The sequence below is a fragment of the Oenanthe melanoleuca genome, chromosome 21 (genome assembly GCF_029582105.1).
Source record: "Oenanthe melanoleuca isolate GR-GAL-2019-014 chromosome 21, OMel1.0, whole genome shotgun sequence".
NCBI classification, from domain to species: domain Eukaryota; kingdom Metazoa; phylum Chordata; class Aves; order Passeriformes; family Muscicapidae; genus Oenanthe; species Oenanthe melanoleuca.
The window spans coordinates 216895-496337 of record NC_079354.1 but is presented as its reverse complement, the minus strand read 5'-3'; the positions used below and the strand labels follow the sequence as shown (position 1 = coordinate 496337).

The window sequence follows — 279443 nt, the reverse complement described above, 5'->3', positions numbered from 1 at the left end:
GCAGGCTCCTGCACTTCCCAGAGTTTTGCTCTGAACAAGAACGAAGAGACAGGATTAGAAAATTCCAAAATTTTCACTGCTGGACCAAGATATGAGCTGGCAGGGATCAGGCAGGCCAAGGTGTGTTGACAGACCTGGAGCTGAAGAGTCCTCTTTGATCACAACAGCAATTAAAATAAACATCATGTTGATTTTTTAGCATTTCCAAACATGGTCTTCCAAGGATTTTCTGAATGCAAATAAATGTCAAACCAATTCTGTGTGGAAAGTTGTATTCCTTATATATACACACAGAAACTGAGGCAGAAGAATTGCAGAGAATTGTGATAGAGCTCAGAGCAGGCTGAACATCCACTGATTTCCAGATAGATATAAGATTATCCTTAATTTTTAGAGGACAAAAAGGCAAGAAATCAAAGGCAGGGTCATCCACAGAAGAAAAAAGCCAAGAGATATTTGCATATCCATCCTACATCCAGAGGCAGTATCCAGCCATCCCTTTCTTAACAGCACCAGGAATTCACTCATGTTGGTCTTCATAAAACAAGCTTTCATGGATGAATCTGTGTCAGGACACATTGCAGAGCACAGGAAAATTCGTATTCCATAAGGCAGAGGAAACCCAACAACTGGAGAAACAACAGCAAGTCCAGACAGCCTTTCCCCCAAAACGTGGAAAAACACAAATGAAACTCCCGTGTCCTCCTCAAATGGAGCAGGGGCTCTTTTTCAAGGTTGGCTGGAGCTCACGTGTGGGCCAAACCAAAACTTCCAGCATGTCCTTACAACCCACTCCTTTGGCCTTCCCACAGATTCCAGCATCCTGGTCCTGTCTGTGCCAGCCCACGGATGTTTCCAGCACCACTGTGGGCGTTAAGGAACCATCCGAGGAGAAACAAGGGGCAAGGAGAAGGTGAGGGGACACGTGTCCAGAGCCCTGTTTTGGGGGCACAGGAATGAACCACACACCCCCTGTGTACGTGGGGACAATGTCCCAAGTCCTGCCCCTCTATCTGGTACCCCCCACAGGACATGCCTAGCTGGAAGCAGAACCTCTACAAAGATGGTTTTAGGCTGGACTCCAAATCCCTCCTGAATAGAACCCCAGGAAAAAGGACAAGGCTGTCCTTTGAAAAGGGGAACCCCGGGCAGGAGAATCCCAGCTAAGACAGGTCCTGGGAGTGACCCTGCAGTGTCCCTTTGGCAGAGTGAATCCCCACCCCAGATGTGCCATCCCCACTACCAGAAGGACTCTGTCCAACCTCACACCCTCAGCACAGGGGGTCTCCAAAGACACCCCCAGAAGTGTCTACTTCTAGCAAAGGGGATGCTGGGTGCCCTTGACCCCACACTCCTGTCTCAGAGCTCACCAGTATCCCTGGGATGTTTCTTGGGTGTGGGGGTCTGCAGGATTGTCTCCCAGCCCTACGCCTCAGGCAGCACGTCCAACCCTACAGTCATGGCAGTGGTGACTGTCTGGGGATCCCCAGGAACGTCTCCCAGCCCTGTATTTCTGTAGACACAGCCCCCACTGGGCACAGGGGAGTCCCCAGGGCTGTCCCAGAGCTGTCCCCAGGCCCACAGCCCCCTCAACCACAGGACAGCAAGGGGTCCCAGAGCTGTCCCAGGCCCACAGCCCCCTCAGCCACAGGACAGCAAGGGGTCCCAGAGCTGTCCCAGGCCCAGCACAGGGGGGTCCCCAGGGCTGCCCACAACACCGCCAGCACAGCACAGCACCGGCTACACCCCGGAGCCCAGAGCTGTCCCACGGCTGTCCTCAGCCCCGCAGCCCGGCCCAGGGGTTCCCCAGGCCTAGTCCTTCCAGCACCGAGGGTCGGTGTCCGCAGCCCCCGCCGAGCTCCCGCTCCCACCTTCTTGACGGAGAGGGAGATGTTCTCCAGGATGCGGTCCTTCACCTCCGCCGGCTCCATGGCGCCTCCGCCCGCCGCCGCCCGCCGCGCCCGCCCGGCGCAGGCCGAGCGCCGTCCCGCCCGCCGGGCCCGCTCCGTCCTGCCGGCTCCGTCCTGCCGGCTGCCCCGGCCGCCCCCGGGCTGGGGCCCCGCGGCGCTCAGCGCGCCATGGCCGGGCGCGGGGGCGAGCGGGCCCCGCAGGAGCACAGCGGAGCCGAGCCGCGGTGGGGCCGCGCTCCGCCGGGAACTGAGGTCACGGGAAAGGAGGGAGGGACGGAGGGAGGGAGCGGGCGGCGTTGCCCGCCCCGGGCCGGCAGCGGGACCGCCCCGCCCGGGGATGCGGGAGCGGCCCAGCCCTGCCGAGCGCGCCGAGCCGGGCCGAACGCGGCCGAGCCGAGCCGAGCAGGGCCGAACGGAGCCGAGCAGAGCCGAACCCGGCCCGCCGAGCCCAGCCCGACCGAACAGAGCCGAGTGGAGCCGAACGCAGCCGAGCCCCGCCGGGTCGAACCCTGCTGCCCAAATGGCGCCCGCGGCGGTGGCACCGCGTGACCCTGCCAAGGGACCGTGAGGGAGGCGGCGGTGCGTCCCTCATGAGCCCCTGAGGGCAGATGGCGTTGGAGACAGCCGAGGGGATGTGAGGGGACTCGAGGGGATGTGCCGCTGCGGACAGTGAGGGAAGGTGGCACTGGGTCCCTCACAGCCCAGGGCTCAGTGAGGGGATACGAGGGGATTTTGATGTTGAGGACAGTGAGGGCCTATAGGGACATGGCCCTGGCTCACTCACAGCCCTGGGGTTGGTGAGGGGATGTGGGGGCAGATGGCACTGGGGACACTGAGGGACATGAGGGGAGGAAAAAAAAATTCAGGAAAACCATGGAAGAAATTGCTGGGTTATAAGGATAAGTTAACAGTGAGCCCTGTGAGCACATCTTCATTTCCACTGGCACAAGTAGTTTGGTTTTAAACCCCTTCCTATTTCTATTTGTTAACAAAGAGACTGGGAAGCAGACATTCCTTTGGCAGTGGCTGTTGGGAGGGATTTCAGTCACCAACCACTCACATCCCTGTGTTTGACTCAGTGCTTTACTGACGGCACCCTGTAGTTAGCACGATGGTTGCTGGAGGTAATTATGTCACAGTGCAGGTTACATTCCGGGGGTCAGCAGTCTCAGTGTGCCCCCAGGGAATGAGGCAGGGCAGATGATCAGTGTAAGGCCACAGTGAATCAAAAGCCAGGTGGCCCGGCAGGATTTCCCAAATCCCATTCTGCCCAACAAGTTACCTTGGCAAAGCCACACCAGGTGTGTGGGACTGCAGAAGGTCCGGGCAGGGGCTGGTGGGAGGCACTGCGGAATTCCTGAGCAATGGCTCAGCCATGTTCCTTCTGCTGACCATTCCTTGAACTATTGTGAGGCAGGAAATTGCATGAAGGAACACTCACCTCTCTGCATCCCACTCTTGCTCTTGATGCAGCAGCTGCATCCATGTGACTGCTCAAAAAACCTTCAGCTGTTAAACTCCACACCTCTGCTCCTAAAGGCCCACAAAAGATAACCAAGGGAAACACCAGCTCGGGGTCTACATTTATTGCACAGGGCTTGACCCTCTCCTGGCTGTATGAAGGCTGCAGATTTCAGGGTACCAACGCCCCAGTCCATGGAATCCCAGAATGGTTTGGGTTTGAAGGACCTTAAAGCTCATCCCATTGCACCTCCTGCCATGGCAGAGACACCTTCCACTGTCCCAGGCTGCTCCCAGCCCCATCCACCCTGGTCTTGGACACTTCCAGGGATCCAGGGGCAGCCACAGCCTACCCTTGTTAAGCTTCAGGACATCAGGCCAATTCAGACTGGAACAATCCCAAAAATGAACACAAATGTGTCATTAATAATATTTTTTATACATTACCAAAATAAAACCATCAAGCAGAACAGACAAGGCCCAAATGCTCAAAATAGTTTTGAACCAGAGCATTCAATCCTTAAATCATCTCCCAATAGAAGAAATTACAGAAACCCTTTGGTCAATGAGGCTGTAGCAGCCCACACATCCAACCTTCCCTTTTCCCACCCTGAGTGGGATGAGTTTTGCATGATAATTAATGACCTCACTTAGCTCCAACAGTGACACCAGCATCACGTGCAGAGCTCTGAACATGTGAGGAGGAAACCACTGCCCGTTTGTCACAGTCACTGAATCATGACCCATTGTGTTTGTGCCTCCCTCACCTGGCACCAGCACCCACAGCTCTGCTTAGCAGGGATTTCAAATGCCTCAACACTGAGTGCTGTCTCAAGGAAACATGGAAGTTTTTCTGGATCTGAAAAAGGAGCTGCTCCTCCACTAAATGAAAGGACCTTAGGGTTAGTGACTGCCCCAAGTTTCAGAGGAGGAATATCCTCTATGCCTCCCTTCTAAAACCTGTTCTACTAAATGACACTAAGAGAATGGGACTTCATAAATGCTATTTCTATCTAAAAACTCTCATGAGCTTTTCAGGGCTTTGAATGCCAATTTTTTAAGTGTCCCAAGAAATTAGCTTCCAGCTCCAGAAAAATAAAACCATCTGCTAACTGGGCTGGAAATTCGGTATTTGGGTAGGAGACAAGCAGTGTCCCATTCACCTTCCCAGCAGACAGTGCCATGGCCAAGTGCCGTTTTATGTTTACTCTGACACTCTTCCAAGTCCTCCATGAAGGACCAAACAGCCCATCCCCAAAGAAATGGAATAGAGGAATTTCTCAAGTCTGTTCTCAGGCCCTCCCAACTGGAATAATTTACCCACAGATTTCTACTCATTGTATTCAAAATTTATGTTATGGTAAATCCACCGGTTTTGGGAAAAAAGGGTGAAGGATTTGAGTGCAGAGCTGCCAACCTCAGAAATACAGACAGACTAACCAAGCAACATTATGATAAAGTGTTTATTCATTTTTTTAAATATCAAATTTTTTTACACATAATTTGTTGATAAACAGTCCCCAAATATTAAAAAAATCAAAAAAATAATCAAGTGTGTTTTACTTCGGGCAGAACCACATCCCATTGATGACACACCCACTCCTCTCTTCAGCCGCATGTGTTCAGCCCACAAGAGTCAATGACACAAAATGCAACCAGCTTTAGGATTCCTGAGTATTGATTCCCTCAAGTTCCCTAAGTGAGTCTGTAAAACTCTGAAGCATCAGTCAAAATGTGACCCAAACTGCTGCGCTTTGGGTCAAGGACTAAGCCTCATCTACACAGTGCAGGAAGAAATCCCTTGAGCGCTTCAGAGGGGAATGATATACATGAAACCAACCTCCTTTCCCAAGCTGACTTCCGAGAGAGGCAGGCAGAAACACCTCTGGATTTCTCCTCTTTGAATTTCTCTTAGAGTTCTGGGGAGCCATTTGGCAGAAAGTCCAAGTCTGGTGAAGAAATCTCTAGGACCTGCTCCTCCTTTTGTTCATCAATGGCATAGTTTTACAGAAAATGGATCTGAAGTTGAGCATTCAGCAAGTACACTTAAATATTGCTACTTTTGAGAAGAGGAGACGGCAAGAGGGAGAGACAGAAGAGGGGAACATGGAGGACGTACAAGGTTAACAGTCCTGGAGACCCAGTGTCTACATAGAAGGTTAAACATACACAGCAAGGAGGCAGAGATTGTCACAGTAACAGCGTAGCTCAGCTCTGTCCTGCAGCAGGTAAACATGCCAGGGATGGTCACCAGGAATATTCCTTCCTCTTTCAGAATTACCCATGCCCAGAAACTTCCAGATGTTGGGATTCCACTAAACATCACCTCTGTGTTCACCTGCAGCCTTGTGTACACAAACACGCAGTCACCAAGAGGCCAAGTGAATTCCTTCAGTATTTTCAAGGAAAAAAGCAAATCTCAGAAACCAGGAGTGGCTCCAGGGCACGCACAGAAAGAAGCTCTACAGACCCACATGGGAGCCCACAGGTGCTGGCAGCTTTACAAAGCAGCTTCCCAGCACTGCTTTACTCTCTAGAACTGGACTTCCATGGTGGAACCCCTTTGTTAAGTGATGTGACATTAAGACACTGCAGCAGTGGTTAATGAGGAGGGGGAAGAGAAAAGAACCAAGTGCCTGATTTTAGGCTGGAATACCTGGCTCCTTGGAAAAATGAACAGCTGCTGGTGGTACCTGCATCCCATGCTGTAGCCAAGAGGCCACAGCACTCTGCCATCCCTCCTTTCCTACAAATACTCCCACTCTGTGGGCCAGGTCAGCACAGGGACCAGTGAAGGGACTGCCAGAGGCTGAACAGAGCAGGTGTGTGTGCATGCAGCAGAAAGGACACATGTTGAAACAAAGACAACTTTTAGACAGCGTTTGCTAAACACACATTCTATTGCATTTTATTTTAACCTTAAATACTCACCACTGCCCCAGTTTTATACTAAATCTTGCTCCTAAAAAATTATTCACTAATTTAACAGCACATAGCCATTTACTCAAAGCAAGGCTTGGAAATGAAGAGATTTAAATCACCAGGCTTGGACCTACTTGATAAAAGTTTTAGTAATATTTATCAGTTGGGGGTCAAGGTTTGTTTCTAGCAGTTTGGAGAGAGTTACCCACGGAATTCTAGCACTATTGATAAATGCTTCCATACAGCTTTGGCAGAAGGGTGGGATTCAAAACTTACATTTGACAAGGAATAAAAGTGAGCATTGAAGCAGATTGGCTGATGCTCTAAAGCTTTTATAGCATAAATTCTGTATCTGCAGCCAAATCAGCATGGCTGTGAGAGCAGAGCCTGTCACCAGCTTGGTGCAGAACAGCACCACTTGGGCCAGCTGAGCAACAGCTTCTGAAACAGAGAGAGTGATACAAGGGGCCAACACTGAGTGGCCAACACTGAGTGGCAAACATCTGCTGCTCCAAGCAGCTGGCAGTAGATCCACCTGCAGGCAAAGGGTGCAGGTTCAGCTCTCCTGCATCCAAGAGAGCCAACCTGCCCCTGGCTCCTGTGTTACTTTGCTCCCAGGGCCACCTCACCAAGCCCTGCAGTGCCAATCAGGAGCAGATTCAGCACTCTGAAGTGCTCTGGATCTGGGAGCCTCATTGCTGCTGCTTCTGATGGTGAACCAGATGCAGACAGGAATGGGTCTGACAGATCCTATTTCCTAAGGCTTCTAAAGAGACCTGCTGATACTGTACTCCTATACAGCTCAAGTGCTGCCCTTCACAGAGGGGCTTCCACTGGTTTGAGGTGCTCATTGCAAGGAGAATATTAAACCACACCTTCAGTAGGGGTGACTGCCCAGTGAAGATGAGAAAGCTGCAGTCTGGCCTCAGTAACTCATTTTGAGCAGAGCCTCAAGTTAGTCACTGGATGCTGTTCCAGACAGCCAAGCAATGCTTCCCACATGGAGCAGTGCCTGCTGCTGGCACCACAAGCAGAGGGATTTAAGCCAAACCTGTCTGGGACCTCCAGGTCTGGATGGTACCATCCCAGCTCATGGAGAAGCTCCATTTGACAGAGAAATGCCTAAAGCCCTTTGTTACTCCAAAGGCTCTCCTGGCTGCCCAAGTGTCTGAGGCAAATCTGACACCAGCACTCAATGACAGCACAAACTCCTGTGAGGTGACAGATGAAACCAAATCTGTGTTGTTTTTAAATGCCACCTGCATAAAAACAGCCCAGCACACACAGGAGACCTGCTAAAGCAACAGGGAACACAAACACCAGGACACAGGCCTGAGACAACCACAACACCACATGGAAGCCATGAACAAAAATGTGTCTGGTGCTGCTGAGCCATTGCTTCAGGTTTAGCTCAACGTGTCAAGTTCAAGACAAACACTTAACACAAAGCCACTTCTGAGATTTGCAAGTGGGACTAAATCAAAGCTCCTACGTAAAATTTGGTTTCAGCCATGCTTTCCTTTCCCTTCCCCAGCCCTGACAGAGTTTTGGGGCTTTGCAGAGCATCACAAAGGAGTTCTTCCCCCTCAAAAAAGCATCTGGAAAGGGCTTCCTACAGCACAGCCTGGGTGAGGCCTCACCACTCAGGTGACTCACCAGAGATATCCCAGACAATGGCTGTTCCATGAATCCTGCTGGGGAGCCCTGCTCTTAAGGAGGTGTGAGATCAGCCCCCCCAGCCATGGCATTCCACAGCCAAGAGGCCAATAAACCCCAGACATCCCAAACCACAGCAAAGCTAATTCTTCCTTCTTCCAGTCGCAGCCCTGCTTGGAGCCACTGAGATGAAGTTCATTCCTCCCCAGGCACAGGGAGATTTAGAGCTGTAACACACTGTTGTTTTGTTAAACAAATTCATCATTAAAGTTTAGCCTTAAACTGGTAGAACTTGTTCTTTTTGCATGAGGAAAAACATGATGTGGGCAAGGCTAGAAAAAAAAAAGTCAATACTCCTTTTCCCTCCCCCCCCATCCCTACAGTTAATACCATCATATCTCCAAATAAGTTAAAACGTATCTTGTAAGTTTTGGTAGCACCAAATTCTATCCATTCCCTTCTTCTATCCCCATGTTGTAAACTGGAACACACTGGCCCAAGAGCATCACAGAATATTCTGAGTTGGAAGAGACACACAAGAATTATTGAATCCAACTCTAAATCAAAGCATGAAAGGGTTTGGCAAAAATAAGCATCAGCCTTCCCTGTGCATACACGAAAACCCCTTGCTCCTCTGGCACAGCTTTACACATCCATGAGCATCTACACACCTTTAGTAGCTCCCAGAATAATTTCAACAGCTGGATTATGGTTCCAAGGAGCTGCAACAAATCCAGAGTCCACACTGGACTCAGTGTTCACCTCCCCTCCTGTGCACGTATGGCCAATCTCCATCACAACCTGCTTTGTTCCAGACAGGGCAGTCTGCTGCTTTTTATTTGTAGCATTGGAGATTATTCTAAAATTGTACATTTAAATAAAACCAGTAGTTTTAATCCAGTATGCATGATTAAAAGCTATCCTGTCCACACAATGCAAGGATGTTTTCTTTCTTTTCAAAGCCCAAATCTAGTAAGTGAAACAGAAGAGATGTGTTACTTTGGCTGCAAATAATTTAAAAAATCTGGCTCAACATTCTGCTTGTCCATTGTGGTGTGTAATTGAGTTACTCCTGTAGAAGAAAAGATTGCCCAGTCAGCTCCCTCTTCCACAGTTATGTGGGAACAACGATGCTCTTGGCTAGCAAAATTAGAAGAGCAAGATCTGCATTTCCACCTGCTTGTTCCAAGGCCTGGAGAGCTTCCTGTGGAGTAAAACCAGCCCCAAGGATCCGGTCAACATCAGCCACAGGGAAAGCAGGGGATGGAGAAGCCCCTGTGGTCAGTCTGGTGGAGGCAGGTGGGGGGCTCAGTGGAGGCTCCTCACTCCCAGGAGCAGCACTGCCACTTCTCCCAGGTGCTCCTGTGCACAGGCTCTGGGTATCCTGTGGTGCTCCTTCACCTGAAGCAGCTGTGGAGGAAACAGGTGTGCTTTGCTCCGAAGTTGGACTAGGTGGACTCTGAGAACCTCCTGCCAAAACCTCCCTCTGCTCTGGGCTGTGCTGCTGGCCAGGGGTGGCTGCAGAACTCACCACAAACACACTGCTCTTACCTGAACTCTTCTGCCTCTCTAAAGCATCTCCCCCGAGCACAGGCTGCCCAGGACGGATGGGCCCGGTGCTGATGTGCTCTCTGCCAGAATCACAGGGTTGGCTCCCCTCTGCTCCTGCACCCTCAGACCTTGCCTCAGTGAAGGAACAGCTCTGTTCCTGGCTGGCTGGATCTGAGCCTTTCTGCTCAGCTTCAGGAAGTCCCTCCTGCTGCACTGCTGGCTCTCTGTGAGCCATTTCCAGCTGTGAGACTCCATCCGAGGCGAGGATCTTACATTCTCCTTTCCGACTGATAACCAAAAGTTTGTGAAGCTCTTTCAAGGCTGATGCTAGAGGGAAACACAGCTCTTCTGAAGGTCTTCCTGGATCTGTTTCCAGCTGTTGGGTGCTGGAGGGGGAAGAGCTGTCTGCTGCCAAATTAGCCAACTCATGATACTCTGCAGGAATTTCACTAGTGCTTTTAGACTGGAGGACATCACTGGTGGAAAGTGGATGACTCAAGGAGGATGGAGACTTCAGCAACTCCACCTCCATGGAGAAGGCCTCTGAGTTCAGGTTGGATATATGTCTGTTCTCAGTCTGCTGCTTCTGCTGCCTTGCTGAGCTCTGTGCTTCAGCTGCAGCCTGCTCCACTGCATCTATTTCCATGGAGGCTTCCACGTGCACATGACTACAGGAGGCTGACAGTTGGATACTCCCCTTCACACAGGAAAGACCTGCTCTCTCCAGTCCATCTCTCATTTCCATGGGAGGATTTTCTGGCTGTTTGGCTTTTGCCACAGCAGGTTTCTCAACCCCACCAACACAGCAAGGAGGTTCTGGATCAGTTGTCTCAGTTTGCTGCTCAAGATGTTCCTTTTCTGGCTCTTTGCACATCCAATGATCTGTGGGAAGCTCATGTTTTTGCTCCTGCTCTGAAGACAGACAGATATCTTTATCCTGCCTGTGCTTGGCAGCAGTGTCATCCAAATTGACTTTTGTCACTTCCAGAGGATGCTCCTGATCTTGTCCTTTAGCATTACAATCCTTTAAAATGTCAGCACTAAATGTTTCTTTGAGTGTCTTCTGTGAAAGGCAAGCTGGATTGGAGCAGGTTCCATCTCCGGTGTGTGGGGAAGGGTCATTATTTGCCAAGGAAGAGCTATTGGAATGATGCTGTGATACCACAGGTTGTTCTTTTTCTGGGGTTTTCTGGTGTTCAGGTGAAGACCTGACAGTTCTAGGATCAATGGGCTCTGCAAGGCTGGATTCGGATGAGCAAATTGAAGCAGGGGCAGAGACAGAACAATCAAGTAACTGATTTGTGGGATTACAGATCTTGGAATTTAGTCCTGAAGACTGGGCTGGATTTTGAAACCCATCAGAAGCTGGTAATGAGGGCATTTCCAGTGAGGTAGTTTCTTTGTCACTATTCTCTATGGAAGACAGAAGGAAAGGAGCAGTGAGGACACAGCAGAAGCACTGTGGCAGCACAAACTGGAACAGGTGGCTCTAAATACCTGGTCTGTGGCCCACTCCAGCTGTAGTAAACACACACTACATGCATCAAGGCTTCCGACGCTCTGTTTGGATTAGGAAACAAACACACCAAACTGTGTTAGCATTCAGAGCACACACCATGCTGCACAGCCCCTCCTGCAGGAGCTCCTGCCTCCCAGAGAGATCCTGCCTGGCAAATGTGGCACATCAAGGCAAGAATAACTCTGCCAGAGCAATTTAAAGGTTGTTCTGTACTGTCTATGCCACAGAGCAGTCTGTGGGTATACCAGATGCTTGGTACACTCTACACAGTAGACCACACGTTTCCAGTGCCATACTCATCTCTTCTCCCTTTTGGCTGGAGGTACTCAGGAAACACATTTCAGGGATATGGGAACTGAGATGGCAACACAGTTCTTGGCTTGTGCTCCCAGCAGTGCCATCAGACCCAAGAGAAGGTGTCCAAACACCAGCTGGCTGAAAAAGGGAAGTGTACAGATTGTAGGGGGAAAGAAATCTCCAAAAGAACTGCTGCCCAAGAGTGGGAAGAGCAAAGCCAAGGAGAAGCAGCCATAAGTCAAGCCCAGCTTGCTGCTTCCTTGTCCTCACAGAGAGCAGATGAATTGCAGATCTCTATCAGAAGCACCAAACACTGGCTGTGGTTATCAGGGGAGATTAAGTGACCTTATCTTGCTGACAGTCTGATCTTGCTGATGTATCATGGCTCCTGTTAAATCACTCACTTTGCAGGACCACCTGTCCTGACACCACAGCTCTGTCTGCCCAGGATCACACACCCAGGTTCTGTGCTCTGTGATTTGCTGCCCTTTCCCTTCTCAAACACACACCACTGGTTCTGCTGGAGTCTCTTTTTACAGGAGTACTGGGGCACAGCTTGCCATGCCTACACCTCTAGCCATGATTCCCTTTAAATTCACCAATATGACAGAAATCTGCCTTTCTGTCCTCAGCCTTGTTCCTTTTATTCTCTGTTAACTAAAACCAGTGCAGTACCTGCTGTGACACCACCCCACTGCTCATCTTTCCTAAAGGTGGCAAAGAGCTTTCTGACAGAGGATATGGATGAAAACCAGAGGGGATCCTTTCTGTTTCTATGTGGAATAATTACATTCATGCTCTCTGCTCCCAAACCAACCCTTAGGGAAGAAGCAGAACCATCTTTTGGCCTGCTAGATCGTTAATAAGGGTCTGATCAGACACATCAGGGATTTGCATTTAGGTAGCAGCAGGAGCTAGTTTTCTGCCAAGCACTCCTCAGTGTCCTCCTTCTCCTGGGGTAGCCTAAGGAGCTGAGTCCCAGCCCCAGCAGGGATATGGATCCAGCTAAAACCAAGAACAAACTCTTCCTCACTAAATGCACCATCAGGGATAAATTCCTCTCTGTACCAGGAGCAGCCTGAGTTGTTTGTGGTGGCAGTGACTTGGACTGAGGCTGCCTGGATAAAAAGGTGTGTGTGGGATGAACTGCCTGGCTACAGCTCCTCCTCAGCAAAACAGCTCCTGTTTTGCTGCCAGGTTTGTAAATCCTCCATGAGCACAGAGTTCCCCAGTGGTGGGAAAATTGGCATAAAAGAGCATCAAGACCTCAGAGTTAAACAAGGACGTGGAGGTTCTGGATCTCAGTGAACCCACCAGGACTGCACCAGCTCCTCAGCTGCCTCCCATGGGTGCTGAACCCCCAGCAAGGCAGCTGACAAACCATGAGGCTCCCTAAAGTGGGCTTCAGGGTATTAAATAAAGCTCAAGGATAATCTAGGTGCATCCAAAACAAGCACTTTAATAGCCTCCAGGGGCAGGCAGCCATTTGTGTTGTACCATCTCCTGGAAGGCAGCAAAAATTCCCTTTATAAGAGAATACACATGTTGTGGGGAGCTGAACTTCTTCGAAGCTGCTTCACATTATCTTTCAGTTCTTCTTCCGTTTTCTGGTTTTTCTTTTCTTGGTTTTCTTGGTACCACCTAGCAGCAACTCAAGTTTTGAAAGAGAGAAAGAGGGAATGTGCTGACATTTCAGGATACATCCAACAAAAGCCTATGGGCCAGAGGCAGGTACTGTGTCTAGAACTGTCAGGACTGTCACAGCCAATTTGAATAAGAGCCACTTTAGTTCTGTGCCTCGGTGTTCCATGAGCATTAAGTGAACACACAAAATGGATTTTCTATTCCCATAAATCTTTTACATTCCTCTAGGGCTCAGCATCAATGGGAAGTGTTCCAGTGCTGACTAGCATGAACAAAGCCTCATGGTCCTTAGAACCATATGTGATACATAAGTAGCTTGGATTTAAGTCATTTCAGGCACTTTTCTATTTAAAAAACTTGTCTAAAATGCTTTTATTGTAAAGACTCACAATTTGGGCTGAGGTTTGTTTGTTATTTAGTTCTCTTTCAACTATACTATAATATCTGCAAAGCCTCATCCAAAGTGGAAATATATTCCAAAAGATAACCCAGGCCCCACCAGGCTCCAGGTTTTAACAGGAAAAGAACTAATATTTACATCTGCCAGGCTGTGGGAACAGACAAGAGCCCAAGTTCCTGAGCCTGACCTTCAGCAACATCAAAACCCAATCACGAGGTCAGACCCATGTTTGTGTTTCTCTCTACTGGCTGCAATTCCAGTTAATAAACATTCAAATTTGGCTAGAAAAGTCACACATTTAAACAATTTCTTACTGATTCATTAAAGCCAGACCTTCCTTCTGAGGTTTTTTATATTTCTGGAAAACCTATACTCTTAGGATGGAAGAAAATTGGCCAAATAAAGCAGTAAGTGCAGTCCTGTGCTTCAGCTTCTTTATTTGTAACTAACTGCTTACTCTTTGGGTGTTGAACACTAACTAAGAAGTGTTAAAGAAAAATTTCAGTGCATTTCAACTAGTTAGATATACACAGATAAATAGGCAGTTATAGATAAATTTTAGTATCTAATGAATATATAAAATAGATGGTTAAATCTTATTTTCTCATTACAATTTTAAATATGGACATGTTAGAGTCTTAAAAAATTAGCAAGAAAAATGTTGAAATCAACTTGATCAGCTTAAACCTGACCCAGCAAAGAGTTCTACATGTGTGTAGGAAGCAGAATTTACTGCATTCTTTCAGAGGAAAAATGAGCAGTAAAACTCGAAGGTCTCTAGAGAACTCTTGGATATAAAATGTTATCTTTAGAAGTTTCAGAAAAGGCTTAAGGAATACAATCTGAGGTATTCACAGCATCTCTGGAACAGCAGGGAAAAAATAATGAGTTTCCTCTTCAGCTAAAGGCTGAATTAAAGAAGGAGTTGAACAGAAAATTTCAGTTTCAGACTGGTTTCGGCTCATAGCTCAGCTTTCAGCTATTTTGGTTGAAAATAAAATCACTTCACTAAATTCTGCAGCCACCAAAAGTCTGTGTAGCCATCATATTTGTGCAGTGTTCAGATTCCAGGGATACTGGGAACAAAACTCCAGGAGAGAGAAAGTTCTCTTTGCAGGTCACATTTAAGGCTGAGGACATGAATTCACCTTTTGAATCTCAGAGCAACTGCAAGGAGGCAAGTTTCCCTCCAAGGGCATGAGCACCTTTCCAGGGAAAAATGCTGAAATAGTGGGAATTCTAAAAATTGTCATGAACTTCTGTCACCACTACAACTGCTCTATTTTTATGTGGTGCAGCCAATATGAGCAGGGTTTTGGGAGCCTCCCCAAAGCTGTGCTCACATGAAGCTGCAGCTGAGCCATGTCCCTGCTGGCCATAGACAACCATTAACCTGCATGCCTTGAAAGCCAGAAAAGCAGAGCGGGTGGGAAGCTGCAGGGAGAGCACAAATTAGACAGCAACCAGCCCCCAGTGCCTCTGTGCAGGTTTTGCAGCCCAGAAAGGAAGAGAAGTGCACTCAGAAGCCACAAGCAAGAATAAAGCCCCTTCTCTCCACCCTTTACTGGCTGATCCTGCTCCCAGGAGTCGGAAGGGGAACTGCTCACAGACATCCTAACACACAGCAAAAAAACCCAAAACCAGGGATTCCTGTTTCAGCTGGGCTCCTGCTGGTACCTGCTTCCTCTACAGATTTCTGTATTGCCTCTGCGAGCTCCTGGTCGGCGATGTCCTCGGGCCGCAGCTCGTCGCGCCCCGCGCCGTACGCCAGCCGCGCGCACTCGGGCAGCTCGCCCTCGGGCAGGAACGCGGTCTGCGAGCCCGTGGTGCCGATCACCAGCACGTTCTTCTTGAGATCGATGGAGCACTGCAAGACAGACAGACACGCCTCAGGGGCCTGCAGAGCCCAGCAGCTCCTGGAGGGGAGGGGAGACACGAGTCGGGCAATCCGCCCCCAATGCGACGGCTCGCAGCAGGTCGGGGGGGCCAGGGGTACCAGCTTTAACCAAAGGGCCCTGTCTGACTCAACTGGTAATAAATCATTCACTTGATTGTAATAAATCATTCACTGAGCATCTCTGCTCAGAGCAAAAAGCTGCAGGCAGCAGCCAGACACCCTAGAGCTGTCCATGATGGAAGCAGTGTACGTGCTTCCAGGCTGGAAGATAATCCACCACCAACTGTCCCCAGGAAAATCGTATGAATTCACAGGGGAGGCACTTATGTTGCACTTCTCACTAAACCTGCAAGAGCTAGGTAACTGTTTCAGAAGAAGTTTTGATACCTGATGCCTCTTAAGCATATCCAGTCCTAGGAGCATGTCCATGGGCTGCTCTTCAAGGATTGAGAAGGAGCATGCCAGGAAATCCCCTTCGATCTGCACCTGAGCTGAAACACAAGGGAGAGAAGGTCCCACTACAGCACGACAAATCTGCTTTCTGCTCTTCCACCTCCAGGGAAAGGTCTGGGCAAATCTGAAATCCATCAGCACTCTGATGCACTGTTTTGGTCACATAAAGTCTGGCCCTGTGCAAGCCCCAGGACTGCCAGGCCTGCCATGGTCCTAGAATAATTATTTTAAAAGCTGATGTGCCTAAGAACCTCGAGTCCTGCTCCTCTGACCCTCCAAGCTTGAGCGGCTGCAAACAGTTTAATTAGAGCACAAGTCTAAGCAGCAGCAACAGCAAACAGAATTGATTTTTCAGTAATAAGGACAACATCCTCCATCCAGAAAAGCTGCACAAGAGCACAGAGAGGCTTCTCTTTCCAAAGAAGCAGCAAACACTGCACTGTGCTGGAACCCTTCCTGGGCAGCTCACCCTGCCCAGCTGTCCCACTCAAAACAGGGAAGGTTGTGGTGTTCCACATTCACCTCGGGTTTTGCCCCCAGAGAACATGTCCTCTACGTGTGCAAGAGCTGGGACTACCTCACCTCAAAGTGTAACAGTAATTCTATTAAAATACAGCATTAAATAAGACAGAAAACAGAGCTCTGTGCTCAAGACAAACATATTGCAGATGCACTTTGATTTTACTCTGCAGGAGGCTCCTAACAATTACAGCACCAATCCTCAGTGCCAAGATTGCAGGAAATGCAGTCAAATCCCTGCTAAAGCTGCCCCAAAAATGCCAGTACTTACCTAAGTGCACTCTACCAATGATTTTCTGTGTCCCAACACCCTTGGCAATGCCAGCCCATCGCCGATCCACCAGCCTCATGATGTTGCACCTTTCAGCACAGGCTTGGCTCATGATGGTCATCTGAGCACCTACCAGCAACAGAACTCGTGTTAAATCCTGGTGGCTCAGCACAAACTTATATGTTCTCCTGGAAGAGTTTAAGATCTGGCACTCAGTAGCTGGAAAACCAATCCACTTGCCCCAGGGCATAAAGGCTTCCTGTGACTCCCACTGTGCTGAGCTGGCTACCCACAAACAGGTTAGCACTGACCATTACTGCAGGGATGGAACAACCCCAAGAACTTCCCCTTGCAGGATGTGGATGGGAACCACCACATTAAAGGTGTGTGAAATCCCATCTGCAAAATGGGATAAGACACACGCACATGGCAGGGACCTTCCAGTAAAGGAAGTCCCAGAAACTATCCCAGGAGCCCCAACCCAGAGTGTTCCCAAACTGCTTCTCCCAACAACCTGCTCTGCTCGCCCAGGGTTCAGTAAAGTGCTCCAAAATCTTGTCATGCAGTGCTTTATTATAGGATTTTTTTGGGAAAACTATTAGAATGTTTACTGTTGCCCTCAAAGGGAGAGTGTGGAGAAAGCACCTGAGTCCACAAAGGCTTTCACAGGGTGTCCATTGACTTTGCAGTTGATGTAGAGCATCACCACCTGCCCAAAGCTCTCGGGTGCCTCTTCCATTGCTATTGTCATGTTCTCTTCAATGTTTTGTTGCCTGAATTTTGAGGAGAAGAGAGAGAAAAATCAATATTTCTGTCAACCAGACCTTGTAACATCTCTCTGACACACAGACAGAGCTGGAAATTCCACCTGCTGCTGCTCACCTTACAAACACACATTTAAACCACAGCAAAGGCTGCTTCCTTAGTGAAACACAGACCTGGGAGCTGAAGATTGCTAGGAATGATCTCAGCTTAGTCCAGAGACACTGACACACTCCCTGGCAGCCACTGCCCCTTCCAACCCCTGCCTAGCTCACACCTCACCTCCTGACAGCCCTGTGTTGCCAACAGGAACCCACCATCCATGTTAACCTGGAGAACTCAGAGCAAAAAACCAGTGGATTCATTAGTCATGCCAAGGGTACACAGAGATGTTGCCAATAGCTACATCACTGGAATCCCACACAGCAGCTGAACATTAAAATCTTCAGGTTTCCCTGGTATCTTTCCTTTTTCAGGCATCAGAAGGGAGGGAGGTGAGCAAAAGGGCAGAAAGAACACCATCATGAGCACCAGCCCTTGGTGCAAATTCAAGCCAACAGAAAAAATGCTCTTCAAGAAATCCCTCACAGCCCCAGATAATCTTGGAAGTGATGGGCATCCATAGTGACTGCATCCAAAACAGCTTTATCTCCCCAAAGAAGGGGAAAGGCTTACATTCTGATGTCATTTCATTTTTCACTGAGTAGGGTGTGAAATCTGGGGATGGCTCAGCCCAAACAGCTGCAGAACCTTGGGCACATCCCCTTTATGTGTCCCTCATCTAAGGAAGAAGGGAAGTGAGCAATGTTTCACTACCTACAAATGTCTATTTTCTGCATTGCTGAGTGTTTATCTGGCACCAACACCCTGTCAGTCACAATGTGAGAGCACTGCTACCACCAGTGAACTCTGGTTCTGACCAACAATGGGTCTGCACCAGACAGACACTGTTATCAGGGAAAAGCCACCAGCCATGAACCAACTCCAGCATTTACCACTCAGCTGAAGAAATCAAGCCTCAGCCCAACACAAGTACATCTGGAAGGCAGCAAGAGGGAGTGAGCTGATGAGCAGGATGCATTTCTGGAGAACCTCTCCTCAGTGAATTAGCCAGACACAGAACAATTAGCAGGATGCAAAACCAAATCTCGAGGGTATCTGGGAGAAACAACACCATGTTGCTGTGCAGAGCTCAGCTGGCAGACAGCACCAGCCCAGCTCCTGGGTTCAAAATGTCTCAGGCATCAGACTCACACCTCTTAAGAGGAGATGTGCTCTCCACACATCTCCTGGACAAGTGCTCCAGTCTCAGGAGTGAACCAGTGCAGGCAGCTCCAAGACATCACATGCACAGACAACAGTGCTGTAACCTCATATCACACAATCCCAGAATGGTTTGGGTTGGAGAAACCTTAAAGCCCATCCAGTGCCATGGTCAGGGACACCTTCCACTATCCCAGGCTGCTCCAAGCCCTGTCCAACCCTGAATACTTCCAGGATGGGGCTGCCACAACTTCTCTGGGCAACCTGTGCCAGGGCCTCCCCACCCTCACCAGGAGCAACACTCAGTGGTCTCAGCTGGACATCTCAAGGTCGGGGTGCACCTCCACACTCCTGAATCCCAACCCTCCCACGTGCAAAGATGGCCCAGAGCATCACCCTGCCAACAAATGCCTTGATACGGGCATGTGTTTAGATTCTGCCTTCTCTGAGGAAAAAACACCATGGATGGAAGCACACAGCAGTTTTTTTCTCTCCAGAGAGGAGACCAAAGCCTACAAAACCACTTTGGTTTGTTACCTGATGTCTTCTTCTATCTTGGCCTGTGCCTCGAGATCGAAGGGGTCAGCGGAATAGAGCCGGATCCTCTCCTGCTCGCGCCGCGCTCGGTCCTGCTGCTGCTCCAGCAGCACCCTGGTGAACTTCTCTGCAGCAACAAGGAAATAAAGAAATGCTTTTTACTGGAAATTACTCTTGCAAATCAAATTCTGGCACAGAAAACACTACTTTTGATGCCAGCTAGGGAATAGACTCAGCAGCACACAGAAAAAAGCTTCCTCTGAGGGCAGCATGGTTGGACCTCAGAGGATCAGTGACAACCTTGGCAACCTGCCGAGACAAAAAGCAACTGGACAGAGCTTGCTCTCCTCATGTCCCTACCCAAACACTGCACAATCAAACTCAATTTCCTGGCACATACATTTTTATAGGGAAAGAAACCAAACAACCTAAAGGCTAACAACAAAACTTCCTTCAAAGTTTCAAGGAACATGGCAAAAACAGATTACAATCCCCAAAGCTGATTGCCTACCACTGGTACCAGGAGATAGCCATGTCTAAATGCCCATTTTAACACCACAGCTTTTAGATTCTCACTTTCCAGATGGCCTCTGGCCATTTTTTACACTTGAATAGGATCACATACATCCCCAAAGGACCTGGCAGTCCGTGCAGGACTCTGCACAGGGGAGGTTTGGTTTGCTCACAAAGAGGCCGTTCCCAGGAAGCAGCTCTGGCTCAAAGGCCGTTATGTGCTCAGGGAGGCTTTGGGTATATTTGACTGTTGGATTTTTGAAATCAGGCTTCTGTACAGCAGGTGCCTTCATCCAGCACAGCCACAGGGCACGGATCTATGCAGATATTTGGGAATCCAAGCTGGAGCTGAGCTGTAGAGCTGGATCAGTGCCCAAACACTGCCAGTAGCAGCAGTGCAGCACGACAAGGGCAAAAACAGCCCAAACCACTTCCTCCTGACAGTCCAATGCAGCAATTTGGAAATGCACATGTGGGTCAAAGCTTGATGTGCACAGACCAGGCAGAACATCAGAGAAGCCAGTTCTGGCTGTCTTGGGCTTAACCTCTGGTTTCCTGTGCTAAAAGCAGCACCCTTGCTTAAGGTGATGGGAAAAACTCCTAGCAAGATGTATGAAAAAGCCTGAGAGTGCAAAGAATGTAGCTTCAGCTCTGGATATGAACTAAAGACAGAGTTAAAACAGGTTGGCAATATCCATGGAAGTTCTTCTCTGGTTTCCTCAAACAGAGAGAAATCACTCAGATGTAACCCTGAGAGTGGATAAAATCTCCTGCTAGAAGCAACTTCTCTTCATTTATTTCTCTGCACTCGACAGGATCTGTTTCCCAACTAAACATCCTGCAGAGGTTCAGAAGCTCATCTGGTGCTACCCTAAACTCCTCTTTTTTCACACCTAAAGGACACCAGAGTTCAAACCTTGCACCATAGGAAGAATAAGGGACCAACATCAGCTGCAGAGGAAGTGAAGGACGAGGTTTCAACTGTGCCCAAAACACAGACGTTTCAAACATTAACAGAAACTTACACATTTATGACTATTTCTATTGAGAAAGTTCCTAAAAGCCGTGTCCTTGTTCTTTTCCTCTCTCCCTTTCTGCAGTTCACTTCCACAGCACATGATCACTATGGACAGAGATGGGTTTGGAGTGTGTTGCTCTCTGCTGAGTCTCAGTAGGATCTGGGATGCAGCAAACACACCACCTTTATTGGAAAATGTGCAGTAAGGAGTGCCTTAGTGTAAAAACCAGGAGCTGAGTCACTCGTGTTCACAGACATCCAAATTGTCTGTGCATCTGATATTTCTGACTAGAAGATATTACAGAGGATATTAAAGATGCCAGGCAGGAGAAATGTACCCAGAAACTGAGGAACTCTTCCTTGAGTGCTCCCAACTGGCCCCTTTTATCTGCACCGTCAAGGAGCCGGCAGCCCACCCCGGGAGGAGCTGACCCCGCCCAGCCTCCAGCCCAGCTCACCGAGGTCCCCGCTCAGCAAGGCCTCGGCCAGGGGCGGGTTGCGCTCCTTGAGCAGCGACAGCTCGTGGGGGTTGGCGAGCAGCATCTCCCGCAGCAGCGCCGGGTTGTCCAGGCCCTGGGGGAAGGAGGGCGCGTCCGGGGGCGAGGGGCGCGGCCGCGGCGCCGGGGGCTGCTGCTGCTGCGCGGACGTCCCGGGAACGGCGATGCTGCTGAAATCTATCCTGGGCAGACCTGAAAGCAAGAGCACAGGGGTGGGTGCTTCAGGGCTGCAGTTCTGCTGGAAAAGCCACGGGAAGGATGAGCTGCCCTCGATGCTGCCCGACAGCAGATTCCTCGTGTCGGAAGTGCAGCCGCGTCCCCGGGTTACTGGGTTAGCAACGCTGGTGCATTTATGTAACTGGTCTCGTCTGTCTGCCCCATTTTTAATCCCCTGAAATGCACTTGCTGACTAGCTATTCCCAGTTTCATAAATGTGAATGCCTCATGGAGGGACTGCAGGGCTAAAACCAGTGGCTCTGAGGCACCTCAGAGTCTCTTGGGTTAAAAAAAAGCAGGGGGAAAAAAACATAATAACGTTCCTGCAGACCTGCATTGCAGGTACCCATCCTCCAGCTGAGGCAGGATGAGGACCTCAGCAATGCTTCCACACCCTGCTCAACCTGTGGCACCCTTTCTAGGGATATTTTATGACAGGAATTTGCTAGAAGTGGCTGTGGAAGGCAGGACAGAGGTGCAGGGCTCTGCTCAGGTATTCCCAGAGGAGCCTTTGGCACATACATACGATTAAACCACTGGGTTTGGCAAGATGTGGCTTCTCAGGGAATGTGCCACAGGACAGATGTGGGACACACATCCATAGAGGCTGTTCCTTGGTCTGAGCCACTCACACTTGTGCCACTGCATCCAGTGGGAAGGGAACCAGTGACTGTAGGAAAACTCACACACCTTTACCAAGCCTGTTCTGAACCAGTCACCTGCTCACTGCCTCCACCCTCCCCCAACGGAACAGTAAAATGGTACTGGCTTCCTCAGAATAAAACACCGAATAGGAAGCTCTCTGGGTCATTTACATGACCCCCCCGACTCACCCCAGCCACCCCCCTCCCTCAGCACTTTGCTCAGCCCTGGGCAGGTGTTGGTGACCCCCTGCAGGCTCAGTGCTGGCACCCAGCCCTGCTCACCTGGGAAGCGCAGGGAAGGCCGTGGCTCCACGCTCTCCTTCTGGCGCAGGATCACCACGTCCCCGTCCTTCAAGCCATAGGAGGCCAAGGACCTGTTGTTGTCGGTCAGCGGCCGCTCTGCATAAACAATCTGTGCCACCAGAGCCAGCAGCATCAAGCATAGAAAAAGTTTGGAAAAAAAAAAACAAAGCAAGATGTTATTTTGTTATAGAGGAAAGAAAAAAAAAAAAGTTCCAGTAGATTCTCTGGATTAATCTCAAGCTTTGGAAAGGAAGGTGTGATGTCCTCACAGGCCCGGCCTCAGGCACTGCAGGGCCTCAACACGTCCAGGCTGGACAACACAGGGTTGGTCTTGCTGAAATCCAGCTGTGGTTTGACAACTGGTACCACAGAAAAGGGCTGTTGCTCTCCCCTGATCAGAGGCCAAGATCATTAGAGGGAAGCAAGTCTTGACCCGGACTGTCTGTCCACATTCCCAAACTCCAAACTCCATGATGACACAAGCCACAGACGTTTTGTGCAGCATTCCCTGCCCCAAGTCATCACCCACTGACCCTGGACCAACTGCAGACATGCCAGCAGCACCAATCCAGGTAGATCCAGCGATGATCCAACCCAACATCCATCACTCTGCCTCTTCCCACAACACAGCTACCCAGAATAACCAGTTTTACAGGGACCTCAATCATTAGCTCAGTGCTTTCCAGTTCACTCCAGTGATGCAACTCTCCAGACTCAGGGAACCCAAAGGCCCTGCTCCTGAGACTGCCATCAGCCCATGCAGGGAATTAACTTCTTGTGACTACAAAATACATATATCACATCCATTTCTGCTTTGATAGCCTGGTTTAACAAGGGGTCCATGAACATTGGACCTGTAATACATATAGAGGCCCTAAGTTGTGGGAAAGCCCAAAATGTAACATAAAGCTGGAACAGAAGCTCCCAGAAATGGTGTCTGGCACCAGGAAGGTTTCTGTGCTGTCACTGGAGCACAGCGACACCAGGCAGATCAGCCCAGCCACCTCCTGCCCTGGCAGCAGCCCAGAGTATGGAGAACTTGGCCTAAACCCCTCAGGCACATGATCAAATTTCACAAATACCACCTTGTTTAGCCAAACCATGTCTCTTTGGGGCTGGAAAAGGCCAGTTCAGCAACAACACATTTTCCACAGGTCGGGACTGGCTCAGCCACGTGGGAGAAGCTTTCACAGTCCTGACGTGGATGGGCTGTGGCTCTACCTGATGCTATCACAGGGAGCAGATACAATAAGATCCCAAAAAACCAAATCACTTCTTGTCTTAAGGTCCAGTTGACACTACAGACTTTCACTGCTTCACTCCAGCAACTCCAATATCTTACAGACTCTCCCTGCAGCACTCGGCAGTGGAGACCCATCGTCAGCAGCAGTGCCAAGGCAAGACAAGGCAGGAGGAACACAAATGACCAGAACCTTGTGGGGCAGCAATCAGAGAATTGGGGAAACATACACAATGGAACCAGGCACGAGCTTCCTGCCTCCTCCTCACCACCACAGTGTGCAGCCTCAGCGTTGCCTCACACACCAGGTGCCTCCCAGGGCCCATGTGCAGATCTGAAAGTGAGTGGCCTCTACCCCACATGACACCAGCAGCACCATCAAGGTCAGCTGGTGCTGGCAGAACCCAGCACAGCCTCTCAGGTTACTGGCCTGAGTCGGTGCCGCAGCAGCAACAGCCAGTGTGTTATAAATCCCAGCCACACACCCAAATCTGAAATGGCAGATTCCTTGTGCAGGCACTCTGGAAGAGACGAGTTAATCAGTTTAAGTGAGGCTTTACCTCTGTCATCTTGCTGGGATTGGATTTATGAGCGTTCGGCCTTATATCCCCGACAATGAATTAAGCGCCTGGCGCTCGTGCCACATCCATTAGCAGCACAGATTAATCCACTCCTGACCCATTCTGCTCCACTCTTAAAACAAACTGATTGGATTTTGCTGCCTTTTGATTGTCTGGTTCATGGCAGTTCTGCCGGCTGGCAGGCACCAGACATCGGCTCTTCTGGAGGTGACTCAGACAGGGATGCAGGCACTGATGGATTCACTGTGCATGATGCCAGAGGGTAGAACCTTCCCATGGAGCAGGGAACCCCAGCCAGGATTGCCAGATACCACCTGCAGCCATCAATCAAGCCAAATCCTGGACCCATCAAATATTCCTGAGCATGGCACAGATGGAGGGCACAGAGAGAAAATAAAAGAAGGGAAGGAATGAAGTGTGGCTCTGCTGAGAGCCTCCCGTCTCCTCTCCCAGAAAGCCATGGCCTTGGTGTGTGGAGGAGACTGGAAAGTCAGATTATTTTCCCTCGCCTTGTCCAGCTCCTCTTATCACCACAGCCACCAGCAGCCGCCTCTGTTATCTCACCGACCTGTGCCCACAGCTCCTGCCCCACCCCAAACCGCAGCACCCCGCATTCACTGCCCAAACCAGCAGAGAACAAGGCTGGGATTAACCCTCCTCCACACACTGAGTGGTTTACTCCACCCTGCATCACCCTTACAACGAAATTCATCCTCTCTAGTGCCAGCACAGCACCTTCAATGCAACATTCACCTTGGCTGAGGAAAAAGGGCAGGAAACAGCCAAGTCTGGTAAATGTAAAACGGCCAATTTGTGGTTTAACAATGTAAAATCCTTTCACTCAAGAAGCTGCTTCACTGATAACTTGTATCTTTATAACTTTCTCACGTAATCGTTGAGGCTGGCAAAGCCTCCAAGATCATCAGGTGCAATCCCTACCCTGTCCCCAGCCCAGCGCTCTGAGTGTGGAAGTTCTGCAGCTCAAAGTCAGCCTTGCACACCTCCAGGGATGGGGACTCCAAACCTCCCTGGGCAGCCCCTGCCAACGCCTGGTCACCACTTCCATGGGGAAATTCCTCCTGGTGTCCAACCTGTTCTCCCCATTGAAGGCCCTCAAAACACCTCACAAACACCAGGCAGAAAGAGGAGAGAGAGGAGCAGGAAATAACTGCCTGGAAAACACAACACAGCGAGGCACAGGATGATGCACGAGTGGCAGATGGATAAGCAGAAGGAAGGCAGAGGTGGCTACAAAAGCACAGCGCTGCTCCCCTCGCCTGGGGCTGGCAGCACCCAAACCCCACACAGGTCAGCTGTGCTGGAAAAACTCAAACAAGGGAACTCCTGACAAAAAACACATGCAGAGGTGAGCCCTCATTATCCTAAACCAGGCCCGAAGCTGCAGGTCACCATGACACAAGGGACAAAGGTGACAGTGAGGAGTTTATGCTCCAGTTCATGCCTGGAGAGGTCAAAGCCACCGCAGAGTTCCCCTCACAGGGGTTGTCCCCAGACCTGGGAGCTCACTGGTGGCTGTCATACAGCCATGGGAGGGTTGCTGGAGCACAGAGCCTTTGTGTGAGATGGGTTCTCCCTTTCCACCTGCCCAAAATCAAGAGTTTTTTTCCTAAAACAGAACCCACGCTCTACCTGGATTTTCTACCCCTGCTCTGACACTGTTCCTCTCTCATCACCAACCTGCTATTCCCAAATACAAGGCTCTCCCAAGGCAGAGGGAAAGCCAAACGTCGGGAACCTGCTGGGTGAGGGACACCACAGCTCCAGGGCTGCCCCTGCAGCAGCTCTTCCAGCGCTGACTAATCCTGGCTTGGCTGGAAAAACACTTTGCTAATTTAGACTGGGAAAAGGCTCGGGAAGCAAAAGCCACCACCGCAAAACTCCACAAACTCTGCCAGGCGTGGCCGGTGCCGAGAAAAGGAGCCGACACAGCCCTGCCCAGGACAAACGAGGAGGAACGGCCAAAAACGCGGGATTGAACCCAAAACATGAGCCAAGCCCAGACAGATGGCCCAGAGCCGCCCCCACACACAGCCTCCCCCATGTTTTGGCACACGACTGAGCCCTGAATCCGGGCTGGAGGGGAATATTTGCTGGGAAAACCACACGGATGTGCCTCTTCGGTCACTACACCTGTGTAGAAAAAAGGGAGGAAAAGACTGAATGTGCCCTTTCCGCCCCAGACCGGGCAGCGGCTTGGTGGGATAAATAAACCCTTTCCCGAACATTTCTTGGGGTTTGAGGAGCCCACGGGCCACCACCTTCCCCACGCTCCGACTCCTGTTCCCCCCGCTCCAATTCCTGCCCCGTTTAAGCATCAGATTCCTCTGAAACCTCCACATAAAACAAACCAAAACAAACCCACATTATTTTCTCCCTTTCAGCTGCGCGGCGGGGGGAACCGAGCGTTTCCCGGAGGGACCACAGGTCACCAGGGACTCGGAGCCCTCTCCCGAGTGGAGTTTTAGGGACAAGCGAGGTGTTTCTCCTCAAACCCGAAAGGTCCGCGAGCGGAGGGACCGGGAGGGACCCACCACCCCAAACAACCCCAAACTCCGGATGGCCGGGGCGGATCCCGGGATCCCACCCCGCGAGGCGGGGGGGATACGGCCGCTCCCAGCCCAGGAGAGCCCGATCCTGCGGGAGAAGGCGGCACGGCCGCTCCCAGCCCGGGCGACCCGGCCCGGGGACACCGGCCGGGCCCTCCCCGGCGCTCGGGGCGGGGGCAGGCCCTGACCTGGCTCTCGGCCGCCGGGATGCCAGACTCCAGCTCGCAAAGGGCGCGGAAGTTCTGCAGCTCGAAGTCGGCGTCCACCTGCAGGTTGAAGGTGATCTCGGAGCGGTCGCGGCGCAGGCAGAACACGGTGAGCAGCATGGCCGCCCCCGCCCGGACCCAGACCCGGACCCGCCGCCGCCGCCGTCAAGCGCCGCCGTCGCAAAGCGCCCGCCCCGCCGGTCAGGCGCCCACGTCAATCGGGGCGGCCCGGCCAATCAGGGAGCGCCGGACGGGAGGCCCCGCCCCTCCCGCACCGGTACGTGGGCGGGGCCGGAGGCGCCCGGGTGTCACCGCCGGTGCCGTGTCCCCAGCGCGCCTCCCGGGTTCGCGTGTGCCACGGTGTCCCCAGTGCGCCTCTGGGGTCCCTGTGTGCCACGGTGTCCCCAGCGCGCCTCCCGGGTTCGCGTGTGCCACGGTGTCCCCAGTGCGCCTCTGGGGTCCCTGTGTGCCACGGTGTCCCCAGCGCGCCTCCCGGGTAATGCGTGTGCCACGGTGTCCCCAGTGCGCCTCTGGGGTCCCTGTGTGCCACGGTGTCCCCAGTGCGCCTCTGGGGTCCGCGTGTGCCACGGTGTCCCCAGTGCGCCTCCGGGGTCCCTGTGTGCCACGGTGTCCGCAGGGTTTCTCTTGGGTCCCTGTGCCCCTTGGAGCTGTGCATCCCTTTGCCCCAAGAGGGGGTCCCAGTGTACCAGGGTCCCTGTGCCCTCAGGGGTTCCTGTCCCCTCAAGGATCAGTTTGTCCCGAGGGTGCATCTGCTGTGTGCCTGGCGGTCCCTGCTGCCCCTAGGTGGCCCCCGTTGGTCCTGTGCCCCACCCTGGGTATCCCTATGCCCCTGGTGGTCCCTGCACCCCACTTGCTGCCCCCAAAGCCCCATCATCTTCTTCCTTTTATTCACTGGCACCTCTGACCCGTCACTCCCAATGTAATTTCTCCACCTGCCATCCCAAAACAGCCCAGGTGCACACCCCAAAAGCCACTCACTCCATCTCACACTTCTACCCCACGCTTCAGCTCCTCCACCCTGGTTTTCTTGGGATCACATCTTCCAGCTGGTTTTTTTCCCCTAGATCCCTCACTGTGCATTAGGGGGGTGATCCCTGGCCCTTGCCGAGCCTTTGGTGTGTCCCTCAACTCACCTCTTTGCATTATGGAGCACAGCGGGGGTTTGTCATGCCCTGTCCTCCTCCATGTGCCTTTGGTGCTTTCTGGGATGTCCCAAGTCCCCAGACTGCCCCTTTTGCCTTCCAGCACTCTCCAGCCTCAGCACAATCCAACTGTTCCCTGCCAGCCCACCCTGGGGAACGCTCACAGCAGGGAGAGATGGGGACACAGCCCTCAGCTCCAGGAATGCATCTGAATGCCCCAGGCCACGAATTCACCTCACTCCCACCCAGGGTGAGAGGAACGAGACTTTATTTTGAACTGGGAGTTAATCTGCAATCCAAATCATTCCAACCCAACTCCAGCCCAAATCATTCCAACCCAAATCATTCCAACACAACTCCAACCCAAATCATTCCAACATTGGAGCGAAGCAAACATCAAGACTCATCTGCAAACACCAGAAGCATTCTGGTCCCAGGTTTGCAGACACTTTGGCAACAGATTCTCCCCCCAAAATTTAATTTTCATTCTCAATAACCCCCCCATGTGTAAAAATAAAAAAGACCAAACACAGCCCCACAGCACATCCAGCACCCACCAGTTCTCACACGGATACACAGGAGGCTCTGAGCACTGCCCAGCCCTCCTGGCACCGGGAAAAGGCTCCCACAGGGAGCTCAGTCAGATTTCTCCTTCTCCTTCATATGCAGAAAGACAATGCTGAACATGAAGAGGCCGACCATCATGGAGAAGGCACCGGCGTAGTAGGGATATGCCGAGGGGATGAACCGCTCGTACTGCGTGTGCTGGAGGGGACGCACAGACACCTGGAAGGGGACAGAACAGCCCTTGCAGTCCAGCAGCCTGGGGCTCCTCCTCCTAGGAGAGGGTGGGATTCACTCCCTCATGCTTACCTGTGTGGAGGAGTAGAGGTGGGTGTATCCCAGCCGGTTGTAATCCACTTTGAACTGGAACACGCCATAGACGTCCGGCAGCTTAAACTGCACGCTGTATTTGCCACCTGAGGGAGAGACAGGGGTGACACTGAGGGGACACGAGAAGCTGTGGAAGGTGAAAACACTCCCAGTGTGGGGCCAGGGTAGTGACGGGGATCCTCTGTTCCTCTTGAGGAGAACCTCCCACTCCTCTTGATGGAGACCTACCGTTCCTCTTGAGGAAGGTGCGCACGAAGGGGTCGATGCGAACGAACTCCAGCTGGATGTCGTCCCCATCGAAGGGCACCCACTTGTTGTCAGTGAGCTTCTCAATCACAATGCTGTACTCCTGGGACAAATTAACCAGCAATGCCTGAAAATGAGCCTTGGCCCACTCCAAGCCCCAGTGCTCCCCAAATCCTGTCCCCGCCCCAGGCTGGCAGCCTCACCACGAGGTCAGTGACGGTGTAGGCGTTGGGCGGTGCCAGCTCCCCGACGCGGTGGTGGGACACGGCGCCCACGCGCAGAACCCCTTCCTCCTTGAACACCCAGCGGGACAGGGCCACGGCCAGCTCGTAGTTACCTGTCTGGGAGTACCTGTGCAACAAGGGACACTGAGACAGCCAGGAAAATACCCCGTGGGCCAAACCCAAACCAAACAGATGTGAAAGCAACACAAACTGAGCTGAGCTTGAAGGAAGGAGTTACCTTCCAAAGCGCTTTGTTCTGCAATGGTAAAGGATGCATCACCCCAATTCAATTCAAGCTTTCTGCTCCTTCCCAAAACACAAACATTTGTTGCCTCTGTTCTCAAAGCACTCCCCAGACATTGGCAGGGGAGCCAACACACCTCTTGGAGTTGGGAGTGGCTTTCTGCACGGCAGAATTGAAGAAGGCATCACTGAAGAAGTCAAGGGAACCGCTGAAGACGACGCGGGCGTTGTTGCGCGCCTGCAGCCCCGCGATCAGCAGCGTGTTCTTCCCCACCGCGTGCGGGTACTGCGGAGCAACCAGGGGGAACAGGGCTCAGCCCACTTGGGGATGCATAAAGAAGAGTTTGCTGTGGGGTGGGACAGTCTGGCTGTAGTAGCACCGGCTGCAATTAAGGAGTAACCACAAAGCTCAGAAAAAGCAGGAATAAGATTCTGATACCACTCCAGCTGGGATGGATGCTTTGAAGAAGAGATGCTTTTATCTAGGCTGGCCTCTCCTCCAGAGCATGGAGGACATGTGTCCCTTACACTGAACACCTCCTCACCAGCAGAAAGCAGAGAGGAAGGCAGAATTGGGAAGCAGCCAACAGCCCAACCCTTTCAGAATCAATCAGCAGATCAAACACTCCAGGATTTTCCCAAGCAGGTCAAGTTAGAGGGACTAAATTGCAGAAGAACATCTCAAAATGAGAGAGAAAGGAAGGGAGCATACCTGAGTGATGGGCTTATCTGGGAAGAAGGAGTAAGAGGTAGAAGAGCCAGTCAGGATGTCCAGCACAAGTGGGTTGTCGGGATCAGCCACCATCCTTGCAGGAAAAGGCACAGTGAGCAGCATGAACACCCCCAGTGTCCCCACACCCAGAGGAATGTGTGGCCACCTGCTCAACCCCACGGACCTTCTCACCCTTCTACCTGCTAAGAAACTAAGTATTTCCTCCATTATTTTGTAGGAACCATTCCTAAGTCAACAACTAAATTACTTTGGAGGATTTCCTTCTATTTTTGTTTGAAATCAAGAGAGATTTGTTAAGCTCACATTAAGAGCCCCATGGGCTCACCTCGCAGCAACACCTCAGGTTCAGCTGCTCTTTCCCCACCTCACCCCCCCTGCTCACCCAACTCCTCGGAACAGGATGGGGTTCAGTGCTGCTTTCCCCACAATGGTGGGGGCCTTCAGCAGGTTCTCGGTGTCGGCCACGATGAGAGTGTGCTAGGGAAACAAGAGAGATCTACGTGAGGTGCAGCGGGGTCTAATGACAAACAACAGGTAAAAGTTTGTTTTACAGACAATTACAACTGTTGGGTGAACGTTGCAGCTCAAAAAAGCAAAACGGCATTTCTGTGTTTCTCATCAAAGGAGGTTAATACTGATCTTCAAGGAAATATAAACCATCACTTGATAAAGACAGCAACACCTACAGTGTTTTATTTCCCTGTATTTAGCAACCTTCATCCTCAAATCAGGATAACATGCACATATGTACTGCTTCCACAGTTTACCTCAAACAAAAATTATCAGAGTACATCCAGCTCAGACCTTAATATATGTCTTAATTTTAAAGTGCTGCATTATACCAGGCAGGCAAAACTGTAGAAACATTTGTGTTTCTACACTGATCTGAAAATCCAGAACTGAAAATCTCCCTTCCCACACCTGAAGTGTTGCACTCAGTGTCTTACAAACTTCACATTCAGGTGAAATTCCCCCTCAGGCTTCAGAACCAGCATTAATCACAGTCCCACTGCCTGCACACAGTGACCATCTGAAACCAGAGCCTGAAGGATCCTGACAGCAGCAGAACTGAATGTTGCAACATGGATTATTTCCCACTTTCCTGGGAGGAGGGTGGGAGAGAAGGGATAGAGGAAAAATGGGAGCACAAGGACAGAGGATTCATCCCTAAAGCTGTGCACCCACGTGCTCATTAAAGCAGCCAGAAGGAGCAGGCAAAGGCAGTACCTGGCCAGGGTCGGAGATGTCGTAGTTGTGGTGGTCAATGACCGCTGTCCTCTCCTCATCGAACTCGATCCCACACTCGCTGCCCAGCTCTCGCAGGGGGTCACCTGCAGGGACACAATGGGCTCTCTGTCACAACACACACAAACTCAACAGTCAGTTCAGCTGAGAGTCGTGTGTTCAACACTCTATGAGCCAAACTCCAAGGAGCAACGTGACCGCCCCAGCTAAATTCTCACTGAACATGTTACTAAAGGCATGAATCACCCATTTCCTCCCTGAGCAAGCCTTGAGGGGCACAAGGAGCAGCTGTTTTTGCTGCAGTGAATGAATTCTCTGGAGGAACACCCGCACTCACCGATGTCTGAGCTGGCAGCAACAAGGACGCTGCCGCCGCCATCGATGAACGCGGTGATGGTCTCCACATTGATGTTTCCACCAAAGTCTGAAAGCAAACACCAAGAATTCATGGCTACACCTCAGAAATAATCCCCCAGCAGAATGAAACCATAGCAAACCACCAAGTCAATGGAAGAACCACCAATTAAGGCTGGGACAGAGCTGCAGTTTGCTAGTGAGTACATCCAAAGCATAGGACTCAACTAAAATTCGCAAAACATTCAAAAATGCCATCAAGCTCCAGTTTTCACCCTTCACATTTACCTTCTATGGATGGGGAGAAGATGATGAGGTTGTCGTACAGGAATTCCCCGTATTTTATCAGGGACAGGCCGGCATCATCTGCTGTCCGGAAGGTGAGGTCGAAGCCCCTGTCTGCAGCCAGGAAACAAAAGTGACAACTTCTGCAAGCCATGAAACCACACAGGGAGCAGCAAAACAGCAGCAGGATCCAGAGGTTTATTTCCCCAGTGAAGGAAAGTTTTGGAAAAACAGGCTTAGGGACTTTTTAAGAGCAGCACCTGAGAGTTCCCACATAAACCCAAGGAGTGGATCCCTGATGTCAAAGGATGCCCTGCTGTCACCCATAAAACATGGACTCATGCTGCAGGGGAGCTAAACACAGACACAGCTGGGAAAACAACCCCCATCTCCTGCCTCACTCTGACCAGAAGACCCCAAACAGCTTCCCTCCCCACTCCAGGGAACCCCAATCTCCTCCCTCAGACTGGCATGATCTGCCACCTCAGCCCGACAGGGGACCCCAATATCCTCCTCCATTCTGACATGGGAACCCCAAACACTCCCCTTTTCTGCCTGGAAACTCCAATTTCCTCCCTTTGCCTGGTGCAGGATCCCAAATCTTGTCCCTCACCCTGAACAGGGAATCCCAACCACCGCTCTCTCCCCTAGGGGACCCTCATCTCTCCCCCATCCTGATGAGAGGAGTCCAAAGGCACCCCCTTCCAGCAAGGCACCCCTGGCTCCGCCCTCAGCCCAGCCACAGGACTGCAATCTCCTCCCTTGGACTGACCCAAAGACCTCAGACATCCTCTTTTTCCTCGGGTAACCCCAACCTCCCTCATCGTGACCCTGGGTCCCCAACCCCGCTCCCCCTGCCGCATCCAACCCCTCCCGGGATCCCGCCGCGGCCCGCTCTGTACCGGCGAGGCTGCGGAAGAACATTGAGTGCGTGTCGCGCAGGTTCCCGTTCTCCAGCAGCACCAGCGTGCGGGCCCCCCCCTCAGCGCCCGCCGCCAGCGCCGCCAGCACCGCCAGGAGCCCACACACAGCCACAGCGCCCGCCGCCATCTTCGTCCCGGCCGCCGAACTACCTCAGAGGCGGGCAGCCTCCAGCCAATCAGCGCCGGAACCGGGGAGCCGTCAGCCAATCAGCGCCAGCGCCGAGCCGCCTCCAGCCAATCAGCGACAGACAGCTCCGCGACGCCGGGACGCAGCGCAAGCGCCGTCGTGCCGCATCGCGGCCGCTGTCGCGACGGCCGTCGCCGCGGAGCGGGGAGAGCCCCGCCGCCGGCCCGCCCGCACCCGCGCTGGGCCAGAAGCCGCGGGCGCTGCAGCTGCCGTTGTCCTTCCTGCGCTTGGTGTCGGCGCGGGGAGCCGAGGCAGGGACTGCAGGCGAAAGGGGCAGGGCTGGGGGATGCTGCAGGCACTGCCCGCGGCCCCTTCGGAGCCTGCGGGAGCTGCGAGACGAGAGGAAGGGGTTGTGGTGGGTGCGTCCTGCGAGAAGCCCCTGAGAGGTCAAGGGGTTGAGGCAGAATTGGTCTGGGGTGGGTCACCATTTGATTTCTCAAGGGAAAGGAGGAGAATGAAGACTGCCGCTGATACCTGGTCCGGTTGAAGGATCTGACGGCTCGCCGGGATCGGAAGTAGTTGCTGGCGATGCTCTCGCTGTCGCTCCTACGCAGCACCAGCCTGCAGTGGTCTTCCTCGGGCTGCAGATGGCAAACGCTGTCAGCAGCGCCAGCAATAAGGCAAAATTGGTAAAATGGGATTAAAATGGAGGAGGAATGGGCCATACCGCTGGCTCCCTGCTCTCACCCGAGGCGCTTGTCCAGCCTTTGGGGCTGGGGCTGTGGCGGGGCCGGAACCGCTGTGGGGAGGTGGCGGTAAGGGTCATTGTACAACAGTCACCGCTGCGCTGACTGCTCTGCCTGATCCCGACACTGCTCAGAGGTTCCCGAGGGATCGCACCACGTGCCACCTTTGGGCAAACTTCATGTGGAAGATGCGAGTTCCTGCAGCCCAAGCATGCCCTGCCGAGCTCCGCACAGCTGCATGCCCGCATCACCTTCCTGTCCCCACTGACGCTCCTCTCCCCGGGGCGCTGTCCCCTTCCCTGCGGGCACTTGGGTTTTTGAATGACAGGCTCTGGAATTCTCCAGCAACCGCTTCTCCTCGTGCCAGACGGATTCACGCCTGATCCTCTCCAGGTTGCTGTCCTGTGAGGGACTGCACCTGACCCAGCAGCTGCTGGCAGAGCATCAGGTCTCACTCCTGGCGCCGCTGGTGCTCAGGTAACCCATCTTTTCCAGTCCAAATTCCCAACTGCAGGTCTTTGATCTCAGTCTCAGCAGCACGGAGCTGGACACAAAACAGCAGGATTATAAGGCAGAGACACCGATGGATACTAGGAGTACAGGAATTTGCCAGGCAAAGAAAGACACATAGGAAATATTCAATGTTTGGAAAGACTTCTAATTTAAGTACAAATTAGTATGAAATTTGTGTGGAGAGATTATTCCATGTATGTTTTAAAGAAAGTTTTCTCATGTTTCTTCACAGGTATGATTTTGAATGAACCTGAAGCTAATCTTAATGGTTGGTCTTTGTTCCTAACTTCGGTTAAAGAGGTGCAATATATCTTTGATAACCTAAATACCCAAATGAAGCAAGTCCTTAATGTGCAGGTCTAGCACTGTACACACAAATGTCCATTTTTTTGCAGACCCTCTGATTCTGCCACAAAATACCAGAGCAAACCTGATTTTCATGTGTTTTGAAAATGAAGATCTTAAATGTGAAATTTAAAAGCGTTACTTTTATTTCTTGCCCCAGGAAGTGTGCTCAGTACTGGCAGCAGCTGCAGCAGGTCTGTAGTTCAGCAGAGGGAGTCACATCCTCTCCCATCCCAACACATCCTCCTCCTGCCAAGTGTCACACACCAAGTCTTTAAAACTGGTGGGCTTTGGGCTTCAAAAGCTTAATTCCCCACCTGAGGGCTGTTGCATCTGGGATTTCATAAAAGCTCACACAAACAACGTGGTGTATGAAATACTTACACAGCCAGAATCATTTGCAGCCCTAAACCCTGTAAGGTAAAAAATGAGGATGTGGAGCTCTTGGCTCGAAGCTCCTCCTGGATGGAGTTGTAGGCATTGAGGAGAGCCTGCTCACTGCTGTCCTCGCTGGCTCCTGCAGCGCAGCCACCGCTGCAGCCTCTGTTTGTGCTTTCCCTTCAGGTCCTGCTTCTGAGCCTGCTCCCCCCGACCACCTGCTGCTCCAGCACCTGCAGCCTGGAGAAGGGAACACGAGCTCAGGGTGCTAAGAACCAGCTTCACAAGCGTGGAGGATGCACATCCACGGGTGACATTTGGGAAGACAGAAAATTGGGAATTATGATAAGATTTTCTGCCCTGAGTAATGGCAGATTCTACTTATAATTAACAGTTTCTGTCATAAAAGAACCCCAGAATCCCAGAGTGGTTTGGGTTGGGAAGGACCTTAAAGGCCATCTCATCCCACCCCCTGCCATGGGCAGGGACACTTTCACTATCCCAGGCTGCTCCAACCCCATCCAACCTGGCCTTGGACACTGCCAGGCATCCAGGGGCAGCCACAGCTGCTCTGAGCAAAATACTCCACACAGGCAAAGCATGTGTTACTCAAAGCACCTTGGTCAACAAGGATGTCCAGAAATCCATACTTACACTCACAAAAAGGGTTTCTCTTTAAAACCCTGATTTTCTGTAATTCATATTTAAATCCTTACTTAAACAAACATTTAATATATTATTATATTTAATTTTTTTCTCCAAAGATGCACAAAATGTGCCAAAATTACCCAGAGAATTATTTTAAATGGTGGATGTGGGAGTGTTAGTGCTGAAAGCTGCAGCGTGACTTCCCATTTTGGGGCAGTGTCAGCCAGAGTTGATGTTGTGTGACCTCAGCGTTGTTAACAGAGCACTGGCACAGGCCTGTGTTTGAAATCATGCTCTGACATGGAAATAAAGGCATTTCTGAAGGAGGAATAAAACCACAGAAAAAGAGGGAACCACCTTCACAGATCAAAGAATTCAAGTGAAAAGTTGCTGATTGATTCAGTCATTCCCCAGGCCATGAGGAACTCAATTTCTATCCATCCTCCACCATCTCTATTATTAAAGCTGCATATTTTAAACAAGAATCAAAATACATCTCACCTATTATGGCAAAGGCTCTAAGATCTCCTCAGTCATAGGAAGATTTTTTTAATATCAAAGAACAGATACAGTATTCCCAGATATTGTTCCCGGTGCTTTGCTGAACTCTCTGCTCTGAGTGGGTGGCTTGAGCTCACTGACAACATTCCCAAAGTACCACCTGCCACACACAGGTGAACTGCCACCATCTTTCTCCAGATTAATTAATTTTAAAATGAACAAAAATCCTATTTGGGATCCTAGGTTGGGACAGAGCATTAAATACCCAACAGCATCTTCTCAGTAATTATCAACCACACAGATGAAAAATTTCATACAGAATATTAATAAGGAATGGAAAGATCCAAAATTTTGAGTTATCCATCAAACCTACATAAAACATACAAAATAATCCAGAGATCCCTGCACTCCTACACCAGCCCCCTCCACACTGGGAATTTTAAATGAGCTGAATTCATTTTCCACAGCTCTGTTACACCCCACATCTGCTAAGTTCATCACCAAAACTATCTTTATCGTGCCAGCTGGGATATCGAGATATGGTTGTCATGATGGAGCAACAGAGACCACATTTGGCACTGTGACTTCCAAAGAGGAGGCTCAGATACTTCAGTGATGTTCACAAGAAATGATGTAAAACACTGTTTGCTGTTAAAAAAATCCCACGGAACAGAGCAAAAGTGGCTGAAAACTTAACCGGGTGGGATTTACCCTTGTTCCAAAGCCACAATGCACAGGATGAGTGCAGGTACAGCCGCAGGCAGTGCTCATACACTGTGACTGGTCCGTGCTAGGAGAACCCACGACTGGCCTGGCTCTGTCTGGGGTGTTGCAGAGTCCCTGAGGAACACCTGAGCATGGCTGTAGGCACTGAGTGAAAGGCAAAGGAATGAACAAACAAAAATGGGGTTCTGGTGGGTACTGGGGGACTCGGAGGAATGCAGTGGGGCAGCCCGTGGTTTGTTTCCGCAGGACACGCTCCCTTAAGCACTCAGAGGAGGCAGCAACAGGCAGCGTGACAGAGTTACCCTGGAAACTGCTGTGCCCAGCTCTGCCCTCCAGCGCCAACCGCGTCGCCATGGAAACCCGTGTCACCGCCGCTGAGGAACAAAGGATGGGAAACTGCAGCGAGAAGTCCCCTTCTCCCACTCTCCCTCTGCAGGAGACAGGCAAAGCACACTTGGAACATGGAGCAGAGACGGGCTTGCCTGCCTTAAGGCCAGAAACCTGTAAGAAATACCTGCCTGTAAAGCAGTTTGGTCTGCTGCCATCCCAGAGCATCTCAAGGTGCTACTGCCTTGGTTTTATACACCAGGACAGTCCAGCAAGGAAGTAAATTGGGATAGGAGATTTCTAGCTCCCTCCAGGAATACATATAAAAGGACCTGCAAAGCCACCAAGAGGTAAATTTTATAAAGATCACCCCCTGATTAGGATTTTGGGAGAGTTTGGCCTCCTGTCCTGTAAATGTCGCATGTGTTCCCATGGGGAGTAATATCTGCTGTGTGCCCTCAAAACAGATCAGCCTTTTTGGTTTAGGCAGATAAAGAGATCATCCATGGCTCCACTAGATCAGATTAAACATTTATAAGGCTCTTATAATCCTCTTGCTTTAGAGACAAGCATGAGATGAAGAGGATGAGGAAGAAATTGCCCCATGAGCACTTTATTCCATCTTTGTCCAGTAAAGGATTTTCACAGAGCTGCTACTGAGCTACCAGCCACTATCGTGTGGAATACACTGGACATGTCTCTGACTGTATCCCGTTCCTAAACTTTCACTAAAGTCCCTCAAAAGTCCCTCTTAGCTTCCCCATTCCTCATGTAACTTCATATTCTGGCACTCAAACTTCTGACAGAGGCCATTGTTGCTCTTCTGTAAGCCATGGTAACACCCATCTGAGCTAATTAAAGCACTTAATGAGCCTGTCTCACCTCCAGCTTCTGCTTGGTGTCAGCTCCTAGAAGGTCTCATTTGTCCTCATTGTAGATCTCCAGGTAGGAGGATCTCAGCAGGAATTTGGCACATTCAGCACACTGCACAGCACAGGAAGGATTTGGGGTGAGGCTGCACAGCACAGGCAGCCCAGGGAGCCCCTTGCACAGCTGGCAGCCCACCACCCTTCAGCACCTCATCCAACCTGGCAATTCATTCCTGGTGGAACCACTCAACACACTCACTGCAAGGGACTTCTGGTCCTTCCACACCATAATCTGGGATGAGGCTGCAGTTCACCTGACTATGGACAGGCATCAGCTTAAGGATGAGAAGCAGTGCACCCCAAACCTGTCCCCATGCACACTTCATGCCATCAGCACTCACTTCTTGGGACAGGACACCAAAGCCTTTCTAACAGAACCTTATCAATGGATCTCTTTCACACCCACCTGAGTGCTCTCAAAGATTGCTCAAATGCCTTGGGAATGATCCCTTTCTGCGAGGAGGGATCTGCAACTCCCTCATGGTGAATGACCCGCTGCCAGTCTGGCCACAGGCCATTGCAGCCTCCATGACACCCTGGAGATGGGGGAAAACCAAAGAAAACAGCCATCATCTTTGCCTAACTGGAAATACATTGTCCAGACTCATTCCCACCCCCTGAAAGGTATTTTAAAGGAAGAGCTGGAAGTAAACATCAAATGGCTGTCTAATCTTCACATGAAATGAGAGAATAGCAATTACAAAATTAGCATATAAATAAATGTTTTTCTCTCTAAACAGGGAATCTTGAAGCAATGCAGGTGTTGAAAAGCAGATGACAACACCAACACTTAGAAAACCATAATATTTTTGCCATAGGGCACAAAAATCTTATGAGATTCAAAGAGACAACTAGAACAATAGTTGGTCGTAGGGTGGCCAAGGGGATGGTCTCCAGCTTTGAATAATTTTTGCTTGGCAAGCTGCTCACTGTCACTTGTCCCTGTTACAGAGAAGCGTGATAGGAAGAAAAAATAATTGGATTTCTTAAAGTTTAAATAAGCAAAAAAGAACCTATAATTTTAATATCTACTGTTTCTAGCCCTGCTTGCTCTCAAGATCAGGAACTTACATCTTAAAACCATCACAAGCCATTTAATTAATGTTACTTCTTCTAACAAAACTTTTTTTGGGGAGGAGGTTGGTCTGGTTTTTTTTTGCTGACAAGTTCATTTCTCACCTCGGCTGTTTTCTGTGCTGATCTGTTAACAAGGAAACAAAGGGATCCCCTATTATTTTGCCAATCTAAGCCAGGCTGAGGTTCTCCATCTTCTCTAAGGTTTTTCACCACAGTAAAAATGTCCCTAAAATCATGGGTTTGGCAGCTTTGGCTGCCCCCGGATTCCTGGAAGTGTCCATCCAGAGCAGCCCCACAGGCGCTCACCCGGCGGAACTGGGGGGCGCCGGGCCGAGCCTAACCTGGGGATCTGCACCCACTGCGGGGGAAGGACCCCGAGCCAGGGAGGAGCGGGGAGAAGGGGAAAGCATGGAGAAAAGAGCTGGGAGGGATGCAGGAAAAGGGGGAAGCTGGGAACAAGTCTGAGGGGAATTAGGCAGGTCAGGCGGGAGGAAATCGGAGAGGGCGTTCGTGAGGGAAAGCCGGAGGGGAAGCTGAAGGGCGGGAAACGAAAGGGTAAGAAACCTTAGGGTAACTTTCGGGAGCCGAGACACGCCCGAAGGGGCCGGAGCAAGGGAAAACCTGAGGTAACCTTGCGGTGCCGCCCCGAGGGCGCGCACTGACCCCGACGGAAGGCGGCGGCGGCCCCGCGCATGCGCGACTGACCGCACGCGGTCGCCACAGCGACGGGGACGGCGCCGGGAGACAGGCCCCGCCCACTGCATCACGTGACTGCTGCGCGCGCGCGGGCGCGAGGAGGGGTGCGCGAGGACAGGTGTGCGCGAGGACAGGTGCGCAAGGAGGGATGCGCGAGGACAGGTGTGCAAGGAGGGGTGCGCGAGGACAGGTGTGCGAGGAGGGGTGCGCGAGGACAGGTGTGCTGGAGGACAGGTGTGCGTGTGCGAGGAGGGGTGCGCGAGGACAGGGGTGCGCGAGGACAGGTGTGCGAGGACAGGTGCGCGAGGAGGGGTGCGCGAGGACAGGTGTGCAGGCCGTGGTGCACAAGAGCACGCACGTGTGCCTGTGCACAGCGGCACTGGTGTGTGTGGTGACACCGGTACGCAGCTGTGCCCGTGCACGGCTGTGACCCCTGCGTGTGCAAGGGAGAGGGAGTGAACAGGTGGGTGTGCATCCTCCTGTGAGCAGCACCGCAGCACCGGTGAGGTGCAGGAGGGGAGCCCAGCGCGTGGTGCCGTGGGGCAGGTACGTGAGTGCAGAGCCTGCGGTGCACCGTGCGAGAGGGCAAGAGTGGAATCCGTGGGGTGCCTGGGCCGGAGTGAGCACACGCGTGTGAGCACACAGGGGTGCGGTGTGTCCCGCCGGGCGCGGGTGAGCAGCCAGAGAGCCCCACCCCGGATGCACGAGAGCTTTATTGCGGGGGCGCCCGACAGCCCGGGCAGGGGGATAAGGCAGGCGGCAGCGAGTTAAAGCTGGGGGTGTCGGGGGACAGCCGTGCTCGGCGAGCGGCCGGGCTACCCCCGCTCGTGCTGCACCCCGATGGGGGCGGCGGGGGCCCAGGCGGCCTCCCCCGCCCCGGCGCTGCTGCCGGCCCCGCCGCCGGGGTCCCGCTCCTCGTAGCCGGGGTTGCATCGGCCGCGGCCCAGGCGGCAGAAGCAGCCGCCCGGTGGCCCGGAGTAGTGGGCCAGGAGGGCGGCCACGCTGGCGAACTCGGCATTGGAGTGCTGCCATCGGGAGAGAGGGGAGGGAGAGATGAGCCCCTTCGCAGGCTGTGCCCACACACCCCTGCACCCCTGAACTGAGTGTGCCCACGCAGCAAATCCCCGCGTGCCGTGTGCCAGCACACCCACGCACCTCCCGCACCCCTGGGCTCTGCAGCAGGTGCCCACGGAGCCGAGGCACCCCCGCGCCAGGGCACTGGTAAAGGCGGGAGTTCAGCACAGCCGCGTACACACCGCGCCCCTGCGTGGGGTCTTGGGACAGCGTGTGCCAGATACACCCAGACACACCCACAGAGCAGAGGCACCCTGACCTGGCTGGTGGATCAAATCCACACCCGTGTACTTGTGAATCGCATACCTGTGCTTTAGTGCCCCAAACTCAGGTGTTACACACCGAAGGGTGGATGCACAGGTGCACCCACGCCCAGGGGTACCTGTGTGCCGTGCCCAGATACACCTGTGTCCCAAGGCACCCGTGGATCGATCGGCCCACACAGCCACACCCCTGGTGCACCCACACCTGCACCTGTACCCACCTTGCTGCCTCCAAGGCACCAGTGCAGCCATGCATGGGTGGTCCAAACACACACAGAGTATGTGCACACATCCACGCACGGGCACACCAAATGCACTCACGCGGCGCACCCACGCACCGAGGCACAGCACGGCAGCGCAGGGTCGCACAGACGGACCGCCTGCACTCACAGCCCGCTGCACCCCGCACACACACATCGGATGCGCTCACCCCGCTGCAGCCCCGGGGCCTCACGCACCGAGCGCCCTCAGCCACCGCCCCGCGCAGCCCCGCACTCACCTCCACGCAGAACCTGCCCTGGTGTGTCCTGACCAGGCCGTAGGACACGACCCCGCAGGGCGCCCGCACCCACAGGCACCAGCGCCTGGGCAGCCCGGGCTCGGGGCGCAGCAGGAAAGCGCCGGGCACGTCCCGCCGCAGCAGAGCCACCCCGGCGGCCCTGGGGACGAGGGGGGAATGGGGCAGGAGCGGGGATGGGGCAGGGCCGGGGATGGGGCAGGGCCGGGGATGGGGCAGGGCCGGGGATGGGGCAGGAGCGGGGATGGGGCAGGAGCGGGGATGGGGCAGGAGCGGGGATGGGGCAGGCCCGGGAATGGGGCAGGAGCGGGGATGGGGCAGGAGCGGGGATGGGGCAGGAGCCCTGGGATGGGGCAGGAGCCCTGGGATGGGGCAGGGCTGGGAATGGGGCAGTGCCGGGGATGGGGCAGGAGCCCTGGGATGGGGCAGGAGCGGGGATGGGGCAGGGCCGGGGATGGGGCAGGAGCGGGGATGGGGCAGGAGCGGGGATGGGGCAGGAGCCCTGGGATGGGGCAGGAGCCCTGGGATGGGGCAGGAGCGGGGATGGGGCAGGAGCCCTGGGATGGGGCAGGAGCGGGGATGGAACAGGCCCGGGAATGGGGCAGGAGCGGGGATGGGGCAGGAGCCCTGGGATGGGGCAGGAGCGGGGATGGAGCAGGGCCGGGGATGGGGCAGGAGCCCTGGGATGGGGCAGGAGCGGGGATGGGGCAGGGCCGGGGATGGGGCAGGGCAGTGAATGCAGCAGGAGCGGGGATGGGGCAGGAGCCCTGGGATGGGGCAGGAGCGGGGATGGGGCAGGAGCCCTGGGATGGGGCAGGAGCGGGGATGGAACAGGCCCGGGAATGGGGCAGGAGCGGGGATGGGGCAGGAGCCCTGGGATGGGGCAGGAGCGGGGATGGAGCAGGAGCCCTGGAATGGGGCAGGAGCCCTGGGATGGGGCAGGGCCGGGGATGGAACAGGCCCGGGAATGGGGCAGGAGCGGGAATGGGGCAGGAGCCCTGGGATGGGCAGGGCTGTGGGCGCCGAGGATCAGGCGCTCGCACACGCTCTCACCTGGCGATGCCGGCGAAGGCCCACACGCTCTCGGCGAGGACGCTCTCGTTTTCGGGCAGGAAGGCCAAGCTCCTCGCCCCTTTGCTTTCCCCTCCTGCTGCCGCCGCGGGAGCCCGTCAATCCCCTCTTCGCCCCGAACGCCCGTGGCACGGTGTGTGCCCGTGCCTCAGTTTCCCCCCGCACTCACCGGCGTCGCGGGGCTGCTGGTGGAGCTGCCCCTCGCCCCCGCAGTCCCGGTAGGCTCCCGAGCGCAGCACCTTGCTCCGAATGGCTTTCTTGCGCACCAGCACGGGGGAGCAGTAGGGATTGCCCGGGCGCCAGGCTCTGCCCTCCGCCCCCGGCCGCCGGTCCTGGGGATGGACAGGCTGTGAGGGAGCCCGGGGGGCTCTGGCCGGGGGGAATGTCAGGCAAAACACCGCGCAGGAAAACGCTGTCTAAAGGATGCGACACCAAAGAAGCTGTGCAAAACGCCACGGAAAAAAACCCCAAAAAACAACAAACAAACAAAATGTGCGAAACACCGTGGGGAAAATGCAGTACAAAAAATGCTGTGTAAAACATAATGTGCAGAAGAAATGCCATGCAGAACACAGGAAAAAATCACCATGCTTGCAAAAACAGTGCAAAAAGAGCTGCAAGAAGTACCACGCCAAAACAGCCATGCAAACCACCGTGCAAATAATTGTACAAAAACGTATCATGGAAAGAAAGTACTGTGCAAAAACACCAAGAAAAAGATGCACTGTAAAATCGCTGTGCAAATACTAGCTGTGCAAACTGGCCAGTTCCAAACACCGGGCTGTGCAAGATGGACCCTGCAAAGTGTGACCCTCAAAATACCGTCCGAGGAAAGGTTGTGCAAAACACTGTGCACGCGCCACTGTGCAGAGAAAGGCTGCAAGGGAGGAAACGCAAGGAAACACCTTGCAAGACACCAGGTAATAATGTATGGTGTGGCAAGGTGCTGCTCAAAAGGCGAGAAAAGGCTGCACAAGAGCTGCCTGTGCAAAATCACCCCCTGCTACGAGCACCATAGCCAGACTGCTGTGAGAGAAACGGGGCTGGGCTGTGCAGAGCCACGAGCGGGACTTTGATGACCCCTGTGGGTCCTTTCCAGCTCAGAATATTCTGTGAAACGCCGTGTGAAGGAAGGGCCACAGAGGGACAGCCGCAAACGGACTGTGCCAAAGCCCAAAGTTCAAAGCGAGGAAACAGCGAGTGCGAATCCCGGGTGTGAGACGAGCAAAGGAGCAGCGGCAGGGCAGGGACAGGGACAGGGCATGGCAGGGACAGGGCAGGGCAAGGCAGGGACAGGGCAGGGACAGGGCAAGGCAGGGACAGGGCAGGGCAGGGACAGGGCAAGGCAGGGCAGGGACAGGGCAAGGCAGGGCAGGGACAGGGCAAGGCAGGGACAGGCAGGGTAAGGCAGGGTAAGGCAGGGACAGGGCCGGGCCAGGGCAGGGACAGGGCAAGGCAGGGACAGGGCAGGGACAGGGCAAGGCAGGGCAGGGACAGGGCAAGGCAGGGCAGGGACAGGGCAAGGCAGGGCCAGGGCAGGGCAAGGCAGGTCAGGGCAGGGCAGGGTAAGGCAGGGACAGGGCCGGGCAGGGCAGGGACAGGGCAGGGCAAGGCAGGGACAGGGCAAGGCAGGGCAGGGACAGGGCAGGGCAGGGCAGGGCACCTACCCCGGGGCCCAGGGGGCCGAGGCCGCCGGGCGCGGGCAGGCGCCGGAAGGACACGAGAGCGTTGACATTTCGTGACACCTCCTCGGGGTTGAGGGGCTCCCGCAGCACCCCCGGCCCCGGGAGCTCCCCCTCGCCCGCCTGCTCCTCGGGGTGCGCCAGGAGGTAGCCGAGCTGGAAGGAGCGGCAGAGCAGGAGGTGCAGGGTCTGGACCTGGAGGAGGTGAAAGACGCTGCGTGCAAATATTAAAAATAATAATAATGATGGTGTTTTGGGGGCGTGGGGGGGTTGGGCCGCCACCTCTCCCGGGAGCCCCACGAAGAGGTGGCAGAAGAGGGTGCTGGGGGGGCTGTGGGGGTTGCGGGCCACGAAGGCGAACTGGCGGTCGGGGAGCCTCCAGGTGCTGTACAGGATGCGGCGCAGTGCGTGTGCCATCAGCAGCGTCTGCGGGACGGGAGCGGGTCAGGGACACCAGCACCCCCCGAGCCACCCCCGGGCGCACACACGGAACAGCTTCTCGAGAGAAAAGCAATGCTCAGAGAGGTACAGCACCCCACCCCCCGAAGCACCTTCCCAGCAGAACACGGACACCTCCCCCGCATCCCTGACACCCTCAGCACCTCCGACCCCTCCTCCCAGCATTCCTGACCTCCCTCCCAGCACGCCTGACCCTCCCAACACCCCTGCGCCCCGTACTCAGCCCCCCTGAGCCCCAGCACCCCTTCTCATCCCTCTTGACCCCCCCAGCCCCCTACCTCCCCATCAGCACTGTAGACCTTCAGCCCCTGCAAGCTGAACCTCAGCACCACCGACCTCCTCCTGGGACAGTCCTGTCGGGGGGAGATGTGCCACTGGGGGTCTGGGCTGTGCCCCCTGTGGGTGCCCCATTATTTGGGGTCCCCTGTGTTTCCCAGCGAGAGGAGCAGTGGTAGATTCCGACCTTCAGCGCCCGCAGCTGCTCCTCCAGTGGCCCCGCTCGCTGCTGCGGGTCCAGCTCCTCCACCATGAAGGATCCCACGTACTGGGGGGGGGCAAAAACCCCACTCGTGTCAGCAACCACCGCCCGCGATGCCCCCCCAGGGCAAGAGGTCCAGGCTGAGATGGCGAGGGTGCAACAGCACCCAAATCTCATCTCAGGGTGTCACCCCGCCCCCGCGGTGGGCAAGTCACCTCCGCTGGTTTGGTGACAGAGCGGGCTCGCTGCTGGGGGGCCGCAGGGTCCGGCCCCCGCCCATTGCCCGGCTTCTTCTTCATGGCAGCGGGGCTTGGGCGTGAAGGCTGAATCAGGACGGGGTTAAGCAACTCTGATGTCACATCTGAGTTATCCAGAGCCCTTCAGGGTGATGGTGCTGGAGAAAGCACGGAGAACCTGGGTCCGGCCCTCGGTCACTGTCCCTGCGAGGAGGGAGGGGACAGACACAACCTGCCCCCCCGTCCCCTGTTTCCAGCCCGCTGAGCCCTGGGGAGGTGCTGCGGTCCCTGCGCGGAGCTCTCCACGTCCTGGCGCCAATGCAGATGTCCCCAGGTCCCGGCCCCAATAAAATGGTGCAAACCCCAGCACAAGGGTTCCAGCATCCTGACCGCACATCCTCTGTTCCTGAGCTCCAGGCGAGGGTCCGTGTCCCCACTCCCAGCAGCATGCAGGCAGCCCCCCCACGTCCTGATCCCAAAGGTGAGGGTCCCCAAATCCCCACCCCAAACCTGATGGATGCAGTGCCCACATTCCATCCCCAAACAAAACCCAAGCAATCCCTGCATGTCGAACATACCCCCCAAGTGAGGTGCCTGCAGTCCCACACCCCGAACTCCAGCAAGGTTTTGGGGTTCCCCCACATCCTCCCCCTCCCATCCTCCATCCCACTTCCCGCTGGCCATGCAGCACCGAGACCCCTGGGGTTCTCCAGGGGTGATCCCAAAACACCTGCGATGAGGGCAGCGGATTTGGGGGTGCTTTTTGGTCCAGAGCAGCCACGGAGAAGTGCGCCTGGCCCTTCTCCAGCCACCCAAAGGGGGCTTGTGCTCCAGAGCCCGGGGCCGGGCTGAGACCGGCGCAACTCGTATCAGAGACCCCGCCGCAGCCGCCTGGTGCAAACGCGTGGAAAGGGGGAGGGGGTCCGGCCGCCCGGCGCATCCTAACGGTGGCGGGGTCCCTGCGGTGCCGTCTGCCCATCACAAGAACAGGTTGGCCCCTCTCCCTCCTCGCACAATTTGGGGGTCTCTCCCCCCCCCCCAGCCAATCCGCGGACAGGCAGCCCCCAAGCCCCGCCCCCCTTTCCCCACGCTTCATTTCTCAATGGAGCCCCCAGCCCACCGGCCACCCTGGGGGTCCCCAAGGGAGGGATGCTAACCCCCCAAATTTCGGTGATGTGCGACACCAGGCACCAAGCATCCCCTGGGACCCCCATCCCGCTGGACCCCCCCGGCTCACGGGCAGTTCTAGCTCGGATGGCTCCGGAGAAACGCAGGTGAAAAATTCCCGTTGCTCCGGCTCTCGGCCTCCGCCGCTTGTTTTTCCTTCGCCGGTGGCTCCTCCGGCAGCTCCGGCCGCGGCGCAGGGATGCTCGACCCGTGGGTGTCAGGCCCAGGCCCCGGCGAGCCGGAGCCCACGGAGCCCACGCCGGGCACGGGGCAGGCAGCAAACTCCCATTTCCTGCCTCCGATCTGCCCGCGATGAATCACCGCAATTTTCCTCCTCGGTTCTCTCCGTTTCTTGGAAGCGACGGCGAGCAGGAACGCTCGCTCGGGGTTTTGGAAAACGCGGCGGCAACTGATTTTCTCTGCGTCTTTTGCCGTCCCCTCCGGCGTGCCCGGCGGAGCAGCGATTTCTAACCCTGACACGTACACACGTGGCTGCTCGCTCGCCACCCCCTGCCCTGACGCTCAGACCCTCTCACCTCAGTTTCTACATCCCCTGTGGAGTTTTTCCCACTGCTGTCTGCTTTTGCCGGGAAAAAAAATGAAGAGGGGTGGCTCTGGGCTCCCTGCAGAGCAACCGCGTAACCCAGAGCCTCCCTCACACCCTCCGGGCCAGCCGAAGGAAGCTGCCCCCAATCCCAGGGACAAGCTTGGCTCCTGGAATGGGAAAGCAGAAGTTTGGGGAGGAGATGGGGTCTAACCCTCGGGGCTCCATCCAAAAATCCCTGTCTCGTGCCCCAGCAATCCCGAGGGGGTGAGGAAAAGGGTCTGACTGGCAGCATTCAACCCTTGGCTCACCACCAGCACCAGCTGCTTCAAGACACCGTGAGCTGTGATGGCAGAGCCACCCGATCATCGACAGTGGAGAAACCGTGGAAGAAAACAAAAAAAACAGGACAGATGGGGCTGAAGAAACAGCATAACGGAGCCCAGTCTGGTCAGGAAGCAGAGACTGGGGAAGGGCGAGCGGCAGAACCGGCACAAACCCCCCAGAAGGCGTTTGCTCTGCTGGCAATGAAGACTTTCCCACTCAATTCCAGTCACTGCACCTGGGAAGAAAGGATCACTCCTTTGGACTAAATACAACCAACCCTGTGACTTTTTTATGGCTCGGTGTGCAGAAATCACTTAATTCAAACCACAGCCAGAGTCTGGTGATGACCAAGGTTTTGGCACAACTCTTAATTCAAGGTGCTCCTGCTTGGATGTGAGAAATCTGTGTCATCCAGAGCAGTGTTTTAATAAATACCCATGAGATTTTTGGTGTGGGAATACCATTTGGAAGAGGGTTGAAAAGGTTGAAAACTGCCCAGCATTTGGGTGAAGACTCCTTGTCTCCATAAACGTGCTAGCACTGAGAAGTTTCTTGATTCATCTCACCACAACACCAACAAACCCCACGGCTTCAGTACAAGCAGCCCAGGAACAAGCCATTCACTGACGTTTCTAATTGCTTTACATCCCTGTGGATCATTCTTGGAACAGAGCTTTCACTCTGTTTCCCATCAGCTGTGATTTTTAACCTGCTGTTTGTACCCTTCTTACAGGGTTTGGAACAATTTAGGCCATTTCTATAGGAATTTTTAAACTCTCAGTTAGAGGTAGCACACTGAGACAGCAGGTGAAAAGAATAAATTCAATGAAGCTGTTTTCTCCCTCTCTGTGTAATTCCCCTCCTCACAGCTCTTTGCAGCAGCACGGTGGAGACAGTCAGGCCCCAGCGGCATCACTGCCGTGGGCACAGCAGAGCAGGGACATGGCCAGACGTGCTCTGAAGGCAGGTGCTGCTCTGGTGAGCAGAGCAAGGAGAGGTTTCAGCTGGGTTTTTTTGTCCTCACTGATCACTGACAAGGGGAGAAGAGGACCAGCAAGAGGTTCCAACTGAGCTTTTTTCCTCACTCACCTTTGTCTCCAGAGAAACCAAGGAAGAAAAGGGTCAGGAGTTGGTCCAACTACCGAGCTTGGCAGCAGCTCAGATTAAATCACGCTGTCTTTGAACAAAGATCTGCCTCTGCAGCAAGCTGTGGTGACTGTATTCCCTTCTCTCTACCTTTCCAGGGGGAGAGGCTGGGGCGAGGAGAGAATGGACACAGAAGGCAGGCCTGGAATCTAGTTTCATTTTATTTTAGCAAACCGCATGTTCTTCACTTATCAACATTTCTACATTAGCAATTTTATAGCTCTCCAACTTCTCTTTAAAAAAGGGTAAACAAGAGGTGACAAACTCAGGCTTTTCATCTCTTAAAAAATTTGGAAAGCTGGATTCAAGAAGACTTTGATATATTTTGGTTTTAAAGGTAACAGATGTGGTGTGGAAACACTAATTCAAATCACCCACCTAACCAAGAGCTGCCCCTTTTGGAACCCCTCTGGCACCAGACCCTCAGGAGATGCTGAGAATCCAACTCAGCAGCCACCCCCAGGCCCGTGGCTGAGGAAAGCAGCATCCTGGGACTCAGTGCAAGTGCTGTATGCACACAGCTCACCTTGGCATGCAGGGATCTAGGGAGGACTCCTCTGCCACGGCACCTTCTCCTAAAGAATCACATTCCCCCTTCATCCTGTTCCTGCTTCTAAAGATACAATGATCTTCTTTGAAGAATTGTTTTAAAAGCCAACCCTCCCCCCGAAACCCACGTGGAACACCATAAATGTACAGATTAGAGATGTCCTAGAAAAGTCCTAAAATTATTGCAGAAAGTAAAGATGACTCGTTCCAAGGGAGGGGCGGGCACGAGGCACAGCATTGAGATCTAACAAATCCTCGGGTTGGTTTGATTTAGTTTTCAGCTTTTCCCCATCATTCAAGAAAAAAAATTTAAAAAAAAAATTAAAGAAGTGTTTAAGCATCAGAACTAAAATACAAATGCACGTTGACTTATAAAACAAGATTGTGGATTTGACCATGGGATTCCCTGACACTGGAAACATTTTACTTTTTTGCCCGGAGAGATTTCCTCATGGTGGATTTGCCCTTGGCAGAGGGTTTCACTTCCTTCCTCCCACTAGTTGCTGGTTTCTTGGAAGAGCTGCCACCAGAGGCTTTCTTGATGGCTGGGGCTGCTGGTTTGGCTTTCTTAGCAGGGGTTTTGACCTTGGGAGGGGGCTTTGCCTTGCCCCGGCGGGCGGTGGGGGTTTTCCTTGGCTTGGGTTTGGACTCTCTTCGCTTCATCGGAGGGGCCCTGCTCCGGGCCTTGGGGGGGGGTCTCTTCTGCATCCTGTCAGGAAGAGACAGCACAGGAGCTCAGTGGAGGCACAAACGGTACCCAGAGCAGAGCTGCTGTCAGCAATTTGCATAAATGAAACACATCTTGGCATCTTGGAATTTGCCAGCACATTCCATGAGCTAAATCTCAAAGAGCAAGAGCTCCTCTGGTAGCTCTATACTGAGCACCTCCCATCACCACAGAGCTGCCATTGAGGCTTCCAACCCCCCTTTGTTAGGCAAATAGACATATAAATAATGACAGTGAATCAGTCAGCTGTCAGAACCATTAAGAGCCCTAAGCACTATCTCTCTTCTCTGAATGGGATTTTATTACTTAACAAACAACACTCATACTAAGTCCAAATTCTGAGTGAGGCAGGTCTCATATCTGGCTACAGAGCTCCAAATAATTACTGTAGGGAAGAATTTTTTTAAGGAAACAATAAATACAAAAAAATCCATGTGAAACATCACACTTTCTAAAGCAGGTGACTAAAGACAACAAAAAGAATAAACACAGGAGAAAAAGAGGAGAAAAGATGAATTATAGAATGGGGAGGTCAGTATCTCTGGAATAAGGAATAATTAGAAACTTCTGCCAACACCTGTGAGCAACAGCCCTATGGATAGGTGACCACACCAAGACGCACACCTGAGCTCCCTACAAGCTGTGATAAGACACTTATTTCATCCAAAGGAGCCCACTCATCTCTCATGCTACCATACCTCTTCTTTGGTGGTGGCTCTTCCTCCTCAGACTCTTCCTCTTCAGATTCTTCCTCCTCAGATTCCTCCTCTTCTTCCTCATCAGATTCCTCAGAATCCTCATCCTGCTGCTTCTCTGGATAGAGCACATCTGGGCTACAAGAGGGGTCTGGTCAGAGTGTGATTTCCTTCTCAGGATACAACTCCAGAGCGGGCAAGGCCTGGGAAACCCTGGCTCTCCTCTGGCACTGCAGCTTCCCCCCAAGGTTACAGCTTTAGCCTAACCCAGAAATGCCCCCAGGAATTCTGTGATTGCTGTTGTCCCAAACCAAGGCTATTCAGTCTCTGCAATGGCAAAACCATGACAGCCTAGGAATGCACCAGCCCTAAGCTGTCCCTTCTCCATTTCTATCCCTCGTTGCTCCTTCCCTGCAAACTCAGGGAGAGAAACATCAAAGGGGCAGAATCAGCCTCCAGCAGCTAAGTGTGGCTGAAGCTGTGGGTGCTCCTGTGTGCAATAAAGGCAGCTGGGGAGCAGGCACTTCAATGACTGTGCTGCCACTTGGCTCCTCCAGGGACACCAAGGCCTCATCCCTGGGCTCCACATGGCCCAGCACAATATCAGCTTGCAGCAGCAGAAGAAAGGCTGGTTTAGACTCAGAGCAGCTAATCTAGGTCATCCTCCCTCCTCCCACCTCTCTTCCCTCAAGGAAGGAACAGCTGGGTCCTGCTCCTTCCGAGCATCCTGGCATGGAGAACCCACCCCACTCTCTGCTCAGGTGAATTGGTTTTAGCACAGAACACTTGAACAGCCCAGCCTGCAACAAAAGCAGCATAACAGACTACCTGAGAATATGAACCCAGTATGTCTACTGCCCTTAAAAACTTCCCTTGCTATTGTAGTCAGCTTTCTGTTCACCCAAGTAATGCCACTATCCAGAGCATAATGGGGTGACAATGTGGCAGTTCACCAGTGATTAAACCCCCCACAACATCTCTGTAAATAGGAGGTTGGCTTATGAATTTCAGCTCTGCTACCTGAGCTGTACAAAACTTCTCAACATCATTTTACAGACAAGCTCTTTACCTGGGATAATAAGGGAAGCAAAGTTGAAAGGTTCCACTGAAGCCCTTCCCAGAAATTTGCTCCATCCAGCCATTCTTCTCACATTTCTGCAGAGTTCTCTTCAGCAGATGCACTGTGAAAAAGAAATCAGAGAAAGGTTGTGTTACTATCTTAATCCTCTTGTCTGATCTCACTGCTCTCTGCTGTGCCCTCTGAAATGGCTCCTTCACAAATCATTTGACATCACCATGTAACTACCTCTGGCCAAATTTAACCCAAGTCTCAGACTGCCCTCTAAAATGTATTTTAAAACAAGCCTTCTACCTTGTTTTTGATTTCCTCATGTTCTGTATGTTGTATGTGCTGCGTCCTTCCCCATACTGTGGTTTGCTTTTTGTTTTGTTTTTTAAAGGGTAAAAATATTTGGTCTAGAAATACAACAAATGAACTTTTTATTCCAGTCTTTTATTCCAGACTTTCCATTGTGTACTGTATAAGTATTGCAACTCAAACTGTGCAAGTAAGGGGATCTTTATCTCTCACAAAGGGCTTGGGTTGTTCAGTCTGTTCAGAACCATTTTCAGCTGGCTAGGGGGACTATTTACATATTGAGCTCTCAGGCAAAAACAAGGTTCATTTTTAAGCATGTTCCAAAGTTTTTATAACCACAAGGCTGGTTTTACTCTGGGTGTCAAAGGTGAATAACAGCAGGTAAAGAATTTGACTCCAGTCAAGTCCAGTTCTGAGATGAGGCAAAAACTGGGGAGGAGAGCAGAGCTCTGCAGTGTGTACCTGCCTGCTTTCACATCTCACCAGATCTTCCTCCAGCTGCTCTCAGAACATAGCAGAGATCATCAAAATTCTTTTTAGGTAACGGAAGGAGAAAGAAAACAACAGATTGCTAGCTGAGATTTCCTTATTGGCCTTGCAGGAGTGACAAGCACTGGAGGCTGGCTCAACACAGGCCCTGAGGACCAGGGACATTTCCAATGGGCCTCAAAATAAACCATGCAAGGCCTTAGGAAGCCTGGAAGCTCTTTTCCCTGCCCTGAGATTAACAAGTCACACTCAACATCAATTTCTAATTGGCAGAAGGCCTCAGGGCACCTTCTTCAGCCCTGGAACCTGTGCTGTGTGTCAGTAACCCTGCACCAAACAGCTGTGCTGATGCTGTGCTCCAGCTCCAGACAAAGACTGTGGGATCAGCAATCTCCTCTCTGCTCCTGAGGAATGGCACCAGCTCAGTGACACCACAGTAACAAACTGATCTATGTTCAGGTTAGAGCAGAGACCGCTGTGAGCTCAGCCTGTCTCAGCTGACCTCCCTCATCAACCAACTGCATCAGGGCTCAGGCCAAATAACCCAAATAAGCCATCAGAAGATCTGCTTGAAAGCCTCTGCTCAGGCTAAAGTCAAACCAGACATTGGTGTCGCTCCTGGGAACAAAGACATGCCACATCTCCCTTCCAAATAAAATACAACTGGCTTCTCTCTGTATTTGCTTGACCTTTTAAAAATCAGATGCAAAGTAGGGCCTCAAACAAATCAGTAAGAGGGGTGCTCATAAATTTTTTTTAAAAAGTTAAACTACACAAGTTTTCTAAATAAAAAGCAATAAGGAACTGCACTGATGCCAAGCTGTCCTTTTCAAAGCAGAGAGATATGAAATCAACTTGGTGATTTAAGAACAATAAAGTACTTAAATACCATTCCCCCTTCCTGGCTATAGAAAAGAGAATTGTGCATTCTGTCTCAGGAACTGGCCTTTGTCTGGCTTGAAAGGGACTGATGGGAATTAAAACCACAGAGCATCTCTGCAGCACAAAGAGCTGAGCAGCTGCAGCTCCCTGCAAGCTCAACAGAGCTAAAGGTGGTGCACAGGCACATCTGCAGCTGCAGGACTCTCTCAGTATGCAGAACAGAAGTGGTGCAGGGATCAGTACTTTACCCTGGAAGTTGGAGTTGGTCCCTGGGTAATTTTCCAGGATATACTTCTTCAGCGCTGTGGTGGAGCAGGTCTTCGGTTCGTTCATGGCCGCAATAGCAGACAGGATGGCATCTTCCATCAGAGTCCCACCCAGCAGGGGCTTCTCCCCTGATTTCTTCAGCTATTTTCCAAGGAGGAAGAGAAAAGCATCAAGACAAAATTCTCCCAAACCAGGTCAGGACAAGCTCCTCTGCACCAGGTGGGTCGGCGCTCCTGCATTAGCACAGATACGTTTAATATTAAAACACTGCACAGGAAACGCTGCTCTCCCAGCTGTAGGTGGGAGGACAGGCCTAGTCAGTCAGCTGGCCTGTGGGGCTTTATCAGCAATGCCTCACCCCAGCCCTCAAATATACTGCAAGGATGTGGCAGTCTAAGGGACTATTGCTCAGGGGAGGAAAGAAAGCAAAATAAATCACAACTTCCTCCATCCCACGGACCAAATGTACTCTGCGGCACACCCGTGAGTAAAAGATGTCACAGGCATCTGGGGTACCTGCTGCACTTCCAGTGAGGGATGGAAAGGAAAGCTTACCCCACCAGTTCCCCTACTGTGCTGGTGAGTCAGAGCTGAACAGTGCATGCAGCACGCTCAGCAAGGGAACAGGGGTCTGCTCCTGAAATGGAGACCAAGAAGAGAACCAGAGTCCTGCTGCTTCATAGCTGGACAAGCTCTGAGCATGCCAGGCTGCTGAAGAAAGGGCTACCCAGTGAAACAGGGGATAGGGCGTAGTAACTGACATCCAAGGCTTGTGGTGAACAGAGATGAACCCAGTCTCTGACCTGGAATGTCCCAGATGCTCCCTTCCCTGTGATCTGCTCTAACTGGCCCTTCTCTACAGCTCTCTGCAGGGCATTCTTCAGCAGCTGGGGTCTGAAACAAAGGAGGAGAAAGCTTTACTGACACACACTGACAGCTCCAAAAACAAACAGAGGAACAGTGCTTTGCAGCCTGTGAGCAGACAAGCACTTAGAGTGTCTCCTATATGCAGCCACTTGAAATGGAGACCTGTCAGGGAGGCTTGGTGCCCGGGCTGAACACGGCACCACGGGCTTGGTGTCACGGCAGCGCCGGCAGCTCCGGGCACACGGCCCTGGCACGGATCCACTCACCTTGGGGAGCACATGTGGACGTGGTGGGCACTCAGTCAGTTCACAGGCAAACAAGGGGCTGACAAAACCCCATTAGAGATGACACACAGGATTTTCCTAGTTTTGCTTTCCAAGCCTCAACTCATTCCGTACAGGTCAGCTTAAAGGTTACTGTACGTATGTGCTGACTAAAGCATCCAGATCCAAGGGGGATGAGACCCCAAGGAGAGCCCTTCACATCCAGGCAGTAAAGGGATGTGAGTGTGGTTAAGATGTGCAGAGCAGCGCTGCTGGTGCTGTCAGGAACAAAGATGAGATGTGGAGGGATGCAGGAAAAGGCACAGTTGTTCCTCAAGCTTTCCCACAGACCCTGCAACTTGGAGCAGCATGCGGCTTAAATACCAGATTGAATCATTGTGAAACAAGATAGAATGAGAGGAAGGCCAAGTTTCCCCAAATCCTCTGCTTGCTAAAGCAACTTCAGCACTTACCTTACATCTACTTTGAGTTTGGGGTAATACTGAGACACGTATTTCTTGATCAGGCTGTAAGAAGCTTCCTTGGGCTCACACAGGCGGGTGAAGGCCAGTGGCAGGACATCCTCCAGCTTCACCTGCTGCTCTGCACTCAGAGCCGAAGTACTTTTCTGAAATACACAGACTTTTATCAGCAGGGCCTAAAACTCTGGGTTTCTGAATCAACAATACACATGTGGGGATAAGTGCTCCTGACACTGGCTGCTGAGCTGGAAAGTCAGATGCTGTAAGGCAGTTTTTTAACAACTTAAAATGTTTTGCTTAAGAGATACACAGCAAATCTGGCTGAATTTTCATAGGAGTTTTAGGAAAACTTTACAAATACAAATTGCTGAGTATCTAACATCTCTATTTTAAATTATTTTCCTCCTCTTGCTATAGATGTTTTTCTCTGCCACCCTTCAGTGAGACAGTAGAAAAATCATAAAATCACAGAATTATTCAGTCTGGAAAAGCTTTCCAAGATCATCGAGTTCAAACATTAACCCAGCACTGACATAGTTACCACCAGACCATGTCTCCAAGTGCCACATCTGCAGGTTTTTTTAAGATTTGGTGACTCCCTGGATCCTCTGTGCCAATGCTTTACAACTCTTTCTGTGAAGATGATGATACATGCTGACACGAAACGTAAAACTCATCAAACAGGACCTGTTTACACAAATCAAGTCTTCCCCAAAATGAACAGCTAAACAGGAGTCCTTTTTTTTTTTTGAAATAACACAGTAAAATCTTCATTGAAGCCAACATTCCACTCTGAGTTTTCCTCCACCCCTTTTGTTACTGTGACAGGGGACAAGCAGGGAAAAATGGTCTGTTCTTTATAGAGAAAATGTGCTGAAGTTCAGTGATTTGATACTGAACAGCCGCTCTGCAAACAGTGCACTGGGTGAGGGAGCTGCTCCCCTGCCAGCTGAACTCATCCAAAACATTTGTTTTGCTGCAACCCCGAGAAAGTAACTGGGAACAAAGACACCCATATGCTGCAGAGAGTCAGCAGGTATCAGCTGCCTTGCTCACACTTCTCTTGGAGCCAGTGAGCTCTGCTTAAAAAGTTCCACTGCAGTTAGTTTCCTCCAGGGCACTATACCAGGTGTGTGAACATTTCCTTCCGTTTTAGGGCTTTTGGTCTCCCCAGGAGGCAAGAGATGACCACCAAGATGTTATGTGTCTAACTTCAGCTGTCTAATCCTAAGGGATTGGCTACTCCTGCTAAACATTTTGTAACTGCAGTGTTAGGAACGTGTTTCACACACTCAGCACAGCACGGAGCAGAGATCAGCAGTGCTGGAACCACAACTAATTGTGAAGCTCAAAAAACCATCCCCTTCACATTAGTATCCAACATCACCCAGCATCAGTGGCTTTCTTTCAGAAGCCTTATAATATCTTCTTCTTCTTCCCTGTCCTCAGAGCTGATGGGAAAACACTCCCCTCAGTCCTAAAGACTGGAGTCTTCCCTTTATCCACATAACAGATAAAACACACACAACAGTAGCATAAAAGTCTCTTCCAACACTGGAGAGGCACCTCTCTCTGCCTGGTAAAGACAGAGAAAGAGCTTAATGGATATTCAGTGTTCTGCCTCTGAACCAAAGCCTAGGGGGTTAATGTAAACATTTTAAAACTGAGATTTTGATCATTTGACTTGGGTTTCATTCCTCATAGTAGCTTTCTGATTCTGATACCAGTGGGATGGGAGTTTTAACCACTGTACTTGGGGAGAAAAACAGCAAGGAGGAGAACACTGGGTTGAGAACATTGGGTAGGCTACATGTGCTTCAGTGCAACACATTTCAGAGTGTTGTTTAAAATTATCCATCTTACCTTTCTGTCTCTGGCTTTTGGAACAGTTTTTCCTGCATTAGACACCACCACAAAGCTCCCAGAAGCTCCCTTTCCTTTCACCTGGTTCAAGAGAAAGTCCATTTCAGTCCCTAACAGAGTAACTCAGAATACTAATAACCTGAGAGGGACTTGCTGACATTATGATGCAGATTTTGAATGCACTGTCACCCTGCAGTGGGTTTTTATGGCAGAAGCCTGATTTGAACCCACTGAAACTTGAGTAAGATCAGAAGCTGCAGCCAGACATTGGGATATATTCTGCTATCCTGACCAGGAGATCCTGACAGATAACACAGGCATAAATTACAGTGTTAAAACCCACACTTCTGCAGAAGTGACCCTGCTGGACTCACATGCTGCTGCAATGCTGTGTGGCACAACACCCATAAACGACCAGGAATTGCACACAAACCAATGTACCAAGTATGTGACTGACACAACAGTGCTGAAGTCCTGCCAGTGTCCAACAAAGCAGAGACACAGGTTGATGAACCTCCACGAGGGAAAACATGCTCATTCCACACACCTTCTAATGTAGTTGAGAAATTCCTATGCAGTTCCCAGAATCATGGAATGGTTTTGGCTGGAAGGGATCTTAAAGATTACCCAGTTCTAGCCCTGCCATGGGCAGGGAGGGACATCTTCCAGTATCCCAGGTTTCTCCAAGCCCCATCCAACCTGGCTTTGAACACTGCCAGGGATAAGGCAGCCACAGCTTCTTTGGACACCCTGTGCCAGGGCCTTCCCACCCTCACAGGGATCATTTTCTAGTCCTATTCTCTGAAGCCATTCCCCCTTGTCCTGTCATTCCAGGCCTTTGGAAATAGTCCCTCTTCACCAATACCATCTCCAGTGCTGCTCCACAAAGCAGCTCTTACCTGCCTAATGATTCCCCTCTCCAGCTCCCTTTTCAGTGCCTGCTTCAGGAGGTATCCCCTCCTCTCCAGCTCCAGGGAAGGGTATTTATGGATGATGTATTTCCGTATTGCAACGACCGAGGCGCCGCTCTTCTGAAAGCAGGCCTGAAACAGAAACAAAACATCAGAAACTACCTACACTGGAGTTATCCTGAGTAGGGTGGAAGAACAGAGATTGGACTGATGCACACAGGCCACCACAGATGCCAGGGCTGGCCTCTTCTCCACTATGAATCAAGTGTGGGACACTAACAAAATACTTAAATTTCCCCTTCAGAGTAGCTGGCGAACAACACAAACAGCACAAAAGCAGCACAACAAGCACATATCTACTACTCTGCTCTGAAACACTCACATGGAATGGCTTAAAATACAAAACAGTCACATTTTGGTAATGCTGCACAACTGAATTACTAACATTTTATTAATGCCAGACAGAGTAAACATTAAGCCAGAACAACCTGCCAATTATTTTTTTTTAAGAAGATGGAGGATTGACATAAGTAAAATAGCAAAATGTAAAGTGAAGTTCATTTTTTTGAAGATGGATGGAAAGGCCATCTTGCAATTAAGGCTGGTGGAGTCCACCCTCCTCTGAAGTGAGCAACCAAGTCTTGAGGGGAGAGTTGCAGCACAGCTACAACAGCAGAGATCTCCTCTTACAATAAGGAGGGATAAAGTAAACCAAGACCACTTTGGAATGCAGGTTTACAGTATCTCTGTTTTCCCTGAGTTAGTTATTGCCAAAAGAAAGCACATGTATCAAATAAATGGTTGAATCCAAGTAAATGGAGTTAAATGTGGCTAGGATGCACAGCAAACAAAATTATGACAGCAATCAAACAGGTCATGCCATCCTAGCTGTTCCTCACAATGCAGTTAGGGAGGGAAACAAATCCTAAACAAAGAAATCAGCTCTAGGGCCCCTCATCATCCTCATGGACTCACACGTCAGCTCCAGGCTTCCAGGCACAAGCATACCCACCTTCCACACTCAGCTTCCTGCTAACACACAGCACTGTGACCCACACCTCAGCAAGCTGCAGTTGTGTGGTTTAGGATGCAAACTGAATAAAAGGCACATTTGTGTCCTGCTTACCTTGATGGCCTCGGTTAAAATCGCATCCATTTTGGGCCGGGAGGTGGCTGCCATCTGGGTCTGCTTCTGTGCCCGAGCCAGCTGGCTGGCAGAGAGCGTGGCCCACGCAGGGATGGTCTTCTTCACCTTCTTCTCCTTCTCCTTAGACTGATCCTTCTCACTTGGGGAAAATACAGGGCCACGGTAAGAACGAAGCACTAAAACAAGCCAATTAACAGGACAAAGCCCAGAACATCTGACATTATTTAAATTAAGGTAACTTAGGGACTATTTTGAAGTTTCTATTAGTAAAAAAGAGACCTTCTATTGCTATTCAGCCTCACATGTTTGAGAACAGCAGCTCCACGTGATCAGTAGCTTCTTCCTTAGAAGTATCTTAAGAGGCACCTTAAGGCACTCATCTTCCTTTTCTCTCCCACTATCGTTTTCTCTGTAGAGCCTGACTTCCCTCAGCACCCTATGCAAATCCCTGAGTTCAGCACCAAGTATGCCTTACTCCTTTTTGGTTTCTTCTGAGGACTTTGTTTCCTCCTTCCCTTCATTCTCAGGTTCCTTTGGCTGTTCTGCTTCACTGGATGCAGCAGGTAGGGTTTCAGTCTCTTGCTCCTCTCCAACAGAGGCAGATTCCTCAGAGGTGACTTCTGCATCTAGAAAATGTGAAAAAGCATCAAGCTGGTCCAAAACCAGCTTTTATTCTTTAAGAAGGTAGAGGGGAAAAAAGCCAAACCTAAGAACACATCACCCCATTACTTATTTCCCACCAATTTATTTTCACTAACTTAAATGCATTATTTAAAAGAAATTTTAAAAGTGAAGAAAAGTAATGAAAAGAGCTTCAATAAAGGTGCAATCAGACCTGAAATGCCAGAATAACTGCAAACAACATAATGCAACATTTTATCAATAACCAGTTCCAACAGTGTTCTCCTCTTAACTCCACAAGCTGCTGTTGCAGACAGGCCTAAGCCTGTCTAAGAAGTAGCTTTGCTTATGACCCAGTTGTTTTCAAACACAAAAGCACCTGAAGAATAATTGCAATTTCCATCACATTTTCCCAGACTTGGCAAAGCTTTAGGTGGCATGTGCATTGGCAGGAGCACTTGTATATCAGAAGGATCAAATCCAGTCGGAAATCAACTTACCAAGGAAATAAAAAAATACATAAAAGCATATTTAGCTGAGAACAGGCCTTAGATAGCGGGCTGCCTATTAGATAAAATGCATATAAACTGAAAGTCCACACTCTCTGGACAAAGAACTGCCCACCAACATTGCTCTGTGCAGCTTAAGCATTTCTGGTACATTCCTGTGCTGTTTTCCCATGGAGGCATTTATACACAGTAAATTAAGAGTCAGTTTTGTAGGTAGGTTTTATATTTGTGACACCAAAGAGACAAAGTCAGTGAAACCAATTGACTGCAGTAGTGAAATGACACAGTCTGGGACACTGAGGCCAAGCTGCTAAGACAGCCACATTAATATCAGGCTAGATTGCACAACATGTTGCGGTAAAACATTTTTTCCCAGAAAAACAGAAAAAAAAATGAATACTCTCTTTTTCCATTCATTAACTCCACCTTTTGATCTCAAATCATCTTTGTGACACTACTGAAACTTCATAATTTCTTTACCCTAAAGCATGTGCAAACTTAAATGGGATGATATTTAGCCATATTTTCATGTCTGCAGTGACACAGGTTATAAAAGACAAGATAAGTGGGTTCAGACAGAAAACAGTGTCTGCAAAGCATAAATCCTGGAAAAGCCTTTGACAGGGAGACAAACACTAATAATGTTTTCATCCTGGCTGTGGAGTTTTGCAGGAGTTTCAGAGCCAGCCTATGTTTGGATATACACTAATCCCTCTAGAACTATGGCTGTACCTGCTTTGACCTCTTCCCCTTCGGCAGGTTTGCTTTTGGGAGGGGTTTCCCGGGAAGAAGCGTTCACCGAGCGACGGATTGGCATCGTGTCGTCTTCCACTTTCTACAAAAAAGCATGTGAAAATCAGCACAGCTGGAAAGAACCTGAAAGTTCTGAAATGGGATTAAAATAAATCAAAGCAGCAAAGGTAGAAATATTCTGGTTTGGATTTTTTAGGATGGTAAAAGACAGTAGCCCTCAAACCAGCTTCTTCAAAGCATACTAGGAGAGGATAGTTGCAGTTTTACAGTTTTAAAATAAATTATTTCAATTCCAAATTAAATGAGATGAGCATTTGAGGATTTTGACAGACACATCCTCTCAGGGAAAGCAGGGAAGGGGAAGCAGAGCTTGTTAGACTCCCAGCTGAGTTTCCTAGAAGCAGGGAAGAAAGAGTACTGAGTAACCTTGAGCAGGTCTGGAAGTCAAGGACTGATCCAAGGGCAAGCTTGGACAAAGGGCCAGCCCCTACCTCACTTAACTTGTCCGTGTGGATCAGCTGAGCTCCCGTTAAGAGTGGAAGCGCCTTATGATGCACGGGTTCAGCTTCAGACAGATCAGTCGACATTTAAATTAATTTCTAGCCTCAACTTCAGGTAACTGTGGAGCCCCAGGTTTTAACCCCAAGGACTTTTTCCTAATGGTTTTCACAGTGCAGTGAGGAGTCAACCTAAAGTACAGAAAAGATGTGGTGTGAAAATTAACAAAACAAAAACATCTATGTCCATGTATCTATCAAATTAAAGATTAAAAAGAAAAGGATACATGACTTACAGCTCATGACTAACACAACCAACAAGCAACACTTGCATTCAACAAAGGTGCTAAAACAGGTATGCAAACTGGAGAGCTATGGGTGGAGCAGAAATGGGAAAGGTGAAAGCCAGACCTGCCCCATTAGAAGATGGCTGAAAGATAAAAAGGCTCTTTAAGTTAAGGGCAAGCATTGATGAGAAGCAGCCATTGCACTGTGCCCTGAGTGAGGGAACTGGTCACTCAGTGACTTTGGATAAAAGCAGGAGCTGGCACATGGTGCTAAGGAATGACATCTTTACACCTGTCAGGCAGAAGATACAAGCCAAGGCCCCCCAAACTAAACCCCATGCAATTTTAAGAAATGAAGGAATCTTTTGACAAAAAAATGACAATCAGAAGAGCAGTCTCCATGCCTTCTACCAGAAAACAAGCTTGCCAAAGCCTTGCTCCAAACACATGCACTGTCATGGATAACAAATGGGTCAAGCTTAATTTAACCCTCATCAAGTCTCACCCCCTACTGCTATTATGCTTTTACAACCTTTCTTACCTGCTGCCCATCTGCCTGCACTGGTCTCTCCTAAGGAAAAGGGCTCCACTAATTCCACCACAAAACTGGGATTCATTGGCTCATTCACTTCCTCTCAGCATCCCCTTTAAAACCTCAGAAGCAAAGCCTCACCTCCAGCAAGCCACGGCTGAACCTGTCCCAGCTGCATCCAAAGATTGAGCTCCAGCCTGCCCTCCTCCCTTCCTGACAGGGAAACAGCCAAATGCCCTGTTTTCACCTGCTCTGGCTGTCTGCTTTTGCTCAGAAGGCAGGCACTTACAATAAACTTTCTCTTTTAATAGGTATTTCTGCAGCCTGGCTGTTTTCCTCTTGTACAGACCCAGCACCAGTGGGAAAACCTCTGTTTTCAAGCAGACTTGCACCACAGTTTCAGCACTGCTCTACCCATTTCTCTGTACCACATCAACACCACTTCTTGCCCAAAAATCTGGTCCTGTCATTACTCAGCAGTGGGGATCCCTACTCAGTCACAGGCAGGAACTGAACAGCCACTCTGAAAACCCACGGGGAACTGGTCCTGCCTCAGCACCAGGGAATGCAAAGCCCAACAGCACTGGATGTTTTCTTCTGAGGCAAAACAGAAAGATCAAAACACACTACATACCAAAACAAAACAAAAAAATGAGATGAATGAAGCTTTCTTGTGAAATGTCAGGATGTGAAAATATACTAATTGTCATCTAGAATATAGCACAGCACTTAAAAAAAAAACCCTGCCCTGTTTTAAGGGACCTTCCTTACCCAAGTCTGGAAAGAAAAAAAAAAAAAAAAAAAGTCACCAGGCTTCAGCTCAATATCCAGTGTTTCTTTTCTAGCAAGCAATCTAAAGCCCTTTAAGAAAATGTCAGAATTTTGAAGTGAATCCTAAAATAACCAACTACAGACTCCCCCTCAGGGAAATCAGTTGGGGGCTACAAAAGACACATTCCCTGGGATTAAACACACACAAGCCACACTGGCTGACATGGTCCTGGGGTTTAATTATTTTTAAACTGTATGACTTGCATGACACGTGCACAAAAACAGTACACCCAACTTTGACTTAAAATTCCCCAAGTTTTGAAAACCCTTTTGTTTAGATCAGTGCACAAAGCACTGGAGTCTTTTTTTCTCTCAAGAGTACAACTTAACACAGCACAATTTCTGTGCCTACAATACTCAGACAGCAGAAATACCCAGCAGAAATTCAGGCTTGGTGCATCTCCTGCTCAAAAGGCCCAGGGAATCAAAGGGGCAGAAGGACTGCAAAGCACTCATCTCCAGGGCAAGGTCAGAAGCCCCACCTCATGAGAGCATCCTCCCAGGGACTGTGCCTGCTCAGCCCGTTTCTTTCCACGGGGGCATCAAAAGTGGTTTTCCTCACCGAGTGTGAAATATCAACCACAGGTAGGTTTTGAATGTGGCAATCCAAGTGTCAGGCTGGCAGAAACTCCAACTCCCAGGGACTCAGGGTAGGGTGAGCAGGCTGAAAACAAATATGCAATGGAAAAAGGAGGAAGTGTATCCAATCCTGGGCCAGAGGGGTGTCCCCTTACTGTCACACAACACCTACGGGTGATTGATGTACTTAGATGTGACTGGGTACAAAGTACATGACACCAGCCTAGAAATGAGGTCAAAAAGGGCTAAAAAAAGCTTTTATGCACTTGCAGGTTAGAAGGCAGGGCATCAAGGGGTACAAATCCAACAACATGGCAAGTGGTGCAAGCACGAACAGCTGTTTGTTATCAGAAAGCCTTAAAAAGCAAAGTAAAACTGGGTTTAAAACCATGCTATTGATTATCAACAATTAAAACCCAGGCTATTGATTATTGACAGTTATTTATTACTCTGTAATGCAGAAGAGTATTTAAATGACTTGGAAACTGCAGAAAAAAACCACAGGATATGTTAATACTTCTGCAAATCCAAATCAAACATGTCAAAACTCATCACCTTCTAAATTGCAAGCCGCACAACTCTTTCAAGGCTTTATTCCCCTGAAATTCTCAAAGCTGCTCCCTAAAAACCCAGCCCAGGAAGCAGATATTTTGTCTAACCCTCAGAATCTACATGGACACAGTATATCATCCAGCAGCATCTCGGATACAAACGTCTGTCAGGAGTTCCCAGCTCGTGCAGTCACTGCCTGCACACCGAGGTGTTCCAGCATTCCACCTCGGGCTTTTCCAGCTTGTGGAGCTTGGCTAAGCCAGCCCAGGAGAACTAGTCATTTAAAACAGTCGAAAGTCCTGCAGATTAACAAAATATGCTATTGAATAAAGACTACAAAGTTAGTTCCAACTTCTGATCCTCATTTGTCAATCAGCTTGGGAGTTCTCCCGCACGCGGCTGAGCACAGCCGGCATTCCCATCGCTCCTGCTGCATCCAACAAGTTTTGTCCCGATCCTCAGGACCGGCATTTTCCACGAGGTGTCCCGGCTCCCTGGAATTTCCCCTGATTCAGCTCCAAGGTCTGCATTTGCAGCTCTCCTGCGCTGGAGGCTCCCAGGGCTCTGCTCCTGGCTACCTGAGCTGCACAGAGCAGCTTGTTTCAATTAACCAGGAGCAGTGGTCTAGCACACACTTCCGAGAGCTCCCCACTTGCCAGGCAGCACATTCCTCAACCTGCCTGTGCTACGGAGTCCATTTCCATCCACCCCTTCCCCGGATGGGGTTGTGGGGGAACAACAAACTCCATGTACTTTAGGGTTCAGGGGAGCACAGCAAAATAATCCTTCACACTTCTACCATCCAACCACAGAAATTCCTATACTCAGAGACCCAAATAAGGATTTTTTAAGCCTAAAGATATGTTTTAATTTGAAAACATTTTCATTCAACATTGAATTTGAGCCTCTGACTCCAAATGCCATGAATACAACCCAACTTACACCTTGCCTGTTCCGATTTTTACAGAGCACAGTAAAAACTAAACCGTGCCCTTCTGCGCACACAGATGCTGCTTTCACTGAAGGAAAAAAAAAAAAAGGGCAGGGGGAAAGAGGCACATCACTAGAGTGAGATTGATGCTCTGGCCCAGGGCTGAGCTCAGCACTTGTCTCTGTTAGCGTCCAACACCAGCAACCCCAAGCCAGCTCAATCCCCACATCTGCTTATTAAAACAGAAATAACCACCCATGCCTCACCTCCACTGTTCTTCTCACAAAGAAGCCCAGCTCAACAGAAAACCACTACAGATTTCTGATCTCTCTCCATCAATCTCTGACCTGCACAGAAGGCAGTAGGAACATACAGTTTCCGTTTGCCTGGATTATTTTCCATTCCTACACCCAGGAGCCTTTCCTCATGTCCCCAAACAGCCACAGTCAGTGAGCAATTTAAATTACACCACCATCATACCTAAAACTCATAGAAACTTCAGCCAAGGGATTAATATGAAGCAGAATTTCTGCCTGCACGGCTGTCTCAAAATAATCCATCTCCACACTGATGCTCAGAATCATGATGGTGACAAGCTCTGAGGAACAACAGTTTTTAACAGTTTTGGCTAGAATGGCCCTTGTTTCAATTCTCCACACGGCCACTGAGGGGTGAAATCACCCCCACTGGAGTGCACAGGGTTCAGCTTTAAGTTTAAAACAAGGCCAGGTCACAAAGTTAAAACAACTCCAACATGAAAACCCCCTGCTGAAAGTTTTCATAACCTTAGATAAAATAGCTGAATTCAGGATCCAACTTCATGAATTTTGACAAACTGCTGACACTTGAATGAAAATTTAGGCTGCAAATGTTACATAACAGAGTTTGAACCCTAAACAGGCCTTGCCAAGATAGAGTAAATTTAAAACCACTGTATAAACCCTCCTCCCAACTACTACTTATTCAGCTATCATTTATTATTCTACAGACAAAACTATACATTATAAAAGCCATTATCACATGGCAGTCTGTAAGAAATCTACCCACACCTCCAATTATAGTCCATCAATGTAACACTTTTATTCCCTCTCACAGAAGTTTAAATCCTCAGAGGACCCCAGGTCACTTGTAAAAAAACGGCTGCCAAAAGATTTACATGTCACTTTCTGCTGAAAGGGAAAAAACACACAGGACAAGATATTCTGAAGACAAAAACAATTCAAGGAGCTTCTGCCTTATGAATGTGCATGATGAATTGAGAAGATCATTAATTAGCAAGCTCACACAAGTAAACAAAAGAAAGCTCCAAAAGCCACTTCTTTTCCAAGGTATTTTATACCACGTTCTTCCCCCACAACAGGAATTAGGTGTTTGCCTTTTTTTTTTTTTCCCCTCTAGTCATTCCTGATTTCCAAGGATCTCCACTCTATCCAAAAATTTTTTGAAGTCTCACCTGAGGAAGGTCTGGGCTCTCCTGCCCAGTGCATCAAACACCTCCACTCTTGAACTGAACTCCCCTCCCTCCTCTCACTGCCCTCATGGAGAAGGGATGCTGCTTACAAACACAGGCACTTCCGAACCTTTCCTGCCTCAATGGGAGCTGCTTGCCAAAGAATGCTGGCCAACTCTTTCTTGAAGATGCTAAAAATACTATTTATGGTCAAAGCAAACAGAAGTCACGTGCTGGGAAATCAGACTGCAACACTTACTCAATAATTAGATAAGGACTGGAAAGTGACACACTCGCTAACCCAGAAATAATTCAGTAGGGCTCCTAAGAAGTGAGAAATACCCGAGAATCAGAGAAATACCACACTATAAACAAACTATCAGTCTCTGCTACACTGTATAAAGGAGCCAACACACCCACAATCCCACATTTTCCAACGTTTCTTCTCCAGCAATGGGCAGTTCCCCAGGGATTTGCAGACACTGGTAAGTGGGAAAACAGCTCAAACACACATGGGAAGGACTTGTTCCGAACAGTGTTCCCAGTCTGGGGCTGTCCTCAGGTGAAGCAGGTAAGGTGGTGGGGTCCCCTGACCTGGCAAGAGCCACCCCAGAAGCTGCTACTTTTCTCCTTAAATGGTTGCGATGTTTTACCTGAAAACAGCCCAGAGTGGCAAGAAGGATAACGATACAGAAATGGAAGCCTGCCCGAACAGCCTCACTCCAGACGGGAATTTAACAGCCCTCTCTGTAGGGAATGGTGCACTCCGGGGAGGAGGGTGATTAGCATTCCTTAGGCGGCTGTGAGCACCTGGGCACTCGGAAGTGCCGACAGGTCTGTATCCATCGCCATCAGCGCCCAGCGGGATCAGGGCTCTTTTAAGAAGCGGAGCCACACAGAGGTTCCCCTCGAGTGCTGGTATTTCTCGGGCCTTGAGGAAGCGAGTCAGTGCAGGCAAAAACCCAAACAACCGCACAGCCAAGCAGCCGAAAGGCGGGAAGGCCGCGGCGGGAGCCAAGGCGCTCCCTAAGTTTGTAAATAGCGATTATTTATTGTGTGGCGGCCCTGTCAGCCCCTTCCGCCGCTGACCTTCCCCGGGGCTCGCCCTGTGTCGGCGGGACGGGAGCGGCGCGTTGGAGCCCCGCAGCTCCTTTGTGCGGCTCCGCGCCCGCCAGGCCCCGCCGAGCCCGGCGACACCCGAAGCCCGGGGCCGCCTCCTCGGGCCTGCGCAGGCCCGAGCCCACCGCGACATCGCGCCATGCCCGCGCAGCGTGTCGCGACTTCCCATCACGACGCCCCCGCTCCCCCAGGCCTGTCAGGGCAGGGAGGACGGGGGGGTGGGGGTGAAGGCGCTCAGGGCAGTTCCGGGGCCCCTCCGGCGGCGTCGCCAGGCCGCCCCCGCGCCTCGCGCGCAGCACCCGCGGCCTCCCGGGCGTGGCCCCGTGTCCAGCCCGGCGCGGCGCCGGAGGCGGGCGGGACCGGGACTCACCGGGCCCGGCGGACACAAAGCGGCGGCGCCTCCAATGGCGGCGGCGGCGGCGGCGGCGGGACGGGGGGCGGCCGCGCGGGGGAGGCGGGGCCGCGGCGCGAGGCGGGGGGGCGTGGCCAGGTGGCGCCGCCGGCCAATGAGGGGCCGCGGGCATTTTTCGAAAACCGCCCCTTCCCCCCCAGCCCCACCGCCTCAACGTTGCGCGGCAGTGCGCGTGCGCGTGCGCGTGCGCGGGGCGGGGCGGGGTTGCGCACGCGCTTCCCGCCACTGCCGCGCTGAGGCGATTCCCGCCGGCTGGGGCCGCTGAGGGGCGAGAGCCGGCCCCGGGACCCGCCTCAGCCCCGCCGGGCCCTCAGCTCCGTCCCGACGGGCCCTTAGCTCAGCCCCGCCAGGCTGGGACCACGCCGCCGCCTCCTCAGCCACGCGTGGACGTGTTCCTGTGTCACCTGCTCCAGGTGACCCTGCCTTTGCAGGGCTTTGAATGGGGTCTTCTTCAGAGGTCCCTTCCAACTTTAACTATTTTGTGATTCTGTGGGTACCCGTGAATTCCCGTTTCGGAGCACTCCAGCCTGTATCACCTCCAGCTGCATCCTCTTCCCACGCTCTGCAGTATCCCCACTGCCGCCTTCTTTTTGCCTCAGCCTCTTCACCCCAATCCCTAATTAACTGTGTAATTATTGCCTGCCACGATTACACCCCAGTGTACATGATTACAGTCCCAGTGCTGAGGTCTGGCTGCAAGTTGGGAACTTTCTGTCGCAACAAGTTCTCGCATGTGGGAAAGATCCCTTTCTTGATGATGCTTTGCTCTGTTTCAGGCAGTTTTTACCTGTGCCTCCGCTGCTCAGGGTGAGGATTATCATGGCAGGGCAGAGCTGAGGTGTGACCCACACTTGTATCTTCACTGTTGCAGTAATCTCAAGGCTGTGCAGATACGCTGAGAGGTAAAAAACAGAAGCTTGTCTTGTGTGCCTCTTGCTATGCTTTTGCTTTAAGTTTACTTTATTTAGCTAGATCCATGGAGGTTCTTTTTTTTCCCTCTTTCCTTCAAAACCCACTATTTTACCTAACCCTGAGTTTAAGGTAGAACTCCTCAATTCCCTACCTACACTTATTTTCTGCCATAAGCATGCCTAGAATCACAGAATCATTAAAACTGGAAAAAACATTAAGATCATTGAGTCCAGCCTTTCCCCCAGCACTGCCAAGGCCACCACTAAACTGTGTTCTCAAGTGCCACATCCACACATTTTGCACAGCTCCAGGGATAGTGACTCCTGATACAGCACAGCATTTCATCTGCTGTCTCTTGTCTGAGCAGTTTTCTCATTTTTGTTTTCTGCATGTAACCTTTACCCATCTCCTGCCAACCTCCCTCCTCATCTGTGTTTTCACACTTTGAAGACCATATGGGCACTTACCCATTTATTTAGGCACTTTTATCCCTGGTGTGATGGGAAATCCCTCTGAGCCCTTTTAGAAGCATTTACGTTCAACGCGCTGAAGATGTGTCTTATTTCTGCAGTAAGGCCTGCTTCTGGTCCAAGCTTTTCCCAGCTCTCTAAGGTGACTATTCTAAGTTTACTACACCTGAGGATATCACCTTCTAAAGCCTTGTGAGCAAAGCCTGGCCCTGTTCAGTCTTCTCCACTCCAGATGATCCCTGCGATGTGGAGTCAAACAGCCCTGGAAGTGCCTGAGACATATGGCTTCACTTTGCTGAACATTCCTGTCTTGCCTGAGTGTGAAACAAGCCCTGTGCAACTGCAGAAAAATGTGTTCTTTGGCTTTTTTTCCCCCTGTGATGCCTCTCTGGCAGGGGGGAAAGGTAGCGCAGAGGGAAAGAAAAGGGAATGTACTCCTTTACTGCTGTTGTTTAAGACACCAAAAAGGAAAAGATGAAATCAGACCAGCAGCACTTCCTTGCTCACTGCAAGGATGTGTCCCAGCACCGGTGTAGCCACAGAGCTACAAGCAGAGGAGAAAAGCTGTTGTTGTCTCCTCCTCTGATTTTTACCTCAAAATCCATCCCAGAGAGGAAGAGCAAACCCTTCACATTCCTTACAGCCACACTCTGGGATCACAACCCACTGCTCTGTCTCCTCTGCTCCACTTTCTGGGCAGGTTTGTGTCATTTGTGTTCCTCAGAGCCAGCACAGGAGGAAGGAACAGGGAAATCCGTGGCCAAGGAATCAGACTGCAGCAGGGAGCTGAGTTGTTTGTGATGGTGTCAAGCACTGTCATCATCAGAAATACTTCTAATAAATATTAAACACTTTTAGTAAGTACTAAGCATTGTTAATAAGTACTAAGCCTTCCCAATACCTTTCCTGCCCGCAGATGCAATGGACTAGTAAGATTCCAACTGTTCCTTTCCCTGAAAATCATTCAATTTGATTCCACCTTGCTGTCCCTTAGAGGTCTCCCAAGCCTCCCCACAGCTTTCGGTTTTGGCTGTGCTGCTTGCGGGTCATCCAGACACGTCACTTCTGTTCCCAAGGAGTCGCTGTGAACTTTGCTGCTCAGGGATGCTACTGTTTCCACCCAGTGTCCAGAGCAATGCCAGGTGTTGTTCTCCTAGAAACATGGAAGCTGTTTTGTTTCTCATTTAGATACAGTTTTGAATTATGTTTTAAATCTGCCAATGGAAACTCCATTCCAGGGGTTATTTTGTTGACTTTCTTACCCCACACCAACTCGTATTTTCCCCACTTTGCCACATTTTTTTATTTAAAGTGAACACTTCTGAGTTTAATAAGCACCCTTCTGTGAGGTTTAACCTCTACCTGCCACACGATTGTTACATTTTTTTATTACCTCTGTCAAACTGTGCATCTGCTGAAATCATCTTCTGCCAATAGAGTCTTGACCCTGCTGCATCTCTGTTGCCAAATGCTGTTTTAACACTGACCTGCAGCTCCAAACTTCAGCTCTGAATACCTTCAGGCTTTGCCTCCAGTGTTGCCACCCAAGTTTTTGTCGATTTTCTGCTTTTCCACTTTTACTTCAGCTTTGACATTTATATTAGGAAGCCTTTTATCTCCTTCTGACCTGCAGGCCACCTGGCTCAGGGAGAATTTGAGCCTGTGTACCTGCACAGGGAGCCATGCCAAGCACAACAATCCCATAACCATCACTGAACCAAACATTTAATTGATCTGGGTCTCTCACTTGTTGAGCCACACACAAACTTCCAGAGGCTTTCTGCCCACAGCAAAATAAGCATTACACAAGGAGCTGTTACCTGGTGGTGATATCCTTCCTGCAGACACACACATAATTCCTGTCTTTATGCCTGAGCTGTTTTTTTAATCCTTACTTCTACTTTACTTATGAAGGGATTTTTTCCCTTTTACATGTCCTGTAGAAATAGGGACTTTTAGTCCTTTAAACTGCTATTTTCTACTTTGTTGCTGATTCACTTCACCAAAGGCATCTCTAATGATCAACAGAACAACATCTTTACTTTTTTTCAGCTGCAGTCTTACTGTCATCCCTGTAGCTCCTTTAATTCTATGCAAAAATCACTCCTCTTCTGCTTTCATCCCCAAAATGCATATTCTCTACCTCTTCATGTCTTTCAAGATATCACTTTTGATCTCTTTATTTCTTACCAGCTTCCTAATAATTCTCCACACTTTTTCCAGTGTCACTCTACACCACCTCTCAGCTGATCTCCCTTGCTGCCCCTCTCACACCTACCCCTTAAGGTTCTACTTTCTTATCTTTATCTTTTCAAATATTCCCCTGTTTCCAAGAGGTATCCCGTTCCTCTAAGCATTTTCAAACCAAACAACCCATTTTTACATCGGATCTAGCAAATGAATAAAAATACACTTAAATACATGAAAGTTTGTTTCATTCTGGAGAAAGTGCAGAATAGAAACACCACTGGAGCCAACATGAATTTGAAGCAGGAAAATGTCATGGATTGAGCAGCCTTCAGAGGCTGCTGCTTTTCTAGAAACACTCTAATTTGAAATTGATCCTGAGTGCTAATGAGGTGGGTGCTGTCATCACTGGAGGACCAGGGACTGGAAGCTGTGATTCTTTTTCTACACCACTTCTGGCATTACAGTAATGACTTATTTTACCCAAAGCAGGCACGTGAAGTGGCACCTCCACTAAGCAAGGAGCAGCTGAAGACCACCAACTCAACACTGCACGCGGGGAGAGCTCTCCCAAACCCACATATCCCCACAGATAAGTGATCTGGCAGCGAGAATTTCCTTACCAAACAGTTTTTTCAGATGAAAATTGGTGAGCCGCAGGCAGGGGCTGCTCCCCTCACCTGGGCAGGTAGTAACTTGCTGCCAGACCTCCTGGCTGGGATGGTTTTGCAGCCACAAAGCTCATTTTTGGCTGCTGCATGTGGACTCGCACCCCTGCCGTAAGTAGCCTGGCTGGACTCTGGCCTCTGCACCATATGAGGGCAGTGCCATGCCTGTGAGTCTTGCTGGGAAGACAATTGAACAGGAATTTAAAGCTTTTTTGGTCATGGCTCTTGCTGGAAAAGCTCTAGAGCTGGCTCACTCATCGCTCTGTGGAAAATCTTGTCTATTGGCTTTTCTTCGAGATGGCTCAGCTGCAGCTCAGGCTCCTCAGAACATCCACCTTGTGATGCTGCAGGGCCTGGAGAACCAGATTAATCTCCTTGGAGAACAGATAAAACATTCAACTTCTGTTTTGCAGAGATGAGTGCAATTCCCTGTGTTTATGATCCTGGTGTATGAGAACACCCTGGGTGCGACAGAGCTGTGAGCGTGACCATCTCCATGAATCCGTGCAGTGATGGTGCTGAGTGCCTACTCCCTTCATGGGAATGATTCCCTTCACTCACACGAGTGGGAAGTGGCCAGGACCAATGGATTATTCACTTCATGCCATCTGTAATGTCACAGAGCATTTGCACCAGGTGTTATTTCAGAACAGCTCACCCTGCAATGCTGAAAATGACCCATTTCTCTTCACAGGTGAGACCTGAACATACCAGCTCCATCTGCCAAGATGATCTCTGCAGCACCTTTCCAGCTGTTCTCCAAAATGCTGTGATAAACCCCTTCTAGCAGGGCTCTGCTCCACCCTCAATGCTTTGTACCTGGGAGCTAGCAGTAAAACTGCCTTATGATAACATCTGCCATTAATTCTTGCAGGGGGCTGCAACAGGACAGCCAAGAGCTTCACCATTCTCTCAACCTCACTCAGTAATACCGAAATGTCCCAACCAACAGCATCTATTGCCTTCCCCACGCCTACTCCCCTCCTTCCCATTTGCAGCCACAGCATATCCATCCCTGCAGCTGGGCCAGCAACTTGAACACATTCTCCTATGGAAAGGACTGAATGGAGTGGGAGCTGGTTTAATTCCTGTTGCCATTTCAGCACAATTTAGCAGCTGGAAATGAGAAAGAGAAGCTGGTGCCACATGACAAAGCTTTCCACAGTCAGCATCCCTACAGCAGCATTTAAAGCAGCAGGAGTTATTTCAGCAAACCATAATATTTCATCAAAGGTAGACAACCTGAGATCTCCTTGTGATTTAGTCATGCTTCTGGAAGCTGAGTTAATCAATCTCTTGCTGTTATTCTTTGCCCATGACTGGTTTTCCTCCAATGGCTCCTTGCAGATTGTCTATCTGAAGAAAGCCAAGCAGGATCCTCTGGGCTGAAGCCTCCTGGTCCCCAGACTCCACCCTACAGTCATTGCAGGTTGCCCATGGCCCCAGGCACAGCAAACCTGGAGTTCCTGTCAGCTTGGGCAGCCTCATACAAACCTTGGGGCTGGCACCTCATGAAAAGCCAGTGGTGTGTGAAGAGCTTGGGCTCCTGCTGATGCTGCTTGGCTTCAGATACTGCTCTGCTGGCAGCTTGCAGGCCAACACCTTCCAAGGAGCCGAAAGGCCAAGTTCCAGTTCCCAGCCTGACTGGGAGAAGCAGGGGCTTGGAGCACTTGCCAGCCCAAACACCTCCCAATGGTGTTTGGATTGGGATTTACCCCCAGGTAGAGCCCAGCATTCCTGGCCCAACTCCAACCACACAGCATCTCGCCCTCACATATAACCTGCAGCCAGCAGCCAGCTCTATACAGGTGGTTCAGTGCCTCAGGGCCAGGGGTGTTGGATCTAAGGGCACAAAAGCATTCTGGGGAGGTCTGATTTTGAGCTTCCTGCTCCCAAAGTTAAACCCTCTAGAATGTGTGAAAGAAGCCAAGCATACAGGCCTAGCTAACAGCTTCTCTGCTCTGCCCTGGACGCTTCTGAGAAAGCAGCCATCTTCAGGGCATCTACCAACAACTCATCATGGGACCAAATGCAGCAGAACAATCATGGTCACCCTCTGGTACGAGATGCCAACATCTGCAATTGGCTTGAAATGTCTTCAGAATGCTCAGCAAGTTAAGAGAACTTTTTAGAGACCCTGTTTTTCCTTTATCAGTTAAAACAATCTATAGGGTTGGAACAAATGCTCTGTGGGTCATAGCAACAACTGGTCTAAGTTACTACTGGCTTAAACCTGGCCTTGTGCACACTAGAAACCATCCCTGCAGAGGAATCTCTTCTCCTGAGCCTCTCCTCTACCTGCCTACTACATCCTGCACCAGGGAGGGCTGATCCCAGGCAAAAAAAACCCCAGGAGCTGGACTACGTGATTCTGATGGGTCCTTTCCAACCCAGCATATTCTAAGATTCTATGAAAAGCTCCCCAGACAGATTTCCCAGCCGTGACACACTGGACTCACAGGGCTGTTCAAAGGCTCTTCAGCAAGTTTATCCTGTCCAATCCATGGCAAGGAGAGAGAAACCAGTCCTTGCACGGCTCTGCTGTTGCACACCCACGTTCCCAGCAGGCTCTGACACTGCTCACCCTGAGAGGAATTCCATCCTTTGGCTACACTGACGTGGCAAACATTTACCCTTATTTACATACAATCTGGCATCCATTTAATTCAACTATTTAACTGCTACAAACCACCATGTACTGGTCAAAGAAATGCCTTTTAGAAGAAAAGCACTCACACGACCTTCTGCAGAGATTTAACAGACACCCCTGGAGCCCTGGTGGGTAGGGGGACAGACCTTTTGGAGACCTTGAGAACCCATCCAAACCTCTGGGCCCAATGGTGAGGCACGGCTGGATGTCGTACACGCAGATACATGAGCGGTGAGAATATTTTTTCTTTTTTCTTTTTTTTTTTTTTTTTTTTTTTTTTTTTTAACAAAACATCAGAGAAAAGTGTTTTATTGTTACTAAAAAAAAAATAACCAAACAATGCTCTAGTGTTTTAGGCCATGGATTCTCTAGCTCAGATTCATGGGGTGGAACATGTTAACAGGGAAAGTGTCTCATGGACATCTCCTCTCTGGCCACAACCAGGCACCTCCTCCCTTCCCCTTGGTGATCACATCCTCAGGCAAATACAGCAATTGTTTACATGTAAAAGTAAGATTAGGAAAAGTATTAAACGTATTTGTATCCTTCTTCCCTTTTTTTTTTTTTTTTTGTTTCTTTTTTTGTTGTTGGGTTTTGTTTGTTTGTTTGTTTGTTTCTTCCAAAGAACTGATTTAGCAGCTGGAAAGAAGACAGCATCATGTGAGCAGCCAGTGGTGCAGATACCCCCAGCAAATGCTCCACAGGTTACTCACGGTCCATGGCCCACAGTTCAGAAATCACATTTCAGGGCTTCCCCAGCTTTGCAGAGTTCTTGATGGCAAGCGCTTCTCACAGTGAGAGCCAGCAGGTCATCTTTGGTGGCTGAAGAGACACGAGAGGGCCTTCCCGTCCTGAGCAGCAGCTCGGCTGGGAGCAGCGCGGGGCCCGCTGGGCACACGGGAAGGGCTCGCAGGCTGCGCTTCTGCTCGCGGCCGCGCTGCCCCGCGCACACGGGCCGGGCCGGCTCCACGGCGCTCCTGCAGCCTTCGCTGGCGCTCGGCTCCCCGGCCGGCTCTGCCTGCGCGGGCACAGCGGGGCTGGCGAATCTCGGCTCACACAGCTGCGACCTCCGGAGCTCCCAGGGTCACGGGTCCCCGGATGACACCACTGGTCCAAGTTACACGAGACCACGGCTGCCGCACGGCTGGAGCAACCCAGCTGGGGTCGGGCACCGTCCGCCCTGAGGTCACATCCCAGCCTCGGAACCAACCGCACCCGCGTGGCCCCGCAGCCACGGGCTGCTCCCTGGCCAGGGAGCTTCTCGGCACAACAGCAACCCCTTTTTTCTTTTTTTAAACAACAATTGCTCTCACCCTTCGTTTTTGGTAGTCACACATACAGACACACACTATATGTACACAATTTGGGCCCGAGTACCTATGCATGCCAAGGAAGCCAGCACCGCTCAGGATGGTGCAAACATTCAGCAGCTGTCAAAGGAGAAGTCGTTTTACTTTCTTTTAAACTTGCAATGTTTGTCTTTATTTTGTTCTTTATATTTTGAAAGTGAAAAGAAATAGTATTGAGTCAATTTCTTTTTTTCTTTTTTCTTTTTTTTTTTTTTTAAATATTTGTTCTATGTATTTACAAGCCTTAAAGTTGCTCTAAAGTTTCTCAAAGTATCACTAGTACTTTTTCCCCAGGGTAGCACGGTTTTCAATGAGTTATTTTTGGAGCACTCTGGTCCGCAGCAGTTTTCTCAAATGCATTTTCCTTCCGATCCAAGGTTATGTATGGTTTGATTACTATTTTCTTTTTAAATTTCTGAAGCAAGCTGAGAGGCAGGCAGAAAAATTTGATGACAATAAAAAAGAATTGATCTTGTCCTCATCTAGCTCACCCCAACCCCCTTCAAAGTTTTGTCTATTTATCATGCTTTGAAACAAAACTGAGGTGCGTATGAAGGGGAGGGAAATTTATTTCTCTGCTTTTGTTCTATTATACAATTTGTTTACAGAAACTGCAAATTTAAAAATTACACTGGCATTTGCAGTCCTTAAAATAATAAATTAAAAGTTTTCAACTTGTTTTTGTTTTTGCTAACAGATTTGTTTTGCTGTGTGTTTTCCTAAGTATGAGTCCTTGTTTAAAAAGAAAAGAAAAAGATTAAAACAGAAAAACTTTCTATAAATAATACATGTATTTTGGTTTAGTGCTCCCGCCCTCAGGTTTGAAGTTAACTTTTGTGGGTTTGTTTTCAAGTACCTTTTTGCCTCCATGATCACCTCGGTGTTTATGGGGTTTTACCTCTCCCACTCCTGCGTGTGTGGGGCAAGGGGGGGTCTGCGAGAGAGAATTGGCCTTGCTGCACTGTGATTGGCGAAGACGTGAAACTTTTTAAAAAAATACTTAAATTGTTTCTCTTTTGTTTGTTTGTTTTAAATCTGTATTTAAGTTTCAATTATCCTCTGACTCCTCTTCAGCCTCCCGTAGCCATGTGAAGAACGCCGTGACAGATTTCAGCGCTACTCCTTTCCCGTTCTGCTCCGCCGGGTCCTTGCTGCTTTCCCACTTGTAGAAGGCATCCTCCGAAATGACCTCCTCGTCATACAGGCAATCAAAAAACATCCGCAACAAATCTGCAGTAATGGAATAACGGGAGGGAACATCTGTCAGCTGTGGCTGCAACAGAGACCGGCTGCAGATAAGGGGATTAACGTGACCTCTTGGCACAGGAGGTGGCGAGCCAAGGAAAACAAAGGGCTCTTACTCAGTTATTGCTTCCTGGCTGCTCATGCTCAGGTGAGGGGGAAAACTGACCCCTCTGACACTGTCAGAGGAGAGGGAAAGCTGGGAAAGCAGCTGTGGGAATATGCTATCTAGACATTGGCTGGCAAGCAGGACCCAGAGCAGCCTACCTTCTCTGGACCACACATCTGGATTCCCTCCAACCCCGGATTTTTGTGGCTCATTCAGGAGAGATAATGCCCAATTAATGCCATAAAGGACACTAAGGATGATTGTGTTGGATGTCTTGAGGTATTCTTGGATTTTGTGCCATAGATTCCCTGGGAATCCTTGTTTTTTTGGCTATGCCCTTGCCTTTTGTCTCACAAGAGTTTTCTGTAGCATCTCTGGGACAAAACTTACCAGTTGACCAACATGTATTATTCCCCCCAAGCCCACAGACGTCTGTGGAGTAGCAATGCAGTCACAACACTCATGCTCTCACATGCCCAGGTACTGCAAACTCAACAGGTAATTTTTTACTGCTCTTTTTTTGCTTCATTTTATCAACAGACGTTTGACCTTCCTTCTGTGGGGCTGCTCACAGGAACAACCAAAAGAAGAGCCAGCCTTTGGCCAAGCATTTGGGAACCTGAGCTACTCTAAAAAGCAGGGATCTAGACAAACTGAACCCACCCACATCAGCTTCTCTTATCTGCTACCTACAAGGTAAGGAAAAGTACATCTTCTTCCCATCAGAACCCCCTTCCCTTAAGTGGGCTCAAATCCCCAGCACAGAGGCAACACTTACTAGGAGGTTGATCAAGTTTTACTATTGATGCTTGTAGTGCATAAAGTGCTTGTAGTTCCTTCTCTGTGTCTGAGTCCAGGTACTTGAGTAAGATGGGCACTCTCTGTTTGATAACAGCAGTGTCCACTCGGAAGCTGGAAGAGTCCACTGAGGGGAAGAGGAGAAAGCAGGGTCAGCTTGGCACAAGGCAACAGGGACAGGTCTTTGACTGCCTCTATTTATGCAAACAGCAATCACAAACACATATTCAAGCGGAGAGAAAAGGAGGATGAGAAACAACAGCAGGTATTTTTGGCTAATAGCTATTTCTGGAAGTCTTGGTCCTTTACAGTTCCCAAGTTCAGCCACTGCCTGCAGTTACCCCAGCTCTAACACAGGCAGAAGCAGCATAACCTTTCTTTGCAGTGCAAATTGTGTCTCCATAGGCAACTGCATTTAGAAGGTTAGAATGTTTTTATAAAATTCTTTTTTTTCCTAAAAATACCAGGGCAGAAACACAATCGTAAGGTGCACATATTAAAAAAAACTATAAATATATAAAAATATTTATATATAAAATAGATTAAAAGTAGGCATTACAAGTCCATCAGCTACAAGGATAAATTATTCAGCAGCTTTCAAGTAGATCATGAACCCAACTAAGTGATATTTTGAAAACAAAAGAAAAAAAACTCAGAAGCAAGTTCAAAATTTAAACCAGAGGATGATTTTCCTTACACAACAGGGAACCCTTAAACATTGGAAATGAAGTCCTATGTCATGTCTCTGTTAACACTAGGTGGCACGAGCAAGATTCTGTTCCCAGAAGGAGGAAGGAGCTGGGCTGTTCCTCCCCTCCCTCACAAGGTGGAATCCAGCCAGGCCACTCCCCCAAATCACAGCTCAGAGCAGACCAGAAGCACCACTTTCTGCTGTGCCAGATGGCAACAGTAAAGTTAAAAACCAAGTGAACTGAGTAGATGTTTCTGGCTGCAGTGCTTTACTCAACCCTCCCCAGAGTCCGAGGCTCACGTGTCTGACTCAGGAGCCCTCCCTTTCCTGTGCTTCCAGCTGTGTAGTCAGGCAATCTACATAAACCTTCTTCCCAAAACTGAAACTTTGGATATAAAACTCTAGAAGCCTGAGCCCCAGACTGGCTTCTTCCCGCAGCCCACGCTGCTCATGCATCTTTTCTGACACAGGAGTGGAAATGTTAGTTGCCTTAATGATGATCTCTGTCATTTCCACCTTCGTTAAGAAAATCAATAAACAGCCTGGCATTACCCAGCACTGTCTGAAACCCCTGCTCCCACAGGCTCACTGGGACACACCAGGGTCACCTCAGGAACACCACACCCAGCAAAGAACTTGGCTGTCACACGGGGAAGGGACACCCTGCTCTCAGGCACAATTCCAAATGATGGAAAAGCCTTAGTGTGTGATAAAAACCAGCCTTGGGCAGGGAAATGTGATATAAACCTGAAAATACCAAATAATTCTTTGCAGGTTTGATTTGTGTGGTGTTTACACTGCAAGTTACTCACCTATAATAGCTGCTTTACAAACTGCTGTCATTAAAGCTCTAAGGAATGTAGGTGAACTCATCTGGCTTTCATCTAGATTAGCCTGGAATCAAGAGTAAATGGACCAGTTAAAAACTGCAAAACTCCAGCGCTAAATCTGGCAGCAAGTCCAGGTTCAGCTGCTGCTGCAGCACAAACTCAGCTCACCCCTGCAACACTCAGCTTCCCCACTCACTCCTCCAAACTCCCTTAGGGATGTCAAGAGGCAGCACCAGTTCCTGTGGGATCCATGTGCCACTGAACACCTCCTCTACACATCTCCTGTTTGTCTTCAGAACCAAACCAGCCACGCTGGGCTCCTGCAACGCCCTCACAGTTTCAAAGAGTTCCAGGCTTTTCCAAAACTTTATGGCATGCTCCTTGGGTGGAGATTGTTTGCCTTGTAAAAGAAATTCAGGGAATGGCTGTGGAACCTGTCCAAGGCTCCAGAGAGCCTGGGGGTGATCCCAGATTTTCAGTGCTGGTTTCATTCCACTCTCAACTCCTCTAACAGCACTGGAAGAATGACATTTCTAACACAGAATGACATTGCTCTGCCACAGAAATAACTGAACTGAAGCTGTCCGAGATTTAGTGTAAGCACAGATGTAAATGCATAGGTTGGGTATAATTTCAGACACTAAACATCTGAGTTAAATAAGGCAGCCAGAGACTGAGAGCAAAGACCAGTGGGTTGACAGGCTTTTTCCTCTTTTTTTCTTTATTTTTATTTTCTCTTCCAGTGCCTGGCTCAGTGCACTGGGAAAAGGTGCTCTCAGTGACTGCCCAGGATATTTTTACAGGGGGAAATTTGGAGCCATCATGTTGGAAAAAAGTAGTGAGAAGCTTCTCTATTTTCTGAAGAAACAACGTAGCAGTGTACATCTAAAATGTACTAAGTGGCAGAAGCAGGATATTCAGTGTCAGAAAGTCTACAGTATTTAAAAGGTTACACAGTTAATACAGCTAAAAGTCTTCGTTCTTGAAGCTGACTCTTAAATACAGATTATATTTTAGATTTTAATTCTTTGGAAGTGTTGATTGTGCAGACCGAATCCTTGCAGTGACCCATACCCCGAGATTTTCAGACCAGAACATATTTACAAAAGCAGTTAAACAGTCTGCAGGGAGGGTGAAAATCTCTTTGTACCTCTACCCAATCAAAGATTTGTTCATCATTCGCCTTGTCCTCTACAATGAGTTTTTCCAGCTGCTTATTCAGCTCTTCCGCAGAGAGTTCTTTCTCTGAAAGTGCTTCTGAGGAACTGGAACAATCAGACTCCGTGAACTCCAACTTCTGCAACACCACATGTGATGATGAGAATTAGTGAAATGTACTTTCCTAGGCTGAATTACACCAGACTGAAGCAGGAAACTACATTTAATTCTGCTTCCTGGCATCTTTCAGCTGCTCAGTTATCGTTACAACAATATAAACTTTCCCTGTTCCAAAGGTTAGGAAGCATTTTTACAGATACATGGGAACTCCATTATTAATGAGTAACCTCAGGTAGCTCCAGCCCTGCACAGCAGAGCACAAAATCAAGTGTGTGGAGCTACAGGGGCTGGAATGCAACAACCAGAGCTGGCATTGGCTCAAAGGATTTGCAGCCAATGCCCCAATTCCTTGAAAACTGTGACAGAAGAGCCGCAGTCCCCTCAGCAAGGCCAGGCCATGGTAATCATTTCACTTCCTGCAGCACTTCCAAAGTGCCAGAACAGGGCAGGGGATCACTTGAAGCTCCAAAGGGAGACTGACTTCCTGTGGAGCAGCATCAGCAAGAGCTGAGGTGCCTCCATCAGTCCTGAGTCCCTCCAGGATCATAATCCAAGGTGGGATGAGTGAATAACTGCTACTGTTAATTGTGGCCCTTCTGCCAATTGTCTGTCCTTGCTCCAAAATTCATTATTGAATGTTTTTGTCCCAGCTGGAGAAACAGGTCTCCTAGAGGACGCCAGGTGACTGGAGATGCGTGTCTGGGAGCAGCAGGGACAGGCTTGTCCTCCCTGTGCTTCAAAAGGTGGTGCTGAAATCATCTACCCCAACTTGGAGACACTTCACTCCATATTCCAACTGCACATAAGAACAGGAAATGATCTGAACTCACTTGTTCCATGAGAAAGGTATGTACATCCTCCCCTTCGGGCAAGTAGTCTTTCCAACTGAGGCCAGACTCCCTCCATAAGGCTCCCACTTTCTTATGGCTCTGAAACACAAACAGTTTGTCCATTTAAAGAGCTGAGGGACACCCCAGGAGCTCACAGGGCCCGGAATGGTGCAGCTGTGTCAGGAGGAATAAAGGACAATTCAGCCACCCAACAAACACCCAGCAATGAGTTAGAACATCTGGAGACCCCGTGCAAGAGACACCACGTGTGCAATCCCCCCAGGTATGCACATCTGGTCAGGTGGGCAGCGCCTCGTGACAGGGAATGGGCAAGGCAGAAGTGACACGGGGAGCTCGCAACGACCTCTGAGGTTCCCCAGGAGCAGTGACACATGGAACAGGGCACCTTCCACAGCCTGGCACAGAGCTGGGGCATGGAACAGGGCACCTTCCAGAGCCTGGCACAGAGCTGGAACATGGAATAGGGCACCTTCCAGACCCTGGCACAGAGCTGGGGCATGGAACAGGGCACCTTCCAGAGCCTGGCACAGAGCTGGAACATGGAATAGGGCACCTTCCACAGCCTGGCACAGAGCTGGGGCATGGAACAGGGCACCTTCCAGAGCCTGGCACAGAGCTGGAACATGGAATAGGGCACCTTCCAGACCCTGGCACAGAGCTGGAACATGGAATAGGGCACCTTCCAGAGCCTGGCACAGAGCTGGAACATGGAATAGGGCACCTTCCACAGCCTGGCACAGAGCTGGGGCATGGAACAGGGCACCTTCCACAGCCTGGCACAGAGCTGGGGCATGGAACAGGGCACCTTCCACAGCCTGGCACAGAGCTGGGGCATGGAACAGGGCACCTTCCACAGCCTGGCACAGAGCTGGGGCATGGAACAGGGCACCTTCCACAGCCTGGCACAGAGCTGGTACATGGAACAGGGCACCTTCCACAGCCTGGCACAGAGCTGGGGCATGGAACAGGGCACCTTCCACAGCCTGGCACAGGGCTGGTACATGGAATAGGGCACCTTCCAGAGCCTGACACAGAGCTGGGGCGTGGAACAGGGCACCTTCCACAGCCTGGCACAGAGCTGGGGTGTGGAACAGGGCACCTTCCAGAGCCTGGCACAGAGCTGGGGCATGGAACAGGGCACCTTCCACAGCCTGGCACAGGGCTGGTACATGGAATAGGGCACCTTCCAGAGCCTGGCACAGAGCTGGGGTGGCTGAGCCACGCGTGACTCAGACCCTTCTCCTGACTTAGGCCATCACTCAACACTCCCTTGCCTTGACAGTAAGACTCTGGCAAATTGCTCCTCTGAGAAAATTCCTCATTTACACAGCTGTTTCCTGCACAGAGACCAAGCCTCAAATTCAGGCACATAATCCCAATTCTCTCCTCAGCTCCTAGAGCTTATGCAAACCTTGAGAGCAGTGCCTCTGAGCAGAGACACTTCAGCCTTTTGCAGCCTCTAATGTCACACTGACCTTTGAGCCTCCTGCCTCAGAAAGCACAGTTCTGACACACTCAGTTCTAGTAAGAATAAAAATGCTAAGCACAACCAGCTCTTTCCACCCAAATGCTTTGCCAAAGTTTCGCCTTACAGCAGCTGCTCACAGAAGATCACTGAGTAGACTAAGCCAAGCTGAGAAATGCAATCTGATTTTAAGTTTACAAAGCAGATTACAATTTTCAGTTTAAAATACAGATTGTTAAGAGCCAACTGCATAGTTCCTGCTCTGATTCATCAAGATCTGGATTAGATGGCTGACATTACACTGAAATACCCAAGTCCAAGTCTTGGCCTAAACAAGATATAATCAGAAAGCTGTGGCAGAAACAGAGACTCAAGGCTGTGCTTCCACATTCAGAGCACAGCAGCTTTTCTTTCACAGAATAGTTTAAAAAAAATGGAAGCTGACTGTCCAAACAAGCACAAGACTAAAATAAATAAATAAAAAGTCACTCTTTGCACTGTTGGACTGAAATGCTCCTGGAACATTCAACCTTACTTGAATGCATGCTTGAAAAAATAAAAAAAAAAAGGCAAGTGAGAGATTTTACAGGGTTGGAATTAAACACTATCCAAAGTGTGGGATTTAGCTGGATTAAAAAAAAAAAAAAAAAAAAAAGACAAAAATGGAGACGAGTTATAGGGAAACCACGAAACTGGTTGGACACGCAGCTGTGACGTGTGAAAGAGAGCTCTCGGAGTCACGGGGTGAGGAGGTGTCACTACCCCAGTGCTGGCTGAACCTCAAGAGTCGCAGCTTTAGTTTGGATAAGCACACAGCAGTCTGAGGCCATCGGAAGCTTATCCGAACCCTGAGAACCTCTCCGGTCTGCAAGAACAGTTCTCTCGCAAGATTCCCGGCACTTGCTGCTTCTGGTCAGCCCAGAAATCCCTTGAGTATGTCCCTCTTGCAGTATTTCAGCACTCTTAGCTTCTGGGAGAAGCCAGGTGCAAAGGTACCTGCAAAAGGGAAAAGTGATGAGAAAACAAAAAGTTAACTCAACTTTTTGGACCCTCGTAAGGCTTGGTTGGAAACTGGGGGTGCGAGGCAGGTTTCCTAAGTTATCTGGACTGGCTGGCCCATCCCTAAATGTCCTGACGTGGGAACGGTGTAGGTTTCATGCATGAACACGAGCGCTGCATCCACTCCTCCCTCCACAGGACAGGAGTACTGGGCACTCACCATTTGTTTGCATAGAAGGTGCAAGATTTCAGCAAGCAAGACACCGGCTCTTCCCACAGGAAGCAAGGGTTTGCTAAATTCTCTAGAATGAAAGAAAAACAGGTGTTTTTCCTTTATAATTTGTATTTGGAATGCAAATCCAGGGGTAGTGATCAAACTGAGGCAGGAAATCACCTTCAACTTCTGCCAGGGAGGAAGGATTTGATTAATCCAGCACTGCTGATAGAACATTTAGTGATGCAGTGACCTTGTCACAACAGGGCTAATTACAAAGACTTGAATTTTACATCCAAAAGTATGTTATATTAATATCAAATCCACTCATTTCTGTGGGATGCTGTATTTGGGTAGAGGGAAAATACTGTTACTTTCTTAATATACTGGTAATAGAAATAGAAACCACTCACAGTTAATCCCCAAATATGTAAGGACATACAGAAAATACAGGAATTCTGGTCCAGGAAATTGTTTCTGGTCTTGTGGACAAGGTTTTGTGCCTGTTTAAGGCAGTGCCCAGGTGGTAGAGACACGGAATCCCATAGTTTGGCCAGGGACACCTTCCACTATCCCAGGTTGCTCCATGCCCGTCCAGCCTGGCCTTGGACACTTCCAGGGATTGGGCAGCCACAGCTTCTCTGGGCAAACTGTGCCAGGACCTCCCCACCCTCACAGGGGGGAATTTATTCCAAATATCCCACCCAACCCAGCCCTCCTTCTGTTGCCTCTCTGAGATACCTCACTCTCTGAAAGTCTAATTAATTCCCAGAGTCTCTGTACTCCCAAATGACCCCATTCTACAGCACTGATGGGTATTTTTAAGCTCAGCTGAAACAAACAGCAGACTTATGGATAAAATCCTTCTCCAAGAGGGAAAGCACAAAGCTCCCTTCTCAGCAGACCTTTCAGGCTGGTGTGGGCCCCCAAGGATGTGCAACAAGCTTTCCATCAGCTCCTGTGGGGAGCTGAGCCTCCAGCACTGCTCATCCTTCACCTACTGATGGGAACCATGCTGAGCAGACACTACAGGCACAGCTGGGGAAGCATCACTTACTGTATAAGTTCTCTCATAGAGATTCCTCCTTCTTTTAACACGGGGGTCACCAACTCAGCCAGGTACAACCAGATATGGGGTATATCTATGGCCATGTCATCCGCCATCTCCAGGGTCTCGGAAAAACTTTGGAAGAGGAAAAAACATCAAGTATTAAATAAAATTTATTTGGAGACATTTCCTTCAAAGCAATCTGCACTTTAAAAATGTTTTGTAACATAAAAGAGGAGTGAAGAGAGAAAGGAGTGAGGAGAATCACAAAGGTAACAAAAAAACCATTGCCATTTTATGCTTTTGGTACTTCCAAACTGCCAAGACAATTTCTCCATGCATAACACGGAGAATTTGTGGACAAGACGCCACCTCCTGTAGATCCAACAGATACATCCACGAAACCTCCAGTTATATTAATTCATATATCCCAGTACCAAATAATTTGCTAAACAGCAACATCTATAAAACTAAAAAAGCATTTTTGTCTGTACATATAAACCATGATGTAAACGAAACTTTGTTAAAAATATCCAAACATTTAGAGAAGGAGGTTAATGCTAACAGAAGGTAAGCAGTGAAATGTCTCTAAATAAGAGCTCAGAGTTCAGCAGAGGAGAGTTTCTCTGCAGCAGGAATTACAAGACTGCTCCCCAGTGATACACTTTCCAGAATGGCTCAAAACTCTTCCTTCCCATGAAGCCCTTGCAGGTGACCTCATTTCCCATGCCTGGGAGATGGTAATTTTTCTGCTCTCCTGCCAGTTTCGCTCATGATTTTTTTCTCCCCGAAAACCTTGAAAAGTCCAGTGTCCTGTTTAGTGACTATAAATCCACATTTTCTGTCATGTTGCAAACCAGAAACCACCTCCTTTGCTTTGTTCTTTGCGTCCTCTGCTGCTCCTCCAGCCTTTCTGCCAGATATTGCTTTCCTGTTGTGCATCTTCCCAGATGTGAGCTGGGACCAGTGTTCATCCTGTGATCCTTCATTACATGGTCACTTCTGCTGTGTCAGTAGGAGAGGTGGTTTCTGGTGTTCTCCTCAGCACCCACTGAACACCACTTGCCCTTTCCATCACCTTCAGGAGTTGTTTCACATTGTTTATGTCACATTCAGAGCACAGATCTCAATATTTCATCAAGATTCACTTATACAAACTCCAGGAAACTCACTAACAGCTTTAATCACAATACATTTTGGATATGTATCACCTCAAACGAGTCTCTCTGACCATCAGTGCTGTGTGGACACAAGTGTATTCCCTGTGGATATAGATTTTTTTCAGTTGTTCCATATGGTTTTGAGCTCAGGCTGTCTAAACCTTTCCTGTGAGCTGGATGAAATTCAGAGACAGGCACGGGTGCAGGGAGTTCCCTGTTGGAGTTGTTGGTGGTACCACAATGACAGGGAGTCAAATTAAAGCCAGACAGAGCCAACTTCTAGAAATTCAGTGCTGAAGAGTTACTTCATCTGCTCCTTCCCTGCTGCATTTGTGGCTATCCCTGTTTTATCCCTCCTGCTCTGCACCCCAGCAAGGACTGAGTGCCGCCAGGACTTCCATGGGAACAGCAATTCTTCTGGGACTGGATTCCAGGCTGGGAACAAAACTCAGGGAGCTGAAATGAGCCAGAGCCGAAACTCAGGTCTCTCAAGGCAGGTCCAACCCATCTGCTGCATGTTCTCCTCCTCAACCCCTCGAGGATTTGGCTGCTCCAGCTGAGGTGTCCTGAGAAATGGCATCATGTGGGTAAAGCCTTTTTCCCAGTGGGAGAGTGGCTGAGGCTCTGTGGGTGCACAGGAGCTCATGTTACAGAGCTCCCAGGTACTGATGTGTTTAGGATTCTGACTGCCTGCTGCTGAGTGATTAGGAACAGCAAATAATGTAGCAACACATGCTACTTTTTCCAAGCAGCAAGAAGAGATGATTTATTGAAAAGCCATGGCATATATACAGGATAGATCGCAAAAAACAAGGTAGAAAAGACTTATTGGTCAGAGAAGGCAGCACTTCTTTGAAAACATGTTTTTTGCAAAATATCACGAGACACATGGCTCGGTGTTCAACACTAGGTGTTTATCTGTGTTGTTCTTTTTCTTTTTTCTTGTTTTGTGTCTGAGAAAAATCCCCAGTCTGGGAAAGGTCTGGGCTGCAGCTGAGAAAGCCAACAGCATGGGAAAAATCCAGATTGGATTTTTCCACGAGCCTTCAGCAGTGTCCACAACTGCCTCCTTTTCCAATATCATTCAGGGATTTGCAAAAGGCAAGCAAGGAGAAATACAGCATGGAACAGGGATCTGAACACACACATTTAAACAGACACCTACAGATCTGCTTCAAAATAAAAGCTGATATAAATATGAACATATTTATGTTCACTAAAGCATCTGAAACACTTTAGAATATATTACAATAATAATATTCCTTATAAATACATCCAGATGATACAGTCCATCCAAAAGGTGTGTAGAGGGCAGGATACCAAAACAAGGCGGGAGAGCATTTCTCTGCAGCACAGCAACCATTTACAAGAAACACTGAGGAAAAGAATCTGTGGATTCTCCATGCAGAATACCAACCCCTTGAAGAAATCCTGCTTGCTCAGCTTTCCTGACTGCACCAGCTGATGTAACAACTGGCCCATGTGATCCCTGGTGATCTGACTCCGCTCCAGCGTGGACTCCACGCCCACGCGCACGAACACGGGCAGCAGGCTCTGGGCACTCAGCTCCTCCACACACTGCATGGCCTCCTGTCAACAGGACACATCAGTCAGCCCTCAGCTGAAAAGCAGCAAAAATATGGCACAGGAGTATTTCCTACTGTAACACTGAGGACTTTTGGTGAAATGAGAATTTAGTGAGGTTGCCAGGCAAAGTGCTGAATTAGGCTGTGGAACCTCATCACATAATAATAACAACAAAAAAACCAGTAATAGCAATAATGGAATTTATACCACTCAGGTAAGAATTTTTAAAATACACAATCACATTCCAGGCCTGCTTGGTGAAATGGCAGGACTTGTTTTCTGGATGCCACCAAAGCACCCATTACTGCATCAAACATCAAGCCAAGTCAAAAAAAGGGTATCAGGTCAGATTTGGTACTGACCTGACCTGGCACAAATGCCTGTGTTACAAACCCACAGCCCATTAAGCAGAAAATAGCTGGGGAGCACTTGGAGTAAGATTTCCCCTTTCTAAAGCTCCCACTTTCTGACTTTAGCATTCTGCAACATAAATAATGAAAACAGAGACTTTGAGAGCAGCTCTCAAAGTCCCACATAAAAAATCTTTATTGCCATCACAAGAACCGTCCAGTGACCGTCTGGGTCCAGCCCACAGATCTGTGGCATTCCTTACAGCAGGCACCTGCTCTGTGACTAGTTATGCCTTGAGTCCCCAGGATGTGGCAGCCCTGGATGTGTTTCCTCAGGCCCTGTGTGGCTCTTTCCTGCAGGTCAGGAGCCCGCTGGTCCCGGGCTGTCACCAGGGTCACTGCTCAGCAGTTTGGGCCCATGGTCAGGTCAGACTGGGGACCAAACACCTGCAAAGGGCCATTCCTCTGCTCTGCACAGCAGGAACTCACTCACAGGTGGCTGCACGAACAGCACCTGTTAGTCAAAGATTCACTGCACCTGAAGAGCACCAAGAATCCCCCAGCACCAAATAATTCCTGATTCAAACAAGCTGCCTCGATTTCATGGACTTTTAACCAGCCCTGCCCTGTCTAAAGTAACTCAGCTCAATTTCCAGTCAGCCACAGAAATGCACCACTATATTTGCAAACAGGGAACCAACGTGGCCCCTTCACCACAGGCATCCAGGAGGAGCCTTTGGAGTCCATCATAAGCAGGAAAAAGAGCAGAGACTCCTTGGCTCACCAGCTCCTGGGTTTCAGGCCAGCTCACTGCCAATCAGAGCAAGGTTTTTCCTCTCCAAACCAAGTATTTAATAATTTATCACATTAACTAGATGTGAACCCTAAACAATCCATCACAAGAATATTCCTCTTTCCAATTATTAATTGGAAGTCCAATGAAATGGAAGCAGCAACTCTGCTTTTAGGGTGCCAAACCAGCAACTCTCAAGTGCTGCCATTTCAAACTTGGCAGGTTTTAAAACTTATTTCAGTGAAAGATCAAATGAAGCAGCTTTGCAGCCAATGTAACACGTCTCACAAACTCCCTGGATGAGCTAAAAAACCCATTTACAAGGGAAACAAAATTTCAAACTTTTAACTAGGAAGTGATGACAGCTGCTCAGTAATTTCCAAGGTTTATTAAATATTCTCTGGAGTGGTTTGTTCAATATTTAGTATTGCTTTATCTGCCTCCAATCAGAACAGCACATGCTTTGATAACTAAATGAAAACCTCTGTTTATTTTCCCACTAGCTTTTCTGCTTCCAAAATTGCTGGTATTATGTCGCTGCTCAGTGATTCATGACAGATACACATCCATCTTGCTACTTAAAACACACAGGCTGGGCTATTTTTCCTACTACCAGCAGGGCAGAAAACTAACTTGGGAGACAACTGTCCTGGGAGTGCCCATGGAGCTGCTGCTGCTGCCTGGCCTCTGTCCGGCCCCGCTTCGCTGCTTCTGTGTGGGCTGAGTGCTCACAGTCCTGGAGAGAAATCACTGCAGCCCCTCAGAGCTTTCTGTCAAGTGAGATTTTCATCTTGCTTACCTTAAAATCATTAATATGCAAGAACTCATCAATGATAGATTTGCATTTTCTCTCTATTTCCTCTTCTGATAGTGAAGGCTTTTCTTGCACAGGAGCTGGGGGAGCTTCTGGCTTGGCTGGTGGAAATAAAACAAAAAATGTTTGGAAAAGGAAAATCAGCATATTAAAGATGACATTCTAAGAACTGAAGTCACTAGGGCACAGAGTAGTTCTTTGATGGGGCTTGAAGCAACCTTGGCAAGGTGGAAGGTGTCCCTGCCCACAGCAGGGGGCTGGAACTGGATGAGCTCTAAGGTTCCTTCCAGCTCAAACCATTCTGGGATTCTGTGATCCTTTCCTGGCTACTTTTCCCCCATACAACTCCCTTGCAGGATCACAGCTGGCAGTGGCACAAGTCGAACACCTTCAAAGCTCTGCACCAACATTAAGTAATTAAATGGGAGCTGTTGCAGCAAAGTTAAAATAATGCTGACTGTGATGGGCAGCAGTCCAGGACAATCTCCCATTCACAACCCAAAACCCTGGTCCCCATGGATCACCTACAATATCCTGAAGTCTGTGCTGTGCTGTGGCAGTTGAGGTGTTTCCCTCACTGCAGCAGTTTCCAGATGTTTCCCAGGGAAGGAGCTGAATGCTGTCTTTGCTATAAAGATTCTGTCCAATGGGAACATCACCCTGTGTCCCCATTTTCCCACTAACAGATCAGCCCATGCTGGCAGGAGGGAAAAGCAGGAGCTGCAGGACTGACCAGGTGACAGACCCTGGTGGTGCCACCATCCTTTGCACCAGGGCCGGCTCAAAAGAAGGGCTGGCAACAACACGGTGCTAAAAAGCTGCTGTGCACCATCTGCAAATCCCTGCCCTGGCCTTGGGGAATGCTTGAGAAGGGCAGATATGGCTTTACTGGGCACTGGAAAAGCATGCCTGAAGAACTGACACTGATCTGGGGGACTTTATGCCCAGAAGCCAGTGAGACAGTGACAGGATAAGACAATGCCATGGGTGTTGTGCTGGCACCTGCAGCCTTTCAACTCCGCTGGATCCTACGCAGGAGCTGGTGAGAGGGATGAGCCCAGGCCTGCCTGACTCAGCTGTGTCACCCAGCTCTGGGAGGTGCATCCCAGCCACAGCAGCCTCACAGTGCCCTGCACAGACACCTGTCACTGCTCCTGACAGACTCTCCCTTGTGCCTTTCCACGCACTCAGCAAGGCTCCCCGGGCACAGAGGAGCCGTTACCAGGTTCCTTGGCTTTGTTCCTCTCGGCCTCAGTGCTGTTCCTGTCCATCTCCATGCCTCCTGTCAGCTGCTTCACCGTCTCCAGCATCTCCCTGCGCTGCTCCTCCTGGGCCTGGTTGTCCAGCAGCAGCTCCTTGCTGCTGCTGCCCCGGAGGAAGGTGTTGGGCCGGGACAGGGAAGGTGGCAGAGCTTTGTCGTTCTTCTCCCTGCCCGTGCTCCCACGACTGCCGAACAAGAACACGCTCAGAGCTTAGAAAAGGTACTTGAGGGATTCACTGCAGGGCAAAACCACCCCCTGAGCCCCACAGGACTGCTGACTCCATTTCTTACAACTGTACCTACAACCAAAAGTAACTCTATTTCAGGGATGCACAAACACAAACCCAGAGTGGAGAGGCACAGCTAATGTCTCCTAGAGAACATATGGAAAAGCAATGCACCCATTTTATACATGCAATAGTGAGTTTTATAACACAAGGACTCTGTTCCACTTTGAAATGCCCAACTGAGCTTCAGATTAGATGTAACAAAGAAGTTCCTTCCTGTGAGGCTTGGAGCAGCCTGGGATAAAAGATGTCCCTGCCCATGCCAGGAGGTGGGAATGGGTGATCTTTCACCTCTCTCCAACCCAAAACATTCTGTGATTCCATAGGAGTTGTATTTTTCACCCATTCATTGAAAAACACTTCCCAAAAAGTGAAGACTCCCAACAACAGGTCACAACGATCTGTCCTATTATTGTGTTAATGAGTCAGATGGGCAAAATGATGCCAAAATTTAATAACTTCCAGGTAAGTCCAAATTTTACTTGAAATTGGAAGGAAAACATTAGAGGCACAACCCAGGAAAACACTTCAGCAGCTTGTCTGCACTGGAAGGAAGATCCAGTGACATTTTAAATGAACTGTACATTTGTAAACCGTGTCTAGAGTTAATAAATTATTGAGGGTTAATACATGTTTCATGCTCCAAGCTGGAGTGGTTGCAGCCTCGAAGGAATTGCAGTGAGAGAGGCTCTGCAGTTGCTTGTTGGATGCAGGAGCACAGGCAGGTCACACCTGCTGGGAAGGGTCAGACACTATTTTATGCTGCATTTCTGCCAGGTTTTAGGTGTGTTCTCCTGGATAAATAAACCTACTGACCTGGCTGAATTCACAGCCATTAAATCCAACCTATTTATTACCACATTTTATCTGAAGAGTTTTTAATCTGTTAAACACAACTACCCTTGGCTGAAGGGTGAAGTGGAAATGAAAACATTCATCAAAATGGTTTTAAAAAGCAATTCCACCTCTCTCCTATGATATTATAATATACAGGCATGTTTGAAGCTAACTCAGAGGGGAAAAAGGACCCAGGCATTCCTGGAAAGGCAAGGAATTCTTTCTGAGTGCTGTTGCCCAGAGCAGGGGGTGCAGTGACTCACCTCGTTAAGGCCCTGCGAGATTCTAGTTCTGAAGATGCAGATGAGGCAGATACTGGGGAGACTGGAGGCTGCAGGGCAGAAAATCTGTTCAGACTTGTGGCACTTGGTCGCAAGGAGTCTGGAGATTGTGGAGACAACACAGAGCAGAGCAACAAGGTCAGGACTGCTGATACCTCAGCACCACTGAGCAGCTCAGCCAGAACTGTTTCAGAGCCATGGGGACAGAACTGCAGGAAAAGGCTGTTCCTGCCTCACTTTAACCCTTCTTGGCAGAAGGTCACAAGGGGAGGAGAGAAGGCTGAGCAGAGCCCTCCTTGGGGGCTGCAGTTCCTCCAAGGGCAGCTCTGATCTCTGCCCTGTGAGCAGGGACAGGACTGAGGGAAGGCTGGAGCTGTGCCAGGTTTAGGCTGGAGATCAGGACAGGTTCTTCTCCAGAGGGGGCTGGCACTGCCCAGGCTCCCCAGGGAATGGGCACAGCCATGAGGCTGCCAGAGCTCTGGGAGCCTCTGGACAGGGTGGGATTGTTGGGGTGTCTGTGCAGGGCCAGGGGCAGCACTCTGATCCCTGTGGGTCCCTTCTAGCCCAGGATATTCCATGGTTCCATGAACCCCACCCCAACCTGCTCCATGGCAGCAGAGCCGAGGGGAAGGGCCCATCCTGACTTACCCATCTCGCTTGCCTTGGCTCCACCACTGCTGCCCTTCCCCCAGCTGCCCAACTGGGCTTTAGGCACGAGCTGAATCTTCTCATCTATTGTGGGCTGTAAAACATGCCAGGATGTACAATTACAAGGGCAAATAGTACAGTTTAATAATAAATGGGAGATTTTTTTGGCAATAATCCCTGTCTTGTGAACACCAAAATACACTTCACATATTTTTGGAAGACCAAACTGTGGCCCAAGACAGAAAAGACAAACAACAAAGGGCATCACAAAGAGCCTCTTCCAAATGTCAGTGAGAGACATTCACAGTGAGCAGGAGCTTCATATTTCTTGGGAATTCTGAAGCTCAGGAAGGTGGAAAAACTCAGTATATCCATATTTGAAAGATGTTCAGTTTGTTTGTAATGTGTAAACCAGTTTCACTGTCCATCAGCTCTCCAGTCATGGCTTTGGAGGGACCTGCAGGGCCCCAAACAATCCAGAGGGCAAAGGATGACAACAGGTTGCAGAACTTGGAGGAAAGAAGTCATGTCTGGCAAGAAGAGAACATTGATTTTACAATGTTCAGTGGAGAATTTATTGACAAAGAGGTTGTGACCTCACAGATCTCAGGGGAACTCCTCTCTCCTTCCAAAGCATCTGCTGTGGAACCAGCTCCATTTGTATGGAACAAAGGAGAAGGGCTTTTCCCAGATGAGCCGTAAGTCCAGGCAGGAGGAGGCTGAACCTCTCCTGCTAATGAAGTTTTGGATACTGCTTTATGACTTTCAGAAGGAACAAACTGATTGCATTTGCAGAAGGGCTGCAGTCTGTCCAGGTCCTCCTTTACAGGTCTCCAAGAATCCAGGCACTGAGTATAAAAATTCATGGTGAGTGACATTAAGTGGGAATATTTAGGAGTCAATGATTTATGCAAAGGCCAGACTTTTCCTTGGCAAGAAAACCCAGAGCTTTTCTGATACAAAGGAGAAATCTCCAACTTGCCCAGCCTGAAGCCTGGAAATCCAAAATCCAACCAGCCCCAAATCCACCAGTCCAGTGGTAGATGCTCATCTGAAGGATGAACATGAGAATTTATCACATACTGGGGGATGCAAGCACACCACCAAGTCGAGAAACCTCTAAAAGCAGACACAGCTCTTCCCATTCTACTGGAGCCTCCCAAGTCTGGAGTGCTGCTGTTTGTGACATTAAGTGGATGTGGCCTTCCTGTGTTATTGAAGAGCTGCATCAGAATAGGGTCACAAGAACTTGATGCAGCCAAAGATTTCCAGCAGTGTTTGAGACCCCCAGGTGATGTGTTTGAGACCCATGGAACACGGGTGCTGTGCTGCATCACCATGTCACACAATACCCTGGCTCACATTTTCATCACTGAATAAAATGCAGATTTTCTGACTGTGACAGCTTCTGGATTACTAAAAGGACACCATGAACATGAGAAAGAAAGTCTGCACATTCCTTTCCCTCAGGACAAAACAGCAACATCCAGAAGATAATGAAGCTTGATTTACACACAGTATTAACTCTGAGGATTTAAAGTGTCTCAACCCCAAGTTTTGACCTGTACACAGTGTCCCAGTCCTTCCTAGACTAACAGATGCTTTATAGTACTGAAGGAGGCTTGTGCTGGCACCTACCTTGGTGATTTTAAGGAACTTGGTGGGGTCCAGCACTCTGCTGTTCTTCGCCCCCTGCACAGTGTTCCAGCCGCCTTCATCGACCCGTGGGACACCTGAGGAGGAAAAGCAGAGCCACCCTCAGCTCATGTGCTGCTCTGATCCTGCTCAGGAACATGACACTGACATGACATGACCACCCTGCTGCCTGTGTTCTCACAGAACAGCCTGGACATCACAGCTCTCACTCTTTCAAGGGCTGCTTTTGGAAGGGATGGTCCTGGCTGGATTCCTCTGCATTCTTGTGGGTGCTGCATGTTCATGAGCTCAGGGAAGGAGCAGGTGAGATGCCTTCCCTGACCTTGCCTCACTCACCCCACAATTCCTGCAGCACCTGGCTGGTCTGAATGGAGCCCCTCAGGCACTCCCAGGTTCCTCACCTTCTCCTGGTGTCACTTTTAGGATAAATAAAGTCTACATGTATTTTCTTTACAACCTGTTTTCAAATCACTTTCATTGGACAATCCTTAATATTGAAGAATCCCCAAAATTAATTTCTCCTTGCCCTGCTGTGTCCTAATCTTCACTTTCCTAGTCACTCCAAATTCATCTTCAGGTAGTACCCCTGAGGCCAGGAGCAGTTTGGTGATGCCAAGACACTCCCTCACACACAGTCAGCACCTCATGACTTTAACCTCATAACTTTAACAGTTACTCCTGAAATGAGATGTTTTTTCCCTTGAAATGAGACTCTGCAGTGCATGAGAATGGATGGCAAACCTGACTTCTAAGTAATAACTTGTTAGAACAGATTTCTGGCAGCCTGTCACAAAATCAAACATGGTTTGCATGAATGGAAAGCTTAAGCACTGCTGGCCTGTGGTTGGTTATTTTCACCCATGACAATCCTCACAGCCAATCCATGGCAGATCTCTCCCTTTGCCAGCCTCTGCCATATCAGGCCCCAATGCCCTATGCTCATTACACTTAGGAAAAAAAAACCCACATAAAATCCTTTTATGTGGGATTCCCTCTAAGGCCACTGGATGTGAAATCAGTGACAGGAGCAGCCAACTTGGCTTTTACTTTACCCGGTCTCCTCTTGTCTTTGGTCATGAGTTGTTGCACCTTCCTCTGTTCCTCCTGCTCTTCAATCTTGGCTTCTTTATGGATCTGCTCAATGGTCTTGGGGCCCTGGTCTGCTCTCCGTGACACCCAGTTGCACTGGAGAAGAAGCAAAAGAACCAAACGTGCTCAGGGAAACTTCCAGGGGAGCATCAAACATGGGGAATTTGAACACCGGGAAAAGGCCTCATCCTCCCACCCTTGTCATGCCTTAGAGGGGCTGGAAAAAGTCCTGTGAAGCTGGGACACATTATGGACAAGGTTATCCCAGTAGCAGAGAGCAGAGCCTTGCACTCAGGTACAGAGACTGCAGCGAAGACCTGACTGAATTCAGAACATGTTAACTCCAGCCTGACATTCCCAGCTTCTCTTTCAAGGTTCAGAGGAGAGAGAAAAGCTGCTGTCACTCTCTGTTTATGACTGATACCCTTGGTGGGATCCTTTCCTTCAAGCCTGAGGGAAAAAATGAAACCTTGAAATTAAAAAAAAAAGCAAGAAGTGACTGATTTTAACTGGAGACAGCACTTTGCACTCCAGGAATGGTGATGGCTGACACAGGAATCCTGCAGAGAGGAGCTGTCACTCCAAAACCACTTTCCTGGCTTGATGTGTCTTTTCAGCCATGCAGTGCCCAGACCCTTCCAGCCCTGGAATGACCACACTGTCCCTTATCTTGCTGCAGCTTCATTACAGCCCTCAGGATAATTATCTACCTGCAGCCAAAATGGTGACTTCACCCTCCACACAACCCAAACCAGCTCCCCTGGGGGGGAATTACATCTGCTGGGAAGGTTTGTTCCAGCCATGGTCATGTCTTCACCTGCACAGTGAGGAACCCCCTGCAGCACCACGTGCACTGACCATGGCACCAGGACAACAAAGAGACATTTCCTGGCTTTGAACAGCCAGACTTTGGGAGAAAGGGAATAGATCTCCCCCTAACAACACCTGAGCCATGAATCCCTGCTCTTGCATGAGAGCTTATCCAGCCTGGATATGGAAGGGAACATGACAGACTGGCATGACAGCTGGGTGTCTTCACCTTGAGAAGGCCCCAGGGAGAGCTTAGAGCCCCTTCCAGGGCCTAAAGGGGCTCCAGGAGAGCAGAAGAGGGACCTGGGACAAGGGGGAATGGCTTCCCACTGCCAGAGGGCAGGGTCAGATGGAATATTGGAAGAAATTCTTTACTGTGAGGATGGGGAGACCCTGGCACAGCTGTGGCTGCCCCTGGATCCCAGGCAGTGTCCAAATCCAAGCTGGATGGGGCTTGGAGCAGCCTGGGACATGTCCATGTCCATGTCCATGGCCATGGAACAAGATGATCCTTAAGGTTCCTTCCAACCCAGACCAGTCTAGCTTTCCATGATTTCATGCTTTAACTCACTGGAGCCAGGACCTACCAGCCTTAGGTCTATTACATCCTGAAGCATGAAGCGAATCCTTGAGGAGGTTTTTCTTTCTTTCACAATCTTCTCCATCTGATTAAAATACTGGTCCATGCGGGGCTAGACAAGAAAAACATCATCAGCACCTTGTGGAGAAAAATGAAACCACTCCCTCCATGGACACCCAGCAGGTCCTGCATTCCAGAATTTCTGTACCAGAAACATCAGGGACACACAGGGCTGCTCCCCAGAGAGGTGACTGCTCCAGGATGGATTTGAGGGTGCACAGGGCAGCACGTGCAGGAGATGAGGCACGACACAGGCACACACTTTCTCTGGGTTTTTAATTACACAAACCATCTACATCCTCTGCACATACCTAATAATAAACATTACCTCCATCAAAAATATGCCTCAATATGAGCTTCACCTCCTCAAATCAGCTTTGTGCTCACCTCAGCCCAAGAAAAACTGGCTCAGGAAACAAAATGGGTACAAAACCAGCCTAAGACACATCATTCCATGGTTCATCCCCCGACCTGAGCCAAGCCAGACTGAGCAGCAGCTCTGGGTCTCTCTGCAAGAACAGTTTAATGAGCTCAGCTGTGGGAAAAAGCCCCACAAACTCCTTCTCATCCAGAAAATTGTGATGTGGTGCAATCCAAATTGGTTCACACTAAGACATGAATTGAGATCAGCAGAGAAGCTCTTGTTAGGTCTAAATTTGGCTCACCAAGCTCTAAAAAGCCTTTTTCTCAAAATAGAGTCTCTAGTTGTTTCAAACAAGTTTCAGAGCAGTTTCCTACCGTGTTTCCCACTCTCTTCACTAAAAACCAGCTAAACCCTTGTTAAATAAACAAGAAAGAAGTCCATCTTGCCTTGGAAAGTTCCAGCTCTGGGAGCAAACATTTCCAAAGTTAGGGATGATGGGGAAACACTTCCAATGGACTTTGTTTGGAATTTTAATTGAACTACGACTAACAGTTCAGCTTCAATAAAAACACATAATAAAATGTCTACCCCATTAAGAAAGATTCTCTCAGTCTTGACAGAAATAACCAACCCCAAAGACAGGACAGAGGCATCTGGAATTGCTCCCTCACTCCATGTCCTGCCATGCCCCAGCTTGAGGGTACAGAACCAGCAAAATGTTGGCTTTTACAGTGCTCAAAAAGCCCAAAACAGCATCCAGGCCTTGTCCAGCCTGACCTCAGCTTGGAAGTCAGTTTTCTTCCCAAAGCACATGGAGAAACTGAATCCCACACAGCACGGGGCATTTAGCCTGGGACTGCTGATAAACCTTATTGTTTCGGTCAATGCTGGCAATACAGCCTGGGAAATTCCTTCCCCTTAAGGCTCAGGATTGATGCACCCTGATCCCTGAGACCCAGCAGTGGAGAGGGAACTCCCTGCCCGGGGCAGCTGAACACAATTAGCTCCGTTTGTTTCCAGAGCTGAGTCCCACTGATTCCTGGCAGAACCCTCCAGTTTTTCATCCCAAGCCTGGCATTTGTGGAAGAGCAGCAGACTGTCTGTGCCAAGAGAAGCTCCTGGAGTGTGCAGTGCTCCGTGCTATAGATATAATTGCTGGAAAATGGGGAGGAGGATGCAGGAGCGCTGCAGAACAGCTACCACGTCCCAGCACAACTGGAGACAAGGGTGACACAAAACACAGGCACCCCTGAGGCTCAGGTGTGGGTTTGAACAGGTTAATGAGGGTGTTTTAGATTTAACCTGAACAACACATTTCATGGTGGCTTCTGTAGGAAACATAAACCTTCAGCTGGAAATATGTTTTGGGAACTATAAAGAAAGAAGGACATTCAACTTGGAAAAAGTAAATGCTGAGCATTTCTGGACTGTGTGTTTGGATAAAATCTTTGGAAATAACAACTAGAGAACACTGCTGTGAAAATGATACAGAATCTATTACAGAGCAGGGAGCAAGGCCAGGTCATGACAAAACATCCACAAAGAGTGGATGATTTTCTCATCCATATGGAAATTCCTGAAGAAAAAAACAAATCTTCAAATAAAAACACCCCACACCCATTTTTCCAGCCCTGCCCAGAGAGCCTCATCCCTTGCTCCCATTCCTGCCCTACCTTTGCCTTCTCAAAGTCCAGGTCCTTGCCAATGGTCGTGAGCAGGCGGCAAAGGCACTCGAGGGACTCCTCGTCGTGGTTTTTCAGCAGCTTCACCACACAGTCATGCATGATGGCCTCTGTCAGCATCTTCAGCTTGAAGAGCTCGCCAATGAATTTTATATTCCCGATGGATCTCCGCCGGGCTTTGTCCTTGGCCTCTTCCAGCTCATCGTGCAGCCGCGTCTTCTCCTCTGGCTGCAAAACAGGAAAACAGCTCTGCAAAACCTCGTTCCCAGTGCACAGAACTCTTTGAAAGATCCAGTTTTATGTCCATAGACACTGTTCCCTCTTTATCTCCTGAAGTCCAGGAAAATGCTGGGATAAACCCACCATCAAGGTAAATATTTTTTATTATCCTCAGGCATAGTGACAGAACGAAAGTCTCAACTCCAAAATCCCCCCAAATCATCGGCTGTCTCAAAAGGAAATACATTTCTGAGGGAGATCTGAGATCTTATAGAGAAAAACACCACTTACAGTGGTGGCAGCTTCGAGTTCTTTCTGCTTCTTTTCAAAGACATCATCATCAGCCTTGTCCTTTTCAAATTCCTTCTGGCAGCGATTTAACAGCAACTTACGGAAATTTACTGTGCTCCCAGGTTTGTCTGCCATGGGCACTTTCAGCTGGAGTGAGAAGGAAGAAAAACATCAGCAGAAATAGGGATAAACTCCACAGAGGAGGGGTCATCTATGACAATTTATTTTGCTCTTCATGTTGAGCTGCGCAGCTCCACAAGGCTGTGAATGTAAAGACTCACATCAAGATTCCCAGTGCAGTTTTACATTGCAGACGTAAAGTCACACTCCAAACTTGGCTGACACCACCTCCGCCTGGGGGATGAATTACATTTCCATCCATAGGATTCCTTAAAAACACCTCCTGCTTAAAAACACTCCTCTTCTGTGCTGAAGGCTTAAGCCATATTCCTTCACTGCATGTCATGAAAGGCCTGGGGAAAAGGGGGCTCTTTTGTCCCAAATTCACTACATGAGAACGATCTGTGCAAGGCCCGGCTCATCTCGGGCTCCCTCGGAACTGACAGACACAGAAGAGTGGGGAGGCCCTGGCACAGGGTGTCCAGAGCAGCCGTGGTTGTTGCCCCATCCCAGAAGTATCCAAGGCCAGGTTGGATGGGGCTGGAAGCAGCCTGGGATAGTGGAAGGTGTCCCTGCCCATGTCAGCAGGTGGAATGAGAAGAACTTTAAGTTCCCTTTCCCACCTATACTATTCCATGCTTCTGTGATTCCACAAATGTCCCAAACATAACTCATCTTGTGACCAAGTGGAACAAGGAGCCCTCAACTCTCAACAGCTGCTCTAAGCAAATCCCTCTGCCTCAGGCATGGCCAACAAACCAATACTCCACATTAACTATTCTTACACTCAGAAAGTGACATCTAACTGTGCTCTCTGCAGTTGGTGTCACTGCCCAGGGAGTTCCCTGGCACTCTTACCGTCACCAGGCACCGGCACATGTTGGCGTAGGCCACGGAGAAGCTGGGCTCGTCGATGGCCTTCTCAAAGACCAGGTCGATGACTCCCTTCAGCCTCTCCTCCGTGTCCACCGTCAGGTCTGTCACCTGCTTCATCAGCTGGTTGAACATCTGGGGTGTCAGCTTGTTCAAGATGCTCCGTACCTTGCGGAACAGCTCCTGAATGACAGAAACACTGCAAGGTCAGGCACAAGTGCTGCAGGGGGATGCTTTCCACAGGGAATGGAGACATCCTGTAGGAATGTCTGGCAAGCTGAGGGACACACCACACCTTTCTGCACAGCCCAACCCCAGTTCTCACTTGGCTACCAAAGACCAAGACTACAGGGCAAGAGTTTTGGAAACACCCAAGTGCTTTTATTAAGTGCAACAGAGGCACAAAGCCCTTCCTATCAGAAATACTCTTCTTTATATCAGTTTAATCCATGAGATATAAATTAACAAGGAGTGACCTCTGTTTCCTTCAGCCAGAGGTAACCAGTCTCTCCTATAACTCACTTTAAGGCACTTTATCTTTTGCTGTCCAGGATGATAATGAGGTCAACAATGCCACCATTAGCTCCAAGAACAGAATTCCAGTGCTCTTCAAGACCATCCAAACTTATCCTACAAATTACAAGCTTGACTACCGGACAAACACCTCCTCCCAGAGCGAGTACCCCACGGAGAAGAGGAGAGGGAGAAGGACAGAGAGAGCTTCAGATGGCACCACTGAACTGGGCAGGACCAAGTGAAGGATTTCACAGAGGAAACTCAGTCTTGCTGAGGATTCAGGGCAGAAATGTGGTTTAAAAAATGAAAATCAAGTTCTGTGCTGTAGGAATGTAGGGCTCTTCACTTTAGAACAGAGGCAGAAATATTCCAGTAAAACAGCAGCAGGAAAGCAATCAGAGCTTGTCTAGTGTTCTCTGCTTAATATACAGGTCTGGCATTTAAAAGCCAGGTCAAGAATAAACATACAAAAAATACCATCAAGGTAGGGGAAAACTGGGATTCCAACTGCAATTCATTGCCCTTTCTCACTCTCTGCTACAAGAGGGAAGGCAATTATCATTACCTGGTGCAGCTGATGCACCCTCAGACCTGCTTACACCCTCACCTGGGTTTTGACATTTTCCGGGTCCTCCGTCTGGTTTTCCCTCTTCAGGCTCGGCTTCCAGGCATTCTCTGCCTTCTTCAGGTGCACGTCCTCCTTCACACATACAGTGATGATCTTCCTGGGCTCCCTCCTCTGGCCTGGCTGAGATCTCCTCGGCCCAACATTCAACAACTAGGACAAAAACATTCCTTGTTATCTCCCACTTCAGGCTCACGCTGGGTAACACGCTCCAGGCACCGCTGGCCACCAGCACATCCTGCTGGGACACGAGGAGTCCCTCCGACTCAGAACTGCTCCAGGCTGCTCACAGGAATGTGGAGGCACCAGACACACTTCTCTGGGCAGCTTTTCCCAACTGAGAGATGGGATGACTCTGCCTACACAACCTGGCAGTGCTCCACAGGGCAGAACTGACCCCACTGGCCAAAGGTGCCTCTGGGGAGTCAGAAACTGCAGAACTGAGACATCACAGCAAGGTGTGGAGCCCTTACAGGCATATTTCAAACATGCCATCCTAAGCACTCAGACAATGATAAATTAGCAGCTCTGCCAGAAATGTTAAGTTCTACTGGAGATTGCTTCCAACAAAGCCATTTTGAGATGGGAACGATGTAAACAGTGAAGGAGTATCACTGCAGCTCCTGCAATCTAAAAATAAAGATCCTAACAGATATGGGACAAACTCTGGGTTTCACAGGAGAAAGGGAATCAGGTTGCTTTGGAACTGCCTAAGCAACTCTGCAATCCTGTGTAACTCGATGCTCCTCTCAAACAGGCACTAAAACTGCCACACCTGGGGAGCTTTTCACCAGATGTACAAGTGGCAGGGCACAAGACACCCCCAAACCTCCTCTTTATCATCTGAGGGCTTCTGATTAAGGACTAAAGGTACCAGGTGATGTTGGGAAGTTGCTCTTCCCCCAGCTCTTTCACATTTCTGAACTCATTTATCACAAATGGCCAACCTCGAGGTACAAATTAACACAACAAAACCCCATTATCAAACCTGGTACTTCCCACAGCAGTAATTAATCTGCTCAGCAGCCACTCATGGAAGATGGGCTATTTCAAAGACTACTTTGTTCAACAAAGGCATTTTTAATGAGCATCAAAAAGGCCAAACCACTACAGTTACTTGAAGAGCTTCAATGACTAGGAGAAAAGGGCTCTTGGCTGATGCCTCTTATGTCATACATCAGCCACAAATCTGGGTTTGTGTTAGTGAAAGGTAAAATCCTTCTTAAAGGCAGGAGGGAATTGAACCACTTGCCTTTGACAAGGTAAATGTGTGCAAATGAACAGGAACACCAGCAGTGCTTCATTATGGGATTCATTATGGGATAACAGCAACAGAGGAAGAAGCTGTCAGAGGGCAATGACCTCATGCCACAGCCTTCTCCGAGGGGCAGGGAGTCACTGGGCTCCCCTCAGCTCACAAAGACCCCTGTTAACATCCCCTGCCACACACAGAAATAGCCCAGCAGATTGTTCAAACTGCAAGGGGAACAAGCCTCATTAATGCTGTAATTCATAGAATCATTTATCTTGGAAAAGATCTCCAAGATCGTACAACTGCACCAGCTGATCACTCCTGAGGAGTCAACAGTGGAAGGGAGCCTTCAGGATGTTTTTGTGTGTTAGACACCTTCCTAAAGCAGACACTGAACACTCCCTATGTCCCATCTCTGCTCCACCCTGAGCCCTGACTGACACTGGTCTGGCACAGCAAGGCCTGACAACAGCCCTGCCTTCACACCCCACCTCTGGTGTCACACAGTTCTGCTGCCCAGGCTTTCAACATGCTGCAAACGTGGAGAGAAGAGACTTTCATCCGGCTGAAAAACCAGACAGTGATGTAACAGAAAACTGACTGGCCACAGCCATGTATGCCAGAGCTCACCACACACCTCCTGCCTGTGGACAGCTCTGTAATCAGAGCCAGGCTGGAGTGTGCCCAGAAAACCCAAACCTTTGAGCCCATTCCGCCCAGAACAGGGCAAAGCCAAGGAGAGGTGACCTGCAGCCAGCCCATGTCCTGCCCAGAGGCAGCTCTGCTCTGAGGGACTCCCACACACTCCAGGCTGGATGCTCAGGACGCAGTCAGAGCCGGCGCTGCCTCGGGCACGGGTCCATGCAAACGCTCCTCGTCAGCAAACACCCACCCCTGAAGGAGGGGCTCCCTTGGCAAACTGAGGGGTGCAGGGAGCACCAGCGTGCCAGAGTCACCTCCTCCCATCCCACTGCCTTTGAGCCCAGACCTTCCAGGCATCAACACAACAAAGACTCTTTGAGACTGTATGATTTTAATATCTGTGAACCAACTCAGCTCCAACTGTGTGATTAGGTTTTCAATCAGTGAACAGAAACCTCCTTTGAAGATGTAATAAAATAATAGACGGATCTAACTTTTAACAGAAATTATCTAGGGTCTGGGGCTTTTTGCTCCAGATTTATACAGCAAGTTAAAGAGGTGCCTAAGCTCAGGCCTGGCTTCCTGTAAATAATGATGATTCTGGGGCATGGGGCAATTACCAGGAGCTCCTGCATTAATCCGAATGACCTCTCTTCTGGAGGAAGATGCAGGAAAGGAAAGCAGGAAGACACAGGTACAAGACTCTTGCAGAGGAGCCAAGACTCAGCACAGACTGACCTGGTGCTCCCACTCAGGAAAGTCATGGAAATACTTTAGAAACCATCCAAGGAATTAAGGAAGTGTTTCTCCCTCTATAAGAGGCTTTGAATGCAGACAGTGAAATTGGTCTTCGATGGTGGGAGAGGTTGTGCTGTCCAGGAACAAGAACTGAGGAGATTTCGGTGTCCATCACCTCTCAGGAAGGACAAAGCAAATGCATCCTGTGCAGGGACAGGCCTGCCCGCTCCAGCCCCACATCTATGCATTTCCTCACCTGCCACAGACACTTAACCCTGCCTACACCAAAGAGCCTTCCCAGCTGCATTCTGCCTCTGTGCAACTCCATCCCTGTGCCATCTGATGCAACACTGGTTAGTGCCAGAAACAGTCAAAACACGCTCAAGCAAAAAGAGGGAAACAAAGACAAAAGCCAAAGAAGCGAAACAAAAGACTGAACGTGCTGGAAGCGGTTAGCACTGAGCTGCTTGACGTTATTTGGGGCAGGAAGAGGCAGTGGTTTGATGGTTCATGACATGGCCTGTGCAGAGGTGGGATGATGGGGGCAGGAAGCACACACGCAGGGTTGCCATGCGGCACAAGGGGAACGTCTGGCATTGCTGGGCTCAGAACCCTCTGATCCTACAACCGCAGGCGTCAAGGACAGGCTGGTTAAACCACATCACCTTCCAGCCCTCCTCCAGAACAAAGCAAGGAGAGGCTCTGCTCTGCAAAGGTGCAAATGTAAGATGTATGTTATGTGCTGAATGCTCCAAATGAACGGGGTAAGCGGGACTTACCTTTTCTCCCCCTTTCCACAGGTCTGCAAAGTGCAGACCCTCGCGGATCCCGCTCAGGCCAACGTCCCAGCATGCCCTCAGCTGGTGATGTCCCACCCACCACTGAAGACTGCCTAGAGGGGTACAATGCAAGTCTTGTTTCGGTTTTTTTTTAAACAAGGTTGCACCTTTTTGTAAAGTTTTCTGCCAGTCGTTCTTTATCAACAGTGGGTGTTGGGGAAAAAAGGCAACTCTACAAAAAGGTGCAAAGTCTGGGGAGAGAAGGGGGGATTTGGCTTACCCCTATCGGCAGGTTCCTCAATGGTGGGTGAGGCGAGACCAAGAGAGGGCATGCTGGGGGCCCACACCGAGCCAGGGAGGGCAATCCAGGGGTGCTCTGCACTTTGCAGGCCTGCGGAGAGACAAAGAGCGACAGGCGCGTTACCCAGAGCCGCAGGGCGCGCCACATCAGCACGTGCAGGAGAGGAGGCGCCACAGCACAGCCTGCACGGCCCACAGGTGGGGAGCACTGGCGACTTCACGAGGTTTTGTGGACCAGGTGGTGCTCCAGGAGAAACTGTGGCACCGAGGCAACTCCAAGACACAGATGTGCACCTCGGAACTGAGGCACCGGCCACAAGACTGCTCTCAAAGCAGAAATACTACATTGACCCAAAATTGCTGGGTTTGACTCCTGGAAACCTGCACACTTGGAAGTTGGAGTGATTCAGGGAACTCTTCTGGAACCAGCAGGTTCAAAAGCTCCATGATGGCTGTGTCGTTAGACACATCCAGATGGACACAGCAGAAGCACATCAATAGCTGAAAACAAGTGATTGCCCCTAACGGCGGCACTGTCCTCCTCCAGTGGCACTGATGGGGTAGCACGTGCTGGGGGCACCTGTGCCCCAGGAAAAGACATGGCAGATGCATGAGTGAAGAACTCACAGAGGGATTTCAGAGTGTGGGCAAAGCCAGACACAGGGAGAAGAAGGGAAAGTGAAACAAAAGCAGCGGAAAAGGTGGGAAAACAAGGAATGAAGTGACCAAAGCAACACGTGGAAGCACAGAGAAAGCAGGAACACACAGGTGCTGCTGTATTTTGCTTGTTAGTAACATCTCCTTGCTCTGTTGGTGTGCTTTGCAGCACAGCCCCCAGGCTGATGCGCTGACGCCGGGTCTGTTGTACGACGAACACGCGACCGCACACGCGATTGCCGGGTCCTGGTGTGGAAACACTTCCACTCTCTCACACAGGAAACTGGAAGGAGATCAAACCCTTCCCAAACAACACTTACTCGTGACAAACACCCACAACCATTTCCTATTTCCCTACATTTTGTCAGCCAAGCAAACATCAATCACCCCTGCGTTCATCCTGACAAAACCAGAACAATCGGCGCATTGGAAGAGGCTCAAAAGCCTGAGGAGGAACTTCATCAGTGCTAGGCCAGTTTTCAAATGAGCAAGTTGGAGTAAACTCACACTTCCAGACACGTTTCTTCCCCCGGGGGCTTGCCTCCCAAAATCAGCAAAGGCTGGTGTGAAGTCAGGGCCTCGTGGCAGGATCCGGGGGTCCAGAGTCCGCAGCGGCAATTTCGGCTGATTGACCTGTGCCGTGAGCAGAGCACACAAACAGGGGCTGCTCAGGGTCATGCAGCCTACAGACAACATCTGCTAAACCATTATAGTCACATTTAACATATTTAACATCCCAATTAAAGCTTTTAACAAACTGCTCAAGTTTTAGGCATTCACACTTATGCTAAAGTAAGCATTTAATTTAAAATACATCTTCTTCTGGAGACTATTGAGGAAACAGGTGGAGTTCAGAAACATTTCAAAGATCATGGAGGATAAAATCATGGTAACACGGGTCTGTCTTGGTTCAGGAGCATGAAACTGCTACCTTCCCTCAAAGCAATGGCTTCTGTGCCGACATGAGAGATGGGCAACTGAGCCCAGGAAACTCAAACACAGAACAGTCATAAACAATCATGGGAAAGTAGAAGGTAGATGAAATAATTTTGGGAACAAAGCTGTGTTTTACAATTTGCCTGGGTATGAAATTCAGAGCGGAAATGTTTCTGCACACAAGGATCACCCACATCCCTGAGTCTCAAGAGTGAATCTGTCATGGCTCCATCAAAGCCTAGGAACTCCCCAGTTGCCAGTGACAGCAGAACAAGGCCTTGCAGCACAGAAATCCCAAGTGTTTCACTAAGCCCAAACCTCCAGCAGAGACAATCAGCTCTGAGACGAGGCTGGAGAGAAATCCTCAAACTGCTAGAGAATAGACATCTTAAAGATCTTTTATCAGATCAGCTTATAAATAGTGAAGAAACTGCTTCAGATCAAAAAACAGTTTGCCCCAAAGCTTTGTTTTTTAATTGATCTGATAGATCAATTAATTGATCTAATAGAAGCCACTGCCTCTCCATCCAGTCTTACTTGGATTCTCAGCTCTTCATGGCTGGGTAATTTCAAATATTAATAACAACCTGGTATAACTTAATCTAGACAAAAAACATCAAAACTGCTTTCATCTGTGCACATTCATCAGGCACTAACACCTCTATTTGTAGAATTCTGTGATGAGACCAACTAGGCCCAATTCCCACCAAAACCAGACATGAAAATGGTTCAGGAATGAGGCATGAGGGATCTTTATTTATATCAAAACCCTGCACATACCTGTTTGATGGGTTCTCCTCTCACCTTGTCGAGCACCACGTCGCTGATGGGAGGCAGCCCCTCGGGCTTCTGGATACAGGCAGGCATGAACTGGATATCCAGCAGGAACTCCCGGTCGTATTGCTTCTTCCCCTCCGGGTCCAGGGGCTTCCACTGCTCTATAGGGAGAGAAGTCCCTGAGAGTCCCAGGAGACAAACCCTCTGCTCACCCAGATGTGGTTCTGGTACATCCAAAGGGAAGAGGCTGCTGCACCAGCCTGGGAAATTTCAATTTAAATTAATTTTCATTTTGAAGGGAGAGAGGAAAGCAACATACATAACATTAAAGGGACATGAATAATGGGGAGTGTAGAGCCCGGTCCAGAGCAACCACACCCAGGCCTAGTCACTAATTCCAGTTCTAACCCATGTATCTAAATTTGACTTCTGCTCTCCTGTGGGATATGGTGGAATGGGGACAATCCCCTATTTCTGTGTGAAAGTACAGAAGTTAAAGGGGTTTGTTCGGTGTAAAAGGGAGTCATAAACATGAAGTCAAGGAGAGCAGAGCATGGAACAAAAATACCCTTTGAAAATGTGAAACCATGGAACTGTCAGGCTGGAGATAACAAGCAGAAACAAGAGAAGCCACAAACCACAGGCCATGACCTGGGAATTACAACTTTCCACCTATTTTTCGTGGGGGTGTTTTGGGTGTGGAGGACTCTGCCTGGTGCAAATCACAGCATAAACCTACAGCCACTTTAGCACAAGGAAAGTCAGCCTCTGGTGGCCTGGAGATGGGATTTTCAGTGCTGGCCACACAGTTGGTTTGAAATTAGGAAAGAAAACATGTTTTATCTGAAGGAAAACATCTGCATGAGATGCTGCCTTCGGATCTTCCTCATGCCAGACTGTGTTACTCAGCATTCATCAGCCCTTCAGGTATTTTATTCCTTCATTTCCCTCCCTAGCACCCAGCTTTGGATCTCTGGGATCTCACCATCTGCACCTCCACACACGCCACAAGCAGGGACTTACTCCAATGATGGGTTTTAATGACTGGGAATGAAAATACACAGAAGTAAGTGCAAACTTTAGCTCTTTATGCAGTTTTATTTCTGCAGAGCTTCAGGATACAGGGGTGCAGAAATGGTTTGGCTGGATCCTGGCTGGAATTCCTGGCCTGCCCACTGTACCTGACCTTTACCATGGAAAAACTCCAAAACAACAACAAGCAGTTTATGTGTAGCTGCCTTCTCCTGGAAAGCTCTCAACGAACTGTTTTAATGTGAGGAGCAGCTGGGCATTGTCACAGGAAGGATCCCCAATGTAGGCAGACAGAGGGACCAAACACACAATTCCTCCAAAAGGCAGAAATTCCCCTTTCTGAAAAAAGTAGAGCCGAAATCGAGGACTGCCACACAAGTCCAATGTGTGCTGCTTTCCCCAGGATGAATCAAACCCCTCTGGCTGAGTGAAAGGACATCTGCACCCAACTGGGATTCTTCTGACTGCATCAGCTGATGAATTATGGATTAACTTCAGGAAGTGCTTGGCTAGTGAACTGGTCAGGTACCCTGAGTGTGATGAGCTATCAAGAGCCCTCTGTGTTTCCCTGCCACAATATCATTGTGCTGAATTAATAAAATCAAAGCAATTGAGGTCTTTGTCAGAACAAAGTGGTGCAGAAATAACCACTGCAGTGGAGTCCCTTAACTGTGGTGCTCCTTGTCCACCAGGTTCTCCAGGTCCTTCTTTATTATTATTATACTCTTTAATTTCTGGGCTCCTAAAGAAATGACTACTTTATTTGGAGGAAATTTCACTTGAATAAGAAATTGCTTAAAAATTGGGAGCAACTGAGAAGTTGGCCTCAAGTTTTCTGTAAATAAGGTGGATTAACTGAGACTCAGGACTATGAATTACAAAATCTTCATAAATAACAAAAAGGTTACGTCTTCATAAATAACAAAAGTACTCTATAGGTATCTTATACTCTAATCAGTGGGACTGAGATGGGCAGAGTCTGGATTGAAAATCACAATTTGTTTATTTTCCTTACTTTTCTAGAAATCAAAAGATTCATGCAACTGTTTAGCCAGGAAATTAAATCTTTATGAACATACATATTTGTATTTAGGACCCAATGAGCACTTTCATTTTTGATTTAACCACCTCTTATTTCAGAGGTATATTGGTTTATGTGGAATTTCTTGGATGGTTTCCAGCTGTTGATTACATAGGAATCGACTCTGTCATTTCCACTGTGCTGTAGCCAGTATCCAAATGCACACAAATTTCAAGGAATGAGGGATTTTCTCTTGACCACAATCAGCGAGACAAAACTAATTTTCCCCTTTTGCCCCCCTGAAGATCTCCCAAGGCCTGTTGGGTGGCAGATGTGGTAGAGCTGCGCAGGGTGAACACCGAATCCCCTTCCAGCCCCCATGGGAATACCCAGTGACACACGGGGTGTCAGCAGCCCTACAGGAGGGAGGCAGAGAGCAGAGTGGAGCAGCACTTACCTGGTTTGTACTGGAAGGTGGGCCCCTCTCCCAGGCTCTCCGTGCAGCCCGAGGTGGCGTCGGCGCCTTCGCCCTCCGAGACGCTCTCGGCTCCGTTCCGCACCGGCTCTGCCTCCTGCTCCCCGTTCTCCTCCACGCCCTTCACGGCCTGAGGGAGCTCCGAGGGCTCCCTCTCTGCTTGAGGTCCAGGGCTCATTTTCTCCTGGTCACATTCAAGTACTTTGTCCCCTGAAGATTCCTCCTCCTCCTCCTCCTCCTTCAGCTGGAGCACAGACATAGGCAGAGGTTTTGTTAGAAACACCCTGACAAATTCAATGCATGTGAAATGGCTCTTCATGGATTCCCATGGCATTTTTGGGAGCAGCAGGAATCCAAATGCATCTTACACAGGGATACAGAACACTACACTTAGCCACTGCATGATTTACCAGCTCATTCCCATGGATAACACACTGATAATTAATGGTGCAACTGGAAAGACCCAGCATTGCCCACGAAATCCCTACAGGATTGGATGGAGGGAACTGTTAAGCCATGAACAATCCCAGCCTGGAAGGACAACTCTGCTTTCCTCTTCTCCTACCATCCATGATAATGGGATGGTAAAAGGCACGTGGTGCTTGTTTCGAGGGATTCTTCCTTTAAATGCCTGCTGCCAACTGGAGCAGATACCACTAAGGAAGGCAATGTGAGATACAGCCACAATTCCAGCTTCTTGGTTTCAGGAAAAAGTATTAATAGTATCCCTGGCTGTTAATTTTGGAGCTCTCCAAGGACACAGCCTGATTGTGCATTCAGACGAGGAGGCGTTGGAATGTGCTTCTCCCAGGAGAAATCCCAGCACATCTTAGCACTGAACAAAGGAATAACTTCATTGAGGATGCTCTGCAGGAGGCTCCCGATCCTTTCGCCTCCCTGCCTGATGGCACCACATCCTAAAATGCTTCTAGCAGATTTTTCAAGGGAATTCTCTGAAGAATTCCTCAGTGGAACTGCCAGATGGTGCAGGAGACATGACTCCTCCAAGGGAGGATGAGGAAAGTGTGGAGGATGAACCTGCTGCTGCAGCCCCAGTGACACCCTTTGCACTCCTGCTCTGCATCACATCTGGCCAACCTCAGCTTTTATCCACACACTGGGCAGTCAACTTTTACATTTTTACTCTCTTGCTCCCTTTTCGATTAATTCTAACCCCATACTGACCCAGGATATTAAGCACAGCTCCCTGCTGCAATATCCCTACCAGAACAGCAGTAAGGGGGGTTTTCTTTACTCATCTAACCACTCTTGAGGTGGTTTTTTCCTTTGTCAGCTTCTCCATCAGCTGGTCATCAGGCAAACTATCCTTTGCCATTAAATCCCCGCGCAGAAGAACCTGCCAAATGTCAGGACGGTGGCCTGGGACCAAAAGGAGGCAGTGCTGAGGGATTCACACCCACTTTTCTCTCACCCTTCACAAAGGGGTTCCTCAGTGCTGGGAGGCTGCTCGAGGTCTGGTGGAACCTTCTAGTGGAAGGTGTCCCTTGCCATGGCAGCAGTTGGAACGAGGTGAGTCTTTAAGGGCCCTTCCAACCCAAACCAGTCTGTGATTCTGTGACTTATTAGTCATTAAATTAGGCAAACCCAAAGAAAACTGAAGAGCTTTAAAAGGGAGCAGACTGACACCTGTTATCTAAAGGATGCTGAGGAATAGGAGAGTTCCTCCCCAAAACTCTGCCCTGGATCCTGTGAGACAACAATGAAAGGAAGCAATGCCTCTAAAGTACAATTTCAAGAGAGGAAGAACACCTTTAAATTTGGGTAAAGCAGGACTTTGTTTCCCTCTCACCTCTGTTTCTGCCTCTGTCACCTCCTCAGTGGCTTGGGTCCGGTCTTTTGGTTTCTTCCAGGTCTTTGGTGCAGTTACAGCAGTTTGAGCTGCAATGTAAATGTGCATCTGTTACAACACTGAGTGACACAGAGCTCACGTGGCCATGGGTGAAGTGATGAGCTTCCCTCTCAGAGGCTGCTCTGAGGCACAGGAAAACAAAGCAGTTGCAGCCTTGTGGAGGATCCAGCTTGATTTAACCACTTTGGCTTTCAATGCAGCAATAACAACCATTAGAATGACATTAAAATACAGGGATTGTTTTACAGGTTGCTCATTCAAGCTCCAAATGGCACACAGATCACACAGGGGAAAAAGCCTTCAGGAAATCAAAAGATCAGGTAGGTGCTGGCGGGTAGAGAAGGTTGTTCTCAACATATTTTTCTCAAGAATTCTAACATCATTATAATATTAACCAGAAGCAAGCCCAAATTTCCAGTATCTCATCCAAAAGGCAAACTCCTTCAACCCTGCAGCACTGCTCCAAGCTGGATTTATATTTCAATTTAAAAGCAGGTTCATATCTCCACCATTAATGATCTCCCTGGCCAACTGAGTCAAGGGAAACACCAAGACCAGCACTGATTTACTCCAATCATGTTTTCCCCCTAAAGGGTAGAAGAAACCACACAATAAATTAAGAGGAGACAAACCCATTAATCCAATCTGTTCCTAATTTGTGGCAACTGCTCCCATCTTAAATTCAGATCCCAGGCACACATGCACAGTTAACAGAGTGCAAATGGGACTGATTTTCTGACTGAAGTTTACTGCAAACAGATTTCCAGCTCTGGCCTTTGGTTTCCAGCAGATACTGTGGAAAAACCCAGTGTGCACTTCCTTTATCACAATAAAATACAATTTTGAAAGGTTCTTCACTATGGATAAATAAGAAGAGTTAATAGAAGCCAGCTCTGCTCCTAAGGGCATGGAGCAGATGGGATTTGCTGTGTTCCCACTGCCCCAAAGGATACCCACGAGCTTCCGTGGCCTCTCCAGAGTGTTTCCCTGTCTGAAGGAGTGACCATGGACCTGCAGACAACCCACAGATTCCCGTGGGAACCACCACATCCATGCCCCAGCAAAGAGCAACAGGAGCTACCTGCAGTCAAGGAAGACTTTTCCCTGCAGACTGAACACCCTAAAAGTAAAGTTAATTACAAGAGAAAAGTCTTATATAAATATTCAAACATCATCTCTTGTTCACAGAACCAATGGCTGGAAAAATCATCCAGGTCCTGCACATCCCATCCACTGTGTCTCCTTGTGGAGAGGCTTTAAAGGCAGGGCAGTGCACCAGCACAAATCCCGAATTTCTGGGGCTCAAAGGAGGGGAGAGGAAGGGCCCAGCAGGCCCAGACTGCAGCATGGCTTTGTCTCCCAAAACTGGCACCTCCCAGCTTCCTTCACTGCTTGTCCTGGCACCTTGGCAAGAGCAGCCCTTATTCCCACTATCCTGGGGTAAAACCAGGGCTGGGAATGATCAGTGCCCTTGAAAATGGCAACTTCTGGAATTCAGCAAAGCACAGATCTAAGCCAGGCTCCCCAATTCCTCCATCAAAAAATGCTACAAATTCAGTGAAAACTGAGCAGTTTTCAAAGTGCTGTTTCCAGTCATCTTGTTTGGGATTGTCACTTGCACACTTCCAGAGATTTCTCCAAGAAGGGATTAGCTGTGTAAAGCAACAACCCAAATTTTGCCACAGGCAAGTAATTTAATCCCAAAATTCTTCATCTGACAGAATTTCATTCCCCTCAAACTCAAACTGTGGAAACCATCTGCAGTGCAAAACCATGTTTCATTTTTAACAGCACAGAAATAAAAGCAGGGGTCATGGATTTGGGGCTGGCAAAGCTCTAGGGTGTTTCCTTCCTCAGCCATCAGGATGTGAACATTACTGCTGCAAAAGTATACATTTTTTCCATCTTTTTTTGGCAAAAGTAAGCTCTGTAGAGGCTGCAATCCTGCCAAGCCTCCTGAATGAGTCTTGCCTTAATCCCACGGCTTCCATCAGCCCAGGGGTTCTGCAGCCAGAGCAGCCCCTGACCATGTCATGGAGCTGCCCAGGATGGAGCTCCAGAGACCTCCAGAGATGTTCCTCAATTTCCCCCCCCCTAAAACAGCAAACACCAGATTTCTTCTTTTCTGTCAAGTTCACATTTCTGCTGCAGGAGCTCAAAGGACAATTTACACTGATGTAAGTTTGGGTGCCAACCTTCCCAAATCCCAAATCCAACAGGACAATGGTGTTATTAATTTGAAGATGGAGTTTCATCTGTGAGGCTGGAAGGAAATACAAAGTAATGTGTCCAGTGTGGCTCTTGGAAAGGGACAATTCCGGACATTTCTGGTCTTCTTTTCCATTTTCCTGTCCCCAAACTGGGCAACTTCATGTGCTCTCCAACAGTTTAATTCCTGCACAAATGCAGGTTCATTTTTGCCACTATTCACACTTCCAGACTTGGTTTTCAGCTCATTTCATTCTTTGGAGAAGGAACACCAGAAACCCAACCAACACTCTGAGCTCTTATCACGGCTTACAAAGCCAAAGGAGATAACAGAGGTGACAACACAGATTTGCTTTAGGACTGGAAAGAGGAACAAACCCTTAATTCCAGACTATCCCAGACACCACTCCCAGAGATATCCCCACCACTGCAGGGTCTGCTCAGCAGGCCCATTTCTCCAGCTCTGTCACATTCCCTGGTGGAACATCTCACAGAATTTAGCCACCCGTGAGCTCACAGCCATCCTGTGGGACAGGAGGCCTCTCCTCTCTGATGTGGTGCCAGCTGTGAAGCCTAAATTAATAGCAGCTCTTATATTTTTATTTTATTATCCAAAATGCCATGAAAGACCAAAGCAAAGATTCACCATCGCCTTCCAGCTCATAAGAAAATAGATTCCAGTGGTTATGGCAGCAGATCAAGAAAAAAGGCGATACCTGATTTATGTTTCTGCCTCTCCAGGTTTCAGTGCTGGAGAAATTTCTCCAAGGTATTTCCAATTACAGCCTCCCCAGCTCAGAAACTCCAGGACTCACCACAGTTAAGTTACTTAATACAGAAATATGTCTCATAAACGAGCTCTGCAAGAAACAGCCCTTTGAATTTCATGTGTATTAAGTTCTTTCAGCTTCCTGAGTTCCAAGGAGTTCTGTCTGGTGTACACATCAGTCTCTTGTTTTCCTCTCTGCTGCTTGTAATAGCTGTGACAGAATGGTGACATCAAAGGCTTCAGGTCTCTGGTATCACCTTCTGCAGAAATTCCACTCCACCAACAACACTTGTCCTGTTTTGTTGCCTGGAAAGTGCTGGTGCCTCACTGTAGCTACAGAAACCCAAAATTTAATAAAAAACAGTTGTTGATGACTTTTAGCCAGGATGATGCTTTTAGTGCAGATTGGAACCCCCAGGTCCTCTCTTGATAACCTATTTTTCTCCTGGTAGAGCAGATGAGTAGGAATTACTTACTTTAAAAAGCATGTGCTCTTGCCCCTTGCAGATAACAGCTCTGCCTGTCCTAAAAGCTGCAGGCAAAGATTCCTGAGGAGGCAGGAACACAACCTGTGCCCTGAGAACAGGGGGAACATGTCCCCTTTGGGCAGAAGCTCAGACCAGGAACACAGTCAGCAGCAAGAAACCACCCCTGGCTACAACATCCTGCACTGCTCAGTGGTTTAATGTTCTGAAACCAAATCTTCCCCATTTCATCAGGATGCACAAGCAGTGATGCTGACAAGCAGGGAATGATGATCCTGTGACTCACAGACACAGAGACTGAACCATTAAAACTGCCAGTTTTGCTGTGAGGGTGCTCAGAGTAGGCAGAATTCAGTGTAAAATACAATGAGGGTGCTCCAGTGGAATCCTCTGACCTTTGCAATCTGGTAGAGACCTAATGCAAATGGAAAAGGAGGAGGGAGGCTCCCCTGGATCCCCACAAGATCAACTCAGCCCCAGCCTCTCCCTGCAAACACTGACAAAGTCATTTTGTTGAACTGTAAAAAAAGAACTGCTGCTGGATAAAGATGGATAAGGGTCTGAATATATTTTCTTTCTCATCACAGAGCTAGACAGAGCAAAAAATCCAAGTCTGGTTTCTTTGACTGTTGGACAGAAGGTGTAAGACACTGCAGGAACAGGCAAATCCCTTTGCTCATCCCCAAAAAGCTGCCACCTCCAGTGCAAAATACAGGATCCCCTGGGAGCCTCAGCAGCCCCAGCCCCAGCAGCTCAGGGAGGAGGGGATGAAGGTCTCATTCTCAAAATCAGGCAGGCCAGGTTATAGCCATGAAAAAGACAGGCAGGAGGAACTGCTGCAGGAATGAGATTATCTCAAGAGGTCCCAGCACTGTCCTCCAGCCAGCCCAGCTTGGCTCCCTTTAAAGGAAAAGCAGGGGGACAATTTGTGGCCAAGCTGCTCTGTAATAAAAACACCATTCTGCTGAAAACCCCAAAGAAATATTGCTCACAGTCACAGAGCTCACAGCTACCAGCACATGCTCCAGAAGTTTCCTTCATCCCAGGTTTAATCCTAACTCCAGAGATCATAAAAAAAATCTCTCAGCCTTTAATCCAAGCAAAACCCAACAATATAACCCCTTCTCCTTGCTCCTGAGGGTCAGCATCTGGATTTTCCAATGTATATGGCAGACATGCTGTTCCTCGTTCCTGAATTAGCAGGCAGCCTCAGATGATGTTATCTCAATCTCTCTTCCTGTCTCCAAAAAAGAACTGGAAAATTATTGCTGAAAAGAAGGCTGGCAGAGAAATGCAATAGTTTGGGATCATTAAATCAGGGGTAAAGCACAAAAAAACAAAACCACTTGGAGAGCTTTGTGCTTTCTTTGAAGCCCTGAGCTTTTAATAGAAATCTGACTTTCAAGTCATCTTTTACATGACTTGAGAACTCCTTGTTTCCATGTTGCCAAAGCCAATGGCTTGGCTAATGTGTGCTCTGGAGCATAATGACATTACAGCATTAAAATTAATCTTCTGCATAATTAAAAGCCCAAACACTGTAAGTTAATTTTTTTAAAATTTAAACTACAGGCCATTACAAAGCCAGCAATAACAGTGCAAGCTGGAACCTGCCTGTGCAAAACCTTATTTACAGAGTCCCATTTCTCCTCTCCTTTGTAAGGAAATTAATTTGGGTTATGAAGTAGCTCAGATCGAAAGAACAACAAATGCCAGAGCAGTGAAATGACCCGAGTGAAATAAAAATAGAAGAAGATTAACAGGGGAAAATCCTCACGGTCGGTGTAGTAAGGGGATCTTTCTTCTCATTTGTAGATACTGGATTTAAAAATCAGCATATTGAGCATCACACAAACATGGAACAGAGCCAACCTCAGCCCTTCAGTGCACTTAAGAGCAGAGCCCAAGATTTCTGAACCCATTTCCCATCTATTAAAAAAAACTAAAAAAAAACAAAAAACCAAAAAACAAAAACAAAACAAAACAAAACAAAAAACAAACAAACAAACAAAAAAAAAAACCAAAACAAAAAAAAACCCAAAAAACCAAACCCTATATGAAATGTTACTTTAGCAAAATGAAAGCAACAAGATGCAAATCACAACTGTTTGTCCTCTTTGTCCAAACTTCACCAAGTTCCAAGGAACTGAAATAACTGCAGAACAGGGCATAGAAACTGTGACACATGAAATGCTTTAACACTGCTGGATGTGAATTTAGCCCCTGTCACTCCTCCAGCAGCAAATACAAGGAATTGATAATTTAACTTCTTTTTTCACAATCTTATCTCCAGGAAGTCCTGCAAAAAAAGCCATTTTCCATAGGAAACACAGAGTGCTAAAACCACAGTGCCAAACCAGAGATGTGGCAGGGCTGAAACCAAAGGCAGGCAACCTGGAGAGACAGGCTGGATTTTAAAAGGCAGCTGCAGAAATTGCGCTTTTAGTGAATTTTAAACTGTAAACTGCAGAATTTAAATTTAAAATTTTTAATGTGACTTTTACGTGTGACTTTTGCAAACAAAAAGCAGAAGCATCACTAATGAAGGCTGGGCAGGTAGAGATGTGTGACACTGAGGTGACAACAGCGTGTGACCCTGGTAAGACTCTGGTTGTCAGTTGTCTGGGTGAGTGTGAACGGGCCATTTCATTTTCCCATATCTGCGAACACTGTGACACATTTTTACAGATGGAAAAGACCCCACTCCATCAGTTCTGGAAATTGCTGACATAGAGGCTTCATGCCAAGAGCTTCAGAGTCCTAAATCCAGAGCCAGAGGCCCTTGGACCAAGCACTCACCTTGGAGGGAACAGGAGCTGTGGCTGCTGGTCCCTGGGAGTGGCCAAGGCCAGGTTGGACACTGGGGCTTGGAGCAACCTGGGATAGTGGAAGGTGTCCCTGCCCACGGCAGGGAATGGCACTGGATGGGATTTAAGGTCCCTCCAATCCAAACCATCCTGGAATTCCATGAAGAGTAGTGTGCTCTGCACTCCCTCTCCACCAGCCCTGAAAGCACAAGCCCACCCCAGCCTGGGACACACATCCACGACAGTGACCAATTACGAACAATCAGGATGGATTTCTATCCCTTCCAACAAAGACCAGCATTTCACAACCACAGCAGCCACACAGCACCACCGTGCTTTTTTCTTTTGCAGACAGAAACAGAAACATTTGTTGTAAGAAGAAAAAGCCCCTTTCCTTCATCCTGCAGTTCACCACATGAACCCACAGAGCCAGCACCCACCTGGGACAGGACTCTTGCTCGAGTTCACACTCGGCGCCTCCCGGCTCTCCTCCAGTTGCCCATCTGCTTGTGTCTCTTCCTTCTTTTCAGTATCTTTTACCTCTTCGCTAAGAGTAGTTCTTGTGCTCTCCTCTCCTTCCAAATCTCCCTGGAGGACAGGGAGGGCACTCGGCGACGGGAGAGGAGGTGGAGAAGGAGCTGCAGTGGCACCAGCAGCGAGGGGCAGCGGAGGGGCCGGGGGCGGCGGGGAGAGGGGCGGGCTGGGAGGGGGAGAGGGAGCAGCCAGGGCAGCACTGGGAGGAGATGGGGCGCTCTGCACCCCCGCCGGGGCCTCGACGGGCTCCAGCTCCACAGTCAACGCTACAGCTTCTGCCTGGGCTGCCTCCAGCAGGGGCTCGGCGCCCGCGGCCCTGGCACTGCTGGTGTGGTCGGTGAGCCCGGGCCCGGCTGTCGCTGTCGCCGTCACCGTCGCTGTCACCGTCACCGGGGCGTCACCGGGCGATGCCGCCGCCCCGCGGGGCTCGGGGCACGCGGTGGCACTGGGCTCCTCCGCGGGCTCGGGGCAGCCTGTGGCACTGGCTGCTGGCAGTGCCTCCTCCCGGGGGGACGCCAGCTCACACCTGTGCTCCGGCTCGGCCGCGGCTCTGCTGGGCACGGCGACAGCAGCGGCGGCAGGAGGGGCTGGGGCTGGGGCTGGGGCTGGGGACGCAGGACGAGGAAGTTCTGGTGGGGTTTCCACTGATGTGAGGGCCTTGCTCATCTGCCCAGCTTGATCTTTCTTCTCTCCAGTAGGTTCTGGTCTGAGGACTGGAGAAGGTGGTTTTAATACTGGATCTGGTTTTGGCTTCTCTTCTGAGAAAGGAGAAAAAACTCATTATCAACAGTGAGGCAATTCCCTGCTCCTGCCTGGCACCCTGGCTCCCTTGGTTCCCATTCCTGCATTCTGCAAGGAACTCTGAGGAAGACACCAGAGGCCCCTGCACCTCACTGGGAATCCACATTTGAAAATACAACCTCTGCCATCCTGAGAAGAGACGCATCTAGAGAGACTCATTGCAGCCTTCCAGTGCCTTAAGGGGGCTTGTAAAACAAGAAAAGCAACTTTTTACATGGATAAAAACTTACAGGACAAGGGGGAACGGGTTAAACTGAAAGAGAGATTTAGATTAGATGTTTGGAAGAAATATATCAACACAACCCCCAAAATCTTGTGCAGAAAAGAAGTCCCTGCACTTGTCCCATGATTAGCAACAGACTTGGTGATCCCATCCCTTTCATGACCATCACACAGCTCTGCTGCAGCTCTGCTGCTTCCCACTTCTTTTCTACAAAACTACAAGCCACTATAGTTTAGAATCTTGCATGAACGCTAAACTTCTTCAGGACACTGTTAGACCAGCAAAAATAATTTTGGAAAAGCCAGAGGCACAAACCTACTCTTCAGATTAGGAAGTCAAAGGCCACAACCAACCACAAATCATCAAAATTCAGGTTGGGCTCTGCTAGATTTACATTTGGGGCTTACTCAACAGCTCAGCTGAAGGGAAAGGGTTGTTGAAGGAGAACCAAAGGGTTTTTGAAGGAGAACTCACTTGAAGCTGCCTGGAACATCCAATGCCACCTTTAGGAAGAGCTGGAGCAAAAAGCAAACTCCGCTTGCAGAGCAGAGCAGCCCCAGCAGCATTACAGAGGCCCATGGCCAAAGCAGGAGTTTATCAACCTAATGAGGCACCCAGGGACATGGCTTTGGAGGAAGATGACAAGTGAGGAAAGAGATGGGAAAGAGGATCCCAACAGCTGATTTTGATTCTGGAAGCTCCGTGGAAGAAAAAGGATGCAGGAACTGGTTTGGAAAAAGAAAACACGTCACCTCTGATTTCTGGAACATCCTTTGCAGGAACTCCTGGAACATTCCTGACATTTACAGCTCACTATAAACAACTGCCTGGATATTCTCTCCCTGAGTCAAAGAAGAATGCTCAAAAAAACCCCAACCAAATGCATTTGCAAGTGTTAAGAAAATAATTCTGAGAGATATAACCAGCACAAATCCACAGCTGTGTTTGAAACTAGAGGTTTAACTCCCTTCCTTCAAATCACACCTTGACTGGCCAATGTTCTCATCATGGATACAGGCTGTGTGTGCAAAATCCCAGAGAAAAGTGGTTTGAGGAGGGATTTCAGACAATGAGGAGCAGATTTGGCTAACGAGAAGCAAATCTGAACTTGAACCCCCATCCCAGAGAACAAATCTCCAAGTCCTGGCAGAGGAGGACTCATCTCTGCCAACTGTTACAGAGAGTCACGTGAACAACTCACAGTTGGGGAGGGAAAACAAAAATCAATGCAATTCATCCCAACTGGATCAAATCCCTCTTCCTAAATATGCTGAGATCATTCCTCATGTTATATTTAGAAAGTATTTACAGGAAGTACTGGCTGCTCCAGGGGAAATATCAAGAGATTTTTTTTTTTTTTAAATTTCCTGGTAAGTACAATTTTTGCAAATTGTTCCTTTCACATACCCAGTGGGACACACTCTGCTGCCTCCTTCATGGAAAAGCTGCTGTTGGGCCGCTGGGTGGTCCCAGTGGCACAGACTGGCCAGGGCACGAGGAAGACTTTACTGGAATTTGTTCCTGCTCTGTGGTGTTTATCTGACAATAACTGCTGGGCTGGCTGCCATTTTTCCATCTTTTGTCCTGATGCAAACACTCACGAGGCGGCACCGGGACTGACTCAGTGTCAGCAGAGGGGCTTTGGAGCTTTCCACACTCCGGGGTCTGACACTAATCTGTTTTCCACAAACCATGCTGCACATTCTCCATGTCTGATACATTGCAAGATTTGGAAAGAGGTTTAAAAAGAGGATAATACTACTCCAAACATCCCCCTGAACCTCTGCAAGCAGAGTAAACATGGGCAGCTCTGATTCCATGCAGTTCTATCCCACTACAGCTCCTGTACCAGCCTGGCCTGCAGCCAGGCTCCACAGGCTGAGCCATGGCTTGACCTGGATTCTCTAGCAGTATCCTCCCCTACTGTGGACATACCTGGGGCATCTACAAGAACCAGAATTTCCACCTAAATAATGGGATATTTCAAGGTATTATAGTAGCAATTCCTATTCCTGGTCCTCTGGAATGTGTCCCTGTCCATGGAAGTGGGGTCAGAACGGAAGGAGTTTTAAGGCCCTCCAACTCAAACCATTCTGGGACTATACAAAATGCCAAAGGCTTGTCTTCAAAGAAAAACTAAGCAAAGATATAAATAATGCAAGCCCAAATCCAGCCCAAGTCAACAGGGAGTGCAGGTCCTGGTCTGTGGGCAGAGCACATGGCTCCGGTCCCAGTCCCGACTCGAGCCCAGCGGACCAGCAGGATGCTGCTCACAGTGAGAAGCAGCTTCACAAGCAGCACTGGGTGCCAGAGAATCAATGAAAGCCTGATTCCAATCTTTAACAGCTGCAAAGGGGCACAGGAGAGGAAGGGCACGGGGAGGATCTGAACCACAGAATGAACATGGCAGAGGGGACTTTGGAGAAACAACCACACTGCTATTAATGAACACCTCAGCCATGCAGCCTCATCTGTCACTGCTTTTATTCTGGAGGCAAAAAACCTCCAACATCAAAGTGAAAAATAATTCTGATACCTTGGCATATAATTCTGAATAGACGTGCCCCCCAAAAGTCATTAGTTCAGTTTAAATATTAGTAACGGGGTCTATTGATTACTGACACCAACCCCTGCATTGCTCTGCCCCCCCAGCCAGTCAGGTGTTATTCCAGGGCTTTCCCTGCAGTGCTTACATAAATGTGCTCTTTAGCAATTTTTGGACTGGAACAAATGTTTAACTCTTTCTGGGATGGAACGGAGATAAACACAGAGAAGTTCATTGGTGTTAAACCCCAGTCGAGCCCTGCTTTATGTTTAAACTATCACTGTCAGAGCTGTGTAACTAAACAAACACACTTACTTGCAGTTTACTCACAACTGCCTACAAAGGATTAAGTTAGAGAGAAGAGGGATAAGACTAGTTTGTCCTGGAAATCTACATTTCCATACACAGAGATGAAATACTGTGATGCAAAGTGCTGGATTTTCAGAGATCAGAGTTCAAGGAGCTCTTGTCATATGGTTTATTGGTAGGTGGTCCTGTGAGGAGCAGGGGCCTGGATTTGGTGATCCTTACATGTCTCTTCTGGCTGGAGATGTTCTGTGATTCCACAGCCTTACAGATCAGCCCCAGCTCTGTCCCGAGGGCAGATGCACTTCAGCGATCACCAGTGCTACTGGGTGAGCATGTGGTGTGCTCAGAGAATGTCTCTGGCAGCAAGAGGGCCTCAGGAATGTTGGCAGAGGGCACACAGACAGGGAAGAGCAGCTCTGCCAGAGCTGGGCAGCACCAAATAGCCAGGGGAGCTCAGGCAGCACAGGGAGGCAGAGCAAAGGACATCATGCCTTGTTCAGGTGACACTGGGGACATCGAAGGTTTGCATCTACTTAATGGAGCCACAGCCTGCATTTAAGTGGGAGATGGAACCAGCCCAGCCCCAAAAGTCCTTTTTCAGTCTTTTACAACCACTTTCCAGACACTGCAGCAGTTCAGAGGTACAGCACTGAAGATGGAAACCCTGATGTCCAGGCTGTGGCTCTAAGAGCAACCGTGCTGCAGCTGGGATCGAGGACACCTACAGCACCAGAGATGGTGGGTTTTGTCCCCTTTTCTAGAGCTGTGCTGCTCTGGGGCTTGGCTTTCTGCTAGAAAAACTCTCCCAGGGAATACACAATGGGACAAGAAGAAATGGCCTCAGGTTGTGCCAAGGGTGGTCTAGGTAGGACTACAGGAAAATTCCTTCATGGAAAGGGTGGCCAGGCATTGACCTGGGCAGTGGTGGACTCACTATCCCTGAAAGTGTTAAAAAAAGGTGTGGAGTGACAACACCTGGGACTTGGTTAGTACTGAACATGGCAGTGCTGGGCTGGACTCGAAGATCTGGGAGGGCATTTCCAACCCTGGCGATTCTGTGACTCTGAATTAAAAATCTCAGCACTCCATGACTTCCCTATACACGTTGCTCCAGGCTGAGCCCAGGAGGCTGTGAAGCCATCACAGGGTAAAACTGGGAAGCAAACAGTGCTGTCAGCTCTGTGCCCCAGCACCCATTCTGCTGCCACACATCAGGAACTACAGCTTCAAAGGCTGCAAATTCTAGTGTGGGAACAGCCTGGGCTGCTCTGTCAGCCTCCTGGGACAATTTCCTGAATAGTTTAAAAAAATCTCCCTTCCAATGTATATTGTGGAATATCCTGAGCTGGCAGGAACCCATCAAGAGCATCGAGTCCAACTCCTGCCTTGTGCAGAGGCCCCAAGGATGCCATCCTGTGCCTGAGAGTGCTGTCCAAGGAAATGGAATCTTAAGAAACTTTTTCCATCTGTGCCATTTTTACCAAAGTCAGCAAAATCTGCCATGGGCTTTATGAGATACTTGGCATACTAATGGTTTTTTTCCTAGTTAGTGTTGCCCATTCCTACTGGACTGGACAAGCAGCTCTGGGGAAGCCATATGATCCTCTGGATCCATGCCACTGCTGTGGCTAATTATCCAAGTGATCCAAAGCCTCTCTGGCTAAATGGTTTCCCTGACAACACACTGGTTTCTGGAGGATGGCACTTGGGTGAGAGGAGTCTCATCCTTCTGTGTGCTCTGAAACAACGTTTAGGACACAGAAGACTGAAGACAATTATTTTTAACCGGTTCCACATTAGCAAATTCCAATTAATTGCCTTAGCAACACACTTAAAATGTTCCACTGGAGGAAGAGAAGTTCCTCCCCTCCTATTTCTGCTGCCTGCTGGTATCCCTGCCAAAAATATTCCAACTAAAACAAGAAAGGAAGGGAAAAAATAAAGGATTGAAAATCAGGAGGGAGGAAATCTCCATGAACCGACCTTGTTTGGAGGCGGGGGCCGCGGTGCCGGCGGCGCTGCCGGAGGGCTGGGAGCTCTCCACGGCTCCCAACGCCGAGGGAACGGGCTCGGGGACCTGGCTGGGCACCTGCTGGGGGGGAGGGACAACAGGGTGAGCCTGGGAACATGAAACAGGGAGCAAAGGCAAGGGGGAGAGGAGGCAGGGTGGGAGAGAGAGGAGAAACCAAAGGCAGGGAGAACAAAGAGAAAAAATAAAGAGAAAAGATACACAGGGCAATTGGATAAATCCAAAGAGTTCATGGGAGGGAGGGAAAGGCAGCAGGAAAAGGGGAAAAGGATGCTCACTGTTAAGAACAGCAAGGAAGGGACAGCACAGCACCATTATCAACAGGCTTTGCTCTACCAACACTTCTTCCAGGAGCTGCTCACACCAAGGCTCTTGGATCTCTCTGTGAATAAGTTCACTTTTGCAACTTGACTCCCCTCTCTACTGATCCATTATTTCAACCCCATTAGAGATTTTAATCTGTTGATTTATTCTCTCATGTATTTATCAGTAGCTGATGTGTGCTGATGGGATGAATGGCAGACAGATGTCTGCACACACATCACTCCTTACCCCAGGAGGAAAATCATCCTAGACTGGGAGTGGTTGGATGAAAAAAATCCCCTAGCACTGCCCACAAGCAGCCTGGGGGCTGGGACCTGCAGGGCCAGAGGAGAATAAAACCAGCTGGGCAGCAATCAGAGGGAGAGCAGGAGGAGCAGATTCCCAAAGAACACGGACTGAGATTGTCTGTGTGGAAGAACAAACCAAAAAAACCTGCAAAGACTGAAGGAAGACTGAGGGAGCCCCAGCCAGTGGCAGACACGCATATTTTAATTCTCTCCCACCAAACACTCACTTGTGCTCATGGAAGCTTGATAAAATCCTTTGTATTTAGTCTCAGGATTTAAGGAAGACCAAGTTAGTGTCCCAGAGCTGAAGGTGACACACTTGCTGGAGTGGACACAGACAGGGCAAGGCAGCGGGTCACAAAATCACCTTAAACACACACTGGGGACCAGGAACAGAAGAAAATGGGGCTAAATTTTAATTTCTTAATGCCAAGTGGAAAGCCAGGCAGCTGCCCACAGGTGTCTGCTCTCACCCAGTTCCACATCCATGAACTTCTCTGAACATCTACAGGAAAAGGAATTTTCATCAATCCAAGTAAATCAGTGTTCAAGACATGGGTACCTAATTCCTGATTGCAGACAGGCTCTCAGAAATCCATGCAAAACTTATTTCCCTATAAAAAGAAATGCTCTGGCAACCTGCTTCTCTTCCTGAGACTCTTGACTTTTTTTCCCCATCTCCAGCTTTTTCCCCATTGCATCTGAACAGGGCAGAATAAAGAAGGAACTATCTCCAAGACAGTATTTTTTCACCATTTCAGGAAGACCAGGAAAAAAACACATCTGGAAAAATAAGAATGAAGACTTAAGTGGGGGTGAAGTGTTGAAGTTTTATTTGGGATTGCTTCTCTTTCAGGAATGAGCCTGACAGATTGACTGGAGAATGGATGAAGAACTGCAGCCCAGCCTCCAGTCAAAGGGAAGAAGCCAAAGAAAAGTCAGCTTTACAAATGAGCAGGTTTCAAGAACATTTTCCCCTCACCCTCAGTGATCAGGATTTTCATTTTATATGAAAATTTATGCAGTGTGGAGAAAGGAAACCGTGATAAGAACCACAGGAACCTAAGCAGACCAGTGATGAAGAAACCTGTGAGCCCAGGAACTTCTTGGGTAAGGAAGTGTATTTCCTTAAGAAATGTGGAAAACACTAATTTATTTTGTGGAAATTATATTGCAAATGAAGAAATGGTCCTTATGCACTGAGCCTTGCAGCTGCAAAATGGAGCAATTAGAGAATTCTTAGGAAAAAATTCCCACTGAAAATTGCTCCTGATTTATGATGTCCAAGGGCTGCTCTGGGTTATTCTACCCCACCACAGCCTGGACACTGAGCAAAGACAACTCTGACAAACTCACTGAGACCTGGAAGATTTGCCAAGAAAACAAGAGCATTCACTCTTTAAAAAGTGATCTTCTGTGGAAGCCAATGCTGAGGAAATATCATGATCAGATTCTGGCCCTGGGTTTTCTTTCTCTTCCCAGCAAAAAATGAAGTGCAAATAGTGTCATGCTAGAAATAGATAAATCGTATCTCCATGTACCTCCAGCCTCTCTTGCAGGAACTTTAAAGCACTTTATTTGCTCAAAGGCAATTAAAATACACTGCAGAGGCACTGGGAAACTCCACCTAAAGAACTTTTTGGTCAGAACTGCTGAGTAAAAGGTACAGGAATGGCTCCAACTACACAGTTCATTCATGGGGTGAGCAGGATTTGGTTCAGGGGGTGAGCAGGATTTGGTTCAGGGGGTGAGCAGGGTTTGGTTTAGGAAGGTGAGCAGGGTTTGGTTCAGGGGGGTGAGCAGGGTTTGGTTCAGGGGGTGAGCAGGGTTTGGTTCAGGGGGTGAGCAGGATTTGGTTTAGGAAGGTGAGCAGGGTTTGGTTTAGGAAGGTGAGCAGGGTTTGGTTAGGAAGGTGAGCAGGGTTTGGTTCAGGGGGTGAGCAGGGTTTGGTTCAGGGGGTGAGCAGGGTTTGGTTCAGGAGGGTGAGCAGGGTTTGGTTCAGGGAGGTGAGCAGGGTTTGGTTCAGGGGGTGAGCAGGGTTTGGTTCAGGGGGGTGAGCAGGGTTTGGTTCAGGAGGGTGAGCAGGGTTTGGTTCAGGGGGGTGAGCAGGGTTTGGTTCAGAGGGGTGAGCAGGGTTTGGTTTAGGAAGGTGAGCAGGGTTTGGTTTAGGAAGGTGAGCAGGGTTTGGTTCAGGGGGGTGAGCAGGGTTTGGTTCAGGGGGGTGAGCAGGGTTTGGTTCAGGGGGGTGAGCAGGGTTTGGTTCAGGAGGGTGAGCAGGGTTTGGTTCAGGGGGTGAGCAGGGTTTGGTTTAGGAAGGTGAGCAGGGTTTGGTTCAGGGGGGTGAGCAGGGTTTGGTTCAGGGGGTGAGCAGGGTTTAGGAAGGTGAGCAGGGTTTGGTTCGGGGTGAGCAGGGTTTGGTTTAGGAAGGTGAGCAGGGTTTGGTTCAGGAAGGTGAGCAGGGTTTGGTTTAGGAAGGTGAGCAGGGTTTGGTTAGGAGGTGAGCAGGGTTTGGTTTAGGAGGTGAGCAGGGTTTGGTTCAGGAAGGTGAGCAGGGTTTGGTTTAGGAAGGTGAGCAGGGTTTGGTTCAGGGGGTGAGCAGGGTTTGGTTCAGGGGGGTGAGCAGGGTTTGGTTCGGGGGTGAGCAGGGTTTGGTTTAGGAAGGTGAGCAGGGTTTGGTTCAGGGGGGTGAGCAGGGTTTGGTTCGGGGGTGAGCAGGGTTTGGTTCAGGGGGGTGAGCAGGGTTTGGTTCAGGGGGGTGAGCAGGGTTTGGTTCAGGGGGGTGAGCAGGGTTTGGTTCGGGGGTGAGCAGGGTTTGGTTCAGGAGGGTGAGCAGGGTTTGGTTCAGGAGGGTGGGGTTTGGTTCAGGGGGTGAGCAGGGTTTGGTTAGGAGGGTGAGCAGGGTTTGGTTCAGGGGGGTGAGCAGGGTTTGGTTAGGAAGGTGAGCAGGGTTTGGTTCAGGGAGGTGGAACAAACAACAGCAGCTCTGCTCCCCCTGCACTCTTGCAGGTGCTGCCCCAAGTCAGGAGCATCTCAATAGTTATGGCTGAGTATCAAAAATGTACTGACTCAAGCCTGTTCAAAACAGTACCACCCCCACTACTGCAACTCCTGAGCACAGTTATTAAGGCACTATTTAATTTCACCCAAGATATTAAATGTGCTCCCAAGACTTGTTTTAGGGAAGCTGTTGGGACAATAATGTTGAATTTCCTGGCTTAAGTGGGCTTAAATTTTCAGTTATGTTACACAAATGAACTTATTCTGGTTCACCCAATTTCAGAGCTCTTCTGTGATTACCAAAAGTGGTTCCAAGCACCTAATCAAAGGGAAGGCAGGATATTAAACAATGGAATATTTGCATACCTTGGAGGAGATGATTGGACATCATTGCTGTGTTCTGCATATAAATTACAGCTGATCAGAATTCAGGCGTATTAACCTCCTCTTGAAACACATTTATTTCCTTCTGTTTGACTTAATTGTAGTGCCTTAAAATAGATTTCAGGATGTAAGAATGATCAGTGGAGTGCCTGGATTCACTGAACTGTGCAGGAATACCACGGGAAATCTTAGCTGGTTCCAACTCTTCCCACTTCCAACAGGGCAAGTCAGGTAGCAAGAAGAAATGGGGAGATGATCTCACCAGATTCCCATGTTTGGCATCTCTAATGTCTTCTCAGAGGGAAAGAAGTTTAGAAGGTGCCTTACTGCTGCTTGTCCTCGATGGGGACCAGAGGAGAACATTGGTGACAAAGCACAATGTGGTGCCTTCAGAAGACACAAGGACTTGACTGAGCTGAGAATGGCTGAAAGCTGAAATCCTCAGGGAGGGGTCTCTAGGCCAGGCTCTCATTTCACCTCAATGATCCCTGGAATCCTGAGCTCCCACTCCAGCACCACCAGTGCTCCCAGACAGCATTGTGCTCCTGCCTCAGCACAGGATTTTCAGAAGAAAATCCACTCCCATACTGAGAGGAAAGGAAGGTTTGAGCTCAGGAAAAGCTGTTTCACCTAAAAGCTGCCAAAAGCTACTGACATCCAACAGGGAAGAAAGCAGAAGAAGAAGAAATCACATCCCAGCACCAGCTCTGCTCTACAGCCCAGCCATCTCCTGGAGAACCCTCCTGATCTCTGACCAGGGACTGACAGACTCAAAGGTGTACGACAGGAATTCATCAGGATTTAGGAGCCACGGAAAATCATTTGGAATATTTATAATTTTTCTCTCATCAGAAAAATGCATTTTTAAGTTTGAACACCCAGAGACCAAATGTGTGATAAATTCACTACAGTTCTGTGAGAAAATTCCTGAGCTCCAGATCTTCTGGTGACTCTAAAACAGCTCCACAAAGGCAGAAAGAACAGGGATGCAACTGAAGGTCTATAATCAAGCACATGTGAGACATGGACTTTCCTCAGATGCACAAGACTTAACAGACACCTCCTTTCCTACAGATAGTCTGGCTCCTCCTTTAACACTGAAACACTGAAAAGCTCTGAAAATCTAGTGTTGATAGAAAAGCAGGGAGGGGGAATGTGCAGCAGCACTGAGGCTCCACATGGACGAGTTATGGACTGCTAAGAATGATCAAACTTGGGAAAAAATAATCGCTGAAGAATATTGATAATTTAGGAGCAGCCAGGTCCCTGAGGTGGTCAGAGGTGTGGCTGGTAGTGTAAGGGAGAGGCACAGCAAGGCAAAGGGCCCAGGGGAGGAATGCAGCCCTTCCTTACCTGAGGTGGGGTCGGGGTGGAGGTGGGTCTGACGATGGGGGGCGTGGGGTTCCTGCTGCCCCCTCCAGACATGATTTCTTCTGTTATGTCTTTGCCTCCCTGGTTTGGATCCCGGATTCGGATCTACAGGATTGAAAGAACTGGAATAAGAACAAAGGAATAATTCCCACAAGTGTTCCTGGTACTGCTGTCCTTGTGGAAAGCAGCATGGGCAGCACATGCTCCCACCACACCCAGCAGGAGATGCTCTGGGATGAGCAGGAACACTGGGATGTGGCTTGTTTCCATGGCTTGGAATGCATGGCATGTCATCCCTTCATCAATACCTAATTTAATAAAAACCTAATTTAATCATCAACCACTCCAGTTCAGTCTAAATATGTGCACCCTGTAATTCAAAATACAGGCTCTGCTGCTGGAACATGAGTTTCCTGCAATTGAGAAAATTTGGGAGAGAGTTTAAACTTGCCCAGTAGTGGAAACGGCAAGAATGGAGAAAAGGCAGTATTTTACCCTGGCAGGAAACACCATGACTTTGCCAGCCCAGCTTCTGGGAAAGGGGGAAAGAAAACCAGCAAATCAGGCCCAAGTTCCACCAAAACAGAGGGAATCAAACAAAAATTCTGCTGGAGATCCCCCTGTAAGTGCCACACAGCAGGGGGTGGGAATGGTCTTTCAGGTCCTTCCGAGCCAACCCTTCTGGATTCTGGGCTGTAAAACCTGTAACTGCAGAAGGGTTTTGTGATTTGCCAAACTCAGTTTGGTGGGATGGTGGCTTCAGTCTGGGCTGTGAATACACAAACACATATACTGTACTCAAGATGCTGAGTCTGGGCTTCTCTTATTTTTGATGGAGTTTTTTGCTAAAATATTTCATTAACTACAGCAACAAGGACCTGAGAGTTGGCACTAATTCCTGCCCTCTCCTCCCCCTGACACAGAATCAATGGCATTAAAAACAAGATTTCCCTGCCTGGAAGTTTGTAGCACTCAAATACTCAACTCATGGATGTGGACATGTGCCCATTAATACATTTAACTTTAATTTTTCTCATTTCTCCAGTTGCAACCAATTACCAAATTGAAACAGCACATTCAGAGAGAAGCATCTTGGGCATTTAAAATCTCTTTTCTGCCTCAAAGAATGCAGCTTGGCAGGCATGGAACTGCCTTAATCCCAGCTGAGCGTGTCTGATCAACTCTGCATTTCAATGGCATCAGGGATCCTGGCATGTCGTGTTTGGGATGCTGAAAAGAGACTCCTGGGGACTGAAGAGGTGACAAAAAAGCTGCTGAGAGCAGCCACCAAAAAGGCCTTTCCCTCAAGCTCAGCTCACACATTGTTCAGCTCTTCCGGTCTCCCAAATCAAGTGTCACCCCAGGTCACCCTCAAAATTCCAAAGATTCAAATATTCTGCATTTTGAAACATCCAAGTCCCTTCATTCTTTTCTACCCCCAGGAAACAGTTCTTTTAATGTTTCCAAAACACTCTAACACAAATACTGCTGTAATTTCCTTTTCAGTCCTTTACAAATGATTCATTTACAAATTCAAGCCCCCATCATCTTTTCCTGGTTAAACCTTACATTCATCCCATATACCTTCACTGCTCCCCACCATCCACCTCTAGGGTTTAAATTCCATTCACCTGCCACTCTCAAATTTCCCCCAGTGAATTAGAAAGAGAGGGAATATGCTCTCCAAACCCATATCCACCTTGATAATGTGGTCAGGCTCTTTCAGGCCTGCAAATATGTCCTCAACTTAGTGGTTTCCCATCTTTTTCAAGGCATAATATTCAATGATTTCTAATTTGTCACTTTGAACCAGTTCCCAACATTCTCCCAGACTGCTGAGTTCACTCATTCCCACCTGGCTTCTTGGGAACACTCTAAGGCACAGGTGAGGATTCGAGACCATGCTGCTTTTGTTTATGTTTATTTAAAACCAACAAAATTATTTTCCTTTTTGATTGGCTGAAATTTTACAAACTCAGAGTGGAGAGCGGCCACAGAAAAATGGAAAATAAGGCACCATTGCAGCACTGTGCAATGTTTAATTACACTTCATCCCTTTGGGAATCACAAAACTGGTCTGGGATGGAAGAGACCTTAAGGCTCATCTTGAAGCACAGGCAATGACACCTTTCACTGTCCCAGGGTGCTCCGTCCAAGCTGGCCCTGGACACTGCCAGGGATGGGGCAGCCACAGCTGCTCTGGGCACCCTGTGCCAGGGCCTCCAGTGAAGGCAAAGCTCAGGTTTAAGAACATTATTCATGTCCTTGACCTCCCAGGCAGGACAGAGCTGGGGGCTGAGCTGCCCAGGGCCTGACTCACCGTTTTCTTCTCCCTCTTGGCAGGCGGCGGCTGCTGCTGCTGCGTAGGCACAATGATGGGTGCAGACTGGTACACAGGCTGGCTGGGGTAGAAGGGTGTTCCTGGGGCACAACGACACAGACCAGAGGGACAAGGTCAGCTCAGGACACAAGATCAAGCACCAGATGTACCACTGGCCAGAACTTCCAACATCTGTCTGGGAATGCTGCATTTGCTCAGCTGCACTGCCACTGAACAGAAGCTGATGCTCTATCAAGGCAAGAGATTCAGCCACTATTTCTTATTGATTTCCATGACCAAAAATTGGCCACATACATCATCCCTTTCTGAGAGGCTCTGGACACCACAGAGGCACTGCAAGACCATCCCTGGGCTCCTCTGCCTGACAAACAGGATGGTTTTTTGCTGGGTTTGCTGCTGGTTTATCACAGGTTTTCTGCCTTTGTAGAGAAATTCAGTCTAACAAATACAAAAAATTTGTGACGTCAACTGCAACCTATTTGGAAGCATAACCAGAAAATTTAACTGCAAGCAACCTTCTTCTCATACTGCAACACACAAAAAGCACGACCACAGTGATTAGTGCAGAATCCCACTATGGAGCTGATCACATTCCTAACAGCCACTATGGTTCATTATGGTCTTCTCAGTGGCAAGAGAGTGGCTCAATAAATAACCAAGTGCTTTAGACCACGCCAGAGATCGGGTGGCAAAGCAGACCTGCCTCCTGCCCATGGATCAGGGGTCAGGGGAATGTATAAGGTGCTGCTGGCTGTTCTCCCTTCTAGGCATGGATACTGGATGAACTGAGTGCTTGCACTTGCTGCTGGCACAATCTGATCTATTCTTCAGCTGAACTAAGCTTTAACTGGGAATGAAAATCTGGATTGTGCCTGTAACCCAACAGGGAAGTCACGGGGTGTCAGGCAAAGGGTGAAAACCAAGAAGGCACATTAAACCAGCACACCACAGCCTGATTTGCAACTTCCAAGGATGCACTCCTCCTACTGAGTGAGAGCTGGACAGCCCCAGCTCAGAGTAGGCTCCCTGTCTGCATCCTCAGAGTGGGAATCTTCTCCTGTCCAAGCAGAGATCACAGCATGGCACTGAGGAGCTCTAAGTGACACTCCTGGCTGGGCTGAATCATTCAAGAAATGTCTCATTTTGAATGTCAGGGTCAGTGGAGCCACTTCAGATCTGGCCTCAAAGTCTCTATCAGCATCTCTGCAGGCTGGGAATCAAAACTTATTGCCTAGAGCAGCTGGGGCTGCCCCTGGATCCCTGGAAGTGTCCCAGGCCAGGCTGGATAGGGCTTGGAGCAGCCTGGGATAATGGAAGCTGTCCCTGCCCATGGCAAGGGGTGGCACTGGATGGGATTTGAGGTCCTTCCAACCCAAACCGTCCTGGGATTTCGTGATTCCATGAACCCTGCTGATGAGCAGGTATCCAAGCAGAGCCTGGGTAAGGTGAGGGAACAGGAGGAGCCTGGGATCCTGCAATGGGAGAAATCCCTTCATTTGTAGATTCCTAGAAACCAGATCTAACCACATCACCTGCAATGTGATCCCTGCTGGAGAAGCAGCTCCAGCAGTACTCAGGGAATGACTCTCCCTTTATGAAAAGTATTTTAAAAACCCAAATCCTAAAAAGAGTAACTTCTGGGAAGAAACAGATTCTGTGACAAGCCAAGTGCATCTGCCAGTGCCCCACTCTCTGCTCTGCTTCCTGCCTTTGATCCCTTCCAGTTCTCCAGCACCCAACTTTCATTCTCCCTCCTTCACACTGATCATTTCAAGGTCTTCCCCAATGTTGTACAGAAACTCTCTGATATCAGAGAATGATAAACTGCACAACTGAGTTATAAAATTGCAGTCCATATTCACAAATTTTGTCTTCCATTGTATTTTCCCTCATCACCTTCTTCAGATCCTGCCAAACTACAAAGATTTTGATATCCAGCAGCCACACTGGCTACAAATCCTATGGTTTATAGAAAAGGCACTGTCAGCAGCGTTTTCCATGCCTGGACTGTAGATTTAGCTGCTCCCCAACCTGGCAGCACCTAGTGAGAGACTGAGCATTCCCAGTCCCCATCCACAGCAAGGGAATGACAGGAGGGAAAGATGGGTAAGTACAGGCAAATCCTTGGTGAAGCCTTCCCTGCCTGGAAAACTCTGCAGGACAGAGAGCTCTGGCTTCACCCACTGAGGCTCCACAGGTGCAGCAACCTAAAGCTGGGACTGAAAGACAAACAGCCCCATTCCTGCTCACAGGCAGTCTGGGCAGCTGCAGCCTTTCCTGACACACTCACACAAACAATACTTCGGGATTTTTCAGGAGTGAATAATCAGGGCTGTGACACCACCAAATTTAGCAGCTATTTGAAGTTCAAACAAATGCTAATCCAGCTTGTTATTATAAATCTTCAGCTGACAACAGAAAAACACAGCAAGAAAAGACTGTAAGAGCTCTCCAGGCAGAACTTACCGTAGGCATTGGGGAATTCTCCAGGACCTGGGCCTGGATAAAAGGGTCCTGGTCCTGGGGGCTGCACAGGATATTGCTGGGGTGGCCCGACGTACGGGGGGCCACTGTGACGATACTGGGGGGACAAAAACAACCATCACTGTACAAGGACCTGGGCAGCCTGAAACTGAGCCCCCCCAGTCAACAGGGATCTGATCCTAAACTGGTTAATTACAGCTTTGGGAACCACAGAATCATGGAATTGTTAAGGCTGGAAAAGATCTGTAAGATCACTGAGTCCAACCATCAACCAGCACCACAACCCAGCTCACCACTGATCACGTCCCCACACACTGTGCCACATCCACACACTGTCTGAACACCTCCAGGGATGGGGACTCCACCCCTGCCCTGGGCATCCTCTGCCAGTGCCTGACCACCCCTTCCATGAAGGAATTTTCCCTAATATCCACCTAAACCTCTCGAAATGTTAGTGCCAAAACAAGGTAAAGCCAAGGTAGGGAGGACACAGGATCTGAGGCAGAACAAAGTCACACCCTGATTGCAGCAACACTCTGTGTTATAAGGCTGAAGGTTCTGGAGTGCCTGTGGATCTGTTACACCAAATTAGGTATTTTTAAAGCACTGAATATTTTCCAAGAGCTTGGTTTCCTACTGTGTTTGAGGGAGGCCTGAAAAAGGTGATTGATTCCTACTGCCTCCATGCACAGAAGAACAAATACTTCATATAGAGAAAGGACAGAGGCTGAACCACAGAATCATGGAAGCACTTAGGCTGGAAAAGCCCCCTACAATCACCAAGTCCAACTATCCCCCAGCACTGCCAAGCCCACCCCTAAACCTTGTCCCCAGATGCCACATCCACACATTTCTTGGACACTTCCAGGGATGGTGACTCCACCACTGCCCTGGGCAGCCTCTGCTAATGCCCAATCATCCTCTCCATGAAGGAATTTTTCCCAATATCTAATCTAAACCTGCCCTGGCACATGATATGCAACCACCAGCCTGACTCCACAGACACATCCCCACGTGCTCCTGGCAGGTCCTGAGATAACCCCCATGGAGCAAACGCTGCTCTGCAGGTGCTCAGGAGCCTGGATGCTGGATTTACCTGTGGGATACAGTACTGGGGGCCCTGAGGCATGGGGTAGGGCATTGGCAGGTGGTTCACCATCATGATGTGCTGGTTGGTTTGGTACACGGCAGTCGGGGTCTGAGCTCCGGGACGGATGGAGGGGCTGCTGTTCTGAATGGTGGCTCTTGGAGGCTGGATCTGAGGCCTCTGAAAAAACTAGGACAGGGAAGGGAGAGAGGAGAGAAAACAAAGAACTGGTCAGGCTTTCCAGGGAAGAACTGGAAATATTCTTACAATATTATAGTTATGGTGTTAGTTTCCAGGGGTTGCCACACTTCCAGAAAACTGCAGGACAGTCCGTGTTCCTCTGTGAACAGCACAGCCATCTATGGCTTTCTATTTTACAAGGCAGAAACAGTCAAGAACTTTACAATGTAATTATTATTAGTTTGCATCACCTGAATTTTACAGCTGAACCTTCAGAGCAAACTTCAGAAAAATGAGTTTGTCTAATTTTCTTTTTATAAGGTGGGTTGGCTGCTAAAAAAACTCCACCTTTATAAATAGCCCAGGAAAATAAAAGATCAAGGCAACTGTTCCAATTTATCTCCAGAAGAGCTAAAAATCCAGAATTTCACAAAGGCCAGGGGCACTTGGTGTCTCTCCTTCACATACAGGTGACTTGTCCTGCCCTGCTTTCCAAAGGGTGGCAACCTGTCCAGGGTGGTCCCAAAGCCCTGCACCACGCTGGGATGAGGTGATGCCCCTGCAGATGGGCCAGGCCTAGGCAACCAAGCAAGCCTTGGCACTGCTCCATGCTGGCCCTGCCTCTGCATCTCATCCACAGCTCAGCAGCTGAGAGATGCACTGGACACCGAGGCATTCACTGACTGAGGAGTCACCAGGTGAGAGACACTGATGCCATGCAGAACCAGGAGTTAGAGTTACCTGTATAGGTCTGAATCCTCCCTTCAAGCAAGAAAGCAGCAGGAAACAGAAAGAAAGCCAATGGAACAGCTTACAGATCAACAGGAAGGAGTAGGATACAACATGCACCCTAAATGCACACAATTCCAGCCAACTGCAGCCCTGCTCTGACTCATCCCTTCTAGAAAGGGCCAGGAAAAGACACTGAGTGGCATCACAGACTCTGCTGCCAGAATCCCACAGGGTCAGAACTCTCCTAGAAAAGTTTTATACGGAAGCATAGAAGTTTAAAAAAAACCCAAACAAAAAACCCAATCAAACCACGAGTTACTGCATGAAATATGACACTACAGAAAGATTTTATGTTTACTCTGTTCCTAAAACATCAAATATTTCTCCTTCTGGTCTCTTTCCCTGGTACAGAGAGGGTAGAAAAAGCAGAAACTCTGGCTTCAATCATGGATTTCCCTCCTTTTCTGCACCAAGTCTGGGAGGGGACAAAATGCCACATATTTAACTGCTAAGTAGAAAATAATTATAATAATTAGGCCACCACATATCCCACTGAATCCTGCTGGCTGCTGTGCAGTGATGTGCTACAGGGAGTAACTGTGCCAGGAATGAGAGAGAGGGGAATGAAGGGATGAGCTGGGACCATCCACCCCAGGTTTGGGAAGGATGGGAGAGGACAGAAGGAAGCTGAGATGTCTCTATGCTCAACATCACAACAAGCTTAAAATGGCCATTCTGGTGCTGCTGAAGACTTCATTAGACCTGAGCTGCTCCCCACAGCAAACCATTTCTCCAGGAAAGCCCTGGATGACTCTCTTTCACATAACCAGACCCTGTTACAGGGAGCACAAGGATTTTATGTCCAGCCCTCTCAACCTGGATGAAGAGCTGCCCTCAGCACACTGGAAATGTGACCTGAACAAGGGGGAGGGAACAGTTTGTGGAGAAAAGTTTGCAAGTGAGGGTGGAGAAAGCAAATGTGAAGAACAACAGCCTGCCACAGTCCTGCTGTGATAAAACCACGTGGCTGTGAGATGTGGGGAGATGCAGGAGTGTGGCATGAACCAAACACAGGTGCTGAATTTATGGTGAGAATCACTAGTTAGTAATTTTTTGATATCCAAACACACCAAAAAGTGTAAAAGTCTTTCCTTTTTCACTGCCATTCACTAAGTAATGATCATTTTAAAGCTGTAAGCATGTTGCAGCACGTGTCTCACTGAGAGAGAGCTGGAAAAATTTAATAACCTCCAGAGGGGTGTGTTAATGCAGAGTGAAAAGGGCTGGAGGCAGAAGTGAGACCTCTCTCTATCAAGAGCACATCACAGACAAGGCAGTGCAGGCAAAGCCTGAGTGCCAGAGCTGGGGAGGCTCCACCTGTGGAACCTGCTCCTCAGGCTCCTGCTGCAGCTACAGAAGCTGCTCACATCAAGGGAGCCATGCAGGGAGCACTGCCAGCACTGGGAACTCCTTGCCCATGGGCAGCTGCTGGCCCCCAGCACCCCCAGCCCGTCCCCAGAGGCTCTGGGACACAGCCCAGGCTGTCCCCAGCTGAGCAGAAGGAAGCACAGCCCCTGCTCTCCCACCAGCACTGAACACCCCACACAGCTGCTCCACACAGCAGGGGGGTCTCTGAGACCCCCTGTGTCCATACCACCCCAGAGCTGGCTCAGCTTCAGGGGTGGGGAGGAAAGGAGGAGAATTCCACCCCTAGCAGCAAGAACAGCAGATCCATTATCCCAAACAACTATCAGGACTATCAAAGCTTTTGAAGTGGCAACCTAAGATCTCTCTGACAAAGTCTGAATGACTTATAGCTGCTCCAGCTCCTGTAAGTAAAGCCAGGATTCTGGAGGAAATCTGGTATGGGAGCACTATGCACCTGACCTGGGAAAACCTGCAGCACCTGGCTGACAAACTGCTTTATGCTCCATCCTCACCCCTGGCCCTCAGGAGCTCAGCCAGCAGAGTTCACAGGAATGTTTAACTATTTGATTTGCTAAAATAGATGGGCACTCATCTAGGGTTTTTTTTCTGCTTCTTGCTACTTTATTTGCTATTCAGTTTGCTAAAAAATCAGCCTTGCAAGGTCAAAGAGATGTCTACACAGGCAACACCTTCAAGTAACAGTAACCATGTCCTTTGAAAGAACAGCAGGAAGTGAAAATCTGACAGATTTGGTCTCTATTTCTTCTAGAAAGTGCAAGATTTGGAGTGGAGAACACCCAGGACCAGAGCAAAGGTACCCTGGGCCACAGAAAAGCTTCTGAGAGGAACTCTGCATTGCACGAGCCCTTCCTCGACTCCTTCCTTCAAAAATTAAGCCCTGCTGTGTCTAATGATGGTCAAATTTTGGTTGTTCAGCAACCAGTGAGGACCTGGGCCATGGTCTTTGAGTTGTATCTCATCCCTTATCTGCCCAAGTCTGTCAGGGAGGGATTTCTTGGATCACCTTGGGGTCAATCACCTGGGCAATACTGACTCCAGCCAGGGCTGCTCCCTCTCAGTGCCCGAGCAGCACAAGCAAAGCCCCTGATCCTGCTTTCATCAGCTGCCTGAAGCTCAGCCCCTTGGCCTGTGCATCCCCTGAGCCCTCCTTGTCCCAGCAGCCCTTCCCTCCCTGCTCAAGGAAGTTCTTCCGGAAAATTAAAAAGCAGAACTGCTCACTCCACACAGGGTTTCCCTCAGTGCTTCCCAAAACTCTGTAACTGAAGTAACTGCAGTGCTTTAGCTGAAGGTTGCATTGCAGAGATGATTTCAGCTGATGAGCTCTCACTTCATGAATTAAACCTTCTCCTTGGCACTAAGTGCCAGGCTGGCTGTCACCTGCTGCCATGCCAGCCCTCTGTGCTGATCCTGTTGTCCAGCTCACTAAATTTGCTGCAGACACATACCTACTGTTTGAGCCAGAGGAATTAACACCAATTTTATGGAAATCCACTCCAAACCTCCTGCCTACCCTTCTGCACTTCCTGCCATTTTCCCTTTAGTCACTGCTCACATACCCCAACCCCCTCCCAAATCCTTTTATTTACCATCATCTTCATTTCTTCCACAATCACTCTGTGCCCAGAGGAAAAAAAAAAAAAAAAATCAATGACCAACATGCCATCTAGGAAAAGCAGAGATCAAGGAGAGCCTCAGCCTTGTCCTATCACCCACCACTGTTCTTCATGGATTTGCTATTTGCTCTTTCCAGGCCATGGATCCCAGTGCCAGGAGTGCTCCCTTGGACCCCAATTGTTTTTAATTACACTAGTCTCTACACTCCCCAAGTCACTTCATAAGTGAAGGGTTTTAGGCAGATTCAAATGTAAAAAAAAAAATTTGCATTTTGAGGCTCAGGTTAGACGAAAACTTCTGTTCTCAGCTGTGCTTTGTGAGGATCAGAAGAAACAAAGTGACTCCAGAGCCTCACTCAGAAAGAAAAAACAAAGAAACTCAGTGCACAAAGTGGGAAATGGAACAGCAATTCCAGGCAGTGTGTGTGCTACAGCACTTGGGGAAAAACATAAGCTGACAGTGTTATTTAAATATATTGCCCAAAAAACTTAGCAGGGGCTGTTTTCTGTCTCCTATAAAGTGAGGTTTTCCTGCAGACTCTCAGTGTGCAATCAGGGATTACTGATGCACAGTGAACTTCCAGTCAGAACTGCTGCAATGATTTAATTTTCCTTCAGCCACTATTGTTAACACCCTAAATCTCTGCTGTTTTCTCTGACAGAGTGTGGTCACACTTTCTCCAGCATTAACTGGCTCCATCAACTCCCACTATAACTGTCCAACTCCAGGGCAGGCTTCTCCATCCAGGAAAAGCCATTCAACTTCAGGTGCTTAAACCATGCTCATTTGAGTATCTTAAAGATCTAATAATTACAGGCAGTAACATTAAAGAACAATCCATTATTTGCCTGAAGGAGACCCAGAATCAATACAAGGCACATGTTAAAAGCTGGGATGGACACAGGGAATTGCAAACCCCACGGTGCTGCTGCTGTCTTCAAAGAGAATGTGGAGTTGTTGCAGTAAACATTAACCCTGCTGAGGCAAATTTACTTATTTAGCATTTTCTAGCTTCCAAACCTCAGTCTCAAAGCTCTCAGCCTGTGTTACACAGTTTAATCAAGTTTAAAAACGCTCATGTGACAATAATTATTTATGTTGGTCTCGAGCATCCTGGGAGTGCTGGGTTCAGGATGAAATTGCTCCCACAGCCCTGACCCTCCTGCACGAGGCAGGGGCCAAATCTCTCTCTCCACCCCCAACTTTTGGATTAAAGGAAACAAACAGCTCATCCACAGCCCAGGCTTCTCTGTGCCTGTCCTGATGCAGCACATGACAGATGTAACTGGAAATAAAGCCTGGAATATTTTTCTAATGGTGACAGCTTCTCACAGATAATTCAAAGGGGATTAAAATGTAACAGAGACAAAAATCCAACTGTGATAAAACTGGGAAAACATTGAGATTTACAAGCATAGTCAGAGTGGGGCCATAACTGGATCCAAAGGAAAGCTCTGGATTCCATTCTGACAGACTGGTGGCAAAGCCCCACCAGTAAAGCCCCCAGTCATGGAAATTATCTCCTCCAAGGCTGTGCTGCCTCAAGACTTGTGTGCCAAAACCTGCTCAGAGAGAGCTCAGTAAAGTTTAGGAGAACAGGAAATGGCTTCCAGGGAATATATCCCTTAAGAATGACCCATGAAGGAACTAAGGAGCTGCAGAGCAGCAATGTACTCTCTGTGTTGTGCAGTATAAACACTGACCTGAAGTTAAGGTCAAGAACAAAAGTATCTAACCAAGATCCTGATCCCACTGCTGCCCAGGCTGCCCAGTCATCCTGCAAACATTCCTCTACTACTGTCTGTCCTCACCATCCCAGCCATGCACAGAAACCACTGCCCCATCCCATATCACCTTTGCCCATGAGCAAACAACTGCAAATGTCCCACTCAACTCTTTAAACTCTCTTTTGCCCTGCTCTGGAAGGCTCCAGCTCCCCTCCTGCTCCCTGAGCTGGAAGGAACAAGGATGATGTGGATTTTGGGATGTCAGTGCCCAGCTAACTTACCTGCTGTCCTTAGACAGAACTCTCCCCAGGCTGCTCATCCCAGTGTTCAACTGCTCAGTAACACGAGTGAAGTGAGAACAAAATATTTCCCTGGAACAAATCTTCCATGCCTCAAGCTCCTGTCCTGACACCACAGGATTAATGGGATTTTTTTTCCTATTAATTTGTAGAAACAACCTGCTTCTTCCAAGCCAGGAGAGCTCTGGGAGAGCTTTCCTGTCTTGCCCTGCCTCTCTTCCTCTTCACCACCAGCAGTGCCACCTCTGCTCCCTCAAAACCTACAAGAAGCATCAAAATCAGTTCCCAAGGATAAGCATTTTGGAAGAGGAGTGTAGGAGCTGAAGAAAAGACAATTCCAGACACCCTGGCTAGGACAGACAGGCCCATGTATCCATGTATCCCAATTCTGCCACCCTGAGTTCCATGAGCCAGAGCTATTCCAAGTTCTCCTTGTCAATATGAAGTGGTTCCTTACAAAGCCCAAGTCGTGCAACAGCAACACTAGAAGTTCCCTACAGCTCTGGCTTTTGTGGGCTAAGTGCAAACGACATTCAGCAATGCAATGGTGACAGATAACCAGGTGTATCACACAACAAATGCAGGAACTGGGAAGTTTGCTTTGCTCTGAGCTGGAAAAGCAGGACTTTCTCAGGTGACATCTTCAGGAAATGGAGTCCACCGACTCGTCTGGGAAATATTCAGACCAAGTTTCTAGTGCTGTGAGAAGGCAAGGGAATCCCACAAATCCCTGGCAAGAGCTCCTGGATGCTCTCCTCCCCTGGGGGCAGGGAGTGGTTAGTGGGAGCAGTGACCCTGGGGTGAAGTCAGTGTCACTCAGTGGTGTGTTAGCAGGGTTATGCACGTGCCAGTAGCTACTACAGAGCTGCTTTCCTCCACTCAGTTAGTGGGTGAGTCATCTCCACCCCCCCCCAGCCAATTAGTGCAGGGTGACAAGGAAGGGGCAGGTACTGTACCTGGTGATGGGCAGGTCGAGGCCCCGCTGCAAACTGAGGAAAGGCGGGAGAAACAAACACAAAAGGAAAGGCACAAAGAGTCAGAAACACCACAACAAACCAAAATGTCACACTCTATGCAAAATAAACCCACAGAAAATAAAATAAGGACACAGTCAGAAGCTTTGCTGCAGGACAGCGACACACAGGGACTGAGGTGCCACAGTGGACATCGCTGCAGGCACTGTGCTGGGGGAAACAGCCTAAGCTGCCCGGGACCCAAGGGCACTCAGGATGCAGGCACTCCTTACCCTGCCGCAGAAGAAAACACAAAACCAAAACACCAACTTAAAAGGAGCAGCAGTGGAGACTGTGAAAGTGTTGAGGGTGGGTCAATGGTTACAGCAGCTGGTCGAGCGGAGGATGGAGGCTGGGAAGGGCCAGGAGGCACAGGGCCCTGGCACTCCCTGCCAGGCACAGAGCAGCCATCCTGCTGCTGCACTCCCAGCCTCATTCCTCCACTGGGATGGCAGCCACCCTCTGGAAGAGTGGGACTGGTCACCTCTCTGAAAGGAAGGATCAGGTTATCCCGGGAGCTGAAGGCATCACCCGGGGCGCCTGCAGGGACAACTGGAGGTCCTGGTTCCCAGACCTGAGCTCAGGCTACTCAATCATTTCCCACTCACTTGGGCCACATGCAGAGAAAAATAATCCCAATTTCACATGCTTGGTTGACATTAAAAGCATGTCCCAATAAGGAACTGATTGTTAAAATAGAAATAAAAAATGAATGCAAGAAATGGAAAATATAAATAAAGATGACCAGGCACCCACTTCCAGAGCTGAGTTAGGTGTTGAAACCCTTAATTCTCAGTGTAATGAGCAGAGCTCCACAATGAGAGCAGAGAATTCTGCTGATAAGAGCTCCAATAATTAACTGCAGTAACCACAACTGCATCCAGAGTGGATCTTACCCACTGTGTGCCTCTGCTGAGATGGCTCAGCACAGCCACCTCTGCTTTCTCAGGGGCTCACTGTGGTTTACTTTCTGCCTGAGATTAGTAGCCAGTGATCAAAACTAGGCTACTAATTAGTGATTTTATTAATAAGTTTTTTTTTGTATAAGGAAAAATGGGCTTAGGGTTCACTTGCAACCCTTCCAGCTCCTCTAATGCCACCAAACATGAAGCAAACCATAAATATTCACTGTTCAATTTGATTTTTTCCTATAAACACTTAAACTGCCTAGATTTAATGATTTTCAAGAACTACTCTGCTAATTCTGGTGATTATATATTCCTTCTACCTTCACCTCATGGTGGCACTTGGTGACATTTGGATGAAAGTCATAAAAATCTTCAAAAGTGAGTAAATACAGACACCACAGACTGTTCCTGGGACAAGAGTTTATAGAGAATGATCTGCACTGGTTCACCAAAGAGTTTTCTCATCCGGGAAAATTTTCCCTAAGCCTTATATTAAAGGATAAAAAGCAAAGCATGGTCACCTTGTCAAACTAAAAAGCTATAATTTCTATTCTAATAAAACAGAAGGATTCAGCCTCTCAGCATCCTCCTGAGGCCCGGGGGAGAGGAGGGCAGTGGCTCTGTGGAGGAGGAGAAACAGGAACCTGGATGAGTCTCCAGAGATAAAAACACTTCAAGTCCTTATTTTCCCAAGAATTTCCCCTAAAGCAGCTCAAATATCTTGTGTTTGGGAAAAGGGACTAAAGGGACCCTGGAAGGGCTGAGCCTTTCTGTGGGACTGCATGTTCTGTGTTAGATAGCAATGAAAGAAAACAGCCAAAAAGAGAAAGTTGGGATGCAGAAACCTTGTACTACTTCACTTCAGGGCCAAGGTACCTCTCTCATCCCTGATGCACAGAAAAGATCTGTTCTCACTGTGCCTAAAACAAGAGCTGGAAGTTTATATTGGGAGAAGCCAAAGTTTATTCCATGGTGGAAAGTAATGTGTGTTATAAGAAATAAAATAAAAGCTCCAAGTTCATGAAAATTGCCCTCATCTATTTTGCACTGGTCACCACTGGCTCTTGATTTAAATTTTTTTTTTTTAAATTCTGTTTGATAGGAATTATTCCTGTTAATAACTGTAAGCAACAGAACAAACTGTAGTCACTGCTGGCTTAAAATACACACTTTGTGTTGTTTTTTCCCTGTTTGATGAAGACAGTTGATAAATCCTGGGTCCAACATTCCTGCCCCATGCCCCCCACTCCCTACAGTCCTGCCCACTGCTCCATGGACTCTCCCCTGTGGATGTTGGGCTGGCACACCTCACCCATCCTGGATTGCTCCAGCACCCTCTCCAGCATATCTTCTTTTGGTACAAGTCCTAAAATGGGACTGTTTGCGATGGGATCACCTGGTGCTCGGGGCTGGCATGGCCAAGAGCTCATGGGGAATGTCCAGCAGTGCTGAAGGACCTGGATTTGTTTTCCTTCCTCAGCTGGAGCTCTGCAATTCCCGCTCCGGGAGTGATGCTAACAGGGAGCAAACACGAGGCTGTCTGGACTGCAAAATCAGCTGTCCTGGGAGGAACAGAAAGCCTGAGCTCTGCACTTCCAATGGTCCTTGGATGCAGAACAGGATGGAGGAAGTTCTGGCTCGAGACAGGGGTTGGATCAGTCCTGCCTACCCAAACAGAAATCAGGGATGGCAAAGCCACCCTGCCACCCTCCTCATCCCCTGCTCACCCTCCCCTCACCACCAAATGGGACTGTTAAAAAATAAACTAGAAAAAAAGAATCATTAAAAATAAATCAAGCAAAGAACCAAATGCAGGAGTAGCTCAGGCCTGGGCTAGTCTTGCATTTGCTTTGGGGTGGGAGGTGGAATGAAATGTGATGAGTGGGAACAGCTTTTAGTCATGGGGTGAGATGGGCACTAGCAGAACACATGGCAAAATCTGCACACAGGAGAGCTCAAAACAATACAAACAAGGTTGACAGGTGCAGATAAATTCTTCCTCAGGATCTCCTCAGTTACAGGGCCAAAACCCTACAAAATTTGACATTTACTGGCCAAATTTCCTACAGATTCTCTCTCTGCTGAGTGACAAAGCCCAAGGGGCCCTGCTCTCTGTCCTACTCCAGGGCAGACCTCCCAGCTGTAATTCAGCTTTGGGCCCTTGTGGCACCACCTCACCTGGCAGAGGCTGCCACGGCAGCTCGTGCTTTCAGCAAAGAAGCAAAATCAGTGCATTTCTGTAGCCAACAAAAAAGGATGTGGTAAAAAAATATATAATAAAGAAAGAAAGAAGAAATAAAAACAGTGCCATGGGCACAATTGCCTGCAAGAAGGAGTACAGTTTGTTATATTGCTTACAATGCAGTATTTTATCCAGCCTCTTCCAGCCAGGGACCTGTAAACCGGACTCTGTTCCAAAACCTTCCTCCTCTTCCAGTTTTCTGTGCAATGTATTGGCACTGTTCTGCTGGGCTGTCAAAAAAACTGGTTTAGAGATGCAGCTCTTCAGTCAAGTTTTTGCTCCAGCTTAGCTGTGCTTTGCAACAATTAAAGAGAAAGATGATTATACTTACTGAGGAAAGAGTTTTACCAGCAGTGTCCTGCATTACTGACTAGAATGAGGCACTAAGGACAAATTCCTAGCTGTCCACATCACAGAACTTCAAAGCCAGTGTTGCCTGGCTCATTCATCAGCAGGGGTTAAGGGGCCTCAGAACAAACCCTGGCATGTCCTGGAGGGGGAACCTCCAGAGCTGGGCAAGTGCCCCAGTGATGTTGCAGGTTTGGGGATTCTATCCTGGGTATATCTGTATTTACACCTGTTTTGTGGACAAACTCCTTTGTCCCAGAGGCTTTCAGTTAGCTTCAGGAGCATTTGCCTAACTGTAAAAAGAGAAGAGTGCTGGGAAGGCACCAGGGGTTTATGGGCAGCCTGAAGGTGTCCTGACACAGAGCAACAAGGAGGTGCAGGATTGCTGCTCTCTCGGCTGACAGAGCCTTGAGATGTGGGGATGGGAAGCCACCACGCCTCCAGAAGCTGGGCAAAGCCTCTGATGCCCTAGAAGGGTCTTCCAACATCATGTGGAACAAGCAGAGAATCCCCAGAAAGTACCAGGTTTGGGGAACTTAAGTCCTACAACAGCAGAGCGGTATCACAATAAACACCCACCCCCCAAAAATAGACTGTGAAGGATGATCAAACCTGAAGTTGGATGAAAAAGGGGCTCAGCACAAAAAGATCTGAGTACACAGAAGCTCTAGGCTACATGTGACCACCTCCAGGGTTAGAACTGATCAGTGGCACTGATTTGGGAGCAAAGCCCAGAGGCCACTGGAGACCAAGTGCTGCTGCAGAGAATTGCTTGTGTTTGATCCTTGGTCTGTCCCTGCTGTCCCTGCATAAAAGGCATCCTTAAAGAAAAAATAAAAAGAAAAAAAAAAAAAAATAAGATAAGAGAAAGATTCTGGCAATGAACCTGAACTCTATAACGAAGTGAACCTGAAAGCAACTAGGCTAAAAATAAACGGTGTTATTTGAAGGTAGATGAGAATCTCTCCACTGCTTCTTTAAGAACTTTAGAAGGAAAATTATCCTACCAAGATAGTGTTTGAAAAACTTAATCAAGGTTTGCTGTTCAGGATGTGCTCCCAGGTCAGTAAATCAGGCTTTCCAGAGGACCAGCCATGTGCCAGAGACGCACACAGACAGAGAACACACGAAGGAGGAGGAAATAAAGAGACGAGGCCAGCGTGGGCTCCTTACCGGCGAGCGGGTCTGGGGCTGCGTGCTCATTGCTTGGGGGGCTTGAGGGTACACCAGCGTGGTTGCAGCTGCATTCTGTCCTGAGGGATAAGGAGCCTGCCAGGGAACAAGGAAAGCAAAGTGAGTGGATCCCGTGATTCATCCCAAAAAACAGGAGCAGAACACGTTATCAGCTGAAGTGACTGACATGGAGACAAAGGTGAAAAGATTGCAATGGAGAAACTGTCTCTGTCAAGGTCCAGTTCATCAACACTGCCTCTCGTGGTAGCTCCAATAGCACCTCCACTGTAAGTAACAGCTGCATTACTCCTTATTAGTCAGAGTTTACTACTATTTTGTAAGTCAGTTTGCCACTATTGATCACCTGAGCTCCCCAAGTGCTGCAGTGGGAAACGACCCACAAGACACATGCCCCAATGGAGTGTCACCAAAACCCTGCATGTCCAGAGGCCTGGCCACCTGTTTCCAAAAGCCTCCTCTGAACCAGCTTCCAAGGAAAGCCACAACTGTAGATGATGCCAATAAATCCTCCAAAATCAGACCAACAGCAAGCAACAACCTCGTGTTTTTAACAGATGCTGCTGCTCCATTAAAGTCTTTCCAACACAATGGAACAGCCCCAAATCATCCCAGATGGAAGGCAGGCCATGGCTACAGGCTCTGCACATTTTTCCTCCTTCCACCCATTTCTGTGGGCTATAACAATTTATCCCACCAGATGCTCTCCCCAAGTGTTACTTGCCCAAAGTAACAATAAACTGGAGCTGTGGAGCTCTGCCGGTGACGCATTTTAATGAGACATTTAGAAACAACTTTTCACAGTGCCTTTTTCCTTATTCTTTTTGAACAAAAACATTACCATTTACATTAGTATTTTTTGAAATAGTTTATTATTGTAATGGCACAAAAACCAGCCTCCAGCCTGCAACAGCCTTTGCTCTCATGAACCCCAGAATCATGGAACTGGTAATGCTGGAAAAGCTCTCTATCTTCAAGCCTAACTGCTCCCCAGCACTGGCAAGGCCACCCCTAAACCACATCCCCAAGTGCCACAGCTGCACATCTGTTAACCCCCAGGGATGGGGACCTTGCCACTGCCCTGGGCAGTCTATGCAGGGATGGACAACCCTTTCTACGAAGGAATTTTTCAACCTAACTTTGAGGCTGTTCTCTCTCCTCCTGTCCCTGTTCCCTGGGAGCACAGCCTGACCCCCTGCTGTCCCCTCCTGCCAGGGAGTTGTTCAGAGCTACAAGGTTCCCCCTGAGCCTCCTTTTCCCCAGGCTGAGCCCCCTTCCAGCTCCCTCAGCCTCTCCTGGTGCTCTGCTCCCATCTCTGGACACGCTCCAGCCCCTCAGTGTCCTTCTTGCAATGAGGGTCCCAGAACTGCCCCAGAACTGGAGATGCCCCAGAAGTGCCAGCACAAGGGTACAGTCTGCATTGTCTTTTTTTTTTTCTGTTCTTCCATCCCTGGACTAATCATCTGCTGACAAAAGTGCAGCACAAGGGAAACGAAAATATAGAAATATAGTTTGGAAACAATTCAACCTGGTATTCCCTGGTCTTGGGGGAAAAAAAATAAAAAGAAAGAGAAAAAAAAAGGAAACATACAATTCTGCTGGAGCTGGTGCTGTCAGTGTCATTCCAGAGTGAATAACCCAAAGCTAAGGAAATGTGGGAAACTCTTTTCATCCACAACCTGGAGAAGTTGTCCTGCCTTTGTAGTATCCTGCTGCTGACTTTCTGCATCTGGGATCTCCACCCAATGTGAGATTAGGACTTCTTCCAAAGGTCCAGATGCTGCTGTTCATATCATGGAATCATGGAAGGGTTTGGGTTGTAAGGGACTTCAATCACCCTCATCCAGTCCCATGCCTGCCATGGACAGGGACACCTTCCACTGTCCCAGCTGCTCCCAGCCCTGCCCAGCCTGGCCTTGGGCACTGCCAGGGATCCAGGGGCAGCCACAGCTGCTCTGGGCACCCTGTGCCAGGGCCTGCCCACCCTCACAGGGAAGGATTTCCTCCTAATATCCAACCTAGACCTACTCTCTTTTGGTTTAAAGCCATTCTCCCTTGTATCTCTCCCACCAGCCAGCAGTGAGCATACAGGGTAGGTGACTTATAAATAATAACACCAAATAATACTAATAAATGCACCAGATGATCACTGGCTCCTTGTGCCTCCAGCTCCACATCTCAGGAGATGAGACCTCATCCCAAACTGCTGCTCCCACAGCACCTCAGTAACAAGAGAGGAAAATATCTACTATTCCTCCCCATCTTCAGGCTCATGAAAACATTTTCTTCAGGCTTAAATTGCATGTGACAGAGCAGAGCTCTGCAATGACTCCCAAAGGGCAAGTCAGATATCTGATGCTGCCCCAAAGTCTGTACCCACCTCCAAAGAGCCCCCATTCTCTTTTAATCACCCAAGCCAAAGGAAATGTGAGAGAAAGGGAGCACAGCTATCACTAAGTCTAAAAGTCCTCTGAGTTTTAGCAGCAAAACTATAAAACAGGTACTTGGAAACACAGTGCCAAAGGCACTTCACTGGTGACACAGCTTGTGACACTGACACAACCCAGGGTTAAACTTGCTTTAGTATTTAAGCCCTACCAGAATGAGCACAGCATTAAGTTATAAAGAAAAAAGCATATAAAGGCTTAACTAGAGGCCATTAACTGTGCTATTAAGGTGTCATCAACCAAGGCAGTTTTGGACAGATGACCCTGGTGGGTGTGAGGTCACAAGTAAGGAACAAGTGCAATACAAATCCTACTGAAGACCACAAACATCAGCTAAATAAACATGTTTTACAACTATTGCACAACAACAAATGCTTGTGCTCCACAAGTTTCCAACCAATGGGATGTTGCCTTAACTGGTATTTATGTTAAAACCATCCTAGGGAGAAGAAAAGGGAGAGAAAAGTGGTTTATAAATTTCTGCAGGTATTAACTTCACATCAGCTGTGGGAGCCTAAATAAACTATCAAAGATCCAGCAGAATAAATCACAGCACTCTGCTGCTTTTCATACACACCAGCTGATTAAAGCACTGCATCTATTCATCTGTCAAAGGACTTTTTTCTGTGCCAAGCAGCTAAATGGGTACAGAGAGTGACATGGTCACATGCAGCCACACAGGGCTCACAGGGCTCTGTGCACCGGGGCTGGAGTGCTGGAGGGAGGGAATGAAGAAACCAGCGAGGAAATGCTGCAAAAATCCCCTAAATAAATCCCCACGGAGGGGAAGGCAGGGAAGCAAGTACTGCTCTGCAGACAAATGTTGGTTCTGAAGCATCTAAAGGATTGAATCCCTGAAGTCCAAATAACTGCTGGAAGAGGACAGAGCGCTGCTGAGCTGCTCCACTTCAGACAGAGCAATTTGCTTCCCTTAAAGCTCTCACCTTCCTAATTTTCTATTTCAGCTGTGGCTGTTCAGGGCAGGAAGGTGATAATAGCTGAGTGTTTATGCATTCCCACAACTTGCTGGGAAAACCCTTTCTCTGGGCTGTTTCCCCCTGGAGCTACTGCCTGTGCTAAGCAAGGAAAAAATAATCACTATTAACAAAACAACTGAAAAAGTTATCCTTAGCTCAGGACCCGAGCTGGTTAACAAACACTGAGCCTGCAGTGTAATATGACTCCCTTGGGACTCCCTGTCCTGGGAATAAACAGCAAAGTACATACATCAGGCTCAAAAGAGCTGAGTCACCCAGCTCTGCCTCTGGAAAAATTTTTTGGGAACAAAAACCCTCCAGCCCCAGGCAGAAAGGTGCCAGCTGCCAAGCTCTGTGGCTGGCTTGGCTGGGAAGGGGTTAATCCCTGTGGCTGATTCCCAAATCCCCTCCGGACTCAGGGAAGAGGTTGCTGGGTCTGTATTTACTGAAGTCACACTCGGGGAGAACTGGGCTGGCAGCTCCAGCACATGACCGTGACTCAGGAGCCCCAGGGCGGCTCCGGCCCCGCCCTGACCTTGGGGAGGAAACCCCGGGACTCCAGTCACTGCCCAGTCCAAACCCCGGGACTCCAGTCACTGCCCAGTCCAAACCCCGGGACTCCAGTCACTGCCCAGTTCAAACCCGGGACTCCAGTGACTGCCCAGTCCAAACCCCGGGACTCCAGTGACTGCCCAGGCCAAACCCCGGGACTCCAGTCACTGCCCAGTCCAAACCCCGGGACTCCAGTCACTGCCCAGTCCAAACCCCGGGACTCCAGTGACTGCCCAGTTCAAACCGGGGACTCCAGTCACTGCCCAGTCCAAACCCCGGGACTCCAGTCACTGCCCAGTCCAAACCCGGGACTCCAGTCACTGCCCAGTTCAAACCGGGGACTCCAGTCACTGCCCAGTCCAAACCCCGGGACTCCAGTCACTGCCCAGTCCAAACCCCGGGACTCCAGTCACTGCCCAGTCCAAACCCCGGGACTCCAGTCACTGCCCAGTTCAAACCCCGGGACTCCAGTCACTGCCCAGTTCAAACCCCGGGACTCCAGTCACTGCCCAGTCCAAACCCGGGACTCCAGTCACTGCCCAGTTCAAACCCGGGACTCCAGTCACTGCCCAGTCCAAACCCGGGACTCCAGTCACTGCCCAGTCCAAACCCCGGGACTCCAGTCACTGCCCAGTTCAAACCCCGGGACTCCAGTCACTGCCCAGTCCAAACCCGGGACTCCAGTCACTGCCCAGTCCAAACCCCGGGACTCCAGTGACTGCCCAGTCCAAACCCGGGACTCCAGTCACTGCCCAGTTCAAACCCCGGGACTCCAGTCACTGCCCAGGCCAAACCTTGGCATTCCCAGTGACTGCCCAGTCCAAACCCTGGCACTCCCAGTCCAAACTCCGGCATTCCCAGTGACTGCCCAGTCCAAACCTTGGCATTCCCAGTGACTGCCCAGCCCCACGGCACAGCCACGGCTCCGGCTCCCCCTGGACACCAGCACAGAGCTTAAATCCCTTGGGAGGAACGTGACAGAAAAAGCAAACTTCAGAACAGCACGAGGCTTGCTGGGGCCACAGGCCTGGCTGTCCCCCAGAAGCCCCAAAGGGCTTTTTTTTGCATGGCCACAGACCAATGTGGTGCTGCAGGGGAATAAAAACTACAATCCCTTGTCCAGGTGGTTTTACATCTCATTATATCTCATGTATCACTACACTTCTGATGAAGAGCCCCCAGCTAAAAACTAACCAAAGTGCCACCACACACATTTTAAAAAATATCTTGTTCTATTAAACATCAAGACATAAAATATCAAAAATATGCACTGGCTGGAAACAGGAAAAAACTCTTACGAGATCCATCTCTTTCCCCAAACAACACAACACCCCCATCCCACCCCCTTTTCTCCTGTAGTACAGGGATTTCTGCATAAAGCCTGCACTGGTCTGTTCCCAAGCCAGTCCCTGACCTGGTTAAATGCTAAATATTGATTCAATCCCCCCAGCTGGGCACTCCGAGGCACAGTTAGTGTTCTTTATACTGTATGTCACAAGGGTCTTGTCCCTAGATTTATAAATTCTCACTCACACAAGAACCCAAGACCAAAGGCAGCTGCTCCCGGAGCAAGGTACAGGAAGGGGAGGTCATTGCACAGGAGTCTCCTCTTTATCCCTGTTTTTAACAACAAGACTTGGTTTTTCCTTCCAGCTGCTGAACGATTTTCATTGAGCAGAAACCACAAAGGGAGCATGGGACCAGCTGTGTAGATGCAACAGCCCCTGAGGCTGCTTTTGCAGAGTTTTCCCCTGGGCCACTGGCCTGGACAGCAGGAATTTATTTGGCCTCAGACACAGGTGAAGAAATCCCCCACAGCAGCAGAGCCCAACACCTTGCTCACAAGTATGGAGCAATGGCGACAGCAATGATGTGGCTCTTAATTGTGAATCATCATTTCTTTGTGGAGCTGGGCTGGCTCTGCCCTCCCACAGCCCCAAATCCAATCACTGTGACAACTCAATCACTGCAACCCAAACAACTGCAACCCTCCAATGAGGGAAATCTCTGGGCATTCAGCTCTTGGAAAGTAAGAGGATTATCATTTAAACCCTGCATCTTCATTTCTCCCTAATGAACTCCCCAAAGGCAGCACAGGCCAGAACAGAGCTCCTCAGGCTGTCCCTCCTCACTCATACCCAGTACCTTGATTTCCCCCAAGCTTTGGTTTCTGCCCTGGATTTTGAGAAAGGTGCAGCAGTGCTGGGGGAAGAAGCTTTCCTGGCCTCCCCAAAGGCAGCTGCTCCTGTTCCTGTGAAAATGCACAAAACTTCTGCAAGACTGAAGGTTACAGCAACACTTTACTTTGGTCTGATATGAAAAGCTGTGTTACTGAAGGCAGAGAGAACAGCCTCAGCCAGAGCATCCCAGAAGAGCCCAGAATCTCCTCCTCCCCCAGACACGTGGCCAGTGAGAGGCTCCTCTTCCATCCAGGGGCTGCCTTAGGAACACAGGCAGCATCCAGGGAAAGGCACAAGGAAGTTCCTGCTCTCCCTGTCTCCCTTACCACATTCCCAGGGGCTGCAGCAGAGATCACTGAACACGGGCTAGAGCAGCTTTTGACCTAAAATCAGAACTAAGGGACAAAATAAACCACGTTGTAACTATGTCACTGAGCTCTGGAGATGCCCAGGATCTGCCTCAAGCACCTCCTGCATCTGACCACAAACAGGGCCTTGTTTGCTCCTGCACCTCTTCTGGACACATCTGAATGTCACCATTATCTTCAGCAACCACATAATTCAAGTCTACATCACTTTTTTTCCTCCCTGGTGTGCTCTGCACTCAACAAAACAGATTTGGAAGCTGCTGGCAGGAAAAACTCCAGAGTATCTGCAATATATAGATCCAGCTCATCAGCAAATACTACAGATGATGGTGGAGAAAGCTGAATTAGTAAATTCAGTAATTTCAGCCTTTTTTATACAGCACCCCTCAAATAATACATAAAGTATATTCTCCCACTATTCCTGTGAATTATTCCAGCTTTAAAAATAGCAGAACAAATGATTAAACCACTAAACAAGGACAATTCCCCTCTAAAAGCTCCCAGTTTGCCTTTCATTATTACAATGATACTTCTATGATCCTCACACACTCTCAGACCCTCTGCTTGAACACAAGTCCCCATTCTTAGCTACGTGCTCAAATATGCAGGTTTTAGGTACCCATCTCACCAGGGATGACACATTTTTAAGCAGCTCATTTGCAAATTATCCAGAATCACTGAAATCAGCTCATCCTCACCAGGGCAATGCTGCAAAACAAAAATATGCAGCAGTTCTACTTTTCTGCCTCTCTAAGCCAGGGCTGCTCCCCTGCAGGGTGCATCAGCACCACAGAAACAGTTTTCCTGCATATACTGGTATATAATATCTGGAATATTCAAGTCCCATTAAAATCCGTGACAAAAGGACCAGAGCTCTTCTCTGACACCAAACATTGTGCAGATGAAGAGCTTGCACATAAAAATCCGAATGAACACAATTCCAATGCAAACTCTGCTCCTGATGGAGGGGCTGGGCTGGCACCAGGGTGGGACACGGTCCAAATCTCTGCACATTTGAGTTACTGGGAAGTTTTGAGGTTTGGATTTGGGTGAAGGCCCATAATAAACAGGAACTGTGACTGTTCAGAGAGTTTATTTAAATACGTAGGCTTTTTCTAAAGCTATTTCCTCGAAATGCCAGGACTCAGCTCCAGGTGTCTTGCCTGATTTTAGGAGTTTAACAAATTACAGACAAGTAGAAGATGCAGAGAAGTACCTGGCATCCTCATTGCCCTTCTCCTGACAAGTACACTGGTTTATTCCAGTGCATTCTTTTTCCGTAAGCCCAGCCTTCAGGGAATTCCTCTTATTGGTAAATATATTAACATTTTAGTGGAAGGTGTCCATGCCCATGGCAGGGGGTGGAACAAGATGAGCTTTAAGGTCCATCCCAACTGAAACCAGTCTGGGATTCTGTGACTAAGCTCAGCCTTTAAAAGGGCACACATTTCCTGACCCAGGAGGAATTACTCCCCTCTCTCCCCTTTTTCCTCTGCAGCAGTTTGGCTCAGGAGACATCACCTGTGTCATTACCTGCACAGCCAAATTTGTAACAAACTTTTTTATGGCTTTACATGTGTTCACCTCTGAGTGGGCAAAGCAGCAAGGCACAGGGAAACTGAGTCCCAGGTAACATCCAGAGAGCTACTTTAACACAGATAATGAGATTGTCTCCAAGGGAAGATGGTGAAGGGACTGCTCTGCTGCTCCCTGGACAAGGACTGTTTGTGCCAGGGACCATTCCTGACCTGCTGGAGTGAGTCCTGAGATGCTCCAGGGCTGGAGCCAGGCTGGGAGAGATGGGGGTGTTCACCTGGAGAGGAAAAGCTCCAGGGAGAGCTCAGAGCCCCTTCAGGGCCTAAAGGGGCTCCAGGAGAGCTGGAGAGGGACTGGGGACAAGGGCACAGGGAATGGCTCCCACTGGCAGAGGGCAGGGCTGGATGGGATGTTGGGAAGGAATTGTTCCCTGTGAGGGTGGCAGGCCCTGGCACAGAGTGCCCAGAGCAGCTGGGGCTGCCCCTGGATCCCTGGCAGTGCCCAAGGCCAGGCTGGATGGGAGCTGGGAGCAGCCTGGGGTAGTGGAAGGTGTGGGACTGGATGAGCTTTAAAATCTTGCCTGCCCAAACCCTTCTGGGTTTCAGTGGTTTTCTCCTCAGCTCTGCTGGGTGTGTGTGTCCCTCACCACAGTGCAAAGGCAAACACAACACCCAGCCTGAGGGAGGGAGGGAGGGAGGAAAGAATCATCTTCCTCCTTCCTAGGTCAGGCTCCAGCCCAGGAGTCCATGCAGGACCTGGAGTGAAAGACTAAACCAGTGTGATTTTGAGTCATGGGGGTGAGCAGGTGTCCTGCTCGTGGCTGCTCTGTCCCAAAGTCATTTTTAAATCCATCAGCATGGAACTGCTGCTAACAAGGGTGTGAGCCACAGATAATGTCACAGGAAATCATTCCATAACATCTGGAAATGCTGCTATGGCTTCATGTGGCTCCTTACTGAACTGCAGGATCTGCCCTGGCTGCACCTGGCTTGCAGCCTGGGGTGGTCTGCTAATGACCATTATGTAATTAGTAAATTGGCATTTTCTGTAATAAAGGTTCTCAACAATATGGAGTGTATGTGTGTGCTGAGGGTAGAAATTCCAGCAACTCCACTGCAGAGCTAGGACTGTGCAGAAACACCCCTGAGTTCACAGAAGCTCCAAAACTGCATCATCTGACATCTCTGAGAATGCTGCCATCCTTGGAGATACCCAGAGCCCAGGGGGAGGTGGCCCAGAGCTATCTGTTCCAGCTGATCCAGCTCAGAGCAGGAACCTGGACCTGACAATCCCAGGTCTCTTCCAACTTTCACCTATGTGAGGGCAGCAATCAGAAAAAAAATTCAAGTTTTACTGAATTACACTGAAGCCCAAAAATACCCAACATATAAAGTGTCTGAATCTGCACAAAGTTAAAAGAATGAAATAAATGATGAGTTTCTAATGGTACCATAAGGAGGGATCTGCGGAGAGCACAGGCACAGCCCTTCCAGGGGCTGAATTACAGCTCCATCACCTTTGTTGGTTCAGTGGAAAACAGCACAGTGAGAGCCCAGCTGGCAGGAGAACAAGGCTGGTTTTGGACTCAAAGCCTCACCTCTGGAATGGGGCTGTCCCTGCTGCAGAGGTTATTCCTCTGTTCCCCAGTCTGACACAACAGCTAGCAGTGGACTCCAGGAATCCAGGGCTCCATCTCCCTGGTTTCTCTGCCTGCAGGGATATTTTATGCCCTCTGTGCTAACAAAATGCAGGCTGTGTAAAGCTCTGACTTTTGTGCTGACTCTGGTGCTTTATGGAACACATGGTGTTTGTTTAAAAACTGTGTATTTTCTGGAGCATGCAAGGAAACATCCATTAAATTGCATGGAACAGAAGGTACTACTGCAGAAGGAATTCCAGAATTGAAATTATTAAATGTAAGAAATTGGCAAATTGCCTCATATTGTTTTTTCTACTTCCATTATAAATAAAAATGTGGTTCAACAAGTGGCAAGGTCTGCAAAGCACCAAAATAAAGCCCAGTGCACATGACTCTGAGAACAGAAAATATACATGAAGAGTCCTGAAGAAAGGGTTCTGGAGAATATTTAAGCAGCTACAGAGAAGTTTGATTTTCTATTAAAAATGCTGTTTCATTCCACCCCAAACCATATTACTGGTGAGTTTAAAAGTGCTTTTCACTCCCAATAATGTCACATGCCAGACAGCTGGTGCAGCAGCCAGGATGGGCTGTGTGGCCAAGGCACCCACTGAGAGCCTTCCCAATCCAAATCCCTGAGCCTGCACAGGGTGGGAGGGCCACAGATCACTCAGAGCCAGTCACAGCTACTCCCAAGAGGAAAAGCTCAAGTAGCAGCAGAAAAACACTTCTCTCCCCACTGGGTAAACCAGACTGCTTGGAGAAGGATTAAACACACCTCTCAGAGCAGGAATTTTTGATATGGGCCTGGAGTGCCAGGATGAGGGAATGGCTTCCCAGTGCCAGAGGGCAGGGATAAAAGGGGTACTGGGATGGAATCCCTCCCTGGGAGGGTGGGCAGGCCCTGGCACAGGGTGCTCAGAGCAGCGGTGGCTGCCCCTGGATCTCTGGAAGCATCCAAGGCCAGGCTGGATAGAACCTGGAGCAATCTGGAATAGTGGAAGGTGTCCCTGCCCATGGCAGGGGGTGGAATGGGATGAGATTAAAATCCTTTCCAATTCAAACCACCCTGGGATTCTATGATAGGATTCTATGAGGCAGATGAGGGGTGGGTCTAAAGGCAGACGTAGTCCCAACTAGACTCAGTATTTGTGCTGTAATTCTTTCTTTGCACACATGATAAAAATCTAATGGGTCTTCCCTTCTTTCCTTTCCTTGCTAGAAAAAAAAAAAATTAATTAAAGGCTTATTCTATCCTTCTGGAATGCACAAATACTAATTCATACATCCCTCCTGTGCTGCGCCTTATGAAAGCCAACTGCTTGCAAGGTTAAATAATTAAAATAGTGTTAATCACCATTTGAAGCTACATTATGCCCTCCCAAGTCTCCCTTCCTGCAGCTCTTACACCTGGATGCTTTCCCAAATTAGAAGACACCCATGAAGTCGAGCATCCCCACACAAAAGCCCCCTAAAGCCCAAAGGCACCAAGACACAAGATATGTTTGATATCTCCAGCCAGTTTTGCCCAGATGTAACTTAATGAGGTAAAAAGCACAGTAATGAAGCAAAAATAATGAAATACATTCTAGGAGGAAATATTGCCAGCATTATTAACCCAATCAAAAACCTCCTAATCCTATTACGAACCAGAGGGTTCAGCTGCACTTCCAGCAGGTCTTGAACACAAAGGCCAAAAGAAGATTACACTTCTGGCTTTATCAGCTATTAAATAACTCACAGTTTCAAATCTCCACTTGCAGTCACATATTCCTGCAAGCCTGGAATTTCCAAAATGCACTGGAAATGTGCTGGGATGAAGCCTGACCCGGATATACAGAAGGAAGCACAAGGAAAGAAGTGAGAAGAAAAAGAGGTCAAACTCTTAACTGGTCAGAAAAAAATCCATTACTACATATTAATCTGGTTATTTAGGTAGATTTATTGTTCACAAAACACTATCAGGAGTTTAGTTGTTTAAATTTGCTGTATTCTCACTATCTAGAATGGATAGAAGATCCAAGAAACTGGAATCTGTTGCTTGGAGGAGCAGCAACATTTTCCCTCAGCTGGTCCAGCACCAATTTCTTCATTTACACAAGGAGAGTTTAATCTTTCATTGTGTCTACATCAGGAATAAATACCCTGGACTGACAACCCTAAGAGTCAGGGATGCTGGGTGGTTTTAACCAGCAGTGAATTAGCTATAACAGCACCTTGCACAAAACAAGAAGTTTCTACACAGAGAAATTCCCTGGGGGAAGAGCTCCCTGCAAAGCTTAGAGACCAACTCAGATCAAGGGATCCACAACGATGCTCCTGAACACAGAAAATGATGGACAGGGGTTTTATCAGAATGAGACAATAAAACTGGGAGACCCCATGCCCCAGGGGCAGTGCAAGTTTATTACCTGATTTTCTGCTGACTACTTCCTTCTAGCTAAACACACGTGGACACAAATAATGAGGAATCATGGACATGGAACCATCCAGGGCCAACCACAAGGACAATCCAGTCCAACCCTTGCCCTGCACAGACACTCCAACAATCCCACCCTGTCCAAAGGCTCCTGGAGCTCTGGCAGCCTCAGGGCTGTGCCCATTCCCTGGGGAGCCTGGGCAGTGCCAGCCCCCTCTGGGGGAAGAGCCCTTCCTGATCTCCAGACTAAACCCACCCAACAGCTCCAGCTGTTCTCTGGGTCCTGTACCTGGTCACCAGAATTTGGGGGCAGGTGAGATAAATATGTAGCAACCAGACTCCAAAGACAGCTGCCTCCAACATGAGGAGAGAACAAGGAGTAACACTCCCCAGGTCCCAGGGCACCTAACTGACCCCAGGGTACCAACGGGTGAGGTTAAAATTAAATTACATCCCTATTTCTATTCCAATCCCTTAATAAACTCCTTTTATTAAAAGCTTCTTAAATTGGGCTGCAGAAGATGGAAGGATTGAATAAACATCATGGTTCTAACAGGATTATTCCAGCTCCTGTAGAAAGGATGGAAGAGCATAGAAGAGGGGCTTGGGGACTGCCTAATAAACATGCCACAGATGGCAGGCAGACTTGCTTCCTGGCACACGTTCCCAGACCCAAAGGTTCTAAGGAATGTCTCTCTGCTTTTACAAATGCTAATTTAACGATGGTGACATTTTTGAGGACCAGAATGAGACCACAAAACTCTCTTCACTTCAGGCACAGAACCAGATGGTAACAAGTTTCAGCTGGTACAATCTGTTCTGGATTTAAATCAGCCACCTAAAAGTCAAGGTCTCTGCACACCAAGATCCAGAAAATCCAACCCTCTTGTGCTTTTGTTCACTCGGGTGTATTCTCAACCTTTTTAGGAGCAGGTGAGGGATGTCCACAACTATAACAGCCCCAGAGGAAGGTCCCCATCTGTGCTGTGGGATCCTCTGCTCCCTGGAGCTCCAGCATTCCAGCCCATTCCAAGAGGCAGCCATGGGCAGGCAGCGCCAATCTGTTCAGTGCACAGCGTGCTCTTAATGAGAGCTGAAGCTATCCCTGGGTACAGAGGAAATTCCTGGCAATTTGCTCCAAATGTAGTTGCTTGATGCTTCCAAACTGTGGGCCTGGACAAAGAGAATCCCTCAGCATCCCACTGGAGCCAGCAGTTCTAAAGCTGAGGCAGAGAAAGCCAAGAGTCTTTTCCAAACCATTCACCCTCACATGCCAGAACCCACTGCACTTGTTCCTTGGGATCCTCCAAAACACTCCCAGGTCACAAGGGGGATGAAACTCTTCTCCTGGTGCCCTAAGCTCTGCACACTGCCTCTGCAGGAGCCCTCTCCTGCTCTGTTCACTCCATGGACAGAGGGAAGCTCTTTCCTGCTGCTCCCAGCCCAGCTGCTCTGTAAGTGCTCTGCTTTCCCACTATCCCATCCCACCATGGCTGCCCCATTCATGAGTGCAAGGCACACTGGAATGGGGCAGATTTACAGTGTTTCAGCTGCCCTCTGTTAAGGGCTCTGGGAATGCTCTCAGCCTGCTCTGGATTCTCCCATCCATCACAGCATGGTGCCTGATTGTCAATCCAGGCCTACTGAGCCCTGGATAACCTGCTCTGGGAGCCACATCCAAGGAGGAACTGCTCTGCTGCTTTTCCAATGGCTTCTCCTTTCCTCCACACAATGAGAAAGGGAATTGTGTCAAACCAGCCCCTTAACCAGCCCCTTCTGCAGCCTCAAGGAGAGGAGGTAGAGGGGCCATGCCCCTCCTCTCCCTGTTGGAAAGAGGGAAAAACATGCAAAACTCAACAGGAATATGAAATTTTATGTACTTGGGGCCACATCTGGCCATAACATCACTGCAGCAGCATGTGCTGCAGATTCCCCTGTGCCAGAGCTCAGCACATTCCTGAGAGCAGCATTATGATTTCAAGGCCCTGGAATTTAGGCAGCAGAGATGCTGCCTGCTGCTGCAAAGATGGGGTGTGGGACTGTTCCACATTGCTGTCAAGGTCTCCTCATAGTGCTGCACAAACTGACCCTGAAGGGCAGCAAAGAGCTGGAGGGTTCTGTCAGGAAAGCCCCCAGAGGAGGTGGAACAGGGAGCCCTGCTCTCATTCTGGCTATGTCAGATGGAAACACTGGAGGAGTAGCAGAGAGGGCCATCCAACCACAGCACCAGCTGTTTCTGTCTGTTTAGATAAGGCTAAAGAAAACCAAACACAGCAAGAGTGCAAGAACAGCTCCAACACCACTAATGCCTGCCAGAAACACTCCAGCCTCGAATTTCCCAGCCATGGAGAACGAGCATCTGCACAGTCCCAAACACAACCACAAGTTTCACTTTCCCCATCATGTTTTATCTAAAATGTTCATCATTCAGGTGAAGTGCTCCTTCCATGACCTGTTTCCAGGCATGTCCTGCTCTGGAAGGTCAACTGCAGTTTAATGTTTCAGAGGCTGGCAGGGGGCTTGGATCCACTTAAGGCTCTCCTCATCACCTCCTCATTCCCAATCCACCCTCAGCCTCTCATCCTGCTTCCCTTCCTCAGAACAAATTCCCTCTCCTTAACAGCTGACCTGCTCAGGCCTTCCAGCTTGATCCACAGAAGTATAAATTCATCAAGAGCAGAGGGAACATCAGGCTTTCTTCTATCTCACACCTCATTCCTTGCACATCCCACTTTCCCCATCCCAGTATCTTTTATCTCCCCTTTTTCTCACCCCACTACCTGCTTCTTTTGCCCCCTCCTTTTTCAGTTAAGCCTCTCCACTCTCAAGTCAGTCCTGCAGAATATTTATAGAATATTCAGATAGAATATTAGAATATCAGATAGAATATTTATCTAATAGAGGCTACAAAGAGACCAATTCATTTCACATGTATCACTAAACTCTATTTCTCCATTCTTCCCATAACCCCCATTTATCTCCTATTCTGGACTTTTCTGTAACCAGCCCTTTGTCTCATCTCTTTTACGAGAAATCATTTGTGCAACTCATTTTCCTGACCCATTTCTCAGAATTACAGAACTGCACCATTTTGTACAAAACTCCTCTTGTAAAATCCCTGAGAGGACACAGGGCACTTCTAGGATGTTTAACCTGGAAGTCAGGCCATGCCTCAAACTGCCTGATCCAACAGCAAAACACATTCCTCCTCATCCACGGTTATTTTCTCTAATTTTTCAAGTTGCTTTTAGTTTATGTTACAGACTCCATGAGGAACTAATGTCTAATAAACTTGTATTTAATTTATAAATACCAATTTATGGTATTGGTGTGCTAATGAAGTGCTGCCAATAGGTCACTGCAAAGTTCAAGCCACACCTTAATTCACTTTATTTCTACACTGGTCACAGACAACACAACTCAGTTACTTATTGATCAGAGCAGCTGAGAATGGGACAGGAGGAAAAGGGGGAGGCTGGGAATGCCCTGCTCCAACGCCAGGTCTTACCTGTGAGAGCCCAGGGGACGAAGCATGTCCCGGTGGCGTTGCAGCCAGATTTGGGTGTCCCTTAGTTATTTCATGTGCAGTGTAAGGGGATGGGGCAGGAGGACCCGGCTGTCTTGCTACTTGTGTTACCTGTGTAGAGATAAACTGTTAGTAAAACATTACATTAGTCATCAGTCTGCAGAGACTCCATTGTACATATCTAGAGAGATAAAATAATATATATTTATCTAAGTGAAACACTGCACAAGTTATTTAACTATTTATGTGATTCAGGAAAATGTGGAAGGATCAAGAAACCAGATCACCAGCTGGAGTCACTGGTGGAAATGTGTGGGATCCCTTTGCCTTCAGGCCTGAGACCTTCTGATCCCTCCATGAGAAGCCACATCAAAAAACATTGGGATTTTTTAAGGGGATACAGATTACCAGCAACAAAGTAAGGGGTAAAATTGCATATTCCCCTCCAAAAAGGAAAAATAAAGGTCTGCAGAGAGGCCATGGTATCTGCAAGGCTTGGCACAAACAATGAATGAAACAGCAAAGCAATTCTTGCATATGTTTATCTCCTTTCTCAACTTATACTCAGCAAAACACATTAAGCAAAATACTAGAAAAATGTTTTCATGGCACACAAATATTTGCTCTGTTTTACTATCTCCATGATGGTAATGTTTTAAATATGTTTTAGAGAGTGACTATACCAAAAAAAAAGAGGAATCACAGGAAAAAAGAGTCAGACAACTATTGGGTGACACCTCTGGCTATTCAACACAATTAAATTTTGGCAGGTTGGGTTAAAACTCACACTACTGAAATCCAGCATTTGATTCTCACTGACCTTTTCTCACTTATTAGTTTGCTGAAAAGCACCATTTAATCATGGAATGGTTTGGGTTGGAAGAGACCTTAAATCCATCCAGTGCCACCCCTGCCATGGGCAAGGACACCTTCCACCATCCCAGCTGCTCCCAGCCCCAGTGTCCAGCCTGGCCCTGGACACTGCCAGCGATCCAGGGGCAGCCACAGCTGCTCTGGGCACCTGTGCCAGGGCCTGCCACCCTCACAGGGAGGAATTCCCTCCCAATATCCTGTCTAACATTCCTCAGTCTGAGCTAAAGGCACCTGAAGCCCACAGAGGTCACTGGCACTGTGCAGGCCAAAGTGTGCAATGATGTCCTTAGCAAGGTAAAGAAGGCAGAGGGAAACTCCTGGCTCCTTTAATGGAGTACTAGCTCCAAGCTCAAGAGAGCAGAAGTCACAGAGTTCACCACTCAAGTGCTTTTTCCAAGTCACTTTATTGCACTTGGAGTGTCCATGCCTGCTGTTACAGCTCCTAAACCACCGCAGCAGCTGCGCCAGCACCGAAATCCCACAAAATCACAACATGAACAGCTCCAGGCTGGGGAATGGGCCAGGAGCCTTCACTGGGCAAGATTTACAGCCCCCGAGTGCTCATCAGAGGAAAGGGTGGCTCAGTCACAGAACCTCATCCTCTGTCCCCAGCTGGGCCCTTCCCTTCCCGAGGGATGGATCATCTCCTTTTCAGGCTGATCTTTCTTGGCAGGTGTGCGCACGCAGCCCCAGCTGAATCAGAGCCAGCCTTACAGAGAGCTCCACAAAACTTGCCACATCCCTGAGAAAATTCAAGTGTCTCCAATGACTCCTGTATCAACTCTCTCAGAGTTGCCATGTCAGTTGTGCAGCACCTGCTGCTTAGAGGTGACCATGGACTGTGGTGGATATCAAATAATGAAGTCAGGGAGGGGGAGGAAGCAAAGGCAACCCAAAATCAAGGAAATCACTCCTATCAACAGCCCCAGTGGCAGGTTGTGCCCGTGCTCCTCACTACCACTCTCTTTGAATGGCACTTCTTGGGGGAGAATAGAGGTTATTTTGTGACAGCTGTGGGATTTCAACCACTGCCAGTTTTCACCTTCCTACTCTCAGCAGTGCGAACACTGCTCCAGCTAAGGCTGGAGCCATCCAAAATCCTCTGATCCAACAGCAGCAAAGTCCACACGGGACTTTAACAAAGGGGACAGGGGCACTACCAATGCCTCAGGTCAGTGTGAGCATCCAGCAGTCTCTTCCTCCTCAGAAATTGTAACATGCAAATAGAATCATGGAGCAGAATCCCAGAATCACTAAGGCTGGAAAGCCCTCCAATATCATCTAGTTCAACCACTAACCCAGTACTGCCACGTTCCCAAAGTGCCACATCCCCACACCTTCTGACTTCCAGAGATGGTGACCCCAGCACTGCCTTGGGCAAAATAACCTAAGCTGGAGGTTACTAAAAGACATCAAGAAACACTCTGATGATTGGGTCAGAAATCTGGAAGCTGAGCTGAGAGGAAGACTGCAGTTGCTTCAGTAAGTCCATGATATATCCTCATGCAGACACAACAGACAGAGGCCTGTCTACTAAAATTGGTTTGAAAGCCTAACGAAGGCAGCAGAACAATTATAAAATTGCACCAGCTTGATAGTCTGGCAACAGCACACTTGGAGACTAACCCATAGGAGCCTACCACTGATTTTCCAGGACCTCCTAAGGTTAGCCAAGTCTAGCTTAGGGCACCCAAACCAAGGACTGCTGTTCATTCCAGCAGAGGTGAAAGCACAGAGAGCCTTCCTCAGCAGCTACACTTTCCTCTTCCTACAACAAATTATTTACAAATAAACTGAATATACTGAATAAACTGAAGATACTGATTTTAATGTAAACAGATAGTAAAGGAAGACAAACTTACTGAGTTTGTGATTTTTTTCAGTAATTTTTAACAAAGGTAAAAGGTAGAGACTGTCTAAGCTCATCACTCCTGAGGTACCTGCCCCTGTAGAGCCCAGGGTGTGGTTTGCTGTTTCTTAAATGGCCTGAGATGACTATAGAAGCAAATATCCTCCTTAAATCTACAGGCTAAATTGTTCTCCTAAAACTGGAAGCGCAAAATTACATATTAATTTGCTAGGGCATCACTTTCTATTTTCCCTGAGTAGCAAGAGTTTTCCAGAAACCTTAATCCTGTATTTTAGAGGAAGCAGGTAATGAAATACAAAATAAAAACTCAGTCTGGAATTCTTGCTTTTCTTTCTGAGATCTTTTACACCTTTTGCATTTAGCATCTTCTACAAGTTTGGGAATTCTCTTTACTCCATCCAAGTCCCTGGTTTCAGGTACTTCAGAAGCTGCAGCTGCTCCATCCCTGGAAGTGTCCAAGGCCAGGGCTTGGAGCAACCAGGGGTAGTGGAAAGTGTCCCTGTGCATGGCAGGAGTGGCACTGGACGGGCTTTAAGGACCATTCCATGATTCTGGGCTGGGACAGGATGAGGAACGGAGCTTCCCTCCTGCACGTTCCACAGCAGCTGGCAGGGACTGCATCGCCCTCCTGACCCAGATCCTCCCTTTAAGCACAGGGTGCTGGAGCAGCTGATCCTCCCTAATCCCTTTTCTACAGGATTCTCTTCACTGCAGGAAGATCCCTTTAAAGGACACAAAGGTGATCATGGAACCTCTGCTGGGCGAGAAACACTCGGGGGGACCCACGGGCGCCCCAGGACAAGAAACAACCAAACACCCTAAGAGCAAATGATGGAGTCAACCCTTAGTCCTTGAAAATCTGGGACAAGGGGCTTCTTCAGCACCCAATGGGGGACAGCAATGAACGAGTGGCATCAAGGAGTGCTGGATCCAGCTCTGCACAGGGAGCCTGCTCCAGGCTGCACTCGACCCAGTGACTTCTGCCCACACAAACACACCTGCTTACACTCACTCCTCATCACCTCTCACCCAGAAGTCGCTCACAGAAGCATGGAATGGTTTGGGTTGGAAGGGACCTTCGGTTCATGCCATTCCAGTGGCAGGAGTACTTTCTACTGCACCAGGTTGCTCAGGGCATCAGTGCTGCTTCTCAGCCCATGGAAGTTTATCCCAGAGGAGTTCTGGTCCAAGCTTCAGCATTTCCAATCACAACATGCTACTAAAGCAGTTACAAACCTCCACCAAAACCTGCCAAAAACAGTTATTTGTGCAAAAACTGGATGTCCACGAACACTGTTATTGTTCTTATCCAATTCCAGAGTTGTGCCTCAAGCTGAATTTGAAGAGCATATCTGCTTCTGCTCATTAATCTCATTTTCCATAGATTTAGCCCCATTCCCCTGGGCACAGGACAGGGGTGGCTGGTGGGATTTACAGTCACTTTGTGTGCAGTTCCCATCCCATCAGAGGTCTACATCTTTCAAAAAAAACTCCAAACCAAAAAACTCTCTTGAATGTATTTCTTTGAAATAATTTACAACAGAAACAGAATTTCATTCTTATGCCCCTTCTGAACCCAGCAGGTTTGGGATCTTTCAGATGCCACACAAGTAATCACCCTTACTTCTTGCAGTGTAGAAGATTAGGAAACACCAGGCAAGAAACTGTTTATAGGACAATCCCCAAATCTTTATGTCCAAAAGTAGCTCTGCAATAGAACATTCTCCATTATTGATGAGGGAAAATTATTACAAGGTTAAATCATTGAAATAATTATTTCCAACTGTGGTTTGCTTTCAAATAATTTTACTGCTGGATTTAATTATTAAAAAACCCAAACCAACAATCCACTCAGTATGTAACAACAAATAAACAAAGATGACTTATGATGAATTTAGGTGGGTTTCGTTTTAATACCAGTATGATTTCCTTGATAAAGAGGTTCTACCAAAGCCTTGTTGTGAATTTTGAGGATCTCCAAGTTCTCAGACAAACTTCATCCCACTTGGTCTCTTCCTCACCTCCTATCTCTGCACTACAGGAAAACTGTTCCTCAGATTCAGTTTTATTATTTGGGCTCATAGTGGAAGCCACATGATTTTCAATTCCTATTTTGGTAGCTGTGGGGAAAAGAAGATCCTGGAATGTGCAACCAAGGTCCTGATAATGCACGTGGAAAGGCATGGAATGGATATTTGAATTATTCTTCATCTTTATCTAACTAAAAATGGTGGGCTGTGGGTGTTCCATATCTCAAGTGATTTCTCCTCCCACCCCATGCCTGATGCACAGGGAAGCAGCTCAGAGTCACCACGTGTGGTTATGGCCCCAGACCTCTTCCCACACCAGCCAGGCTCTGACAAAGACTCATCTCTGGAAATGATGATCCACAATCCACATGAATCCCACTGAGGATGTGCAAGTGAATAAAACTCCAACAGGAAAAAGCAGCCCCTGGCTACTGAGGATGCACTTGAAGGTTGGACTTGAAGATCTTGGAGGCCTTTTCCAATCTTCACCATTCTATGATCTCATACTGCTCCCTCACCTTCAATTAGGGAATTTGTGTAAAATCTAGACAAATTGTATCAAATTAATCAAATAAAAAAGAGCTGCTCAATGCAAACCAGGCCTTAAACACGTGGTGCTGTTACTTGTGTAACAAACCACTGAGACCTTTCCTGAATGAATTTGTCAGGGCCCTCCCATGATGTGCTTTTTCCAACCCAATTCATTTTCCCTGGACTCCCTCTGAATCTGAAATCTGCCTGGGGCTTCAAATGGAAGCCTGAAAGGAACCCAGATGAGAAATTTCTCTCCCCAAAACATGACATTTTCCCTCAAACTTGTGCATTCTCAAATCCTGAGCTGAGATATTCCCAGCCCTGTCTTCTATTCCTGTAACATAGCAAGAAGTGATATTTTTCCACACTGAAAAGCTATTTTAGGTCATTCTTCACAGTTACTTTTCTATTTTACATTAATTTAAATTTTTACAGTCATATTTTCCCCACAGGCATCTGCATTATATCTTGGGAAGAAAGAACTGAAAAAAATAACCTTCTTTAAAAGACTTCAGACACTTTTAAAAGTGTTTTTAAGTGTTGAATGGGATATATAAAAGATAATATAAACTGAATTATTTATTATAACTGTTTGTACATTTATGTTCACAGAATGGTTTGGGTTGGAAGGGATCTCAAAAGCTCCTCTTGTTACATGGGCAGGGACACTCTCCACGATCCCAGGTTGCTCCAAGCCCTGTCCTACCTGGCCTTAGACATTGCCAGGGATGGGGCAGCCACAGCTGCTCTGGGCACCCTGTGCCAGGGCCTCAGCACCCTCACAGGGAGGAATTTCTTCTGAATTTGTTCTTTTGGTTTTGCTTTTCTGCACACAAACATTTCTGTATCAGATACTGAGAACAGAGGGTGTGCAGAGCCTGCAGCTCAGGGCTGTTGATTCACTGCTGCCAATGCCACAAACCCCAAAATCTTCAGCACTTGTCAGAGCTGTATCCAACCATTCCAACTCACCTGGATGGAACCCATGGCTCCCTGGCCACCAGAGCTCCCATGGCCACACCTGAGTGCTCTGCCACTGCAGCCACCTGAGCTGCTGCATTTCCAGGACCAAGGGGCACTTGGCAGCACTTTTACCTTTAATCCTGCCCAGAGCTTATCTTAGAAACCCTGACAGCTGCAGTAGAGGAGGCTAAATATCATCATCATTGTTGAATTATCATGGAATGGTTTGGGTTAGGAGGGACTTCAATCCTCCTCATCCTGTTCCACCCCTGCCATGGGCAGGGACACCTTCCTCTGTCCCAGGCTGCTGCAAACCCAGAGCCCAGCCTGGCCTTGGACACTGCCAGAGATCCAGGGATCCAGCTGCTCTGGGCAGGAGATGCTCCAGGTGCCCCCAGGGAGCCAGAGCCAAGAACACCATCCCCAGTCACTCCTGCAAACAGAGGAGGAGAAAACCTTGCACAGCAGCTTTTTTTTTTTTCTATGAGCAGCTTATGTTCCTGCATAAAACACAGAGAATTTATCCCATCTACAGCTTTTCTTCCTCTTTTCCAAATAATTAAAAGAGCAACTTAAAAGTGGGGTTTTTTGGCATTAAAAATATTTGCACTATCCCAACCAGAAAAGCAAAATATCACTTTCCCAGGGCTGTGCTGATTTAGCAAGGCTTATAAATAACCCCAGGCTTCCAGCTATTACCACTGGAAAAAAAGAAGTGAATAAAAGGAAAAGACTATCATGTTCACAAATAAACATCACTGTTTCTAAGCTAAATTGCTACAATAATCAATATTATACATTAGCAATCATCTAGGACAGCGAACCAAATGCAGCCATCCCGAATATTCTATTTACTATCAAAATATTTCTTCCTCTGTGCATTGGAATATTCCATGTGAAAACAAATCTTTCTTGATTATTTTTCTCATAAGAAGGTACTAGAAATGTAAAGCCAAGAGTACACAAAAAAATCAGTCTGTGAGATGCAGGGGAAAGGAAAGAGATGGAGCTGCCCAAGTGAAAACATGGCCAAAACACTGTCACAGTGTTCCAGTGACACTGCTGGGAAAACCTACTCTCCAATAGGCTAAATAAAACTAGGGATGCTTAAAAACAGCAATGGACCCACAAGCCCTCCAAAGATTTCTTCCTTTCTTATTCCCACGCAACAAAAAAAGGTTCTTCATAAAACCATAATTAAGGTTGGAAAAGACCTCAGAGACCAAGCCAAATGTTCAGCCAATATCCCAATGCCCACCCAACCCCGTCCCCAGGTGCCAGCACATCCACACACCTTTTGAACTCTTCCAGGGATGTGTGACTACCACTGCTCTGGCAGCTGTCTGAGCATGCTTTCAGTGAAGAGGTTTTCCCAATATCCAGTGTGAACTTCCCTTGGCACAACGTGGAAGTTGTGCCCTTGTCCTGTCCTCATTTCCTGGGAGCAGACCCTGCCCCCCAGCTGGCTGCACCCCCTGTCAGGAGTTGTGGAGAACCAAAGGGATCCCCTCCTTTTTCTACTCACATGCAACCGAGAGTCTTTTTGAGCACCGTTTATTTCAGGGGGCAAAAAGAAGTTGCATTTTCGGCAGTGCATCATTTGCAGTGCAGTTTCTGGCTGCACTGGGTGCTGCACAGCCTCTGAGCCCCTCAGGCTGCCCAGCCCCGGCGGATACTCACAGTGCTGTACACAGCCGAGACGGTCGGAGTGAAGATCCGATCCTCCAGGGGCTGCTGCACGGGACCTCGGGGGATTCTGCAACACAGCGAGTCAAGGAAAGCAGCAGGAGGGCAGGGCTGAGCTGACACCCCAGGGACACCCCACCCGGCCTGGATCCCTCAGGGCCTCCAGAGGCAGCTGCTCCCACAGCAGGAAAGGGAACCAACACAAACTGCTCGCAAAACCTTGGGCCTGTCAAGAGCGTTGAAAGGGAAGAACCCTGGAAGGCACAGGCCCTCGGCATTCAGCAGGGCCCTGCTGGACAATGGCAGCTCCTGTTCTGCTAACCACGCAGCAATCCTGCTGGAATTGTTCCCTTGTTTGCCTCTCTTCACCCAGTGACTCCTTTCCTCAAAATAAAGGGCTGTCAGAGGGAAGGGAGCTTTTGAGGAGCTGCTGCAGGGTGACTTAAAGGCCAATTGCAAGAGTTTTCTTAATTGTAAAGGCATTGTGGAAATAGAAGGGGGAAAAAAAGGGAAAAAAACAATGCACAAACCCCCCCCCCCCCACAACAGCATCTGATTTATTTCTGGAATAAAACAGAGGGATACAGGGATCCATAAGAATAAAAAAGCTTGACTGGGTACCTTTGTGGCCTCATAGAGATCTAGACAATACCCAATGCCCACTGTCATGGAAAAGGCACTTGCTGAAAAATTTTCCTAAATGCCATAATCGGATTTCACCTTTTTGCTGTTTATATTTTACACACCAAAATCTCACGGGAAATGAAAACAGTTGGATCGACTGAGGTTCTTGCACACATGGAAGGACACAGATCTTATATGTTAACATGGTGGGACACTTGAAAAGAAAATAGTCATTAAAACACTTCTTAATTTTATTCTAACAAGGAAAAACACATTGCTAAGTTAAATTCTGAGATTAGTTTGAGTCAAAATTTCTTTGCACCCCAAGTTTGATCTCCAGATTAATGCTGCTGCCCAAAGCTTTTCAGGGACAAACATCACAGTGACAAGGACAGACCCTGCCAGCAATGAGGCAACTCAACAGCCACCCCAAGCTCCATAATCCCAACAATTCAACTTAAAATGGACCAAAAGTTAAGGCTGAAGTAAGGACTGTTCAGACACAATCTGCTCTGCCCCTGCCAACTGCTCACAGCACATCCCAGCTGGATCAGCTCCTCCTCTAGCAGTGCTGAGGCAAATTTACAGCATCAGAAACACACAGAGTCAAATTTACAATCTCGCTCTGCTCTGGCTCTGAACTCACCACTGAAAAGCTCCTCCTCACCAAACAGGCTCAGAAATTGCTCTAAAACTTCTCAGTTTTGTTACATATTCAATGTTTGAGCACCAGGCACAATAAAAAGCTGCTTGATGGGATTATACTGGGAAGAGCCCAGCCCTGACCTTCGCAGCAGCTTTGCAGGGAGGCCCTGGTCTGTCACCCTGGCAGGTGACAAGGGACAGCCCAGGCCAGCTCCAGGGCAGGAGGAGCAGGAACAGGAGGCAGCCCCGCTGGTGCCCAGGCTGGTGCTCACTCACCCCACGTCTCTTTTCACCTTTTTTAAAGGATGCAAAGAATTCGTCTGCAGGCTCTAAGGCTCATCTGCCAGCTCAGGCCCAAGCAGTGTCATTTGATGAACAGAGAGGTTTTTAACAACCAAATGGGATTTAAAACCCTGATCTAGCCAAACAGCAGTAAGATTTGTCACAAACTTCAACAGAGTTATTCCCAGCCTTCATCCCAAGGATCTTGCATTCACCCCCAGATTTTGGAAAACGACAACAGAAAAGCAAAAATCTGAGGAGTAAAAACACAGTGGAAGATGGAAAGAAAACTCGAATTTCTTGCTGTAGCACTATTCCCTCTCCCCCAGAACACCTTGTGTCACACCTGAGACTTCCCTCCAGGCACTCCTGGCAATTCATTGAAGCAATGGTTGCTTCAAAAGGGATCATTCCTGAGTTTGGAAAAATGGTTTCATCCTTGACAAGGTTGGGATTTATATTCTTATTTTAGAACTTATATAAGTCAGGAGGAAATAATCTCCTTTGAGCAGAGCAACCACTCTTTTTGCACCCAGGAAGAGCTACCTGGAGGAAGGAGCAGCTTAGATGGATTTGAAGAGTCTGGAGTCACTGTTTAAGATCTCTCCTAGAAAGGGATGATTCTTGTCCCATCCAGAATAAACTTTTTAAGTCCTTTTTGCCAAAGGATTTGACCTGGACACAAGACTGATAGGAACAAAACACCTTAAATTCCAGTAAGCCTTAATGAAATAAGGCTGAGAAAGTGATTATTTCCAGTATCCAAGTTGTGGCATCCACAGACTGACTCTCTGCAAGAAGTTGAGCAAATGAAAAGGTTCTTGCTTCCCTGAGAGGAGCTGGGCAACTGGAAAGGCTCCTGGTTCCCACCAAGCTTCTTGGAACTGGTTTCTGCTCCCCAGTGGGAATCACCAACTTCCCTCTCCCTCCACCTGCCAAAGGAGCCTGTCCTGGGGTAACAGCTGCTGTTACTGTGGGAGAAGCGAGCCAGGGTGACAGCAAAGTTCATCTTCTCCCTAGGAATGGGTTAAGTGACAGCATGGACACTCCACCAAGGGAGGTGAACAGGTCAGGGCAGGCAGGTGGGAAGCAGAACCTCATTCAGCAGCATCATCCCATCCACATGCACATCCACACCCACACCACCCCCAGGGCATTCACTCATCTGCTCTCACACACAAATTTTGGTGCCACTGGGGCAGCACAGGCCTTGGGATTGCTGCCCTCAGGCTGCCCCAGCACACCCAGACAAGTGCAGGAGTTAAAGTCCAGCCAGCCCAGCCTCACTGCAGCACTGGATTCACCACAGCCAGGAAGACCAGGACACCTTGAGTAATTCAGGCAGCTCTTTCGTGTTACTGCCCTGCCATGCTGAGATCCAATTCAGGAGCATTCTGTGCCCTCCCTCTTCCTCTCCCTCCTCCTCCCCTATATCCTACCACACACGTCACTGATTTGTGCAACCATGCTCCAAAATCATCCAGGAGGGTGGGAAGGGGGGGGGAAGCAAAGATAATCCAAACCTCACACCGTTTTCAGAGCTCCTCCCACAGGGAGAAAAGACGAGGAGAGACCCTGTTAAATCCAAGAAGAACCTCTTAAAGCACCATTAAGGTTGGTAAAGTAGAACTACAGCCTCTGCTTTGCTCATGTCAGGCTGAATGACTCCTCAGAGCTCTCCCTGCTCCATCAGCATCATGCCAGGATCCAGGAGAAGGATGGCAACTCTGGCAATACCAACACTGGATTCTCCTCGTTAACTCACGAAATATATATTTAAAATCTCACCTAAGTGACATACTTCTGGCAGATTCATAAATGCAGGCACAGATGCAATGGGAGTTCCACCTAGTCCCCATCTGGTTGCAGCACTGATTACAAGCTAGGGAATTTCAGGAGCTATTACAGTCCCAGTTGGAGAAGGAACACCGGCTGCAAACCGAATAGTATTTTTCTGGAAACCAAAAATCTCCCTAAAAGAGAAGGATGTCTCTTAATTAGGCAGCCATGGCCACACTCCGAGAAGAGAGGAATATCTGACTGCTCTGTAAAGCGATTAAGGAAAAAAAAAACCAGCCTGGAGCTGCTGGAGCAATCAGTGACACTGCCAAACACCGAGTGAAATTAGAGTCATCAGGAATCCCTTGCAGAAATCTCCTCCTCGTATCACATTTCTCTGCTTGTTCCAATCATACTACAGAACAGCGATTCTGTGAGATTTCCATGTGCTGTTACAGACCTGGAAACACACACCAAAATCAGCCCTTCCACCACTAATTTGTACAGGTTTCTCTGCTCCTCCGAGATTGTAGGAAGACAGAAAGAACATTATTCCATTTTCTCCCAAAATGGATTCATTTTCCCTCAAATGGTGCTTCTCACCTAAGTTCATTTCAGCAACCAGCAACCATTTTACCCCAAGCACCACTGGCGTCTCCTCCCCTTCCAGCTCACAGCACCTTTTCCCAGGATAAAAACACCCACGGGCACCTATGCAAACACCTTCCAAAAAATCATTCCAGAACTCCTGATTTTCATCCCTGCCCAGAAACGGAGCCAGTCTCCCACCGGTTCCTCAGGGTTATATAATCCCCACGTGTCCCTGCTTGTACTGAAACTGTGCATTAAAAACCGTAAGGAAAAACTGGCAAGCAAGATTACAGAAGGGCAAGAAACCACATCAAATTTGAGCATTTCTTTCAGCTTTCTGGCGCAAGCAATCTATAAAACCCCTCCAAGCATGCAAGGATGTAACGGCAGGGAGCTTTCCAGGAACGTGTTTCTCCTCTGCAGCCTCTTCTCTATTCATCATACAATTAAAATGCAGGAGGTGAACATCCCAACAGCAGCAACACTTCATTGAGCCAGCTGGGAAACCACACGGCTCTGAAAAGGTTCAAAGGGAAAAGCTGCCAGTCACAGCAGCTCGAACTTCCCTGGCATCACCCCATCCTTCCCAGCTCCACCATCCTCCACTCATAGGGTCAAGCCTTTTGTTCAGTGCACTCAGTCCTACCTGGCAGAAAGCTCTGGCAGTGAGATCCAGAGAGCTCTGTCAGTGAGATCCCAGAGAGTGCTGGCAGAAAGATCCCAGAGAGCTCCAGCAGTGAGATCCCAGACAGTTCTGGCAGTGAGATCCCAGAGAGCTCCAGCAGTGAGATCCCAGAGAGCTCCAGCAGTGAGATCCCAGACAGTTCTGGCAGTGAGATCCCAGAGAGCTGCAGCAGTGAGATCCTGGACAGCTCTATCACTGAGATCCAAAGGAGCTCCAGCAGTGAGATCCAGGGAGCTTCGGCAGTGAGATCCAGGGAGCTCTGGCAGTGAGATCCAAAGGAGCTCTGGCAGTGAGATCCAGAGAGCTGAAGCAGTGAGATCCTGGACAGCACTATCACTGAGATCCAAGGGAGCTCTGGCAGTGAGATCCCAGAGAGTTCTGGCAGTGAGATCCAGGGAGCTGTGGCAGTGAGAACCCAGAGAGTTCTGGCAGAGAGATCCCAGAGAGCTCCAGCAGTGAGATCCCAGAGAGTTCTGGCAGTGAGATCCAGGGAGCTGTGGCAGTGAGAACCCAGAGAGTTCTGGCAGTGAGATCCCAGAGAGTTCTGGCAGAGAGATCCCAGAGAGTTCTGGCAGAGAGATCCCAGAGAGTTCTTCTGTCAGGGAGACCCCAGAGAGCTCTGGCTGCGAGCCGGCTCAGCACTGCATCCTCTCCCTGCATCCATCAGCAAAGCCCACGGCCCCACCCCATCACAGCCACATCCCACCATGTCCACATCCCACTGTGGCCCCATCCCATCACAGCCCATCCCATCACAGGCACATCACAGCCCCATCCCGTCTGTGCCACGCTGGGCTGGCTTCGGAGCTCTTCCTGCCCATCCCTGTGCAGGCAGAGCTCAAGCCCTTAAAGAGGCAGCACAAGGGATTCCGTGGGGTTTGCTACCCGAACACTTCAACGTGGCTGTGGTCTCACTGCCTCCCCAGTTTTCATGTTGCACAGAAAAGGCATGGGAGGCAGCATCATTCTCCTCTTAGTAAGCTGATATGGGAAAATAATCCAGCCAAGCTTATAAAGGAAAGGATAAGGGCAAAAGATGAACTCCCCCACAGCACAGAGTGGTTTGGAAAGCTGCACGGCAATGAATGAGCTCAGAAAGCATCAGTGCTCCCTATTAGAAGAATTAAATCGCAGCATAAACTCCTCAGCAGGAAATTTTTCAGCTTGTTTCCCCTCAGCTTTCATCTCGCTGCTCCCAAACTTAGCACCACGAACCCCTTTACTTAGTAACTACTTCAGCAATCAATTTTCCCTTCAAAATCAATCCCTCTTTTGACAGATCAGGTTTCAGAAGCCTGAGGAAGGAATGCTGGCAAAGCAAACTACAGCCTTTAGAAGACAAAACAACAACAAAATCCCAAAGCGAACTCCACCAAGTGACACATTACCAGGTAAAAATTAAAGTATGTAAGATCAAAACAGTGTCGTCATCTCTCCATGCTGAAATATGACAACCGAACTGACTTCTTCCAAGGAAAAATAAAATTCAGGTTACAAAGTAAGTAACTCTAAACTTAGGTAAAGGCAGGATTGATGTTGCCTAGGTGACAAAAATTCAATCCTCCTTCAATCTGCAGAATCTAGCCCCTAATTAAAGAGGCCCATGCTGATTTCCCCCATTCCCTTCCACCCTCAGTTTTCAGATTACAGGACTCAAGCACCCTGACCCTTCACAGCTGAGATGCTCTTGCTTATAATAGATGAAAGATAATTAATAGTACAAAAATCAAGGTCAACATAATTCAAGGACTTTGGAAAACATTTGAAGACCACACCTAATAGAATGCTGACCCTCTGTAACCACTCCCCTGCCTCCATCCAATGACATATCCCATCTCCCATCCTTGCAGAGATCATGTTTTATTTTAGGGTGTGTTTGGGTGGGTTTTTTGTCTGTTCAGGGGTTTTTTTGCTAGTGGATTCCCAACAAGGGGATCATGCCTTTCAGCTGAGTCTCAAAGTAGTGAGGTGGCCTGTGTATGATTTCATCTCCGTTTTCACAGCTGGATGCAACTGCTCTTGTACAATGTGACGGGATGTCAAAACACAGCACAATTCTGAGCCCTGACTATACCACAGGTCAAGCTCCAGTGGGGCACTGGTGTTTGGTGTTTATTGTAACTATACCAGGGAAAAACAAGTATAACTTCTTGCTGGCATGAGCACTCATGAATATGGTCACCGTTAACAGCTGCAGGTGAGGAATTCCTTAAAAGCCTATGGCAGCTTTACACCAATACTTAATTCTGATCTAAGAACAATTTCTGGCAAGTAAAATGTTTTAAAAACAAAGAAACACAACAAAAAGTGTTTGCAAAGTGGAAAAACTGGGATTCATGGCTTACAAGTACTGAGATTTTTACTGGAGCAGTGCATCATCCCCGTCAAGAGACGCAAACCTCCAGCGTCTGCCGCTTTCCAGAACGACTTATCCCCAGAAGGATCCGATGGCAAAAGCCAATATTAAGCTTGTTCCAACGTTCTATGGCCTGGTATAAAGCTCCTTAGTGCCACATGTGTAGTCAATGCTCACAGCCCAACTGCCATTTATCAGACACATAAATTTTAAGTGGATCAATGAAGTGTTTGTACAAACAACCTCTTTAATCCTTCATGTATTTTGTGTATTAAACTGCATCACTGAACTCTCTTTAAATTCTTGTTTATGGGCTATTTTATACTTGGAACAAAACCTTAAATAAGGTATTTATCTTCTCCTTTTGTACCAGAAATGCACCTACATAAACATTGTTGATGTTTCACCACTCCTTTATTGCCTCGTTCAAAATCCCTGACTGCAGGACTTGTTCCTTGCTCCCCAACCAAACTCTGAGATGATAACTGGAAGTTACCATCCTGTCCATCCCTCTGAGATTAAGTGATCCTCATTAAATCATCCTCCCCAGCCTCTGTCTGGATCCAAATATCACAGCCAGGCTTTCCCTGCTTATCCCAGCAAAACTTGCCGTGAAATACATCTTGAGCTTTTTACCTAATTATGTCTCATTAATCTCAGCATCAGCTTCCAGCTAATCCCAAACACTGCCTTTCCCTGCTGTCTGCCACACAATGTCCCCTGAGCTGCACTAGCACAGAGCTGAATGGGAACAGGGAGAGCTTTCCAAAGAGAAAGAGCACACAAATCCCGATGAACCTCAATGCCTGTCGGAAAACAAGCTTTGCAGGGCCGCAAATTGCAGCCTGAAAGGCAAATGTGACCCTCCAATGCTCACTGAACAGCAAGCTGTCCCTCTCCTGCCCCAGCATCCTGCCACTATTCAGATTCCTGCTCCTCTCCCTTTGGGAGTGCCGACACGTTTTGGGAATCTGCGGACGCGGGTGTTGGCACCTCCAAGTGTGCAACCAGAGTTCAGGGGCAGAGCCCACCCAACACAACCCCAGTCCTTCTGTCTGAGCAGCCAAAGTCACAGTGCATGTCCTGTTTATACCCCAGCACGTCTCCAAATCCTCCAACTTATATCACTTTAAATATCCATTCCACAAAACACCCCAGGATTCCAGACTGGTTTGGGTTCTGAGGGTCCTCAAAGCTCATCCAATCCCACCCCTGCCATGGGCAGGGACACCTTCCACTATCCCAGGTTGCTCCAAGCCCCGTCCAACCTGGCCTTGCAAGACTCAGCCAGGGGTGAGGCAGCCACAGCTGCTCTGTGCAACCTGTGCCAGGGTCTCCCCAACCTCATAAGGAACAGTTTCTGTCCAGTATCCCATCTATCCCTGTCCTCTGGCAGTGGGAAGCCATTCCTCTTTGTCTTGTCAGTATGTGCCTGTATAAAATGCTCATTTCCCCTCATCCTTTCCCTTCTGTCTTTGGTCCATGTGTGACAACCTCACAGTGAAGCCAAACGGGAATGCCAAAGGAAAGCTGGGGGATAGAAGAAGGTAACAGAAAAAACCTCCTTTGTTGCAAATTATCTGTATTTCCAGCATCCCACTGATTGCATGATGCTTTCAAATACAAACTAGCAATATTGGGGGCACCAGCTGCAATAGTTCCACCTGCAGAGACAAGCACCTAATTAGCTAGAGTCCCTTACTTCCAGGCTCAGTTTTACATCTCTAAATTACCCAGCACTGAGACAGCTCACCCACACTAAATCACCCCAGACCTCACCTCACCCCACACGTCTCCTCCCGTGCAGAGCTCCAGGGGGCTGGCAAGACCCACACCCAAGCAAACGCCAGAGAACCCCAATCAACTCTCCTGCCCGATACAAACGCGTTTCTAAGGGCAACCCGATTTTGTTAGTTCATCTCTGTCTCCCTCCACAGCAGCCTCAGCATGGAGGTAAACTGGCTATTTTCAGCTGAGACCTAGAAAGGTTGTTTGGGGTGGAAGAAACTGTGTTTAAACCCTGCTAATCCTGCTGAGGTTTCCCTTGAAGCGGGGTGTTGGTGGGCGGGGGACGGGTCTGGAGGCAACGCATGGAGTATTTCTGTAACTGTGAACTTTGAGGTGTATTTTTAATGCTCTCAGAAGTGTTCACAGCACAGCCTGAATAAGGTTAAATCCAGGTTTCAACCAAGCTGTGAAATATTAGGAATTACCTAAAAAAAAAAAGCCACAGAGGGTCTCTGGGTCATGCCTGTGCCAGCTCAGGTAACAAGGTGAACAATGTGCCAGGAGAGCATCTCTTGCTCAGCTAAAGACAACTTCTCGCCAGCTGACTTGTCCTCTTTCCTCCATAAAACACCAGCCACTTCCATATGTTTTCAATTCACATTCTTCCAACCTCATGATTCTGTGATTCCCATAGGAGATGGTAACAGCCTAAACCTTCAGTACTTGAACTTACAGCACGAGAACCACCAGCTTCACAAATCAGGCAAGTCTGGAGGACTTAATCAGAGGATGGAGGTTTGATGGGACTGGGAAAGGAGGAGCAGGTACACACCCTCAGGAATGAGCTGAAGCAGTGCCATATATACCATATATACCATATATACCATAATGACACATCTACCCAAGTAATGCCCTGACTTGAGGCCACAAGGGGATTTTTGAAGATGCTGTTCTCCATACCCATGTGCATCTCTTCTAGGAGCACAACCCACTCTGAAAGCAGCAGCTCACTCGTCTGGAAGGACCAGGAATAAAAAGACCTCAGTAAGATAAAGGAAATAACAAACAGCTTTTAGTTTTGCCCTTCCCAATTAGAGAAGAGCCACCAAGCCACCCTTGCCGTGCACTGTCCCCCAGGGGCTGACCAGACTTGACCACACCAGCAATGAACAATGTAGACGCTGTGAATACAGATACAAATGTTAAAATCATCCAAACTGAGCTACAGGCTTTCAGTTGACCAGACACTGACATTTCTTCTAAAATTATTCTTGTAGTTGGCAGCAGCTGCTAAATCACTTTCTGTGCCCTGAGACGATCCAAACATCTGCCCACTGTCACAAAGGCAGGAGGTCTCCCATGGCTGGAGGGGCAGCAGTTCCTGGGTCAGCTGCTCCAGACACAAAACAAGGCCAGGCTGGACGGGGCTTGGAGCAACCTGGGATACTGGAAGGTGTCCCTGCCAGTGGCAGGGGGTGGGACTGGATGAGATTTAAGGTCCCTCCCAGCCCACACTATTTTGGGCTTCCATATAACCCATTAACTTGATTTAAACAGGAGAAACCTTCATGATTCCTGATGAAGCAGCTTTTCCAGATGTTCTCACATCTCAAAATAATTAGTATTTTAGTGGCAGTTCACAAGCCTAAATAGCTCAGCTGCTTCTTTTAATTAGAAGATTTTTATGCAATTATTGCACCCCTGCTATTCCCTGAAATGAGACAAAGCTCCGAAGCTCCCCTGCCACCAAAATACTTATTTCTGTGGCCCTGACAAAAATAAAATCCCTTTTAGTGTCAGCCAGCACACTGTCTACCTATACAACACCACCTCACCTTGCTACTCTCCTCCAAAACCAAAAATTTTCATCTGTCTACTCAAGTAAAATGAAAGTAATGAATAATATTAATTCTAATAATAACAACAATAATAATAATTTATTGTGCCAGTGACTGAAGTCAGTGGCTGTTACTATTTTACATGGCTCTTACATTGCACATCTCATGCTTCCAAAACACAAGGGACAATCCCGGATCAGAGCCAGAAAAAACTGGGGAAAAGCCCAAGTCCTGCATCCTGCAATTCCTCCATCCATCCACACCTGGGTGGCCAGGCAGGGAAAGAAACAGACTTCAAAGGTGCTACAAGCTGTAGATCTAAAAGCTGATCTTCTTCTTGCACTCTCCACTTCCACGGAGTGTTGCTTAGAAACCTTCTGGAGCACTGTTAATTAGAGAGGCAAGAGGGAGTAATTCCAGATCACAGGGTAGCCCCAGTGTCCCTGGGAAAAGGGAAGAAAACCAAGGCATGCCTCCCTAAGGGCACAGAGCTTCCACTGCCCCTGCCACAGGTCACCTTCCACGGGCTCCCAAACCAACCTCGCTGCCCAACATTGCACCCACAACTTCCGCCACCTCCCTCAGCAAGGAATAATGCTCCTCAGAAAGGACTAAGGATCACAAGATTTCTTGATGAAACAGCTCAGCCTGGTGATTCAAGTGAAAACTACTTTTTTTCCTTGGCTGGGTGAAGTTTTCCATGGATTCCATAAGCTGATTTAAATCACCAAAAGCTCACGTGATCATCACATCTGAGACCAGGGTGCAAAAACAGCCCATTCAGCAAAGGCAGATCCACCCCTCTCCCTGCAGCTCAGAGGGACATCTCTAATCCCAACAAGAAATCACATCCATAAAGGCACTCTGGAACATCCCAAAGTCCACACTGTGAACCAGAGGCCTTTCTCAGCAGGGCAGAACTCCCGATCCTGCTCTGTGGCTTTGCCTCTTGCATTCCAGTAGAGGGACTGGGTATGGTTACACAGCAGGTTCTTCCCACACGCCGCACTCTTCCCTTCTTCGTGTTTCCACACCTCCATGACAGCCATGTCGGAGAAGGAAGAATGGCCCTGAGGGGCCAAAGTAGATCTTGAAGCTATGAGAAAGGAAGTAAAGCAATGGGCATGTTCAGAGCAGCTGGAGTCACAAGGAGCCCTGTGATTCTCCAGGATTATTTTAGTCCTTCATGTGAGATGGCAGGGAAGTGAATCTTGGTAGGATGTGACTTAATTCCAGAGGGATGAAGTCTGTCTAGGTGAAAGGAAGTGGTGCAGAGCAAATGAGCAAGAACCAACATAAGCAAGAACCACAAGGACCACTTGAGCCTCAAGACAATTCAGGCCCCAGGACAGGACACAAAACTTGCCATGCACTTACCACAGAAAAAATAAGGAAATACATGGGGAAAGCAACACTATCTGAGAACAGATTTCCCACTGCTTCCCTTCAATACTGAGATTGTTCTCTATGTTACCACCTGATTTGAAGCCTTCTAATTCTTTAATGAGCAGTTCATTTCAGTGCCATTTGCTCATTTGCACATTGAAGCATTCAGGAGATGTTTTACATACCACCCTGAACTTGTAAGCTCTTGCCTCCTCTGGAAAGACACTTTGGGAAGGGCACCCTTCCACCTGGAGTCGTGTCCAGCAGTGCACATCCCCATCCTGTTCTATAGAGCGGGTCCAAATCCTGCAGTCCCACCCCTGCAAATACTCCAGTATTGTTTAAAAACAGCAATCAAATGCTACAGTCACAAGCCAAGCTGTGATGTATATTTGGGATCTGTCCCTTTGGGATCTGTCCCTCCACAGCCCCCTGACTAAACAGCACATGCAGTATGATCCAAGCAGTGACTGTAACATACAGGAGGGTGTTTGAAGGGAGAATTCTGAGGGAAGACAAGTTTATGCAGGGGTCAGGCTGCAATTCAGCATCATCTGCCAGGAAAGGGGCTTTAAGTTTATTGAATATAATGCAAATATACAGGAAGGACTTTGCCCAGACTTGGATGAGAACCTTATAAATGCTCCTGAATTGCTGTTCTTGTCCAATATTTAAGGAATATATTCAGCAATGTCTTGGGAAATGAAAAGTTGCTTTACTGGTAGCAGCAGCATAACTGCACTGGAAGTGGGGGGGTGTTGTGCTGCTATCTGATCCAGAGAAGCTTTTCCTCCCTTGGAAGATCAGGCTGTGTTTGTGCTGCCCAGGTGAGCACTGACCTCGAATACTCCTGGCTTACCTTAAAGCCACTTGGTTGCATAAGTGGTTCTTACACCTCTCAGTTCTTGTGCCATCAAATGACACTGTTTGCCCAGGAAAATCTTAGTGACCTTGGCATTTGCTGCGAAAATAGAGGAGCATGAAGAGTGAGATGACTCAGGAGAAAGGGGAAAGGCGGGATACTTTTCATCTTAAAGGCATGAAGGAAGGTTCTGGATTGACAGCTCTTTAAGCTGATAGGGGTGTGATAACCATTGAAAAAGCACATGTGGTGCTTCGGGCATCCAGGAAAACTGTTTTCAGTTAAATCTACTTAAAAATCGACATTGCTTTGTATTTTTTTGCTGTGCAGCAAGGGGATTCTCTGTTTGTTCCTGAATTTGAGGCTTTAATATCTCAAATAAAACAGGCGTAAAACTTCCACCTCCAGCATGGAGATTTCCAGTGATGGTGTAAATATCTGTGTGCCTGACCCCTCTAGTGATGGATACAGTGACTTGCTGCACTGAGTACAAACGCCCCAAAATGCTTCCTGGTGATTTTTGTCCCTGCTCCCATGGCCGTGTGAGGGAGCTCCTGGTGTGATTGCCTCTGTCTTGACAGCTTTCCTGAGAGCTGCACCCTGTGTTAGTGCTGATGAGCTGCTCCTTGGAATCCTGGGCCTGAAAACTGGCTCCCACCTTGAGGGCCCTCCCAGCTAAGGGAGGCGTGGGCCCTATCCCAGATAACACCATCCCTTCATCAGAGCAGAGTGCAGCCAGTTACACAAGCTGCTGCTAATTGCCCTTTCTCAAGCTGTGCCAGAAGACTTCCTGCACTGAAGTAGCATGAGCTGGAAACTCCTTCCTTAATAAGCAGTTAGTCCTCCAATACCAGCATTGCTTCCTCTCAGGGCCTGCATGTGAAATTAGCACAAAAAAGAGGAAAGTGGCTAAGTAGCAGCCGCATATCCCTGATATTATGGGATGCTTTAAAATAAGTCTTATCCCTTGGTCACTTTTATTATATAGATAGATATCACACTGCCAGAGGACAGGGTTAGATGTGATATTGGGATAAATCCTTCCCTGTGAGGGTGGGCAGGCCCTGGCACAGTGTCCAGAGCAGCTGGGGCTGCCCCTGGATCCCTGGCAGTGCCCAAGGCCAGGCTGGATGGGGCTTGGAGAAACCTGACAAGTGGATGGTGTCACTGCCCACAGGATAAGCTTTAAGCACCCAACCCACACCAGAAGCCACTGCATTCTTCTCACTTTTGAAGCCTGATGATTTTTAACACTGCTCAGCCTCCAAGGATGGAATGTACATGGATTTGGGAGCAATCTCATGGACCTTGGCAATGCTTTGTGTCTGAATTAAAAGCTTCAGCTGTGAGCCTGGCACTTACACACTTTGCAGGGTGAGTAATGAGGGAGCTGCACTAATGACTCTGCTCATCCAGAGGGGCAGAAGAGCCCAGCAGGATTCTGCCTTCCCCTCATGGCCTGGCCTCCCAGTCGCTGAATGAAGCACTCCTGAGCCAGCCTGCGCCAGCTTCCGGGACTCAGGCTCCTCAATGCCTCCATTGAGCAGGGACAGCTGACTCGCTCTTTCTTTGGAGAGATGTGGGTGATGGTAGAGCATAAGAAATGGATATTTATGGCATTTGGGAAGAAAAAAGAAGAAAACTGGGGTTCTCATCCCCCAAAAGCTTTTTGAAATTCAGTAAAAGGACTAAACAGCACAGCCAGATATTCCTTAAGCACCTGAATTGTGGTTCCCTACCCCACTCCTTGCACTGATTTGGGTATGACGTCATGACAAATCATCTGTATCCCCAGAGAATATCTCCATGTACCTATTTCCAAGGAGGTTCAGACTTTCAAAGGAAAAAAAAAACCAACAATGTAAAGAGATCCCAAGAGGACAAATACCTGAAACAGAACCAGGTGCATGAAAAGTACTGTGACAATTACTAAGTGGGGGGGGGAAAGCAAGTTTGTACTTATTTTCTAGCAGAAGAGCTGGAGATGAAAACACACTGGTGGGAGGGGAAGTTAATGAAGAGAATGTAAGGACCCAAACAAAAAGGAGAGTTGATCCAATTCCTTCAAAGCCCAGCAGCTGGGTGTGAATGCAGCCGCTCTCAGTACAAGCCCACAGTAAAACAAAGGAGCAGCTCCTCTTGCCACTCTCTGACTCATCTCCTGCATTCCACATCAGGGAAACAGAAAAGCTTTCTCCCAGATCAGCCCGAACAGGAAAGGGATCCCTGCCCTAGCTCCCGTGGCGTTTCATCACCCCAAGTCAAACAGATCCATTTAACACGCTGGGTTCTTCCGCTCCGGAGGCCTCCGCGGCTGTGCTTGCCAGGTCAGCTAAGACAGTATAATAGGCATGCAATTGGATTTTGTGTTTCTGGACAGCAAAGGCTTAAGGGACTAAAACAGGGATTGTGCCTTCCCATGGCTGATGGAGGGACAAACTCATACAATTTAGAGGATCAAGTATCACACAAGCATAGTCAAGACCCCTCCTAACTCAGCTGCATCAATCCCCTCCCAGCCATTCCGGACAACACTCCCACTGTAATTAATTATCTACGATTTAAGAGTTCCAGGGTGATGGTTCTGCATCACAAAAGTCTGTCTTTACTCAAACCTAATCAAACTGGTGTTTTAAGTCCGGAAGCGCAGCCATGTCTGTCTGAGCACAGCACATACCTGTTGAAATCACCACAAATATGCAGCACTCCAATATCAAAGACAGGAAAAGAAGAGCAGTAAAAAGGGCACCCAAGGTCAAAGCCAACACCAGGGCTGCTAAACCCAAGGTTTTTATTAAAAGAAACCTTCCTGAAAGACTTGCAGAGGAAGGTGGCAGATTTCCTCCCAACAGAAAGAAAACCAAGATCTGAAAACTGCATTTTAGCAGCTGGAACAAAGCCATTGGGTGGATTTGTGGCACAGGTGATGCTGAAGCATGCTGTGGTTTGGGTGGCTTTTGGGGTAGAGGGGATTAGAAGCACATTCCTTGATTCAGTCAGGGCTATGCGTGCCAAAATCCAGCTCACTTGGTCCAGTCCCGAGGTCTAAACCCTCCATCACTGAACCAAGTTTTACTCACTGAAGATGCCAAGGACACAATTTATTTTTACTTTGTTGGGTAAGTTTGGGCATAAATTTTAAAGAAATTATTAAGAAAGGACAATTTGAGTGTTGACTCATGGACACATCTCACACTTTTTAAGCAAAGCAAACGCCCCAACGGCTCCAGATTAATTTCCCTTTTGATTTACAAGCCCCTACATTTATTAGCCTTCTGGACATGTGGTGAGGTGCATCCTTTGTACAGGAAACTGGAAGGAATTCAGTCAAGGCTTTAACTAGAGTTCACACTCCCCCTATTGGGCTCCACTGCCACACAGGAATTTTACCCCAGGCACTGACTTCCAAAGCAAAAAAAAACCCCAAAAAACTAGAACCAGACCCTCTGACAAGAATAAGTAAATTAAGACAACCCTTACCAAGGCACGAGGAGTGTTTGCATTGTGTGGTCAACCAGTTGTGAAGTTGTTTCTGGATAATCCCTTCTAAGTCATTAATTAAATATTAGTGCCTTTTCTGGTCATAGAATCCCAGAACGGTGTGGGTTGGAAGGGCTCTTAAAGCTCATCCATCCTATTCCACCCCTGCCATGGGCAGGAACAGCTTCCACTGTCCCAGGCTGCTCCAAGCCCTGTCTCACCTGGCCTTGGACACTTGCACAGATGGGGAGTTTACTCCAGGATAGAGTACACTGCTATCAGACAGATTCACATCCCTCCACACAGGCAGCAAAGAAGCACCAACCCAGGGGGTTCTCCCACCTTCCATCTCCATGTTGCTGTATCTATCTGAAGCTGGTTTCATTTATTTAAGACTAAAAATAAGCACACGCAAGGACGGGTACTTTCTATTGGTGAGGCACGAACTGGCTGAGGGGGAGTGATGAGCAGTCATGTCTGGGGTTACTTTTTCCAGCTTGAAAGTGCATGCTCAGCAGCCATCTATTGAAAAGTTTAAGTCATTCTCCCTCTGGTGAAAAAAATCCTCAGTCATGCTTTCTTGTCAAGGATTTCTTCTGTGACTTGCTCAGGCCCCTCCATGTGTCTGAATGCTGGTTTTTTCCCCGTTTGTCACATATTCACTATGGAGGGTTCTGCTATCCTTTAAGAGGTGCAGAGACACAGCCTCACCTCTCCCAGCTCCACAATTCATGTTTCAGTCAGGGAGATGGAAACCAAAGACGACACAGCTTTACATGCAACTAAAAATTGGTTCAGAATACCAAAAACCCAACTATTTCTAGAAAAAAAACAGCTGCACTGAGGTGCTTCGTGGTCATCTGTCAATTGCTGACACTACCTTATTTGCACAATCAGACTCATCCCTGTCCTGTTCTCCCAATTCATTTCACCCAACAGTGCATCTGATTTTGGGGCACAACCCCTCCAAAACCTGCCTGCCTTCAAGATAAGAAACAACCATTTCCCCTCCATCCCCACCCCAGCAGCACCTAGATTTATTTTTGCGTGCCTGCTACGCACCAGTGCTCTCCATCAGCTGCTTCCTAACAGTTCATTTTCATGAATTAATTCCACAGTGATGTTTCATAACTATTAGAGAGGACCTACCAGTACCTTTCAGGTTTATTAACACGGAATTGGAAAAGCAGCTTTGCTTTTGGTCATCTCTATGCACTGGTAGGATGTGCTGACCTAGGAGATTCTCCCACCTTCCATCCCCATATCGCTGTATCTATCTGAAGTTGGTTTAATTTATTTACAACTACAGATCTTCAAGCCTTAGAGCCATTAAAACCACAACCCCTCACAAAATAGAGTCAGTCTGGGGTGATGCCAAGTGAGTTCCCAACTGTTGCACAGCACCCCCCGACTCGGTGCTGCCACTCAGCAGAGCAGCTGTTTTAATAAGCGCTTACGTCTTCAGCTGCCTAATGCAGTAACAAAATAAACAGGACAACATGGAGCCTAATCCAGCGGGGTGGGGAAAGCCAGTTAGTGTTCCCAGGCACGGGAACAAGGCGCCGGGCTGCGCACGCAGGCGCTGCCGCTGCCCAGCCACGCTCCGCTCCGGCACCCATTTGCCAGGATCTGTTTATGCAATCCACTTTTCCCTGCGAAAGGCATGAAAGAAAATACTCTGTGGAGAATCTAAGAGGCAACATGTTCTCTCCACAGCTTTTTGCAACTTTTCCTGTGAACTGAGCAAACAAAATGAATTCAGAACTATCAGTGCTGCTCCGGAGCTGCATTAACAATGAGCGTGAGGCTGCCCGGAGAGAAAGGGGGGACTGAGTGCATTAACAAAAGCCCAGAGCGTGCTGGCTGTGGCCAAAGCCCAGAGCCTGAAAGGCTCCTTTGTCTCTCTGGTCAATGCAAACCCATTCAGCTGCCCATAGACAGCAGAAAGAAAGTGAGGGTGAGAGGAAGAAGAGTCCTGTCTCTTTAGGGGACATCTCAGCTGCCAGGCTGTGAGGCAGAGCAGGGACTTGCATGCACACAGAGCAGCACTCCAAGTGCCAGTAACCCCAGCATTGTGCCCACTGAGGACATGCTCTGCTCGCACCCAACCTTCCACGACCTGAGGGACACACATTTCAGGAACTGGACATCCAGTCCTCAAAAGGCCTTCAAGTGCAATATAAATAGTAGGCTATATAAAATAACCCCCTATTTCTGAGTCTGCTGGCTTTTCTGCAATCCCTTCCTCTCAACAATGAGCTATTGTTCCACTCCTGGGAAATGTTTGTGTTCGTTCTCCAAGTCCTTTACATTTAGAGACCTGCTCCTCATTTCAACATCATTCCCCACCGTGCTAAAAGCACCCAGCCTTTCACAGCTCAGGAGAAAACATATTTAGTATTGACTCCCCCAAACAAAATTAACATCCCCCTTCCTTGCTTTCTTAGTGCTACCATACAACTCAGAAGAGCTCAAGAGCAAATGAAAATATCCAGAAATTATCAAAGGAGGAGCGTCCCAGCTGGTACTGGTGTCCCATTTAAACATGGACATGTGCAACCACCATTCTGAAACGCAGAGTGATAGAGGTGAGCATCATCTCCAAGGGTCTGATGCTGGGCATGTTTCTCCTCCCAGATGTTGAAAGAAGGGTACACACACTCCTTGCCTCGGCCACAGCCACCAGCACCAGGAAGATCAATGAGGCAAGATCCTCCACGTGGTGGAAGACACGGCTGCCACGGACCTTTCTGGGGCCCACATGTCCCAAGGAACACAAACACTCTACTGTAAAAACCCAAAGCCATGAATTCATGCTGGGCTGCTCTTCTCTCCCAAACTGGGCTCTTGCTGCACACGGGAGCCTCTAGGCAAAAAGCAAAATTTGAACCCTCTGTGCTTCAGCAGAGCCAAGGTTTTGACACAAATGCAGACTCTAGGAAGAGACTTCTGCACAGTCTCACCCATATACAAAATAAACATTTAAGTGAGCAAAACCAACAGTGTCTATTTCCACTGCTTTAATATTTATCCATCTCTCTACACCAGGATCACCCAATTATCTTGCCCTAACCAGGGAGTTGCTCCATTCACAGGACACACACACACACTGGCTTAAAAGAAACTGGCTCCCTTTTCCTTCAGCAGCCTGATTGGCATAACCACACAACAGGCAAAGCTGGCTAAATCCTGTCCTTTTGCACCACCCCATGAGCTAAACCATATGCTGCATTTAAACACTTCACTTTCAGGGACTCCATATCTATTTTTGGAGATGGCCAACGGGCAAGATATTTCTTTATACAAAGAAGAAAGCTAACTTATTTTTGCCTAAAACACAAGAGTTTCTTAATTGCAATCACAGCAACAACTTCTGCAAGAAAAGCTTGTAAAGACAAAAACTTTCTTCTCCCTGTGTTGTAGCTGAACTAAAAAGAAGGAAAAAGCCGTCATAACCAGAGTTTTAATTAAACTGATTGACAGCACATTGACATGGGCCACAGCTCGCACAGGATACCATTTCCTTCTTGGTTTTTCAATATAGAAAAGACTCCTGCTCTTCACTATTGAGATAAAGATCTTTTTAGAGGTGCTGATCCTGTTGCTTCACTGGAAAATGAAGGAAGGTCTCATTAAAAACAGCCAGTAGTGCAAAAAAAGTTAGTTTCTTCAGGCATCCAAGGGGACATCCACTCAGAGGGACCAAGCCTGGAGACCTATCCACACACACCCCTGGCAGCACAAAGAGGCATTTCACACACACACACTCCTGCCACTCTCTCCTCCTCCACTGCAGGAATATTTGTACCTCCTTTTGTTTTCTCACAGGTGGGGAATAGCAATATAGACTAGGCAGCTTGTAAAGAGAGGAAGAGGAACTTACAAACAAAGTCCCTTGCATAATGAACAGACATGGACCCGTGGCTGCTGCAGAAGTAGGAATTTACAGCTGCTCTTGCAGCACATCTTTTATTTTTCCCTTTTTTTTTTTTTTTTTTTTTTTGTCAGTTCCAATACTTTTAAGTCCAATTATCAGAACACCCTCAAAGGTGAGAAAGAATAAAAAAGGAGAAAAAAAAATGAAGTTATCCTTGGGGTATAAAAGAAAGAGATTCCTGTGGTTGCCTTGTGCAGGGATAGGAATTGGACTTGATGATCCCTGTGAGTCCCTTCAAACTCAGGATATTCCATGTTGATCTGGCATGAAATCAGGTAATTTGCACTAAAAACTCCCGTGAAGGCAGCAGCTGCTACAATACACAAGCTTGAAACCGAAGTCTAAAGAAATGTGGAAATAAAGAACACACAAAGAAAAAGTCCCTAAAACACCTATTGCTAATTGGCAATGACTTGGACTTCCACTGACAACTCTGGCATGATGAACAGTGGTGGGATATAAATAGGAAATTCCTTATCACCTTCCTAAGGTAGAGCTGTTGTACTAGTAATTGAGAACAAACCCAGAGAGTCAGTTGTATTTATTTATACTTCAAATCACAACATGCACCACACAGCATAAAATAACAACTTCTTACTCCAAAGCTTTAGTGTTTGCACCACAGATAAGAGAACATCAATAATCTGCAGCAAAGTACACCCTGTTTCCAGGTAAAGCAAGATGTATTTGTTCTACTTAATTCTGTACAGTCCAGATAAGACACGTTTTGAGATGCAATTATGAAATGCCAGCATCTAAAATTAATCTATGATAAAAGTTAATATAACAACCAAGGGGATAAAAGACAATTCTCAAATATGCTAATACATGGTACAGGAGAGCTCCAAGATGCTGCTTATACATGAAAATTCATGTGGAACAAAATTAAGACTTAAGAAAAGCCACACAAAAATCTCATTAAGGTTATTAGGGCCACTAGAAGAGCTCCAACTGCAGAAGCCACAGAGCAGGTAGATTTAAGTCCCAACTGTCGGGCTCTTTGCCAATTTCACTACAAATATTGGAGCTGAAACTTCAGGTATAAACAAGCTTAAAGAGAGAAGGAACACAAGCAAAATGTGCCAACCAAATGAGATTCTTCAAAGCATCATCTGTAGAGGTTTCCTGGTTTATATTCTTCACTTTTACTGAGTGGAAACTGCAAAGAGGGTGATGCATATTTTGGGTATAGAGACACTACAATCTCTGTTCACTGATCTCACCCCATTTCACAGCTGCCCAAGGCAACTCTGAGACTGGGATGATGTTAAAATATTGTCCTGTCCCCTGGCACCACGCAAAGTGGCTCCAGAAACTTCTTCTTTTCCCATGGAAATGAAAGCCTGCCCTCTGATCCTACCTGCTCCTAATGCTCACAACAGGCAGCACACCTGAGGCCTCTCTCTCATGGGTAACTTCACATCATGCTCCCACCCTGTGATTACACTGACACAGAAACCCAAACCTACAAATGGACACTGCTGGGCATAGCAAAGACAAGCCCAGCCTGGGAATAATGCAGAAAAAAAGCCACAATTCCAGCTGACAGATGAACAACTCCTTGCTTGAGGGCACCACGTGATGAACCATGCGAGCTTTGGCCTTTTCTGCTCACTGACACCGAAGGTTGCAAAGGGAAATCGATATTATTACTAGACACCAAAATGACAATATCATGCAACACCTGCAGCTGATCTTTACTTTTCAGTTCCTAGAAAGACTATTTTGTTACAATTCCCTTGTATCTAAGAGGAATTTAGCAAGACAGCTGCTCTGATTCTCTCTGGAGTCAGGTTATGTCAAGAAAGTGAGGAAGCTCCTTTAAAATAATCCTGATTCATTCACCTCCCATGCAAGTGACCCCACTTTCTTCCATTCAATCCTTCTGCAACCTGGCTTCTCTGGAACAACAATGAACCGCAGACAGCCTCACCTGTTTCACAGAGCCACAGGTTTTGATTGGGAGGGACCTTAAAGACCACCCAGTCCAACCCCCTGCCAGGGACAGGGATGTTACACCCCAGGGCTGTTTCCATCCCTCTGGCCTATCACAGTCTCTCAGGCTTTAATCCAGATACACTTTCTGATTTCCTGAGCTGAAGATAGAAAGTTACAGCAAAGAAACAGCTTTGTTCTCACCTTTAAGCAAGAGAAAATAAAATAGCCAGTCAAACCTCAGTTCCACAGAACCTCAGACATCCCCTGCAGGATGACAAAGGACAGCACTGCAGCACACCACAGAGAGGGCCAAGGCCTCGAGCTGGACAAGACCCACATCCCCTGAGGCACCCGCTGAAAAAACCAACACGGGCAGCAAGTTCAGGACCCCACACTATGACACCAGTGGCAATGAGGGCGATCAAAAGGTGAGGTTTAGTACCTGACCAAATGTTTCTGAGAATCACAGACCATCCTGAGCTGGTGGGACCCAAAAGGGCACTGCACAGACACCTCAACAATCCCACCCTGTCCAAAGGCTCCTGGAGCTCTGGCAGCCTTGGGGCCTGCCCATTCCCTGGGGAGCCTGGGCAGTGCCAGCACCCTCTGGGGGAAGAACCTTTCCTGATCTCCAATCTAAACCCTCCCCTGACACAGCTCCAGCCCTTCCCACAGCCCTGTCCCTGCTCACAGAGAAGAGATCACAGCTGTGCCTTCAGTGCCCCTTGGGAGGAAGCCAAACACAAAAGGAGGTGAAGTCCCTCCATCAATACCAGCTCATTGTTTTTACTGATATATCTGAGCTCTATTTTGGGTGACAACCCTCAGTGCTGCAGTGGAATCCCCTTGCTCTGATTTGCCAAGCTTTGTCACTACATGTTTACTGTGGGATGCGTTAATGGGATGAAGCTACCAGTACCAAACTGGAGCAGATCCACTCTATCCGACTGCATTTGGATCAGTCTGCCTTCAGAGCCATGGTATGGACAACCTGGGAAGCAGCACATCCCAATCCCCACCTAAAAATAACTGCATTCATAAGAGCAACAGTCAATTCTATCTCCATTACTCAATCTTGATTAAATCTAACGTTCAGTATATTTCTTAATCAACTTGCCTCAAGTGACTACTTTAAGATTAATCTCTCAAAGCCTTTTTCATAGGAGAGAAGATTCTTCCACCATCTGAACACACTAAGGAGCAGGTAGAACATGAAAATGATTATCCACAAAGCTTGTTCTTTCCAAAAATATTTGGCAAAGCACTGGGTTTTTTTTTTTTGTCTGTTTCATATAAACACAATGTAAAACGAAGTTAAAACAAAGTCTCAAAAATGCCCTTCACCATTTAAAAAAGGATCCAAACTCAGAGGAAAGAAAGGATTCTGAAGACGGCATTTCACATCACAGTGAAGCAAAGAAAAAAGTCCTTTGGATACTTTCAACTGCATTTAATTTTGCGATTAACTACAACAGAAGGGAAAATAAATCCACTAATAACAGAGAGATATCTTTATACTGCTTTCCTTGGAGAAGTTCTCCTAGAGCAGCCTTTGGCTTCCAAGCATTTGGTAAGTGTTAAAAACCATATTTATATAAGGAACAGTTCAGCAGAGAAATGGCATGCCAGCTCCCAGACCCCTAAGCATGCATGGAGGCACCTCTGCACACTGCAAACCTCCCTCTAGAGGCCATGGAATGCAAAGGGGCTGCCAAAAACCTTCCAGCTGCTCAGGAAGGCATTTCTGCCCCTGCTGATAACATCCCCACAAAGCCAACCACACCCATCCCGGGCCTGGCAGCTCAAAAGTCCTCCCTGACCTGCCACAGGAAAATCCTTGCTTGAAACAGTTAAACATGGAAGTGAAGGGAATCATGGAATCCCAGAATGGTTTGGAGGGGAAGCAGTCCTGAAGCTCATTCCAACTCCTACCATGGGCAGGGACACCTTCCATTCTCCCAGGTTGCTCCAAGCCCCGTCCAACCTGGCCGGGGACACTGCCGGGATCCAGGGGCAGCCACAGCTGCTCTGGACAATGCAGAAGGGCTGGGAGAAAAAGAGCTGTACTAGGAAAAATTCCTGGGTCACTTTTTCAAGCAAAGCCACCAAATAAACTAATTTCAACCACCCCTGGGGAGACTGGAAGATGCTCATCCCAGAAGGGTGGTCAGAATCACTGCTCCCAGAGAATGAGGAGTCTTCAGAGTGAAGAAAATGCATTGCTCAAGAAATAAGGGAAAAACGGGAATCTATAATAGGAGACATGCATTAAAAGAAAAACATCACACACATGAAATTCCCAGGCAGTGGCCAAGCAAGAGCCAGGGGGACAGAGGCAAATCTGACATGAGGCAATGTCAGAGCCAGAACTTGCGATGATCATTTTGTTTATTGAAGTTTCAAGCAGGGAAAAAAAAGTCGCAATAGTAGTCTCACAATGAACAGTAGCTCAACAAGACTAAGACTGAGCAAACCTCCTGGTAAATGCTGTAAAAATATCCAAAGCAAGGCTGTGAGCAAGCTGGCTTGATGGAGGTGACAAGGAGTGACTGGGAGGAGACAATCACAGGGAACAAGGCTTTGATCTCCTGTCTGGCCAGAAACACATACCAGCCTACTCCTTTCTGGAGTAACTTTGGCTTTTGGTCTGTTCCAAAAGGAACAGGAATGGTTCTTCAGCTGCATCAGATGCTTTTGCACATCTAGTCTGGCAGAAAAAAAAAGAGGTTTTTTAATAAAATGCCACAGAGCAGACAACACAGCTGAAGCCACACCCATCCTCCACCTTTCCCATTCTGAAATGCAGCTGCAGATACAATAGTTACTTTCAAATACTCCTGAATTTCAATCATTGAGCTTAAAATAATTTATATCAAACAGCCAAACCAAGCACTATCTCACACAAACTGAATCACAATCCAACGAAAACAAAGGTCCTCAAATTCAGCATAGCTGTCTCCTGACTAGCAGCTGAAACAGCAGTTTCTGGCCTGATACCAGCTCAGGGAGAGGCTCTGACCAGCTCATCCCCCATCCATGAGGCAACCTGATAAACACACTCTGGGTCTGGGCTGGGACGTGCGGAGTCACTGCCACTGCAGTAGAGGACACCAACCAGGAACACACTCCAGTCCCAACAGCCCCACCAGGAAGAGAGAAATAGGACTGTTTGGGGCTTAGTTCTTCCAGAGCAGTTACTTTGCACACATACACGGAGTTATTTCTATCTCAAGTTTACCCTGCACACACATAACCAGGTAAGAGCATTAAAACCACAAGAGCCAAAGCAGACAGGGCCAGGTGACATAACTAAAAAGGCACAAACAGAAGAAGGCAGAGCAGGAGGAAAAGGAACAAATCGCAAAGACTCTCAAGCTTTTATCCAGCCCTTACTCAGCTTACAGCCTGAAATAAACTTCTCTGTGGGTATGAAGCCTACCTCCCTCACGCTGAATTCACAAAGTAAAACTTCCCATCTCTGGCTTCCCTGCAGCGCCAGCAGTTACTGCAGCTGGAGTTGTTACACCACCAGAGAGGAAAGTTCCCATCCAGGCAGGAGCACCGCAGCACTCGCTCATGGCAATTTTCACCCAGGAGTCTGACTTCCTGCAAAGTACTAAAAACCAGCTGACTTTTCCCTTCCTATGCATGCCATTAACACAGAACTGCTCCTGCCCACTCACCTCACACTCTGTGCCCTAAAATCACAAATAAACCACTCCAGCTTCCCAGGCTTTCCCCCCCATGTCTCTGCTCCACAGGAACAGCCCCTGCTTGTGTCCTGGGGGCTGGGGACCCTGCAGCAGCATCCATTTCTGAGCCAGGTTCTTCAGCTGTATGATAAGCAGGAATATCAAATATCTGGTATTTTACCTTCTTGTTCACTCAGCTGCATTTCCTGCAGTGTCTCCAGTACTTCACACTGTGACCTCACGGGGAAATGCAATGCTCTGCTGGTCACTCTGTTGTGGTGACAGCAGTGTTGTCACCCAGAGTGATGGTCCTTCCGTCAGCTGAGCAAGGAATTCCAGAAGGATGATTCTCCAGTGTGTTGATGCTCATTTCATTCCCAATTCTGTAACTCCTCATGGTTTTCAGCCCATAATCTTTATTTCAGCAGTTTATCAAAATGAAATGAAATCCTAAGTACCTTCTTGCCACATGCGGACCTTATGACTTCTCCTGAGTTAAAATTCTGTGTCATACAAAATGGAATCCTGGGAAAGCTGGAATTCAGGGAGAGCAGTGCAACACATCTCACACTGCTGCACAAAAACCAAAGTTCACAGAGAGCTCTAGGTAGGAGAGGAGCCCTGAGTCTCCTCAGTTCAACCCTCTGAACCTCTAATTTCCCCTCATAAGGAATCTCAGGTGCACACTTCACAAACACCTGTGCAGGGAAATCCAAGAAAGAGTAACAGCAACAATATATTCACCCCACCAGGGACTGAAGGTGAGCGTTAAATTAGTCTCTGAGCATTTCCCACTAAAAGAAATCCTGGTTTACTCCCATTGGCTCTGCCTGATGGATCCAAGGCCAGGTCAGATGGCTTGGAGCAACCTGGTCTAGTGGAAGGTATCCTTGCCCATGGCAGGGGGTGGAACAGGATGAGTTTCAGGGTCCTTCTCAACCTAAATCATTCTGGGATTCTACAGATTCAAGCCATGAACAGGGATAAACACAGAGGGTTGCAGGTGCTGCAGTGCTCTCTGAAGTGATGTCACACAGCTGAACCAACACACAGGTAGAAGTCAGTGAGGATGTACCTGATGCACTATCCCAGATGTGAAAGAAAAGGGAACTTCACGAGCTGTCCCTGCCTGGCTGCTGAGGCCTATCTTTGGCTGCAGCAAGGCAGGGAGGGGGGTGTGTCAAGGGCTGATTGTTTGGGTGAATGCAGGCAATGCCAGGTACCGCTGCCACGGCCACCGCCACCAGACAGGGTAGTCTGGGGCAAAATGGGAATCATTTCAAGTTAAATGTGGTGCACAACCTCACAACCAAATACTGAAATATAAAGGAATTTATCTGTGCAGATGAACTTATTCAAAATTAAGAAAGTGTTTGGGAAATGTAATCAACGAAATTAAGGCAAACAGCTTAAACTCATCAAAATTTAGACTTTGTGATATTTGCATATCAGCAAAAATCAGGTATTTTTTCCTTTCTGAAGAGACAGACATAAAGGCACTTTGAAATCAACTTTAAAACACAATGCTGAAGGATAACATAAAACTCAAGTTGGACAGGTTGACAGCTGAATTATTTGCATTCACAACTCTAAAATACGAAAGATAGAGCTCAGAAAAACTGAGTATTTGGAAAGAGACTGTCCGGTGACAAGTATTTATAACTGTATGAGCACTAGTGAGAAAGGGTGACACAAAGTGAAGCTGGTTTTATATTATGCAGCAAGTGCAACTCAAGATGTCTCACCAGCTCAATAAATACTACATCCAAAAGCACCTTCCATACGACCCTTGCCATACTAAAGCTGCTGAAATCCCCTTCGCAGCACACTCCAGACTTCAAGGTGCACCATGAATTTCACAGTAAAAGTCACAATAAACAGGCTTTAAACGTTTTTTTTGTTTCAGTTCTTGAATTCCCCCCAAAATAAGTGGTATAGGTTGCTCACCCTCAGCTACAACAGCCCTGCTGAGTTCCTTTTCTGATATAATACATTGAGTCAGCCTAATGATTCAGCTGCATGTTGCAAAACCAAGTGTCCAGTGTGGTGCCTGTACATCACCCCAAACAGGAATTCAAGATTTCCAGAAAGTTTTCAGGCCAGATTTCAGCCTGAATTTCATATCAGACCTGACAGTTCTGGGGCAGATCTCGTGGCAGCCCCAGGACAGAAGGGCTGGGTCTCACCACTCAGTAGAAATGCACCTTTGTTTTCTAAAAGGTCCCTTCCTCAGGATGCTTAGGAGCCTTCCCAAGACAACAGCTGACTAAAAAAACAAAGCTGAAAGTAGAATCACTAAAAAAGTCTTTCCCTTTGATGCACATAGGAAGAGCCTCCTGCTTGGTCTGAAAGACCAGATTTCTCTTATTTTTGCCTTTTGGCAAGAAAAAAAGATAAGCCCAGAAAAAGTCAGATTCAAGGCACAGTACAACTACTAATAGTAACTTATTAGTAAGTACAACTTACTAATAACACATAAAAGGGAAATCAGTTTTCAGACCACCATTAGCAAAGCCATAGCACCAGCTCAAACAGATTTTCACCTATCACCAGTGACATAGACACTGCAGTCAGACTCCTCTGACTACTCTGAGTAACTCAGTAACTCACAGACACTCTCACGTGTAAATCAAACCAAACACACAATCATCATCTGGCAACCCCAAACAGAGCAGCCCTGCAAAAGCTTTCTAAACTTAGGAAAATCTGTGTTATTTAAGGCCTTTAACCATTAATTCCTCCTTGCTTAGCATTTTCACAGCAACAAGAGCAAACTCCAAGGCTGGCAGGGAAATTTCTGTTTCCCACCATATTCAGTCTCGTCCCCTGCAAAAATCAAGGATGTTCTTTGAGCTTCCAACTTTTACAGCTATTCCAGATACTCTTATCCAGTGCATGGGAGCCTCATTCCTAGTGAGCTCAAGCACTTGGAAAGGAGCAGCAGCTCACTGCACTTTGACAAGTCCTAACCCATTTCAACACAACACCAACAGACTTAGAGAGCACTACTGGGATCAGTCGAGAACAGGATAAGTTTTATTTCCAAGACACACATTCTGGAAGCCACTTGGCTTTTTTTCAAGCCTATATAAAGCTCTAGAAATATTTTAACTCTCATGTAGATAAAGGAAAAACAAAGTTGTTACAACCAACAATCGAAACATCTTATTTTTGGTGGCAGAATTGATTTAAACCTGATATGATCTCAGTGTGGGGAAACTCGTCCTTTTCTCTCTACCTCAACTACCCAGCAAACAAAGGTAAAAAAACTCCTCAGGTACAATTGAAATACAGAGCATGTAATTTTCCTTTCAGGAAAGAAAAAAAAAAAATCATGCTGTCCCATTAACCTAGTTTCATGCCCAACAGCAATTTGACTCAAGTCCCATCAGCAACAGTGTGCCATCACCTATTCCAAAAAGAAGGAGCGTGCCCTGGGACACCTTCCAAAGGTAAAGAATAAACCAGAGGAATAACATGCACCAGAAGATTTCATTAGCCTAAAACCTGATTTTGCTCTCCTCCCTTTTTTTCTTCTTCCAGCTGTTGCACATCAGCTCCTATTCAGGAGGCAAAACAGAGTCCAGGGTTTGGGAAGGAAAGCTGTGCAAAGAAGTGCTTGAACTTGCAGCAAGTGTAAAACACAGCTCCCTGAGAGTCTCATCAACTGTGCTCCCTTAAAAAACAAGAAGAAAAATTAGTTCCCCTGGTTGCTCCAGACCACGGGGCACACAACTGCTCCCCCCACATGTTCATGCCTTGGAACAAACACCAGTTTTCTCTTCCCCATTCATTCCAGAAAAGCTTTTGCAATTGCTAGCAACCACATTAAAGTCACAGATAAAGTTACCTACCAAAGCAATGCAATGCCTGTAAAACAGTGATACTACCCATCTGTAATTCTCCAGAGTAAAAATTCAAGCAACTCTAATCATATTAGCGGATTTACACACAACTAAACTTGACAGTTGACTAGCCCTGAAATTGCTGTATTAGGAGAAAAAGAAAACACAGGAGGGAGATCACTGCTAACTCCTACTACTAAACAAAAGTGGAGCAAATGCACCAGTTCAACACATCCCAATGTTTGCTAGCAACACGGAAAAGCCATTCAGCCTGAAAATTATGGGCAAAATCCATTCACACACAGATAAAAATCCTTCTAAGTCCCAACATCTAAAAGGGAAGTTACTTGTTCTGAGTCTCCTGTTACTCTCTCAACAACTTCTTACACAAACTCTGCTCCCAAATCAGAGCTGCTCATTAAATACACATATATTTAAATGGATAAAGTAACCTTCTCCCACAGACTTCTGCCCCAGAACATCCACAATCATGTCCTTGGATGTGAGAAGAAAATAAGCCACTTGAAATCACATTTTTAGAATATTTTTCTCCAAGAGATTTCACCACAAAAAATCTTACAAAGCTGGTAAAGTGACATATCTGTGCTCTAACATGATTAGCTTTTGTCATTAAATAAATTAAAGCTATTGCTGCTTGAAAGAAAGATATGCCAAGGCTGGGAAACAGCAACAGGGGAGATGGCAGAGAGGGCTTAAGGCACTTAGTTTTTTGGCAACATGCTCCCCAACCCGTGCCTATTCCTCCACTGCAGAGGAGCCACCACCATGGAGCAAGCAGCAGGGAAATCTCTCTTCCAAGATCTTCTCCTGCTCTGACCCTCCCAAGATGTTTGATCTCCACAGTTTCAACACTCCTAAAGAGAAACACTTCCCAGGCAACACCTCTGCCCCCTTCCCTCCATCCAGCTGGGAACATTCTCTCCTCAAGTCAGAAACACAGATATCAAGGGACAGACACCTCTGCTCTCAGCCTGGTCCCTCCTTGCCACTCTCAACTACTCCTTCCCTTTTGGGACTGTAATGCTCCTGACACCTTCCTCACCCGCAGCTGCCACTGGCACCTGGAAGGGGATTCCCAGTTGTGCAAAGCCACACAGGGAGTGCCTCTCACGAGAGCCACAGCCACGCTCTTCAAGCTCACTTTTGTGCCCAAGCATCCTCCAAATGCCTTGTCCTCAACTTCAAAGTCATCAGACAGATCTCAAAACTCCAGAGTGCACAAAGCTGCTCCCTCTGGGAAAACACCACTCAAAATGGAAGTAAGGGAGGGAAGATGGCATTGGCTCCAAACTTCCAGAGGGGATCATGGCAACCCAGAGACCCCAACTCTTCAGCACACGCTGCAGATTCTCTTCTGGGAAAAATTACTGGGCACTTCCTCCTCCAGCTCAACTCTTTGCTCACAGAGACATAACAGAGAACCCCATGTACCCAAACTCTCCTCAAGAATCCAGACTTAACCAGATCTCTAAGGCAGGCATAATCTAGCCTGGCCTGCATCCCAAAACTGGGCAAGCACTGCCACAAGTCACCCCGATTCTCACACAGCCTCAGGCATTCCTCAACATCATCCTGTATTTCTTGCTGTCCTCTTGGGTTTTGGGAAAGCTGCTTGCATCCAGAAGATGCCACCCAACACAGCAGGAACCAACACAGCACTTTCTGCAAGGGACTGTAACACAGTTAGCTGAACAATGCAGGAAAAACTAAAACTAAATTACTGAGGCAATGTTAGCAAACATGTTTCCTTGCACAGCAATGGTGGAATTCATACAGAGATCAGTCCTCCAAACACTGACCCTTCCTCTCTGCTTCTCAGAAATGGAATTAACAAGGAGGAAGAAGAGAAAAAAAAATTAGTAACAGTCTACTGACACCCACCCCGAGCCTGCCACAACCTGCAATAGCCTGAGGAACACCCAGTTTTTCAGAGATACCCAATCCCACACAGTCACAGGGACAGATTAAAGTCAAGCTTACTGGTGCCTGCACATCAACAACCAGGAACTCTCTCCAAGTGTAAGGAAGTTGGGAAAAGAAAATAAAACCCTACCAACAGCAGCCCTGAGCTGCAGACAGCCTGATTTGGCTCTGACTGAACAGTGTCACACTAACCTGCAGCCGGGGACCTCACCCCAGGTGCCATCCATCAACCTGGCTGTCCCTTACAGGCAAACGTTTGCCCATGTCTAGGCTGAGAAGAAACTGGTGACCTGATAATACTGATCCACAAAATTCATTCACAGCACGGGGACTTTCGAAAGAACAGCTTAATGTAACACACACAAAAAAAATACTTCATTCCTAAGCGGGACAGTAAAACACAGGCTGGAGGGTGACATGTGTCAGAAGTACCACTGAGGTAAAACCACAAAGGCCCACAGTGCCCTTGCAGCACCTTTGTTACTGAACCTTTTTATGGAAGAACTCTCACTCCAGACTTCACTGGAACTACTCCTGCAGAGGCAGTCTGGGAGTCAAAGCCAAGGACAGCAGATTGGGATTTACTTTTTACAATATCCCTTCTGTGTGTCACTTCACCCTCACTTGTCCTTCCCAACCAAATAAGGGTCAGACTCCAACTGAATGATTTATCCATACTGACAATTTTGAGCACAATTTCTGCCTGAACTCAGGTTTGGCTGAGTACTCACCACTACCAGAGCCACAAAATTACCCCAACTTACTTTTACATAGGAAATTTAAATTCTTGAAGCCAGTGTATAAAGGATATTCCTCACAAGTCTGTCTTGTCTTAGAGCAGCACCAATAACTATTTAGCATGAAACATAATGAATCTCACATCCAGACATTTCTGCTCTTCATGTCTATTATTTTCCACCTCTTTCTCTCAAAAAATATTATTTTCTAAAAAAATTTCTTCTTTCCTCTCTATGTTAATTCTCTCCCCCTCATGCCTCGTTACATGCACAAGCTGAACATTTCTCTCACACACAATTCTTATTTTTTTCCAATTACACAGATATTGTTTAATTTCATGATACATTAAGTCTGAAACCACAGGTATTTCCAAAGTTACAAAGTTCACCATTAAGAAACTGCTTTGGTTTAAAAAGCTCAAGTCAGAGAAACCTGCAACTCTTTTATCTGCTGTGAGGTAACAGTGGCTCAACAGTTGTATCAAAACACAGAGAAGAAAAAGAAACCAAAGAGGGCTAAAAATAAGGCTGAACTCAGATGAACCCCTGCACTCCAGTAAATCAGGGATGAACTCTGCTCCCCAAGCCTCACTCAAAGCAGCACTGAGAGGTAACAGCTTTTGTTTATAATCAAGCACAGGTTTTGGTGGAGGATAAAACCCAGCCAGGGCACCTGAATAAGCTTCACCAGGACACCTGAATCAGCATCAAAAATAAAGCGTTTGTATATAGTCCAAGCACAGATCAGTAGTTTAGGGGTTAAGGAGAGATATCGGTCAAACACAATGTTTTCAAAACAGGCACGTATAGAAATAAAAATGAAACTGTGTCATTTTAACCGCTCCACTTTTATAACACCAACTTGTCATCTCCATCAAACACTTCTCCCTCCCTCTGTCCCTCCTGCTCACGGTGTCCAGGTGGGTCCCCAGAACGGGACACTCTGCCACAGCAGCCCCAGCTCCTCCAGGAGCTTCCCCAGGCTTTCCAAGCCCTTTTGGTTTTAGGCTGTGCTCAGAGTAAACCCAAACTTCATCCCTTGTGTGCTGCATGCAACACTCATCAACAGCAACAGCCACAACAGCACAGTCCCTCCGCCCCACCAGGCTGCCCTCAGCGACACCCAGAGAAGCACCCCAGGGAATAAAGTGCTTTGGAAAGCCCAGCACAGCCCCAGAGCCAGGCAAACTTCAGCCTTCAACTATCAAGGCATTCCCCGATAAAAAAAGCCCCTTCCCAGACAAACCAGCACCTTGCTGGGAAGATCAGTTGGGCACACCCTGTGCACGCTGGCCGGCATTCCCACTCCAACACTTGGCACATCCCTCAAAACTGAAGCACGTTTTCCCTGAGCAACAGTTTTACTCAACACCACCCCACTGACTCTACTGACAGCACCTTCCCTGTTTTTGTATTCCTAAACCGGTTGGAATTACAGAATACCACAAATCAGGCAAAAATCAGCCAACAAAGAGAACATCCAGGGGTTTTCACTTGACCAAAACAAATCTGTAACGTCAACAGTCTCATGATTTAAGCAATGAATTTGTTGTCATGGCAGGTGGTGATTCTTGCCGGAAGCTCAAGAAAACAATGGACCTAAACTGATTACAGAAGGGCTGGGTTTTCCCACCTCCAAAATGAAAGTGAGAGCAGGAAAATGCTCATACACAGTGAACACAGTTCTGAGAGTACAGCCCTGGGCACGAAAACAACCCTGCACTTCCACCTTAAAATCCAACACACCGCCAAACATTAATAGGAAAATACACTCCCGACCATCTCTGCACCAGTCCCAAATAATACAGCACGGAGATATTTCACAAAGTGTGTTTTTTACTTCATACTCCCCACAAAACTCCAAGGAGGGGGGGAAGAGAACAGCCAGTTTGCCACGGGATGCTGTCGGACGCTGGAAACAAAACCTCGGGCAGGCAGGCACTTTCCTGCTGATCCCTGCAGTATTTCCCTCCTGACTCGGGGCCTACTCGCAGCACAGAACCGAAGACCTTTAAAAAACACTCGCAGTCCCCGCTGGCCTCTCTTTGTAGCAGCGGCTGCTTTGGTGGGGGGATTTTGGGGAGTGGGAGCCTCCTCCTCCTCCCTATCACGCGTGGCCTGGCACAGAAAGCTGCTCAGTGAAATGTTCCACTTGAGATTTATTCTCACCAACCAAGTAGGAAAAATTAAATTAAATTAAATAAATCACATTGAAATCGTCCCCAGCTGTAAATAATAATTTTAAAAAAGGGTTTAAATTCGCCTGGAAAACAACAAAACCAAAGCACTTACCTGGGCAGGATCAGAAGCAAAACTGAAGAACGATTTATAATTAAAAGTTTACCCTTGGGGTCACCGCTGCTTTGGGGGAGGGGGAAAAGGGACCCCCTGGAAAGGGCTGAACCTCCAAACCAGCCCACTGGGGAGGTGGACGGCCCCCTTTCCCTGCATCATCCCAGCAGGTGCAGCCCCCCCTTACAGGGGGCCCCACACACAAACAGACACACAAAAAAGGGCCGGGAACCCCTCAGTAACCCCCACCTCACATCCCCCCGGCTCTGGGGGGCCCCGCGACCCCCAGCCCTTCCCCGGTCTGGGGGGCCCCAAGACCCCTCACCCCCCACCGCCCTCAGGCCTGGGGGGTCCCCGCAGCCCTCACCCCCCGGCTGCGCTCGCTGTGGGGAGGGGGTGTCACCCCCGAGCCCCCGGGGCAAAGGATACTGCTGGGGCGGCTGGGGCGGCAAGGCCCTGATGTTGGGGTGAGGCGCCGGCGCCGGGTGAGGGGGAGCCGGGGGGGGAGGCGGCCCCGCCGCCGCCCCGCTCCCGGGGCCGGTCCCCGCCGCCGCCGCCGCCGCGCCGGGTTTCAAAGCCGCCTTCTGCGGTAAACTCATGGCCAAGCGGAGCCACCACCCCGCGGCGGGGAGCGGGGCCGGGGGGAGCCGCGGAGCGGGCCGGGGGAGAGCCGGGGCAGCGCGGCGGGCCGGCACCGGCGCCGGTCTCCGTGACAACGCGCCTCCCGGAGGGCTCGGGAGAGGGGCCGGCGGGGAGGGAGGGGAGGGAGGGAGGGAAGGGGGGGCGCCTCAGGCCGCGCTGCTCATGAGCCGGCGGCGGCGGGGGGTCGCGGTCGCCCTCGCCGGGGGCAGCGGAGCCGTTCGCGGCGGCGGCTCGGGGGCGATGCCGGCGGATTTTCCTCACTGGAGTAGCGGAGCATCAAACATGGCGCTGCGGCCGCCTCCAGCTGTCCGGCCGGGCGGGCGCTCGGGCGCCTTCGGGCCGCTCCGGAGCCGCTCGGCCCAGAGCCGATCGGCGACCTTCGGCTCTTTCCGGAGTCGCTCGGCCCACCACTGATCGGCAATCTTCGGCTCTTTCCGTAGTTGCTCGTCAGCCAGCACCGCTCGGCAAATCTCGGGTTCTTCCGGAGAAGCTTTCGCGGGCGCAAGCGCCGTGCCCTGCTCCCCCTCCCCCGCTCAGCCTTGCACCTCCCGTGACCCCCGTGCTCGGTAAACTTCGGCTATTTCCGGCAGTCAAGGCCGTGAGACAGTTCGGGAAGTTTCGGAGAGGCTCGGAAGAGGGATTCCCGCCCCTCTCGTAGCTCTCGGGAGCTTCTCGGTGATCTTCGGAATCCCTCGGTATCGGCGCGGACGCAGCTTCGGGCACACTCGGCTCGGCTCGGGGAGACTTCGGCAACGCTTGGCGGTGAGGGATTGGCCCCTGGCTGTCAGGGCGCCCTGCGGTCCCACAGTACCCACCCCACTGAGGGCTTCGTGGGCCCGAAAGCTCACCCCCAGCCCTAGTTCCTGGCTTCTGGAGAGGCTGGAAGGGGTAGGGCCGCAGCCCTCCCCGAGGCATCGTGAGGGCCGGCAGCCCTGAATGCCACATGGAAGCCTGGGATTCCCGGGACCCCCTTGGCTGTGAGGGGTCTCGCAGCATCCACCCTACCGCGGGCACGAGAAAGTGGCTTACTTAAAAAAACTCACCCCCAGCCCCATTACCAGCCCTACAGCCCCCACCCCAATTCCCAGCTCCTGGGGCAGCCGATATGGGCCACACTGCAGCCCCTCATGAGGGGAGACAGTGCTGAGGGTGACAGGGTGGCTGTGAAGGACCCCGGGGACCCCCAAGGCCGCCCACCTGTGATAATGGCCCCTCCAGACCTGCCACTGTGGGGAGAGGTGTTCACCTGACCCCATGGTCACACCAAGCCATCATCCCCCAAGGGTTGCCACAGCACCATGTTCATCATTTCACACCTAACCTGTAGAACCCTCCCCGCGGCCACCACCTGAGCTTGGCAGTGGCCAAGGCGGTTTGTACTATCTCAGGGAGATAAAAAGCGCCTCAGAGCAGGTTCCAGCAGCTGCCAGATTGTCCTGACTTGTCCTGCCTTGCCACTGGCGGCTGAGGGCTCATTCCAAGCTGCTGGCACCTTGCAGCGTTCCTGCCACACCGCACGTCCCAGGGAGACACTCCAGCACCGTCACGGTGCCCACAGGTATTGCTGCCCCAGTCACCCAGCCTGGGCTGCTGCTCTAGGAAACCTTCCCAGGGTTTATTTGTGTCCTGTCTGCTGCAAATTCTGAGCAGCTGTAAGCTTAGGAGGAAGGTAATGTTTTAATACAATCACAAATAATGCTTAAACATGGAAAGCTTCTTTTAGTGAACAGCTCTCATAGTGGTATATTCAAGCACCTGGAGAGTAGCTGGTACAACCACAATATGAGACAACACTCTTTGTGCACTAAAGAAAACCTACCTGAGGAGTCACATCAGTCCCCATCTGTGCAACGGTCCTGTTTCTATGAAGAGAAGTAATTTTGAATTTTAAATATAAACCTGAAGGTGGAGAATCTGGACTGGGTGTTGTTCACTGGAGCAGAACTCAGCACAGTGGGTGAAAGACAGTAAAAGTGTCTTGAGTATGTTTTCCCTTTGGAATCAGACTCTGAGTTATCAAACAGTGGGTTTGTGCAGGGCAGGTTTAGAACACACAAGGATTGCAGTGTATCCAGAAGCTCTCCCTCCTCCAAGGTGTGGTCTGAGAAGGAAAGCTGGGAGCTGCCATGCAGGTCTCCATTAAAAACAGCCCTGCAGCTGGAATACTTTCTTACTTACTCAGGTGCTACCTGGAGGGCACAGCCACCTCCCGCAGTGCCAGCAGGCATTAGTGGGGCAAGGGAAGGTGACTCACATGCTGCTTAGTGTCCCTTTCTATGCTCTTTGTTCTGCACTGGTGTAAGGAAAATACCTAGGAGGAGTGAGCTCATACATACCTCACACTGCCTGTGGGGAATAGGAAACACTGAGATTTCTTTTTGAGGGAAAAGAGCCCAACCAAGCCCTGCCAGCCTGTAAAGAAGTCCTGAGTGGGGAATATTTCCATCTGAACCCAGGAACAAATATTTAGAGGGCTCTCTGGCTGTTTTTTTCTGAGTCAGTTTTCCTCAGCGGCCTTCAGCCTGCCATATTTAACTGATTCCCCACCAGGAAAACTGAAGAGAGGAAAAAGACTGACCTAAAAAAAAAAAAGGCCAAGTACTCCTCCACTCCCCAAAACTGGGAGACAAAGAACTTCTCTCATGGTATGGGATTTGCCCAAGGACTAATACATCTCCCAGCACCCCAGAGAGCTGCTGTAGTCACAGCTTACCTCTCCTGCTGGGCAGATAATTCTCCCTCCACAGCTGGTAAAGACTTGACTGTTATTACTTAGAGGGTGTAAGTAGAGCTGTGTGTCCTGGGGGGGCTGGTGCCATTCCATGACCACATCCTGGCACAGCCCTTCTCCAGGTAGCCCCCTTTGCATGGAAGGAAATTCATCTCAAAAGCAAATTGACATCCATGGCTGCCTCCATTCTACAGAAATAGCTGCCTGTAAACACAGTTGCAAAAGAGCTTCTGAACTCCAGGATCTTTGGCTATAACATTTTTTTGCCTGTTTAGAAAAAAAAAAAAATAATAATGGCATTTTCACCATATTGGCTGCTGAAGCTCCCAAAATGTGCTGGCCAGGCAAAGGAGCCAGGCTCCCTGCTCTGCCTTAAAGCCCTTCCAGAGTCAATGTCTCTCCCCAGCCTTTTTTTCCCCTTTTTATTTTTTCCTGAGAAGAAAAAGTAGATATGTCTCCCTCCTACCCTACGCAGGACAATTTGGCCAACAAATCCTGCAGATTTCAGAGCCTGAGTGAGTTCCTGCTGGATTCACACCCCTCTTGCCACCTCTCCATTTTGCTTTTCCTCCTCTTTTTCCTGCTAGCTTTATTAGCACCTGGGAACCAGTGTGTCACCATCGGCAGCTGGAGCCTACAGTGCTGAGCTCCTCTTTCAGAGCATCACCAGCCCTTTTTCCAGTCCCACCAGTGTCTCATGTACCTGCCACAGCAGAGACCCAACCCCACAGCACAGGGTGTAGTTGGAATGCTGGAGCTGATCGTGAACGTAGGAGAATACACTGGGAAATGGCTGTTTTCCTGAAGGAATGTTCACAAAGAGAAAATTGTAAAGTGAGGAAAGTGTAAACCACAAAGCCAAGGTCCTGGCAGTGAGTCAGGAGATACAGCCTTCTTGTTGCTCAGCGCCGAGTGAAAACTTGCAGTGATCAGAATGAGCAGGTCCCAGCTGCAAGGTGGGATTCCCCACCTCCCACTCCCCATCCTCCTGCTTCAGGAAGGTATGGCTTCTTCAGAGAAGCTTTTGGCCCTAAAATCTGGTTGTCCCACTAGGTGACCTCAGCACTGTTGTGATGTGTCAGGGGTTTGATCCTCCTTGGAGGGAACAAAACGGGAAGGAAGAAGGCAGTTCAGATGCTTGGGTTCAGCCTCTCACCTCTCAACAGCTGTCATGGCCCCACCAAACCTGTGAAAAGCCCCCATTTCCAGCTCTGTTTGGAGGCTCCAGCATGCTCCAGGTGCCTGCTTTCACCCAGTGCAGTACAGCAGCACCTCCCTCTTTTGGCTTCTCCTTCTTTTCCTGCACATATCCTCTTCCAAATACCATCCAGACAGAAAAACACACCCAACATTTAAAAAAAAAAAAAAAAAAAAAAAAAAAGTGGGTTCTGCTTGGAGCTTTCTCCATTCCTCCCCCTGCCTGGGCTCAGCCCTCAGTAAACGTCTCAGCCCTCGAGGGCACAGCTGAGTACAAAATAAAGCAAATACCACCCAGGACCAGGCAAGCCCACACCAGGTGCTGGCACAGAGCAGGATGATTCACCTCCTGCCTGCTCTCCCTATGCCCACAGCCTCCCAGGAAGGAAAACTCCCACCACCTGCTCCCAGCCCAGCACTGGCAGACTTGACCACGGTGTCCCCCACCACAACACAGCTGATGGTCACCCTCGAAGTCCTCCTGCCCTGGGGCTATCCCTGAGCCATCACCCTCCCTACAACTAAGCCCCAGAGAGCCAAAGTATTTCCTTTTTGGATGGTTAAACCACTTCTAACAGCATCTCCATGTGACACCTGTGCTCCCTTCCCTGTTCCTTGCAGCTGGGAAAACAGCCTTTTACCCCAACCCTGTGCTATTCCTCTTTGCCTTACACCCACGCTGCTCTTCTGTTTCCCTAGGAATACAGGTATTCCACCACAATCTAAACATGTAGGGCCAAATCCAGACCAAAATAGGACTCTGGTAACGTCGCTGGCTCCTGCCAGCCAAGCACTGGAGCGTGCAGGCAGCGATTTTCTCGGCTCCACCGCCCTCTGTGGGTTTGCGCCATTTCCAGGCAGATCTCAGGGAAAACAACGGCCACGGCCGCTCTCCAGCGCGGCAGGAAACTAAGGGCCTCACACTGAATCGTGCAAGCAGAAAGTGAGTGCTATTACTACATTTCTGTTCCATCTGGGTGAGAAAGCACGGTTAAAACAGTCAGAGAGGTATTTTAATGTCTTATTTACGCAACACCCGTGTCCCCAGCTCACTGCTGGCTCAATCCTGCCCGTGCCAGCAGCAGAGACACTCTGTATTCCCAAAAGTTTGCTACCAGTGGGCTGCAGCCTCCTAGTTTTGTCCCCAGTTCCAGCCCCCAATAACTAAGGCTAAATGGTCAGGGAGTACCCCAGCACTTGGTTAATGGCCATCAGCCCTGCCAGGTGCTGGGGTGAGGCTTGCAAGGAGCCTGCAGCCCAGGTCCTGCCTTGCATTTTTTGGGCAAGCCTGATGATGCCATGGAGCATCTGCTCGGAGTGAACATTGGCCTGTGTTACGGAGCTGGCAGCATCCCACCAGCATCACCAAGCCAGAAGTAAGGGAGTTTGGAGAGAAACCTGTGCAAGGCTTGTGCTGCTGGATCCGACCACAGCCCAGCTGGCCAAAAACTCACCCAGGAGGAAGAAAAAGCATCCGGGAAAGACCTCCCTGCTGCAGAGCTGTGTGGGGCCATGCCATGGAGATGGAAAGCAAAGAGCCACCCGCAGTGAGAGTGAGGTTTTTGGGAAAAAAAACCCTGGATTTAGCCTCCAACAGAGGCAGCAGTCACCAAGCACAGGCTGGGAAAAGCCTCCTTTTCTCAGTTTTGTCAGCACGGGACAGTCTCAGTGGTGTAGACAGGGAGAAGAGCACAAATAAAGAGAGGCAGACCCTCCTGATGTAAGAAAAACTGAGTGGTGATCAGCTCCAAATTCAGTAAAAAGTATTTATTATTTCAATTACAGTAAGCCCCATGCGTAGGGTGAAAAAATAGTTACAAAAACCAGCCCCTTCCATCCCTCCCTTTACGTATAAATATTAAAAATCCCTCTATGTCTCTGCTTTGTCTAGAGCAAGAAGACAACACACAGCACCTGAGCTCTTGTCAGTGCTTTCCCCTTAAAACAAGTATTAAAAACATCCCTTTAAAAAGTCCCTCAGCCCCATCCTGATACTTCTCACACTGGTACTAAACCAGCTGTGGAGGGACAGAGTTCTGGGGCCACGTGGTGCTTTTGGGGCTTGCAGTTTCCCGGGCAGAGAGCAGGCTCGGCATGAGAGAAGCAGCGGCAGGAACCGCCTGCACTTGTCTGGGAAGCTTTAGGGCCAGGAAATCCTGGCTGGGCTGGCTTCAGAGGGGACAGGAGGGAGAACAGGATGCTTCATCCACCTCATCATCACCTTGGTTACATCTTTGGTTACATCAATTTTTCCCTTTACACTCTGAAATTAAAGCTAATCCAGGAGCTGCAGCATCCCAGCACAGCCTCTGTGACTTGCGGCATCCTCCAGCCCTGTCCCCAGGCCTGCTGTCCCTAATTTTCCCACCAGCATCCTGTGAGGATAGTCCCTCTCAGAGAAACACAGGATCCAAGACTGGAAAGATATCCAAAGCCCTACCCAGCTTCCCTGGCCAATGGACTGTCACCACAGGGTACTGCACCTACAGCTGCATTAAGTAAAAAAAATTAATAAATATACTAATCTTTTACTAAAAAAGGCTTTTAAATGCATTTTCCCTGAAAATTTCCAGTGTATTCCACAACACATGAAAAAAATATATGTATTTCTCCCCCCCAAAAAAATATATCTTAAAATATTTTCCACCCTTGTGTGCGCATCTTTGGAGAGAAGGTGGTACATCAGGTGTATTTAGACATGCAGACAAACCTGCCGCTGTGGGGGTTCCCTTTATCACCTCCAAAACAGAAGGGTTTTCCAGGCAGTGGGTCAGGCTGGAGCCATGTGTGTGTAAATACAGGAAGTGCCCACGGACGTGTGTGCTGCGACACTCGGCCCGGTCATGGTGGGAAAGAAGAGACCCCCAAACTGAAGTCATTTCACCAGCAAGCAGGGGGATGAGGAGTTTTCACAGTGGATTGAACCTTGGACAATGCCAGGGGTGCAGACACCGCTCTGGCTGAGGAGTCGGGCTCTCCGTGGCACGGAGAAGTGGTTTGAGACTCAGAGGACTGGGGAAGCCCAGCTGTTGGCAGAGGACAAAGCAACTGGCCGCTGCTTCCCTTGGGCACTTGCCCATCACCAGACTTCACACTTCTTGAGGGGGTTCATGGGGGAGCCTGGGGGGCAGCTGAAGTGCTCCGCGAACTCCGGGGAGTTGGAGACGGTGCCGATGACGCGGAAACGCGAGGGGCTGTGGGGATCGGTGATAAGCCCCTCGTGTGAGCTCTCTGGTGTGCGAACTGAGCACCACACCTGCAAATGGAGCACAAGGGGCCCGAGTACTGACATCCATCACCACGGGGCCAGCTCGCTGCTGAATCCAACCTCTCTGCCTGCGTGATGGCGGCCAAGGCAGCTCGAGTTTCAGCTTTGTCTCCCTCTGTACCCCAGTCTCATTCTCCATCCACTACATTATCTCTGGAGGATTCAGTTTTGCCATCACACCCTCCCAACACCATCCGGGCGTGCTCCACCCCCAAAAATCTGTGCCCAGCCTCCCAAGGTCACCACATGACCTACCTGTGCAAAACCAACAAAGAAGAGCTGGTAGTTGGTGAGGCCGAGAGTTGGGAGTGTTTCTTCATCCCCATTCTTTTTCAGCCAGTTTTGATATGCCTGAAAACCAGGCAGCACAGCGGACTCAGGAAACATCACAAACCCCACGATGCCATGCCCCCCTCCGAATGTCCCCAGCCCTGTGGTCCTACCCGATAGGCAGCCTTGAGGCCCCCGTTGTCAGCAATGTTCTCCCCAAGGGTGTGCTTGCCATTGACTGCTTCACCATTGACAGTGTAGTTGCTGTACTGCTCCACCATGCATGCTGTCTGATGCTTGAAAGCCTCCACCGAGGAGTTCTTCCACCAGGGACGCAGGTTGCCATCTTTGTCATATTCCCGGCCTGCAAAAACACAGTGGATTCTTCAACTCATACTGGCCACCCTTCCAGCTGCCCACCCACCTGGCCCTGGTCATACCTTGGTCATCAAAGGCATGTGTCAACTCATGGCCCACCACCACGCCAATCCCACCAAAATTCAGGGATCTGCAGGAGGGTAGTGCAGAGGTTAAGAAAGCAGTCTTTGCTCTCTACAGCCATGAAACTTAGCCTAAGATTTGGATATAGAAAGAAAGCTGGGAATCCTGCCCTCTCTGTTTTCCCATGGATCTTACTTGGGGGATGCACGGGTGTAAAAGGGGGCCTGGAGGATGCCGGCAGGGAAGACAATCTCATTCTTGGTGGGAGAGTAATAGGCATTGACCGTCGGAGGTGTCATACTCCACCTGCAGGAACACAAACACAGCCAACATGGCAACACAAACCATCACCAGTATTTGCTCCAACAACATGCACTTTTCTTGCAAAGCGGTTATCCTAATTTTATCTCCCCAAAACCAGCATAGGCTGGTGGACACCAAATCCCAGTGTTCCAGATATGCTGATATTCCCCACTGAGTACAACAGGGAATTGGAGCAGAGGACTTACTGGTCCCGGTTTGGTGGTTTCCGGAGCTGGTCAGCCGTGACCCTGGCTGAGAAGTTGTAAAACTGCATGACATTCTCGAAATAGAGGTCGGACACGGCCTCATACTACAAAAGAACAAGTCACGAGTGGTGATTGCACAGTCCCACTCCTCCCTCCACAGTCACATCTGAGCCTCCAGAGCCAGCAGAGTTATAGCTTCTCCTGCTTCTCTTCCTCTCCAACATCTGCGGAGTCTCTGGAGGGCAGTGAATCACCATTACAGAAAACGGCTCCTCCTTTTCCTAGGCAGGGATCCCAAGAGCCCCAGCCACCCCAGGACTGGCCCACAGCTCTCTGGGAAGTCCCTAGAGAAGGGCCAAGGACATCAGTGAGATCCTTCTGGAGGAAACCTGGGGTTCAAGGCTGCCCTGAGGCCACGGTGATATGGACATATCCTGTACATCCTGTAGAAGACCCAGGGGACGTACTGACCAACTCACATCATTAAAGACTTTATCCAGCTCCTTGGGGTCCATGATGAATTTGGGATAGCCAATCATGTTGTAGATGGCATCTGCCTGGAGGGTAATAAGGACCACAGTGCTTTCAGTGCCAGAGATGGAGGACAGGCTCACCTGGTTCCACCATCCTCCACCCTCACCCTCTCCCCAGTGCAGCCACCAGCACCTCACCTTCTCTTTGGCTGATTTCCTCGTCTCTTCATCCATCCACTGCAGGGTCTCCAAGCTTTCCTCGAAGGCAGTTTTAATCTCCGCAATCATTTCCTCCGCCTAGACGAAACAAGGCAGCACAGCGTCATTCCAGAGAGCTGGCTTCCTGTCCTAGAGAGGTCAAGGACCTTCACACCACAGGGAGGAAGAGGCTAGGAGGCCAAGACAACACATGGTGAAAATCCAGCACACAGAGATGTACAGCGAGCACAAGGTGGACAGACAAACATTGTCTGCCCCGACAGTTCCACCACTGTAAAAACTTTGCCAGCACTGGGACTTGCACACTGCTGTCTTGGGGACATACCACCTGCTTGCTGTCCTCAGCAAAGGTGGCCTTGACAAACATGGCCCCCAGGGCAAAGCCCAGGTTGTTGTCCGTGTCACTGATGCAAAACTTCCAGCGCGGGAGGCAGCTCTGCATGGGACAAAAGGTGATCATCAGTGGTGGAATGGAACAATGCCCTCCATATTTCTATCCCTTGCTCCATCTGGCCCATCCAACCCTCTGCCACCCCAAAAGCTGCCCTACATCTCTATTGTTTGGATGCCACACGACAGGGCCTTGACATAAAAAGCCATCACCATTTTAATGGTGATTCAGGGCACAGGGGACTTCACCCTCACCTTCTTCGTCCCATACATCACTTCCATGAATTTTTCCTCAGCATCCCGGAAGCGCTGGTCAAGGAGTGGGCTGGTTTTCCGCACCAGGTTCCAGATCATGTAGTTGTTGAGGAGACTATGGTGAGAGGTGGTGAGTAGGCAGCAGCACATTCCTGCCCACCCTGGGTACCCAGATCTCCATACAGGCTGTGGGTTCTCACCACTTATCTGTGGCCAGGATGAGGTCAGAGACCTGCTCCAGGTACTCCTTGGCATAGACCACAACAGGCTCTGACTCGTTGAGCTCCACAGGGTAAAAGACCGTGGAGAGGAAAGGCATCCAGTCCACAGCCGGTGCCAGCTCCTGCAAAAGCCACAGCACTGCTATGGATCTAAAAACCATGACAGGGGGTGGCAGCTGCTTCTTGAGCTGGAATTGGCTGTATCAGTCCCCATTTAATGGATTCAACTGATTTTGCAAAGGCCAGTTCCCACAACAGCAGCATCCTTGAAAGGTTGGAGGGGAGTAAACAAATTCCTCCAACAAAGAAGGAAAACAAAGTGCAGTGGGTGTCAGAGATGTTGACACAAGTCATTAGAGCCCCTTTGGGGACACTGGGAATGACCAGGCTGACGTCCAGGAGCAGCAGTGCCAGGAGGACATAAGTGCTGCACTAGGATGGCTGCTAGCCCCAGGGGTGGTCCAGAGGCTGGGAGGAAAGGTCAGGGTAGACATGAGTCAAGCTGTTGCACAAGAGCTTCCCAGGCTGTGTCAGCTGGTGTCAGGATTCCCAGAGGAGCTGTGTCATCTCCATCCGTCCACCCCACTTCCCAAACCACAGCAGAATAGGGAAACTCGCCAGCTCCATTCCTACCTTCAGGTCTCCTGCTGTCATTTTATGGTAGATGACCTCCTCATCCCGGTGCTTCTCCTGCGGGATGGTGATGTTGGCCAAGGCTGTCTCAAAGTCCAAGATCTGCTGCATCTGCTGCCGCGTTGACTCCTCATCGATGCCTCCCAGGAACATCCCCAGTTGTACCATGTAGTTCAGGTACCCGGCGAGCACCTGTGTGGTCAGACAGGTGGGATCAGCACGGCAGGTGCCACCCTCCCACAGCACCCCCCAGGCAACCACATTTCCCCTGACACCCTCACCTTCTCATTCTCCGTCTTGTTCAGGTAGTAATCCCGCGATGGCAGGCCCAGCCCCGACTGATCCACCTGGATGACGTTGCTGTTGGAGTTCTTGGAGTCGGCGCTGACATAGACGGAAAAGAAGGGCGAGGTGCGATAATGCGCCGTCACCTCCCGCAGCGTCTCGTTGAAGTTGTCACCGGCACAGGTACCTGTGATGTTCCAGCCACCCAGCTGGGGACAGATGAGTAAGAAACAGCCACCTGAAATTGCTTCAATATCCATCCTGAGGGGAAACATCTTACAAAGGGGCTAAAAAGCTCCATTACAGGATTATAAATCCCTGCCTCCGCCCGCCTGACCTGGGGGATGCTCTTCTGCAGGATGTGCCACGAATGGAATATGGAGGGTGCTGGGAACTGCCCACGACTGAGCTTTTCCCCCCTCTTTGCAGAGGGAAGATGGCTTTTCCACAAGGACTAGGACAAACCTTTTGGATGAGCTCTATGAGTGGGGTGGCACTCAGCTCCTCGATCTTGCTCTCATTCATGCAGGCTCGGTAATAGCGCTGTGCCTTGCGCTCTGCCTCGCTTGACACATTGGCGGTGGTGTTTTCTGTGGGAGGTACCCAGGGAGAATCACGTGGGGCTCCAGGGATGGGCATCCACTGGAGCCAGAAGGATTCAGCCCCATTTTGGGCAAGGCTAGGCTCCAAAAATGCACCAAGGATTGTCCCAATAGTCCTCACCATGCCCCCAAGAGCATCCTGTTGGCCCCATCCCTTCTCAGCCTCCTGCCCCCCATCTCCTTTCCCACCCACAGTGACTGCTCCAACTCTTTGGGGACAAAAGATAAAGAAAAAACAAAACGCATTTTTATTTTTCCAGCAGCTTTGATATTCCCAGCATCATCCAGCTCCGGGTGCTGCGCTTGCCTCTGTGCTGGTGCCCCCCAGCCCCGTATTATTTATTCCTGCAAAAAGGACAATAAACCCATTTTTCTCCTCTGCCTCCAAAACCTTCCTTTCATCTCCCCAGCTAAAATTCTGCTTCCCCAGAGGGCTTTTGGGTTTTTTTTATTTATTTTCCCAATGACATAGCTTGCACCTTTGGCTTCCCAGCTGTGTGGTTTTATTAACTAAAGGTCCCTCAGCTCCAAGGAATTTAAGGAAATGCCAAACGCGACCACTTGGCTGGAGGCCCAGTCTCTTCTCCTGGTAAAACTAGCGCCAGATTTCTGCGAGAAAAGCCAGGGACGAAGCTGTTCCCGCGCCACCCCCTTTCTCTCAAAAGACAACACTCTTCCCAAACCTTCTCTTTCCAGATAATCAGCCCTGGCGCAGTGGAAAGTGCTGATAAGGAGCCAGTTGTTTGCTCAAAGCTTGAACAAATCGTCCCTGGTGGTTGCTTGGATAAGCCGCTCTGCTTCGGTGTTTGCACGCAGAGGCTGAGCCCAGGACCCTCCCTTTGCTCAGGGAGTTTTGGCCCCCAAAAAATGGCCATATTGGCAGTCAGCCTCCCAAAAGGCTGCTCACAAAGGCTGGAAATTATAGAACAGGAAAAATGCATATCCTTGGGGTGATAATGGGACATTACAGCCTCTGGATGAAGTCTGGAATGCAAATCCTGAATTTCAGAGCTCCTAGCAATGCCATCATAGGGTTTACAGAGCAGAGGCCTTTTCCCTACTCAGCACCAAAGACTAGCAACAACACAGTCAAAAATCTCAGGATCATCTAGGAGAGCAAACACAGCCAGGATCCATTTCTCAATATCCTCACAGCAGATTGGCCTGACGCTGGAGTTCAATTCCAACCTCATATTTCCATGCATATAATTTTGGTATCCCCCTAACAGGGATGTGCCTAACAGGGCCCCTGGGCACTGGGGGTCCCACCGCTCCCATGCACTCACCCAACAGGTGCTTCATGATGGCCTGGTTGTGCTCCCAGAGGTTGTTGAAGGTGCCCCAGCGCGAGTGGCCGTCGGGGAGGGGGTTGGCCTTGATCCAGCCCCCGCAGGCATAGCTGAAGAAGTCCTCGCAGGGATTCACCGTGCGGTCCAGCGAGCTGAGGATGGAGCTGGTGACAGAGATGCAGGCTTCCGACAGGCACACGGCGGGTGGCCCTGGGAGGGCAGGGACAGGTTCAGATCCTGTGCTGCAGCAGGATGAGCAGCACCACAGAGCATCCTGCCCCGAGCTGAAGGATGCAGGCAGATAGCCCGCCTGGTGCCTGAGCATCCCACCTCGTAGCTTACCACCCTGCTCTAGGGCAAGCAACACGGACTAGCATGCTGACCTGTGTCTGAGCATCCTGTCCATCCCATCCCAGGGCAAGCATCTCATCTTATGCCCAAAGATCCTGCCCAGTCATCCACTCTGGGGTGAAGGATGAAGAGAAACGGTCCATCCTGTGCTCAGACATCAAGCTCCAGGATAAAGGATCAGAGCATCTGAGCATCTCACCCTGGGGTTAAGGGGTGCAGGTGACCATTCTGTCTTGAGCCCAAAGCTCCCACCCCACACCTGAACATCCTGTTTGATATCCAAGAATCCTGTCCTGGGGTGAGGGGTGCAGGTAAGCATCCCACCCTTGCACCAAATATCACGTTCTGGGAACTCCCCAGCAGCCCACCCTGGTCAAGGGGGCAGGATCCCTGTGCACTTGCTTGCTCAAAGCTTGAACAAACCGTTCCTGCCAGTTGCTCAGAGAAGCTGCTCTGCCTCAGCGTTCTCACGCAGAAGCTGAGCCCAGGATCCTCCCTTTCCTGAGGGAGCTTTACCCCCAAAAATAACCAAAGGACTTACTGGCTCTGTACTGGAAGATGAGTCCCAGCAGACAGGCCACAAGCAGCACCACCAGCACCCCCACCAGCACCACCAACTGCTTTTCGGCGTGTGTCCGCTCGGCCCAGCACCCCCGGCTGCCCCGGGAGCTGCGGAAGTTCACCTGCGGGAAGAGCAGCGTCATCTCCCCGCTGGCAGAAAAACTCACTGATGCAGCCCCCATTTTGCTTCCCACAGCCCAGGGCTGAAATTTAGCCCCAGCAAGGGATCTGTCATGGATTGGGCTGGGAAAGGCAGCAGCTGCCTTCCAGAAACCAGGCAGGAAGGGCGGCACAATGGCAGGAAGGGGAGCGGGACAAGTGCTTTGGAGGGCTCACCTGCTGTCCCGTGCCACCCTGAACCCCTCCTCAAGCACAGCATAACCCCACAGCTGTCCCCATCCCCACTGCCAGCACTGAGACAGGGTGGGGGCTGCATCGGAAAGTGCCTTAACAGGATACTCCCACTCAGCCGAAAAACATCCCCAGGAAACATCTCGATGTGACGGCAAGCGGAGACAGCCCCGCCGAGAAAAATAAAAACACATTTGGGGCAGACACCAGCATTCTAGAGACTGATAGAGCTGGGATTGGGGCCAGGACAGAGAGCATCTCTACAGACCTGAACCTTTGCTGGTGAGGCTGGACACTGGCAGCCATGGCGGGTTTTTTTGCCACCCGTGGCCCTCTTTAAGCTGCTTTCCCACTGCTTGGGGAGGAATTAACCTAATCCCCTTTTGTATGGGGACAAAACTCCCAGTGCTGCAATAATTGCTCACCCCAGCCATGCTGGGAAGGGGTTTGGCAGCAGAAAAACTGGGAGGTAGAGTGCTGAAACAGTGGAGGCAGGATACAGCCCTGCTTCCCCCCCGTGCCAGAAGGGGAGCAAAGGGCAGCAGTGGCAGGAGTCAACACGGCTCTGCCCACACTGGACTTTACCCCCGGCACTGGTCACAGGTAGAAAATCGTTCTACACCCCCTTTGCTGCTTGCCAGGACACAAAATCCCCTTTTTCCTCTCTAAAAGACACATGAACCTATACCTGAAAGCCATTGGGGTATCCATCACCGTCACCAAGGGAGTCCAGGGGGTCTTCATCATCCAGCGTCGCCCGCTTGTAGGTCGACATCTGCACGGGGAGATCAGCAACAGACGTGCTCAGTGGCCCGGGGAAGAGGATGAAGGACAAGGAAGGTTTACACACCTTCTAAAGCCACCCCCTCCTCCGGAGAGCAAAATCCCAAATAGCTCTGAGGTAGTAAAGAACTACACAAACGCCGGAGGATGGTTATGGAAAGCAAAGAAGCGCCGGAGCCAAGAGCTGAGCAAAGCCCGAACCCGCCTCACTTTCCCCCGGGGCCCGGTTGTGCAACCTCCCTTTCAGGCTGGGATAAGGCCGGATCCACCTCCGCCCCGCAGCGGGGAGAGGGACCCCCCTGTGCCAGGGAACCCCGGAGTGCCAGGCACCTGGGAAAGGCTGGCAGCAGAGAAAATGGCTTTTCACCCTGACGCTACCGGCTGGCTCGCGCTGTACGCCCCGTGAGCGAACCCTACGCACCGTGAAACACCCGGAGACCTCCCTGCGAGCACCCAAAGGCGACAGCACCAGGAATTTCAGCTGTGGACGGGCTCCTTCCTGGCGCCGTGTCCCCTGGCCATTATCTTGTGCCTGTGCCCAGCTCTTATCTCATCCCCGGCAGAAAAACAAGGAAAACCTCACAGGCTGGCAGCCGGCCCTTATCATGCCGCTGCCGCTGTTTCCTTTCCCCCTGGCACTGCCCTGCCATCCAGCCGGATTGCCTCCCGACGGAGCAAACAACCCGGCACTCCCCCCCGAGGGGATGAGCACCCCAAAATCCACCCTGACCCTGCCACCGATGGCCCGAGCGGCACCACTCACAACCCTTCACCCGCGATCAGCGCAGCGAGGGGCTTTACACCCCCTGGATGCCCCCATCCCACTGCGATCAATCCCACAGCCGTGCCTCAGTTTCCCCTGGCAGAATGAAAGCACCGGTTCTCAACCTTGTTTCAAACAGCAGCCTTCACAAACCCTCCTTTGCATACTTAAAAACAAGTCTCATCCTCTCCCCGGACCCCATCCTTCCTCGGATCTCAAATCCCAGCCTCAGTTTAATTAACCACAAAACCCACAAGGGGAGGAAAACGGGTTAAAACGAAGAGGTGGTTTCCCTCCTTGGTTGTACCGAAATCTCTGTTTGCAGCCCCAAAATCTCCCCTGGGCGCCCGCCTGGAGCCTGGGAACCATGAGGCGAAAGAGCCTCAACTGCAAGATTTTATCGTGGGGAAAATCTCTGGTTAGATCCTATTTTTTCCCAACCCCTTTCACTTTTTTCCATCTATTTTAGTACTTCGCACATGGCTGAAATTAGCTCCGGGCACAAATCCCCGCTCACCCGGTGGGGGGATCCATGAAACCCCCATGGCTCCACAACACCAAATCCCTGGAATCCCAGCTCTCACTCCATTTCCTGAGGAAATACTTTTTTTTTTTCCTCAGCGATGCCCCCACCCCGCCTACCCCAGCCTGAAAACATAAGGAAAAAGACCAAAAAATAATCCCTTTCTGTTCTCTTTTCACTAGATATATGCTAGCTTAACCCTGTACTAGCCATTATAGAATCCAAACTGAGCCCGAGCTACCCCAGAACATCGCCGAAAGGCACCGGGATCGACCCCCAGCATCCTTAATTTGAGGGGAAATCGGGCCCAGGAGGTACTTTTAACACCCATATCGTCCATATTGGGGGCACTGTAGCACCTCAGGGTGCTGCCCACCCCTCTCCAGCACGTCAAGCACGAGCACCCCTTTTCGTGGAGAAGAACTGGATAGTTTTGTCATACCCCCCCCCCCCCCCCTCCAAGCCGTTATTTGCTTTAATAAGAATAAAAATGCCTTTTCTCAACTCCAACAGGGTGGGGGGCACCCAGGGGTGCACGGGGGGGGCACCCAAACTTTAGCCCCTCCACGCAAGGGATTTTCACTCTTTACAACTTCTAAAAATCTCGGCATTACCTTAAATAGCCTGGGTTTACCCCAAATAGCTCCTCCACTCTATAAACAATAAGCCCCACGTGCTCCGAGCCCGCACACCCCCAGCAAGGCTCAGGGGGCCCCCAGCGCCCGGGGACCCCCTCGCTGGTACCGGGGCCCCCCGAGCCTCCGCCGGCTGCTTTCAATTCCCGTCCGGGCGCCATTTCGGAGCAGCCACGGCCACGGTCGCGATGGCGATTCCTCGCCTCCTCCCAGGCCCTCCAACCCCCCACCTCCACCCTGAGCCCCCCTAGCCGCCCCCGCGCCCCCAAAGCCCCACCTGGCAAAGCGGTGTCCACCCGTCCCACCCCCAGCACCCATGGGTGACCCCGCACCTCTACAACCCGGACTCAACGCCCAGCGAGGCTCAGCCTGCTAATTAGGATGTCCGGGGGTAATTAGCAACTCACGATATTAATAAGGGGTGCTGGGAAAGGGGCTTCGGGGGAGTCCTCAGTTTTGTAGGGTGCCCTGGCCGCAGATAAATTATTTTTTTTAGGAAATGCTTAAAAAGCAGCAAAAAAAGGGTTAAATTAAACAAAAAATAAAAAAGAAAAAAGAAAAAGGGGAGGAGAACAGCACAGTTTGCGGGTGTTCGCAAACAGCCCCACAAAAGTGGGTTGAGCTGCGTGGGGGTGCCCCGCTCCCTTTGCAGAGGGAAACACGGTGCTAACCCCCGCGGGTCTGGGTCAAGAGTGGATTTGGAGGCGGCGGGGGGTTCAGGGAGGCATCCACTTTGGGGTCCCCACCTGGTGAACCCACTGGCCACAAAGAAAACGCGGCGGCGGGTGCTCGAGTGGGGCACCCGGGGGGCTCAGGGGTGCAGTGGGGGTCCCTGGGGGTGCTGTGGGGGCGCACGGGGCTGTCTTTGGGGGGTCCCTTGGGATGCAATGGGGGACTCTTAAGAGTCCAATGAGGGTCTCATGGGCGTTCCTAGGGGCTGCAAAGGGGATCCCACGGGGATGTCGGGGGGTTCCCCGGGATGCAATCGGGGGGGTGGGTTACAAAGACACTATGGGGTTACAAAGAGCATCCCCTCCCGGGAGATGCATCACCCGGCGCCCCGCTTCGGCCAAGCGCCCCCCACCCAACCACCCCCAGATTTGGGGATGTCGCTGGGCGCCCCCACTCACCATGGCCGTCACCCCACTCCCGCCGGCCCCGGCCCCGATGGGGCGAGCACCCGCTGAGCCCCGGCACCGCTCGTGACGCCGCCGCGGCCTAGCGAGGGTGGCGAGGGTGACGAGCAAAGGATGTACCTGGGATGGGAAACCAATGGGGCCGCGGAGGGACGGGCTTCCCGCGCGCCTCCTTTAACTCTTTCGGGGGGCCCCGAGCCCGTTTGGGGGCGGCCTCGGGTGCCCCCGTGCAGCCGGCAGCATCCCCCCGAGGAAGCCCCGGCTCCCTGCCCGGGCGGGATGTGACGTCCAGGGGCGAGTGTGCAAGGCGCGATCGCGGCGGCGGCGCTTGTGCAAGCGCGACAGCGCGTGGGGCTGCAGGGCCGGGGGCGAGCGCACGGGGCTGCGAGCGGGCGGCCGTGCAAGAGCTGCCGTGCAAGGGCTGCCGTGCAAGAGCTGCTGTGCAAGAGCTGCCGTGCAAGGGCTGCCGTGCGAGCACACGGGCGTGCGGCCGTGCAAGAGCTGCCGTGCAAGGGCTGCCGTGCAAGGGCTGCCGTGCAAGAGCTGCTGTGCAAGGGCTGCCGTGCAAGGGCTGCCGTGCAAGGGCTGCCGTGCGAGCACACGGGCGTGCGAGCGTGCAAGAGCTGCCGTGCAAGAGCTGCTGTGCAAGGGCTGCCGTGCAAGGGCTGTGCAAGAGCTGCTGTGCAAGAGCTGCTGTGCAAGGGCGGCCGTGCAAGGGCTGCCGTGCAAGAGCTGCCGTGCAAGGGCTGCCGTGCAAGGGCTGCCGTGCAAGAGCTGCTGTGCAAGAGCTGCCGTGCAAGAGCTGCCGTGCAAGGGCTGCTGTGCAAGAGCTGCCGTGCAAGGGCTGCCGTGCAAGGGCTGCCGTGCAAGAGCTGCCGTGCAAGGGCTGCCGTGCAAGGGCTGCCGTGCAAGAGCTGCCGTGCAAGGGCTGCCGTGCGAGCACACGGGCGTGCGAGCGTGCAAGGGCTGCTGTGCAAGAGCTGCCATGCAAGGGCTGCCGTGCAAGAGCTGCCGTGCAAGGGCTGCCGTGCGAGGGCTGCCGTGCAAGAGCTGCTGTGCAAGAGCTGCTGTGCAAGAGCTGCCGTGCAAGGGCTGCTGTGCAAGAGCTGCCGTGCAAGGGCTGCCGTGCAAGAGCTGCTGTGCAAGAGCTGCTGTGCAAGAGCTGCCGTGCAAGGGCTGCCGTGCAAGGGCTGCTGTGCAAGAGCTGCCGTGCAAGGGCTGCCGTGCAAGGGCTGCCGTGCAAGAGCTGCCGTGCAAGGGCTGCCGTGCGAGCACACGGGCGTGCGAGCGTGCAAGGGCTGCTGTGCAAGAGCTGCCATGCAAGGGCTGCCGTGCAAGAGCTGCCGTGCAAGGGCTGCCGTGCGAGCACACGGGCGTGCGAGCGTGCAAGAGCTGCTGTGCAAGAGCTGCTGTGCAAGGGCTGCCGTGCAAGGGCTGCCGTGCAAGAGCTGCCGTGCAAGGGCTGCTGTGCAAGAGCTGCCGTGCAAGGGCTGCCGTGCAAGGGCTGCCGTGCAAGAGCTGCTGTGCAAGGGCTGCTGTGCAAGGGCTGCCGTGCAAGGGCTGCCGTGCGAGCACACGGGCGTGCGGCCGTGCAAGAGCTGCCGTGCAAGAGCTGCCGTGCAAGAGCTGCCGTGCAAGGGCTGCTGTGCAAGAGCTGCTGTGCAAGAGCTGCTGTGCGAGCACACGGGCGTGCGGCCGCCAAAACCAGCGTGCGCGAGCAAGCGGTGCCACCAACAGCCCCGCGTCCGCCTGTGACACGGGCACAGGCAGCTGTGCGAGAGCTGCGACAGCGGGCACACACGCACACACTCGTGCATGCCTGCAGTTGTGCAAGTGTGCCAGCGTGGGCTTTCCCACACCAAAATACACCGATGCCTGCACTGCCGCGGTGTCAGGGATGGGAACACGCGGGGCCACCTCCTCCTCCCCGCGGTGCCGCCTCCACCGCTGCGCTGCCCGGCGGGCTGAGCACTGACACACTCATCACACCCATGAGGCTGAAAATGGCTTTTGCTGGGCTGCGAAAGTCCTGAGGGGTAAAAGGGGTAGAGAGAGGGGGGAAAGAGGAAAGGCTTCCCGAGGGATTTGGAGGGTACACAAGGCTGTCCCTGGCATGGCGGCGGTGTTGGGGCTCCCTTGGTTGCACCCCGAGGCTCCCGGGGAGCGGATTTTTGGGCTGAGACCGCCCCCTTCTAAGAAGCCACAGGCGGCTTCGCAGGTCACGGCGCTCCCCGGGCTCCCGGCATAGGGAAATGGACGCAGGGCTTGGAGTCACACACACACACACACCCGGCCCTCGTCACCAAGCCGTGTGTATTGTAGGACTGTTGTAGGACATACAGTAACGCCGCAGGATCCCAGCAGGGGTCTCTCGTGGGCTGCTGCACGAGCCTGCGTGGGGAAACTGAGGCAGAGAGACCCCACTCATTTCCATCACCCCCACCCCAGTCCCTCGCTGGTGCCTCTAGCACGGTTTGGGTGAAACCAAGCAAAATCCGGCAAAACACACATCTGCCCCACCACGAGGCGCCCCAAACTCCCACGTGTGGAGCGGAGGAGGGTTACCCAGCACTTATAGCCAGGCTTGGTGCACCCCAGTCCTCCCAGTCCTCCCAGTATAACCCGGCAGAGGGCACCAGTAAGCCCAGTTTGTGGCCTTCTCTCCCCCCGCCCCCCCCTCTTGCCGGCAGCAGGGGGAGGGTGGAGGAAGAGGAGGAGGAGGAGGCGAAGGCCGGGTGCGGGGGGATTTAAGGACTCGCGGTCCCCCGGCCCGGCCTCCTCCCGCTGCCCAGTGGGACGTGGGTGCCGGGACCCAAGTTAGTGCGGATACGTGTGTGACAGCCCCCATCCCCGGTAAGGACCCCCTGGGGCCACGGCGGCCCTCCCGTGGGAGCGGAGCGGAGGGGGCGTGCAGCGGAGGGGAGGTGCCGCGGGGATGTGGAGCTGATGGGGACGGGAGAGTGCCCTGGGGGCTCGGAGGTGCCTTGGGATACAGGACTGTGGTGGAGACGTGGGTGTGCAACAGGGACATGTGTATGTGGTGGGGACACGGGGGTGTCGTGGGGACATGGACGTGATGGGAACGTGGATGCGCAGCAGGGGCACAGGCATGCAACGGGGACACAGATGTGGGGGGACACGAGTGTGGAGCAGGGACATAGACGTGCAACAGGGACTTGGGTAGGCAGCAGGGACATAGACATGCAGTAGGGACACGGGTGTGCAACAGGGACGTGAGCGTGTGGTGGGCACACAGACATGGGATGGGGACACGGACGTGCAGCAGGGACATGGATGTGTGATGGGACGTGGTCATATGGGTGCAGGGACAGACATGCAACCGGGATACAGGTGTGTGATGGGGATGGAGACATGAAAAACAGGCTGGGAATGGGGACAGGCGTGTGTGATGGGGACATGGGAGTGCATTAAGGACATGGGCACACCCAGGGGACGTGGTGGGGACCCGGGTGTGTGATGGGATTGCAGACGTGCAGTGAGGCCACGGGTATGGGATGGGAGCACAGACATGACAGGGACCCATGATGGGTCAAGAGGTATACATGATGCACGAGAGGTATACAAGCACATGATGGGGACACGGCCATGTGATCCGGACCTCACTGTGCCATAGGGGCCGTGCCGGCTTCCCCCAGCTCGGGTTGGTGACAGTGAGGTGACGCCTCATGGGACTGATGGCCAGGGGAGGCGGGCGGGGAGGGGGTGGTGGAGGGAGAGGTGATGGGGTTGGCATGTCCCCAGGAGGGTCACATCGGTGGCTGTGCAGGGAGGGAACATTTCTTTTCATCTTCGCTTGGCTGACCCCGGGGCAAAGATCTCTGTGGGGAAACTGAGGCACGAGCGGTGCCATCCACCCTGCAGTTCTCTTCTGGCAGCAGCCGCTCAGCACCGCAGAATGAAGGCTCTGTTCATCCTCCTCCTCGCCCAGCTCTGCTCGGCATCGCTGGTCCCAGGTGGGTGAGATTTGGAGGGGCAGCACCCAAAAGCGGGCGCTGTTGGGTGCTATGAGGCCGGCTCCCTTGCAGAGAGGGAGAAGGACCCCGAGTACTGGCGGCGGCAGGCGCAGGAGACCCTGCGGAACGCGCTGCGGCTCCAGCGCCTCAACCAGAACGTGGCCAAGAACCTCATCCTCTTCCTGGGAGACGGTGAGATGGGAGGGGAGCACCACTGCAGAGCAGGGACAGCGGGGCCGGGGGTACGGGGAGGGGGGTGATGAAATGGGTGCAATAAAGTGGCTGCTGTGATAAACTGGGGGTTTGGCACATCGGGTGTTGTGGAAAAAGATGTGCTGTGGTAAGTTGTGTTCTGGGATAAACTGGGGATCCGGAAAGTTGCATGCTGGGTTAAACTGGATTTGCAAAAAGATCTGCGCTGGGGTAAACTGGGTGCTGCAATGAACTGGATTTACAAAAAAACGGCTGCTATGGTAAATTGAGTTTACAATAAACTGGGTGCTGGATAAACTGGATTTGCAAAAAATATTAGTCGCTGCAATCAGTTTGGTTTGCATTAAGTTGGTACTGAGGTAAACTGGGTGCTGGTATGAATCGGATTTAAAGTAAGTTAAGTGCTGCAATAAATTTGGTTTGCAATGAAATTGAGTGCTGGGGCAAAGTGGGTTGCAATGAACTGGGTGCTGGCATAAACTGGGTGCTGCAATGAACTGGGATGGCAGTAAACCTGGTGCAGGGATAAACGGGATTGGCAAATAATTGTGTGCTCAGGTAAATTGGTTTTGCCATAATTTGAATGCTGGGACTGCGATAAAGAGGGTGCTGGGATAAATTTGGTTTGCAAAAAAAAAGGAGTGCTGGGATAAACTGTGTGCTGAAATGAAATGGATTTGCAAAAAGTTGGGTGTTGCAATAAACTGGGTTCTGTGATAAACTAGCTTTGCAATGAAAAGTGGCTTCTGGGATAAACTGGGAGTTGGGATAAACTGGCTGCACAATAAACTGGACTTGCAAAAAATTGGTTGCTACGATAAAGTAAGCAATGGGATAAACGGGACCGTGAGCTGAACTGGGTGTGCAGTACCCTGAGATGAGCGGGGTTTGCCGTGCTGCCCGGGCGCGGCTGACGCTGTCCTGCAGGAATGGGCGTCTCCACGGTCACGGCCGCCCGCATCCTCAAAGGGCAGCTGCAGCACGGGCAGGGCGAGGAGAGCCTGCTGGAGATGGACAAGTTCCCCTTCGTGGCCCTGGCCAAGGTGAGCCCTCCGGGGACACAACACCCACCGCAAAGTCACGAGCGGGCGGCATCGACTGAGCCGAAATTAGGTCAGGGGCGGGCGAAGGGAGCTGGCTCCGGTACCCGCCGGCCGTGCCAGGGGCCGGCCGTGAGAACGGGGAGCGGGGGCGGGAGGAGCCCGCCGGCTGCGGGACGCCGCGGGACCCCCCCGCTCCTCCTGAGGTCGGTTTGCTGAACAAAGCATTTTAAAATAATAATTACATTTGAAGTCAGCAGCCACCTCTGTTCATCCCGTGGGGATGCCCGTGGCAGTGGTTTCCATCTCCCTGCCAAAAGACAAACTGGAAAAAGGCTAAAAGCAGCAAAATGCAGGGAGGGGGTGATGTGCCACCACGGTGGAGGGTAAAATGGGGGACAAAGGGAGAAAGAGAGGGGACACAGGTGGGACGGGGGTCTGGTACAGCCAAACAGTGAAGGGAGGGAAGCCCTAGGGTGGGAAGGATGGTCTGTCAGTGGTACTGGTGGCGGTGGGTGAAACTTATGGTGGTTTATCCATCTCCCGCCTTCCAGACCTACAACACCAATGCTCAGGTGCCCGACAGCGCAGGCACGGCCACCGCCTACCTCTGCGGAGTCAAGGCCAACGAGGGGACACTGGGGGTCAGCGCCGGCGTCACCCGGGACCGCTGCAACACCACCAAGGGCCAGGAGGTGACCTCCATTCTCCGCTGGGCCAAGGAGGCAGGTGAGGGACCGAGGGACTCCTGCAGGAGCGCAGGTGGGAGTTTTGGGGTGTTCTCACCATTGTCCCCCGAACTGGTGGTGCAGGCAAGGCCGTGGGCATCGTCACCACCACGCGCGTGACCCACGCCACGCCCAGCGCTGCCTATGCCCACTCTGCCAACCGCGACTGGTACTCAGACGGGGAGATGCCCCCCGACGCCCTGGAGGGCGGCTGCAAGGACATCGCCCGGCAGCTGGTGGAGAACATCCCTGACATCGAGGTAGGAATGAGCAAACAGGAATGTGCCCCAGAGTCAGCAGGGATGGGACCAGGACAGCCTGGGGTGTGGGTTGGAGCCACCCAAGGGTGGGGACAGGGCTGTGGATAGATGTGTGACCAGGACTCCCAAGAGAGGCTGGGCTGGAACCACAAGTGGTTGAAGAGCCACAGCTCCCGGGAGATGTTGGGCTGGAACCACTAAAGGGTGCAGGGTCAGGGCTGTGAGTGTGTACAAATGTACAAACCCCTGCAAATGTAAGGCTGAGACCACCTATGGGTGCAGGACCAGGATTGTGGGTAGATATGGGGCCAGGACCACCAATGCAGAGCTGGGACCCCGACACAGTGCAGGACCAGGACCACCCAATGGTGCAGAGTCAGAGCCCCCAGCAGATGGAGGATCAGGACCACCCATGGGCACCGAGTTGGGACCCTCATCAAATATGGGACTAGGACCACCATGGGTGGGGTACCACCACTTTCAGGTGGGCATGGGACCAGGACACTCAAACACAGGTCTGGGATCACAAGCACCTGTAGGACCAAGCCCCAGACCCACAAATCCATCTTAAACTCCTCCCTTCCCATACTTCCCAGACTCAAACCTCTCCCTTTCCCCCCCAGTTCTGCTCCTTGCTGTGGATTTATGCAGAAATTCAGCACTGTAAATAAATCTTCTTCTGTCCTTCAAAACAGCCCCAAAGCAAAACATCCCAGCCTGTTATTTAGCCCTTTAATAGCCTCTTTTGCTTTTTTTTCCCCTTTAATATAATTTTGCCTCTGTCCCAGGCTGGAAATAATTATATAGTGGGGAAAAGTCTTTTTTTTTCCCTTTTTTTTTGTTAATAATTTTGGCATTGGTGTTTTGCAGCTTTATAATTCACCTTCTACGCAGAGAAAGGGGGAAAAAATACAAAAAAACCCATAAAATCTCTGCTAGGTTATAAATAACAGAGGCCAAATAAATCAGGCTCCAAAGCAAACAGGGAGAGCTGCCGGATGGGGCTCCATCCCAGTGGGTTCATGTGGGGATCCCGATGTGGAGCATCCTTCCCACAGATGGGGAAAAAAAAATATTCAAAAAGCCAAATCCCTACTGGAAATGGTTATTTTTGTCCTGTGTTTTAATTAATAGGAGGAGATTCAGGGTTATTTTGAGCGAGGTGAAATTCCTTGGGTGTTCTTGCCCACGACGCCAGGGACATCCCGCTCCACCCCTTCAGGGTCTTCCCCATTAAACCCCAGATGGAGGGGGAAATTCAAAATAATATAAAATCATTAAAATCTGCATTTCCTCCCCTCTTTTGCAGGTGATCCTGGGTGGAGGGCGGAAATACATGTACCCCAAAAACGTCACTGATGTGGAATATCCGCACGAGGAGAAGCACCGGGGCACCCGCCTGGACGGCAGGAACCTCGTCCAGGCATGGAAGGAGGCCAAGCCCCACGGCAAGGTGAAGGGGCTCTCTGGCGGTGGGGGTACACACACGTCCCCACTGTAACCCTCTAGAGCCATTCCTGGGGGATGGAATGTTTGGGGGTCTGTGGGGATGGCAGAGGCAGTGCAGAGGTGGCAGTGCCTGTCCCCTGTCCCCAGGCTGCTGAGTACGTGTGGCGCCGGCGAGAGCTGCTGGCACTCAACCTCAGCCGGGTCGACTTCCTGCTGGGTGAGTCCCTGCACCCAAGGGTGCCCTGGCATCAGCTGGGCGTTTGAGGGGGCGCCCTGTCCTTCCTGGGGTGCTGGGGCAGCTACAGTGGCCAGTTATCCTCCCAAGGGTGCTGCTGCCTCCGAGGGGTGGTGTTACCTGTCCTGGACGTGCTGGTAGCCCCCACAGATGGTTCTATTTCTGTGGAGATGCTGGTGCTCCCCTCAACAGATCCTGTTACCTTGCTTGGGATGCTGGTACCCCAAAGGGATGCTGTTATACCCCCAAGGGTGGTGCTGCTGCTGCCCCCACGGATGCTGGTACTTCCCAGACAGGCTGCAATTTCCCCACCCTGGGTTTGCTGGTGTGCTCTCAAGGATGCTGCTGCTCCCACCCTGGGACACATCTCCCTCCTAGGGATGCAGTTCTTTTGTCAGCAGTGAAATTCCCATCCCGTCTGGAATGTGGAATCCAGCCGGGCAGGAGGAAGGAAGGGCTGGGATTTTACCCCGGCTTCTATCTAATCTTCCTGGATCCAGCAGAGTGTGAAACGCTTGAGTTAGCACGAGGAGCAGGATTTGCTTCCCCGCCCCCCTTTTTCTTTCGGTGGGAAAAGGATGTCCCCAGCTGTGTCCCTGTCCCCAGGCCTCTTCGAGCCGGGGGACATGGTGTACGAGCTGGACAGGAACAACGAGACAGATCCATCCCTCAGTGAGATGGTGTCTGTGGCCATCAAGATGCTCCAGAAAAATCCCCGAGGATTCTTCCTCCTGGTTGAAGGTGGGGAGTTCATGGGGGTGCAAAAAGGGGGGATAAAAGGGGGCAATGGGGTTGCAAAATTCGATTAAAAAAAAGAGTGCAAAAGGAGAATAAAGGTGGTGATGGGAATACAAAAAGGGGAGGATAAAAGGGGGGGACAGGGTGCAAAAGAGGGTGCAAAAAGTTGAGGAATTGGATTAAGGGGAGGTACAAAAATTGAGGGCTGGAAGGTGCAAAAAAATGATAAAGGGAGTGATGGAAGAACAAAAACGAAGATTAAGGGTGATGGTGCAAAAAGGGAGGCTAAGGGGGAGATGGGAGTGCAAAAATGGGGATGACAGGGAGGAAGGATAAGGGTGTGGTGGGGGATACACAAATGACAGATAAAGGGGATATGGGGGGTGCAAAAAGAGGGGTAACAGGTGATGAAGGTACAAAAAGGAAGGGATAAAAGGGATGAAGGTGGAGTGCTGAAACTGATAAAGGGTAGAGGGATGAAAAGGAGGAATAAAGGGGCTGATGGGGCCGAAAAAGGGAGGATGTGGGATGTAAAAAGGGATAAATGGGGTTTGCAGAAAGGGAGTAAAGGGGTGCAAGGCTGGGAAGAGGAGGGCGGTGCCGAGCAGTGCCGGGCTCCGCAGGCGGCCGCATCGACCACGGGCACCACGAGGGGAAGGCGAAGCAGGCGCTGCACGAGGCGGTGGAGCTGGACCGGGCCATCGGGCTGGCCACGCGCCTCACCTCCAGCCACGACACGCTCAGCGTCGTCACCGCCGACCACTCGCACGTCTTCACCTTCGGCGGATACACCCCCCGCGGCAACCCCATCTTTGGTGAGCCTGCCTGGCCGCGGTGCCGGGACAGCCTGGGGACACCGGGGACAGCCTGGGGATAGCCTGGGGACACCGGGGGACAGCCTGGGGACACCGGGGGACAGCCTGGGGACAGCCTGGGGACACCGGGGACAGCCTGGGGATAGCCTGGGGACACCGGGGACAGCCTGGGGACAGCCTGGGGACAGCCTGGGGACACCGGGGACAGCCTGGGGACACCGGGGACAGCCTGGGGATAGCCTGGGGACACCGGGGGACAGCCTGGGGACACCGGGGGACAGCCTGGGGATAGCCTGGGGACACCGGGGGTCAGCCTGGGGACAGCCTGGGGACAGCCTGGGGACAGCCTGGGGACACCGGGGACAGCCTGGGGACACTGGGGGACAGCCTGGAGACACCGGGGGACAGCGGGGGGATTCCATCCTGCTGACTGTGCCACTCCACCAGGTCTGGCCCCGATGCAGAGCGACGTGGACCGCAAACCCTTCACCTCCATCCTGTACGGCAACGGCCCCGGCTATAAAATTGTGGCAGGCGAGCGAGAAAATGTCTCTGCCGTGGATTTTGGTGAGTATGTTTTGGGCCAAAACCCCTTAAAATCATTGCAGTTTGGCTACAATGAGCTGGGTTCTTAAACGATTCTGCCTTCTGCTGTTTTCCCCCAGCACACGCCGACTACCAGGCGCAGTCGGCCGTGCCGCTGCGGCAGGAGACCCACGGCGGTGAGGACGTGGCTGTGTTCGCCCGTGGGCCCATGGCCCACCTGCTGCACGGGGTCCACGAGCAGAACTACATCCCCCACGCCATGGCCTACGCCGCCTGCATCGGCTCCAACCGAGGCCACTGCAACGCCGCCCCCCGCCCCGCCACCCCCCTGCTCCTGCCCGCCCTCGGCCTCCTCCTCCTCCTCCTCCTCTGCTAAAGTGCCTCTTGCAAATCACCGAGGGGGATTTATTTTTAATTCATCCCCCCTTTTTATTTTTTTGTGGACAGCAGCGCCCGGGAAAGAGGAGAGAGAGAACAGAGAGACTCAGCGGAGCAAGAGCAGCTGCCGGTGGTTTGGTGCTGGGAGCTGCCTCTGTAAATACACGGTTCCTTCCCTATAATTAGCAGCGTTCCCGGGCCTGTCCCAAACCCACCGCGGGATTTGGGATGGCAGCCGGAGCCTCGGCGGATAAAATCCCCTCTTTGAGCAAAATGCGATGGGGCTGGGTCCCGAAATGCCTCTGCTTGGCCTTGGCTGAGGACTGACCCTGGTGTCCAACTCGTCACATGTGTGGGCAGCCAGAGACCACACGAAGATGGGAAAAAAATTAACTCATCGGGTTAATTTGTCCTTAAACTTGGGTTGTGTTGTCTCATCAGTGATTTATTTTGCTTTAAAATTCTTCGGGTTAAAGCAATTTGCTGCCCCGAGAGGGATTTGGGGGTTAGAGCTGGGATTGTGGGAGGGGGGTAAAGGCAGCAAACCAGGATGTGAGGGGTGGGAGGCGCTGGGACACGCCCCCTTCATTAGGGTGAGGTAATTAGGGGGCAATTAGTGGGTGGAAAGGGCTTGTGCCCTGCAGGGGTGCTGGGAGAGTGACCCTGGGTGTGCAATGGGCGCTGGGAGCGGGCAAATGTCACAGGGCTTGTGCCAATGTCACTGTGCAAGTGGGTGCAGCGCCTTGCACACGCCAATGTCACCGTGCCAGTGTCACTGTGTCACTGTGCAGACACTGCCTGAGTGAGTAAAAGGTGCCTTGAGTGTGCAAATGTCACCTGCACGTTCGAATGTCATTGAGATGTCCCGGTGCCTTGCACGTGCAGATGTCACTGTGCTTGAATTCCACTTCCCGTGTACAAAAGCCACCGTGATTGTCACCGTGAGTCACCGTGCAGTGAAAATATTCGCTGCAAACACGTTAAAGGTCACTGTGCGGGTGCAAATTACCCCTGGCACATGCAGAAATCCCTGTGCACACCTGGGAGCCCCACAGTGCCCAGGAGTTCCTGCAAATGGATGGAAAAACACTGCCCTGCCTCCCCCAAACCCCCTAGGTTCCTCCAAACCCCCCCCCCCCCCGAGCCCCTTCCCTCGTTTTTTATTCATTCACCAGTTTTATAACTAAAAATCCAGTTCCTCATTAACCAGGATCCTCCCGAGCGGTGACCCCGGCAGGGCTGGATTTGGGGGGCTCTGCCTTCCCCTCCAGTGCCCTTTGCCCCCCCAGCGGACCGAGGCTGCTGCACTGCCGAGCTCGGGCAGCCCCGGGCTGTGTTTAACCCCGGTCGGTTTCGGGGGTTCAGGGGTGGGAACCGAGGGGCTGGCAGGACGCCGGCGGCCACCTGGGCCGTGGCCAATGCCACTCCTGACGCCAGGCTGACCAGCAGAGCCGAAAGAGGCACTTTTTGGGGGAGGTGAGGGCATTGCCTGCCTATTTTGGGGTACTCGCAGCACTCCAAACATAGGGACCATCAAAGACAGGCTTTGCTCGGCCTGGCTGTTATGAAACCCCAGCATTTGGCTAAATGACCCCCCAAAATGAGTGTTTGACATTCCCCACTGATGTTTGGGGTTTTGGGGACCCCCTAGATATTGGAGACACCTCCCCACTGTAGCGATAAATAAACCTTTATTTTATACAGAACTCACGGGAAACACAAACACAGTTTGGGAGGGTGTGAAAAAATATTTCTCCCCTCCCCCCAGTTCCAGCCTCCGGCCCATTCCGGAACTTTTTTCCCTTAAAAAAAAAGGGGGGGAGGGGGAACTCCACTTTGGGGTTACCCTGGATTTGAGTCCCCTCTTTTCTCGGAGGGAGGGGATGATGCTGGGGTTGGACCCACTCTTCATTTTGGGGTCACGGCAGAGGGGGGCCCCTTCATGGTGCATCACCCCCTCACCCAAGGGGTTTTTGGGGTGACAGAGATTGTCTGGAGGCGGGCACATCCCAATTTTTTGGAGAGTCCCCCCAAATCTTGCACCGGGGACGATGGCTTCAGCTCCTGGCACAGGGGTGGCACACAGAGCGGGCGAAGCGGTGACACCCCCGCGGGTGAGGGGGGTGGCTATGAACTCTGTGGGGGGAACATCAGTGGGGGCACCCCGGTGGGGCGCCCCATACTGCACTGGTGGAGGGGGGCAAACAGCCTCACCGGATCGTGGGGGGGCTGCTCCAGGTGGATTTTGATCTCAGGGCAGGGGGAGTCAGGCGGGCAGCGGCCTGGGGGAAAGGGGGGGACCATCAGCAACCCGAGAGGTGCCCCAGCCCCGCGGCCACGACCCGGGGTGCTGGGCTACCTGGGGGGGTCTCGGGGGGCTCATCCGGCCAGGGGGTGTCAGTGAAGGCGTCGCGGTGGCTCCCCGAGGGCGAGCGGCTCTCCTGAGGGGCAGGAAGGGGGGTCAGAGGGGCGCTGCCCACCCCAGACTGCTGCCCCCCCCGAGCCGCCCCCGAGCCGCCGCCCGCCCCCGTACCCGTCCCGGCTCGCCGGGCTCCTCCGCGGCGCTGCCGAAGCTGCTGGCGCTGGACGAGGAGCGGGAGAAATCCGGCGGCTCCGGCTTCTCGGCCCTGCCAGAGACAGTCCCCAAGGCCAGGGACAGTCCCCAAGGCCACAACAGGCTGGCACCGCGCCTCGTGGCCACCACCGTGGCCCGCTGCAATGCTGCGCTGGCCCCGGGACACCCTGTCCCCACGCCACCCCGCCCAGGACACTGGGTCCTCATGTCACCCTATTCCTGGCACGTCCCATCCCCACGCCACCCTGTCCCCACCCCATCCCATCCCTGGGAGGTCCCAGCCCCGTGTAATCCTGTTCCCATGTCCCTTGTCATCATACCAACCCGCCCCCATGCCATGTGTCCCCGTGCCACCCACCTTCATGCCAACCTCCATTCAAGCCACCCAAGTGCCATTCTACAGCCCATGCCACCTTCTCCCTGGGACATACAGACCTTGTCCCCTCGGCCCCCGGGTGAACCTGTCCCTGTGACACCCTGTCCCTCTGGTGCTTCTTCCCCACGCTGCCCTGTGCCAACCATCCTGCTGCCGCCTTGTCCCGGTGTCATCCCGTCCCTGTGCTCCCCCACCCGAGGCCCACTGCATTCTTTTGCTGTCCCATCCCTCCAGTCCCTGTGTCATCTTCACATCGCCCTGTCGCGATGCCACCCCATTCTGGTGTCACCCTGTCCTTGAGCAGAACCATCCCAGCGTCCTCCAGTTCCCATGTCACCTCATCCTGGAGTCGCCCCATACCGGTGTCACCCTGTCCCCTTGCCACACCATCCCAGTGCCTTCCAGTTCCCACGTATTCCCAGCCCAGTGCCACCCTACTCCAGTGCCCTCCTGTGCCCGTGTCCCCGATCCCGGTGCCCGCTGCGGGACCTGTCGGGGTTCCGGCGGCTCTCGGGGGAGCTGTGTGTGGAGCTGGAGCCGTCGGCGGCTGCCGGGCCGTCCCTGCGGGGAGGCGACGGCAGTGAGGCCACAGCGGCAGGTGACAGAGGGAGGGGACAGCGGCGGTGCCGGCGCTCACCTGCCGGCCGGCGCCTCTTGGATGCTCTCGATGCCGATGGCGCTGGAGCGGCGGGAGCCAAGGGGGCCGGGCCGCCGCCGCGACGGGCTCTTCCCGGGCACCAGCAGCGCCTGCGGGGCGCCGTTAGCAGGGGGGACACCGGAGACCGGGGAGACACCGAGGGGGGACAGCGAGGTACCCACCTCTTCCACTGAGCCCAGCCCGATGGCGCTGCCACGGCGTCCCCGGCGGCTCCCGGGCACCAGCAGCGACTGGGGGCGGCAGCGCGTCACCGACCGGGACCACGGGGACGGGGGAACCGGGCAGCGGGAGGGGACCGGGCAGCGGGAGGGGGACCGGGCAGCGGGAGGGGAACGGGCAGCGGGAGGGGGACCGGGCAGCGGGGAAATCGGGCCCCGGGGCGGGGCGGAGCCAAGGTGAGGTGGGAGGGGCTTGGCCCAAGGGGCGCTGCCCAGGACTTGGGCGGGGCTTATGCCGCCCGGGGGCGTGGCCTCAGGGCGCGTTTCGCCGGTAAAGGGGCGGGGCCTGCGGGCACGGTCCGCGAGGGGGCGGGGCCTGGGGCAGATCGGCTGCGCGCGGGGCGGGGCCAAGGCCCGGGGGCGGGGCCGTAGCGAAGGGGTGGGAGCAGCGCCGGGGGCGCGGCCCGGGCGGGCACCCACGGGCGGTCCGGGCGGGGACGCGGCCCCGGAGGCCTCGGCAGGGCTGAGCCCCGCAGCGCTGCGTGCGGGGGTGCGGGACCCCAGCGCCCACCTTGAAGGACTCGAAGAAGCCCGGGGCGGCGCCGCCGTTGTCGGGGCGCTCGTCGTCGGGGCCCAGCCCGAGCATGGCCTGGCTGCGCGCCTGCAGCTCCTCGTGCAGCGTCTCCAGCAGCGCCGCCCGCGTCCGCTCCTGCGCACCAGCCCCGCGCTGCTGCGCCCACGCGAGACACCCAGCCCCGCACCAGCCCCGCGCCAGCCCCGCGCTGCTGCGCCCACGCGAGACACCCAGCCCCGCACCAGCCCCGCGCCAGCCCCGCGCTGCTGCGCCCACGCGAGACATTCACTCTGCAACACACAGCCAGCACCCCGGACGCCCACAACACCCGCAGCCCTGCCCTGCACCGCTGCCAGGCGCCCCCCGCCCATCCCGCACCCGCGGCGCCTCCCCTGCTGCGGCCGCCTCACCCGAGCGCACCCCACGCCAGCCCCGGCCCCGGGCACCACCCAGCTGCCCCCCCCGCCCGCCCACGCTGCGCGCAGCTCCCGCAGCGGGCACGGCCCCGTGCTGTGCCCCGGGGCTTGCCCAGTCCTTTGGGTGCCCTGCAGCCCCCCCGTGCCCGCCCCGCACCTCCAGCTTGGCGAACTTCTCGGCCCGGTAGCAGGCGTACTCGGCGTTGATGAGCTTGGTCAGCAGGAACTCCTGGAACTCGGGGCCCTGCGGGGAGGGGGCGGTCCTGGGTGGGTGCGCGGGTGTCCCCAGGGACTCCCCAGCGGCACCCACGGGCGCTCACCTTCCTGAACACGGCGGGGTCGGGCAGCGGCGGGCCGAAGAAGGGCACGTCGTCCCGGGCGGTGACCGAGACCTGCGGCGGGCGGGGGGGTGACGGAACACCCCGCGGGCCCGCGGGGGACGGGGACACTGAGGCACGGGACGCTACCTTGTAGAGGGTGCCCTGGGGGCCCCCCTGCTCCAGCTGCACCACCACGAAGGCGTGGAGGAAGTTGGAGGCGATCATGTCGGGGACGAACGGTGTGTTCTCGTCCTGGAAGACGATGGCCACGATGTCGTTGCCGATGTGACGCTTCCGCTGCAGCTGTGGGGACAGGTGGGATGAAGAGGGACACGGGGAGACATAGAGAGTAGGGGGGGTCACAGCAGGACACGGGGGACAGAGGGTGGTCACAGCAGGAGCAAAAAGGAATGGAAGCCCCTGTGCCCCATAGATGCACCCCAGCACCTTACCAGCCCTCTGCATCCCAAAGATGTTTCTCCTCACCCATGAGGGCCCTGCCATCTCCTGGGCCCCACCATCCCCCACGGGTGACCCAGGAGCCCCTGCCCACCACAGACAGCCCCCAGCACCCACGGGTGCCCACCTGCTGGGCATCTCCCTCGGTGTAGGGCAGTTTGGTGGAGACGTGGAACATGATCTCCTTGTCACGGAAGTGGCAATAGACCGACTCGCTGCCTGTCTGTCCGTGGGTCACATCCAGCCCCCCTCGGAACCTGCGCGGGTGGGTGCGTGGGTGGGTGGGACAGGCACCCTGACCCTGTGGGTCCTTCCCCCCCCCAGCACGCCCTCACGCACCCCTTGAAGTCCCGCAGCTGCACCCGCTGACCCAGGACGTCGAGGAATTCGGCGAAGGCGGGGCTCTCCTCCGTCGTGCCGAAAAGCTCCTCCTCGGAGGTCTGCGGTGGGGTGGGGATTGGTGCCAGCACCCACCCAGGGACTGCCCCCACCCTAACGCCCACCCCACCCCATACCTGCCCCAGTTTTTGGTAGATGACCCCAAATTTGAAGTGGTTGCTGAGCACGTGCTCGTCAAAGGCGAGGATGAGGCGGGATGCCTGAGGGGTGGGGAGGGGTCAGAAGTTGGGGAGGGGCGCCCATGGGTGCCCATGAGCCCCCTCCCTGCTCCTCGTTCACCTTGGGATAGAGCACGGGGTAGAAGCGATCCACGTTGACGTCCTCGCACACCAGCTGCGGGAAGGAGGGATGTTGCCGTGGGGGGCCTGGGGCTGGAGGGCACCCATGGGTGCTGCCGGGAGGGGGGTCGCACCCACCTTGGCCATCTGCACCACGTTGGGGAACTCGGCCAGGCAGGAGATGGGCACCACGTCATGTAGGGTGCGGGCACGGGTGCTGCGGAGCAAGGAGGGGCTCAGGGGGGCCCCCACCCCCAGGCAGCCGCCATGGGTGCTTCCCACACCCCGCTCACCGCAGCAGCAGGTGGAGGTGCTCCTGCTCATCGTACTTGAGGGAGAAGACGAGGTGTCCCAGCGCCGGGTCCAGGGAGTAGTAGTTGAAGTGCTCCTGTGGGGAGGAGCTGAGCAGCCATGGCCGAGGGCGCTCATGCCACGGAACACCCAGGTCCACGAGCACCCGTGTCCATGGGCCACTGTGTCCATGGGATGCCCACACCCACAAGCACCCGTGTCCAGGAGCACCTGTACCTACGGTACCACCTATGGGGCACCTACACTCAGTGAGCCACACACCCCTTGGGGCATCCAGGTACTATGGACACACAAACTTATGGAGCCTCCATGTCCATGCAAACCTATGGAGTACCCATGTCCACGGGCACCCGTGCCAGGGGCTCTCCTCCCCATGGAGACCCAGCACCCACCTCCTTGACCACCTTCCCCATGGAGCACCCATGTCCACAAGGAGCCGTGTGCCAAAGCACCAGGGCAAGTTTATGAGGTCTCCATGTCCTTCCATTCCCATAGAGAACCCAGCCCAAGCACTCTTGGCACGGGGCAGCCCTGGCATGCCCAGGGATACCCCAATCCATGAGCACCCATGAGCGTAGGGCTCCCATATCCATGGATACACACACCCACATCCATGAGCACCCGAGCTTACATGGTCTCCATGCTCCTGCCCATCCATACCCGTGTGCTGTGCCCCTCACCCCAAACCCCCAGAGCCCACGCCTGCAACAGCCCAGGGCCTCACCTTGCCCAGGAAGTGCTTGCGGTAGATCTTGGCTGTGTGGTTGCCCTCCAGCTTTGCCCGGGCGCCAGGTACCGGCGTGGGGGGCGAGTCGGGGGCCCCGCTCAGCTGGTGGTTGGTACCCTCAATCCAGTAACCCCCGAACTGCGGCAGGAGGATGAGGGGGAACGGCCCCTCCCGGCCCAGCACCTGCGCCCACAGCCGCGGTGGGTGTTTCGGGCACCCACTCACCCACCACCCAGCCAGCCAGTGGCCCTCACAGCCCGCTCTGGAGAGGGTGGGTACTCCACCTCATGCACGCTGGGGTAGGGGATGTAGTCCTCCTCCGTCTGCAAGACAACAGGGTGGTGACACTGGCGCCCATGGGTGGTGGGATGGGTAATGCCCACGGCGGCATCCCAGCGTGCTAATTGCGAACCCCCACCCCAACAACACCCACCTTGAGTGGTGGGGGGATGGCATGGCGCTGCTGGGCCATCCTGCTGCCCTGGGGAGAGAGGGGCTGTGGGTGCCTGTCTCCCCGCCTTGGGGTGGGCATCCTTGGGTGGGGGGCATCCACGGGTGCTCACCTCGGGGTTGAGAGGTGCTGCTGGCTGGAGACGAGTCTAGGTGGTGTGAGGGGGTCCAGAGGGGCCCATGGCGCTTCCTGGGGGAGAGGAGAGCTCCCCCAAAGCCCCCCTCCGGGCCGCCCGGCCAGCAGCCTTACCCCTGAAGCCAGCTGATGGCAGCGAGCCAAGTGCCACCCTGCCGGTGCCAGGGGCCAGCGGGGCGGGAGCGGCGGGGCAGGGTCACTCCATGGGGGTCCCTGAGACCCCCCAAACCCATCGCATCCCCACCCCCGCCCCGAAGGGCATCCTCTGCCGGCAGGAGGCGGCGGCGCGGGGCAGCACCACGGACAGCGCCGGGACCCCACAAGTGTCCCCGACCCCGCGCCAGTGCCACCCTCCCCATGAAAGTGTCACTGACCCAGAGCCAGTGTCACCAAGCCCGTGCCAGTGCCAAGCCTCCCCGTGAAACTGTCACTGACGTCGCGCAAGCACGATCATTTCCGTGCCAATGCCACCGACCCCGTGCCCAGAGTCTCTCCCCGCGCAAGTACGATCATTCCCGTGCCACTGTCACCAGCCCCGTGCAAATGTCGCTCTCCCCGTGGCAATGTGACCATTCTTGTGCAAACGCCACGGTCCCCATGCAAATGGCACTGTCCCCATCAAGCACAGCCCTGGTGCAAATGCGACCCGGCCCTGTGCAAACACAATGACGTGCAAGTGCGTCCCTGGTGCAAAAGGGACCCTCGTGCAAATGTCACCGTCCCTGTGCAAACACGACACTGGTGCAAATGAGCCCCGTCCCTGTGCAAAGACAACCCCAGTGCAGGTGTGACCCATCCCTGTGCAAACACGGCGCTGGTGCAAACACAACCGCAGCCAAGCACAGCCCTGGTGCAGGTGTGACCCGTCCCCGTGCCAGTACGATCCCGGTGTCCCCGTGCCAATGCGACATTGCCACCTGTCTCCGTGCAAACACGACCCTTCCCCGGGCACCCCCAGGCCGCAGCGTGACCCCGCCGGGGGGGGGCGACCCTGGGGGGGGCTCCCCTGTCCCTCCCCACACCCCCCGGCATTCGAGGGGGGTGTCCCGGGAGGTGGGGGAGCACCGGGGGGCGGGGGGAGATGTTCTTCTAGATGTGGAGGCCAGACTGGGGGGGCGGGGAGGGGGAAATTGGGTTTGGGGAACGGGAGTCAGACTGGGGAGACTGGAATAGGGGCAGCGCACGATGGGGGGCAGAAGAGGGGGCAGGTTTTGAGGCATCGGGAAGGGGGCAGGGATGGTGGGGGCAAGTTGTCGGGTGCAATTATGGAGGAGATATTGGGGGGGGACAGGTTGGGGAGCCAATGGGGGACTCCTCGCCCCCCTCCCTCCCCAAGCTGGGTCCTTTCCCCCAGGCCCCGAGCATTTCCCCCCCATCCCCTCCCCCGGTACCGGCAGCGCTGAAGGTCACGGGCGGACGGACCCCCCGGTGCTGCGGCGGGGATGAGGGGACACCCCCAGAGGGGGGTCTCCGGGGGGCCCGCGGTGCCCGGTCCCCGCAGGGCGGCACTTACCGGGGGCGGCGGGGCCGGGCGGTCCCGGAGCGGGGCCGGTACCGACGGAGCTGAGCGGGGCCCGGGCGCTCGCTGCCACCGCGCAGCGTCACGTGCGGCGGGGCGGAGCGGCCCCTCCGGGGGCGGTGGGACCGGGCACCGGCACCGGGAACCGGGCGCCGCTCCAGGGAACGGCCACGGGCACCGGGAGCACACCACTGGCACGGCACCGAGAAAATGGCCCCGGGAGCTGAGATCCGGAGCTGGGGATCCCCCTCTCCATCCCTGGTGTCCCCTCTCTCCCCAGCGCCAGGTCCCCGCAGACCCCCAGACGTCTCCCTGTGCCCCCGGGCCCATCTCCATCCCCGGGCTGGTTCCCGGCTAGCGCTCTGCCCATCGCCCACATCTCCCCCCAAATTCGGCCAACGAGGTGCCCCCCACATCTCTCCCTGGGACCCAGAGCCGGCTCCCCCATTCCCCTCTTCCCACCACTGGCTCTCGGCAGACCCTGTTCATCCATAACCCCCATCCCTGGTACTCAGGGACCCCCATCTCCATGCCTGGTGCCCAAGCCCCTCCTCCCACGCCTCTCCATCCCTGGTACCCCAATCATCTGCAATTCCCCATTTCTGGTACCCAGAGTACCCCCCAGCCTTAACCCCTCCTGTCTCACAGCCAGGGTGGCCCCCATCCATAACCTCCCATTCCTACTCCCTCCCATCTCTACTGCCCGTACCCAGGCTTCCCCACCCCCCATCCCTCCCTGGCACCCAGGACCCCCCCATGCCCCAAGGCCTCTCTCCTCCCCCCACCTCCAGCACCTATTTACTTCCCCCAGGGGCTCAGGGAGGCACCCTGGCTCCATAACTCCAAGGAGGGACTGGCACTGGCACCTGGGCGGGGCAGGGACCCTCTCAGGGACACACCAGGTGGGGACAGGGGTCAATGTGACAGGGACAGGGCCACCAAATGCAGTGCCTGAGCTCCACAAAACAGATTCCCTCCCTGTGCAAAGGAGAGGGGGATTCCTGCTCCAGCAGGGTCCCTCTTGCTCCCACCCCATCCCACAGGGCTCACATTCTTTTTTCGGACAGCTCCAAGTGGATTTATGGGATAATCACGTCCACCTTGCTCCAACACCCTCAGCCCACGTGTCTGCAGTGTAACAAGGCTGCCACAGCTCCAATGACAACTTTAATCCGATAATATTTGCAAATGACAGACAAAACAGAAATGGGGCCTTGGCTCACACCTTGTCCCTGTTCTCCACAGGATCCGGCACTGCCGGAGCCGCCACAGCCCTGGACACCCCGTGGGATCCTCCCCACAACAGGGTAAGCTCAAGGAACAGACTTTTTTATATATAACATTAAAAAAAATTAACAGCAACTTGAAAAGATGGAATTTCCAAGGAATATGTACACAAGCGAGTGCTTCAGGTTGGGAAGAAAAGCCTCCTGTGGCTTTGGCACAGAATTCGCCATGTCTACACCTTGGGAAAGAATCCACGGGTTCAAACTGCCCCAAAAAAATCACTTTTTAGGAAATTTAGAGCCCCTCAAAAGCTGCTGCTTCACCCCCAAACCCAGCAGGGACAAGTGAGGAAGGCGCTGGGCAAAGAGCAGCTGGAATTCTTTGCATAAAACATCAGAAATAAAACATTGGAAATCAAAACTAGTGGGGTTTTGGGGATGGAATCTGTGGCCCCCACCCTCTTCTTGCATCCCAAATTCCCGCAAACCTTGAAAAAATATAACTGGTGTAATCTCTGCACTGTACTTTTCTGTGGAAACAAAGGAAAAGGTTGGAAAGGAAGAGGATCTCCAATAAAGAAATTCCTCGGCAGTGCCCAATGTGAATCAGTCTGAAAGTGGGATACTATTTCCTGCTAAATATTAATGGGGAGAAAACTTTGCTGAGAGATGTTAAAAAAATTAAAAACTTAGTGCATTGCTGAAAAATGAGGAGAGAGGAGTAAGAAAACCTCTTCCCATGGGAAACCCATCACCGACCCACAGCCCCTTGTCAGCTCCTACTGCCTGAGCCAGGAAAGGCTCCCAGCAGCGCCAGACTGGAGAAAATGTTCTCCAGAGTCATTAAAATATCCCAAATTTCTAAAAAGCCCACAGCTCCCAGAGCCCAGGTGGTTACTGGATTGTCCAAGGTGTGGAAGTGATGGCAGAAGGATGCAGAGAGGGGGCAGCTCCCAGACACTGGGAGGGTTTGGGAGGCAGATCCCAGCTTCCCTTTTGGGTTAAGTAAATGACTTTCTGCTGTGTGAAAGTGCTAGACTTTCCTCACAAAGTCACAATTCCTGTACTTCCATGCTGGATTGAAAGCATAAGAGTGGATCAAAGACAGGATTATCCTAAAGAGTTATTTGAGAATGATCAAGATGGTCTGGATCTACTGGATCACGACCCCTCTGTGGCTGGGCCAGGGGACACACAGGGCCACCCCTCGTCCCAAACACACCAACTGCTGCTCAACTTCCCAACCTTCCTGTTCTTTATTAAATAAACCCGGGAACGTTGTCCTGAAGCAGGATGTCCTTCAGTGCAATCTGCTTTGACATAAGGCATTTGTTTTGTTTTTTAAGGGAGCAAACGTCTCATGATGGATTTTTGCCTTCTGGAAGAGTCAAAAATTACTGTATCCACCTGTTTCTATTCTTTTAATGCCCTACCATGTGACAAATCCTCTTCCCTTCTGGTCACTCCTCTTGGAAAACCATCAGTGGCCGAGTAAACCAGTTCCTGGGAAGGAAAGACACCACCAGGGGATGAGGAGGGAAATGGGATGGGAGTGGGAGTATGTGAGGGGATACAAAGGGGGCAAAACACCTGGACTCACCTTTAAACCCCTCTTCAGGCATACAAACTGGGATGGAAAGGGAAGGAAGGCATTAGAAGTCGCTCTGAGGATTCCACAGCCGGCGACAAGGAAGTGTCATAATCCCCATTTTCCACCTTCCCAGCCCAAATCCCTGGCCACCAGCCCAGGCCCAGCCCTTGCCCACCCCTCTCACCTTGCATAACGTCGTCCATGGCCGCGTAATCCGCAATGGGCTCGTCGGCCTGGAAAGGACAAGGGGCAGGAGTTACCGGGCGCAGGAGCCGGGCAGTGCTGCCCGCAGGAGCAGCAGGGGAAGCCTCTGCACCAACACTGACAACTCCACGGCACGCTCGCTCCCTAAGTTAGTCGTGTTTTGGGATGGTACCCACAGAGCTCAGCAGCCAAATCAGCTACAAAGCACTCTTGGAAATTAAAAAGAAGGGGGCGTTTTCTCTTGCAAAACAAAGATAAAAAAGATTTATCCCCTCCGAAACAAGTGAAATTAAGGATATTCCACTCAGAAACAAAAACAATGAGGATTTTCTTCCCCTAACACAAAAACATTAAGGCTTTTCCTCCTTCAGAACAAAATACAAAAAACCCCTTAAACATCCAAGGATATTCCTCCTCTGAAACAAAATAAAGATTTTTCTTCACCAAAACAAAAAACAATGAAGACTTTCCTTCCCTAAGACAAAAAAAAAAAAAAAATCAAGGATTTTCCTTCCCTAAACCAAAAAAATTAAGGATTCTTCTCCTCCAAGGAGCTCCATCTGTCCCCATCACCACACACAGGCCCACAGGCTTCTCCTGGCTCTCACTGGTCCCGTGGCATTCCCAAATGCCACCCCCGTACCTTGAGCAGGATGACGGACTCAGGGATGACTCCAAGGCTGCCCAGCGTGGCCGTGTCATCGCTCAGGATCTTCCCATCCAGGGACAGGTTCTGGTCGAAGGGGGCCACGGAGAAGGCGTGCATGATCTGGGGGCACACGGACACCTTACCCCGGGACCTGCGGCACCCAGCACCTCTCCCCACCTCCTGGGGGAGGCAGACCCTTCCCTAGCCCCTGCACGCCTCATTTTGTGTTTTCTTCCTGGTTCCTGGCAGGACAGCTGGTCTCACCTGGATTTTCAGCTCCTTCAGGGTCTGGCTGGCTGACACCAGCAGTGCTTTCTCTCCCCGGACCTTGCGGTGCCGTGTGCTTCTCCTGATTCCCTGTTTTTGGTAAGAGACGTAGCTCTGCTGGGAGAGCTTCTGGCGTTTCGCGCTGCCATTGGCCTGCAGATGAGGCAGAAAACGAGGAGATCGAGCTGTTTAGGGATAAACACAACCTTCCCAGAACCAGAGAGTGTTTTGGGCCAATTGGTCGTGCTAGGGAAGGCAGGAAGCGATGGAAAACCCCTAGGAAAGCCAATTGATGTATGCAAGTGTGGAGACAACCAAGGGATTTGCCTTCAAATCTCAGTTCCTACTCCTAATGCCAGCGTGGGGCAGATTTCCACATGCACATGAATCCCTATCCATGTCTAATCTCTCCAAACCCAGCACTGGTGTGGTTTGACCATTCAAATGACATTTTAAGACACTTTTCTGCTGCCAGTGAGATGCAGAAGAGGAGGGTGGTGATCCCATCATGCTGACTCAAGAGGATGATACAAAAATCAAGGAACCTGATGGGACTTTTAATTTCTACCTGGTTAAAATCGGGATCTTGCTCCCCCTCTGGCTTGTTTTCCTCCCTTTCCTCTTCAGCTTCCGAGCTGCTCACGTTCAGCTCTGGAGCCGCGTCCTTCATTACCTGGAGTCACAAAAATCATTCTCCATAACCAACAGCATCCTGTCCCACCATGGCAAACAGCTCCTGGAGACCTCTAGGTGCCATGTCCATCCAGAGAGCCCAGCAATAACCCCAGGAGCTGCTTCATGAGCTCTGCAAAGGCTCCTCCACCCTCCCCACCTGTGTGGAACTCAGTGGGATTCAGCTTAGGAATCCCCCTCTGTGGAATTGCAGGTGCTTTCTGTCCTCTCCAGGCAAAGGAAAGTCTCCCGAGCCCTGGACTGATTCCTTTCCCATCAGCTGGTTGATCTAAGTGTATTGGAAAAGCCTTGACATGGTGAAAGTATTTTCTGTGCATTAAAACATTTATCCAACCCTGTAGCAGCCTGGCAGGGATATGCAGCATCATTACTTATGGGCTGCAGGTTGTAAGTAAATGAAATCTAAATAATTTACACAAATAAAAAATAAAAAGGTTGTTCAGGCGCCAGTGCAAGTCACTCCAGGCATAGATTTGCCTGGATGTGAATTCCCAGCTACGCTGTGGCTGGAACTGGGCTTTGCAGGAGCCCAGAAGACCTGGATGCCAGGAGCTCTCTTCTCCATCAATGTATTTACAATTAATGATGCAATTCCAGCTCCCAAACATTCCCCAGAGCCCTCTGAATTCCAGCAGTGCCACCCTACAGTGATTTTATCCGGATGAGGTTTCCCTCTGCAGTACCATTCACCCCAAGGAAGAATCAGGTGGTGCAGAGGGAGGAAAAAGGGTGAGGGGCTGAGAAACTCCCTGATTTTGCAAAGCCCAGCAGGAAGGTTGCAGTGGCTCCCAGTGCTGCCAAGACTGATTCTGGCCAGCATTCCTGCTGCTTCCCATCCTGCCGAGGCTGCCCTGTTACTGGGAGATCTTGTGGGCACGTTCTCACCCCCTCTTTCCAGCTCCAGCTGCTCCACAAAGAATAGCTCCCTGTTTTTTTGCCAGCCCCACGTGTGAGCACAGTACTGTCCAGTGCCAGAAAAACACAACACCCAGCCCTCTCGTGCACCAGAGCCAAGAGGATTCAGGCTGAAAGCCCATGGCTGATGGCTCCAGACGGTGCTGCGTGATCCACATCTCACAACCAAGGCAGGAGCCCATCCAGCTTCCAGCTCCCTGTGGTTCCACAGTCTCCAGCGCCTCCCTGGGATTAGCAGGGAGGTGGAAATCAAGGAAAGGCCAAGAAAACCCAGCCTACACTCCAAAGGTGCACAGTTGTCTTCATTTGAGCTTGCCCACCCTTGGCCCCCCTCTTAAGAGCCCGAAGGAGGGCGGTTTACCAGAACTAGCTTTGGGCACTTGGAAAAACAGTTCTAGAGCTGATCCTGACACTTAAAATCAGTAAAAACAAAAGTCACAGCTTCAGGGGATCCTGAGAACCATCTCCAAGTTCACTGTCTCACCAGCACTGACGGGAAAAGCTCATCTCTATCCAGGAATAAAAATGTCACTTGAGCAAGAAGAAAGGAAATGACAAATATTGGAGGGGGAGGAGAGCAGGTAGAGCCTGGGAACACAGCAAAGACAGAGAAAACAGCAAGGAGCATGCCTGAAAACATGAATTAGTTTGGCAAAAGGAAGCCTTGAGGAGATGGAATTTTCAGAGCCAGAATGTCCCAATTTGCTGGTTTTGCCAAAGCTGCACAGCGGGGGATTTCTGCCCTCACCACCACCACAGACCAGCAGGACCCCCACCAGTCCTGGGGACATGGGAGCCATGACAGCCCCCTCAGGGCATTCCTCGGGCAGCTGGAGCCAAGCTGAGCAGGGATGGGGGAGAGTCCCTACCTTTTTGTTATCCACCACTTTGTGGATGTAGATGGTGGCCTGGGTGTACTCGCGCAGGTCCCGCTGCTGCTGGCACAGGAGCCCTTCCCGGCATTCAGGACACAGTTCTGGGCAAACACCAAGGGAAAAAACATTTAATTGCTGCAGCTCCTCAGAGGCCCTAGAGTAAGGCCTCTCACTGCTAACCGAGAGTGCATCACATCAAAACCCTGAGTGGTTTGGCCTGGAAGAGACCTTCAAGATCTCATCCCACTCTCTGCCATGGCCAGGGACACCTTCCTCTGTCCCAGGTTGCTCCAGGCCTTGGACATTTCCAGGGATGGGGCAACCACAGCTTCTCTGGGCAACCTGTGCCAGGGCCTCCCCACCCTCACAGCCAGGAATTCCCTCCCAACATCCCATCCAGCCCTGCCCTCTGGAAGTGGGAGCCATTCCCTGTGTCCTGTCCCTCCTGGCCCTTGTCCCCAGTCCCTCTCCAGCTCTCCTGGAGCCTCTTTAGGCCCTGGAAGGGGTTCTAAGTTCTCCCTGAAGCCTCCTCTTCTCAAGGCTGAAAACCCCCAGCTCTCCCAGCCTGGCTCCAGAGCAGAGGGGCTCCAGCCCTGGAGAATCTCCATGGGCTCCTCTGGACTCGCTCCCGTGGCTCCACATCCTTCCTGTGCTTAAGACTCCAGAGTGGACACAGCATTGCAGCAGGGGAATCTGCCAAGCTCTGTGTTTCCCACTGACTCCCTGACTGAAGTTTTTACCCCCAGGGAGCTGTTCCCAGGAGCAGAGGTCACTCACGGGGCTCGGAGGTGTAGTGGGCGCTCTCGGGGCCAGCCCCAGGTGCCTGTGTCCGGGTGATTTTGATGACATGATCCACAACAAAGAGTTTTTGGATCCTCTCCCACTCGCTGGGCCATATCAGAACTATACTGTGCAAAGGAACAGGCAGGTACTTTATGACATGGAAGAGCCACGCCCAAAAAAATCCTCCCTTTTTGGCTTGTTGGTCTGTCAATGAAAGAAAAACTGCAAAATCTATCCAAAACCCAGCTACATGGGAGGGCCTGTACTCCCAGATAAGAGCAGGCTGTGATTAGTGACACCGTTGTGCTCCCATCGTGCCGGAGGGAGGGATGGAGGAGGAAAGGAGTGGAAGATTTCCTACTTTTAGTGCTGCATCACTGCAGAAGCAAGGCTGTGGAGCATGAAGTCCAGCCCTGCAGCCAGCACTCCAGGGGGGAAAGGCTCACGGAAAGCAAATTGTAAGGAAGCAGGATGTTTCTGCGTCCTGGCCAAATCCAGTGTGCTTATTGTCAGGAACAAACCAAGCTGAAGGAAGCTCTTTTTTCCTGACCCAGCATCCTTGGACAGTTCAAGTCTTGCCTTGCAGGAAGGCTGAGAAGGCTTTGAGAAAGCCTCGGTGTTAATTTTGAGGGAAAGGATTACTCCTCATCTTGCTGGGGCTCAGCAGTACAGCATTCCCTTGGGAATGTTCTCCCAAAGCAAGGGGCAAAAGCAAAGTGTGTGAAGGGAAGAAACTCACTGTTTGGAGTCTTCTTTGGTCATGGAAGCAAAGGTGAACATGAGCCCCCCGTGGGGACAGAGCAGGACACTGTTTGCTACGGAGGACACGGGGCTGCAGCGCGTTGGCCTCCTGCCAAGCGGAAGAGGTTTGGAAAACTGGATCAGGTTATCCCACCAAAATCCCCACAATTCCTCAGGAAGCCAGGAAGAAATAACAGGTATTTACACAAGGCATTCCAACAAGGAATAGTAACTACTAGTGATGAGGAAATCAGATCTGCGTTCCTCTGCAGTGCAGAATGACTCTGTGCAGCAGAGATTTCCATCTCCACCCCAAGCAGTGACCTTTGGGATACAGCTCCAGACAGATGAAAAAACTAATCAGGTTACCAGCTAATCCGACCATCTGGTTAAGACACAGCAAACAAGGAAATTCACTGTCTTACACTGTGTTACAACTGATACAAGTCCTGCAAAAATCAGCTTCATTGTTTCCATGAGCTCACTGTGCTAGGAGTCAGAAGCAAAATATTATCTACGGCCCCCAAAATAAGAGATAAAAAGCACCAAAAACCCTCCAGCCAAGTTACCTGACAAATTTCCTCCATTCTTCTACAAAGAACTGCGAAACAATATACAGCTCATCTGTCTCCTGGGGGAAAAAGAGGAGGAAAAAGGATCTTTTTAATGAACCCAAAGATGACTGTTCGGTTTTTCGGCAGATCTCGCTCCCTTCAAGACCTCAGTGCTGCTTTTACCATGACAACTCCATCCAAATGGGCTGCAAAAGCCAAGGAAAATAATTTGGGATCAGGTAGTAAGCACTGCCATTGCTAATCCCATGTTTATTATGAAGTTACTTGAGCTTTTGATCCAATTACTTTTAATTCCCAGCGGGAAGGGACATTTCCCTGGAGCAACCAGGACTCTTCAGTGCTGTTTTTCTTTCTGGGGACTCGGCGTTAGAAGCTGGTGAATCCCTGCACTCCCACAGGTGTGGGGTGAGACATCACCCCACAACATCCCTCAATTGCTTCCAACATCAAAATCCACAAGTGTTTCCTTTTGGCAGCAGCAGGGATACAAAAACATAGATGTGCACCAAATAAGACAGCGTTTTTGGGATAATCTGTGATTTTTTTGTCCCAGTCTTCCTTTAAATTGTTTGCTCCTGGACAAGAAATCATCCAGCTCCCAAGAGCTGGGTGATAAAATTGCTTCCATGCTCTCCTCTCCTTTATCCTTACCCTTTTCCCAAAGACAGATTTAAAGGCTTGCTCCACCTTTCTATAAGAAAGCTCAGCACACCTAAGGAATATATATACATACACATACACATACACATACACATACACATACACATACACATACATATACATATACACTTTTTAATTTCCCTCCATCTCTTGATTTCTGCTTGTTTTTCACTCTGTTTTCCCTCCTAAACCTCAACTTCTTTGGATCAGGAAAACTCCAAAGGCTTGAGAGGGAGATCCTCAGCTCTCTTTTATGAGGCTCCCTTGGGAAATTAAAAGGGAAAGGATGATAAAAAGGGAAAGAAGGATGTAACCCTGCTGGTGGAGACTCTCCTATGTCTGACCCACAGTGATGAGCTCCAACTTTCCATTTTCCAGCTCCAAAAGCAAATCCAACCAGACAGAACCTTAATCACCACTGGCAGGACCTGGAGCTCTCCAGCTCAGCACAGAAGGAAAACTCCTTTTAAACCATTTTGGGTCTCCTTGGTTCTGAGCCATGGGTCTATGCTGCCTCAGTTTTTATTCCCAGCTGAAGCAGTGAGGGATGGAGGGAGACACCTGCCAATGCACCTTGGCAGGATTGTAGAGTCAACCATTAGTCAGCACCACGAGACTCCCAGGAGCCAAGGACTGGAGCCAACAGCTCATTCTGGGCACCTCAAATCCCCAGGAATTCCTGGAGAAGCTGCTAGGAGAGGGTTTGCACAGCCATCACTGCTCTTTGGAGGGCTTCAGCATTTTGGGAAGCTCCCCCAGCTTTTGGGACACAGGACAATGCTGAAGCACACATGAATTTTGCCCAAGCAGCAGCAAAAGGTGGTGATGGGGCAAAGTTCAGGTGTGATCCAGCATCCTACTCCATGGGAAGGCGGATAGAGAGCTGTGGGAAGCAGCTGTGCTGTTTCGGTCCTTCCAGGGGGGGACACAACCATGGCAGCAACATTGTCACTGTTATCTCCCTGACTTTGGGCCAGCACAGCTCCCTTGGCACAGGGGCCATTCCCATGGCTCTTCAGGGCTTTGTGCCAGCACAACTAATCCAGGGAAATCACACCTCAGCACAACATGTGAGAGCTCTGCTGGCACAGACTGAGTGAATGGTTATGGAATGGTCTGGCTTGGGATCTCCTTCCACCCCTTGCCATGGGCAGGGACACCTTCCACTATCCCAGGTGCTCCAAGCCCTGTCCAGCCTGGCCTTGGACACCTCCAGGGATAGGGCAGCCACAGCTGCTCTGGGAGGAGAGGTATTAAAGCCAATAACAACCCCTCCCAAGCCTGGCTGCATTTCCTGATCCCCCTCCTTCCCTACCTGAGGCCAGCTGCCCAGGCAAGGTCTGCATTTATCATGGAACAGGTTCTGGAGAGAAGTCTTCTGCTCACTGGCCATCATCTTATGCAGAGCTTCATTTTCCTCTCCTTCACGCTCCAAAATCTGCAGGAAACAGTTAATTAAGTCCCAGCTCCCATTCCCAGCTGCTACTAAAGGTGACTTTATTCTCCTTCATGGCACAGGGTTGTGTTAAAAAGGAAAACCAGAAATACAGCCAGTATTTACAGTCAACAAAAGGGTAGTATTTGGCAAATACCTTGCACTGGGAACAGCACTCTTTGTTATTTGGGAATTCGGGGGCTTTTGGAAAATATTGCTTGAGTTTCTTCCAGGCTTCCTTGGAAACCACCCTCCTCTCATTTTCAGAGATGCACAAGTCACCTGCAGGGAGAGAATCAAGGAAAGGCTTTGATCACAACATGCTCAGGGACGTTTTGCAGCCCTTGATTGAAGAGATTACAATGAACAAACGTGGGGAAGAAATCCACACATTCATCAGCCAACAACACGTCAGCAAAAAACAGCAAAGTCACCTTCAACTCCTTCCTTGCTTCCTTTAGACTAATAATAATAATAATAATAATAATAATAATGTAATTCCTAAAAAGGCCCTTTAGATTTCCAAGATCATGGCCTAAGCAGCTGATCAAATACAAGCAGGGATGTGGGAAAAAGCCAGAGGGCACAGGGCTACCAGTTTCTGATCCTGGCTATCCACAGCTACATCCTCAGGGTGACTCCCTTTGCTGAGCCTGAGGATAGTAATGCTGTGTTCCATGAAACCAGGTGCCTTCCACATCCTTGAAAACCCCAAATTCAAACTGTAGAATCTCAATACAGTTTCATGTGCCCTATCCAAGCACCTGAAAAGTGTAAAGGACAGATTTTGCACCCTAAATCTGCTCTGGGGAATAACTGTATGTGAAGATAGCAAGCAAGATTTACCAGCTACTTCCCAGAGCACTTATTTATCCATCAGGATTATTTATCCTGATATCAGGATTATCCATCCTGACGCTCCAAGACCCCAACAAGGATTTTCAGGAGCCATTTGCTCCTGTTGTCTCAGGGGTGGAAGCAGGAGGCACACTCAGGCACGTGCACAATGATGATATTGCTGGCTGGATACACAAGGCTTGAAAAAACGGAAGAAGACTCTGGGATCCAACCAGCTGCCCACTTACAGGGTTGCTGATGGCCAAGGGAAAACACAACCACATCTCCCTCTGAGGCAGCAGCTGGGAAGTCCCTGTGCAGGGAGAAACACGAGGAGCAGCTGTGGAGACACGGCGATGCAATCCGGATTTGGGAATATCTGTGCCCCAGTGGGGACTGCACCAGCAAGAGGGAAGGAAAACAGCAACTGTGGTGTCCAAAGAGCATGACCCCTACTATCTGCTTTTCTATAGCCTGGAGAGCTGCAGAGAGAGGAGACCGAGAAAAACTCCTTCCTCCCCACCCTCTGGCTGCTCTTTAGCATGACAAGCAGCTCCTCAGGCCCACAGACTGAGCTGAGCCTGGATTTTGGCCAGCCCTGAAGAGGAGAAAATAGCAATGCTCCTCTCCTCCTTTTCCTCTAATAAACAAAGGTCAGGCCTCGATGCAGCACTTGGCCACTTGAGCTTCATCCAGCAAGGCCAAGTGGCTCCAGAGGCTGCCCCAGGATGCTGCCCAGAGGCAGCAAGGATGGGGAAAAAAAGGAGCTTGTGCAAATAAGTGCCTTGATACCACATGAATAATAAAAACAGAATTAATATGGTGAATGAAAGAGGTGAAAAAATCAGCTCTGTGTATGCAGGGCACAAGTGTTTTGCCATCTGGAAGATGAACCCAACCCCTGTTGACCCCTCTTCCCACTCCCACCATCCAGGGACATGTTTTGGGCATGGACATCAAAGAAGGCTTAACTTGGTATCTGGAAAAAGTTCACTGGGATGAGGCAGCTACTGGAGAGCGAGGAATGGCAGCAGGGATGCAAAGGGAGCTGTGAAGGGAACGCCTGGGTGGCATTCCTGGCAGCCAGCCAGCCCTCCCAGATCCAGCACTGCCTTTTCCAGAGCCTACCATGGGGGCAGGAACCTCCTCCATGACAAAATTAAGGCCGTAGGAACAAGACTGCAGATTTGCTGATCCACTCCAGAAGGAGTTTTTCAAGGTGGAAAGCTTGTTTTCCATGAGTAATCAGAGGTTAACTCAAGACAACAAACCTGCCCTGCCAGCAGGCCCCTTATTTAGTATTATTTATTCTGCTATGACCCCAAGTCACAGATCAACCAGCAATTTAACACCATACATTTTCCAAAGGCCTATTGGCCTATTTTTTATCATGTCTGGCTCCATAAATGTTCCATCCCCATGCTCCATGCTTTTGTTGAACAGCAGCAGCCTTGAGGCAATGGGAAATGCAGAGTTTAAGACACGGAACAACAGCTAAAATAGTGACAAAGTGCTTAAACACTCTGCTTGAAAATGAGATTTCTCAAGCCTTACTCCAGGTTCTTGACTAGCCCTCAAGACAGGAGGTGTGTGGCTAATTTATGCCATTTTTCCTTCTGTTTGAGATAAGGTGGAACCTCCCCACAAACTGATGCCTACAAACAATATCTTAAGTAAAACTGGGTTTTATGGCTGGAACACAAACTTTATAAAGTGGGATTAAAACAGGGTAGCCAAGGATGAAGCTAATGAGGCATCACTTGCAAAACAACTGATAGGAGGTCAAAACCTTATGTAAACAGCTGCCACAGCACAGCAGGTTGGGAAATCGATATCCAGGAGTGGTCCTGGCCCAGGTGCTGGGTGAGTGCTATTTTAATGTAAACCAGGATATTAAACAGATACTCTCAGCTCCCACCTCGACTGATTTACACCACCTCTTCGTCTTACTGCTTCTAGAGTTTCCAAATGGCTGCAGAACTTTGGTGCTGCCCATGCAAGGAAGAGAAACTTAGCATCTGACAGCTCTGCTTGGCCAAGTCCTTACAGAGTCTGCCTGCAAGGAAAACTTTTGAGTGCAAGAAACACCAGGAAAATGAGAATTCATCACACTTCAGCAGTGACTCCTCAAGCTGGCCACAGTTGGAGCAAAGGCTACAAGGTTAATGTGTGCAGCAGTGGGCAACAAGGGAGATATTCAGCTCCGTCCCCCGGAGAGACTCACCATGTGGGCAAACGATGTCTTCATTAAAATTTAACTCCTCTTCCGCCTCCCTCTTCTCTTCATTTGATTCATCTAATTAAAAAAATAATAATAATACAGGAGGATTGCACAGAGTTCCTCTCCCAAAGAAATAAATCTCACAGGGAAAGGAGCAAGGTTGCCTTCAGATTACAGCAAATTACCCAGGGGCAAATTTTGAAAGAAATTTGTTATTCTCTGATGTCTTGGCCTTTGGGCAGGCGGGATTACAGCCCCCAGGCCACGTAGGAGGGCTTTGAAGTGCATGGAGCACAAGCCAGGCCTTTGTGAGATTACAAAGGATGCATTTGTTAGGGCTGGAACACCGCAGGGGTTCCCTGCTCCCAGACATCTCCGAGTTTAACCTAAACACAAGCCTAGGTAAGAGCAAAAGGACCAAAATTCCTAATCTAAACCAGATGCTGCCTGACAAAGCGAGGGGGAGCCTGCCAGGGGATGACAAGCCCCACACCAATCTCTAAATTAGTTAAAGTCAAGCACTGATACTGAATGAAGCATCATCAAGACAATAATGTGTCAGCAAGAGCCTCTAACGAGCTGCCTAACGAGCAACTTGGCTTGTGAGTAATTCAAATGCACTACTGGGAGTTGCAACCTGCTGTGAACCAAAGTCACCCCCAGGAACGATGAGTGGTAACTCAGAACTACCCTTTTCTCCATCAGTGTTCCTCCTTATCTGGGGGCTGAGGTGCCTTCCAGCCCAAGATCAATGCCCTGAGCTATCATTCCCACTTTGATTCCATCGAGCTTCTTACCCAGTTCAAAGAAGCTCAACAAAATAAGATTTTCAATCATTTAAAGAGCAGAAGGCTCTTTAAATAAAACCTCTATCTATTCTCATGATATGGGAACAGAACGGAGTGCAATTCATGATTTTTGTTCCTAGGCTGTGTTTTCCCAGTGCTGCTGCATCAGCTGTGCTGTTTTATCCCTCAACCTTCACAATAAAGATCATCATCATCCCTTTCCCAAGGTAATTTTCACGTTTCTTCCTTCCCCGTGCTCTCTCATTCAGAGAAAAGTGGATGAAAAGATCCTGTGTCTGGGGTGGTAATTTCACACAGCTTTGTAAAACCACTTATCACCTCATCTCCCTCTCCAGCATGAAGATCACCCCGCAGTTTTCAATCTTAGCAAAGAAAAAGCTCCTTAAATTAAGGCCCTTTTTATTCGATTTATTATCCTTTCCTCCCTACTCATACAAGGGGAACAAAACAGCTAACAAAACGTGTTTTTGTTAGGAGGGATCAGCAGAGCTGGTGGGTTTCTACAGCAGCAGAAATTAGGAGGAACTCAGGAGTAAATACCTTTGTTTTGTGCATTTCCATTCATTTTTCCATTACTGTGCTCTGCATCTTCATCCTGCTCATGTAATTGCTCCAGAGCCAGCTGACGCCAGCTCCTCAGGGACGCCTTCCCAACCCAAAACCCGTCGTTCCTGCGGGGAGACAACAGCACTGGCACCTCAAAATCGCAGCTCCCTTCTCCAGAGCCCAAAGAGGGAAATCTTTGGGAAAAAGTTGTTTAAGCACTTCTAAAAAGCATCTCTGACAGCACTTGGGACTTCCATACCCCTTGACTGTCATCTTCAGCAGGTTGGTCACGGTTTTGTAGTCCTCGTTCAGCTGGTTCTTCAGCCGCAGGATTCGACACCTTTCCACCACACAGTCCTTGCAAAGTGCTTTGACTGGGGTGGGGGGGAAAGAAACACAGTTTTTTACACTATTGCACAATTTATTGCACAGGCGGTTTCCTGCTGGTTGGAAGGCCCTCAGACAGGTGTGTACCAACCATCCTGCCCCAATATTGGGTGATTTCCCGTGTAAATGAGGAAATCCTTGGGGTTACAGCCACATTAGGCCACATTTGAAGCTTAAAGAAGCGTAAAATACTTCAAATGAGGTGTGATGTCTTCCACTGCTTCATAGGTCTGCTCTCACAGCTCCTGGTATCCACAGCCTGCAGTCACAGGGAGCCAGGGCAGCCCAGCACCCAGCCACAGGAGGCAAGAAATGCCAGGAAAACAAACATCTGTATTGTGGCACTTTGCCACTTTCACCCAGGAAAAAAACATCCTCCTGCAAGGCTACACTGGACAAAGGGAGTGGAAATCCCAGCTGCATGTGTATTTAGATTTTCATCCTGGAGCAAGAGGAGAAGGGAAGCAGTGTGTCCATCCATCCTTTTACCCATCCCTCCCTCCCTGCCAGCGATACTCAACCCACAACCCTGCAGGCAATCTTCCACTTGACTAATAAACCTTGCCCTGTTTTTCCCCACAAAGGCTGCCTGCGTCACAAGCAGTTTCTTCCCTACAAGCTCCCAGTAGGAACTGAGCTAATTTGGTCTCAGTGGGAGTTACTGAGCAACTTCCTAAAAGGAATGAAACCTGGGGATTGCTTGATGAGGAGATTCCAAAGCCTGGAGGGGCTGGGCTGATCCTGAAAAGCAGAATGTGTGGTAGATGCTTCCACAGGAGCAGACTAACAGGTAAGTGGTTCTTTGGACGAGGTGACAGACAGGAAGGGGTATTTTTGGCCTGAATACTCCATGAGACCCAGCCCACACAGGAGCTGTGGGTGCTGCAGGCACAGAAAATAATTGTCAAGAGTTTGGAGTGTTGCATGTGCAAGTTTTATTTTCTAGAATCGCCTTCAAACCTTCCAAGCATTATGTTTCCTAAGCCAAGTGCCCCATTCCTCCACAGCAATTCCTCCAGGCACAGCCCTTTTCTGAGCAGGTAAAAAAGCAAGGCCAAAGCAGACCCTGTGATCACCCTAAATGGATTTGGGAAATGCTAACAGAATTAAGTGATACTAAAAAAATCCCCTGGAAATAAGGCAGCACTAAAGCCATGTACTGAAATAGTTATGATGATAAAGGATGGCTCAAAATAGGGCTGGGACCAGAATAAGGCTCCACACCACATCCCAGGAGGTGACTTGGAGAGGATGTTACCATTGAGCCGGGGCCCTCCTCCGTATCGCCGGTAGAAGAAGTCAGCCACGTATTCTGATATCCTCTTCATCAGGGATATTTTATCAGGATGGAGTTTGCCATGGGAGCATAGGCAGGCTGTGTTATCAATAGGTTTGGGAGGAGTGGACTCATCCAGCCACTTCTGCAGCCATTCCAGAGATATGAAGTCATAGGGGGAACCTGGAGGGGAGAAATCACAAAGAGAAAAAAGATCATATATGCCAGCTCCAACACCAGGTGGTATTTTATAATTACTCTTAAAAATTAACAGGCAATCACTGTTGGTTAAATCTCTGAGGATCCAGTTTTCAAAGGTCTGATCCAGTTTCTCGCACCCCATTCTGATCTCAGTGTCACAGATCTGGAAGACAGGAGCTACGTGAGCTTAAGATGTGCAGATCATTTTGGATTCAGCAATCAGTTTGCAACAGCTCCAAAGAGGAATGGGAGTGCAGTCAAACCTTTTGGGGATTACTGGAGAGCAGTCGAGGAAAGGGGAAGGTTTTCCTCTCATTCATCAAGGGACTGATATAATATTTAAATCATGATCATACATTACAGGCTTTTTCTACAACAGACAGAGTTCACTGGGGTAATTTGAAAATTACGGGCAACAACAGCGGAGACAAAGTCAGTGCTCCCCCTGTCCTTTCAGCACCCAAATTTTCAGTGTCTCTTACAATTTTAGGTGAAAAAATGTTAAAATTTACAGTGCAAATCTACTTGCTTAGATTTTTTGCTGAAGCAGAGCAGCAGGCTTGCCCTTGTTTGCTGAAAGAGAAGTACAAAGCTGAGGTTCAGGAGCAGGTCAGTGCTTGTATGAGCAGGTTGGGGGTGAAACCCCTGTATCTCAATACTGAGGCACAGTATCACTACACAACACTTCTGTGGGATGACTGGGAAATTAGGAAGAATTCAAACCCCTTCTGTGCTGCCACGAAGGCAGCTTTGAAATCATGGGGAAATGTTGGTGACATTTATAACTGAGCACAAACCCTTCATGTTTCCTAAGAGGGAGCAACAGAGAAGTAAGAGGAAAATACAGAAGACAGGAAAACACTGAGTCTCCAGCTTGCACTGGAGCTCTGTGAAACCTCTTTTTCTCCACAGCCTCAATCCATGGTGTTTTTATCTTATGCAATGCCCTCCGCAGCCGTGACCTCCAGAGAATTGCATCGCTGTCAGAACCAGTTTGCTAGTTTGGGATGAAACTGCCTCCCCCAGAAAGGAGGGTTTTCTGGGGCAGGCTCCACAAAGCTGGCAGAAAATGTGTCTGCACAGCTGCAGAGAGAGCCCCAAGCCCCAGAGAGACAGGACCTGGAGCAGTGCGGGAATGACGCTGCCTCCAGCTGTGCTGTGCCCATGATGTGCCAGCAGCAGGCAGAGGGTGCCTCAGGGCAAAGTTTTAGGTCCTGTCATCTCTAAATTGGGGCAGAAGAGCTTCACCTGAACTTACAAAAACTGTATTTTTTGAGATTTATTCCTCTGTCACCTCAGAACTGCCAAGAGCAAACTCTTCTGTTCCTGCTGAGGAAAATCACACTGGAACTGTGCTGCTGCTCCTTTTCACAGGTGACTCAGGGCAGGTTCATCCCTCCAGCACAACTCTGATCTCACAGTGACATCTAAGTGCTGCTCAGGCTGGTGAGGAGCTGTGACAGCTTCCTGCTCCAGAGTTAAGCACCTTCATTCCCAGACTGGAGAGTCAGATGGTCAGATGTTTGCAGGAACAGGAGTTTGCTGTTGGGCTACACCAATCTCATGGTGAACTCTGAGCATCCAACAATAAAAGCTGAATAGTGAATTCTCTTACAGGCCACACAATTAAGCCCACTTTTAAGTCTTCAGTTATAGTTAACCTGCAGTTTTTAGGAGAGGTGCACAGTGAAGACAAATTCCCTGGGCTGGATGGATAAAGCAAGTTTTGCGAGATGGGCAAGAAAAACAAGGTGGAAAATAAAACCCTGTGTGCTCAGGCAACAGGACATAAGGAGAAGTAGAAAAAGCTTAATCCCAGTCTCCCTACAAAACTGAGACATGGAGCAGTGAAGCACTGGCAGAGATGGATCCAGTCCTTTTCTGCTGGAGGTCAGGCATTCTCTTAGCCCGTTACCTGCTGATGAATCGGACTCACCAGCTCCCAAACCTGCCGTGAGCTGGCAATTTGGGAGCAGGCAGTTATTCCGCCTCGATGCTCCTAACGAGCTGAGCTGCTCACCAGGCAGAAGAAAAGAGTCACAAAGCATGAGGCTGATGGATGGGCAAGGAGCAGGAGGGAATTAGCGACGCCAGAGGCCATGAGAACGAGCAAAGAAAGGAGAAAAATAGGTTAAGGCAGGAAAAGAAGCAAGGGAAAACAAATGTAAGCATGCATGAAGCTCCCCGCTTCCAGAGGGCTGCAGGAATGACTGCCAGCAAGGCCATGGGAGTTGGGAGTTAGTCACAAATCATTCCTAAGCTTAACAGCTCTACTACAGCAATACTCCACAATGTCTTACAGACCAGCTTCGGCGGGTAACCTTTGGTAGAGCTCCTTCACCTCCTCGTGTTTGATCTTGCCTCTGGCCACACTTTGTTTGCGCATCTCAGCCATTTCGTTGCACCACTCCTCAAACTTGCAGTTATCCCGCTCTACCAGCTCCTGCAGAAAAGCTGGGAAAGAAAAAAATCCCCAGGAATTGAAGGGAAAATGCCAGCTATGTTAATTACCATGGGTTATCTGGGGATAACAAACCTAAAAATTCCCTCCCGCAGCCTTGCTGGGCAAGGCCTTTCCCCAAGCCAAGCACATGGACATTGCTCTCTGATACTGATGGTTGCAGATGATTAAATTCAAAGTTTTGCACCCAAGAAAATAATTTACTTGGGGTTGGTTGCAATGTTAAGTGCAGCTCCTCTGTGCTGCCTCATCACTCTGGGCAGGGAGGGGGAAACAAAAGCTTTTCACCCTCTGGATACACCCGAAGCCTGTCATGACCCGCAATCCATCATGCTGCAAACCCAAGGGTAAAGAGCCCTCAGGAGATGGGAGATTAGTCAGGGCAGATCAACAGAAAGGTGAAGGAAACAGGGATTTTTGCTGCCACTGATGGAAAAACCCCAAAAAGCCAAACCTCAGCAGGGAAAAAAGAAGATAAACCACTTCCCTCACAGGGCTGGTGGGAGGGAGCGGGGGGAAACTCTGCTTATCTGAGGCTTTTTCCTATTCAGAATTACTCTGAAGAGCTAAAATATCTGCAAAAAGGTTAATTCTTGACCAAAATATCCACCTAGGAAAATATACAGTATTAAAAAATAACCAGCCTGACCTCCTTGAGATCAGAGCCAAGTTACGTCTCTCCACTGTCCCGGAAAAGCCACTTTTTAACAGCATCAAAGCAAAATGCCTCAAATTTACAATTCCATGAAACCTCCCCACAACCACAGAGCTCGACTGCTGCCCTTCACTCCCTGTTCCCTGGCAGGATTCCACGGGAAACAAAGGCAACCGCGGGGCTGTGCAGGAATCTGGAGCTGGGTGGGGAGGTTTTTGTTGAGTTATTGTTTTGGGCAGAAGGGTAGGAGGAAAGGGAGAGCAAAAAAGCTCAGGAAACAGGGTGAAAATACAGACCCAGTCAGGAATTAGTGCTAATTCCTGAAGTTTTATGTCTTGGAGGGTGTGTTTTAAATGGATGGGGGACGGGGGGGGGGCAGTGGGGAGGCTTGGGGGAGGTTTGGGGTGTTAGTAGGGGGGAATAAGGTGTATGATTTATCCCATCTGCAAAGGGACCTGCCACCTCTGCTGTCCCCGCTCCACAGAAAAATGAGTGAAGGGGGAAATACACCTCGGCACCAGGGGCCTAATTAGTATTTCTAATCAAGGAGCAGCCAAACAGGAAATATTAAATCCACAGGCAAAGCCCACAGGGAGGTCTGGCACCCCCATAATTCTAAAGCACAACATGAAGGCACTCATCCCAAATTCCCATTCAGGGCTTGAAGCCTTTTTATTTTCATGTCATTTATTCCTGATGTGGCAAAGCTGAAGCAATCGCAGAGGGAACCTGACATCTGTCAGGATTATTCACCTCCTCGTGCACTGCTGATGACATTTAACCACGCTGTTCTCCTGCACCTTTGGAATCCAAGTAGGACTGCAGTGGTGAATCCCAGGGGGGTGATGTCCTCCTAACCCCTTCCCAGCTTGACCAGCTGGGTAAGAAAGCAAGTGAGTGGGCATATGGGAGGGATTAGCAGTTTAATGCGAATTAAGTGCAGGGAAAACCCAGGAGTTTCACTGGTCAAGACACCAAGGTGCCACACAGCACTTTTGGGGCTTGTAGCAAACAGTCAAAAATCATGGAATCCTGGAGTGGGTTTGGAGGGACCTTGAAGATCATTTTGTTTCATCCAAGGACACCCTCCACTATCCCCATTGCTTCAAGCCCCATCCAACCTGGCTTTGGACACTTTCAGGGATGGAGCAGCCACAGCTGCTCTGAGCATCTGTGCCTCATAGCCCTCACAATATCCCATCTAACCCTGCCTCTGGCAGTGGGAAGCCATTCCCGCTTGTCCTGTCAGTCCATCTCTTGTCCCAGTTCCCTTTCCAGCTCTCTTGGAGCCCCTTTAGGCACAGGAAGGGGCTCTGAGATCTCCTTGGCACCTTCTCCAGCTTTCCCAGCCTAGAATCAGAGCAGAGGGGCTCCTGCAACTTCCTAGCCCTAAATGGGGTTTCAAGCAAAGTTCGGCCTCCTGGCCCACGAGGAGCAGTGCAGGATGAGCTGGTTGCCGGGGACTCACCTGGCACCTGGACTGTGAGGGATTTCTCGCGGGCCTGCAGCCTGTACACCAGCATGTAGGCGTTGCGCGAGCAGTGCGCGCCCTTCCCGCACTTGGGCTTGCGGCTCTGGGACTTGGATGGCTCCGCTGTGGGAACAAAAGGCAAAACCTCAGCACCACACGAGCTCCTTCCCTGATCCTTCATTAGCAGGGTGAGCTTGCCACCCAGCCAGCTTCCCTGTGCCAGGCCTCTGTGCCAAGCACTGGGCTTGGCGTGACTCAAAACTGCATCCCAAAGAAAGCCCCAAATCTCTCCAGCCTTTCTGGGTAAATCAAAAGGACTAAATTTAGGAGCCTGTTCTGAACCTCCCTTCTCAAGAGCCTTTCTTCTCTCCCCAGTGCAACTTCTCTGAGCCAAAAGCCACTCTTGGAAAAACATCCTTTCTCCCTTTTGCCTCTTGTTCTGCTGTCCTGACTCCAAAGAAAAGAATCACATCCTCAGGGAAGAAAATCGTATTTACAGGTGACTGTGGATATGAAAAAAAAACACAGCAAAGCTTTTAGAAAGCCAAGAGCCATAGAAAGGGCTGTTTTTGAGCAGCTGCTGGGAGATGTAAAGTTGTGTTGCAAGAGCTGATGTTTCCAGATGGATTCTCAGGCAAGGAAAACACTGATCCTACAGCTGCAGCTTCAGAAATCAAATTGTTTTAAATAAAAAAAAAAAAAATTAAAAGAACAATGTTCTGTAAGTCAAACTCTAAATGGACCATTGAATTAAGTTTCTTTTTCCCAAATTCTGAAAACATTCTTATGCCTTTCCCCCCCACACCACTCAGGGGACTTCCCAGACTATTTATTTGCATTTTAGCCAAGAATTTTCCAAATTGCTCCCATCTGCGCGGCCCAGAGTCTCCCCCCCACAGACCTCCACAAGACCTTCAGTTTATATTACTGACCTTCTCCTGCTGTTACATGTATTTGTAACAAAGAAAGGCCTCAGTTTTGCCTGGAACAGGCAAATTACATCAAAACTTGATACAAATATTGAGCTCTCAGCTTAAAGAGGCTCCCAAACACACTTTACTTCTATTCTCCAAACAGCCTTGAATGGAAATACGAGAAATAAGAACATCTACTTGCAGTTAAGCATAAAACCTTATAAAATTGAGGTCACAGCAGTTTATATGCATCTCATTTTGTTGCACTGGGTGAGTGGGGAGGGTAAAAACAAAGGCTGAACTGCTCTTGGTGCCTTTCAGGGCTCAGTTTCCCTGCGCACCACTAGATGTCCGGCCAGCTCCAGCCTGGGCTGGCAGCAAGCAGAGCCAAAGGGAATGGGACAGAGCTGCTGGCACAGGCAGGATCACGGAATCACTAAGATTGGAAAAGCCCTCCAAGATGATCAAGTCCTACCATTAACCCAGTACTGCCAGGTCCACCACTAACCCATATCCCCAGGTGCCACGTTCACACACTTTCTGAGCACCTCCAGGGATGGTGACTCTACCACTGCCCTGCACTGCCTCTTCCAACGCCGACTACACCTTCCACGAAGGACTTTTCCCAATATCCAACCTAAATCTCCCTTGGCACAGCCTGAGGTTGTTCCTTCTCCTCCTGTCCCTGCTCCCTGGGAGCAGAGCTCAACCAACCTCACCCCCCACCCCCGGCTGTCCTCTCCTGTCAGAAAGTTGTGCAGAGCCAGAAGGACCCCCCTGAGCCTCCTTTTTCCCAGGCTGAGACCTCCACCTCCTTCAATTGCTCCTCAGAATGCTCCACACCCTTCCATAGCTCCACTGCCCATCTACGGACACATTCCAGCACCTCAAGAAGCATCATGCAGGTGAGAACGAGGAAATGGGAGAAGGCTGATGTCCCATTACACCAAATCAAGGCACCACTTAAATCTGCAGATCTATTTTTCTCTAAAGATGCCTTAAAGAAAAACAACACTCCATAAGTTCCAACCATAGCAAAGCATCCTAATGGGTAAGAATTCCTGGGAACGGATTGCTTGCACTGCAAGTGAATTTCTTATTAATTTCCGTGTTTTTCCCTGCTGTGAGCACCTGCACTACAGAACACTGAGCCACTACAAAAACATTTCAACTCCATATAAGTTGCTCTTATTTACTGACTGCAGAATGAGAAATCCATAGATCCAGCCTCAGCCCAATCTTTCCAAGAAATCTCCAAGAAATCCAGTGCAGTAACATGGTGATCTGGGCAGCACACAATGAGTCAGTAAAACAGAAAAGCACCAACGAAAAAGCTCAGAGTAAAAAGGCAATTTTAGCTTCCAAGTTGCTATTTGGATCAAAATCTTTTTGACTGCCCTGAAGTAAAACACTCAGTGGAGATAGAACCATAATGTGTTAAGGAAACTGAAAGCATTCTCCTTATCTGTTCCAAGGAAATGGCACCCGCCTGTTGCTCCCTGATAGGAACCTGCTGCCTGCGTTATCAGCATCTTATCTGCCATGTGGCAGCCAGAGAAATACTAGAGCAGCTGATCATGAGGTGTAAACACTCACACGGGGCTGAAACGAAGCAAATCTGGCTGCAATGCCCAGGACTGCTGTTTCCCACGTCCCTTTGAGCTATGATAGCCCGTGTAGGAGCACTCTGGGGAGGAGCAGGAGATGCGTCTGGGGACACCCATGGTTTTGGCAGAAAGAGGTATTTTAAAAGGGCACTCACAACTGAAGGGTTTTACCTAGATCTTCCTCAATCCCCAGCTGCAGTTTCTTCCCCTCCATCTTCTCGATGTCCTCGTCGTTGAACTTGTACCACTCGCCCGTCTGCGGGTCCTTCACGTGGGCGATGTAGTGCCCCGAGTAGGCACTGACTCCACGGTGTATGAGCACCGCGCTCAGCTCGTACACGTACACACCGTCTGCAGGGCAAGCAGCGTTACACACAGCTCCTCAGCCAACACACAGCCTGCCTGTCCTTAAACTTCGTGTTTCCATCAGGCAGTAAAGCCTGCACTTGAACTCACAGCTCTTCATGACATTGCTCAGAGGGCTGTGGCTTAACAACAAGGATGTTGTTTGAAATACAAGCTTCAAACTACTCTTGACAGAATTTTCAATCAAAAAGAGGATTCAGAGGAATCACAGAATCCCAGAATGGCTGGGTTGGAAGGGATTTTAAAGCCCATCTTACTCCACCTCTCTGCCACAGGCAGGGACATTTTCCACTATCCCAGGTTGCTTCAAGCCCTGTTCAACCTGGCCTTGGACACTTGCAGGAATGGGCGAGCTACAGCTTCTATGGGAACCCTGTGCCAGGGCCTCACCATCCTCACAGGGAGGAATTTCCTCCTAAACAGAATTACAGAGGAGATCTGCCAAGAGGCAATAGGCAAAGATAACAAAAACGTGCCCTGAACTCACTTTTTTGCTCCATGAAAGGCTCCATGTCCAGCAGCTCAGAGAAGCCAATGTAGGTGTTCAGCTTCTTCTTGTGGCCAGTTTGTCTGTGTGGAGGCAAAGCTTTGGCTCAGGGCAACAACAGCTCACATCCCAAAATACCTCCCCTGAATCCCCCTGAGCATCCTCCGAGAGGCTCAGACACCCTGTCACTCCTCAAGTTAAAGCAGGAAGAGCAGGGTAGGTGACTTCCCCAGCAGCTTCCAGGGTGTTCCCACTCACCTGTCAAACACAAAGCGCATGAGCTGCAGGTTGAGGGTGCAGGGCAGGCTGAGCAGCCGGATCTTCCTCGTTGCGTTTTGCTTGCTTTGACAAGTCTCACAAAAATAACGATTGTCCCCTTCTAATTTTTCCTCCTGAGTGTAGAGAGGCAGAGGAAAAGGTCTTGAGAACATGTCAGCACTGAAAAGTCAATTGAGCTACTCAACAGCTGGAGAGTGAGAAGCACTGAAGTTATTTAAATTATTTAAGTCTCTTCTCAGCTGCTTCCCAAACTTTTCTGAGTTAAAGACACACCAATGACTGCACTTTACGGCATAGCCATAGCAGGCTGCTCTCACTTTAAGGCAAATTTTAGACTGAATCAAGCCCCATTCCAAATTCTCAGGTCTCTTACTCTTGCTCCTCGTTTGACTGAGCTGGTTTATACCAAGAAAATAATTAAATCATCCCTTCTACAAGTTCACATGGACCCTGTTAATATAAAGCCACATTTTAGCCTGGAAACTACAACCCTCTGCTCAGCTACCCAAAACTCTGCAGGAGTCACTCACTGCCTAAGCAGCTCCAAGGGCAGAATTAGGCCAGAGGAAAATTCCAACCCCCCTAAAAACGTCACAGGGCTGTTTTGTGTGAAGGAGGAGTAGTCAAATGCCAAGTTCACCAATTCAGGAATTTAATCTATGCACCCAAACCAGTTTTTTTTCACAGCAGACCTTCCAGGCAGAGCAACTGGTTTCCTGAGTGCACCAGCAAGAAATGAGCTCAGGGAAGCGGTTCAGGTTAGTTCTGTCCTAAATAGTTTGAGTGGAACCCACACCTTAGTGTGCCAGAGCTGAACTTCAGATCCAGGCAAATTTTCAAGCTGAATTGAGAGCACTTGCAGCTGTTCCTGCAGCTATTCCTGGCGCTCCCTGGTAGTTCTGAGAGCACATTTTTCAGCAGGGAATGTCTCCTGTTGCTATGCAGATGAGCACCGACACAGAAAACATGGAAAGCAGTCGTTCTCCCAGTGCTATCTGTGACAAAGCAGGCAGACACTTTTCCCTAACTTTCCTGGCAAAGTATTTTAAAGTGCTTAAAGTGCTTTTTAAAGCCGTAACAGGAGCATGTGATATCACAGAGCCATTCCTTGCACCGTGCCTCAATCCTCATTTTTTGGGTCTGCAGAAGAAAGTATTTTCACTGGGATGCATTTCCCTGAGCCAAGTCAGTGGCTTTGCTCCGACACCGACCTCAAAGGCTGTGAATTGGAGGAAGGAATTGAAATTCCTTGCTAAAAATAGCAGTACTCCAAACCCAACATGCTCATACCTTGAGGAATTCTGTTATACAGTCTGTCAACTGCTTGTGTCCTTGGATGTTTAACTCCAGCTCGTAAAACTTAGACACCAGCTTAGATTCTCTGCCACACTGGTTGCAGCTAGGATAGGAAGAAGACAAAAATGTATCTGAGGACAGGCCAGGGCTCACGCGTTGGAGCTCCCAAGCTTTAGTAAAATATATCTTGAATAAAACTAGGAGAAAAAGTAAAGCCAGGGCTAAGGAGATTCACACCTCCACACCATAAAAGCTCCAGCAGAAGTTTTAAACAGCTTACAGCACCTACCAGGACCTGTCACAACTCGCATGAACCATTTTATGTTATTTTTAAGGTAAAATTCACAGTTCTGTGAACACAGGAATGAAAATACAGCACCCAGGATGCTGTTTTCTGGCTGCAGAACCTGCCACTCCATTAACTCACTTGCAGGTTTAGTTGGTAAATTCTTATTAAAGGAGTAAAAGCAGTGGAGAACTGTCACAGCAACACCACACACACAGGAACAGGAAAGGAAAAGGTAAATATTTCTCAGAAAGTGTTTCTGCTGCAGGTTAACTGCCTTCTCTGGTTGTTAGGAGGGATCTTCCCCTCCCAAATCCTTCTAAAAATTTAAATATTTACAGAAAGGGTCTTCCCAAAATTATTACTTACACAGTGACATAGGCATACTCTCCACAGAACTGCTTTTGCACAATGTTCCGGACATCTGGGTTTTTCTGTTTGGACAAAGTATCTTCCAGCAGGGACATGAACAGCTTGGAAAACTCCTGGGCATCCTGAAAGAGAAAACTAAGTTCATTAGCAATCCACCACAGCACAGTCCCAACCCTGTCACTAATTCATTGCTAATTACCCCAAGCCTTCCACACAGGCTGCACAGAGGCTCCGTGCACAGCATGGAAAATAAAGACCAGGCAGGAGAATTAAGGAAAACAGAGGAATTTGGCTAAGAGGAGTGTGAGGCCCTGGTGTGGGAGCACAGCAGGAGCTGCCCTGGCTCCCCGCCAGCCCTGCTGGGGGCTTTGACTTCTGCCCTGCTCCTCCCAGGATTCTGCAAAGGATAAAAACCCTCCTGTGGAGCTTTAGAGCCCCTTGATCCTCATTTTTGCAGCTGTCTCTGCTCAGATCAGAGGTGAGAAGAGAAATAAAAACACCCCAAAAATGAGAAGCTGCCCTATGGGTGATCTCGGCGATGCTTCCCCACACCCGGCTTGGGGCCTTTCTCTCCCACCCGGGTTCTCTTCTTCTAAAAACAAGGTTTTGGCCTCTCTCAGCTGCCCTTTGGTGTCCCTGGTCAGCTTCCTTCCTCTCCTGGCCCTCCCAAGGAAACATTTGCCAGTGCTCTGGCTCTTCCTCCAAAACCTCCCATTACCTTTCCAAGTGCATTTCCAAGCCATGCCCCTCTCCCAAACTCTCTCCAGCTCCAGCCCCACAGAGCCCTGCAGCACTCACCTCCTACACGCTCCCCTTGGATCCTGGCTGGTTCCTGGTGATTCACCTCACCCTGAGGATCTCCTCACCACCCAATCCCCCCAGAGCAGCAGCCCATGGAACACCTGCAGGATCCTCACCGCAGCTCTGCCTCCCACCTGGCCCCATCCCATCGTTCCTGGTCTTCATCCCACCACTCCCTTGGCTCCTCCTGATCTGTACTCATCACTTCCCAGCCTCATTCCATTGCTCCGTGGGCTCCTCTTTATGCCCCTGTACTCATCCCACTGTTTCATGTCCTGATCCCATCACTCCCAGGGCTCCTCCTTGTCTCCTTGTTCTTATGCCATCACTCCCTGGGCTCTTCCTCATCTCCCTGGCCCCATCCCATCACTCCATGTTCTCATTCCCTCACTCCCTGGACTCCTCCTGATCTCCTTAGCCTCATTCCCTTGCTCCTTAGCCCCATCCCATCATTCCCTGGGTTCCTCCTATCTTCCTGTCCTCATCTCACTCCTCCTTGGGATCCTCCTGACCTCCCTCTCTCCATCCCATTGCTCCCTGTTCTCCTCCTGACCTTCCTGTCCTCATCGCATCACTCCTTGGACTCCTCATCTCCCTGGCCCCATTCCATCATTCCCAGGGCTCCTCCTGATGCCTCTGCACTCCTGACATCCTGGTCCCCTCCTGTTTCCCCAGTGCACTCTGGGAGGCCCCCTCCCCGTCATGTCTGCACCCAGAAGCCAGACCCAGCTGGGAGCTGCGCAGCGACCGCCCAAGGGTGATTCCAAACTTCTGGAACTGCCAGGAATCCCCTCCCACACACCTGCTGCTGCCCCGTGTCCAGCCCCAAAGCCTTGACAAAGCCCGAAGGGTCGATGTAGCGCCGCTTGCTGTTCTGCAGCAGAGCAAACAGGTACTGCAGGTGCTCACAGATGGTCTGGGGCTCATAGTCTGGGAAAAACACAAGGCACAGCAGGAATTCAGGGCGAGAAAGGATCACTCCAAGTGTTTCACAACCACTAAAAGTGATGGGGTTGGAAGGTAGTTTGAGTTGTCAGGAAAACTGAAGTGGATTGCATAGATGATGACGGCAAATCCCAGCACAGTCCACAGAGAGAATAATTTAGATTGGAAAAAACACTTAGGATCATCAAGTCCAACTGTAAATATTTACATTCTGCAACTTTCAGACAGGAGGGTGGAGCCAGGCTCTGCTCCCAGAGAACAAGGGACAGGATGAGAGGAAATGACCTTGAGTTGCACCAGAGGAGGTCTATGTAGGATATTAGATAAAATTCCTCCATGGAAAGGATAGTCAGGCACTGGAACAGGCTGCTGAGGGCAGTGGTGGAGTCACCATCCCTGGAAGTGCTTAAAAACTGTCTGGATGTGGTTAATGGTGGGCGTGGCAGTGCTGGGGGAATGGTTGAACTGATAATCTTGGAGGAGTTTTCCAACCTTAGGGATTCCATGATTCTATCCTGCAGTGCCCAGCGTGAGCTGTGAGTGGTTTATACGGCATGCACTAATTACCCCAAAAAACAGCTTCTTATTTACCCCAGAAGCTGAAACATCATTACAACCACCATGAAACCAGCAGAGCTGAGGTGGCTGCGCTGACCCAGCGCTTCTGCTCTTCCCAAGAGCAGAAAAAACTGTGAGCCCTAATCCTCTCTGGGGCCCAAATTTCAGCCCTGCCATGGGAAAAGTTCATCTCTGTGCCAGCACAGACCAGCCCTGATGCACATGTTCCACCCCCAGCACCACCACTAGGTTACTTTGGGAAGCAAGGCCAAACCAGACATTAATTCTCAACAGCTCAGATCACTCCGATCTAAGACATCACTTGGATTAAGGTTGGCTCATTCCAAAAATCCAGATGATTACTCCAAACTAACGGTGCAGTGATGGCACGTACGGTTGTAGCTTCGTGAATTCTCCTGATAAACCTTATGTCAATGTGCAGTTTTAGGAGGAAAGGAACAAATCCCTTCCTGCCACGCACCTGTGTCCTTGGGAATGCCATCCCCGCAGGCGCTGGGGCACAGGTAGAGCGCCTGCCGCAGCTCCAGGTTCAGGAACCACATCTGCAGGAAGGTGTTGACATAGCAGGTGGCGCCGAGGTTCGTCAGGCCCACGAACGCGTTCTGGGGGAGAGAGACAGGGCCAGAAAAGGGCCAGGTCACCTCCCCTGCTCCACAGCACCCCTGGGCCGCGGGTGGGGTCTGGGGTACCTTCTTGCGGCGCTCGCAGTTGGGGTCGTCGATGTTGTGGAAGCTGTTCTCGTCGATCTCGCCCAGCCACACGTGCTCCCCGATGCCCACCAGGCAGTTGGGGTTCCCCCGGCAGTTCCTCCTGGGGAGCCAGACCCCAGCTGTCACCCCCATGTCCCTTGGGGGCTGGGAGGGGTGACGGGGGGGAAATGAGGAAGCACATAATGTTGAAAAGGGTGAGACATGGAACACCGCCCCCTCCAAGAAACAGTGGCCATGGGTGAGGAAGGAGGTGGAGAACTAGAGGGGTTTTTAGGTAAAAAAAGGGACCCCAGGGGCAAGTATGGGACCAAATGACTTCCCTTATCTGGGAAGCCAGGCAAGGACAGGGCTCGCCCCAACTCCAGGGTGAGTGCCATACATCCAGCCAAGGAGATGGGCTCCCTACAAGCCACAGAGACTTGGGGAGCCAGGCAGGCAGGGGTCTCTACAACCCTGGGGTGGGACCAGTGTCTTATACTTGAGAAACCAGGCAAGAAGAGGGGTTCCCTAAAACCCTGGGGTTATCCTATAAATGGCGATGGACAAGCAAGGACAGGGGCTCCCCATAACCCCATGGAGGCTCCCCTGTATATAAAGAGCCCAGCAATAACGAGTCCCCCCCAATACCAGGGTGGTGCCTTGTATCTGGTAAGCCAGGTTGGGAGGAGAGTCCGCCACTACCCCAAGGGAGGTCCCTTACATCTGAGGTGCCAGAAAACGAGAGGGGATCCCCACAACCCACGGGGGGAGGTCCCCTGTGTCTGAGCAGAGAGGAGAGAGGTTCCCCACCAGCCCAAGGGAGTGCTCTGTATCTAGGGAGCCACACAAGGAAACTGCTGAGGGCCGCCCCAGCCCCGGGGAATGGGGGTGCCCCAGAAGGGAACACGGGGGAGCCTCCACCGACGGCGCGGGACCTCGGCAGGGGCGGGGAACGCCCCGCGCTTCATGGCGGGAGGGAACACGGGGGACCCCCAGACCCCAAGCGCGCTGTCGGCGGGGTTCGGTGCCCGGCCCGGCCCCGCGGTACCGGCAGGCGCCGCGCTGGCAAGGCTCCAGCCGGACGCGATAGGCCGCCTCGATGTGCTCCTGCGCCACCGCCTCGGGCGGCACCGTCTCTGTCCAGCGCCACGCCGCCTTCTCCAGCTGCAGCCGTGGCGCCATCGCTCCCGCCGGCGCCTCGGGGCTGCCCTGCCCCGGCCCGGCCCGGTTCTTGCCCCGGTTCTTGCCCCGGTCCCGGCCCGGTCACGATCCCGCCCGGCCCCTCCTGCCGCCCTCAGGGCCGGTGACGCCACGAGCGCGACGCGGTGACGGCGCGAGGCGCTGACGTTGCCGGGCAGCGACGCGCGGAGATAGGGGCGGGGCTTTCCGCCACGGGGCGTGGCTTCGGACACCAGGGGCGTGGTTTGTATAACCCGCTGGGGGTGTGGCCTGACCAATGGGGCGGGGCTCTCTTGCCATGCGGGCGCGGCTGGCGCGCTGTGGGCGGGGCTGCGCGGCTGTGGGCGGGGCCTGGGGCGCGGGCCCGCGCTGGGTCCCATCGCCCCCCGCCACCCACACCGTGCCCCCCAGGAGCCCCCAGCTCTGTATCCCCGCCACACCCCCCTGCACCTCTGTGTCCTTCCCCCGCGCCCCGATACTACAGACTCCCACGCCGTAACAGGGCGTACCCCCCCTGAACTCCCACACCCCATACTTATCTCCCCAAACCACATCCCCCGCACCCCAATAGCATAACCCTTCCATACCACACCTCCCTATACCATAACCTCCCGGGCCCCGTACACCCCTGCACCCCTACACCGTGCCCCTAAATCCTCCCACTATAGCCCCTCTCCTATAGCCTCAGAGCACACCCCAAACCATCTCACACCATAGCCTGCTGCACTCCAATATCAAAGCCCCCCTACATCCCCACACCACCCCCAACCCTCATCTCCCCATCCCATCGCTCCTGTACCCCCACACTGCCCCGGCGCAGCCCCCAAACACGGCAGCCGCACTGGTTGTCTCTCCTTTAATAACTGTTCCTGCAGGGGGGGTCCCTGCCAGCACCCCGATTGTCCCTCGCGCCCCCACCCCGCCGCCACCCCGGGGGGCACCCAGGCGGCCCGGCCGCCCCAGCACAGTTTCGGGAGACCGGTGGAAGGGGGGTGTAAACATTTTTGGGGGTCCCGGCCCCCCCCCGGAGTCACCCCGGGGCAGCGAAGCACCGTTTCCTCCTGGTGGCTTTTTTTTTTGGAAAAGAATAAAATTGGCCAAATTCCCCCCAAACTCTGCTTCAGGGCGGGCTAGGAGGGGCAGGGCGGCACAGGGGAGCCCCCCACAGCGCCGTGCCGGAGGTCGATGGGGTGTCGGGGGATCCCGGCGGACTCCAGCGCCAGTCCCCGCACACACCCCGAGAAACCGGAGCTGAACTTGCCGGCGGTCAGGGCGCGGGGGTCGGGGGCACCGCCTGCGGGGGGACACAGGAGGCACTGGGTGGGGGCACCCCCACTGGGCCCACCCATATCCTGACCTGCAACACCTGCCCATGTCTCTCCTGTGTTCCACCAGGTGTCCCCACCCCATGTCCCACCATGTGTCCCATTCTGCATCCATCCCACATCTCTCCCTGCATCCCATCCTCTATTCCACCCCATCCCATCCCATCCCATCCCACCCCACCCCACCCCATCCCACCCCACCCCACCCCACCCCACCCCATCCATGTCCATGCCGTGTCCATGCCACATCCCACCCCATACCTGTGTCCCACCCCATGTCCATCCCCTGCCTCACTCCATCTATCCCACACCCACCTCATGTCCATTCCATGCCCATCTCACACCCACGCTGTGTCCATTTGTGTCCCAGCCCACTCCCCCATGTCCCCACGTCCCGCCGTACCCACGTAGACGCTGCCCTCTGTGTTGGCCATGATGTTGGATCCGGGTGACTCCCCACTCACTGGCTCCTCTCCATCCACCTGGAGCTGCCCACGCCGGCCCTCCCTGTGGGGCACTGTCAGCACCTGCACCCCAGCCCTTCCCCACCCCCCCCACACCCAGGCCCGCGCCCACCTTGTCACCGTCACCCGGTGCCACTCGCCGTCATTGACGGGGTCTTCAGAGGTGATGGTGGCCTCGCCACTGCCCAGCTGGTAGCTGTGGGGGAGCAGTGTCAGCGTGCAAGGCTCCTCAGGACCCTTGCGGGGCTCAAGGGACCCCTGGGTGCCACTCGCCATGCCAGGGGACCCCGGCCGTCCCCTCACCTGAACACCAGGT

General features: G+C 50.3%; 12 protein-coding genes across 53 annotated transcripts in view; 1 reads left to right on the top strand and 11 right to left on the bottom strand.

Annotated features, from left to right (window-relative positions):
- PLEKHM2 (pleckstrin homology and RUN domain containing M2) overlaps positions 1 to 2337 on the bottom strand; it is a 24108-nt gene extending 21771 nt beyond the window's left edge. For 4 of the 6 annotated variants that reach the window (XM_056508256.1, XM_056508260.1, XM_056508259.1 and 1 more), the window contains exon 1: positions 1872 to 2161. Coding sequence is in view for 2 of the 6 variants with exons in the window: in XM_056508262.1 (XP_056364237.1) it covers positions 1872 to 1931 (60 nt within the window). In the remaining 4 variants the exon portion in view is untranslated. Of the gene's footprint in view, positions 912 to 1871 lie in introns of those variants that run through there. The other 2 variants (XM_056508261.1, XM_056508257.1) reach the window with 2 other exon arrangements.
- Positions 2338 to 4815: 2478 nt separating this feature from the next.
- Positions 4816 to 27077, bottom strand: LOC130261655 (protein DDI1 homolog 2). Of its 4 annotated transcripts, XM_056508120.1 has the most exons (10): positions 26830 to 27066; positions 22233 to 22362; positions 21052 to 21282; positions 19063 to 19189; positions 17146 to 17273; positions 16501 to 16629; positions 15645 to 15748; positions 15038 to 15227; positions 10998 to 11060; positions 8415 to 10913 (listed from the first exon to the last, which is right to left on the bottom strand). In XM_056508120.1, the coding sequence occupies exons 1-9, from the start codon at positions 26965 to 26967 to the stop codon at positions 11044 to 11046; spliced, it is 1194 nt and encodes a 397-aa protein (XP_056364095.1). In that variant the 5' UTR covers positions 26968 to 27066; the 3' UTR covers positions 8415 to 10913; positions 10998 to 11043. The 4 variants fall into 4 exon arrangements, with proteins under 4 accessions (XP_056364092.1, XP_056364095.1, XP_056364093.1 ...); XM_056508118.1 differs by lacking the exons at positions 8415 to 10913; positions 10998 to 11060 and adding an exon at positions 11077 to 12967 and having other exon boundaries at positions 26830 to 27077; XM_056508119.1 differs by lacking the exons at positions 8415 to 10913; positions 10998 to 11060 and adding an exon at positions 11077 to 12957.
- Positions 27078 to 28239: 1162 nt separating this feature from the next.
- DDOST (dolichyl-diphosphooligosaccharide--protein glycosyltransferase non-catalytic subunit) lies at positions 28240 to 33602 on the bottom strand. The gene is made up of 11 exons (XM_056507893.1): positions 33137 to 33602; positions 32238 to 32348; positions 31933 to 32019; positions 31578 to 31681; positions 30733 to 30827; positions 30330 to 30423; positions 29755 to 29903; positions 29354 to 29501; positions 29133 to 29253; positions 28884 to 28990; positions 28240 to 28796 (listed from the first exon to the last, which is right to left on the bottom strand). The coding sequence occupies exons 1-11, from the start codon at positions 33282 to 33284 to the stop codon at positions 28647 to 28649; spliced, it is 1314 nt and encodes a 437-aa protein (XP_056363868.1). The 5' UTR covers positions 33285 to 33602; the 3' UTR covers positions 28240 to 28646.
- Positions 33603 to 40898: 7296 nt separating this feature from the next.
- SH2D5 (SH2 domain containing 5) lies at positions 40899 to 46181 on the bottom strand. The gene is made up of 9 exons (XM_056508225.1): positions 45930 to 46181; positions 45700 to 45780; positions 45515 to 45589; positions 45060 to 45203; positions 44763 to 44972; positions 43259 to 43427; positions 43078 to 43168; positions 42007 to 42166; positions 40899 to 41195 (listed from the first exon to the last, which is right to left on the bottom strand). The coding sequence occupies exons 1-9, from the start codon at positions 46011 to 46013 to the stop codon at positions 40986 to 40988; spliced, it is 1224 nt and encodes a 407-aa protein (XP_056364200.1). The 5' UTR covers positions 46014 to 46181; the 3' UTR covers positions 40899 to 40985.
- Positions 46182 to 49277: 3096 nt separating this feature from the next.
- HP1BP3 (heterochromatin protein 1 binding protein 3) lies at positions 49278 to 68789 on the bottom strand. The gene is made up of 13 exons (XM_056508169.1): positions 68686 to 68789; positions 62029 to 62226; positions 61517 to 61619; positions 60130 to 60280; positions 59634 to 59793; positions 58496 to 58639; positions 57597 to 57677; positions 55725 to 55879; positions 54925 to 55015; positions 54103 to 54262; positions 52175 to 52286; positions 51109 to 51243; positions 49278 to 50392 (listed from the first exon to the last, which is right to left on the bottom strand). Exons 2-13 carry the CDS (start codon positions 62122 to 62124, stop codon positions 50107 to 50109), a joined length of 1674 nt encoding a protein of 557 aa, XP_056364144.1. The 5' UTR covers positions 62125 to 62226; positions 68686 to 68789; the 3' UTR covers positions 49278 to 50106.
- An 8646-nt stretch (positions 68790 to 77435) lies between these two features.
- Positions 77436 to 208488, bottom strand: EIF4G3 (eukaryotic translation initiation factor 4 gamma 3). 9 transcript variants are annotated; one of them, XM_056507995.1, is made up of 35 exons: positions 208229 to 208488; positions 173153 to 173228; positions 165185 to 165328; positions 149541 to 149636; positions 144813 to 144845; positions 137865 to 138044; positions 136751 to 136865; positions 134264 to 134364; positions 131926 to 132048; positions 126535 to 126643; positions 120580 to 121431; positions 113811 to 113899; positions 111983 to 112244; positions 109476 to 109633; positions 108267 to 108392; positions 107083 to 107193; positions 103374 to 103544; positions 102236 to 102433; positions 101258 to 101404; positions 100739 to 100975; positions 98649 to 98753; positions 97215 to 97347; positions 96145 to 96239; positions 94507 to 94600; positions 93841 to 93958; positions 92415 to 92638; positions 91178 to 91293; positions 89066 to 89238; positions 86498 to 86623; positions 85447 to 85528; positions 82742 to 82840; positions 81784 to 81930; positions 80616 to 80697; positions 79093 to 79239; positions 77436 to 78193 (listed from the first exon to the last, which is right to left on the bottom strand). In XM_056507995.1, the coding sequence occupies exons 1-35, from the start codon at positions 208396 to 208398 to the stop codon at positions 78012 to 78014; spliced, it is 5421 nt and encodes a 1806-aa protein (XP_056363970.1). In that variant the 5' UTR covers positions 208399 to 208488; the 3' UTR covers positions 77436 to 78011. The 9 variants fall into 9 exon arrangements, 8 of the variants coding, with proteins under 8 accessions (XP_056363970.1, XP_056363971.1, XP_056363972.1 ...); XM_056507996.1 differs by having other exon boundaries at positions 126535 to 126640; XM_056507997.1 differs by having other exon boundaries at positions 165185 to 165313.
- On the bottom strand, positions 82847 to 84979 carry LOC130261606 (tetra-peptide repeat homeobox protein 1-like). 16 transcript variants are annotated; one of them, XM_056508019.1, is made up of 4 exons: positions 83778 to 84979; positions 83316 to 83735; positions 83232 to 83273; positions 82847 to 83189 (listed from the first exon to the last, which is right to left on the bottom strand). In XM_056508019.1, exons 1-4 carry the CDS (start codon positions 83931 to 83933, stop codon positions 82893 to 82895), a joined length of 915 nt encoding a protein of 304 aa, XP_056363994.1. In that variant the 5' UTR covers positions 83934 to 84979; the 3' UTR covers positions 82847 to 82892. The 16 variants fall into 16 exon arrangements, 15 of the variants coding, with proteins under 15 accessions (XP_056363994.1, XP_056363982.1, XP_056363988.1 ...); XM_056508007.1 differs by having other exon boundaries at positions 82847 to 83735; positions 83778 to 83819; positions 83862 to 83903; positions 83946 to 84979; XM_056508013.1 differs by having other exon boundaries at positions 83232 to 83735.
- A 5633-nt stretch (positions 208489 to 214121) lies between the features above and the next one.
- ECE1 (endothelin converting enzyme 1) lies at positions 214122 to 226605 on the bottom strand. 5 transcript variants are annotated; one of them, XM_056508022.1, is made up of 18 exons: positions 226448 to 226605; positions 223176 to 223262; positions 222117 to 222258; positions 221222 to 221434; positions 219799 to 219923; positions 219330 to 219542; positions 219049 to 219240; positions 218395 to 218537; positions 218195 to 218309; positions 217875 to 217985; positions 217529 to 217627; positions 217337 to 217414; positions 216858 to 216961; positions 216544 to 216654; positions 216348 to 216415; positions 216081 to 216271; positions 215893 to 215988; positions 214122 to 215625 (listed from the first exon to the last, which is right to left on the bottom strand). In XM_056508022.1, the coding sequence occupies exons 2-18, from the start codon at positions 223260 to 223262 to the stop codon at positions 215449 to 215451; spliced, it is 2265 nt and encodes a 754-aa protein (XP_056363997.1). In that variant the 5' UTR covers positions 226448 to 226605; the 3' UTR covers positions 214122 to 215448. The 5 variants fall into 5 exon arrangements, with proteins under 5 accessions (XP_056363997.1, XP_056363996.1, XP_056363999.1 ...); XM_056508021.1 differs by lacking the exon at positions 226448 to 226605 and adding an exon at positions 226322 to 226427; XM_056508024.1 differs by lacking the exon at positions 226448 to 226605 and adding an exon at positions 225524 to 225572.
- Positions 226606 to 229008: 2403 nt separating this feature from the next.
- On the top strand, positions 229009 to 237143 carry ALPL (alkaline phosphatase, biomineralization associated). Its single transcript, XM_056507912.1, has 12 exons — positions 229009 to 229180; positions 230210 to 230301; positions 230374 to 230493; positions 231442 to 231557; positions 232109 to 232283; positions 232367 to 232542; positions 233852 to 233995; positions 234139 to 234208; positions 234833 to 234967; positions 235588 to 235779; positions 236227 to 236346; positions 236445 to 237143. The coding sequence occupies exons 2-12, from the start codon at positions 230244 to 230246 to the stop codon at positions 236699 to 236701; spliced, it is 1563 nt and encodes a 520-aa protein (XP_056363887.1). The 5' UTR covers positions 229009 to 229180; positions 230210 to 230243; the 3' UTR covers positions 236702 to 237143.
- A 1232-nt stretch (positions 237144 to 238375) lies between these two features.
- RAP1GAP (RAP1 GTPase activating protein) lies at positions 238376 to 246138 on the bottom strand. 3 transcript variants are annotated; one of them, XM_056507911.1, is made up of 22 exons: positions 246055 to 246138; positions 244519 to 244693; positions 244389 to 244431; positions 244240 to 244278; positions 243953 to 244138; positions 243210 to 243304; positions 243055 to 243133; positions 242918 to 242971; positions 242755 to 242838; positions 242579 to 242679; positions 242367 to 242496; positions 241928 to 242083; positions 241781 to 241852; positions 241618 to 241704; positions 241042 to 241179; positions 240474 to 240542; positions 240292 to 240401; positions 240144 to 240215; positions 239237 to 239330; positions 239063 to 239144; positions 238918 to 238985; positions 238376 to 238839 (listed from the first exon to the last, which is right to left on the bottom strand). In XM_056507911.1, the coding sequence occupies exons 3-22, from the start codon at positions 244425 to 244427 to the stop codon at positions 238831 to 238833; spliced, it is 1764 nt and encodes a 587-aa protein (XP_056363886.1). In that variant the 5' UTR covers positions 244428 to 244431; positions 244519 to 244693; positions 246055 to 246138; the 3' UTR covers positions 238376 to 238830. The 3 variants fall into 3 exon arrangements, with proteins under 3 accessions (XP_056363886.1, XP_056363884.1, XP_056363883.1); XM_056507909.1 differs by having other exon boundaries at positions 244389 to 244436; positions 246055 to 246136; XM_056507908.1 differs by lacking the exon at positions 246055 to 246138 and having other exon boundaries at positions 244389 to 244436; positions 244519 to 245725.
- A 1076-nt stretch (positions 246139 to 247214) lies between these two features.
- On the bottom strand, positions 247215 to 277481 carry USP48 (ubiquitin specific peptidase 48). Of its 4 annotated transcripts, XM_056508173.1 has the most exons (27): positions 277208 to 277479; positions 276160 to 276280; positions 275931 to 276072; positions 274749 to 274876; positions 273143 to 273267; positions 272482 to 272590; positions 271171 to 271304; positions 270913 to 270995; positions 270231 to 270410; positions 267536 to 267661; positions 265256 to 265405; positions 262733 to 262933; positions 261347 to 261461; positions 261082 to 261212; positions 259736 to 259807; positions 256832 to 256956; positions 256555 to 256677; positions 254574 to 254635; positions 254003 to 254113; positions 253258 to 253388; positions 252475 to 252581; positions 250566 to 250670; positions 249995 to 250150; positions 249725 to 249850; positions 249062 to 249110; positions 248887 to 248913; positions 247215 to 248789 (listed from the first exon to the last, which is right to left on the bottom strand). In XM_056508173.1, the coding sequence occupies exons 1-27, from the start codon at positions 277339 to 277341 to the stop codon at positions 248767 to 248769; spliced, it is 3096 nt and encodes a 1031-aa protein (XP_056364148.1). In that variant the 5' UTR covers positions 277342 to 277479; the 3' UTR covers positions 247215 to 248766. The 4 variants fall into 4 exon arrangements, with proteins under 4 accessions (XP_056364148.1, XP_056364149.1, XP_056364150.1 ...); XM_056508174.1 differs by lacking the exon at positions 250566 to 250670 and having other exon boundaries at positions 277208 to 277480; XM_056508175.1 differs by lacking the exons at positions 274749 to 274876; positions 275931 to 276072; positions 276160 to 276280; positions 277208 to 277479 and adding an exon at positions 273345 to 273410.
- Positions 277482 to 278180: 699 nt separating this feature from the next.
- HSPG2 (heparan sulfate proteoglycan 2) overlaps positions 278181 to 279443 on the bottom strand; it is a 39035-nt gene continuing 37772 nt past the window's right edge. For both annotated transcript variants that reach the window (XM_056508059.1, XM_056508060.1), the window contains 4 exons: positions 279431 to 279443; positions 279240 to 279323; positions 279067 to 279170; positions 278181 to 278632 (listed from right to left, as the gene is read on the bottom strand). The exon at positions 279431 to 279443 is cut by the window's right edge and continues 58 nt beyond it. In XM_056508059.1, coding sequence (XP_056364034.1) covers positions 278469 to 278632; positions 279067 to 279170; positions 279240 to 279323; positions 279431 to 279443 — 365 coding nt within the window. In that variant the 3' untranslated portion in view covers positions 278181 to 278468. The remainder of the gene's footprint in view (positions 278633 to 279066; positions 279171 to 279239; positions 279324 to 279430) is intronic.

Excerpts from the sequence above, each read along its gene's own strand:
- LOC130261655 (XM_056508117.1), bottom strand. The coding sequence starts at position 10,881 with ATGCCCTCATTACCAGCTTCTGATGGGTTTCAAAATCCAGCCCAGTCT.
- DDOST (XM_056507893.1), bottom strand. The coding sequence starts at position 33,284 with ATGGCGGCGGGCGCTGTGGCTGTGTGTGGGCTCCTGGCGGTGCTGGCG. Across the intron at positions 28,991-29,132 it reads CACCTTCCTCAAGAGGAACG|GTGGCAAATACAGCGTGCAG; the intron begins GTAGGTCTCCAT and ends TCTCTCCCTCAG. Across the intron at positions 28,797-28,883 it reads ACCTCTACTCCTCCACACAG|GTGTCTGTGCGTCCCCTCCA; the intron begins GTAAGCATGAGG and ends GTCCCCTTCCAG.
- SH2D5 (XM_056508225.1), bottom strand. The coding sequence starts at position 46,013 with ATGAAGAAGAAGCCGGGCAATGGGCGGGGGCCGGACCCTGCGGCCCCC. Across the intron at positions 45,204-45,514 it reads TCTACAGTGCTGATGGGGAG|ACGCTGCTGATGGCACACGC; the intron begins GTAGGGGGCTGG and ends CCCGTCCCGCAG. Across the intron at positions 44,973-45,059 it reads TCGTGGGGCTCCCGGGAGAG|GTCCAGACCCTGCACCTCCT; the intron begins GTGGCGGCCCAA and ends CACCTCCTCCAG.
- HP1BP3 (XM_056508169.1), bottom strand. The coding sequence starts at position 62,124 with ATGTCGACTGATCTGTCTGAAGCTGAACCCGTGCATCATAAGGCGCTT. Across the intron at positions 55,016-55,724 it reads AAACTCAAAGTAGATGTAAG|ACCCCAGCTGCTGAAGAATG; the intron begins GTAAGTGCTGAA and ends CCTTTGTTTCAG. Across the intron at positions 54,263-54,924 it reads GAGCATCTGGGACATTCCAG|CTGAAGAAATCAGGGGAGAA; the intron begins GTCAGAGACTGG and ends CTTGGAAAATAG.
- LOC130261606 (XM_056508005.1), bottom strand. The coding sequence starts at position 83,933 with ATGTACCAGCCCTGTGCCAGGCTGTGGAAGGTGCCCTGTTCCATGCCC. Across the intron at positions 83,736-83,777 it reads TCTGTGTCAGGCTCTGGAAG|GTGCCCTGTTCCATGCCCCA; the intron begins GTGCCCTATTCC and ends AGGCTGTGGAAG.
- EIF4G3 (XM_056507995.1), bottom strand. The coding sequence starts at position 208,398 with ATGAGTTTACCGCAGAAGGCGGCTTTGAAACCCGGCGCGGCGGCGGCG. Across the intron at positions 96,240-97,214 it reads CAAAGACAAGAGGAGACCGG|GTGTCCCACGGGTCGATGAA; the intron begins GTAAAGTAAAAG and ends TTTCCTCCTCAG. Across the intron at positions 92,639-93,840 it reads TCTCGCAGGGCCTTAACGAG|TCGTGGGAGCACGGGCAGGG; the intron begins GTGAGTCACTGC and ends CTTGTTCGGCAG.
- ECE1 (XM_056508021.1), bottom strand. Across the intron at positions 219,241-219,329 it reads ACAAGACGGAGAATGAGAAG|GTGCTCGCCGGGTACCTGAA; the intron begins GTGAGGGTGTCA and ends CTGACCACACAG. Across the intron at positions 216,962-217,336 it reads TGGATAAAGTCTTTAATGAT|TATGAGGCCGTGTCCGACCT; the intron begins GTGAGTTGGTCA and ends GTTCTTTTGTAG.
- ALPL (XM_056507912.1), top strand. The coding sequence starts at position 230,244 with ATGAAGGCTCTGTTCATCCTCCTCCTCGCCCAGCTCTGCTCGGCATCG. Across the intron at positions 232,543-233,851 it reads AGAACATCCCTGACATCGAG|GTGATCCTGGGTGGAGGGCG; the intron begins GTAGGAATGAGC and ends CCTCTTTTGCAG. Across the intron at positions 234,968-235,587 it reads ATTCTTCCTCCTGGTTGAAG|GCGGCCGCATCGACCACGGG; the intron begins GTGGGGAGTTCA and ends CGGGCTCCGCAG.
- RAP1GAP (XM_056507911.1), bottom strand. The coding sequence starts at position 244,427 with ATGGCCCAGCAGCGCCATGCCATCCCCCCACCACTCAAG. Across the intron at positions 244,139-244,239 it reads CCTACCCCAGCGTGCATGAG|GTGCTGGGCCGGGAGGGGCC; the intron begins GTGGAGTACCCA and ends CTGTGGGCGCAG. Across the intron at positions 242,497-242,578 it reads CAGCTGCGGGACTTCAAGGG|GTTCCGAGGGGGGCTGGATG; the intron begins GTGCGTGAGGGC and ends CCACCCGCGCAG.
- USP48 (XM_056508173.1), bottom strand. The coding sequence starts at position 277,341 with ATGGCGCCACGGCTGCAGCTGGAGAAGGCGGCGTGGCGCTGGACAGAG. Across the intron at positions 265,406-267,535 it reads CCTCACAGTCCAGGTGCCAG|CTTTTCTGCAGGAGCTGGTA; the intron begins GTGAGTCCCCGG and ends TTTCTTTCCCAG. Across the intron at positions 252,582-253,257 it reads CCACTACACCTCCGAGCCCC|AACTGTGTCCTGAATGCCGG; the intron begins GTGAGTGACCTC and ends GTGTTTGCCCAG.